At 34.8% G+C, this 227,129-nt stretch overlaps 1 protein-coding gene, 1 long non-coding RNA gene and 3 pseudogenes across 7 annotated transcripts; 1 reads left to right on the forward strand and 4 right to left on the reverse strand.

The window, feature by feature from the left end:
- Positions 1-15,098: 15,098 nt before the first annotated feature.
- Positions 15,099-16,364, reverse strand: LOC143647699 (F-box only protein 6 pseudogene; annotated as a pseudogene).
- Positions 16,365-29,632: 13,268 nt separating this feature from the next.
- On the reverse strand, positions 29,633-30,888 carry LOC143648539 (nuclear distribution protein nudE homolog 1 pseudogene; annotated as a pseudogene).
- An 11,710-nt stretch (positions 30,889-42,598) lies between these two features.
- On the forward strand, positions 42,599-189,815 carry USP25 (ubiquitin specific peptidase 25). 6 transcript variants are annotated; one of them, XM_077118742.1, is made up of 24 exons: positions 42,599-42,712; positions 61,234-61,394; positions 72,632-72,718; positions 86,815-86,952; positions 95,204-95,280; positions 102,701-102,774; positions 107,229-107,377; positions 125,266-125,393; positions 125,783-125,878; positions 126,975-127,136; positions 127,995-128,221; positions 131,360-131,430; positions 132,178-132,406; positions 133,913-134,113; positions 142,330-142,469; positions 146,845-146,958; positions 148,760-148,855; positions 162,307-162,485; positions 164,286-164,364; positions 165,689-165,768; positions 172,643-172,766; positions 180,324-180,519; positions 180,851-182,739; positions 189,083-189,815. In XM_077118742.1, exons 2-23 carry the CDS (start codon positions 61,266-61,268, stop codon positions 181,021-181,023), a joined length of 2,949 nt encoding a protein of 982 aa, XP_076974857.1. In that variant the 5' UTR covers positions 42,599-42,712; positions 61,234-61,265; the 3' UTR covers positions 181,024-182,739; positions 189,083-189,815. The 6 variants fall into 6 exon arrangements, with proteins under 6 accessions (XP_076974857.1, XP_076974858.1, XP_076974853.1 ...); XM_077118743.1 differs by lacking the exon at positions 42,599-42,712 and adding an exon at positions 50,123-52,637; XM_077118738.1 differs by lacking the exons at positions 42,599-42,712; positions 146,845-146,958.
- Positions 169,870-184,006, reverse strand: LOC143648540 (uncharacterized). Its single transcript, XR_013158612.1, has 4 exons — positions 183,899-184,006; positions 183,243-183,386; positions 181,324-181,393; positions 169,870-170,041 (listed from the first exon to the last, which is right to left on the reverse strand). It is a non-coding gene; the product is annotated as an uncharacterized LOC143648540 (long non-coding RNA).
- A 20,786-nt stretch (positions 189,816-210,601) lies between the features above and the next one.
- Positions 210,602-212,429, reverse strand: LOC143647983 (cyclin-I-like; annotated as a pseudogene).
- Between the last annotated feature and the right edge of the window lie 14,700 nt (positions 212,430-227,129).

Below are 227,129 nucleotides of genomic sequence, written 5' to 3' on the forward strand. Positions count from 1 at the left end.
TTTTTGGGAAATGCATTGACCATTTATCTATTTTGAACTCTATTCTGCTCTATCCTTATGCTCTATCACACTGTCTTGATAACTGTAGCTTGGAAGTAAGTCTTGAAATCAAGTAGTGTAATTCTCTAACTTTGTGTTAAAAATTACTGTGGCTAGTTTAGGTCTTTGCATTTCCATATAAATTTCATATCAGCTTGTCTAGTTGGACAAATGATCCTCTTAGGATTCTTGAATGGGAGATTGTTTTAAATATATAGATCAATTGAGGATGGATGGACATCTTAAGACAGTTAGTCTTTCAGTCTAAGAATGTATTATCTTTCCATTTATTTTTGTTTTCATAATTTTCTCAGCAGTAATGTTTACAGATTTGTGCATATCTTTTATTAGATTTGATGTGTTTTAATGCTACTGCAAATGATATTATGTTATTTAGTTTTATACTCCACTTGTTCTTTAATGTATATAGAATACAGTTTACTTATTTATTTATTTATTTATTTTTTTTACATGGGCAGGCACCGGGAATTGAACCCGGGTCCTCGGGCATGGCAGGCAAGCGTTCTTGCCTGCTGAGCCACCGTGGTCCGCCCTACTTATTTATTTTTGTACTGTGCTTATATCTTATGACCTTGCTAAATTGACTTATTCTGGTAGTTTTGTCTGCGTATGTGTGTATGCATGTATGTGTGTGGATTTCATAGATTTAAAAAATATATATCATGCTATTTGTACTTAACAGTTTTTGTACTTTATGTACAACCCTTTTATGCCCTTTCTTTTTTTTTTCTTTTCTGGGTTCATGGTTCAGGAATCAAACCTGGGTCTCTCATGTGGAAAGCGAGCATTCTACCCATTGAACCATCTCTGCGCCCCTTTTTCTTGTTTTACTGTACTCTGGGGTTTTCTATAAAGGGTTGAATAGAAGTCTTAAAAACAGACATCTTTGCCTTGTACCTGGTTTTATGTGCAAAACATTCAGTCTTTTACCATTAAATATCCAAGTGTGCCACTTTGATTTGATTTTTGCATATTGTTTGTGTCCAATTTCAGTTTTCTCCTTTGGATTACAAGCTCCTTTATTAAAAAGCTTCTCATTAATATTGCTGTTGGTGGCAGTATTTTAAGTTTTCATCCTTGAATTAAGACCATTTTAAAGGAAAATATATCTGAGGGACACTTTTCCTTGGTTGAGTTAAAATATTTTTATTGTAGTTTAGTTGAAATGTGCATAAGTATAAAGTAGGCTTGAATTTCTTCACTGTATTGCATAGCTCTTATACAGTAAAGCCAAAAACCAATAGCCAAAACTAAAAAACAAACTGGTAAAATTAAAGAAAACAAGGTTAATTTAATTTGACATATGGTAGTATTTTGCAGAAGCTACGTTTTCACTGGCAACTTTACCAAGAAAATTAGTATATGTACATTAGGATATTTTTGTAATATGTTATTGTTAAGCTTTTGGGAGTAAATTTTGGGAGTGTTGTTGGCTAGGCCACAACTGTGACCCTGATATTCAGTTGATCACCATAGTCACAGAGTGGTATTCACAGCCTGTTTGCTGTAAAACCTTCACAGATGTGCCACCAAGTTTTGATCAGTGTTTAAAACATTGTTTATGTTGTTTTTGCTATAGTTCAGTAAGTACATGGCAGTTACTGCAGTGTCTTTCAAGCATATTATTGAACTGATCAGGTTGCATGATTTAGTATAGAGTGGAATATACTTAATCTGAATAAGCGGTAACAATTGTAGCTTACTTTTAAGTGGGTGCCAAATAAATATTATTTATTAGAATTTGTCATTAATTTTCCTCCTGAATATATCTTAGTGCTTTGGAAGTCAAGAGAGTGAGATACTGCTTTTGCAATCACTATGAGACAATATTATTATACTGGTCTAGTAATTGTATTATAATTCTTACTATGTTCTGTGGGTTGTATTTTGTTGTAGTGAAGGTGTGTGCTCCAAAATTTATAATACTTGAATGCGTATTACAGACACAAAGTAGTTGAGAATTACTGGATAACAAGATTAGCAAGAAGGTCTAGCTGTTGGATAAGAAATCTGTATATGAACTTTAAGTACATATATTTAGTCTATTTGCACTTGGGCTATACTGCATGGAAAAAATTGGGCTGCTCATACAGTTTACTGTGTTTTTTACTTTCTTAACTGTGGGAATTTTCCAGGTATAATCCTTGATTTTCTGCTTTCTTTTTTGCAAGCTCTGTCTTTGAGAAGTTGTGTATATTCTTCATCATATGTTTATTACTCCCAAGTTTGTATATTCAAAATGAATTTAATTTTACACCTTCACTTCAGTTCTAGCTTCAGATTTTCAATTGACTGGTGTAAATTTCTGCTTAGATATCTCATTGTTACTCTGTATCATGTCCATATATTCAGTAATTCTTTGTTTTAAATAAGTAGCAAAATAAGTAATACACAACCATTTAAAATTTATAGTGATATGATATTAGATGGTAAGTGAAGCAGTTATAGTGATAGGACTAAAGAGAATGGATAATTATGTCTAGGAAGACTAGGAAAGACTTCATAGAGAAGATAATGTTTGAAATGTACTGTTGAAGACTATATATAGGTGGATTGAAGGTATCATTTCAAGACGAGAAGTCCATGAGCAAGGACAAAGAAATCTGAAAGGATTTGGTGCATTCGTTTTATATACAGGTAGCTTTATATGATAACCATGAAGTGTAGTATGTTATATAGTAGTAGAAAGGACCAGAGAGTTAGGCAGGAGCTAGATCATACATTTAATACTAAGGGGGCTGGAATTAATTCTGTAGGACATGGAAAGATTTAAGCAGGAATGCTGTAGATTGGATTTAATTTTGAGAGGAGAAATTTAATGGAATTATTAAATGGAACTCACTTAATGGCTTGTACCATACTTCTTGCAGCTGATTTTAAGTGCAGTGTATTTAATTTTTGCTGTACCTTTAAGTCATCCCTGCCATTGCTTCTAAAGATGAACTTTTGTGCCAGAGCCCTTTGTACAACAAATTAGATAGTAATTCATGTTTCTTAGTTTTTGGTTGGTGTCAGAAAGTGGGAGTAATAAAGGATTTAAAACACAATAAATATATTTTAGTGCTTGTAAGTATAAACTTGGAAATCAAGTAGACTTAGCTTCAAAAGTCAGCTCTGTTGTTTTCTAGTTGAGGTAGGCCAATATTCTTATTTTTTGTTTTGTATTATTTTCTATAAAATGGGAAAAATAATACTTATGGAGATTTTAGAATTTAATGTTGGTGTTCATAAAGCACTTTACTTCTAGTGCCTTACATATATATTTTTTTAAATTGAGAAATCTTCACACATATACAGTCCATACATGGTCTGTATCTGGTACAATATCAACATGTAACTTTGCATTCATCACCATTGTCATTTTTAGAGCATTTGCATCACTCCCGAAAAATAGATAAAAAGAAAAAATTAGAAACTCCTACATCCCATACTCTTTACCCTTCCCTCTCGTTGACTGCTAGTATGCCAGTCTACCCAATTTTTATCCTTTATCCCCCGTATTATTTATTTTTATCCTTATTTTTTTTTTAACACATCTGTCCTAGATAAAAGGAGCTTCAGACGCAAGGTTTTCACAATCACATCATCACATTGTAAAAGCTATATAGTTATATAATCGTCTTCAGGAATCAAGGTTACTGTAACACAGCTCAACAATTTCAGGTACTTCCCTCCAGCCATTCCAATACACCATAAACTAAAAAGGAAAATCTCTCTAATGCATAAAAATAACCTTCAGGATAATCTTTCCACTCTGAAATCTCTCAGCCACTGAAGCTTTATTTTGTCTCATTTCTCTCTTCCCCTTTTGGTCAAGAAGGCTTTCTCAAATGATCATGATGATGAATATACAATTATGTGATGATTTTGTGAGTTATTGATTATATAACAAGAATGGAATGATCATATGGTAAGAATGTTTGTATGTGGTTATGTTTCATAAAAAAAAAAGATTGTGGTGAAGAATACACAATTATGTCATCATATGGTGAGCCATTGTATACCGTGTATGGACTGTATGTTTGTGAAGATTTGTCAGTCAAAATATTAAAAAAAAAAAGACTTTCTCAGTCCCAAAAGGCTGGGTCCCTGCTCATCCCCAGAGTTCTGCCCCAAGCTGCCAGGGAGTATACTCCTGGGAGTTATGTATCATGCAGGGTCTCACACAAAATTTGAAGTTTTAAAATATAGACCGTATCATCCTTTATCCTATATTCTTATTTACCTTAGTCCTATCCAAATAAGCTTCATTTATATCTCTAGTTGAAGTGTGGTCACTTTTCAGCTTTTTAAACACTTGCCGTATGGGGTAATGCTGACATTTATAGCTTTGGTGCTCTAACTCAGAGTTCTTAGGTGTCACATACATACCAGAAGCTTCAGGGAATGACCAAGTTACACTCAAATAGCTCAGTATCTCAGAATTTTGAAAGAACAGTTACAACTCCAGAATAAAAGTGACTGCTATAAGAGCTTACAACGTAGGACCCTTTACAATAGCTCCAACCTGATAACCCATGATCTCGACTTCAATTCTCTGAGTTTACATTATAGTTAGTCCTTATGAGTGAGGAATGATAATATTTGTGTTTTTGTTTCTGCCATTTTACTCAACATACTGTCCTTAAGGTTCGTTCACCTAATTGCATGCCTCACAACTTCATTCCTTTTGCCTTCTTTCTCTCAGTTGTTATACCCTTAGGCTATCTTCATCCATTGCGAATTGGGATCATGGCCACCATAAACATCAGTGTGCAAATGTCCATTTGTGTCCCCACTCTCAGTTCCTCCAGTTATATACCTAGCAGTGGGGTTACAGGATCATATAGCAACCCCACCCCTAGCCTTCTGTGGAACCACCATGCTACTCTCCAGAGGGGCTCCATCTTTCAGTTTCCCTGCAACAGTCTTATATACTTTTTATTTATTTTATTATTATTTTTTTAACATGGGCAGGCACCGGAAATTGAACCCAGGTTCTCTGACATGGCAGGCAAGCATTCTTGCCTGCTGAGCCACTGTGGCCCGCCCAGTCTTATATACTTTTAATAAGTGCTCAGTTAATAGTAGTTCTGTTATAGAACTCAGTGTATATTGCTAGCTTTTCCCTTCTTAGATATCTTAAAAAACTTACTATCTTAAAAAATACAGAATTACATCATTGTTAGAATACAGAAATTGCTTTTGAAGAATTTGTGTCAGTAAGTATCCAATTAGGGCACATAAACCACACAATAATTTAATATGAAGGAATATTATCTAGTTAGGGATGTTGGGCCACTGAAGGTTAAAGAGAACTCAAAAATAAAGGAAGGATACTTTTGGGAAGGATCCTCTTCACAATTCCCAAGGCTCTGAGATTCACTTCTTTTGGGGGAGGTTGTTACTGAAGCTCCCCGGGTAGTGGAAAAGTTTGCTACTGCAGGCCAAGGCCATCCTGCAAATTAATTCTTTTTAAGACCATGGGAAGTAAAGTGGTCTAGAGCATATGCCTTATTAGAACCTTGCATTATATTTTGATGAATGCAGTTTCTAATATTCAGCAGCGTATATTATACATGTAATTAGTAGAGATAAAAACTATTTGTTGAAAAATTGTAACACATATAGCTTCTAGGAATTACATAGTATCATAGTTAGAAGGTTCTACTTAGAGCTTACTTATTTTGTTATGTTAGGATAAAGTGTTTTATTTTTGGACCACAAGTTAATAATGAAAATATAAGTGCAGGATAGTGTAGAAACTAGATATAAGAATTTAATGGGACAAGAGAGGACTATATTAGGAATTAGTCAAAATAAGTTAAATATTTATACTGCAGACATGGTAATTCAAGAAAATAATTTGATACACAAAAGTTTTGTTTACCCAGATGTTTTCTAGAATATTAGGCCCTATAATTTAAAAACAGACTGGATTCCAATTTTTTTCAAATGTGTCATTTTATAAAACCACTAATGAAATATACATATCCCAAGAGTACATGTAGTATAAATACTATTAAAATCAGCAGAGAAAAGTTTTGCAATCCTAGAGCTACTCTGACATAGGTGAAGCTCTGTGAAAAATGAATATCAAATTAAGCTGCATAATACGGCTTTACAACCCTAATTATGCTGTATGCCAACAAAAAATATTGCATTGTCAGTCAGCATATCATAAAAGGTTTTCTTCCCAATAAGGAGTTTTTCTTTGAAGTGCTAGGCCAATTTTTTTTTTTTTTTGAAGTTTTTTTTTGTAACAAGTCATGGTTTGTTTTCTTTCTTTTTTTTTTTGCATGTTCATCATCATGATCATTTCTTGGATCATTTGCGTCTATTCAGAAAAAGAAATAAAAAGAAAACAGAAAAAATTTGTACGTACCATACCCCTTACCCCTCCCTTTCATTGATCACTAGTATTTCAAACTAAATTTATTTTGACATTTGTTCCCCCTATTTATTTTTACTCCATATGTTTTACTCGTCTGTTGACAAGGTAGATAAAATTTGGAGCATCAGATACAAGGTTTTCACAATCACAGAGTCACATTGTGAAAGCTATGTCATTATGCAGTCATCTTCAAGAAACATGGACCAGTTTTCTTTTTTTAATTTAATGTGGTAAAATATGTTAAACATAAAATTTGCCATGTTAACCTTAAGTGCATAGTTCATTGGCATTAATTACATTCACAATATTTTGTAATCATCACTGGTATCTATTTCCAGTACTTACTCATTTTTCCACATAGAAACTCTGTACCCATTATGCAGTAACTCCCCATATCCCCTTTCCCCAGCCCTGGTAACCTCTAATCTACTTTCTGTCTCTTTGAATTTGCCTGTTCTAGATATTTCATGTAAGTGGTATCATATTATATATGTCTTTAGTGTCTGGGTTATTTCACTTAGCATAATGTTCTCATGGTTCATGTCATAGCATGTATAAGAACTTTATCCTTTTTATGGTCTAATATTCCATTGTATGCATAGAGTGCATTTTGTTTATCCATTCATCTTTTGATAGATACGGGTTGTTTCCAGCCTTTGGCTATATGAATAATGCTCCTATGAACACTGTTTCCAAATGTTTTTGCAAGTTGGGCTTTTGGAATTTAAATTCATGTTCTTATAACAATCATGTTTCTTGGTGTTGGGTTCTTATTTGGCCTGGAAATGTATTTATGTTTGCATGAACTTAGCCTATAGTGATATATAACAATATTTTGGGAAGAAATTGCATTTATATATTCTTTTTTGTTTTTTGCATGGACAGGCACTAGGAATCGAATCTGGGTCTCCTGCATGGCAGGCGAGAACTCTGCCACTGAGTCATCGTCGCCTGCCTGGGAAGAAATTGCATTTAGAACTTCTACTTTGGTTGCATTTCTTTTATCTGCAAGTTAATAGGGATTGGGAATTCTCTTAGGGGCATGGACATAATGGAATTGTTGGATTGCTTGAAGGATTGGGGTGATAGGTAGGGATAAGAACTTTGGGTATAAAAGGATGGAAATCAACATTTTTTGAGGGTCAACTGTAGCTATTCCTCTTTGCTAGTAGTTCACATACCGTCTTTTGTTACACTTAAAATCATTTGTAACTCTGGAATTCTATAAAATGGGTAGGAAAGAGACTTTTAATTCAGAATTTTTGGCATTTCTAAGTCTGAATGGAAATAGTAAAGAAGATTTATATGTTGATTAACTTAAAAATTTATTATTACCTTATTAAATGCCAAAAATACTGTTAACCCTCCAAAATTGATATAAGCCTTGACTGTGAGGCAGAAGGAAATAAAAGATACCTGAGCTGTTCTTGGGACTACTGATATATAGATCATTTTCAGTAGGGAATTTCAAGACTATTGTTCAGTTCATTCATCTTCAAGTGATATTGACAGGGTCTGAACTAGGAAATGAAGCTTTCTATGAGAATCTAGATAGAGACTAGAATAGTGTAGAAAATTTGCTTTCTACACAAGTGGGCCTGACTTATGTCTGCTTCTTGTTCCATCTCTAATAATTAATCTCTTTTGTAAGGATTAGCTCTAGTCCTGTGATCCAACTTACTCCACTTTCTGCAGTTCCTGCTATATTCATTTATTTAGGCAATGTTTATTGAGTTCCTGTCACATGCCAGATACTGTCAGGAGTGAATAGTATGGTCTGGTGATTAAATAGCTATAGTACATGATTTTAATCTGTGGTAAGTGCTGGGCGCGTCTCTTACCTTAACAGAAGGCACTGGAATATACCACAAACTTTGAAATAGAAAAGAGAAAATACTTTGTAGAACTTGAATGAAAGTCTGGTGGGTAGAGAAAGAGAAAGACAGAGTTATGCAAGATAAGACTAGAGTAGGTCATGGCGCTGCAGAGGGCCCTTTAAGCCATGACAAAACTATACTATGGGAAGTTTTCCTAGAGAGAGATCATAGAATATTGTATTTGAGGGGAAATGAAAGGTCATGTAGTTCACCTTAAGTTACAGATTGAAAATAAAACCCAAACTCAGGAAGTTATGGTCTTTTTTTGCTTATCTATAGATGTTTAGAGGCAAGTTTGGGGCTTCTAAAGAAGTACATGATATGTTCTTCATATTGGCAATGAGTTTTGGGAATTTGTTGTTATGGCAAAAGTTAACATGAACAAGGACAGTTTATTATTATAAGGCAGATGCAGAGGATATTAAAAAAAATAGATTTATGTATGGTTTCATGCCCTGCGTGTGGCAGTATGCATTAATTCTTTCCTTTACAAGTAAATTTTAAAATGCTTGCCGCTTGGGTACCTTGCAATGCTTCATGAGATTGTGTAGTTTAAGAATGCTTTGGGATTTTCTTTCATATTATGTTTTCTTTCTTTCCTTTTATTCTTAGAAAATTTTGAAGTGTTTTTAGAGGTCATTCTAACCTTTTGAAACTTTTGACTTACTTTCCTTTATACTAAACCAGGTTTCATATATATTTGAAAGTTCATTTAAAGGAACCAATGACTGACTTATGAATCACTCACGCTTTAATGCAAAAATTTTTGTGCTTTGAAATAGGCGGAGCCTCCAATTTTGGTGTTTGTTCATATGAAACTTAATCCCACAAAGGATAGGCTAAGCCTACTTAAAATTAGGCCTAAGAGTCACCCCCAAGAGAACCTCTTCTGTTGCTCAGATATGGCCTGTCTCTCTCGGCCGACACAGCAAGCAAACTGACTGTCCTCCCCCTCTCTACGTGGGTCATGATTCCCAGGGGTGTGGTCCTTCCTGGCAATGTGGGACAGAAATCCTAGAATGAGCTGGGACTCAGCATAAAGGGATTGAGCAAACCTTCTTGACCAAAAGGGGGAAGAGAGAAATGAGACAAAATAAAGCGTCAGTGGCTGAGAGATTCCAAACAGAGTCAAGAGGTTATCCTGGAGGTTATTCTTACGCATTAAATAGATAGCACCTGTTTAGTTAAGGTATCATGGAAAGGCTGGAGGGAAGTGCCTGAAAATGTGGAGCTGTGCTCTGGTGGCCATGTTTTTTGAAGATAACTATATGATGATATGGCTGTCACAGTGTGACTTTGTGGTTGTGAGAGCCTTGTGTCTGATGCTCCTTTTGTCTATCTTATCGATGGACAGGTAAAACATATGGATTAAAAATAAATAAATAATAGAGGGAACAAATGTTAAAATAATTTTAGTAGATTGAAATACTAGTAATCGGTGAAGGGAAGGGGTAAGGGGTATGGTATGTATGATTTTTTTTTCTATTTTCTTTTTATTGCTTTTTCTGAATTGATGCAGATGTTCTAAGAAATGATCATGATGATGAATATACAACTATGTGATGATAGTGTGAATTATTGATTATATAACAAGAACAGAATGATCATATGATAAGAATGTTTGTGTTTGTATGTGGTTATGTACCATAAATAAAAATAAATTTAAATAAAAAAAAGTAAAAATAATTTTGTGCTTTGAAGTCAGTGATGTGTCACATTTTTTGTACAGTTTTCCAAGTCTTGTAGTACATCAGCATAATGGTAGATTTTGGGATAAGTTTTGATTTTTTTCACTGAGTTTTTATTCTCCAAGGTCAGATATAAGAGAGTGAACAAAATATGGGAGATAGGCCATATTGTTTATACGACCTGGTTTCATTCCTGTCTCTGCATTTACTGATCTCGTGAAGCCTCCATTAACTATTAAATAAGAGTAACTTCCTACATGGTGTGTGTTGTGTGTGTGCTAAATTATGTTATATACTGGAAACACTTAAAGTCTGGCATACAGCAAGAACATAATAAATACTCTTTCCCATCCCCACCTCCCCCCACCCTTTTATTTTTTACAAGTTTGAGAAGTTGTACCAATGTTAAATATGCTATCATTTTTCCTGAAAAAGATTTTTAAAAGACCTAGCATTAGGTAAGACCAACTGGAGAGGGAAAGAATTTTTGTGAAGGTCTATGATTCTTAATTTATATTGAAATTACCAATGCCTCTTTGTCCCTGAAGTACATAGTACTGTATTTTGCACATGGTAGTTGCTTAAAACATGTTATGGTGTAATACAAATAATGTTAAGGAGTATAAAGGCCTGTAAGTAGTTTTTATATGTTTATTTATTTTTCTGGTGTTGCCAAGCCATTAGATCTCTTTGAACTTTGTGTCTTGTCCTGTTTATTTTACTTTGTTACAGTGGAATGGGAACAGGTTGAACCAACATTTTTTTTTTTTTTAAGTAGGTAAGAATTCCATACAAGGAGGACATAGGAGCTTGGAAAGGTTAGCTCTAGAGATGGGAATGAATTGTATCCATTTTCGTACTGAAAACGTCAGTCAAGGAGGAGAGAACCATAGATGGCAGCTTTCTGAGGATCAAGATATATAGTACACCAGAAATCTAATAAATAGAAATGTACAGACATTGAAAGACCAGTGTCTTAATCACAACAGAAATGGCAGCAACAAAAAAAAATCATAGGAAATGGTGCAGGATTTCAAAGATAGGAAAAGCACAGTTGAAATTTGGTAATAACAAAGGGGAAACTTTCAGATGAGGTAGCTTCTCTGCTTTAGACTTAAAAATTTTCACATACTTCGTTTTTTTTTAAATCGCTTTCCATTTCTGCTCACTTATCTAAGGAAATTCTTTTGTCTTCCCACTCACCCTTCTCCCACCCCCATCTTTTTCTCTCCCTCCATTTTTTCATTTTCAGTCAACATGTATGAGATAAAGGAATCATGCTAGAGATACACCTGGATAATTTTTCTAGTCTTTTTAGTAAAGTATTTTTGAGTAAGTATAAACAAAAAAACCATAAAAACACAACAAAATTTCAAAGACCTTGTCTTATAAAATAATCAGTGTTCTTATTGGTCTTTGTCTCAATCAGCTATCACAAACCACATCAAAACTCAGTGAATAAATTAAAAAATTATCATGTTCACAGCTTTGCAGATTGGCTGGGATGGTTCTTCTCTATATGTGCCTCATTATTCTGGGACAAGTGGGCTTCCCAGATCTTGTTCTCCTTAATGCATTTGCAGAAGTCTAATAGGGTGAGGCCAACTTTTCAAAATTTCAAGAAGGCAGGAAATTTTGATGTCGTATTGCATGATATCCACTAATATGCCATTGTTGAAAAGCAAGTCGTAGACCAAGGTCACCAGTAATAAGACAAGGAAGTGAAACATTTTAAATGTAATCGTTTGCATAACTTAAACCATGCCTCTAGGTCCATTTTCGTCAAAATCTTATGAGGTGTCTGCTATGAAATGCAGATCCCTGGCCCAAACGCGGACCTCTGGAAGCATAATGTTTGGGAGTAGGGGCTTGGAATCCCTACTATTAACAAGCAGTTCATTTTGTGCACACTGAAGTTTGAGAACCACTTCCTTTAGTGGAAAGGCATTTTTCTCCTTTTCCAACATTATAAATAATAGCCATATACCTTTTTATAAGTGGCTAAATTCATTGGGTTATTCAGTGAAATTATTCAGTAATTTTCAGCTGAATAATTTTCAGTTGAGTAAATTAATGTTTGCAGGGGTGGTAGTGATGAGGTGACAAGCTTGTAAAATCTTTCATGTATTTTATATTCACTAAAATAAAACAATGAATTAGAAAATTTCTGTAACATTTTTATGCATCTTTAATTTGTAGTATTGAGTATTGCATAACTTAGTCATTGTTCCATTGATAGTTATTGGTAATTTTCTAAATAAAATTTCTAAATAAAAGTTGATGTCTAAAGAAAAGTGTATTCTCATATTCAGTTTTGTAACTTTGGCAATTCAGTTTTTTATTCAACTATTCTTATGCTTTCAGGTTTATTATGTGATTTTGTTTTTATCTACTTTATGTATTTTATTGTTAGGTAGTCTTAGCTTTTTAATAGGATTTTTATGAAATTGAAAATTCATGATGATATGTTAGACACTGCCAATGCCTGTCCAATATACATTCTCTTCTTTTTCCTTCTAACAACCCTGCTTGATTGCTTTTTCAGGGCAGCATTGTACTTTGCTGAAAAATATATTTTTCATTTTCCTTCGTAGCAATGTGTGGCCATGTGACACTGCTTTGCTCAGTGAAGCTTAAGTGGAAATCACTAAGTGAGGCTTACTAAAGAAGACAAATTCATTTGGCTGACATGTTTTTTTCTTTTAGTTTTCCCTTCTTCCTGAAATGTGGGCAGGATTCTAGAGGAGGAGACCATTTGATGCAAATAATGATGAGTGTCACACAGTAAGAATGTGTGAAGTGGGAAAGCAGAAAGAGTTTGGATCCTTGTTCTCATGTAGAATATCCATATCAGGTCTGACCTGCCCATCTTTAGGCTTCTTTTATTAGCGAAAAAAAGATATTAGTTTGTTGAAGCCAGTGTTTAGTTGGGACTGTTATTACATGCAACTGAATATAATATCTACCTAATACTGCTTGTTTCTGTAAAATACATTTGAAATAGTTATCTTATACATAATTTCCAAATTGCTGTTGTTTTGTTTTCATTTCATTAAAAATTATTTTGAGATAATTTCAGACTTAGAGAAAATTTGCAAAAGTAAAATAAATAATACAGACAATTCCAATAAACCTGCTACCCAGAAACTCAGATTTACTAATTTTTAACATTTTGCCATATTTGTCTGTCTGTCTGCCTGTTTGCCTGCCTACCTGCCTATCAATTGTCCTCCAAACATTTGAGAGTAGACTATATACATCATGATCTTGAACACTTGATCCCTCCTACGAGTAAGTATATTCACTTATGTAACCACATTAAGTACAATTAATCAAGTTCAAGAAATTTAACATTGACGTAAAACATATAGTCTATGTTTCAGTTTTTTCAGTTGTCCCAATAATGTTCTTTTGGGCATTTTCTTCCCGTTATTAATCTAGTCCAGGACCATGTCTTGCATTTTAGTCTCTTTTAAAATTAAAATTGTGGTAACATACACAACATTAACTATTCGATCTTTACTCCCAAACTTATAGTTCAGTGGAATTAATCACATCAAAATGTGCTTCCTTTACTGAAACCTTTCCCCTAATATATATCCTGTACCCAATACACATTAACACTCCATTTCCTCTTCCTCCCACCCCAGTCACCCGTGCTATTTTTTGTCTCTATGAATTTACTTATTCTAGTTATTTCATTTAAATGGAGCCATGCATTCTTTGTCTTTTTATGTTTGACTTGTTTTATTAAACATCATGCCTCCAAGGTTTCCAGGTTGTAGCATGTATATAAACTTCATTCCTTTTTATGGCTGAGTAATAGTCCATTGGGTATAATCCACATTTTGTTTGTCCAGTCATTTTTTGGTGGTCATTTGGATTACTTCCGTCTTTTACAAATTATGACTAATGCTGCTATGAACATAGGAATGAAAATATCTGTTTGAGCCCCTCTTTTCATTTATTTTGGTATATACCTAGAGTGGGATTGCCAGGTCATGGCAATTCTGTACTTATCTTTTTAAGGAATTGCCAAACTCTCTTCCACAGCAGTTGCACCATTTTGCATTTCTACCAGCAATGATGACTATTCCTGTTTCCTCACTTGTAATTTTCTCTTTCTTTTGTTTTAATAGTAGCCATTCTAGTGATATGAAATATCTCATTGTGGTTTTTATTTGCATTTCCTTAATAGCTGATGATATTGAACATCTTTTCATGTGCTGTTTGGCCATTTGTATATCATCTTTGGAGAAATGTCTATTTAAGTCTTCTGACTGTTTTTTAGTTGGATTGTTTTTTTATTGTTGCGTGGTCGGGTTTATTTATATACTCTGGATATTAAGCTCGTATCAGAATATATTTCTAAATATTTTCTCCCATTATGTAGACTGTCTTTTCACTTTCGATCTTAAGACTCTGATGCATATAGTTTTTAGTTTTGATGAGGTCTCACTTAACAATTTTTTCTTTTGTTGCTCATGCTTTTGGTGTGAAGTCTAAGAAACCATTGCCTAATACAAGGTCCTGAAGATGTTTCCCTATATTTTCTTTTAGGAGTTTTATAGATTACATAATTTTTAGTCTTTGATCCATTTTGAGTCAGTTTTTGTATTTGGTGTGAGATAGGGGTTCATCTCCTTTCTTTTGCATATGGCTATCTTATTTTCCCAGCACTATTTGTTGAAAAGTCTATTTTTTCCTCATTGAGTGGAAAAAATAAATTGGTCATAGATGTGATGATTTTATTTCTGAATTTTATTTCAGTGGTCTTTATGTTTGTCCTTGTGCCAGCACCATACTGTTTTGAGGTTATAGCTTTTTGAAAAAAAGTTTTATCGAGGGGTGTAAGCCCTCCGATTTTGTTCTTTTTCTATAGAGGTATATATATATATATATGTTACTGAAGATATTATGACAAAATATCAAAGCTGTGTGACAGTTACTACAAGCTGGTGGGTTTGTCCAGGTTGGAATTAGTGCAGGAGATCCTGAGCAGTGTCTTTCATGCTCATCATAGGCCTGTTGCCTGGAGGACACCATGGAAATTTGGCTGACCTGGAGAGAGGCTGTATGGACAGCTCTTCAGATGATGGCTCACCAGAAGGGCCCAGGGAGACATAGGTCAGGCAGCAGGCAGGTGGCTTCATCCCAACCTTCATTGTCTTCAGGCTGAGCTGTCAGCAGGTACCAGGCTCCTAGTCATATTTTTTTATTTTATTTTAACATTCGTTCCCTCTATTATTTATTTTTATTCCATATGTTCTACTCATCTGTTGACAAGGTAGATAAAAGGAGCATCAGACACAAGATTTTCACAATCACACAGTCACATTGTGAGAGCTGTATCATTTTACAATCATCATCAAGAAATATGGCTCCTGGAACACAGCTCTACATTTTCAGGCAGTTCCCTCCAGCCTCTCCATTATATCTTGAATAACAAGGTGGTATCTACTTAATGCATAAGAATAACCTCCAGGATAACCTCTTGACTCTGTTTGGAATCTCTCAACCATGACACTTTGTCTCGTTTCACTCTCCCCCTTTTACTCGAGAGGGTTTTCTCAATCCCTTGATGCCGAGTCTCAGCTCTTTCTAAGGTTTTTCTCAATCCCCTCCTAGTCATTTTATTACTGATGCTGCTGCTGCTATTGGTGATGCTGGGCCCATACCAGCCTGCCCAGAACGGGGCTTGCTGCCCTCCATGTTGGAAGTATATGGTGGACACCTACAGGGTAGTCTGAGAAGGTGTGGGAGACATTTGTCTACTTGGAATTGTCCCACTGGTGGCTCATCATGGGTTGGGGCTTGAAGGGAGGCTAAGACAATATAGTCAGCTGAAGTCAGCTGGATGCAGATATGGTAGGTGCAGCCACAGTTTGGTCTGGGAATGAACCAATCCTTGACATTGATGTCAGACTGGAATGTGTCCAGCAGCTCCTCCCAGTAGCCCTTTGTCTAGAGGTCCACCAGTTGGGACTTGAGGCACATATCATATGCGGTGACAAAATCTTGATATTACGATCAGAAAAATCAGTCTAATGATCTGCAGGGAGGCCCTCCACCTTCCAGTGGTCTCTTCTTTTGGAAATGATTGGCCAGGATCCCTGTCCTCCTCTGCACACGGGCTATGCAGAAAGTTTCAGCAGAGGCTGCCGGTTTGCATGGGCTGGTCCCAGTCCTTGGAGATAAAACTCTCTCTCAGACTCTCGCACTTCAATAGCATTGTGAGGTCAGTGAGGTCATGCCAGAGGTTGCAGAACAGGTGGCAGTACTCCAGCTGCTGGCAGGTAGACATGTGCATGAACAGCTCCATCAGGATGTTCTTGGGCAGCTTGTTTGGATGCTCACCAGGGCCATGGCTGGGGCAGACTTGGGAGTCTGCAGTTGTTCTGAGCCTTCACCCAGGGAGGCTAGGTACCACTGGGGAACCCTGGCAGGACCATAGTTCTGGGTTGACAGGAGTTTGCAGCTTTGGTGCAACATCTGCTCTTTCAGTATGGTTTTATCTATTCAGAATTCCTTGCCCTTCCATGTGGATTTGATGATTAGCTTTTTGTTTTCTGCAGAGAAGGTTGTTGGAATTTGTATTGGATTGTGTTCAGTCTGTAAGTCACTTTGGGTAAAGTAAAATTTATGTCTTCTGATGTTACGTCTTACAGTCCATGAGCTTAGAACATCTTATCATTTATTGAGGTCTTTTTTGATTTCTTACAACAATGATTTATAGTTTCCTGCATACAAGTCCTTGACATCCTTGGTTATATTTATTCCTTGCTATCGTTTTCTGTAGTTATTAATGTAATTATTTTTGAAAGGGTCTGTGTGACTTTGTTTTGTGACCAATATTTGATGTATCCTAGATAATAATTCATGTGCACTTGAAAAGAAGATGTATTCTGCTATTGTTGAATGAGGTATATGTCTCTTATGTCTATGTTGTTTATAGTATTGTTCATTTTTCCATATTAATCCTCTTTCTAGAAGTTCTGTCCGTTATCGAAATCATGTATTTAAATCTACTATTAATGTAGAACTGTCTGTTTCTCCCTTCACATCTGTCAATTTTTGCTTCATTTATTTTGATGCTTTTCATTTCATTTTGTAAGTTGTTAAGGACTGTTGAGTTCTTAATGTATATAATGGATGTTTAAATTGGCAAGCATGTTTTGAAGAGCAATTTTTATAAATCTAACATCAACAAATTTTTATGCGTAACAATCTAAATCTTTTTATTTTGAAATTATTTCAAATTTCAAATGGTGCCAGTGCCTGGGATACTATTAAGAACACCTACAATTAATTTTTTCCTGGACCATTTGAGAGTAAGTTGCAGACATCATGCCTTTGCACCCCTACGTAGTTCACTGTGCATTTTCGAAATACGAAGTTTTTTTTTTTTTTACTTCAGTGAAATCAAGTTTGAGGTATTTAATTTTAATGTAATGCCATTATCCACTACTGAGAACATATTCAGATTTTCCCATTTGTCCTAATTACCACATATTTAGCAATTTTTTTCCTGGTGTTATAGGATCCAGTTCAGCTTCAGCATACCATTTGGTTACATGTCTCTTTAGTCTCCTTTTAATCTGGAGTCTCTGCCTTTGGCTTACATCACACTGACATTTTTGAAGATTACAGGATAGTTATTTTGCAAAAAATGTTATTAGGTTTGTCTGAAGATTTGATTCATGCTATGAATTGTGTTAGGAATGTCACAAAGGTATTATCAGTACCTCATATATCAGGAGGCACACAATATCATTTTGTCCTATTATTTGTATTTTTTGACTTTGCTCACTTAGGTAAGGTATATTTGCCAGTTTTCTCCAGACTAAAGTTAGTTTTATAATTTGTAGAAAGAAAGTTTGAGACTATGTAAATACTTTGTTCCTCATTAGATTTTTGGTTAATTTAGCATCCATTGAAGCTTCTTGACTGAATTAATTATTTCTAATATGAATGTGAAATATTTTCAATAGAGATTTTAATTTTAGTGACCAGGCATATTTTTCAGTTCATATCCATCAAGCTAGGATTATTTCATGGTGCTTTCCTACAGGTTTTTGTGTGTGTGTGTGTGCATGGGCAGGCACCAGGAAATGAACCCAGGTCTCAGGCATGGCAGGTGAGAACTCTGCCTGCTGAGCCACTGTGGCCCACCCTCCTTTAGTTTTTAAGAACCTATTTTAAAACATGGAGATAGAGAGAGGAAGATTATTCTTATTTAGGGAGATTCAGGGAAGGTTTTTTATTTTTATTTTTGTGAAAAATAACATATATACAAAAAAGCAATAAATTTCAAAGCACACTGCAACTATTAGGTTGTAGAGCAGATTTCAGAGTTTGGCATGGGTAACAATTCCACAGTTTTAGGTTTTTCTTTGTAGCTGCCCCAAAACACTGGAGACTAAAAGAAATATCAATATAATGATTCAGAAACTGTTACTCATTTGTTAAATCCTGTCTTCTCTGTTATAACTCCACCTTCACTTTTGATCTTTCTCCCAGGCTTTAGGAGTGTTTGGGTTATGCCCATTCTAACTTTTTCATGTTGGAAAGGACTATCAATAATATGGGACAGGGGTGTGGAACTAGTTGTTTTTCTGGAGAGGCTTGGCTTCTCTGGGTTTCAGAACTTAACGGGGCTAGGAGCCCATCTAGAGGTTCTAGGTTTCTGAAAAGTAACTACAGATTGTCGATCCCATGGTGTCAGTGCCAGACTCATCCCTGGGAATCATATCCCAGGTTGGGTGTGAACCTTTCTCCCTGGATATCATGTCCGATGTAGCAGGGAGGATAATAATTTCACTTATAGAATTGGGCTTAGAGAGAGAGAGATTGGCCATATCTGAGCAATAAAAGAGGTCCCCTGGAAGTAATTTTTAGACATAAATATTGATAGTCTTAGCTTCTCTGCTACATAAATAAGCTTCATAAGAGCAAGCCTCAAGATCAAGGGCTTGGTCTTCTGACTAGGGAGCCCCTAATATTTGAGATAGTATCAGGGGTTTCCCTGGTGGTCACTTTTAATGGTTCCATATTTTTTTCTCTGCTCCCTCAAGGGACTTTGTAAGTACTTTTTAATCATCTACTCAACATACTCTGGGATTTATCTGGGCATTACATTAAGCTATACAGAATTACAAGCTCTGTATAGCTTGTTACATTGTTAATGTTACATTCCCATTCTGGGCTCCATATGTTTGGGTTTTTAAATGATCTATCCAGACAGGTTGATTTAGACTATGTGCTGCAGAAAATTTAGGTTTGAGACAAAATAAACCTCTTTTCCTTTGGTCTCAGAGTAGGTGAAGATCTAAAATATAGACGTTGTCCTTCAGGGAAGGTTTTGAGAGTAGAATCCTATACCTCTATCTCTTTCTCTCTGGAGTTCCGACCAATAGATTATAGTCAGAACTAAAGCCAATGGGAGCGAATTATCAACTCTCTTTTGGGATCCTTTTTTTTTTTTTTCACACTATTACGTGGTTTATTTTTGTGTTATATTAGAAAATACACAACATAATTAAAATCTATAGATTTCTACGAATACATTTGTTCTTCAAAATTAAAAAGAAAACATTAATTCAGCTAATTGTTCTTCACAAGGGTACATATCAGAATCCCCTCTTTTTTTTTTTTCTTTTCTTTTTTTTTTATTAATTAACGGAAAAAAAGAAATTAACCCAACATTTAGAAATCATACCATTCTACATATGCAATCTTTTGGGATCCTTTTTAACAGTTATATTAGAAAATGAGGTTATCTTCTTTCTCCTTTAACAGATCTCATTAATAGAATCCTCATGATGTAGTATAACCACTATGTATTTTTCAATAACTTCAGGTACCTGGTAGCTGGCTGGCCCTAGAGATAGGGAGAAATTATCAGAGCTGTCTGGATTTCATTCAATAGACCCACCTCTAGTTAGAGTGGCGTAGTGGCTGTTTCCTCAGTTCTTTTCAGTCTTAACCGTTGTGCAAATTGTTCCTTTTTTTTGGACATAAATGAGTGGGTGAAAAATGGAATCAGAAAGTGTTATTCCAGTAAGTCTTTTTCTTGGGGAGTAATGTAGAAGTTCTCTTTTGGAAACATGAGAATGGAAAAAGACTCCCCTTAGTTTGGTTCATTCTTCCCTGAAAGAATGAAGGTTTTTCAGCCTATCTCCTGTTTTTTTCTTTTTTTCTGCTTTTTACTTTATTATTATTTTTAACCAAAGGTCATTTATTTTCTTCTCTTTGTGTGTGTTCAGAGTCCAGAGTGTAACATTTTGGTTTTCCCTTCTTCTAGCACCAGCAGACATTTTTGAATCAACTGAGAGAAATTACTGGGATTAATGACACCCAGATACTACAGCAAGCCTTGAAGGTATGTCCTCTTGTTTTATGATACACAGTTTGTGATTTACCCTCATCTCTAATGTCTACCATGTTTGAAGGTAGAGTTATCTTACAGCATGTGATAGAAGAAATATAGGAATAGACTTTTATAAAGTAAGAGGCTCAGTCAACATACTGCAATTTTGAGTATGTTAGCTTTCAACAACCTAATATGTTCCAAGACATCTTGGAGTGGTGGATTACCACTCTTTGTAAGAAACTACTCATGCAAAATGGTGGGAGGTGAATCCAAATGCCGATGCTTGGTATTACTCAGGAGCCATAATTTTATAGTTTAAAGAGGGGTGGAGAGTGTGGTGAAGTAAAGGAAGAGGTGGGAGAAGAAAATGAATAAAGTGTCAAAAGCTTATATATATTTTCTCTTTCAAGATGGAGAAATATAAATTGGGTTCTGTTTAACTAATTGAATCTTAAATGAAGAACCTCAAACATCCGTCTGTTTAGTATGTGCAACAAAGTGCATCATTTTGGTTTATCTTCTGATGCACCCTTATTTCCACACAGAGGCACCCAGATAAATCAAGTGAATGAAAGATGTTCAAGAAATAGAACTGTATCTTAAGCTTATTTGTGTCTTTTATTATAGACCTAAACATTTCTGTGACAATAAACATACATGTCTCCAATTTGAGACAACTAATTATGTATTTCCTGATTCTAAGGCAAAGGTTCTTCGTTTGTTTCTAGAAATGCTTTTTCTTTTAGATGATGATAATCATAATCATCTTAATGATAATGATAATAGCAGCTAGCATTTATTAAGCATTTATAGTAATAGATGCTATTCTAAATACTTTATGTGGGCTAACTAATCCTCATAAATAACCCTATGAGAAAAGTGTTGTTTTCATTGCCTCTTTAAAGATGAGGAAACAAGGGAGGTTAAAGTAACTTCCTCTCAGGATCTTGTATCTCTTATGTGGAGGAGCTTGAAGTAGAAACCAAGCAGTTGGATCCCGGAATTTCATACTTAATCACTGCTTTTTTTTTTTTTTTAAGTAGAAGCCATGCTTTAACTTATTTTCCTACTAGGAAAAGGATAAACTAGTCCTGTTTAAAATGTTAATAAGGAGAGTGAGGCTACAGCCAATCACCATGTGAGGGTAAATTTTGGAAATTCACTATTTTTAAACAAGGGAGACATATAGAAGAAATAAATTCTTGCCATGTTTCCTTTGATGTAAGCTGTGTGAGCTAGTATTTCTTTTGCAAGCTTTATTTCATTTACTAGTAGTTAGGGGAAATCATTGTGACTAGTAGTAGTTACTGTTAATTTGTAAGATGTTTAATAGTAATTTGACTCTCTTGGTAATATAATGACAAGGGGATTACTTTTGGGACCCACATTGTCAGTGATTGCTTTTATCACTTTTATTTTAAGAATCTCTTTTTATCTCTCCAGAGTTAAATGATCTGAAAATTGTTAATTCTTGTCATATTCAGTGTATTATTATATGAAATAGAATGTGAAAAGCACTAAGCACATTTTTTTGGCTTGTAGTAAGTGCTTAATGTATGTTAGCTGTTGGTATTGTAATTTATTTATTTATTTTGCATATTTTAAAAATTCATTTAAAATTAAAAAAATATATAGTAACAAACACAAACATTCTTAACTTATGATCATTCCATTCTACATATATAATCAGTGATTCACAATCTCATCACATAGTTGCATATTCATCATCATGATCATTACTTAGAACATTTGCATCAATTCAGAAGAAGAAATAAAAAGAAAACAGAAAAAATTCATGCGTACCGTACCCCTTATCCCCTTTCTTTGATCTTTCAGCATTTCAATCTAAATTTATTTTAACATTTGTTCCCCTTATTATTTATTTTTAATCCATATGTTTTACTCATCTGTTGATAAGGTAGGTAAAAGGAGCATCAGACACAAGGTTTTCACAATTACACAGTCACATTGTGAAAGCTGTATCATTACACAATTATCTTCAAGAAACATGGCTACTGGAACACAGCTCTGCATTTTCAGGCGGTTCTCTCCATCTTCTCCATTACGTCTTGAATAACAAGGTGATACCTATTTTGTGTGTAAGAATAACCTCCAGGATAACCTCGTGACTCTGTTTGGAATTTCTCAGCCATTGACACTTTGTCTCATTTCACTCTGCCACCTTTTGGTCGAGAAGTTTCTCTCAGTCCCTTGATGCTGAGTCTCAGCTCATGCTAGGAGTTTTCTCAGTCCCCTGATGCTGAGTCTCAGCTCATTCTACGATTTCTGTCCCACATTGCCAGGAATGTACACACCCCTGGGAGTCATATCCCACGTAGACAGGGGGAGGGTGGTGAGTTTGCTTGTTGTGTTGGCTGGAGAGAGAGGCCACATCTGAGCAACAAAAGAGGCCCTCTTGGGGGTGACTCTTTTTTTTTTTTTAAATTTTTTTTTTTTATTAATTAAAAATAAAATTAACTAACAACATTTAGAAATCATTCCATTCTACATATGCAATCAGTAATTCTTAATATCATCACATAGATGTATGATTATCATTTCTTAGTACATTTGCATCGATTTAGGAAAAGAACTAGCAAAAGAAAAAGATATAGAATGATAATATAGAGAAAAAAATAAAAATAATGATAAATAAAAAATAGAAAAAATATATAAAAAAAGGAAAAAAAACAAAAAACACAAACAAACAAACAAAAAAAAGCTATAGCTCATATGCAGCTTCATTCAGTGTTTTAACATAATTACATTACAATTAGGTAGTATTGTGCTGTCCATTTCTGAGTTTTTGTATCTAGTCCTGTTGCACAGTCTGTATCCCTTCAGCTCCAGTTACCCATTATCTTACCCTGTTTCTAACTCCTGATGGTCTCTGTTACCAATGACATATTCCAAGTTTATTCTCAAATGTCGGTTCACATCAGTGGGACCATACAGTATTTCTCTTTTAGTTTTTGGCTAGACTCACTCAGCATAATGTTCTCTAGGTCCATCCATGTTATTACATGCTTCATAAGTTTATTCTGTCTTAAAGCTGCATAATATTCCATCGTTATGTATATACCACAGTTTGTTTAGCCATTCTTCTGTTGATGGACATTTTGGCTGTTTCCATCTCTTTGCAATTGTAAATAATGCTGCTATAAACATTGGTGTGCAAATGTCCGTTTGTGTCTTTGCCCTTAAGTCCTATGGCAATTCTATATTCAGTTTTTGAGGAACCGCCAAACTGCCTTCCACAGTGGTTGCACCATTTGACATTCCCACCAACAGTGGATAAGTGTGCCTCTTTCTCCGCATCCTCTCCAGCACTTGTCATTTTCTGTTTTGTTGATAATGGCCATTCTGGTGGGTATGAGATGATATCTCATTGTGGTTTTGATTTGCATTTCTCTGATGGCCAGGGACATTGAGCATCTCTTCATGTGCCTTTTGGCCATTTGTATTTCCTCTTCTGAGAGGTGTCTGTTCAAGTCTTTTTCCCATTTTGTAATTGGGTTGGCTGTCTTTTTGTTATTGAGTTGAACGATCTCTTTATAAATTCTGGATACTAGACCTTTATCTGATATGTCGTTTCCAAATATTGTCTCCCATTGTGTAGGCTGTCTTTCTACTTTCTTGATGAAGTTCTTTGATGCACAAAAGTGTTTAATTTTGAGGAGCTCCCATTTATTTCTTTCTTTCTTCAGTGCTCTTGCTTTAGGTTTAAGGTCCATAAAACCGCCTCCAACTGTAAGTTTCATAAGATATCTCCCTACATTTTCCTCTAACTGTTTTATGGTCTTAGACCTAATGTTTAGATCTTTGATCCATTTTGAGTTAACTTTTGTATAGGGTGTGAGATACGGGTCCTCTTTCATTCTTTTGCATATGGATATCCAGTTCTCTAGGCACCATTTATTGAAGAGATTGTTCTGACCCAGGTGAGTTGGCTTGACTGCCTTATCAAAGATCAAATGTCCATAGATGAGAGGGTCTATATCTGAGCACTCTATTCAATTCCATTGGTCGATATATCTATCTTTATGCCAATACCATGCTGTTTTGACCACTATGGCTTCATAATATGCCTTAAAGTCAGGCAGCGCGAGACCTCCAGCTTCGTTTTTTTTCCTCAAGATGTTTTTAGCAATTCGGGGCACCCTGCCCTTCCAGATAAATTTGCTTATTGGTTTTTCTTTTTCTGAAAAATAAGTTGTTGGGATTTTGATTGGTATTGCATTGAATCTGTAAATCAATTTAGGTAGGATTGACATCTTAACTATATTTAGTCTTCCAATCCATGAACATGGTATGCGCTTCCATCTATTTAGGTCTTCTGTGATTTCTTTTAACAGTTTTTTTGTAGTTTTCTTTGTATAGGTTTTTTGTCTCTTTAGTTAAATTTATTCCTAGGTATTTTATTCTTTTAGTTGCAATTGTAAATGGAATTTGTTTCTTGATTTCCTTGGGGGTGACTGTTAGGCCTGATTTTAACTAGGCTTGACCTATCTTTTGTGGGGTTAAGTTTCATATGAACAAACCCCAAGATTGGGGACTCAGCCTATTGCTTTGGTTTTCCCCACTGCTTGTGAGAATATCAAAAATTCAACTTGGGGAAGTTGAATTTTCCTCCATTCTCACCATTCCCTGAAGGGGACTTTGCAAATCGTTTTTATTCACTGTTCAAATCAGTCTGGGATTTATCGGGGCATCACTCAGGAAAAACCAACAAAATCTTATGCCCTACTCAAGGTTCCATGTACTTACGGTGTTCAATTAAGCTGTCTACATAAGTTATATTAGGAAATGCACTAGTCAAAATATAAATTTTGTACCAAATAAACATTTTTTGCTTTAGTCTCACATATAAGTTAAAATTTTAAAATATTAATTACCATCTATTTTCAACACCCTGCAGTAATGACATTCCTATGCATGTTTTCCTCATGCAAAAACGATTTTAAAAATTTTTACATTTAATCACCATCATTATACACTCTAGGCATTCCTAGATTATACCATCTCAGTCTTTTTTGTCTATCATTCTTTCTGATTTCATTTGTGCCCCCAGCCCTCCTCCCTCTATCATTCTCACATTCAGCTTCATTTTAACATTATTGTGTTACAGTTAGGTAGTATTGTGCTATCTGTTTCTGAGTTTTACAGACAGTCCTGTTGCACAATCTATATCCCCTTCAGTTCCCGTTACCCAATATCTACCCTATTTCTAATATCTACCCTATTTCTGTCTCCTGATGGTCTCTGTTCTTAACTGAAATTCTCTTTTTATTCACCAATGTCAGTTCATATCAGTGAAACCATAGAGTATTTGCCCTTTTGTTTCTGGCTAATGTCACTCAGCATAATGTCCTTAAGGTCCATCCATGTTATTACATACTTCATAACTTTATTCTGTCTTATGGCTGCATAAAATTCCATTGTATGTATATGCCACAGTTTGTTTAGCCACTCACCTGTTGATAGACATTTGGGCTGTTTCCATCTCTTTGCAATTGTAAATAATGCTACTATAAACATTGGTAGGCAAATGTTTAGTCTTCCAATCCATGACCATGGTATGCCCTTCCATTTATTTAGGTCTTCTGTGATTTCTTTTGACAGTTTCTTGGTATAGGTCTTTTGTATCCTTAGTTAAGTTTATTCCTACATATTTTATTCTTTTGGTTGCAATTGTAAATGGAATTCTTTTCTTGATTTCCCTGTCAGATTGTTCATTACTAGCATATAGAAACACTACAGATTTTTGAGTGTTGGTCTTGTAAGCTGCCACTGTCCTGTACTAGCTCTAGTAGTTTTGCTGTGGATTTTTCGGGGTTTTCAACATATAGTGTCATATCATTTGCAAACAGTGCGAGTTTTGCTTTTTCTTTTCCAATTTTGATGCCTTGTGTTTCTTTTTCTTGTCCAATTGCTCTGGCTGGAACTTCCAACATAATGTTGAATAACAGTGGTGATAGTGGATATCCTTGTCTTGTTCCAGATTTAAGGGGGAAAGTTTTCAGTTTTTCCCCCATTGAGGATGATATTAGCTGTCGGCTTTTCCTATATTCCCTTTATTATGTTGAAGAAATTCCCTTCTATTCCTATCCTTTGAAGGGTTTTCAACAAGAATGGATGTTGAATTTTGTCAGATGCCTTTTCTGCATCAATCAAGATGGTCATGTGGTTTTTCTGCTTTGATTTATTGATATGGTATATTACATTAATTGATTTTCTTATGTTGAACCATCCTTGCATACCTGGGATGAGTCCTACTTGGTCGTGGTGTATAATTTTTTTAATGTGCAAATCAAATTTTTTAATGTGCAAATTCTTGCAAATTGAATTTTTTTAATTCGATTTGCAAGAATTTTGTTGGGGATTTTTGCATCTATATTCTTTAGAGAGATTGGTCTGTAGTTTTCTTTTTTTTTGTAATATCTTTGTCTGGCTTTGGTATGAGGGTGATGTTAGCTTCATAGAATGAGTGAGGTAAGTTTCCATTCTCTTCAATTTTTTTGGAGAATTTGAGCAGGATTGGTACTAATCCTTTCTTGAATACTTGGTAGAATTCACATGTGAAGCCACCTGGTCTTGGACTTTTCTGTTTGGGGAGCTTCTCAATGACTGATTCAATTTCTTTATTTGTGATGGGTTTATTGAGATCCTCTGTTTCTTCTCACATCAAAGTTGGTTGTTCATGCCATTCTAGAAAGTTGTCCATTTCATCCTCATTGTTATATTTATTAGCATAAAGTTGTTCATAGTATCCTGTCATTACTTCCTTTATTTCCGTGGGGTCAGTGGTTATGTCTCCTCTTCCATTTCTGATTTTGTTTGTGCCCTCACTCTTCTTCTTTTTGTTGACCTTGCTAAGGGTCCATCAGTCTTACTGATTTTCTCATAGAACTAACTTCTGGTTTTGTAGATTTTCTCGATTGTGTTCATGTTCTCAGTTATATTTATTTCTGCTCTAATCTTCATTATTTCTTTCCTTTTGCTTTCTTTGGGGTTAATTTGCTGCTCTTTCTCTAGTTCTCCCAAGTGGACAGTTAATTCCTCGATTTTTGCTCTTTCTTCTTTTTTGGTAAAGGCATTTAGGGCAATAAATTTCCCTGTTAGCACTACCTTTGCTGCTTCCCATAAGTTTTGATATGTTGTGTTTTTATTTTCATTTGCCTCAAGATATTTACTGATTTCTCTTGTAATTTCTTACTTGACCCACTGGTTGTTTAAGAGTGTCTTGTTGAACCTCCACGTATTTGTGAATTTTCTGGCCCTCTGCCTATTATTGATTTCCAACTTCATTCCTTTATGATGAGAAAGTGTTTTGTGTGATTTCAATCTTTTTAAATTTATTGAGACTTGCTTTGTGACCTAGCATATGGTCTATCCTTGAGAATGATGCATGAGCACTTGAGAGAAAGGTATATCCTGCTGTTGTGGAGTGTAATGTTCTATATATGTCTGTTAAGTCTCACTCATTTATTGTATTATTCAAATTCTCTTGTTTCTTTATTGATCCTCTGTTTAGGTATTCTGTCCATTGATGAGAGTCGGGGAATTGAAGTCTCCAACTATTATGGTAGTTGTGTCTATTTCTCTTTTCAGTGTTTTCAGTGTTTCCCTCATGTATTTTGGAGCATTCTGGCTCAGTGCATAAATATTTATGATATTTCTTCTTGAGAATTGTTACTTTTATTAATACATAGTATCCTTCTTTGTTTCTTTTAATTGCTTCACATTTGAAGTCTAATTTGTTGAATATTATTATAGCTACTCCTGCTCTTTTCTGATTGTTATTTGCATGAAATATTTTTCCCAACCTTTCACTTTCAGCCTATGTTTATCCTTGAGTGTAAATGTTTTTCCTTTAGGCAGCATATAGATGGGTCCTGTTTTTTAATCCATTCTGCCAGTCTTTGTCTTTTGATTGGGGAGTTTAATCCATTAACGTTTAGTCTTATTACTGCATGGGTAGTACTTTCTTCTACCATTTTACCTTTTGGATTTTATATGTTATATCTGATTTTCCTTCTTTTTACCTTTACTCATAGTCTTCCTTTCTACTCTTCTCCACACCTTCCTCTTCTGTCTTTTTTGTATCTGTCTCTAGTGTTCCCTTTAGTATTTCCTGCAGAGCTCGTCTCTTGGTCACAAATTCTCTCACTGATTTTTTGTCTGAAAATATTTAATTTCTCCTTCACTTTTTTTTTTTGGACACTGATGTCTCTTGATTTTATTGTTCTTTTATAAAAATAAAAGCACATCTTTTAGTGATACAGGTTAAGAAGGTTTCACAGGGGAACGAACCTGGCACTGTGATTTTTCTGCTGAATTTCAGTAGCATTTAGAAAGCTAGATTCTTAACTCAAACGTATTTTTGTGGTTCTTTGGGAAAATAACTTAGTAATAAAAGGAAGGTAAGTGAACTGTGCACGTGCTCCTGAAATTAGTGAGTGCTTTTTACTTGCATCTGGAAGTGTCAGTTCATAAACCAACAGTGATGAGGACACAATCCACCTGTGAGTGTTGGCAATCCTGTGTTCCTTTCCTTGTTTGAAAAGGAAGCTTCCAATGACAGTCCTCGTGCTGTGATCCTATCTGAAGGTCACCCCAATTAGTTCATTATGCTGTGAATAGGGAAGTCCTGTTCTAAAGAGCTCATTACTGAAGCCACTGTACCCTGGCGACCCTCAGCCTTTCCCATGTCAGGGAGACTAATGGTCAGGATTTACCTAAAGAGAACACAAATTTTTGAGGGACCCTAGTCTACATAAAATTCACTCTGAAACTTGACCATGCCTCTAAATCTCTAAATGCCTCAAGGCAAGGCAGATTAAAAAGTCTCAGAGGTACACTACCATGGTTTAAGAAAAAGGCACAGGCCTCCTCTACTCTTCAGTCCTAGACATGACTTAAGTACGCCTAACCTAACTCTGCCATAAAGCACTGGAGATTTTGTCCTGGACGACAGCACCACCTGAGCGGGGTAGGGCGTGAGCCTCTATGATGAGCTCCGACTCCCAGGTTTAAAGAGTCTCTCTGGATGTTAAAAATACCTCTCAAGACCAACCAGGACTCTTGGTTTCACTCAAATCTGGCCTCATAGCCGATGCCTTAGAGTTATTTCCCAGAGGATCCAGTCTGTCTCTGTCCCTTTGCAATGCATGATGAGAGGGAGGCTTGGAGATCATCAGACATTTCAAGGGACAAATATCATGGGCTGTTGGCGCTGGCCTCAAGTCATTTGCTTAGAACACAAAGCTAACTACGGTGACTGCTTGCTGTCATTTTTTTCAAACTAACTTACAAAAACAGTTTAAAGAGAGGAAGAAAGGTTAACGAGAACAACTCCTGAACAAACACCAAGGGCTCCGGTTTCCATGGTTTTCCTAAAGCAACATCTTGACTACACCCTGGGCTGATGGCAGTGATGGTGAGGAAATATTTGAAGGCGGCTTCCCAAATTCCAGGCGCTTTCCCAACCCTTTGTCACCCAAAGGCACGCTGGTGCTGCTTGGCCGCTTGTCACTGCCATCTCTGCTCTTGCTCCCCCGTCCTGAGGCTGGAACACTTGCTCGGTTTGGGGACTGATCATATACAAAGTTCCAGCAGGATGCAAGTTTGGACTCCAATGCCTCTACTTTGCACAGCAGATCTCCCACGATGTTGAGAGCAGATATTCGGGCTACAGGTGTGAGAGGGGTCCCACTGGAAGAATCATCCAGACCACGTCGGAATGTCGCTGGTGTGTTTAAACTTGAGCTGGGTCCTCGGTGACCGCTGGGAGTGGAGGGCAGGGAGCCAGTGGCCTGGACGGCAGTGTCTGTCCTCTCAGTTTCCATTGAGCTGGGCATGGGGGTCCTGGGTTTCTCCTGCTTCTGCTGCACGGCCAATTCTTGCCGCAAGTCTCTGGCCTCATCCTTGAGTCGCTGAACGGATTCTAGGAGATTCTCCTTCTCATCAAGTTCGCTCTCCAGGAAGGCATTTCTTTCAATGGCTTGATTCAAGCACTGCTCAAAGTCTTCCTGAGACATGATCGTGGCCCGCTTTGCTCTTTCCAAGTCATCATTTGCTTGTTCCAGCTCACGGATGTACTTCTGCAGTTGGTCTTTAATTGCTTTAGTCTGTGTGAGATCATCCTCTAAGGTGGAGATGTGCCGGTAGCCCTCTGAATGCTGCATTTCAAACTTCTTGATGGTTTCTAGCTCCATGCGCAGATGGTTATTTTCTGACAGGAGGTCCCTGTTCCTGGTTTCAATTTGTTGCAACTGCGTCTCCAATTCAGCTTCATACTCTTGACTTCCCTCTTGGAATTCTCGGAGTTCCTCTTGTGTATTCTCTGCCCTCTGCTTGTAGGTCATAGCCAGATCTTTCCAGTAGTTAGCTTCTTCCTCCTCAGAGCTGAAAGTCTTCTTTCCTGAGTCCTCCATTATAAAAATGGGGGAAGAGATCTACTCTTCTTGTTGCATGTTGGCCGGCTCTGGAAGCGGGGACCAGGCGCAGGCAGCGGCAGCGAAGGGCGCCGCGACTGGGTCCCCTCTCCTTCACTTTTGAAGGACAATTTTGCTGGATATAGAATTCCTGGTTGGCAGTTTTTCTCTTCTAATAATTCAAATATCATTCCCCTGTCTTCTCGCCTCCATGGTTTCTGCTGAGAAATCTATGCATAGTTTTGTTGGGCTTCCCTTGTATGTGATGGATTGTTTTTCTTTTGCTACTGTGAAGATTCCCTCTTTCTCTTTGACTTCTGACATTCTGATTAGTAAGTGTCTTGATGTACGTTTACTTGGATCTCTGCTCTTTGGGGTACTCTGCAGTTCTTGGATCTGTAATTTTAAGTCTTTCATAAGAGCTGGGAAATTTTCAGTGATAATTTCCTCCGTTAGTTTTTCTCCTCCTTTTCCCTTCTCTTTTCCTTCTGGGACACCCACAACACGTATATTCGTGTGCTTCATATTGTCATTCAATTCTCTGAGCCCCTGCTCATATTTTTCCATTGTTTTCCCTATATTTTCTTTTTCTTGTCGGATTTCAGATGTTCCGTTCTCCAGTTCACTAATTCTGTGTTCTGCCTCTCGAAATCTACCATTGTAGGTTTGCATTGTTTTTTTCATCTCTTCTCCCGTGCCTTTCATTCCCGTAAGTTCTGTGATTTGTTTTTTCAGACTTTTGATTTCTTCTTTTTGTTCATTCTTTGCATTCTTTATATCCTCCTTCAACTCACTGATTTGCTTTTTGATGAGGTTTTCCATGTCTGTTCGAACTTTCTGAATTGTTTCCACTCCTGTATCTTATTTGAATTGTTGGTTTGTTCCTTTGACTGGGCCATATCTTCAGTTTTCCTAGTGTGATTTTTTATTTTTTGCTGGAGTCTAAGCATTTAATTACCTTAATTAGTTTATTCTAGAGATTGCTTTCACTTCTTTTACCTAGGGTTTTCTTGCTGGATGAATTTGTTATCTGTCTCTTCTTTGGCATTCAGTTCAGCTTTTTCTGGACGTCTAGCTTAGGTTTTGTTTAACAGAGGAGAATTTTTCAGTTCTTGTTTTCTTGTTTCTCACCCTGCTTGTATGGTGCCTTTTTGCCCCCACACTTAGGAGAGCCTACTTAGGTATTTTAGACCACAGCCAGATTTTCCATATGAAACTGGCCTCCTATCAGGAGGAAAAGAGTCACCTGCGTCGATTTTGCCTGAGGGTGAGAGGTTGAAAGACTTTCCTGTGAAGTCTCTGGACTCTGTTTTTCTTATTCTGCCCAGTATGTGGTGCTTGTCTGCCTGCAGGTCCCACCAGCATAAGATGATGCGGTACTTTTAACTTTGGCAGACTCTCCCTGCTGGGGGTGTGGTGGAGACAGAGGAGAGGTTGTAGGCTGGTTTTAATGGCTTCAAATTACCAAGCCCTGGTGTCTGAATACCTTGAGGAAGGGATTCCACCTGAGTTGGGCTTCACCCCTCCCCTGGGGAAGGCACAGGCTCCAGACAAGCCCTCAAACAAACTTGTTTCTACCTATATGGGGCAGTTGCAGCCTGAGAAGTTCTACTACTGTATCCAAAGGCAGTCAAGCCTTTGTAGAAACACAGCCACAAAAACCTCTGTTTCCTGTTTTTTTTTCTTTTTCTGTCAGCCCTTCAGCCTTGGCGCCGGGGCAAAAGTGAGTGACATCCACTTTGACCTGGTTCACCTGAGCTGGGGGCCTATTTTTAGTAGTCAGAATTTGTTAATTAATTCCACAATTGGCGTTTGGTTGGGCTCAGCCACTGCTGCTGGTAAAGTCTCTTTCCTTTCCCTGTTTAAAGCAGCCTATGGGGGATGGGTGCCAGCTGCCACGGCTTTGGGAACTCACGGTTCTGAGGGGGCTTGCAGCTGGTCCAGCTGGTCCAAACTGGGGTACGCTGTATGTCTGGTCACTGAAGTGGCCCCAGGAGCTGTTCTGCACTGTTTCTGGTTATTTAGTAGTTATTCTGGAGGACAAACTAAAACGTGCACATTGCTAAGCTGCCATCTTGGCCCGGAACTTGTGGTTTACTTTTGCTATGTATGAATGCAGTGGAAAACTAAAAATTAGTTATAGAATTGATTGTTATGTTAGATTAGTAGTTGTAATTCATAGAAAAAACAGTAATAGCAATATAAAATACTTTGCTTTAGATCATTTACACTAAAATCATATATAGAATTATATATAATTATCGAATAATTTAAATCTGAAAGTAATTTTCCCTATGAAATATTAATTATTATTACAGATAGAATGGCAGAAATGTGAGAATGTATAGCATTATTCCAAAAAATTTGATGTTCCTGTCTTGATATTTTAAGGATAGTAATGGAAACTTGGAATTAGCGGTGGCTTTCCTTACTGCAAAAAATGCTAAGACACCACAGCAGGAGGAGACAACTTACTACCAAACAGCACTTCCTGGAAATGATAGATACATCAGTGTGGGAAGCCAAGCAGATACAAGTAAGTTTCCTTCTTATTCTTAGTATTTTAATAGAAATGTAAGAAATAACTTTCCTTTGGAATATATTTATTTTGTTTAAGCACAGTGAAGGCTAAAAAGAACTACTTTAACTGTGCATGTTTTTTATGTATTTGAGAGAGCATATATTTTTATTACTTACTTTGTATTCTTTTTCCAGATTAGAAGTAAAGGATTTTATTTATGTTATATATCATTTCTTGTGGTGTCCGTTGCTGGAAAATATGGAATAGCTACAAATATATTCATAAAAATAAGCAAAATTCCTAGAACTTAAATGGGTACAATCTTCTGTTTCATAGGTTTTAAGTGTTGATAACAGCCTTAGTATTATTTTTGAAGGAAAATGTTTTAATTATGATAGTTTTACCATTTAACAAGATTTTTTCTCCCTCTCACCCAGATATAAAGATTTTGGAAAAATGTTTACTGTTTCAGACGATCCACATCCCCCCCAAAAATAAACTTGAATATGTAGTTTGGATGCATGTGTGTGTATATATATATATATATATGTATATATATATACATATAGTATATTTACCTATACACACACACACACACACACACATACATGCATATGGGTATTTTATTTGGGACTGTCATTTTTATCCATCATATAAATTGTTTACGCTTACATAGCCCTCAGACTTTTTCAGTATTTATCCAGTTACTTCCAAATACCCCCATAGACTCTATGTACTTATTATTGTATTTATACTATATAAAGTACATGCAATATGAATTTGAGAAGTTGAATTTCTAAAATATATGAACAGAATTTCAAATTTTGTTCATAGATCTTCTCAATATTGGTAAGCAACCATAGCCCATTTACATAGAAGTTTGTAGCTACTGATTGGCATTAAATCCCTTTTAGTCTTTATTGATAAAATAACTAATTTTCACCTTTTAGCATATTCTTAATATTTTTGTTCCACAAACTATCTTCCATCAGTTGTATAGCTCTATCTATATGAATATTCCCATCTCATATAGCTCTAGTATGTGATGGAAGAAACTATGTATGTTTAAGAAAGAGTCAGTTCCTTATTTCCAATTTCAGAACAAACTGTGATTGACTCCTGTCTATATCTCTAGCCTCATTTTCCACTGTTCTCCTTTTACTTTACACTGTGTTAATACAGAATGCTTTGAAGTTCTTATACACTCAATGCTGTCTACTTCTTTGTCTTTATACTTGATGTTCTCTCTATGTGGAGTCGTTTTCTGGCCTTTTTCTTCCTAGCCTAATTTTTTTGGCCTTAGAAGGCTTAGGTCAGGAGGTGTTCTAAAATGTTTCCCCTACCCTCTATGTTGGGCTAAGTCCTTCTGTAGAACCTAGAATATAGTTCTTTTTTTTTTTTTTTTGCCTGGGCAGGCATTGGGAAACGAACCCTGGTCTCCAGCATGTATAGTTCTGTTTTAAATTTATTGTTTTATGATGAAATTATTTGAATGTGCCTGTCTTCCTCACCAGACTGTAAGCTTAACAGGGCAAGAGAACATTCATGTTCCCACTACCATATTTAAAAAGTGCTTGGCATGCTGCAAGTGTTCAAAAAGTGTTTATTGAATTATTTTTGATTATATGTATGGAAAAACTATTTCAAAAGCATTGAAAGGGCAAGAGGTTGAGAAGCTTCTTTCAAGAAGTTGGAAAAAAGAGAAATGGTATAAAGATAGAGAAATTAGTATTTGAGAATATCATTTCATATCTTTCAAGCTTCTAAGACACGGAGGAGAGAAAGAAACGGTAGAAAAGGAAAGAAGAATGCTTTTACTGCAGGCTAATAGTTAAAGTGAAGAAAGCTTGGTTCAATGTTCTAGTTGAAAAGATTAAAAAGATTTTAGACAGGTATTTATGAACCTATAAATAGTATACTTTGTGATGCAAAATAACATATGCTTGGGAGATTTAAGATTTTAAGAAACAAGATAACTTATTTGCTCTGTGAAAGCAAGAAATTATTGCTTAAACAAATTGTTAACACCTGTTCAAGACTTTTGCTAAAGATAGTGAAAATGTTATAGTGGACAAGAAGAGAAATTTGAATAGGTGTCTTTAGGGAGAAGCAGCCTGGTTTCAGAAGGCATGGGCCACATTTGCCGATTATGAAGGAATTTTTTTTTTGCCTTCATGAGTGTATCTAATGAAAGATAACCTCCAAGTAATTTTATTTTCCACTTGAAAAAAGGACAGGGTATGGAGTTTCAGATTTCATCTCAACTGATATAGTGCTGCGTTCAGTAAATTGCTTGCCTTTGTGGTTTCTTAATCTATAAAATATATTTATTCTAATACGAATATACTGTATAGCTAATTAGGATAGTATGTACGTAAAAGTGGTTTGAGATAATTGAGAAGCTAACTGTTGTATAAATCTAATGTGGTGATTGTGTTTATCGAATTAGAAATAGTACTAGAATTCAAATTGGAAAAAGTACCTGATGGGGTGATAATAATATTTATTAAGAAATCTATTAAAGTATATTCAGACCAGGTTTTATACAGTTTTAAGAAGTACAGCTTTCTTTAGGAAATAGTCTTGATTCAATATTTAAGGTAAGTAGTGTCATAATGTAGTGTTATATAATTTAAACCTGAGAAAATAAAGAGGTAGCAAACAAGCAGATATTCAAATAATATATTCTCTTTAAATTACTGTTCATTTATTTGGACGAAGATAAGAAGTCTTCTAAAAATTATGTGGGGGCAAAAATTATTTGTGGGAAAAAAAGGATAGAAAATAACTACAAATGAATATAAAAGTGCAAGACATTTGAAAAAGACTAAGTATTGAAGGAAGGTAGAATATTAGAATGATCAGAGTATGAGGAAGTTCTCAAGGGATTGTTGTTAATATAAAAACTATTTTTGAGCATTTCCTCAGTTTTGTTTGAAATGCATTGTTATCATAAAGTTAACCATCACTTAAGTTAATTATTTTAAATATGCAGGGATATTTATTATCAATTTTTTTTCTTCTTTCTCCCCACTCCCCCTAATTTTCCCCTAAACATCAAGGGCTAAAGCATAATCAAAGCCATGCTAAGTTTAAGTTTGTCTGCTGTTATTTGCAGAACTGACAGAACATCTAAGTTTGAAATAAAATCTCTATTAAATGCTAAGTACATATGCTTCCTTTTTGGTATAAGCTTGCTGGTGTATAACTGTTTATAACTTAAAGTTTCTTTTAGAGGTAATAAAGTGTATGTTTTTTGATGATGAGAAAAATTTAGTTTTTAAACAAATAACCCAAAGAGAGAGTCATATTGGGGCTTACAGGGACATTTTCATTTATGCCTATACAGATACTTGATTTGAAGAGCACTTATATTTGAGCCTTCATATAGTATTGAAGAATTAATTATATTTGCATTAGTTAGTGTATGATATGCTTTTCTAGTGCATTTTTATCTTTCACTTTAGAGGGAAAAAAGAAACCTTTTTAAGGAAAGCATATATTCTACATAATAAGGAATTTAGAAGTAGTATACCTGGTGTTTTTATTTTACTTTGGAAACATTTCTTACTATAATTTAATACTCAGTTGAGTACTGAGAAAAGATCCAAATTATTTGTATTATACTTTTCAAAAGTCCCAGGGGCCTTTTATCATTTCTTGGACATCCTGCCCAGATGAAATGTTGTAGATTGTCAAATACATGTCACTTGTGCCCCCTCCACTTAAATTGAGATTAAAATTGTTTGAGGGTTTTGCAGTCAAAAATACTAATAAGGATGGGATTAGGGCACAAAGCAAGGTTTTGACATACTATAGCTATATTTAATAGTCTGAGTAGAGATTCTGCAAAGTTTTTTTGTCATGGCAAACTCTGTCATAGACGTGACCATAGAAGGCTTTGCCCAGTTTGAAATCTAATAGCAATATTCTTTCTTTCATGACCATTAAATTCTTTTGAACTTTTTTAAAACAGGAAAAAAACAGTATATGCCCACCAGAGCAACATGTGCTACAATTGAGCAATCAATCTATGGATCAAAAGATAAGAGGGATTTGGGTAGGTAATTTTAACACAGAAAGTTAAGTCACATTGACTTACGTTTTTGAGAAATTGGCATAACACATTGGAGTGAGTGTCAACTGGTAGACCCTTCACAGATTTATAATCAGTGTATTTTTCTTTTTTCCCAAAAGAACTTGATTTAGAAAGGGTCACATGGAAAGTGAGAAAAACATTGAGATTCTGTCTTAAAACTCTGGTCATGGTTGGGCAGACTAGTAGTAATTTAAACTACAAGTGATCCACAGATCTAGACCAGCTGCTTTCATCCCTACTGAGGATAAATCACTTATATTAGACAGTTCAGGATTTTAGTGGTTGAACACTGATAGTATTTCCCATTCTCAGAGTTTGTTAAAGAAGTAACTCAGATAAAAGAAATACAATAAAGTCTCTTTTTCCACAGAGATTTCTAGTGAATAGAACTATTTGATGGTCCATCACAAGTCAAATTTATACTTAAAAGTGAGATTCTGAAATGATCTGAAAGTTGTTACATATATTGATTAAATGTAAATAGACATATTCTTTTAGATATGAACTGTAGAATGACTAGGATAAATTAATGAACTTTCTGTGCATTTTCGGCAGACTAGTAGTCATGGAACTTTGCTCTCTTTGTTGACAAATACAGAATATTAACATCTGATTTTTTGTTTCATAATCCAAATTGTTAAAACATAATAAAGTTCATGTCAGAAACTCAGGAAGGGCTTCCTAGTATTCCTCTTCCTTACTTCTTAATGCTGCCATTATAATCTTAGCAGCTGTGATTAAGAACAGAACTAGACCACTAAGAGTTAAGGTGTTCAGTACCATGGCGTGGCTGGTAATCACACATGACAACTTAAATTTCAATTTTAATTAATTGAAAATATTAAAATTCAATTCCTGGGCGGGCCACGGTGGCACAGGAGGCAGGAATGCTTGCCTGCGATGCCAGAGGACCCGGGTTCGATTCCTGGTGCCTGCCCATGTTAAAAAAAAAAAAAAAATTTCCCCCCAAGTTAATATATAAATGTAGTGAAGCCTCAATAAAAAATTTAACAAAAAAAAAATTCAATTCCTAAGTTGTGCTAGTCATATTTTAAATGCTCCAAAATAGTCTGTATGTGACTAGTGCTTACTATGTTGGGCAGTGCAGATAATAGTACATTTCCATCATCACAAAAGTTCTATTGTAAAGCACTTTTTCATAGAATTTGAGTTCTGTAGCAGTGAGAAGATCAGAAAAGTAGTAACACTTTATGGGAGGGAGCTGGTTGATTGAGGGGAGAGGAGATGGAAAAGTGGAGTGGGAAACATTTCCAATCTCCTTACTGAGCATCCCTCTATTCATATCTGCCTTTCTATTTTTTTTTTCAATTTTTCAATTAAAAAATAAATATAACAATGAACAACACAAACGTTCTTAGCATATGATCATTCCATTTGCCTTTCTCTTTTAACAGCATTTTTAATCTTCTGATGGCCTAATTTTTTTTTTTTTCCAAGCCATTCAGTTTGCAAGTTTTTCAGTTTTTGTATAACAGCTTTTTCTTTTAGTTGTTTCCATCTGGTCATATTCTCATTACCTCTTCTTAAACTCTTGCTCAACCCTTTAACTCTTCAGTACAGAAACAGAGTCCTGCTCATGTCACTCCCTTGCCTTAAGAAATCTTTGCTGGTTTTAAAAATAAACTGGGCTTTTTTTTTTTTTTTACAAGTCCCTTCCCTAGGAAGATAATGAAAAAGGTGGAAGAACATTGTTTTTCTTCCAGAATCCAAATCTTTTGTATAGAGAATTGTAGTTGAACTAGGTTATGGGTTATATGGGCTTTTGTGAACTAATTCGGAAACTTTATTTCACTTAATATAATATTATTATGGGAAAATAAATTATGAGTTATACATAGCATGTACCTTTGAAGTCTAGTTCAGTAAGTTGATGACTGCATTTATTTTTGGAGTTGACTGATAAATATTTGGTAGTTGATTTTTAAGCTAGTACAAAGGTATTTCCTTGGGAAATAAAATATTTATTATGGTGAGTTTTGTGTTTTGATGTTTATTTCTGATTTTGCAGAGAAAATGTTTTACTTTAGGCACTGTTGAAAATGTTGGAGATTACTGCTTATATGCTTTTGTAATGCTGCTTATATGCTTTTGTAACATGAATTTTCTACAAGTGTTATCCAAAAGTAACGCTTCCACACATGCATCATTGAACTGTGTTACACTGATACCAGAGGCAGTGGTGTTTTACCAAGAACCTACCCTGACACAGGTATAAGAGTTTCATAATGCTTTGGTATTTGAATGGGACTTTTACAGAGGCATTTTTAGTTAGCAGTTGTTTATGGCTAGCCTTATTTATTCTCTGTCCCTTTTTGAGTATGAGCATATAAGAAAATCATGGGATAGATTTCATTCTAACATTGTTGCAGCATTCCTTGTTTTAGAGAAATCATTGCTTCATTATTTCCAGAGAATGAATTCAAGTTTAACCATTCTGTATGAAAAAACATTTTGCACTTTCTTAATATATGGTCTTAAGAGCAAATGTTTTTGGTATATGAGTAAGGTAATAATACGTTTCTTTCAGGCTTGTTATACTAATGTGAAAAGAAGCAGCTCTATGGAGTAATGGAAACATGGGAAAAAATCATTGTTGATTATAGTGAAACTGCAAATAATGAACTTCTACTGCTTAAAGTATAAAGTCCCATCTTGTCAGTTAAGAATCAATAGTCCCTTGTCTTCTCCCTGCAAGGCCAGGGCAGATAATATCAGTGTGTGTGGCAGGTTCTGTGTAAGACAGTAGGTTGGGTTGGAGATGGGGGCAAAAAAGAGACGGAATATTCTGTCTCAAGGAAGCTATTGCTTCTTAATTTTGGCTTTAAAGCACCATGGTTTTTGCCATGTATGAATCATGTGGTCAGGGCTTTTTGATCTTAAGACCCCTTTACAGCCTTAAAATTTATTGACTTCGAAGGCCTTTTGTTTATATGAGTTATTTTGGTCAAAATTTGTGGTATCAGAAATTAAAACGAAAGTTTAAATTATTCGTATTAAAATAATCCATTTCATGTTAGCATAAATAACACATTTTTAAAAATTAATTATATTTTTATGAAATAAATTAGGGGTATATTATTTTATATTGTTGCAAATCTCTATTGTCTACCATAATAGAAGATAGCTGAAGTCTCAGATATGCTTCTGCATTCATTCTGTTGGGATGCATTGTTTTGATTAAAGTATATGAAGAAAATCTGGTTTCATGCAAATATAGAGTTAGAAAAGGGAGCAGTACTTGTTCAGATAAAAATATTCTTTCTTAATTCTATATTAGAACTTGATTAGTTGCAATGTGTAATCAGAATCACATATATCATCTTTTCTTACTGTTACGTTAAAATCCATTGTCAGTTTTGCCCTTTGAATAGATCTTTTGCCCATGCGTGATTTTTTAACATTGTGCATGTTTATTGGAAAATATTTTCTTCCAACTGTTGGATAAATATCTATGGTCTAAAAAACATATCTGTTAATATCATCACTTATCTCACCAGATTAAGCCTTAAGTGTTGTGGAGACATCAAGCATACTGGCAGAGGAAACAAGTTTTCCAAAGTTCAGATTTTTGCTTTAAATCTGGAAATTAATCATTGACAACAAGCACTCTCATTTGTTTTCTTTAAATTGAATGTGTTACGTTGTCTGTTTTCGAGAAAATGTTTTCCTAATACTCAAATCTGAACAACTATAGTTTGTAGTTTTCATGGAAGTAAAAATGGCGTTCCATGAAAAAGCAGCTAGTTCACCTTGTACTCACACATTGTACTAGTGTTTTTTTGTTGTTGTTGTTAGAAATTCACATGCTCTAGATATACAGCAGAAGTAGTTTATACATACTTTCTATTGCAACACATAGACTTAAAAGAACATGTAAGTCATAATTTAATAAAATTGATTTTTGCCTTTTCATCAAGAACATTCTTTGGTGAAACTGTTTTGTTTTGCTTTTTAATAGTGAGTATGCATGTATGTAATACAGTGGATACTCATACAGTTTGGTGCTTCTGCCTTTATTTATGCTAAGTTGCAGCAGTTTACCTACTATTGTTTTTTATCATCTGTACATATGTAACCACAGGCACAGAACATCTTAATATTATTATCCCATCCACTTAAATGTAAGGTAATAACAGATATTTTTCTTTTTTCTTTCTCTTCACATTGTTTTGTAACCTGTTACCTCTCTCCTACGTAATAGTTTTCCACGGTCCCTATCATTGTTTAAATGACAATGGGAATATTTCTTATTGTCATTTTATGAGTTAAAAATGTTGATCAATATATATTAGAAGATTGGCTTAAAAAGAAGTTTTATATAAGGTGGTAAAAGCTATAGACTTTATTTTTTGTAAGAAGAAGAGTAGCATTAAAGCTACTTAACTTTTGTTGAAAGAGGAACAATTTCATTTATTTGTAAATTTCTTTGTTTTCACCTGAAATAAAAGTTTTGTTTGACATAAAAAGGACTGCATGATATAAAACAATTCAGATGGGGCAGAAGTATTTAAAATAGGAAATGAAAGTTCTTTACCTTTTCATAATTATCTTCATTGAAATTAACCACACTTAACAGTTTGACATTTCGTTTCAGAATTAAAAATTGTATATATAAGCATATATCTGTGGTCAAGTAGTTTCTGAAACAGTTTTCAAGGGCTCAGTTGTTAATTATCATAATTTGTTAAATAATGTTTAAGTGGTAGTGTAGACAAATTGTAATGTTAATGTCTTTGAAAAAATAGTTGCTAAAGCTGATGAGGTATTTAATTGTGTACATTTGGGTTAATTTTAGAACTCATAGATATAAATATTTAGTTGTGTTGATTTCAATTTTTGTTGGTAAGGAAAATGTCTGCTAGTCTTCCTTTTAGCTTCTAGTCAGAGATCATAGAGTAAATCCTGAGATTCTTCTGCAATGAAGAATATTTTTGTTGCTTCAGATATATTTTAAAGAAAAAGATTAATTAAAGTATAACCAATTTAAAATGTTTTCATTCTCTTCAGAGAGGCTCTTATAAAGAAATACAGAATTAAGTTGATATTGACTTTGGTTCAATAGCATATATTTGATATTTGATAAGAATTACTTTTCATTTTGTTTGACTTTTAATTTTGAGAAAGATAATTTTGCTTTTCAGATGTCATTGATCTCACTGGAGATGATAAAGATGATCTTCAGAGGGCAATTGCCTTGAGTTTGGCAGAATCGAACAGGGCATTCAGGGAGACTGGAATAACTGATGAGGAGCAAGCCATTAGCAGGTAAAAAGTATAATTTATATAAAGCAAATGTAAATACTATAACGGAAATAATAATTGGCTTTAATTTTAAAAGGCAATAAGATATACTTTATTACTCTAAACAACTATTAATATACTTCTATATTACTTTTATGTTTTATGTAACCAAAATTTTCATATTTTAATTCTGATTGTGATTGAAACTTTACTTTTAGGATTTGAGAGTAGTCTTTTAGAGGATTAAATTTAAGACTGTGTTTTAATAATTCTCCATTTTTTTCTTCCCTTTAGTTCCTTTTTGGATATACTGACCAATTTCAGCTTCCAGTCATTATTAACAGGGGTGTTTACTCTTAAGGACCAAGAGTAAATATTTTAGGCTTTGGTGGGCCATATTCATTTTGTTGCATAGAGGTGAATGAGCAGGACTGTGTCCATTAAAACTTAATTTATAACAACAGCTGCCCGCTGGGTTTGGCACCTGGACTGTAGTTTGCTGACTGGCAATCTGTAGTATGTTTATAGAGTATTTTCTTTTTAAGAAATCCAAGCTGTGTGATATAGTGTATTTTTTAAAATTTAATAGCCTAAACTTTTCACTTTGAAGCAGTTTGATTCACCTATGGATCAAATAGATGAATTTGGTTTCATCACTAAGAAATGTTTATTCTATTTTATTTTTTTTATTAATTTAAAAATTTTTTTTAAAATACCAAAAAAACACCAAACGCAGACATTCGCAATTTTTGATCATTCCATTCTACATATGTAATCAGTAATTCACAATATCATCACATAGTTGCATATCATCATCATGATCATTTCTTAGAACAATTAAATCTATTCAGAAAAAGAAATAAAAAGAAAACGGAAAAAAATTCATGTATACCATATACCCCACCCCTCCCCCTCACTGATCACCAGCATTTTACTCCAAATTTAGAAATGTTGATTTTAAAAAAACGCTTTAGATTATAACTAAGTATAATCTTCTAAATAGCTGTTGTGGGCAGTGATAATTCTATTTTACTGAAGAAGAAATTTAGCTTAAGAGGTAAAATGATTTTCTAAAGAAGCACAGCTCATATGGATCTGTTCGCTCCAGTGCTTTTTCACTGTAACACAATAGGTTAGTAGCAGAATGTTCTAGTTTTCTCAGATAATATTGACACCATATCAATAGCAAATTTTTTTTCTAAATAATCTGAGATTACTTTATGGTAGGAGATAACCTTGAAATGCTTCCTTTAGCAAAGTCATATTCTTTATAAATTTTAATTTTACTTTTTAATATCTCTAAATATTACTTTGGAAACTTGTAAGACATTTATATTAAATGGGAAGATGTAATTAAAATTTGTTGTCCCCCTTTGAATTGTAGCTAATATCATTTAATTTTAATGTAAAACCAAAAATGTGTAGTCAGTCTTTCTTGGGCCATTTTAATTAGTTTTATTTTGTGAAGGGTGGATAAATTATATAAACTAGATTTTGACTTTTTTTAAGAAGTGAATGGAATGAAATAATTCTAGAACAGTTATATAGCCTGACAATGTTAAACTTTGATGACAAATATTTTAAACATGAAATAAATCAGTTGGATTTTATATTAAAGAGAAATGATGATGTTATGTGAAAAAGAGGTTATAAAATAGAATAGACTATGTAATATGCAATTCTTTTTTTTTTTTTTTTTTTTTTTTTTGGTGCATGGGCAGGAACTGGGAATTGAACCTGGGTTTCCGGCATGGCAGGCAAGAACTCTGCCTGCTGAGCTACTGTGACCCGCTCAGCAATTCTTATTTTAAAGATTATGTGCTTATTTTTGTTTATATGAATTTATATTAGCATAAAATAGAAAAAATTCTGTAAATGTATGTACCAAATCAGCAGTTCTGTTTTGTGTGTTCTCTAATAATCTGGAAACAGCATGTAATAGAGAATAAAAGGCAAAGCTAACTTCAGAGTTGAAAGATTAAGACTATTTTCTAATCCAGTATTGTTTATTCTAATCTAATACATATATATTGTTTGAGATCCTCATTTTTGCTGGATTGAAAAGAAAATCTCTAAAGACAGTGCTCTTTTTCATTCATTGTCTTTTAAATTTTAACTTACTTTAGTTAATCCATTTTTACTAATATTTAAACATTTTAAATAGTTAAATCAAAATATTAATTGCTAAAATAGTAAATATTTAAATATCTTTATTGTACATGATGTTACAGAGATTCAGCATCCTGTAATATTACTGAGATTACTGGATAGTAAAGTTAAATCAATATGTATGAAGTTAAATCTATGTGTATATTTAAAAATTTGTGACTAAATGTTAAATACAAAATGTGTGGTTGATAAGCACATATATAAATAATATTGTAGCAGAAAAAAGAATGTGAAAATTTTAGCTAAAAATTTGGCAAAGAAGTATTGTTCCTGTGAGTTTTATTAAAGTATAGTACTCTTAAGTTCAAAAGTAAAATAAAAATACTTAATCTATCCTAGTCTTATATTAATATAAATTAAAAAGCTAAAGATGAAAAGAACCGTTTCAAATGTATATACATCAAGATGCCAAGGTTATTATAAAAAATGTACTTTAGTTATAAATGGTAGATTATGTAAAATTAATTTTGTGTCAGCTTTATTTGCTTTCAATGAATTTGCCCAAATCTAATATTAAACATTGAAAAGACTCAAGTTTTAATGACAAAAAGTTCTATTTTCCCTATTAAAAACCGGTTTTATTTTCCCTGTTAGTACATAATACCCTGTTTTTAATGCACAACTTCTTTTTAGGATAAATTTGAATGTATGGATGATTAGGTTTATTTTACACAACAGTCATAAGACAGACTTTTAGTACCCATATCTGAAGGTAATTAAATATGTATTCAAATTCAACTAAGATCCAAGAAGCAAAAGTCATGATTTCTATCTTGGACCAATGCAGCACATAGCCAAGGTAGGTAGTTGCAAGTTTTTAATCTTTTGAAGATTTATCTCCGGGGGTTCATCTTCCTGGATGAATGAATTCAAGAATTGTACTATTAACCATCGTGATTGTCCACTATAGGGTTAACTATGATTCCAGTCCCATGTTTTATCCACTAGCTTTCCTTCTAGTGACATACATGACTCTAAACTTCCCCTTTCAGTCACAATCATGCACATAATTAGTGCCATTAGTGATGCATTTTTAAGGAAAAGTTTTTATATCTTGTTTAAAAGTAAAGTTAGCTAATTATTTCCCAAGTTATATGGCAGAATTTTGCCAAAAAAGTCCTACAATCATTTAACAAAGTTCATATTTCAATAAACATGCTTTAATATGAATTCACACATTTGGGCTGTTACATTATTGTGCATAATAATTAGACGAAATAAAGCCTGTCTTTTACGTTTTACAAATCCAACCATGTTTAGGCACTGTGCTGATTTGAAACTGCTATATACTCTAGAAAAGTCATGTTCTTTTTTCTTTTTGCATGGGCAGGCACTGGGAATCGAACCCAGGTCTCTGGCATGGCAGGCGAGAACTCTGCCTGCTGAGCCACTGTGGCCCACCCAAGCCATGTTCTTTTAACCCTAATCCAGTCTTGTGGGGGCAGTCATGTCCTTTTTTTTTTTAATTAATTAAAAAAAATTCAACAACAAACGCACAAAAGCATTTTTAACATATGATCATTCCATTCTAGTCACGTACTTTTAATCCTGATCCATTATTGTATAGTAGAGCTTTTGATTAGGTTGTTTCCATGGAGATGTGACACACCCAATTATGGGTGTGACATTTTGACTAGATGGATATATGATCTGCCCATTTAAGGAGGGTTTCAGTTAGTTTACTGGAGAGCTTACAGAGAGAAATAGTTCAGAACTGACACAGATACAGACATTTGGAGATTGAGAGAAAAAGCCTGGGTGCTAAGCAAGGACTTAAAGAAATAGCCAGAACCTGAAGAGAAGTATCTCCAGCCCCAGGATAGAGATGGAACAGAGTTTTGCCCTGGAGCAGCTAAGTAAGGGCCCACAGATCTTAGAGAGGAAGCCACTGGAATCAGAAGCTGGCAGCAATGGACCCAGACCATTAGATGCCAGCCACGTGCCTTCCCACATGACAGACATTGGGTTTTCTTTGGAGTTAAGGTGTCTTTCTTTGGATTTTTTAAAAAAAAAATTAAAAGTTTGGATAATTTTAAGGCCTTAGAATGGTAAACTTGTAACTTAATAAATCCCCTTTATAAAAGCCATTCCATTTCTGATATGTTGCATTCTGGCCATTTTAGCAGATTGAAACAGGAACCCATAAATTTCATGATAAAAGTTTTTAGGTTGAATATTTCTAAGTATGCTTCCTAATATGATTACTCTTTAATGTCAGGATGAGATGTGTTCATTATAATTACCTCTGTTGTCATTGCTTAGGGAACAAGTTAAATAATTGGATTGTGTTGATTATATTGTTTCTGGTTTGTGTTTATGGCATATTTATTTTAAAAATGGATTGCCTCATGGAGTATCTTTGAACCAATTGGACAGGATATAAGGCCACATTCTAGCTAAAATTGGTAGAAGGTCCATACACCTAAGAACTTTAGGGAAATACAATGGATTAGATTGTTTGGACCATATTTTCTAGTGAAAACAACCTATTGGATTTGAAATATTTTAAAATCTTCTTAAAAGTATTAAAGAATTGTTGACATAGGGAAAACTAAAGTCAAAGACTAAAATCTAACTAAATTCAAAGTGAAAACATGAACCCAGAGAGGAGAGCTTGAGATAGTGAGTCATTCTCTGATCAGATGGGTGTTGCCCATGTGTATGAACTTGCCCTTTAATTTTGATGTTCTTATTGAATATGTGAAAAGGAAGTCAAAGACCACTGAGGGAAGCTTAATAGATAATTCCCTTCATTGAGTGGCACATCAAAGAACAACATAGTCACAATAAGGGTAAATCAAAAGTAATCAAGTTACACCCTTCATACCCTACACCCAGCCATGCCATCATAAACACTAGAAGAGTGAACAAAGGTAGCCTATTACCCTAGTCCTGAGGGGTGCTGTTTGTGGTGACGGTAATCAACCCCTGAGAAGTTGTACCAAAAGTTAGCCCTTGTGTTTGTTTGCAGCTGAATTTTATATCACTTTATTGGTTCAATAAATCTCAGCTTTACAATTTACATTTTAAAATTAATTATTATTTTTAAACCTTTTATCGTATAATATAACATATATACAAAGCAAAGAAAAAAAGGAAAGAAAGGCAGTTTAATTTTAAATAGGGTCACATTTGTGGTGCCTCTAGATTCTGGTAATGTCAAAAGTCTGCTTTCTCTTTAGGAAAGTGTCTTTATTCTGTTCCTTAAAGAGGACCCTTCAGTAACTTTTGAAGCTGTATAAGTCAAAAGTTAGTAAGCATACATAGAAACAAGTCATCATAAAAATCAGCAGAAACAATAGACATCTAAAATGTACCGATATAGTCAGCTCTTACAGTCAGTATAGCTGTTTTTTCAATTTTAGAGGAAACAAGAAAAGCTTAAAAATATCTTTAGTGTAAAGGAAGCTCAAAAATATTACCTAGGACAATTGAAAAATATTTGGAAATATCTTTGTGAACTGAAAGTTAATAGTAACTAAAGTTAATACACAACAACTGAAAACAGGTTTTGTTGGGTATTGAATTAAGTTCTACAAAGACATGTCCTAAAGATGATGTTATTAAATAAAGTATGAACTCATTTGTGAATAGGTTTCTTTGAAGATCCTATTTAGATGAGGCCCAATTGAATTAGGGTTGTACTAAATTCATATAACTGGAGTCGTTATAGGAAAAGTAGATTCCAACATAGTCAGTTAGGAGAAGCCAGATGATGAGGCAGCTTGTCATTGATGGAGGCAAATATGCAAGCCAGGGAACCCAAAGGAATGCAGCAAACTAGCACCTGAATGCTACAAGCTCTGGAAGAAAACATGGACTGTAAATACCTTGATGTTGAACTTGTAGGCTCTAAAACCATGAGCCAATAAATTCCTTTTGTTTAAGCCACCCCATTCTGGTCTTTGTCAGACCAGCCCTGGCAGAGCAAGAGTTTCTGTATACTAGAGACAGCTAATGAAAACATTAGAACACTGGAAGATATATCAGAAGAAATTATGCAACCTATTGCACAGACAGCTAAGAAAAATGGAGATACAGAGAAAGGTTGAAAGACATGGAGAATATGCGTTTATTAGTGTCTAATATACATTTATTAGTGTTCCAGAAGGTTAGAAGAGAGTGAATCAGAGACAAAATTTAGAGATTATCACTGAGAATTTTTCATAAATGTAAAGATAATCTATAATTTCCTGATACCCAACAAATCCTAATCAGGAAAATTAAACCCATATCTAGATTCATTATAGTGGTACTTTACAACACTTATCCTAAAAGTTCTCAGAGAAAAAGTTGGGATTATCTTAAAAATAGAGGTAATTAAAGTACAATAATGTATACTTGAATGGAAATGAATGAAAAGGAAAAAGCTACAAGAATTCTGTACTCATTGAAACAGTTTGGGAGCATCTCACCAGGGATTTTTTCTTCATCAAAACGTTTCAAGGGACAGTTCTGAAAGGTAAAGATTGTTTATATCCCTCCCTTTCCATACCTCCCAAGGTCCAAGGTTTTCTGCCCGGGGTGTGGAGTTGTTGTCCAGCCTCTACTGCTACAAATTCAGTGTGCACCATTCTAGTAGCTACTACTTAACTTCTTTCCCTTAATCATCCCTATTCATAATGGTCAATACAAGCGAAATAAAGGATTTTTATAAAATTTAAAGAAACTTATTGTTCCCCCTACTTTGACCAATACTCATTGTAGGAGAACTGGGAGAGCAGTGTATTCAACCAAGGGATCATCATCTTTCCACACAAAGACCATTCAGTCTAACAAGAGCATACAGGTATCTGAACTGGGATTAAGTTGGTTTGGAAGTCACCCAGAGGGCTTACCAACCAGACTGGCCTGGGTTACATTAGGTGAAAGAAAAAAGCAATTGCTCAGGAATGGTCAGGGTAGAATTCAGTGTTAAAAATAGTTCTACCCTTTCATCCTGATGACTATCTGTGATATATGGGAGAACTGCCTTAAGAGGTATGTGGTGCAGGAGTAGGTGAGGGAGATAGAATCTTTTTTTGAGTTGATTTGTGTTGAGAACATTTCAGTGCTCAAGAACAGAGGTGTTTGTGAATGGTAGGAAGCATAGAATGTTCATCGAATACTCCAATTCATTGTCAGGTAGCTTTTACAATAAAAGATGTGCCACTGTCAGATTATATATGACCTGGAAAAGTAAAAAATATGGTATACATTAGTTTAAAGGCCACAGATGTTTGGCTAGAGTTGGCTGATCAGATGAATAGCATGATATAGTTGAAAAAACATCAACAACAGTGAGGCACCACTGATAGCTCTGAGATGGAACATAAAGGACCAGTGAATATAGTCTCCGAGGAGTGGTGGAGTTAGGGGTATATCCCATGCAATGTGGCCTTCCTCACCGTAATAGCAACAGATGAAGTTTTAGGACAAACCACATGTCTGGCAAGCAATGGAAACTACTGTGTCAGAAACATAGAGTCCCTTAGTTTTTATGTGTTTGTGTTTGTGAATGTCTTGCCATATCAACGGTGGTGATTTGGGTCATGCAATCTTGATCAACAGCTTAATTTCTGTCATCTTATTAGAGAATAGACTCTGCTGCATCCCCATCACAATGCTGAAATTAATGTGACTAACAGTACTAAGGATTGTTGAGCATGGAGAGCAACTGGAACTGCCATACATACTGCTGGAATGCATATACAATTTTATAAACACTCTGAAAAACTGGAAGTTACTAGTGAATTTCAAATGATACAACTAGGACTCAGCATTTTCACTCCTAGGAATACACCCAAGAGAAAGGAGTGCATATACTCACAAAAAGTTTTGTAAAAAAAATGTGCACAATTTTATTGACAGTAATTAAAGATTGTTAATATCCAAAAGTCCAGAAGAGCAGAATGGATAATCAGTGGTCATATAGTTACACAATGGAATATTATTCATTATGAAGGAAAACATATATTTATTTTGGAAAAATGTGGAGGATTCCACAAAACATGTTGAATATAAGGAACCTGAAAACCTAACACAAAAAAACAACTGCTGTTATTCCATTTATATGATGCTCAGGACAGGCAAAAAAAAATTATGGTGTTAGAAGTCAGAATAGTGGTTGTGGGGTATAAATTTTTTTTTATGCAAAAAATTTAGCTGAGCTATACATTTAAGATCTACCTGTAAATTATTTCTTAATAAATATTTTTACTAAAAAAGAAAACAATTAGTGTATTTAGCTATGTTGATAAACAATATACAAAAATTATATTTCTAAAGATAAAGCATGAAAAAGTGAAATTTTATGAAGATAACATGTCAAACAAAAACTAGAAATAAATATACAAGGACTCCCAAGAAGTAATTATTAAATATCACTGAGGCTTCTTAAAGAATATATGAATAATTGGGAATATAACTGCTGATGTTTGCTGAAATTGCCTTATTAGTTCAGTATGATCCCAATCAAAAGACCAATACCTTTTTTTTTTTTTTTTAATTTAGGAAACTGAGAAAGTGATTTTAAAATTTGTGTGGTAATACAAAGAACAAGGGGGTGGATTTGCTGAACCACATACCAAGATTAATTATACAGTTATTGTGACAATGGGGTATTGGAAAAAAGACTAATAAAATAACCCCCCATAAGACACTTGATGTATGTCTGGAACTGGGTTGCAGGTCAGTGGGGAATGGAGAATCTTCAACTCATTCATATACCATTTAAAAAGCTTAATTGCACATGAATTAAATACATAAACATGAATGTCAAAACTAAATTCATAAATTCAATTCTGTTAGAAATTAAAGCATACATCAGTTACCCTAAATAAGAAAACAGGAGGGGCTTTAAGAAGTTGTTAAATGTCTTTCGAAAAATTTGCTTCTTGTCTTTTGGAAGTTTTTCTTTTCCCACAAACTTTAGAGATTAGCCAGCTTTCTTTTCTGTGACTTGTTTTGGAAACATCTTTCCTGATGATAATGTGGTAACTGAATAGTGAAAGATACTAGTGGGTGAATAGAGTTCTAATTTAACTGCAATAAATGTTTCTCGCTAAACCTCCACACCATGGTTTCCAATCTACTGTGGGGACTTGGGCTACATGTCTTACATTAACTTTCAACAAATATGTTCCATTTTTGGTATGGACATTTTTTTTTCCTTGAAAATTTAAGTTGTGTGTGTGTATGTGCATGTAATAAACATTTGTATACACACCCACATACCTGTATCTTGTGTGTATATATTTGGTTTCTTAATTTCAGTTTATCACTTCAATATATAGGGTATGGATAAAAGTAAAAATGCATACATTTGAAATAACTAAATATTTTATTCCGTGTCCAACCTCAGTGATAGTTTAATTTCCTAGGTTGGGCTCAGAGCAGATACCATGAAATGGTTCGGCTTGAACAATGAGAATTAGTTCGCTTATGATTAGAGACTGGGAAAATGTCCAAATCAAGGCATCATCAAGGTGATGCTTTCCTCCTAAAAACTGGCTGCTGGCCATCCTTAGCTCCCCTGCTGCACATGGCACTATTTGCTGGTCTCTTCCCAGGTTTTGTTGCAGTCAGCTTCTTGCTTCTGTGGCTTGCTCTTTCACTGTATTTATTCTGTTTATAAAGGACTCAAGTAATAGGATTAACTCCCATCCTGAATGAGGTGGGCCACACCTTAACTGAAGTAGCCTCATCAAAGATCCTACTTACAATGAATTCATACCCACAGGAATGGATTAGATTTAAGAACATGTTTTTCGGGGATACATACAGCTTCAAACCACTACAGGTGGGTTGACGTATTTTGCATGTACATTTTATGAAGACTACCTGAGGACCTTATTTTCTCTCATAGCATGTTAACTTCTATAGGGTACATTACATAGCTTTGGAATTGATTCATGACCATTTAAGTGTGATAAAATTTGTACGTGGCTTGTTTGTATGTTTTAACAGTGTCCTCCAAAGTAAATATTTTTCTGTTTTTTTATTTTTTGTTGCTTTTTACAGCTTAAATAATACACGTTTTTCAGAACATGATCCTTTAGAAAAAGGGACTTAGGTGAGCTAAAGTGGGATATTTTCAAAATTCCTGTTGTAATGGAATTTAAGTAACAAAACAAACTCAAAAAACTTTATAATACAATTTTAATTAGAAGATGGAAAATTACCCTAAAGTGTTTTAAACATTCAGAGTAGTTGTAGAAGGAAGAGAGAACACAAAATATTTTGTGGCCTTTTTATATTTCTAAATGGTCATGACCCAGTGTTGGGGCAGATAAAAAAACAGTTTTTGTATAGTAGAAGTTGATTATTCTGAGGGCACACATTTTTTTTTTGTTGTTGTTGTTAAAAAAGTTGTAGGTTTCCAGAAAAATCATGCAGTACATACAGAGTTCCTGTTTACCCCCACTCACAGTTTCCCTGTTAACACTGAATTAGTGTGGTGCCTGTGTTACAATTGATGAAACGGATTATAATTATTCTATTAACTGTTTGGCCATAGTTTACATTAAGATACTGTTTGTGTTGTGTTGTGTTCTGTGATTTTTAAAAATTTTTTATTCTGGTAATGTTTGTACAACTAAGATTTCCCATTTTAACCACATTCTAAATATAGAATTAAGAGTGTTAATTACATGCACAATTTAGTGCTACTGTCACCACCATACACTACCAAAACTTTTCCATTACGCCAAACAGAGAATCCATACCAATGAAGCATTGATTCCCCCTTCTTTCCCCAACTGTGGCTCCTGGTAAACTGTATTCTAGTTTCTGACTCTGAATTTGCTGCTTCTAATTATTTCATATAAATGAGATCATAAAATATCTGTTCGTTTGCATCTGGCTTTTTTTGCTCAACATGATGCCTTCAGGGTTAATCTATCTTGTTGCATGTATCAGAACTTCATTCCTGTTTATGGCTGAATAATAGTTCATTGTATGTATAAAGCACATTTATTCATTTATCTGTTGATGGACATTTGGGTTGCTCCCATCTTTTGGCAATTTTGAATAATACTACAGCAGTCTGCAGATACCTGTTTGAGTGACTGCTGTCAATTCTTTGGGATATATATCTAGAAGAGGGATTGCAGGGTCATATGCTAATTCTATATTTAATTTTCTGAGAAATTGCCACAATGTTTTCTGCTGTGGCTGCACCATTTTTCCTTCCCATTAGCAATGAACGAGTGTTCCTGTTTCTCCATATCTTGGAATTTTCTGTTGTTTTTTTAACAGTATGCATTCTAGTGGATGTGAAATGGTATATCATTGTGGTTTTGATTTGCATTCCCCAAACGTCTAATGATGTAGAGTATGTTTTCATTTGCTTATTGGCCATTTTGAATATCTTCTTTGAGAAATGTTTGTTCAAGTGTTTTGCCCGTTTTTCAGTTGGGTGTTGTCTTTTGTTGAGATTTTCAGATTTTTTAATATACCCTTAATAGATATGAGGTTGCCAAATATATCCTCTAATTCTATAGGTCTTCTTTTCAGGTTCTTAATAAATAAAACCAAAAGTTTTCAATTTGATGAGCTTCCATTTGTCTGTTTTTTTTTTTGTTGTTGTTGTGCATGCTATTGATGTAAAGTCTAAGAGAATGTTACCTAATACAAAGTCCTAAAGATGCTTCCCTGTGTTTTCTTGTAGGAGTTTTTTAGTTTGGTTCTTTTATTTAGATCTTTGATCTATTTTGAGTTAATTTTTGTAAATTGTATGAAATGTAGAGGTCCACCTTCATTCTTTTCCATAGGGATATCCAGTTTTTGTAGTGTGATTTGTCGAAGAGTCTATTCTTTCCCCATCGAGTGAACTTGGTACCTTTGTCAAAAAGCAATTGGCCACTCATGTGATGTTTTTTGTTGAGTGCTCAGTTCGACTTCCTTTGTCTATAAGTATATCTATCCTTATTACCATGCTGTTTCGATATTTTTAGCATTGTAATAAGTTTCAAAATCAGGTAATATGAGTCTTTCAGTTTTGTTCTTCTCTTTCAAAATGATTTTGGCTTTTTAGGCTTTTTAGAGTAAGCCCTTCCATATGGATTTGAAGATTAGGAGTTCCATTTCTGCAAAGAATGCTGTTGGTATTTTGATTGGGATTGTGTTGACTGTAAATTGCTTTGGATAGAATCGACATACAATATTTAGTCTTCCAGTCCAGGAGCATGGAATATTCTTCCATTTATTTAGGTCTTCCTTTATTTCTTTGAGCAGCATTTTGTAGTTTTCCATGTACAAGTCCTTCACATCTTCAATAATAAAATTTATTTTTAGATAGTTGATTTGTTTAGTTGTTGTTGTAAGTTGAATCTTTTTCTTGATTTTTCTCTTCAGATTGTTCAGATTGTTCATTACTAGCCTGTAGAAACATTACTGACTTTTGCTTGTTGATCTGATACTGGGTTGACTATTTTTGTGGCTTTTGGGGTTGCCACTCATAGCATGCTACATTTTGTGTTAAGTTTTTTTCTGAAATTTGCAGAATTTATTTTTTCTTTCTACTGGCTATCTTAGTACCTGGAATGTAGCCATTGATGACCTTATACTTCAAAGCCTGGGTGGTGTCATGGCTTTACTTTGCTGAACTCAGGAATGAAGCCATTTTGTAGGACCTGGCTTTTTTATAAAAAACATATATTCATGGTACTGCCAGTATTGGACAATCAGGAGGGACAGTGGTTTGTGATTAGAGTACTATTTGGTTTACAGGTTTGCACATGTAACAGCTAATTATACATTCACTTCAAATGTTTTTTTAGCCTCTAGTATTTATCATATGTGCACTGAGGAGAGATCAGTTGATTAATATTTTTTGTTCAGGGTGATAAATTTGTTTTTACAGCCCTCTAGGAGCCAAGAGGAGCTGGTAGGAGGAAACTTACTGAGGCACATTGTAAGGCCCTGGTGATACGCAGAAATTAGTGTGTTATTAACTCTAAATCATGACACTCACAACGTTATGGCATTCCTCTTTCATGTACTTTTAAAAAAAAATTTTAGCAACATATAATGTGGTTAAGTAAAATTATAATAAACATATTTCTCTAAAATTCATGCTTTTGTTATAATGAGCGCTATCTGCCATATTACTGAGTCAAGTCATATAAATATTTTATATCTTATAAACCAAGTATAAAAATTATTAGAAATGATATTTTATTTTTAAAGCTTAGGTGACTTAGAGAAACTGAAGTATTACATAAATCTCTTAAATCTGGTTTTTACCTAGCTTTACCTCTTTAAAAAATGTACATAGTCATGCTAGGAAGAATGTCCTCCATTTATATCTCTGACTTCCTCTTCCATCCAAGTTCCTCTGTGGTAAAGTATTCAGAAGACAGTGCAGCAGCTGCTTTTTTTTTTTGTTTTTTTGTTTTAGTTGTTGTTTGTTTTGGTTGTTTCCTGGAAAATGCGTATAAGGCCGTTCATTTTCCTAAGGCCTCTAGAGGAAAGAATTTATCCTTATTCCTGATGTTGCTTAAGGGTCTTTTTGACTTCTCCTTCAGGCTCCTCTCTTTTTTGCATTTCAGCCTTCCCCGATAATTTCACTGTTCTTTGGGTGTAGCTTGTGGAAGTCATGGAACTCTTGGAGAGGTGCTCTGTCTACTTGTTCCTGAGTGATGTCTTACCTGCCCAATATTTTATCCCTGGTGGACCTGGAAGAAGTAAAAATGCTCCCTAACCCTGCAGTTGAGGGGATATGAATCAGTCTGAGGACAAAGAAACTCTCTTTCCCCTTAATAATTGAGATTATTAAGGTTTTTACTTCAAGTTGGATTTCCCTCTGAGCCTAATCTCTGTAAGTGAAAACTCAAAACCATGAGTTGACAGAGAAAAGTATCCCACTTAAGCAGTAGAAACTTAAGCTGAATAGGTAGTTTACCTACCACTGAGGAAGAACTGATTGAAGAATCAGAAAATACCATTAACCAAATATGAGAACTCTATGATAAATGTAATTAAAGCACAGAAGAAAATCTGTGAAATAAAAAAAGAATTTTAAGCTAAAAATTACATAGTATTTTAAAAGGACTTTTTCCCTGTGAACAAAGTTAGTGATACAGAGAATAAAGTAGAAGAAATATATCTCACATAGAATGAAATCAAAATTAGGTGTCAGAAGATAAAGAAATTCTTGGGCAGATCTAGTGGCCCTAAAATGCAAATAGTCCAAAAAGAGAAAGAGGAACAGATGTAGAAGTAATAATTAAAAGAAGTAGAAATTGCTACTTAAGAAAGATGACTATGTAGAATGAAAGGGTTTGAAATTTAGGCAGGATTAAGGGGAGAAGAAAAACCCATATGTAATCATATCTGGATGTAATTTCTCCTTCTAAGCTTCTAAGAAAAAGAAGAAGGAAAAAAAAGAAAACAGGTTACCATGAAAGTAAGAAGGATGAAGCTAGCAGTGTAGTTTGTATTTGTACCCCTGAAAGCTAGAAACCGGGGGATAACATCTAGAGATTGTTTAGGGAGAAGACCTGCAACCCCAATGGTCAGCACACAAGTAAGATCTGATATTTTTCAAATGAACAGGAATTCAGAGAATATAGAATTATATATGTCTAACATTTTTTTTTAGCATAACCTAAAAAAAAGGCATTAGAATCAGAACAGTGATCTAAATTTTAGGAAAGATGAATACGACAGGACATCACAGTGAACAGAGAACCTTATTATAGGTAAATTTGAACAAATGATGATACTGTGCCTGGGAGATTTTAGTAAGTTTTTAAGTATTCTTGAAAAAGAAGAGACATAACTTTAAGAGGATATCTAGTAATAGTGTGAAATTTAAAAGCTTACATTATTTTTGTTGGGGAGGAGGGCAGAAGTGGAATTGATTGTATTGGAAACATTAGAAAACTGCTCTGGGATTTAGTCATCTTAACTATCTGGAATAAGAAGAATATTATCAGGAAAGTCTTTGTTTTAGATTTGGGTTGGGATGCTGGCCCTTGTTGAGAATATGAAACTTAATTTTTCTCAGTCTGTTCTTGAGACTGAATCCCATTTTCCTTTTTTTGTGTGTGTGCATGGTCTGGTAATCGAAGCTGAGTCTCCTGCATGGAAGGCGAGCAAGCATTCTACTACTGAACCACTGGTGCACCCTGAATCCCATTTTATAATAAACTGATTTATTACTTCACGTGATTCATATATGAAATTTGCTTTTTACAGTTTGTCTGTATTTTGTAGAAATTAAATATCTTCAGGTTTTCTGTAACTAATATATATGTGATCCATTGCCTGCCTTGTCCTGATAGCTATGATTTGGTCTCTCGACATTAACTAGAATGGTTTGTTTCTTATTGTGTGTTTAATTAGTAGGTTTTAAAAGCATGGTAGAGGTTTCATCTACTAGGAGATTCAGGATTGAGTACATGCAGTTCTAAACTTTTAGCCAGTTTATGCTTTTAGAATAAACTGTAGGATCCTCTTTCTAAATGTTTATTGTGTTTGCTTACCAGAGCTAGACCATTGCTGGACTCCTCTTCTATCTATGTTTGACCAGCAGTGCTAATTTTATTCTTTCTATTTGGAGTGTAATTTTTACATTTCCCTGAACTCATTACATGTATCAAAGTTCATCCCAACACTACATATATCTGTCTTTATACTTCTAAATATATGTATGTAATATAAGAGGAAAAACTTCCCAGATTAAAACACTTATTTTTAAAAACCAATAAAAATTAAATATGCTTTATGTACTCAAGTCTTTTGTAATAATTACTTTTTGTACACTGTGTTTTCATTTCTCTTTTGAGCATAAACTAGTAGCCTTATAAAAATTCAGTGTTAATTGTTATTTTTGTTATCATATTAGGTTGAACTGTACAACTTGGCTGGTATGAGTTCCCTCAAGTTGGCTCTTTGAGTTTTATTACTCCCCCTTATGATCTTAACAACTTGCTTTTGTTAACAGTGGGACATTCTAGATATATCCTGATATTCTTTTGTCACAATTCATCTAACTAAGTACCTTCCAAGAAGTTCTGATTCCTTTTCGTGGTACATAATTTTAAGAGAAAAAAAAAATCTGGGTGCTGATATTTCATGAGAGGATTAATTTTAGAAAGTACTGCTGCTAATATTGGGTTACTCTTAGTTTACACCTCCTCCATCATTTCTATTTCTTTTTAAATATGAGTTTATTTTGATCTTTACATTTTAACATATCCTCTTGTAATCTATGCCCCCCTTTTTTTAAATTAAAAAATTTTTTTATACCAAAAACACCAAACGCAAACATTCTTAACTTTTGATCATTCCGTTCTACATATATAATCAGTAATTCACAATATCATCACATAGTTGCGTATTCATCATCATGATTATTTCTTGGAACATTTGCATCTATTCAGAAAAAGAAATAAAAACAAAACAGAAAAAAATTCATATGTACCATACCCCTTACCCCTTCCTTTCATTGGTCACTAGCATTTCAAACTAAATTTATTTCAGCATTTGTTCCCCCTATTATTTATTTTTATTCCGTATGTGCTACTCATCTGTTGACAAGGTAGATAAAAGGAGCATCAGACACAAGGTTTTTACAATCACACAGTCACATTGTGAAAGCTTTATCATTATACAATAATGTTCAAGAAGCATGGCTAGTGGAACACAGCTCCACATTTTCAGGCAGTTCCCTCCAGCCTCTTCATTACATCTTGACTAACAAGGTGATATCTCCTTAATGCATAAGAATAACCTCCAGGATAACCTCTTGACTGTGTTTGGAATCTCTCAGCCATTGACACTTTATTTTGTCTCTTTTCACTCTTCCCCCTTTTGGTCGAGAAGGTTTTCTCAATCCCTTGATGAGTCTCAGCTCATTCTAGGGGTTTTCTCATTCCCTTGATGCTGAGTCTCAGTTCATTCTAGGATTTCTGTCCCACGTTGCCAGGAAGGTCCACACCCCTGGGAGTCACATCCCACATAGACAGGAGGAGGGTGGTGAGTTTACTTACTGTGTTGGCTGGAGAGAGAGGCCACATCTGAGCAACAAAAGAGGCTCTCTTGGGGGTGACTCTTAGGCCTAATTTTAAGTAGGCTTGAACTATCCTTGTGGGATTAAGGTTCATATGAACAAACCCCGAGGCTGGGGGCCCAGCCTATAGTTTTGGTTGTCCACACTGCTTGTGAGAATATCACGAATTCAACTTGGGAAGTTGAATTTTCCCCCATTCTCACCATTCCCTGAAGGGGACTTTTATGCCCCCATTTTTTAAGTACATGGTTTCATTGATCCTGCAAGAAAGTCTCATGTATTTGTATATGTTATTTTAAATGATGGTATTTTTGAATTTTTCTACATTATATCTAACGCCATGTCATAATTACTGCTGTTAGAGATAAATGAATAATGTAATTTTCCCAATGATAAAGAAATAATAGCTTTATTATTTTGCCTTGTGATAGGGCAAAGTCTTTTGGATAAAGATGGTATGCACATACCAGATTTTCTCAGTCAGAAAGTTGGAAAAACTTATTCTTAATGGTAATAGAAACACTAATGGTCCATTCCACCACTGAGGTTTTTATAATTAACAAAATGGGTAAAGGCAATTTGAATATTATTTATGGTTATTAGAATAGTAGGTGTTAGGATATCTTTTAGAAGGCAAAATGTTTGATTAATTCTTAGGGAAATTTTAGGGTTCATCCGGTGATGAGTATGCATGTTCATAGAAGCAGGAAAAAAATTATCATTAAATAAAGTAAGATTACTTTTGCTATGTTTAGATATATGTGAGATATAGGGCAATTTATTTTGGAGAGGTTAATAATTTTTTCTTGTTCTGTTATATGGGTATTTCACAAAGATTTTTCCCTAGGCCGACTATTGGGTGAAGAACTAAACATATAAACATTCTGTTCCTTTATTTAGCTATCAGAGTCATAGATCTCTAGAATTGAAAGGAACCTAGAATTTATCTTATTTAACCTTTAATAGAAGAGGAAATTAGTACTCAGAGGGATGAAAGTGCAATTTCTTCAATTTTTAGTGTTTTCCTGATGAATTGTTATACAAACTAGCTTATTATTTTATGTTGTAAATATATGCTTTAATATAGTGATTTGTCAGAAAATCTCTCTAGGTGCAAATTTATTCCTGGTACAATACCTTGAATTTGCTGAAACATCATTTGACATGTTTCTTTTGTATAAAAGTCTTTTTGTGTTTGAAATTTCTTAAAGTAAACTAATCTCTACTTGAGTAAAATTAGCGTTAACTGTTACTTTCCAAATTCATTATCTAGAGCTTAATATAATCAAAATCCTTAGAGTTTATGGTAGGTTATTGTATAGGATACAGCATTAAATTAATACTGCAATGTTTTCATCATTTTTCTCCATTGTTGAAGAGTTCTTGAAGCCAGCATAGCAGAAATAAAGCATGCTTGAGAGGACACCTACAGAAATTTGGAGGGATTCTCGAAACCCTTATGATAGAAAAAGGCAGGACAAAACTCCTGTTGGGCTAAAGAATGTTGGCAATACTTGCTGGTTTAGTGCTGTTATTCAGGTAAGGATCTTTATTTGTATCTTTTTGTTGAGAATGATACTTTAAAAGGTAGATAGAAGTTGTGTTCATTTTAAGTTGTGTACATAAGTGTAGGCAAGTTTTTAATATTCCCTTCTCTAATGAACTAGTTTGGTTCAGTCTTCAGTGTGGAGTTTTAACAGTAGAGCACTGCTGCTTTCACTTATTCTACATTAATTTCTACCTTTTCTCTGTTGTTAGGAATTGTTGACAGGGTGGAAAGAAAACAATTTTGTATGTACTTTCCTGCAAATTTAGGGAAGCATTGTAATCAAGATATAAAAACCAGTATTGGCTTTTTGTGGGTCAGGTCATATTTTTTTGTGCCTACTAATTATTCATCGAATGACCATAGACTGATATTTACAGAATTATAGTAATTTAAATGCTTTTTTTAATAAAAAGAGACATTTTATTTGAGACTGTATAGCTTTGCAAATAAATAATCCAAAGTGTGTATGAAGAATGAGTATTAATAAACCAATTATAGCACTTTTTTTTTTAAAGCTTTGGAACACCTTTAATTAAGTCTTTCTTGGGCTCCTTATTCTAAAATGAGAGCTATTTATATGTATGGATGTCTCTTCTTCTTACTTTGGATTAATTTTTTTTGATATATTTAGTTTCATTTTTTTGTTGTTTGATAAGATTTGACTGTTATCATAATTCTTTATTCTCAATTGACTGATAGTGCTAAGTAATAAAACAATCTAATATAGTAATGTAGTCTTAATTATTATTACTTTTAGGAAAATTGACTAATTCACTTTGTGTTAATTTTCCTAAAAGAGTTCGATTGTAGTTTATAATTTAGTGTTCCCAGTGAGGACATTTTAAATTTTAATTTTAAACATTTCTCTGTATATTCAAAATGTAATTTTCCAAACCTGTATGTATTATGGCTTGAACTTTCAAAAGATAGCAAAGCAGTTAACTGGGTACAAGGTTGTAGTGTTTTTTCTTGATGATTATTTTCACATATTTCCCAATTTTCAGATTTTTTCTTTTTTGTTTCTGACACCTAATACCATAGGATTTGATTTCCTTTCAGATTATATTTCCTTTCAAATCCTCCCTGGATTTATGCCTCAACCTTTAGTATGTTATGATACATGCTAGTAAGCAATGTGCTAGGTTATTTGTTTTTCTGGAATATTAAAATGTTAAGGAAAACATGAATTAACATAAATCTAAAGTAATATCCATGTTCTTCATAACCTTGATTATGTATTATTTGTTAATTTCCATATCAACAATATCTAATATTTGATGTTAGAATCTCTTATATCCTGTTAATAGGCAGTCTTGCTTTACTGTTCCTGTACTACTTATTAGTAAGGTTTTTATACATTTTATTGTTAAATCCAAACTTTATAATTTTAAAATGTGAACTACAGTTCCAAGGCTATGATCTTAAGTGTCTATGAATATACTTTGCTGCCTGTATTTGGACAACTAAATCTATCTCAGCACTATTGTGGTCAATAAGTGAGGTTTATTGATTAGAAGCATCTCTTAGAAAATAAGAAGAATGAAAACACTTGCAAATAATATTTTATAGTTAGAGTACGTGCTGTTTATTTCTACATACCATTTTATGTATGTTTAAAGTGATAAGTGGGTTAATATTAATAAATGCGGTGATAATCACTTTACTTTTAGCAGGATAGCTTTTCTTTTTTTTTAAGATAACTTTTGATATATTTTTGATGAGAATAGGGAAGAGGAATCATTTACTGAGAATCTACAACCATGTGATTCTGCTTAGTAGTTCACAAAATCTATCTTTTTAACAAACAGTTATGGACACAAATCTGTTTTTGACATTTCATTACTTCTTAAACTTGACAGCAGCTCATTGGAATTACCAAAAGAGGTTTTAAAAGTACAGATCCCTGGGCTTTTGCTTCAAAATTCCAAATTAATTTGGGTATAGCCAGGGCAAGGGGAATTTTTTTTGCCTCAGTGTTTTATTGAGAAATCTCAAACACATAAAATCCATTCATAGTATTCAATTAGTGGCCCACAGTTTCATCACATAGTTGTGTATTCATCCTCACAATCATTTTTAGAACATTTGCATCACTGCAGAAAAAGAAATAAAAGGAAAAGAGAAAAAGCTCATATACCTATACTCCTTACCCCTCCCTCTCATTGACCACTAGTATAGCATAAAATCCTTTTAATATCTCAGTAACAACTTGAAACCATTATCCATATATTTCTACTTCAAGTTACATTTGATGACTTCAACTCCTTTTTGTTTTACATTTCAAATTTTTGGTGTTTTTTAGCAGGAAAGCAGTAGACCAGGAAAATATACTGTTTTTTTTCTCAGTTTAAAGTAATTTTATTACTTTTTAAATGTTTTCTTAGATTAGTGGATGTTTAACTGATAAGCATGGTTTGGCCACATTCCTAACATAGGCTGAAGTAGGGTATTTGGGATCATTTATTTTTTGTTTTAGAGCAATCTGAACATCTAGGAAATATAACCTCTACCCTTATAAAATTTGTGTTATTATGACTTAATAAGATGTTGACCTTTGGGAAGCTTGAAAAACATAATGCCTCAGCTTTTGTAAAAGTGTGGGTAGGCAGGAAAATTGGTCTAGCAATCACTTGAAGTTTTGTTTTACTGTAATTTTAAAGCTTAGTAATCTATTTTTAAGTATCTTTTCATTTTGTTTCTAATAATTAATACCTTTTGTTTTTTCATTTTTCATTTTAATTCCACATATAAAATCTGAGATAATTATGTAACAGTTATTATTTTTGGATGGAACTTTTCAGTTATTAAAGGAAGTGGGCAGAATATGTGTTAAAAGGTTTTATTGTATTATATGGTTTTTTTAAAGTGAGTTGGAACTTGCTCAAACTGTGACATAACTGTGCTATAAAATTTCACTGACAGAATTTTCTCAGAGATGGGTCACCCCCCACCCCACCCCTACCTCATGGATTTTTGTTTTTCGCGAGTCCTTTTTTTTTTTTTTTATTTTCAAATACTGAAAAAGTCTTCTGGGCTTTGTGGGGCTCCCCATGCTCATGGCCCCTTTTCTCCACACTCATTGCCCTCTTCCCCAAAGCAAATCTATTTTACGAGGGCAGCATGTTTTATTTTTTATTTATTTATTTTTTACATGGGCAGGCACCAGGAAACGAACCCGGGTCCTCTGGCATGGCAGGCAAGCGTTCTTGCCTGCTGAGCCACCATGGCCCGGCAGCATGTTTTATGAATAGTTAACACTGAATTCTCAGCTTGCCTTGTAGGACCAGAAGAGCTATCTGCATCTGTAATAGTTAGATGGACAGTTTCTTTTATCTGACATTATGTCCCCAGCCACAGCGAAGCAAACAAAGCATTTTTCTACAAAGCTGAAAAGAACCCCTCACCTTTAGTCTACTCCTCTTCCTTCTCCTCACACTAAACCCACAACAGTCATAGGGTTAAAAAGTACAGTCAGGAATCTTTTTACTAACTCCAAGCCTACCCCACCTCATCCCACTTACCCCCAGTATTTCATTGAGATTTCTCCCAAAAGTCATTTAGAAAATAGGTAAAACAAAAAGGGTTCAAAGTCTTGGTGGTCAGCCCAAGGAGTTCCATACGTTGTAGCACTGATAGGCAGGGGCTTCTGTCTCTCCAGCCCTTGCCTGAGCCATCTTCTGACCCCTAGTTACAAAAGCACAGAGGGGCAGGAGTAAGCATAGGCCAAGGGGGCAGCATCATCAGGATCTGGCACCGTCATTCAATTTGGCCACCTACAGACTTGCTGGTGATGAGTGAGGACTTTCTCTGGGGCAGATCCTATGTAGTGGGGACCTGGTCACCCGTCACCAATCAGATTGTTGTCTGATCCTGCATTTGACAGTTGTTTATTCTTCATTTTGACTTTAGCCATGTTATAGTGCTCTGTGCCCTCTCTGGAGTTTCTTCATTAGGAAGTTCAAGTCTCCAGGCTTTTTCCTAGGCTTGAATATTTGGCCTTTAGTTTGCCTCCTTGACTCTCTCAGGGAGAAGAACTTCCTTTTTCTGAAACAACTGGGAATTGTATATTTATCAATTATAGGATTTTACTGGTAATATGGACCTCTAACTTGAAAGTGGGCAGCTAGGGTAGGGTACAAAAGATACAGCTTTATATTACTTGTTCTTTTTTATACCTGGGACCTGTATTTTGGGAGAAAAGGGGAGCAGAATGTCATAAACTATGAGCAAAGAGAACATTGTACAGAGAATGGCTTAAGTAATCTTTTGGATGCTAGCAATATTAGCTTGACTCTCTTTAGGTTGGCAGCAATCCCTTTTCTAGTCAGGTTAAGATTCTTTTTATCCTGTTCATATAGAAGTTTAATATATATGAAGTACTAATTGGGGCTGCCTTCCCCAGATTGAATGAGACAGTCATTTAGAGCTATATACATCTTTCTCTGTGTTACAGAGATGTTTACTTCAAGTAATTTATGGATGCTTATGATGACACTTAGAACCCTTCACATTTGGATGCCTTTTGAGATGTTCAAAAGTGGAGTAACTACACTTTTTGGTTTGCCTGACACAGACCCAGTTTTCTCCTGTTGTACATGTTTGACATCTATTTAGTCTTAAAAGCTCTCATTCTCACTCAAAAGCATTACTGGTTGGTTGATAAATTATGTGGTCAGATTACTCATAAATCATATAACTCCAGATCGACTAAAATACAACTTCCCTGAAGGTAGAGATTACATCTTCTGGGTTACTGTTGTAACCAACATATAGTATAGTGTCTGACACCTAGGGGATGAACCCATTAAATAATTATGGGATGAGTGAATGAATGAAGTAGAAAGGTATTTATATGATTATTAAAAATGTAAGGTGCTTCTCTGACACTCTAATGGTGTGTGGAATATCTGAAGTATTAGGTGATGATACTGAAAAAATGCTGCAAGTTTAAAAAAATTTTCAACATATTAAAATTTTTGTTGTTTGATCTTATCTCTTTAATTAATTTTTATCAAAGAATAAAAATACCCATTTTAAAGAGAAATTCCTAAATCCTTTGGCCATAAAAGGCTAACAGTGAAAAGTAGCAGGGATCCTCTGCCCCAAACCTCCTACTTTATAGTCCTGCTTTTTAAAAGTAACTACAACTAATTCTAGCTGTTTCTTCTGCTATCTGTGTCCATTTTCCAAAATAATATAACTTCCTGCTGAGTTATATACAAGTTTAGCTGTCCCATTTCACTCATCCAGAACTGCCTTTTCTCCTCATATCCCCATATAGCTGCATTGCAAGTTAAAAATAATCTGTAGTTAGTGTTTATATTTTCTATGACTTTGTATATATTAATTCCTGGTAAACCAGTGATTCACTGGGGCTGCTCCTCTATAATCTTTTTTTTTATGGAGTTGGCAATTTCTGCCTTTTTTCTTTTCTATTTTCTATATAACATCCTTATAATTTTCCAAATGCTCTAACTTCTTTGTTGTCTTATTAATATTGTTTTCTACATGTTCAAACAAATCAGTTCCATCTTTTTTTTCTAGGTGCTTTTCCCACAGAATTTCATTACTTCACATCTGGGCTGGATTCTGACTGTGATTTCAGCATGCTTTGCTGGCTTTCTAAAAGCGGGTCTAGGAAAATGGGGTGGCAATTCAGTGTGGGTGTAAGTTTGCAGGTTTTCACTTAATCAGTCTGTTTATAACCATGAATTTCATATTCTGTGCCTCTCCCCCCATCATATATTATACCTGTTTTTTTTAACCCGAGCCTCTTAAGTTCACTTATCCCAAAGACTAAATTTCCTGTATCCCATGGAGGGTAGGGAGGTATCTGACTGTTCTGGGTTTGGGGAAAGATATGGGGGTTTAATTGTAAACAGGGTTTCAGCTTTCAATCATGCTACCGCAACTTGAAAAACCTATGTGATTGTATTCCTTTTTTTTTTTTTAATTTACCAATGATAATTTATCTTTCTTTTCCTCATTGTCACCCATAGCACACAGTTTTTATTTCCCTTTGCTCTAATTCTCTCATCACTCTTTCTTCCCAAAATTTTTTAAACTCTCAACCCCAGTTTGTTCTCTATTATTAGTAAAAGTCTAGCCAAACTTTATTTTAGAATTTGCACATTGGTTTTTGTACTGGATAAGAGATGCTCATTTTGATGTCCATTGTTCACACACATAATTTAGGCGATAGTGGAAATCACTCTTTACCACCACTTTTGAAGGAATATGATAGCCAGTACTACCATAACTGTAACTCAGGATAAGAGGATTTGGGGCTTAAATGATAATTTTTATTATTTGCTGTGATAATCCATGGTCAGCTGTTCCACTTTGCATAACAGCAGACTAGGTTGTTTTAGAACATTTGCCGGTCATATTTTGCTGGACCCCCTAAATGAAATAAAACAAAAATGGAACCAAATTCAACTCTTTGATGTTATCACAGAGCCCCCTGAAGCAATTAGGAATTTTGAGGCTAAGCTGTGGTAGAACTGGGACATCCAGGGTAATCCTGCTGTTTTGGGTTGATTTTCTCTTGATGCAGTTCCAGAAGTGGTCATTGAGTAACCCTAGAAAATACCTTCTTTCATTAGATTTCTAAATGGCTTGATGCTAATATTATGTAAGAGCTGGAAATAGGTCAGGCTCTATAATTTCTGAAACTCAGTGTCAAGTCATCACAGAATTGATTAGATTAAGGTGATTTGGCATTGCATTGAATTCAGGTGATCTGGGATTGCAAGGTGATCCCAGTCTAGCTGCCTGCCAGAAGATGATATCATCTAGAAATCTGAGTTATCTCTACAGGTTTTCATATACAATGTCTAGCATTCAGATCAGTCATGATCAGTCATATTAAAATATACTGTGTCCAGAAATGAAGAGAAGAAATAGACGGAATAATCAGTTATAATGGCTATAATTAATGTGCTCAAGGAACTATAGGAAGATTGAGAATTTAGGCAAAAAACTAAAATCTGTAAATAAAAACAAAATAGAAATTTTAAAACTGAAAAATATAACTAACTGAAATTAAGACATCATTAGATGAATTTACCAGCATGTTAGACAAAAGGAAAGAGAGAATTAGTCAACTGGAGGGTCAATCCAAAACATTTCAGACTGAAACTATGAAATACAGTTAAGAGCATATAAGAAATATTTGAACATGATGAATAAGTACTAGCATGGTTTATTTATAGTTCCAGAGGGAAAGAAAGAAAGAGAATATGGCAAAAGAAATGTTTGAAGAGATGGTGACTGAGAGTATTCCAAACCTAATGAAAGACCAAGTCATGGATTCAGGAAACACTAAAAATCAGGCAGGATAAATAAAGAGTACTTAGCAAAAGCCCATCATAATAAAATAGAAAAAAATCTATAGACAAAGGAAAAATTTTAAAGTAGCATAAGGAAAAAAATACATTACTTCTATAAAGAAGAAAAATTAAAACTGAGAACCTGTCTTCTCAAAGAAATTGGTATTATTGTAGGAAGACTTTTTTTTTTGCATGGGCAGGCACCGAGAATCAAACCCCAGTCTCCAGCATGGCAAGCAAGAACTCTGCCTGCTGAGCCACCGTGGCCTGCCCAAAATTGATTATTATTAAAGTGCTGGAAAATAGTAACTACCCTTCTAGAATTCTGTATCTAGCAAAAATATCTTTAAATTGAAGAAAAAACAGTTTCAGTCAATTTGAAGCAATAATTTGTCACTAAGAGACCCACCCTGAAGGCTCTGTGTGTGTTCAGGGAAAGGAAAATGTTTCCCAGTGGTTGCTTAGAGCATAGAGGTGGGATTGGGAGTCTCTTAGTTTGCTAATATTCTCTTTCCTACTTAAATACCTCATAAGAATAGTGCATACTTTGCCCCATTTCCTTATATTCGATTTCTCCATAACTCAGTGTAGCTGTTCTTTCTTTCTAAATATTTTTATTGAGAAATCATAAATAGTCCATCCATGGCTCACAGTATCATCACATAGTTGTGTGTTCATCATCACACAACTATGTGATAGTATTGCAATCTATCCAATATTTTGCATCTTACCCACCCCAGAATTTATTTATTTATTTCCCCTTAATTTTTTACTTATCTGTCCATACTCTGGATAAAAGGAGCATCAGACATGAGGTTTTCCCAATCACGTGGTCACATTGTAAAAGCTATATAGTTACACAGTCGTCTTCAAGAATCAAGGCTACTGGAACACAGTTCAGCAGTTTCAGGTACTTCCCTTTAGCCACTCCAATGCACCCTAAATTAAAAAGGGATATCTATATAATATGTAAGAATAGCCTCTAGTATAAGCTCTTGACTGTTTGAAATCTCTCAGCCACTGAAGCTTTATTTTGTCTCACTTCTGTCTTCACCCTTTTGGTCAAGAAGGCTTTCTCAATCCCTTAATGCTGGGTCCTGGCTCATTCCAAGACTTCTGTCCCATATTGCCAGGGAGATTTATACCCCTGGGAGTCATGTCCCGTGTAGGGGTAAGGGAAGTGAGTTCCCCTGCTGAGTTGACTTGGAGACAGAGGCCGCATCTGAGGAACAAAAGATGTTCTCTGGGGGTTGCTTTTAGGCATAATTGTAAGTAGGCTTAGCTTCTGCTTTGCAGGAATAAGTTTCATAAGGTCGAACCCCAAAATTGAGGGCTCAGCCTATTGAATTGGTTGTTCCTACTGCTTACAAAAATATCAAGAAGTTTAATATTTACTCCTTTCTCTCTAGTCCCCCAAGGAGACTCTGCAAATACTTTTTTCATTCTCTGCCCAAGTTACTCTGGGATATATTGGCATATCCCCCTAATGTGTACAAACCAACAAGATCTGTTGCCCTGTTCAAGATTCCATGTAATTTTGGTGTTCAAATAAACTGACCATACAAGTTAAATTAAATAATGCACTACCCAAAGTATAAATTTTGCACTAAATAAACATCTCTCCCTTTGGTTTCACACAGAAGTTGAAGTTTTAAAATATGGACCATATCATCCTTTACCTTGTATTCTGATTTAACTTAGGCCTATCCAGATCAGCTTCATTCATATCTCTAGTCAAAGTTTAATCATTTTTTCAACTTTTTAAACAGTTGCTGTATAGGGTAATGCTGAGTTTCATAGCTTCAGAGCTGAGTGTCAGGTGTCACACAAAAGTTCCAGGGAATGACTAAGTTATGCACAAATAGCTTAGCATCTCAGAATTAAGAAATAGCAGTTGCAACTCTGGAATAAGAATAGATGTGACTCTGTAAGAGCATACAATCTAGGAACCTTTACTGTAGGCCCCAACCTGATTACCCATGCTCTCGACTTCAGTTCTCTGAGTTTGTATATTATAGTATGAGTGAGATATGATAATGTTTGTCTTTTGTTTCTGCCATTGCATTCAACATTCTGTCCTTAAGGTTCATTCACCTTAGTTGCTTGACTCACAACTTCATCCCTTTTTACAGCCTCTAGGAGTCCCTTGTATGTATATACCACAATACCCCCTTCCATTCCTCAGTTGTTGTACCCTTAGGCCACCGCCATTCTTTGTGAATTGCAAACACTGCCACCATAGACCCCAGTGCAGTGCAGCTATTCTTATTCCTCTATCATTCTACTGGAAAAGTGACTTCTCAGTTGCAAATCTAAAGGATATCATTCTACCCTAATCTTATTGGAGTATGAGCACATGTGATACTGTGCTAATTTTTTCCTTGAAAATGGGTCAGTGATTCTTTGAAGTATATTAGAATCTTCTGTGGTACTTTATCTTTGTTAAAAGGCCCTTGACATCTGTATTTTTCAAACAGCCATGTTTCAAAGCCTTTTTCTTCCAGGACCTCATATTCTCTTCTTCCTTTACTATTCCTATTTTATCTTTCTCATATCTCTTTTTCCTTTAGCTTTTAAATGCTGCTGCTTCCCTAAGGTTCTAATCTTATTCACATTTTTTCTGAGTTTTATTATCTTCTCATTGCTTTGACCTATTGCAAGATTGTAATCCCCATGAGGACAGGGACTTTTGATAAATTTTATTCCATGGTGTCTTTATTCCTATTATCTGGCATGTAGTGGGACCACCATAAATATTTGTTAAATCAATCAATAAATAAATTATCTCATACATTCTTATTGTTTAATTAAGCAATCCCTTCAATTCATATAAAAACCAAAATATTTTCCTACATTTTCTGTTGTCAACTTTATGCTTTACCTTTCACATTTGAGTCTTTTATCCATCAAGGTATCTGACTCTATTTCTATTCCATATTGTGAACCAGTTCTTTTAGCACTCAAATACTAAACAAAGCTGTTTTCCCATTGATTTGTGTTGTCATCTTTAAGTTGGTTAACTCATCTTTTCTAACAATATCTCATTGACACTTGTACATTGATTTTCAAATTCTGTAAATGTTGGCCCACCAAAAGGAATACATTTTATATTATAAGACACTTTCCACGTATACATTTATGTAAACTACTTGCAATGAAACTGTTATAAAAAATACCATGTGGTGCGTTTACTGTGTATGATGCGTTCTGATATGTTACATTGTGTTCTATTTCAGTTTTTGACGAATGTTTATCATGAGGCCATTAGTAAGTTATAAGCTATAATGAAAAAAACATTGCTCCAGGAAGCCATTCCATGAACCCATCCATCGTCTGTTCCCATTATATTCTATATGGTCCATATTACTGTGTCCTGGAACCACATTTCTGTTGTTATAAGTCTGTCTCCTTTCTAGATGGTGTGTGTCCTTGTGCATAGAGATTACGTCTGTCTTTGTGTGGCCATCATCTAGCATCTGGCATATACTTTTATTGATACTGTATTTTTGTAGAATTAATTTTATTTCTAGATAAGATGGCTACAAAGTTCTAGAACTTGCGCTTATTTGTTTTAATTTGAGGAAACTGCTTGTTAAGCAAATTAATATAAAGGTCAGAGAAAGACTTTAATAACATGCTTTTTTTTAATTATCCATATATAATTTTCTGCTTTGCAGTGGAATAAATATTGTTAATGATCAAGAATAATACATCAAAATATTAAAAATGAGACTTTTTCTCAAGGAAAGAAAATAGACCACTTTGCGCCAGTTGTAACAATTTTGTGTAAAAATTGTATAAGGTATCTAAAATAAGTCTTTGAGACCATTTATACTTTTAAAATTCTGTTACTAGAATTTTACCTTAGGTTTTCTTAAATTGTTGTTCTCTTTCAGTCATTATTCAATCTTTTGGAATTTAGAAGATTAGTCCTGAATTACAAACCTCCATTGAATGCTCAAGATTTACCCCGAAACCAAAAGGTAAAATTACAAAAATATTTTAAGCAGATTATATATATACTCTTTATACTATCTTATCTGTGATTGCTTTGGGGTATTTGCCTTATAAATCTTAAATTTAATGTCAAAATTTTAATGCTAACTCATTAATCTCAACCATTTAAGTAACTGCTTATCCTTTGCCAGTGTAATTATGAATTTTTTCACCTATGTTGTAGAATGAAAGACATTTTTATGTGTACTTTTGTAATTTTTTGCCTCTGTCAAATTTCAATAAACTTTATAGGTTACAAGTTAAGGTCTTTCCTGAAATGTCTCCTGAAAAGTAGTGTGGAAATAAATTTTTTAAAAATTTTTTTCTCTGAGACCTTTAAAAAATGTTTTGCATTGGGTGTCTTCATAATGAAAATCAAGACTTCTGTTTATAAGTTAATATTTTTAGAGTGACCATACACTGTTAGAGAAAACACAGCACCAAAGCCGGATTGCTGGGGTTCTATCACAGAAAAATCAGGTGGAACTGGAGCAAATCACCTGATTTTTCTGTGTCTCAGTTTCCTTGCTTTTAAATTGTAGATAATAATAATAGTAATTATTTCATAGAGTTGTTCTTCAGACTAAATGGGATAGAAAATATAAAGTGTTTACCAGTCCTTCACATATAGTAAGTATTAGAGTGAGCTATTGTTAGCTATTATATTGTTTATATTAACTTTTTTAAGGTAGGACTTATTTGCTTGTGGAAATTCATACTTAATCTAGAAAAAATAAATAATAGAGATATGTTTGAGTACAGTGTTTTAGTGATCTTAACATAAAGAACTGCAGCCCTAAAGTAGACTGGTCACCAAGTCAAGTAAAAGTTTTACGTTTTAGTAAAGTGTTGAATTTGTATGACTTACTGTCAACTGTAGTGGTGTATTATTAAAATGACATTTTTCTTTTCTTTTTATTTGGTGGGGGAGGGTGGGGCATGGTCCAGGAATTGTACCCGGGTCTCCCACATGGAAGGCAAGCATTCTACCACTGAACTACATTTTTCTTTTTACATTTTTGCATGGGCAGTGACGGGGAATCGAACACTGAACTACATTTTTCTTTTTACTTTTTTGCATGGGCAGTGACGGGGAATCGAACCCAGTTCTCCCGCATGGCAGACGAAAATTTTGCCACTGAGCCACCGTGGCACTACCCTAATATAAGTTTTTATAACTGCTTTCTCTGCAAACATATGAAACATTTATAATGTAAGCCAATGGGAATGTAACTGGATTTATAACTCATTTTTCAGGAGATCTTTGGGATATAAAGTATGATAACCTATTTTTGAGATGGAACCCAACCAAGATCACTTGACAACTGCTTTCCCACCTCCTACCCCCACCGAGTAGTTAAGCAAAAGCCCTTCAATCTTTACAGTCTTTACATGGAACTTTCTCTCCTTGTTGCAGTTAGTTAATGTCAACAGTTCTTTTCTGCACTTTCTCAATGTTTATTTATAATTTATGTTACATTATTTAGAATAATTATTTCCAGTTATGCATTTATATGTCTTGATCTTTTCTTTAATGTTCCTTGATTTAAATTTCATTTTTCAAAGGGTTGAATAAGACCAGTTACTTTAGTAATTTTATTTATTTTTGCTTTTTTAAAAATGTTTTTATTAAGAAGTATCCACACATACACAGTCCAACCATATTATACAATCAGTGGCTCCCAATATCATCACATAGTTGTGGATTCTTCACCATGATCATTTTAGAACATTGCATCACTCCAGAAAAAAAATAAAAAGAAAAATAAGAACTTATACATCCCAATCCCTTTACCTCTCCCTCTCAGTGACTTGCAGTATTTTAGTCCACGGAATTTTTACCCTTTATCTCCCCCATTATTTATTTATTTATTTATGTATTTATTTAACTTTTGTTATTGTATAATATAGCATACATACAAAGCATAGGGAGAAAAAAGCAGTAGTTTTCAAAGCATTCTTCAACTAGTTGTTACAGGACAGATCCCAGAGTCTGTCATGGGCTGTAATACCATCATTTCACATTTTTCCTTCTACTACTACAGAACATTGGAGTCTAGAAGGAATGTATTTTATCATCACTTTTATTTCTTTTTGGTGAAAAATAACATATATACTGAAAAACAGGGTAAAAAAACTTATACCTGATGGTAAAGTTTAATAATTCCATGTATTATCTCTCATCCCTCAAGGAACTTTGACAATACTTTTTTGATTATCTGCTTAATATGTTCTAGGATGTATAAAAAATTATATTATACATTAAATTAAGCTATACAAGACCTGTGGCCCTCATTCTTATTCTGGGTTCCCTATTTTTCATTTGTTCAATGAGCTATCCAGACAGGTTGAGTTAGATTATGTGCTACAGAAAATTTAGGTTCTGGAAAAAATAAAGCTTTCTTCCTTTGGTCTCAAAGAGTAGGTGTGGTTCTAAAATATTGACAGTGTCTTCCTTACCCCTGTGTTCTGAATTACCTTAAACCTGACCAGATCAGCTTCATTCTTATCTCTGAATACCAAATTATAGATACATAAAACAGCTTCTCAAAATTCATAAATACTAATTATCCTTTTGGATTAAGTGTATCTGTTATAAGAGCTTACATTCTAGACCCCTGTTTTCTTATAAACATTTTCTAAAGGAGACCATGTAATAATTGTTCTTTCGTTTATGGCTTATTTTGCCTCACCAAATATCTCACAGATTCATTCACATCATTGCATGTCTCATGAAGTTGTCCCTTTTTGTAGCAATACAATACTTGATCATATGTTTACACCATCATTCTCCAGTTTACTTCTCAGTAAGTACATCCTTCAGCAAACTGTATTCGGTAGGCATCATGTATAATGCCCACGGTCCACAGTCCATCAACACTCTCAATTTTAGATATTTCATTGTTCCCAAGAGAGAGATAACCAATAAATACACTCTCACCAATTAGGAATTCTAAACCTCCCCGATCTAGTTTGCTAGCTGCCAGAATGCAATATACCAGAAACAGAATGGCTTTTAAAAAGGAAATTTAATAAGTTGCTAGTTTACAGTTCTAAAGCCGAGAAAATGTCCCAGTTAAAACAAGGCTATAGAAATGTCGAATCAAAGGCATCCAGGAAAAGATACCTTGGTTCAAGAAGGTCGATGAAATTTGGGGTTTCTCAAGTGGAAAGGCGCATGATTAATCCTGTCAGAGTTCCCCTCTTATCTGGAAGGGCACATGGCAAACACGAAGTCATCTTCTAGCTTCCTCTCTTGGCTTCCTGTTTCATGAAGCTCCCCAGGAGGCGATTTCCTTCTTCATCTCTAAAGGTCGCTGGCTGGTAGACTCTGCTTCGTGGTGCTATAGCGTTCTTTGCTCTCTACAAATCTCTCATTCTCCAAAATGTTTCCTCTTTTATAGGACTTCAGAAATTAATCAATACCCACCCAAATGGCTGGAGAGATATCATCACCTAATCCACCTTAACAACCACTCTTGACTAAATCACATCTTCAGGGAGATGATCTAATTACAGTTTCAATCATACAATACTGAATAGGGATTATTCTGCCTTTATGAAATGCGATTTTGATTAAAACATGGCTTTTCTAGGGTCCATACATCCTTCAAACCAGCACACTCCCCTTAACTCTTGTCACTGGCCCCATTATTTTTATACCTGCTATTGCTGTGATACTGCTGTTACTTTCCTGTTAAACATAGCCCATAGCATGCAATAGCAGTTTTCCCCCTACCCTGAACTTTTAAACACTTTATACATGAATCATATCTTTGAAGTAGTTCTTGCAAGAACTGATTTATATTTCTAGTGTTAATCAGTGGGATACAATCTTTTAATCTTGTTCACTTTCAGTATGGTAATACTACTTATAGACCCTCTTGAGAACTACCTTCACTTCTATTCCCTTATGTTTGAGTTCAACTCATTAGCTAACTGTTCACCCATCTAATTCTTTGTATCTCTAAGCCCCCTATATTCTGTATTATAAGCCTCTAATTTAACCTTTACCATGGTAATTAAAGTGGAAGTCATACAGTATCTATCTTTTTTGTGTCTGGCTTATTTCACTCAGCATTATGTCCTCAAAGCTCATCCATGTGGTCATATTACATCCAGGATGCCATTTTGTCTTACTGCTGCAAAATATTCCAGCATATGTATATACCACATTTTGTTAATCCACTCCTCTGTTGATGGGCACTTGATTGTTTCCATCTTTTGGTGATTGTGAATGATGCTGCTATGAACATTGGTCTGCAAATGTCTGTTTGTGTCATTGCTTTCAGCTCTTCTGGTTATATACCAAGTAGTGCTGTTGCTGGGTCATTTGGCAACTTGATATTTAGTTTCCTAAGGAACTGCCAAACTTTCTTCCATAGAGATTGTACCATTATACATTCCCACCAGCAGTGCATAAATGTCCCAATTTCTCCGTATCCTCTCCAATATTTATAGTTTCCTGTTTGTTTAATAGCTGCCATCCTTATAGGTGTGAGGTGGAATCTCATTGTAGTCTTATAGCCAGTGAAAACGAACATCTCTTCATGTGCTTTTGAGCCATCTGTATTTGCTCTTCAGAAAAATACCTATTCATATCTTTAGCCCATTTTCTAATTGGGTTGTTTGTTTTTTTGTTGTTAAGTTGTATGATTTTTTCCTATGTATATAGGATATCAAACCTTTGTCTGATGTGTGGTTTCCAAATATTTTCTCCCATTGAGTTGGCTGCCTCTTCACCTTTTTGATAAAAGTCTTTGGAGGTACAGAAGCATTTGATTTTGAGGAGTACCCACATGTCTATTTTTTCTTTTGTTGCTTGTACTTTGGATGTAAAATTCAGGAAGCTACTTCATGTTACTAGATCTTGAAGACGTTTTGCACCTCATGTTACTAGGTCTTGAAGATGTTTCCCTACAATTTCTTCTAGAAGCTTTATGGTGCTAGTTCTTATGTTTTTGTGTTTGATCCACTTTGAGTTAATTTTTGTATAGAGTGTAAGCTAAGGGTCCTCTTTCATCCTTTTGACTATTGACATCCAGTACTCTCATACCCATTTGTTGAAAAGACTATTTTGTCCCAGTTCAGTGGATTTGGGGGCCTTGTGAAAAATCCATTGACCATAGATTTGATGGTCTATTTCTGCACTGTCAATTCAATTCTATTGGTCAATACTTCCATCTTTGTTGCAGTACCATGCTGTTTTGACCACTGTGGCTTTATAATAAGTTTTTTATTTATTTATTTTTAATTAATTTATTTTTTGCATGAACAGGCACCAGGAATTGAAGCCAGGTGAGATATTCTTTTTTAGGATGCATTTAACTATTTGGGATCTCTTTCCCTTCCAGATGAATTGGTAACTAGCTTTTCCAAGTTTCAAAGTAGAATTGGGTAGAATTGACATCTTAACTATATTTAACCTTCCTGTCCATGAGCAGGGACTGTCTTTCCACCTATTTAGATCTTTGATTTCTTTTAGCGATGTTATGTAGTTTTCTGTGTACTTGTCTTTTACATCCCTAGTTAAATTCATTCCTAAGTACTTGATTCTTTTAGTTGCTATTTTGAATGGAATCTTTTCCTTAACTGACTCCTCAATTAGGTTATTTCTTGTTTATAGAAATATTGCTGATTTTTGCTCATTAATTTTATATCCCACCACCTTGCTGAATTTATTAGCTCAGGTAACTTTGCTGTAGAAGTGTCAGAATTTTCCATGATATTATAGTATCATTTCATCTGCAAATAATGAAAGTTTTACTTCTTCCTTTACAATTAGGATGCCTTTTATTTTTTTGTCTACCTGAATGCTCTAGCTAGACCTTCTACCACAATGTTAAATAATAGTGGTGATAGTGGATATCCTTGTCTCGTTACTGGTCTTAGGGGGGAAGCTTTCAGTCTCTCTCCATTGAGTATAATACTTGCTATTGGTTTTTCATATATGCCCTTTATCCTATTGGGAAAGATACCTTTAATTCCTATCTTTTGAAGCGTTTTACTCAGAAAAGGATGTTGAATTTTGTTGAATGCTTTTTCATCATCAATTGAGATGATCATGTAATTGTTTCCTTTCGATTTGTTAATGTGCTGTATTACATTAATTGATTTTTTTGTGGAACCATCTTTGCATTCCTGGTATAAACCCCATTTAGTCCTGGTGTATAATTGTTTTAATTTGTTGTTGGATTCGATTTGCTAGTATTTTATTGAGAATTTTTGCATCTGTTCATTAGGGAAATGGGCCTGTAGTTTTCTTTTCTTATAGCATCTTTACTTGGTTTTGGTATTAAAATGATGTTAGCATCATATGTTTCCTGGAATTTGTCCATTTTATCTAATTATCTAGTTTGTTGGCATATAGTTGTTCATAGTGTCCTCCTATAATTTCTTTTATTTCTTCAGGGTCTGTGGTAACACATCCCTTCTCATTTCTGATTTTATTTGCAACCTTTTTCTTTTTTTTTCTTTGTCAGTCTTGCTAGTGGCCCATCAGTTTTGTTGATTTTCTCAGAGAATCAGCCTTTGGTTTTATTGATTCTTTCTACCATCTTTTTTTGTTCCCCCATTCATTTAACTCTGCTTTAATCTTTGTTATTTCTCTTCTGTTTGCTTTGGGGTTAGTTTGCTGTTAAGTCCTTGATCTTTGCTCTTTCTTGTTTTTAATGTAGGCATTAAGGGCAATAAATCTTCCTTTCAGTACAGTCTTTGCTTCATCCCATAAGTTCTGATATATTGTATTCTCATTTTAATTTGTCCTCAGATAGCTGCTGATTTCTCTAGCAAAATTTCTTCTTTGACCCACTGGTTGTTTAAGAGTGTGTTATTTTATCTCCATATGTTTATGAATGTTCTTGTTCTTTGGTGGTTATTAAGATCCAGCTTTATTCCATTGTAGTCAGAGAAAGTGCTTTGAATAATTTCATTGTTTTTGAATTTATATAGACTTGTTTTGTGCCCCCGCCTATGATCTATCCTTGAAAATGTTCCATGAGCAGTAGAGAAGAATGTATATCCTTGTATTTTGGGGTACAGTGACCTATATATGTCTGTTAGGTCTAATTCATTTATCAAGTTAACTTCTTTCTCTCTTTCCTAATTGATCAAGTCTCCTATCATTATTGTTGAAACATCTGTTGCTCCTTTCAGTTTTGCTAATGTTTGTCTCATGTACTTTGGAGGTCCTTGATTGGGAGCATAAATATTTTTTTCTTTTTCTTTTTTTTTGATATTTTTAATGACAAAGCATAGCAACATACAAACATGAACATTCTTAACATATGAACATTCCATTCCTGGTATATAATCAGTAACTCACAGTATCATCACATAGTTGTATATTCATTGCCATGATCATTTCTTAGAACATTTGCATCACTCCAGAAAAAGAAATAAAAAGAAAACAGAAAAAACTCATACATACCATACCCCTTGCCCCTCCTTCTTATTGACTGCTAGGATTTCCAACTACCCAATATGTTTAATCTTTGTTCCCCCTATTTTTTTTTTCCTATACCCCTTAACACTCCCTTTCATTGATCATTAGTATTTCAATGTACTTGATTTATTTTAACATTTGTTCCCTATTATTTATTTATTTTTAATCCATATGTTTTCTCAACTGTCCATATCGTAGGTAAAAGGAGCATCAGACACAAGATTTTCACAGTCACACAGTCACTTTCTTTTTTTTTGGAGCATAAGTATTTATGATTCTTATTTTGTCTTGGTGAATTGTCCCTTTAATTAATATATAGTGTCCTTCTTTGTCTCTTATGATGTCTTTACATTTAAAGTCTATTTTATCTGATATTAGTATAGCTACTTTTGCTTTCTTTTGGTTACAACATGTGGAATATCTTTTTCCATTCTTTCACTTTCGGTCTATTTGTATCCTTGTCTCTAAGATGAGTCTCTTGTAAGCAGCATAGAGCTGGATTATATTTCTTAATCCATTCTGCCTATCTCTAGCTTTTAATTGGTAAGCTTAGTCCATTAACATTTGCGGTTATTACTGAAAAGGCATTTTTTGAATCCACCATCTTATCTTTTGGACTTTATTTGGCTGGTCTAGATACTCTTTTCCCTGTTTCTCTTTTTATCCTTTAAATTACCCTTACTTGCAATCATCAATTCGGTGCCCTCCTCCAGACCTCTCTCTCTTATCTTTTTTTTTCAACTGGCAGAACTCCTTTTAGTATTTCTTGTGGGGCTAGTCTCTAGTTGACACATTTTTCAGGATTTGTATCTCTGTGAAATGTTAATCTCTCTCTCAGATTTGAAGGACAATTTGGCTGTGTACAGAATTCTTGGCTGGAAGTCTTTCTCTTTCAGGATCTTGAATATATCATACCATTGCCTTCTCACCTTCATGGTGCCAGTTGAGTAGTCTGAACTCAGTCTTATATAGTTTCCCTTGTTAGTAGATTGTTTTTCTCTTGCCATTTTCAGAATTTTTGCTTCTCTTCATCATTTGACGGACTGATTAGTATGTGTCTTGGGGAAAACCTGTTTAGATTTATTCTACTTGGTGTTCATTGAGCTTTTTTTAAATTTTTTTTTTAAATTTTTAAGATTTAAAAAAAAATATGACAGGAAAGAAACACAAACATTCTTAACATGATCATTCCATTCTACATATATAATCAGTAATTCACAATATCATCACATAGTTGCATATTCATCATCATGATCATTTCTTAGACATTTGCATTAATTCAGAAAAAGAAATAAAAAAAGAACAGAAAAAATTCATACATACCATACCCCTTACCCCTCCCTTTCATTGATCACTAGCATTTCAATCTAAGTTTATTTAAACATTTGTTCCCCCTATTATTCATCTTTATTCCATATGTTTTACTCGTCTGTTGATAAGGTAGATAAAAGGAGCATCAGACAATGTTTTCACAATCCCACAGTCACATTGTGAAAGCTATATCATTATACAATCATCTTCAAGAAATATGGCTGCTGGAACTCAGCTCCACATTTTCAGGCAGTTCCCTCCAGCCTCTCCATTACATCTTGACTAACAAGGTGATATCTCTTTGTTTTAATTAAAAAAATTTTTTAAATACCAAAAAACCACCAAATGCAAATGTAATTTTTGATCATTCCATTCTACATATATAATCAGTAATTCACAGTATCATCACATAGTTGCATATTCATCATCATGATCATTTCTTAGAACATTTACATCAATTCAGAAAAAGAAATAAAAAGAAAACAAAAAAATTCATATGTACCATACCCCCTCCCCCTCCCCCCACCTATCACCAGCATTTCACTGTAAATCTATTTTAACATTTGTTCCCCCTATTATTCATCTTTATTCCATATGTTTTACTTGTCTGTTGATAAGGTAGATAAAAGGAGCATCAGACACAAGGTTTTCACAATCACACAGTCACGTTGTGAAAGCTATATCATTATACAGTCATCTTCAAGAAACATGGCTACTGGAATACAGCTCCACATTTTCAGGCAGTTCCCTCCAGCCTCTCAACCACATCTTGACTAACAAGATGATATCTATTTAATGCGTAAGAATAACTTCCAGGATAACCTCTAGACTCTTTATGAAATCTCTCAGCCATTGATACTTCATTTTGTCTCATTTCGCTCTTCCTCCTTTCGGTTGAGAAGGTTTTCTTAATCCCCTGATGCTGATCTCAGCTCATTCTAGGGTTTTTCTCAATCCTTTGATGCTGAGTCTCAGCTCATTCCAGGATTTCTGTCCCACTCTGCCAGGAAGGTCCACACCCCTGGAAGTCATGTCCCACAGTAGACAGGGAGAGGGTGGTGAGTTTGCTTGTTGTGTTGGCTGGAGAGAGAGGCCACATTTGAGCAACAAAAGAGGTTCTCCTGGGGGTGACTCTTAGACCTAATTTTAAGTAGGCCTGACCTTTCCTTTGTGGGGTTAAGTTTCATATAAACAAACACCAAGATTGGGGACTCAGACAGTAGCTTTGGTTGTCTGCACTGCTTGTGAGAATATCAAGAATTCAACTTGGGGAAGTTGAATTTTCCCCCTTTCTCACCATTCCCCGAAGGGGACTTTGCAAATACTTTTTTATTCAGTGTTCAAATCACTCTGGAATTTATCAGGGCATCACTCTGGACAAACCTCATTGAGCTTCTTTGACTTGTGTATTTATGTCCTTTAGAAGAGTTGGAAAGTTTTCCCCTGTTATATCCTCAACTACCCCTTTACTCTTCTTTTCTCCTTCTGCGACACCAGTGATTCTTATATTTATGTGCTTTGTTTTGGCTATCATTTCCCTGAGATCCAATTCAAATTTTCCCTCTTTTTGCCATTTGCTGTTTTGAGTGTTCCAAATCAGTTGTCCTGTCCTCTAGTTCACGTATTCTTTCTTCTCCCTCTTCAAATCTGGTGTTGTGTGTCTCAAGTGTTTTTTATTTGGTCTACAGCATCTTTAATCTCTGTGATATCTGCTGTTTATTCTTTTAAATTCCTCTTTATTCTCTTGTAATGAATGTCTTCTTGATCTTCTTTATGTCACTAGCCATCCCATTTATTTTTTTTAGTAGGGTTGTATGAACATCTTCATTTAGTTGTTCCAATATCTGTGTCTCCTCTGGTGTTTTAATTTGGTTGTTAGGCTGGTCTATATCTCTCTGCATCATATGTTTAATGATCTTCCTCTGTCCTTGTGGCATGTAAATATTTTGATTGGTTTACTTTGGAAGTTGATTTCCTTGAGTAATCTCAAGCCTTGTATTTGCAGAATAGATGCAGGGCAGGATGCAGGGCACGGGGCAGGCACAACAATACAGTGAAGCATTGCAGTGCAGGTATAGGCACAGGTTGGAATTGCTAAGCTGATGCCTGTGAGCATGGGTGCCCAGTGGCGGGAGAGGATGTGTCTGTGCGGGTGCATGGGTCTGGGGGCAGGGCCCTGGTATGCATTGGTCTAGGTTTCGTGCTTTTTGTGTATGCATGCAGAGCTAGGGTAGTGGGTCGATGTTACGCCTGCATGGGCTGGTGGCAAATGTGGCCCAGCTACACAGGTCAGCACTTACTCAGAACCTAAAGGTGTGACTGGGGCCTGTGCGCGCATGTAGATCTGAGAGTGCCATAAGCTGATGTACTGTACTCATGTACAAAGCTCAGAGTGGATGGGGTAGGGCTGTCTAACTGTATGGGCTGGGGGTGGGTGGAGCCTGGGTCTGGAGGTAAGCACCCACAGTCTTTATGCCTAGGCAACTGCTTGCAGGGGCCAGGGACTGGGAGGTAGGGCTTGAAAGGGGTAGGGTAAGACTGCACTGGTGCTGGAGAAGTGGGTTGGGCTACGCTTGGTGTGGGGGTGTTGGTAGGTACGCACACAAGGGGTTGGAGGGTCAGGCGCACTTGGGAGTGCAGGGAGTAGGTCAGGTGATGGGGTTCAGATGTATCGGGTGAGGGGTGAGTTGCAGTCGGGGGGCTGCACTTGTGAGGGTAGCGCATTCAAGGAATGCCACTTGGCTTACTTCCTAGTCCCCATCCCCCCGTGTGTGCACTCGTCAGGGCTCTGGGCTTCTGCCTTAGGCTGTTTGCACCAGCTAGACGGTCTGTGGTTCTCTCCCTCTCAGTTCCTCAGCTTTTGCAACCAAGATCACACCCTATGTGGTGCGGAAGACTCTCCAGGACACTTACACCCTGGATTCACCGTCTCAGTCACCCTCCATTCCCTTTTCTAGCCATCCCTTGGAGCAGGGTTGAACTCGATCTATCTATTCCACCATCTTCCTGGAACTCCTAGTTATTTTATTTTAAAAATAGTTGTGATGCTCATGCTTATACACAGGGCCTGATTTTGCAATTGTGAAAATGTCCAGCTGTATAGTAGAGAAAAGTGTAATTCCAATCTTCAGCACTTTTCTAGAGTAGTTTTTCTTGCATTGGAAGAACTAGCACATCCTATTGTCCTTTAGTTTAAGCTGTTCAAATAATCTCTCATTTACATTAAAAAAAGATATTTATTTAGAAGAAAACTGATCAAATTTATATATGACTGTGCCTCAAAGGAGGTTCTTTAATTTGACATGTTGGCAGCACTACACATTACAAGTTGACATCTTTGAAGCAAACATGTGGGTTTGTTTTTTTTTAACTTATGATCATTCCATTCTTCATATATAATCAGTAATTCACAATATCATCACATAGTTGCATATTCATCATCATGATCATTTCTTAGAAATTTGCATCAATTCAGAAAAAGAAATAAAAACAACAGAAAAAAATTCATACATACCATACCCCTTATTCCTTCCTTTCATTGATCACTAGTGTTTCAATCTAAGTTTATTTTAACAATTATTCCCTCTATTATTTATTTTTATTCCGTATGTTTTACTCGTCTGTTGAAAAAGTAGATAAAAGGAGCATCAGACACAAGGTTTTCACAATCACAAAGTCATATTGTAAAAGCTATATCGTTATACAATCATCATCAAGAAACATGGCTACTGGAACACAGCTCCACATTTTCAGTTCCCTCCAGCCTCTCCATTACATCTTGACTGACAAGGTTTTTTGTTTGTTTATTGTTGTTTTTTGTTTGTTTGTTTGTTTTTGGTATGGTCAGGCACCGAGAATCGAGCTCAGGTGTCTGGCATGGCAGGTGAGAATTCTACCTGCTATGCCACCATTGCACCGCCCAATTATGTGGGTTTTATAGGTAATTAGCAGCTGTGGAATGGTGCTACATTCACTTGAGGTGATAGAAGGGAGAGGTTTTTAAAAAGATGTCACTGTGACTTTTATCATTTATTATGTAATAAATTTAATGATAAATTTAAGTTCAACTTATGTAAAGTTTATTGCTATATTGACTTGAAAGCTAATCTGGTAAGATACAGAATTCACTGAGGATCATTTTAATGAAATCCAGAATTGTTGTTTGCATGTGCTGCTAAGCAGTAATTTTTTTTTTTTTTCAATTAGCAACTAAAAGTTATCACAAATGTTACATACATATTGAGTGAAAGAAATCATTTTATTTTAGGTAGACTTGGTTGTTGCTTCTAGAAGTTGGAACTAAGTTTTTATATCTGTATTTATTTGAACTGTTTGCCATTTTAATATCTAATTGTGAGGTTAGTCGAAATTTATAGATAGATTCTCATCAGAACCATTTTCCTCTTGCCAATTTTTTTGGGTAAAAATGTAACAAAACTGTTGGCAAACATTAAGTTTTGAGGAAACAAATATGCATAAACTCACAATATTCAAAGGAAATAATTTGCTACACAAATAGCAAACGTCTTATTAATTATAAGGATCTATTTGTAAAGTTTTGATTTGAAGTGGAGAGTTCTAAACCTCACTATTTTTTCCACTCTCTGCAACTCAGAAGTTAGAAGCATATGGGAAGGAAATGTGTTCAGTTGAATGTGATACTATATATATCTGGAGCAAAAGTATACCTGAAGAAATTCATGTATTGTTTAAGAACATTATGACATATGATATATAAGAGCCTCGATAGTACATGTGGTAGATTTAATCAACATATTAAATGCAAATAATCACAACACTTTTGAAAGGCATAGATTGTCATGCTGCATAAGAAACAAACAAGGTTCCACTATATGCTGTCTATCAGAAATCTACTTTCAATATAAGGACACAAATAGGTTAAAAATTAAAAAATAGAAAAAGAGATACCTTGCTGCTGCTAATCAAAATGAAGCTGTAGGAACTATTGTACTCAGTAGATTTTAGATCAAAATCAGGAATAGTGAAGTTAATTTCACAATGATAAATGAGTCAATTCATTAAAGGAACATTATTGTCCTAAAATTTTATGCTTCTAATAACAGTTTCAAAATGCATGATGCAAAAACTGATGCAAACAACAGGAATGATTGTAAAAATTCAGAATGTAAAAATTTAGGTGACTCTAAATCAGATCCTGTTCTTTTCTTTAATTGTGATAGAAGAGTGCTGCACACCTCCCTAATCATTATTAGTTAGTGTAATTTTTGGCTAATTTAAAAATCAGTATCTGTTTACCAGCAAAGATTTTGTTAATCTTCACTGAACATTTCTGTTTGTTTTAAATAGGAGCATCGAAATTTGCCTTTTATGCGTGAGCTTCGGTATCTATTTGCACTCCTTGTTGGTACCAAAAGGAAATATGTTGATCCATCAAGAGCAGTTGAAATTCTTAAGGATGCTTTCAAATCAAATGACTCACAGCAGGTAGCACTGTTTGTATTTGTCTTTTATTTAATCTGGTCACTCTTTAAGCAGTTTTTCCAGAGATACATTGCAATTTAAGATTTGGATACCTATCTTTATTAAAAATAACCTGGAGCCATTTATAAGACTTACTTTTAGATTAGAATGTATAGTTTTAAATTAATAAAAAAGGAATAATAATGTTGAAAGTATTAAGGTATAGTATTATGATTGAAGTTAAGTGAAAACAATTGATAAAATTAAAAATGTTCACAAATATATAATTAAAAATCTTTACAAATGTGTAATAACCCAGTGCCAATATGTAAATAGTATATATGCTTTTGATATGCTTGTTTTTGCTAGCAGAGAGTATTTTGCTGTAGTAACTCAGGAAAAATTTCTGAAATACGTTAATTTTGTTATTGCTTTATTTTCTCTTCTTTATTCAGTGCTATTGTAGTAGGTTTTTATCTATATCTAAAAAAGAATATTAGGAATTTTCCTATTAAAAATGTCTGTAAAGAAACCAACATTTTCACATATAATTTGAGAAATTAGAGCAATTAAGTAAACCAGAAGAGGAGGTAAGAAAGTAGCAGAGAATAACAGCAGCAATGTTTGTTGTAAAAGATCACACACAGTTCAGAAGTAATGGGAAGAACATAAAATAGTATTTCAGAAGAGGTTCAGAAAGCCACTTGTAGTGTACTTTTTATAGCATTTGACTATATCCCTGCTTTGTGAATGTGTGGAGAGAATTTTTGGAGGAGGGCTTTGAAATATGTTTGATTCTGCCGCTGTCCTCCAAGTGCTTTTTCGGTTGTTTAGTTAATCTTATATGGCAAAGCTAAATGAACAGAATGGAAGCTCACATCAAGATTGTTTTTATATGTTCATTTTGGTTGCTGTTTTTGCTTCTACCAGTGTTCTAGTGGCACTCTTAGCCTTAGTGTCTATTTAACTTGTCATTTACGCCGTAATAATAATGTTTAAGATGAGTTAAAAGAAATATATTCCTAAAAATGATCCAATACCACTAAGAACAGTTTACTTAATTCTGGCCTTTTTGTATTTGGAAGGAAGAATACATACATGTACACATTCATTGAGGTTAGATCAGTTCCTTATTTGTTAAGCAAAGGACATAGAATCATAGAGAAAATTATGGGCTTCACCAGGCAATAGCTGACCCAATATATTTAGCTTCTAAGGCCTTTCTGAGTTTCCAGTAAGAAACACTTAGCAGCTGTAGGGTATTACTGAGCCTAAGAATTTTAGCTCTTACATAATTGAGACTCATTTTAGTATTCACAGAGAACATACACAAATAAACCTGTTTTTTAAACTTTATTTTCAAATGATTATTAATTTACAGGAATGGTGAAAGAATAATATAGAAAACCTTCATATGTCCTATGTCCAGATTTGCCATTTTTAAAACATTTTGTTTCATTTGTTTTATCTGTCTAAATATATGTGTTCATGTATCTCTGTGTGAGTATATACACATAAGAACCATTTAAGTGTAGATTACATATCTCATTTCCCTTTAATTCCTCAGTATATATTTATTTCTAAGAACAGAGACATCATCTTACATAACTTCTGCGTAATTAAATTCAAGACATCTAACATTGATAAAATTCTTTTACCTAATATATAGTCCATATTCTTGGTTTCACAGTTGTTCCCATTCTGCCCTTGATAGCATTTTTTTCCCTTTTGCACAGAAACCCATCTGTGGTCATGCATTGTATTTAGTTATCACATCTCTTTAGTCTTTTTAAATCTGGAGGATGCTTTGTCTTTCATTATATGACCTTTCTGAAGAATATCCCTCAATTTTGGCTCCTTTGATGTTTCCTCATAATTAAATTCAGGTTACTCATTCTCAGTCAAATGTTACGGAGTAATGATGTATCCTTCTGAAGAGATTACATTTAAAGGCTGTGATTTCTTTCTGCTCCTTATTGAGGATATTAATTTTGATTGTCTGGTGAAGGTGTTTTCTGGTTTCTCTCTTGTATACTTATTATTTTCCCTTTGGAATTAATAAGTAGTCTGTGGGAAGAGACAGTTTAAGGCCTCATAAACATCCTCATCCCCATTAACTTTTCCCCTCTAGTTTTAGCCTCCATTGATGATTCTTGCTTAACCAATCTTGGCTATAATTGCATGTTTTTTCTTCCCAACCAATCATTTCCTCCAGTCTGTCTGCCTATCTGTTTGCTCCTCTCTCAACTCTCTCTCCCTCTTTCATTTTGCTGTCATATTAATCAGTCTTTTATTGCATTTGGAATTTGAGTTATAGCAGGAAACCATCCAGATTATAGAGGAATTCAACCATATTTTCATCTTCTGAGTATATGATTTCGTATTTTACATTTAGTTGTCTGGTTGATTTGGAGTTTATTCTTATGGGTAACAAGAGAATTAGATCTTATTTTATCATTTTTCCAGACGGCTAGCCACTCGCTCTACAATCTTTTATTAAAAAGTTCATTTTTGTCCCAGTTATTTAAGATGCAATCTTAAATCTAAATTAGGTTTGCCTATGTAGTTGGGTATATTTTATGAATTTTTAATTTGATTCCTTTGGTCTCTATCAGTTTGTGTGCCAGTAGCACACTTTTTAAATTATAGAGGCTTGGTAATATATTTATATATCTTGTAGGAGTAGTTCCTATTTAGAGTTCTTCCTTTTTATATTTTCTATTATCCATGCACACTTACTTTTCTGTATGAACTTTTGTGTTGACTTGACTAGTTCCAAATGAATCTTGTAGAAATCTTTATTGGGGTTGCATTCAATTTATTTGTTAGCTTAGGGAAAACTGACATCTTGATATATCTTAAGAATAAGAGATGTTTTTTTATTTTTCTGTGATTTTTGTGTTTTTAAGGTTTGCTGATAGTTTTCTTTATATAAATTATGAACATTTCTTTTTAGGTTTACTCTCAAGTATTTCATATTTTGAGTTGCTATTATAAATGAAATTTGCTTTTGCATTTTATTGTTTGGTTATTGTTTAAATATATAAAGGTTGTTGATTTTTGCATATTATTTTTTTATCCTGCTGCTTATTTAATTCCTTTATTGTTTGAGTTTTAGTATTGGGTCTCTAGGTTTCCTGGGTATACACTCATTCTGCCTGTAAAAAAAGATAGTTTCAGGGGTGCAATGGTAGTTCAGTGGTAGAATTCTCGCCGGCCATACAGAAGACTTGGGTTTGATTCCTGACCCATGCACCCCCCATACCCCCCCCAAAAAATTCAAAAAATGCTACTGCAATAACAGTATAATCACATGGAAAAAGAATGAAATGTGACCTCCACCATACAGCATATAGAAAAAAAAAAGAAAGTCTTACATTTTTTTCCAATTCTGGTGCCTTAATGGTTTCCTCATTTAACAGAATTGACTCATACCTCCAATACAGAGTTAAATAGTAGTGAGGTAGTGAGCATCCTTGCCTTGTCCCTAACTTTAGTGGCAAGGCTTTTGGTGGGCCCTCATTAAGTAAGGATTGAAGTATATATATTTTGTGGTGTTGAGAGTTTTTATTAGGAATAGATATTGAATTATTTAGCCTTTTTCGGCATTTATGGACATAATCATGAATTTTCTCCTTACATCTGTTATTTATAGTTAAATTAATGCATTTCTTAGTCTTGAACCACCCTGCACTCCTTTTATAAACCTCACTTGATCATGGTATATTAGTTTCATCAATGTGTTTTTTTTTTAATCATCAATGTAATTTTGTAATGTAAATTTGGATTCTTTACTTTTTGCTAAATATTCAGCAGTGATATTGGTTTATATATCCAGTTCTACCAGTTTTAATATATTGCCACAAATATCCAGATCTACCAGTTTTAACATACTGCCACATTTGCTGTATCATTCTATTTATGTATCAGTCTGTCATCAATCAGTCCATTTTTTGAACACTTCAGTGTAGATTGTACACATCATGCTACTCAAACAATGCTGACATGGACATTTCTTAAGAACAAGGATATTCACTTGGGTATCCACTTTTTAAGTGCAGTTATCACGTTCAAGAAATTTAACATTGATAAAAAGCTTACAGTCAATATTCCAATTTTTTCATGTGTCTCAGTGATGTTCCTTTCAGTCTTTTCTCTTACCTTGCTAGATCCCATCCAGGTCATAGATTGCATTTAATTGGCATTACCTTTTTAGTTGCTATTTCTTCTTATTCTTTTTAAATTGTGGGAACATATGTACAATATTAACATTCCCGTCTCAACCACTTGCAAGCATACCATTCAGTGGAATTAATTCCATTCCCATTATTATGATACCCTTATCACCTTACATTTCTAAAGTTTTCCCATCATGAGTTTTTTATATACTCTGAATTAGTAGTTATTTTTCAATTATTTCGTACACAGTATGAAGTTTTTGTGTGTGTGTTTTTTTTTCTCTTGTTTTTTTTGCATGGGAATCGAACCCGGGTCTCTGGCATGGCAGGCAAGAACTCTGCCTGCTCAGCCATCATGGCCTGCCCTTCCCCTCTTTTTTATTGATTGCTACTTGGCTGGTGGTTTATCTATTTTGTTATTTTTATTCAAAGAATCAGGATATTGATATATTAAGTTGATATACTGCTTCTCTGTTCTCTACCTTATTAATTACTACTCTATCCTTATTTCTTTCATTATACTGTCTTTGGCACTCTTTTAATTTGTTTTGTTCCTTTTCTAGTTTGAGAATTGAGAATTTAATTAACTCATTTTCATTCTTTTATTTTTATAAGTTTTTCAAACTGTAACATTTTTTTCTGATCATTATATTAAATGTTCCCTGCAGGTTATGATACATAATAATTTCACCATTCTTCTGAAGTGCTATAAATTCTGTTTGAATTGAAAGTTTTCTGATTTCTAGGTACAAGGGCTTTTTAAAAAATTATTTCTAATTATATCACATTATGATTAGAGAACGTCAGTTATGGTCTTTATAAGTAATGAACTTTTCTAATTTGGGGGGACTTAGTAATGGTCAATTTTTATGAATGTTATTTGTGTTCTTCAGAAGGTATTATCTCTATTATGCAAGTATAGTATTCCATATAGATTTATGGGATCTGCCTTATGTTCATCCTGATTTATGTTTACTAATATTTTTTTTGCCCACTTTACCTATCTTTTATAAAACTTGTTGGTTAATGATTATTTTTATTGGCTCTATTTCTTTTTATATCACCCGTAGTTTTTAGGATATAGTTGGTGTCTGTGTTGTTTAGTACATAAATATTTATAATTCTTACATTTTCATTGTGAATTGTGATTTTTAGCATTATTAGGTGCCCTATTTTGTCTGATAGAACAATCATAATGTCTGCTATTTTATTATATCTGTTTTCTGGTATATTTCTGTTCATACCCTCCCCCCCCTTCGTTTTTTCAACCTTTTGGAATTACTATATTTTAGATAGGTCTTCTGTATTCTGCATAATGTTAGGTTTTAGTTAATAAACCAATGTGGAAATCTTTTTTTTTAATTGATAAGTGTGTTAAGCCCATTTGCAATTACTCATAAGACTGATATCTTCTAGTATTATGTTTCATTATTTCTTCAGTGGCTCAATAACATAGTTCTTCTCTAATTTTCTTTTTCTCAAACTTCTATCTTTCAGATCTTCTGCATTCTATTTTTATTCTGTTTCTCTAATCATTTTCTTGCATTTTTTCCATATTGAAAGCTTTTTGTTGGCTTTCTGGGAGATAGCCTTCACTTTATTTTCCAACTGTTGTGTTGAATGTTTTATTTTAGGCATCACATTATTTTAGGGCATTCCTTCTGGTTTTAAATGGGTTTTTAATTTTTTTTCATAGCACTGTGTTCTTATCTTGTATATGTAGTATCTCTCCAGTGGTGCCGAGAATATATTTCAATAAAAATCATTCACTTGTGTTTCCTGACTTTTCTTTTCAGATTGCTGTGTGTGTGTGTGTGTGTGTGTGTGTGTGTGTGTTTGTGTGTGTGTATGTTTATTGAATGTTCTCTTTCTTGTTGGAGGCTTTCCACAAATATCTGCTGAGCTTTTTGATCTTTTAGGTATCTTTTCAACTTTAAGAATTAGGCAGCACAAAGTTTGTTAGGAGCCATACATAGACCTGAGTGGAGCTCTTCAGTTTAAATTCAGAATGGACAAGGAGACAGCAAACTGTTAAGCTAGTACCACAACGTGAATGCCTTTGCTTTGGACTGACATTGTAAACCTAACCAGTTTTCGCATTGTTGATTCTTTTCTCTAGTGGTCTTTTAAAGTAGAATGCACATCAGTTCAGGTTGTGTAGTCTGTATTCTCTTCTATTTCCCAAACACTTGAATCTGAAGTACAGCTTAGTGACATAATAGAACAAATCCATAAGTGAAATATCCTTCATTATTTTTATAGATGTGGACCTAAACTATGTGTAATAGTCTTCCTATTTCAAATGTATCAGTTTTGAAATAAGCCCATGCCTTTAGGATAACCTTTAGTATGTAGTGTTCCCAAAATTAACCATGTGTAACTGTATTAGTTTAAAATGCCACTGTTTGTTGTAAAGCCCTCATATTATTTCTCTTGATGAAAGTAGATAGAATTTTTATTTTGTAATTGTACATTTTATGTTGATTTTTAAAGAAGAGAGGGTATAACTACTTCTGAGGTTTATTGTAATAAACTATAAAAATTTCTCATTTCTTACCAAACATAACCTTGCAAGATAAGTAAAGTTACAGAAGATATGGAAAGCCATTTAAGGTGGTATATTCATTTCCTAGGACAGCTATAACAAATTTCCACAAACTGAGTGGCTTAAAGTCAGAAGAAATTTGTTCTCTAGCTGTTCTGGAGGCCAGAAGTCCGAAACCGGTGTTTCACAAGGGTTTTACTCACTCTGTAGGCTCTAGAAGAGAATCCTTCCTTGTCTCTTCAGCTTCTGGTGGCTCCTGGTGGCCTGACTCCAATTTCTACCTCCATTAATACATTTCCTTCTTCCCTGTGTGTCTGTCTTTTCCTTTTCTTTCTGTAAGGATACCTGTCATTGGATTTAGATCCAACCCTGATCCAGAATAATCATGTCTTGAGATCTTTACTATAGTTATATCTGTAAAGACTCTTATTACAAATAAGGTCACATTCTTAAGTTCCAGGTATACATATATTTTTTTGGCCACTATCTGATTCACTATAGGTAATATGGATGTTTATAACTGGGTTTTTGTGCAGAGTTTAGTTCTATTTAGCTATATGGTTTGGAAGCAGTTTTACTTAAGCTACCTAGACCTTGGTTTCAGCATTTCTAAGGTGAATAGGTTGACTTAGATGCTCATCTACAAAATTCTAGCTGAAAAATATGGTAGTGAGTTAGTTTTATATTTGGGGCTGTTTTGTTTTGATAAGTAAAGGCAAATTATATACTAGTTCATCAGTCTTTAGGCCATCTTAAGGTTGACTTATTATGTATTTTTTCTCTGTATTCTATATGAAAATATTTTTACATTCCAACTCACATTTCCAGAAGAATTATGGTAGTTGAGAAGTATAGCTTTCTTCACCCATCCTTGATTTTATACTGTATTACAGGAGCCATGGACCAAAGGAAGGAAAGGTAGAAAGTGATGTGTGCTCAGGTTCTGAATGGAATATCAGTTTGAGGTTCATAGGATGATGGTATGTTACTACTTGATTAGTACTCAACCATTGGAGAATCAGTGAGTGGTTTGACTCAATTTTTCCATGTTAACAGATACCCTAAATATAAAAGTAGATATGAGTTAAAAAGTTGCATGTGAATTTGATTTAAAAAATGAATTAATTGTCAGAAAGCACTAGTCTTTTAAGAGAAAAGTCAGTAATACTTCTTTTAAAATGAATAATCCTTTGTCAGTGAGTGTCCTTTATTTTAATAAGATCCGTTACAGAGTTCTTTTTTAGAGGATAATAATTCTTTTTGTTTTAAATCTTGTTGGTAAGTTTTAATTTTGATATTTTTTTTCCCTAAAGTGAAACCCAATATCAGTAATGATCAATATATAATGCTTGTTTTTATCAAATATTGATTTCATACTTTGACTAAGTTATAAAAATTTCTTGCATTTAATGTGAAACATTTGATGTAATCCCTTTGTGGTGTGTCAAGTAATTATGCATTTGAATGGCTTTCTATTGGTTTTCTGTTGCCACATTTAGTATTTTTATGAGTAGGCACAAATATCAACAAGATTTTTTTTTTCTTTCCACAGCAAGACGTGAGTGAATTTACACACAAATTATTAGATTGGTTAGAAGATGCCTTCCAAATGAAAGCTGAAGAGGAAACGTAAGTTACCATGAAGTTTGGTGATGGCATTTTAAGAGGACCAATTTGTCCTCTTATGTATCCAATGTCAATCAAAGAATAGCACATTGAGGCAAACTTATGGAATGCTAAATGTTATCTATATTATTGACAAGTTGTCTGGAATTCGTGAATCTGATCTGGGAATAGAGTCGAATCATTTGTGACTCAAATATGCCCTGCCTACCTTTACTTCTGTGAGCTGGAGGATTCTACCAGGGTTACTTTACTTTCTTATCAGACCAACTGTCTTAATTGGCCAGGGCTCCTATGATAAGTACCACAAGCTGGTTGGCTTCAACCGCAGGGATTTCTTGTCTCACAGTTTTGGAAGCTATAAGTCCATTATCGAGATATGCAGGTGTCATGTTTTCTCCTAGAGTCAGTAGTGTTCTGCTAGTGGTTTGCCACAATCTTTGCAACTTCTTGGCTTACAGATGCATTTCTGTAATTGTCACATGTTGTGCTCTCCTTTTCTGGCTTCTTCTAAGTGACCGACTGTGTCCATGTTTCCTCTCCTTTATAAGGCTTCTTAGTCATATGGTTTAAGGTCTACCCTCAATCAACTTGGTGACTCCTTAATTCATAATTAATTCTAAGGTCCTCTTTACAAAAGGGTTCATACCAGTTAGGATTAGGATTAGGATTTGAATATAGCTTTTATTGCAGCATGATTCAAATACCAACAATCTACTCTCTGGATCCCCAGAAAGTCATATTCTTCCCACTTGGAAAATATATTCACCCATTACAAAACCTGTAAACTATTTCAGTAGCAACTGTAGTTCCAAGTCTCATCAAAATCATTGAAGGCTGTGGTCCGTGCTGGGGCAAAATTACTCTCTCTCTATGGACCTGTGCTACCTAGAAAACAGTTGTCTGCTTCTAAAATACACTGGTGGGACAGATATAGAATGGACATTCTAAAAGGAAGAAATTGAAAGTTAAAAAGGTATTACAGGTCCCAAGCAAAGTCTGAAATCTAGTAGGACAAACTCCGTTAGATTCTGAGGTCTGAAAGTCATCTATAGATTGATGCTTTTTCCTCTAATCAGTAGCCATGTTTTCCTCCAGTGCCTGAACTAGATTCCATCCTCTCTGAGCATGAAGGTGGTAGCCACACTCTCTCTGAATGTTGGGGCATAGACCCCATTCTTTCCTAGCACCAAGGTGGTGGCCATGCTCTCTCCGAATGCCAGAGCAGAAGACCTACCCCCTCCAAATGCTGGGGCAGCAGCCCTTTTCTCTTGGTCCAAGGAGATCCCTTCTGCACATATCTTTGCTTCCATCATTCTGCTCTTGAAGTTATTCTTCTTTCACTTTGTCCTATTTCTTTCCATTTCAGTCCAGGCTGGGAGTGCTTCTGCTCATACAAAATTTTTAAAACACTTTTTGGTTTTCTGGGCAACTCAAGGGGTTTCAAGCCATTAGATCTTTCCTTGTTCCTTCCCAGATAATTGCATTTCTACTCCTGATTTCATCTAAGATTGTTGACTGCATCCATGAATCATATGCTTGATATCTTTAGCTGTTCAGCCACACCCTTGCACAGAGCCATGTGGAGACTCTTGGGACTCACTTTCCAGAAACTCATGGGGAAGGCCATGTTAGAACTGCTTCCAGCCCTAGCCATCGAACATTTTATCTGGATAGTCTGAGAATTTTCCAAATCATCAAGTGTTTTTTTCTTTTTGCTAAACAGTTCAGTCCTCAGTTTATCTCTTTCCTCCCATTTTATTATAACCAGCAAGGAGAAACCAGACCTCATCTTTGCTTGGAAATTTCCTCAGCTACGTATCCAAGTCTATCACTTACAAGTTCTGCCTTCCATCTGACCTTAGAATGTAATTTTGCCAAATTCTCTGCCACTTGATAACAAGGATCAGTTTTTTTCCATTTTCTAAAACCTCTAAAACCGGAAGACTTTCACTATCCATATTTCTACCAACAGTCTTTTCAAGGCAATTTAGCCTTTTTGTATTAAGAATTTCAGAATTCTTCTAGCCTCTACACATTACCCAATGCCAGTGCCGTATATATATATACATATATATATATATATATATATGCTCATACAACCATAGGGGCTGGCAAGTCCAAACTGTGTAGGGCAGACTGTACTGCAAGCTAGAAAACCTATGAACGGTAAGACAGAAGTCCTTGGTCCAAATTTCCCAGGGAAAGCTGGCTGGCTGAGAATTCCAGCAAGAACTAATGCTGAAGTTGAGTCTGAATTCCTCTTCTTTTAAGGAGTCTAGTCACATTACAGCCCACCCACATTCAGTTTAGCCACATCTTTTTTTTTAATTAATTTTTTTAATTAAAGAAAAACAAATGCAAACATTCTTAACTTATGATCATTCCATTCTACATGTATAATCAGTAATTCACAATATCACATAGTGGCATATTCATCATCATGATCATTTCTTAGAACATTTGCATCAATTCAGAAAAAAAAATAAAGACAACTGAAAAAAATTCATGCATACCATACCTCTTACCCCTCTCTTTCACTGATCACTAGTGTTTCAATCTAAATTTATTTTAACATTTGTTGCCCTATTATTTATTTTTATTCCATATAAAAGGAGCATCAGATACAAAGTTTTCACAATAACAGTCACATTGTGAAAGCTGTATCATTATACAATCATCTTCAAGAAACATGGCTACTGGAACACAGCTCCACATTTTCAGGCAGTTCCCTCCAGCCTCTCCATTACATCTTACCTAACAAGGTGATATCTACTTAATACCTAAGAATAACCTCCAGAATAACTTCTTGACTCTGGAATCTCTCAGCTATTGATACTTTATTTTGTCTCATTTCTCTCTTCCCCCTTTTGGTCGAGAAGGTTTTCTCAATCCCTTGATGCTGAGTCTCAGCTCATTGTATGATTTCTGTCCCATGTTGCCAGGAAGGTTCACACCCCTGGTAGTCATGTCCCACGTAGACAGGAGGAGGGCAGTGAGTTTGCTTGTTGTGTTGGCTAGAGAGAGAGGCCACATCTGAGCAACAGAAGAGGTTCTCTTGAGGGTGACTCTTAGGCCTAATTTTTAGTAGGCTTAGCCTGTTCTTTGCAGGATTAAGTCTCATATGAACAAACCCCAAGATTGGAGGCTCGGCCTATTGCTTTGTCTGTCCCCATTGCCTGTGAGAATATCAAGAATTCTTCATTGGGGAAGTTGAATTTTCCCCATTTCTCCCCATTCCCCCAAGAGGACTTAGCAAAACATCATTATTCATAGCTCAAATCACCCTGGGATTTATCTGGACATCACTAACCTGGACAAAACAATGAAATCTCATGCCCTATTCAAGATTCCATGTACTTACGGTGTTCAATTAAACTGTCTATAAAAGTTAAATTAGGAAATGCACTAGACAAAATATAAATTTTATACCAAATAAACATTTCTTGCTTTAGTCTCACACAAAAGTTGAAGTTTTAAAATATGAATGACCATCTATTTTCAACACCCTGCAATATTGACATTCCTTTGTTCTTCCTCATGCAGAAACATTTTTAAATTTGCACATTTAGTCACAATCATTATACACTCTAGACATTCCTAGATTATACCATCACAGTCTTTTTCGTCTATCTTTCTTTCTGATTTCATTTGTGCCCCTAGGCCTTCTCCCTCTATCATTGTCACATTCAGCTTCATTCAGTGTTCTAACGTTATTGTATTACAGTTAGGTAGTATTGTGCTATCCATTTCTGAATTTTTACAGTCAGTCCTGTTGCACAGTCTGTATCCCTTCAGCTCCAGTTACCCAAAATCTACCATATTTCTATCTCTTGATGGTCTCTGTTACCAACTGAAATTCTCCAAGTTCATTCGCTAATGTCAGTTCATATCAGTAAGACCATATAGTGTTTTTCCTTTTGTTTCTGGCTAATCTCACTCAGCATAATGTCCTTAAGGTACATTCATGTTGTTACATCCTTCATGACTTTATTCTGTTTTATAGCTGCATAATATTCCATCACATATATATATATATATATATATATATATACCACAGCTTGCTTAGCCAATCATCTGTTGATGGACATTTTGGCTGTTTCCATCTCTTGGCAGTTGTAAATAATGCTGCTATAAACATTGGTGTGCAAATGTCCATTTGTGTTCTTGCCCTCATGTCCTCTCAGTAGATACCTAGCAATGCTATTGTGGATAATATGGCAATTCTGTACTTAGCTTCCCGAGGAACTGCCACATTGTCTTCCACAGTGGCTGTACCATTTGACATTCCCACCAACAGTGGATAAGTGTGCCTCAGTTTGGCCACATCTTAACAACATCTTCGGGGTCTTATTTACAAATGGGTTCATACCCACAGGACCTAGGGTTAGGATCTGAAAACATCTTTTGTGGGGAATGTGATTCAGTCCTCAACATCATTTGGATGACCTGCGGCTGTCCACCCTGGTTTCTTTGTTTTTGAATCACTATGCTCTGCTTATCCAGAGCAGATAAAGCTTATCTTCCTAGTACCTTTTCTTAGAGTTCTAATGCCCAAATTTATTGAACTTGTTCCCTCATACAATGAACAACAGTTCTGTCCTCATCTATGATAACAGTGTCTCTTTGAAATTCTCTCAATAATGTCATTGTTTTATTCTGAAATTCCTAATTCCTCCTCTCAGATATGTGCAGAATTTTTGTATGTATGTCATACAGTGTCTTACTTCAACACATTACTCCCCCCACAGCTTTATTTGTAGTTTTAATAAAGTGCCATTTGACTGTTTCCTCAATCCTTCTTCTATGAAAAGGTCATTCTCTTTTGACTTGATATCTTGCTTATTATTTTTTTTTTTGTTAAATTTTTTGATTCTTGAAGAAATTTGAAATTTCAACTTGTCTAATCTAATAACCACTGTTTTCTCCTCTTTCTCTAAAACTTTTAAACTGATGCTAGAAGTTTTCCATTTCATCTGAAATCTTAAGTCTCATTTGAAGTAGGTCTTTCTCTTTTCATTTCTCATACATTTTCAGTTTGTTTTTTTATAGTTTGTGGAGCTAAAATTGTTTTTGAATCACCGTGCTCTGCTTATCCAGAGCAGAGCTTTCTAGGTCAGGTGCCATGTCAAGTCAGGTTGTGGAATGTAGAGGTATTGATCTGTTTTTCTGATCATGTGAAAACATGTCTTTTTACCTCAAAGTACTCTCTGCACATATTATGTGTGTACTAATGACATTAAAAATTTGGAAAGGGATTTGGAGAGTTCCAAAGTAGCAGATCTTTCATGCCCAGTTCTTTCTGCCAAAGTCACCAAATATGTCATTTCTTTTTCTAAAGGGTTTGTGTGTAAGGGGGGAGGTGTTTAAGGAGAGAGTTAGGGATTGTGCTCTTCTTCATGGAAACATAAAACTACGGAAAGGAAAATTCCTACTAATGTTTACGTGTAAATATACGGAGACTTTTACATCAAGAGAAACAATTTTTGGATTGTTCCTCTCCCTCACATAAGTCTCAAGTCCTATTTATATATAGTCGTTTATTTTTGCATCTAAAAGTATAAGTTGTGAAATAAATTGTTTCTATATAGTAAAAATACCTGGCGATACTATGGTGTAGTAGGAGCCACATGGGCTTTGGAGGCAGATTTGGGTTCACTTTGAGCTTGAATATTTATTAGTTGGGTAAATTTGATCAAATTATTTAACCCTCTCTACAGTATTATCATCAGTAAAAATTGAGGTTATTGACTGTTATTGGTCAAGATAGACTACGGTAATGCTATCATAACAACTCCAAAACTTAAGAGATTTATATTATATCCTTAGATGTGCCCAACTGTTATCAGTAAGGGCTTCTGCTTGTCTGCTTACTCGGCGTGAGGCTGACAAAGGCTTCACTTCATTTGCTTCTCGGATCATCAGAACAGTGATATATACCATATAGAAAGAGGAGGACTAAAAATCTGTTTTTTTTTTTTTTTGTTTGTTTGTTTTTTGGGGGGGTGTGCATGGTCCTGGAAATGAACCCTCAAAATCTGTTTTTGAATAGCACGAAACTACCACACTATTTTGTAGAATTGTTGTAAGGTTTAAGTACTTGCCACGGGTTGGTCTAAGGATTAAATGATGAAGCATGTTATCACACTTAAGTAGGACAGAACAGGCTTTCACTGGTGATAACCATTGTCTTTTAATGGTTTGTGCTTTTACACATTGTATTGGTTTGCCACATGCTGCCAGAATGCAATATACCAGAAATGGAATGACTTTTGCAAAGGGAATTTATTATGTTACAAGTAAAAATTCTAAGGCCATGAAAATGTCTAAATTAAGGCACCAACAAGAGCTTACCTTCACTCAAGAAAGGCCTTAGATTTGAAATACCATCTGGAATACCTCTGTCAGCTGGGAAGGCATATGGCTGGCATATGCTGGTCCTTGTTCCCAGTTCTGTTGCTTCCAGCTTCTGATGCCAATGGTTTCCTCTTGAAGCATCTGTGGGCTTTCGCTTAGCTCCTCTGGGACACAACTGTGCATTCTGGCTTGCTTAGCATGTCATGGGAAGGCAAATGGCAATGTCTACTGGACTCTGCCCATGTCTAGGCATCTGCTATCTCTGTCAACAATCCAAGCATCTCCAAACATCTGTATCTCTGTCAGCTATGAAGCAACTGTTCTCCAAGTATCTGCATCTGAGGTTTCTTTGAAATGTTTCTGCTTTTAAAGACTCTAGTCAACTAATCAAGATCCACCTTGAATGGGTGGAGTCAAATCTCCATCTAACCAAATGGCCACACCCACAGTTGAGCACACATCTTCATGGAGGTAGTCTAATCAGAAGACTGCACCCACAACTGGGAGAGTCACATCTTTGTGGAAATAATTTAATCAAAAGTTTCCACTCCATAATATTAAGTCAGGATTAAGAGAAATGGCTGCCCTACATAGGCTTTTCTTGGGTACATAATATTTTCAAACTGGCACATATATAAAAACAGGAAATGAAATATTAAAATTTTGTAGAAAATTTATTCTCATAGTACCTTCTCCCCCCTCCCTAATAGCCCAAACATGTGTTCCAGAAAAAAAGTACAAAATTAAAATTTATAATGATATAAAGAGCAAGCACTTTCTGAGCACATTCTGTGTCAGATACTCTTTAACGTGTGTTGAATGTATTAATGTCTTTTAACCCTTTCAACAATCCTGTGAGTTACCATTATTTTCTTTATCTATTGATGAATAAAATGAAAGAGTAAATACAAGTACCTACCCAAACTGGCATTTTAAATAGCAGAGCTTGAGTGTAAAACTACATAAATGTTACCATCTTAGTTTATATTATGTTACTTAATGTTTTATATATTTATTATTTATAAATCCAAAAATTCTAACAACATTTATATTTCCCAACATGCTTTAGGGATGAAGAGAAGCCAAAGAACCCAATGGTAGAGTTGTTCTATGGACGATTCCTAGCCATGGGCGTGCTTGAAGGTAGAATTACACATTTACATTTTTTTACAAGTGAAGGAATATTATTATTCATTATCTCCTTTGTTTTGATTGTGACTCTGTATTTGTCAAGTGGATTTTACTTTTAATTAACTTGTTCTGTCTAGTGGTTCCTGTTACACTGCAACTACTAATTAATTTATATAGACCACACAAATTTGAGTGAATGCAAAGGAACATACAAAGTGTATTAACACATGCTGTATGATACTGTAGTTAATGTTATCCTGAGTTCTTTCCAATGAGAAGGCTTATTTTATACCATGGATTATTGGAATACAGGGATTAATGGGGCAATTGGGTGATCCTTTGAAAGAGAATATTGGAGTTGAATATTGGTATTGGTATGATATGGTCACGTTTTAGGTCTATGTGTACTAGCCTCCTGTTGGAAGCCAAACTTAGCAATTTAGCATAGTAAGGGTATTGAAGGGTCCCCATTTTTTGAGTGATTACAAATATTTTAGATACCAGTTTTCAAGAAACAGTGTACTTTCTCTTTAAAAAAAATGTTAGATGTGGTACTTTTCCATCTGTTGCTTGTATTCTGGATCTAACCAGATTCTCTTGATTCTCCTTGGAAAGGAAGGGGACTGGACTCATTACATATATGGCATATAATATCATTAAGTTTCAAATGACCCACAGCACTGATTTTGGAAAATTGCTTTTCCTTCAGATCTTAAGAGATGAATTTCTGGAAAGGTTTTGTTGCATATAATTTAATAGTATGGTATTTGGAAAAAGACTAAAAATTTAAGCCCTGCATTTAAAAGGGTTTATTGAGATATCAATACTTTACCCCAAATCCTAAATATTCATTATTTGAGTAGAATATTTTGTTCTAATTTGTTCCAGTTTGGGGTTGGATTGTTATTAAAATGCTTAATTTGTCAAACGAGTGTTGAAATCTTGTCCTCTATATTAGTATCTTCAAAGATATAGTACTATAATAAATAGGAATTTAACACATTTCCACATGAACTATGTGTTTCCTTTATTAGTAATAACCTATTTTGGAGTATTGTTTTATCACTTTCGTATTTTTATCCTAATACTTTCTTTTAGACCAGTGACCCTCATTTGGGGGTGACTTTGCCCCACCCTCCCCTACTACCAGAGGGCAGCTGGCTATATCTAGCAGCATTCTTGGTTGCTATAACTGAATGTAGGGGATACTGTTTTCATCTAATGATTAGAAGTCAGGGATATTGCTAATTGTCTATAATACATAGGACAGACCCACAATGAAGATTTATCCAGGATGAAATGTTAACAGTGCTGAGATTGTGCTTCCCTACATTCTTGGTTTAAAAAAATAATCCTGCTCAATTGATTATTCTTCCTCAGATTATACTATTATCTTTGATGTAATCATCAGTTGATTCCTTCATTATCATCTCTCTTTTTTTTTTAAATTTGACATTGGTTCACAATTATCCTCTTCTCTTTAACTCCTTCCTTCAACTTATGATTTCACTGCCCACAGATGATCCATCATATTCACTTGGCTTTTCATTTCCTTGATTTCCTCATTGCCATAGACTTTCTTCTCTGTTCTGCCCCAGCTTCCACCTCCCACTGTGATACTCTATCATCGTCAGTAAGTTCACTACCTCTGATAACACATAACTCAACTCTTCCACCGTAACCGTTTTCCAAGTTCGTACTTTTTTTCCTTCTAACATGAACCTCTGCAATAGTTCCTCAACTTTCCCAGAACTTTTAGTTCATTGAACTCTAAGCTTTGTTTTATATTTTACTCTCTCTTGTCCTGTATTTAGCTTCCTCCCTTTTTTAGCATTACCATTATTCTTATAAATACTTAAAACTCTCTTTCTGCTTCACCCTTTTGGAAACACCTGACTGGCTGTTCTCTTACAGTAATTAAGGTATTCTTCTTTTCTCTGCATGCCCTATGTACCTGCATGTTGCTAGGGAAAATCATACAGATGGGCTGATTATAAAGGAACATGAATTTGTAGTGATACTCAGTTCCACTGGTCCAAACCTATAAGTCTGCCTGGCAGTCCTTTTTTGTTTAATCCCTATCCTCTTTACCATTTTCTGCAATAACTGTCCATCTTTTTCACGTCTGACTTCTCCATTTTTTCATTCTCTGAAAATGAAGAGTTCATGGGTTTACTTCATGACACTAATGAAATGTAGTCATGGGTCCCACCTAAGGCTATGAACCTAATTTTGTGCCTGTTTCTTAAAAAAAGACTTACCCAAATATGTGAGCTTCAGGCTCTACTACTTGAATCTGTCTCTGCTTCTACTCTTTTAATCTATCCCCTAGATAGGAATTATGCAGTCTTTTATCAGAAGGCTGTTCTTTTTTTATATGTGCTCAAAACCCCATCCATCCATGCTTTCACTAAGATCTTATTCAATCCATTATCTTGTTATACGTCTGTATCTTCAACCTCCCCCTCTCTATGAGGTCCTTCTTATCAATATTTAGATATGGCATGGTGTTTTGCATCTGAAAATCTCTCTCCCTTCACATATTCTTTTTACTTAATATCCTAACTCTTCACTCTCATTCAGAATTAAGCCCCTTTAAAGAGAGAAGTTTATTTTTCCCCTACTTCGTTCCCATTTATTCACTGTAGTTTCTGACCCCACACCTCATCCAAAATGGATTTCATAAGGTTATTGATTTCCTCCATGTAGTTAAATTCATTAGATCATCACAGTTTTTATATTGAACTCTTATCAGCTTTTAATGCTGTGGACTGTATTCTTCGTCTCCTCCTTCTCCCCAGTCTTCTCTGGAAAGACAGTTCTCTGACTTTTCTAACAATGTATTCTCTTGACTTTTTTTCTGCTTCTGTGGATACTCAGAAGCTTTATTTATAGTTTCTTCTTATTGCAGTTGACTGTTAAAAGTATAAGATCTTTGGGACTTAGCTTTGGCCTTCTTCCTTTTCCTATCTGCTAGTACTCTAGGCATCTCGTTCATTCCTTTGATAACCTGCCGTCAATAATCCAGCAATTTTCCAATTTGTATCTTCAGACCAGAAGACTAATCTTATTATACACTCATATGTCCAGTTTTCTTCTTAACTTGATATCTCATGGGCCATTTTGAACCTATGATTGCTGTTGTTAACTCAAAACAAAAGAAGCAAATATCTGCTCTTTCTTCAGTCATGCCCATTGTTTATGCTAGAAATCTGAATGCCATTCATGATGTCTTTCTTATTCTGTCCCCCAACCTGTATGCCTAGCCAGTCAGTCAAGTTTTGTTGGCTGCACTGCTCCACCATGTATATATGTGGTATATGTGTAAATGTTTTATTTATTTATTTATTATTTATTAATTTTTTTTGAATAGGCAGGCTCTGGGAATTGAACCCGGGTCTCCAGTTCGGCAGGCAAGAATTCTTGCCACTGAGCCATCGTCGCACTGCCCTGTATAAATGTTTTTGTATGTTTCATCTATCTTTATATATTTTTACAATTAGCATCTTAATCTATGCTACCCTTATTTCTGCTTGGATTCTGCAATAGGCTCCTAATTATGTTTCTTACCCCTCACTTCACAACACTCATAAGGAGTTTCAGAGATAAAAATCTTCCTTTCCTTCTCAGATTCAACTGTTCAATTATTTTCCATTATACTGAGAATACAGTGGAAAGAAATACTTTAATAGGGACTGTAAGGAAGTACAGATTCTGATTCACTACCTGATTCCCGTAATCATCTCTCCCCCACCTCCACACCCAATCTATACGGTCTTTCCCTTAGTTATTCAAACATTCCAAGTTCTTTGCAGCCTTACAGGTTTTGGGCAGGTGAATACTCCATTGCTTCCCCAGGCTCTGACATGATTAACCCCCACTCTTTGTAAATGGTCTCAGTTTATACACCATTTTGTCATGAAAGTCTTCCCTGTCTATCCTCCCTCCACCCCCAAAGACTAGATTAGGTCCCCTTTTTATACTCTTTCATAGCAACCTATCTCACCATACTTTTCATAATACTTATAGTAAACATGTGGGCATAATTGTATGTGCAATTAATCTGTATTTATAATTAATGTCTTTTTTTCTAAATGAGACCGAGCCTTTCCTCAGCATAGGGATCCCATAGCTCTCTTGTTCACTGCTATTTATATTCTCAGTTGTTAGCATATTATCTCATCCTTAGAAGGTGCTTCTTGAAACAATGAGTATTTATACTTGTATATGTGTATATATAATGCATATATATGTACATTTATTCATGTATAATTTGTATCTATGACTGAATGTCAGTTGCCTGTATACATGTATAAATCAACACCAATTTACTGTTTTCTGGACCATAAATTATGAGTCACAGTTTTTAGGCTTAGGATATAATCCATGTCAATATTTACTTTTAGTAGCTAAAAAGCCATATGAAGAAATGTGAATTTAATTAGCTTTACCCCCCCCTCCTGTAGGTAAGAAATTTGAAAATACTGAAATGTTTGGTCAGTACCCACTTCAGGTCAATGGGTTCAAAGATCTACATGAGTGCCTAGAAGCTGCTATGATTGAAGGAGAAATTGAATCCTTACATTCAGAGAATTCAGGAAAATCAGGCCAAGAGGTGAGTTTAGCATCTTTATTATTTCTTCTCCCTTCCCCCACCCCCAAAGTCTTTCCTACAATGCTTTAAAGCGCAATTTGAGGACCTAATTATACAGCTACCTAAAAATTGAGAGAATATTCAGCAAATGTATTTGGGTTTAATTATAGTAATTTAAATTTATTTATGAAGCTTATTCTGTACAATCAATATAGTCTGTAGTCTGTAATTTCTCATTTAAACAAATTTTCTTCAAATTTTCTGTTAAACTCCCCCTATCATTTTCTTTAGGACATTGTTCAGTCTGATGTATTTAAAAAATTTTTTTTTTAGACTTTGCAATCAAAGTACCAGCCGTTAGCAGCATGCTAGTAGTAGAAGTAAAGAAGAAAAACATTGACATTGGGGTGAATTTTATGTAGACGCATATAAAATACTATTGAAATTTGTACAGGCCTAAATAGGCAATAACCACTCCCCTTGTGAAGTTGCTGTGCATTTGCATGAGGGGCAAATGGAAGAACTTGATTTCTCAGAAAAATGATTTTTGAAATATATCATACCTCTATTTATCTTCATTGTCTCTGTCTGTCCAAATATCTCTGTCTATCTATTTCTATGGCTCCATCTGTATAACATCCATCCATCCATCCATGTATCAGGGAATGTTAGTATTGTAATGCAGAGGAGAGCATGTGTTCCAAAATCAGTCATAGTTAAGCACCTTCTAATATTGTCTAAATGTAAGCTCTATTCATGAGGGTGGTTATCTTTGTCTGTGTCATTCACACTAGACCATAATGGGTTGGCATGGTTGCTCTAAATAGAATCATAGTATTTATTGAATTACTGATGAAGTGTCTCAGTGCTCGTTCTAGCTTGATAGCTGCCAGAATGCAATATACCAGAAACAGAACAGTTTTTAAAAGGGGGAATTTATTAAGTTTCAAGTTTACAGTTCTGAAGCTATGAAAATGTCCAGATTAAAACTTGTCTATAGAAATGTCCAAGCTAAGACATCCAGGGAAAGATACCTTGGTTCCAGAAGACCGAGGACATATTCTCCATTTCTTTCTCAACTGGAAAGGTGCGTGGCGAACATGGTGACCTCTACTAGCTTCCTCTCCAGGCCTCTTGCTTCATGAAGCTCTCCTGTGGACATTCTTCCTCATTTCAAAGGTCACTGGATGGTAGACTCTGTAGTTCTCATGTCTCTGCTGCTCTCGTCATTCTCCTGCTTTCTCTGAAATGCTTCCTCTTTTAAAGGATTCCAGTAAACAGTAAACATCCAACTGAAATGGGTGAGGTCACAACTCCCTCTTTTCAAAAGTTAATACCCACAGTTGGGTGGATCACATCTCCATGGAAATAACCCAGTCAGGTTTCCAGCCTATAGTACTGAATAGGGATTAGAAGAAACGGTTGCTTCCACAAGATTGATTAAGATTAAAACATGGCTTTTCTAGGGTGCGTGAATCCTTTCAAACTGGCACAGTGCTTATCAAAAAGGTTTGACACCTTTAGCCCTGAGTAGGTAATTAATAAATATGGTGACGTTATCTCTGAGTATATCTAAAAAAAAGAACTGAGCTCGTTGTTTCTTTGAGGATAAAATGCTTTTATCTGAATTGTAAATTTCAAAAAAAAGAGATAAAATTAACTCTTTCCTATCACTGCTCCATCCTCACTTTTCCTCCCTTTGGGTTTCCTACACACCTAAACAAAAAATACTTAGTAGCATCAGATGTGGAACATGTAATATTGTCTTCTTTTTTTAAGAGAGAGAGAGTATATTTGAAATAGTTTTTCTCTCTACATCATAGAATATCTATCTACTTCAGTGATTTTCAACAGGCCCCACTTCTAATCTTTTCAAATCTGTGGCTAGGATAGGTATGGAGCACATAGACACAAGAGCACAGGTGGCTTAGATATAGATAGATGTCAATGAAGAATATTTAAATTCAACTTATTTATTTTATTTATTGAAAAATGATCTCTAAGGAATGCTACTTTCCCAGGATCCACAAGGGGACAAGAAAGCAAGACCCCACAAATTATGATCTAATGTTTCCTATTAAAGAAAAAGGTGATGGGTTGAAGTGATGGGGATAGTGATGACATTTTCTTTATGGAGTCAGAGTAGCTAATAAATAAGTACGCCATTATTCTCATATGTTCCTAACATAAAAATTATTTATTCTACGTTGAATCTGAATCACATTCTTTAGTTTTAAAAAGTCTTAGTTTGTCCTCCATCTTTTTATCAGCCTTATACTCCGATTGCCCTAGATCTGCAGTATGTATTTTCTGCCAGGGTTTTTCAGGTAACCTAACGAATAAAATGGTTTGTATCGTCTCTGAATCTAGAATTTTCTTAGCATTCTTAGAAATAATAAATTTGATTACCTTGATTCCTACTACCTGTGTCCTAGATTTGCTGAAGATAGTAATTTCAAGAATAATTCAACTTGCTTAAAAAGACTGTATTTACTAGTGTAGAATGTTTTAAAAGTTAGTTTTTTTTCTTTTTTATTAGAGAAGTTTGTGAGTTTACAAAGCAAGCATGCATAAAACCGGGTTCCCAGATATCACCCCACCACCAGCACCTTGTACTGGTGTAGAACATTGATGATAGCATTTTTTTATAATTGTACTATTTTTTTTACAGTAGTTACCTTTGTTGCAATTGATGAAAGATTACTAAAATAGTTATTGTCCATTATTTATATTTAAGGTTTACTGACATTACCACCTTGTATTAGTATTATACATTTGTTATAATTTGTGAAAAAACCTTTTTATACTTGCAGTATTAAGTATGTATAGTCTATCATCTACAATAGGGTTCATTGTGTTGTACAATCCTATTTTATCTTTTAAGTTTTACTCTAATAATATATGCAACCTAAAATTTCCTCTTTTAACTATATTCACCTATATATTTTAGTGCTGTTGATTACACTCACAATTAAGTTCTTTTATCACCACCATACATTTCCAAACCTTTACCATCAGCCTAAATAAAAATTCTGTATATGTTAAGCATGAACTCCCCATTCTCTCACCCCAGTCTATCCCCTGGTAACCTATATTCCACATTCTAACTGTATGAATTTGCTTATTGTAATTCATATGGAATCATGCAGTATTTGTCCTTTGTGTCTGGCTTATTTCATTCAACATAAGGTCCTCAAGATTCATCTATGTTGTCGCATGCATCAGAACTTCCTTTTTATGGCTGAATAGTATTCTGTTGTATGTAAATACAACATTATGTTATCCATTCATTGGTTGATGGACACTTAGGATACTACCATCTTTAGGCAATTGTGAATAATATCCTGTGATCACTCGTGTACAATTACCTGTTCGAGTCCCTGCTTTCACTTCTTCTGGGTATATATACCTATTAGTGAGTACTGGATTACGGCGTGCTGGATTATGTAGTAATTCTATACTTAGGTTCCTGAGAAATTTTTTTTCTCAGAAATTGTTTTCCACAGTAGCTACACCTTTTTATTTCTCCACATCCTCTCAAACACTTATAATTTTCTCTTTTTTCAATAGTGGCCATACTGTTAACTATGAAATAATATCTCATTTTGGTTTTGATTTGTATTTCCCTAATTACTAGTGATGTTAAGCATCTTTTCACGTGCTTTTTATTTATTTGTATTTCCTCTTTGGAGAATGTCTGTTCAAGCTTTTTGTCTACTTTTTGATTGGGTTGTTTATCCTTTTATTTTAGAGTTGTAGTATTTCATTTAGTATATTCTGGATATTAAACTCTTATAGGATATTTGGTTTCCAAGTATTTTCTCCCATTGAGTAAGTTGTGGTTTCACTTTCTTGACAAAGTCCTTTGATGTTCAAAAGTTTTTAATTTTGTAGTGGTCCCATTTATCTATTTTTACTTTTGTTGCTTGTGCTTTGGATGTAAAGTCTAAGAAATCATTGCCTACCACAAGATCTTGAAGATGCTTCTCTACTAGCATTTTCTTCTAGGAGTTTTATAATCCTCATTCTTGTATTTAGATCTTTGATCCATTTTGAGTTAATTTTGTACATGCTATGAGTTCATTCTTCTGCATACGGATATACAGTGCTCCCAGCACCATTTGTTGAAGAGACTATTCTTTCCCAGTTGAATGAACTTGGCAGAATTGTGAGAAATCAGTTGGCCATAGATGTGAGGATCTATTTCTGAACTCTTAATTCAATTTCATTGGTCAGTATAGCTATCTTTATGCCAGTATCATACTATTTTTACCACTGTAACTTTGTAATATGTTTTGAAGTAGTAAGTGTGAGTCCTTCAACTTCTTTCTTGTTTTTCAAGATATTTTTGGCTATTCTGGGCCCCTTATACTTCAAATAAATTTGGCAATTGGCTTTTCCATTTCTGCAAAGTAGGCTGTTGAATTTTGATTGGGATTGCATATGTTAACTTCCATATATTTGAATTCTCCAGTTCTCTACCTATTATTGATTTCCAGTTTCATTTAATTATGGTAAGAGAAAGTGCTTTGTATAATTTCAGTCTTTTAAAATTTGTTGAGAGGTGTTTTGTGACCCAACATGTGATCTCTCCTGGAGAATGATCCACGTGCACTTGTATGTATATCCTGCTGCTTTGGCGTGCAGTGTTCTGTATGTATCTGTTAGGTCTGATTCTTTTATCCTGTTACACATGATCCTCTGTGTAGATGTTCTGTCAATTGATGAGAATGGTGTTTTGAAGTCTCCAACTGTTATTGTAGAGACATCTATTTCTCCCTTCAGTTTGCCACTGTTCGCTTCATGTATTTTGGAGCACTGTGGTTAGGTGTATGCATATTTATGATTGTTACTTCTTCTTCATGAATTGCACCCTTTATTAATATATAATGTCTTTGTCTCTTATAACAGTTTTTTTATCTTTCTGTTTATTTTCTTTTTTCATTAATTTTTTTAAGAATATAACAAATGCAAACATCTTAACATATGATCATTCTGTTCTACATATATAATCAGTAATTCACAATATCGTCACATAGTTGCATATTCATCATCATGATCATTTCTTGGAACATTTGCATCTATTCAGACAAAGAAATAAAACGAAAACAGAAAAAAAATTTATACATACCATACCCCTTACCCGCCCCCTTTCATTGATCACTAGCATTTCAAACTAAATTTATTTTAATATTTGTTTCCCCTATTATTTATTTTTATTCCATATGTTCTACTCGTCTGTTGACAAAGTAGATAAAAGGAGCATCAGACACAAGGTTTTCACAATCACACAGTCACATTGTGAAAGCTGTATCATTATACAATCATCTTCAAGAAATATGGCTGCTGGAACTCAGCTCTACATTTTCTGGAAGTTCCCTCCAGCCTCTCCACAACATCTTGAAGGACAAGGTGATATCTACTTAATTCATAAGAATAACCTCCAGGATAACCTCTCGACTCTGTTTGGAATCTCTCAGCCATTGACACTTTGTCTCATTTCACTCTTCCCCCTTTTGGTCGAGAAGGCTTTCTCAATCCCTTGATGCTGAGTCTCAGCTCATTTTAGGGTTTTTCTCGTTCCCTTGATGCTGAGTTTCAGCTCATTCTAGGATTTCTGACCCACGTTGCCAGGAAGGTCCACACCTCTGAGCGTCATGTCCCACGTAGATGGGGGAGGGTGGTGAGTTTGCTTGTTGTGTTGGCTGGAGAGAGAGGCCACATCTGAGCAACAAAAGAGGTTCTTTTGGGTGTGACTCTTAGGCTCTTAGGCCTAATTTTAAGTAGGTTTGACCTATAGTTTGTAGGATTAAGTTATTTATGAAAAAACCCCAAGATTGGCGGCTCAACCTATTGCTTCAGTTGTCCCTACTGCCTGTGAGAATATCAAGAATTCTCCACTTGACGAAGTTGAGTTTTCCCCTTTTCTCACCATTCCCCCAAGGGGACTTTGCAAATATTTTTTTTACTCACTGTTCAAATCACTCTGGGATTTATTGGGGCAACACTCTGAACAAACCTATAAAATCTTCCGCCCTACTCAAGTTTCCATGTACTTATGGTGTTCAATTAAGCTGTCCACATAAGTTTTATTAGGAACTGCTCTTGTCAAAAGATAAATTTTGTACCACATAAACATTTTTTGCTTTAGTCTCACACATAAGTTAAAATTTTAAAATATTAATTAGTTTTCAATACCCTGCAGTATTGATATTCCTTTGTTCTTCCTCATACAAAAACATTTTTAAATTTGTACATTTAATCACTATCTTTATATACTCTAGGCATTCGTAGATTATACCATCTCAGTCTTTTATCATCTATCTTTCTTTCTGATTTCATTTGTGTCCCCTCTTATAACAGTTTTGCGTTTAAAGTCTCTTTGTTGTGATATTTGTGTAGTCACCCCAGCTCTTTTTTTTTTAATCACTATTTGCTTGGGATATCTTTCTCCAACCTTCCATGTTTAGCATATTTGTGTCTTTGGGTCTAAAGTGATTCTCTGGTAAAGTGCATGCAGTTGGATCATGCTTTTTTATCCATTATTCTGCCAATCTGAGTCTTTTAATTGGGAAGGTTAATCCACTAACCTTCAGTATTGTTACTCTGAAGGCAGTGCCTACTTCAGGCATTTATCCTTTGGTTTTTTTGTTTGTTGTTGTTTTCTTTCTTTCTTTTTTCTTATCCTTTGGTTTTTATATATCTTTGTCTTAGTTTGTTAATGCTGCCGGAAATGTAATATACCAAAAATCGGTTAGCTTTTATAAAGGGAATTTATTAAATCACAAAGTTTACAGTTTTAAGGCCATAAAAATGTCCAAATTCAGGCATCCAGAAAACTATACCTTGGCCGATGACTTTTAGAGCTTCTCTGTCAGCTGGGAAGGCACATGGGTGGCATCTGCTAGTCTTTTGGCTTCTGGTTTTAAATATCTTTCCCAGGGATTTTTCATTCTGCATCTCCAAATGTCTCTGTCTATATCAGTTCTGAGCTTTTTCCCCAAAAAAAGAATTTGAAGAACTTCAATAAGTGGATTAAGGCCCACCTTGAATGGGCGGATATATATCTCTGTGGAAACCACCTAATCAAAAGGTCCCACCCACAATTCAGTGGGTCACATCTCCATGGAAACAACACATCCAAACAATAGGTCTACCCCCACAAGATTAGATTAGGGAAAAGAACATGACTTTTCTGGGGTTCATGACAGTTTCAAACGAGCACATTCTACCCTCTAAGTCTCAAAGAGACATATTCTTTCCATATAGAAAATGCATTCATTCCATTACAATATCACAAAATCCTTAAACCATTTCAGAAACAGTACAAATGCAACACGAAGTCAGAAACAGCATATAATCTCATCAAAGTTAGTTACAGGCATGGTCTGTTCTAAGGCGAACAATTCTGTTCTGGCTCTGGACCTGTAAAACTCAGAACAAGTTATTGCTTTCATTATACAAAGAATAAGCAGTCATAGGATACATGTTCCCATTGCCATAAGGAGAAATCAAAAGGAAAATAGGGGCCACCAGACCAAAACTGTTCCAAAAACCTTCGGGGCAATTTCCATTACATTTCAAAGTCTGAGGTCATTTATCAACAGGGCTTTAGAAAGTGGCAATCCTACCCTTTCCAACGGCCTACATAATGGCCCTGCTCTCTTCAAATGCTATGGTGAGGGTTACAATACTGGGAATTGTTGAGGGGATTACTTTTTTCTCATCTCCACTCTCTCCAAACCTTGGGGCAGCACCTGGGCTCTCTGCCATCTCTGGGGCATATACTCAATCCCCTCAGAACAATGGGACCATCTGCAGGCCACCCCAAGTACCTGGGTAACATGCTCCACCTCTCTGAGGCCTGGGACATTGAAGCTGTTCTGGAACAATGAGGTGGAAGGCCTACCCCCTGCTTCCAGGACACACTTACCCTCTCCACATGTGTGGGTATGTCTTCTCTCCTGGCCTAAGATTTCTTGGCTTCAGACCTTCGTCTCCATGGTTCTGACTTCAAAGTTCTTTTTTCTTCCACCTGTCCCTTTTCTGGCCCTTTTAGTCAAGAATGGCAGTGGTTCCATTTATATAGATCCCACAACTCTCTTGTTGCTTTTCTATGCAGTATACTGGGATCATACCCATCAGACTATAGAACTTTTCCACAAATCTTTCTTAATAACTCCATCTCCAGTCCTGGCTTTTTCTAAAGTGGCTGACTGGTTCCATGCTTGGTTAAGTTCTCATGAGGGGCACTATTTATTCTCTGGGGTCTCCCTTTTTGAAAGCCTAGGATTTTCCAGACCATTAATTTCTTTTTACCCAAGAGTTAAGTTTTCAGCTTATCTGTTTCCTGTAGCATTTTACTATAAGCTGCAAGGAGAAACCAGGCTGCATTTCCCACATTTAGTTTGGAAATCTCTTCTGCTACATTTTGAAGTTTATCACTCTCAAATTCTGCCTTCCATCCAGTACCAGCACTTAATTTTGCCAAGTTCTCTGCCACTTTGCAGTAACACATGCATCATTTCTGTCTAAGGTCTTATCCAAAGTATCTGGAGTCCACATCTCTAGCAGTCTCTTCAGAGTAATCTAGACTTTCTCTGTGAAGCGCCTCACAATTCTTCCAGAATCTTCCCCTTATCCATTTTTAAAAAGCCATTCTAACATGCTTGACATTTGTATACCACAACACTCTACTTCTCTGGTACCAAAATCTATTTTAGTTTGCTAATGCAGTGGAATGCAATATACCAAAAATAGGTTGCTTTTTATAAAAGGGGTATATTAAGTCACAAGTTTACAGTTCTAAGGCCATAAAAATGTCCAAAGTAAGTTATCCACAGAAAGATACCTTGACTCAAGAAAGACCTGTTGTGTCTGGAACACCTCTGTCAGCTGGGAATGCATAGCTGGCATCTGCTTGTCCTTTGGCTTCTGATTTCAAGCAGCTTCCCCAGGGGTGTTTTCTTTCTTCATCTCCAAATATCTGTGTGTTGGTCCTGAACTTTTTCCAAAATGGTTGCCTCTTAAAGGACTTCAGTAAGCGGATTAAGACCCACCTTGAATGGGTAAGAGATGCATCTCCATGGAAACCACCTAATCAAAGGTCCCACCCACAGTTGAGTGGGTCACATCTCCATGGAAACACACTCATCAGAAAGATCCCACCCAAACAATAGGTCTGACCCCACAAGGTGGAACTAGGAAAAAGAAGATGGCTTTTCTGGGGTACTTTACAGTTTCAGACTTGCACAGGCATTTATATTTTTCCTTGTTTTTTTTTTTTACCCTTTTGGTTATTCCTACAGAAAATCTTCATTCCTTCACACTACTCTAAGCCACTTTTCACCTGTCTGTCTTGTTCTGTTAGCCTGCAGAATTCCCTGTGGTGTTTCTGGTAGGACAGGTCTCTTTGACAGACTATCTCTATTTCTGTTTATCTGTAAATATTTTAAACTCTCCCTCATTTTTGAAGGAAATCTTGCTGGATAATGAATTTTTGGTTGGCTCTTTTCTCTTTTAGTACCTTAGATATATCATACCACTGCCTTCTCTCATATGGTTTCTGATGAGAAATTGAGACTTTGTCTTATTCTGGAGCCCTTGTCTGTGACAAATCACTTTTGTCTTGCTGCTTTCAGAATTCTCTGTCATTTGACATTCTGATTAGTATTTGACTCAGAGTAGGTCTTTTAGAATTTTTTCTAGGAGTACATTGCATTTTTTGGACCTGAATATTTATATCTTTCATGAGTTGGGAAATTTTTTACCATTATTTACTCAAATATTCTTTCTATCCTTTTGCCTTCTCTTCTACTTCTGCGTTGCCCACATGTATGTTCATGCTTCATGCTGTCATCCAAATTCCTGAGAGACCTTGCTTAATTTTTCCCATTCTTTTCTCTGTCTTCCTGTCTGTAAGATTTTGATTTTCCTCTTTTCTGGTTCACTGATTCTTCAGCCTACTCAAATCTTCTGTTGGATACATCTTATGTTCTTTTAGTTGCTCTAATTTCTTTTTATACTTTCATGTTCTTTTGTTCACGCTGATTGTTTACTTAGTAATATTTATCTCTTTTGCCATATTTTCCTTTATCTCCTTGTATTGATTTAGGAGATATGTTTGAGCATCTTTGATTAGTTGCTCTAAATTCTTTGTTTCCTCTTAAATTTTAATTTGTTCCTTTGACTGGACTATATATCCTGCTATTTCTAGCATGGTTAGTAATTTTTGCTGATATCTAGCATCTGATCTGATTGTCTTGACAGGTTTACTCAGAATCTTGGTTTCTCTCCCTTGCCTAAGGTTTTATTGTTGATGGGCTTTGTATTAAGGTTTTTTTTTGATGCTTGGTTCCATTTGTTCTAGACTTTTATAATAGCCTTTTTTAAGTAATCAGGTTTTTGTTAGCTCTTCATCTGTTTCTTGCCCTGGATATGCAGTAAAACTTTTAAGATTGCAATTTTCGTGCAGTTGTTCTACCTTTAAGAGAAAACTTTGCTCCTTCTGCTCTTTCTCTGGGAATCATGATACAGTCTGAGTGTTTTTGTTTTGTTTCTAAGATTTCAAACTCCTTTCATTGTCTCTAGCTGCCTTTGCCTGGAGAGCAAACTCTGGAAGGAGTGTCACCCTGGACAAGACTTTCCCACTGCAGTATTTTCCAGCTAAAACAGGACAAGGGACCCACACTGGGGGCACAGATCAGCTCCAAAGTACCCTGGAATCAGAAAGGCTGTCGAAAGCATCTTTAATGGCTTCCCAAAGCTGAGCTTTCCTGGCCTGCTTAGCAAATACAACCCTTCATCTTAGTGTTTCCCACAGCTCTGAGGGTGTACTGTATCTTTAAATCTCTACTCCCTCTGACCTTGATGGTGTGGTATTAATACAGTGGCTGCTGCTTCCTTTGTCACAGTAGGCAAGTTGAAATAGTAGCTCAGAACTGGGACCTGGCAGTCCGTTTTTGCTAATCAAAAGCCATAGTCAGTGATCTGCCATGCCCATCCCTGTTCTTGGAAAAGAGTATTTTTGTATCTCTTTCTATGTCCAGTGAGCTACAGAAGGACTGAATTCCAACCAAGACTGCCCTCTTCAAGAACGGAAGATGTACCAGCAGCTGCCACGTGGAGGGAGCAAGTCACTGTTCTCTACCATAGTTTATTAGCCTCTTCCATCCACTCTTCTGTGGATATTATATTGTAAAGTGTTCTTTCAGTGTCTAGAACCCTAGAACAGTTGTCTCAGATGTTCCTGCCTGTTTAATAGCCATTTTGGTGGAAATACTTTCCAGAGCTCCTTACCTCATGTTCTAGTTTGCTAGCTGCCCAAATGCATTCTCAGAAAATGGAATGGCTTTTAAAAAGGGGAATTTAATCAGATGCTAGTTTATAGTTCCAAGGCCAAGAAAATGTCCCAATTAAAACAAGTCTATAGAAATGTCCAATCTAAGGCATCGAGGGAAAGATACTTTGGTTCCAGAAAGCCAATGAAGTTCAGGGTTTCTTTCTCAAGTGAAAGGGCACATGGCGAACACAGTCAGAGCTTCTCTCTAATCTGGAAAGGCACATGGTGAACACAGTCAGGGTTCCTCTCTCATCTGAAATGGCACATGGTGAGCATGGCATCATCTGCTAGCTTCTTTTCCCGGCTTCCTGTTTCATGAAGCTCCCCTGGAGACATGTGCCTTCTTCATCTCCAGAGGTGGCTAGCTGGTAGACTCTGCTTCTGGTGGCTATGTCATTCTGTTCTGCTCTGAATCTCTTATTCTCCAAAATGTTTCCTCTTTTATAGGACTTCAGAAACTAATCAAGACCCACCCAAATGGGTGGAGACATGCCTCTACATAATCCAGCTTAACAATCAGTCTTGATTAAATCACACCTATAGGGAGGTGATCTAATTAGTTTCAAACATACAGTACTGAATAGGGATTAGAGGAGATGGCTGCCTTTATAAAATGAATTAGGATTAAAACATGGCTTTTCTAGGGAAGAAACATCATTTCAAACCAGCACATTCTACCCTCTAGACCCTAAAAAAGTCATGTTTTTCCCACATACAAAATACATTCATTCCATCACAGTATCAGAAAAGTTTAAAGCATTTCAGTAACAATTAAATGCAATACAAGGTTAAAAGCAATACAAAGTCTCATCAAAGTTAGGTACAAGCGTAGTCTTGCTCAGGCAAATTCTCCTCTGTCTCTGGACCTTTGAAAACTCATAACAAGTTGTTTTCTGCCAACATACAAAGGAGGAACAGTCATAGGATACATATACGCATTTCCATAGGGAGGAAAGAACACACGGGTCACTGGACCCATGCAGTTTCGAAAATGTGCAGGGCAAAGTCCATTAGATTTCAAAGTCTGAGAGTCATTAATCCTTGGGGTTTTAGAAAGTGGCAGTCCCACCCTTTCCAAGGGCCTACACAGAGGCCTACTGTCTCTCCGAATGCAACCTTGGGGGACATCGAGGGGGGCCACATTTTTCTTGGCTCCACCCTTTCTAAGCATTGGGGCCGCATCTGGGCTCTCTGCCTTCTCCAGGCACATGCTCAGCCCCTCCATGTAGTGGCAGCCAGGCTTTCCTCAAACCTCAAGGAATGTACTCCACCTTCTCCAAGGCCTGAGGCAGCATGACTCTTCCACTGCCACAAGGTGGAAGGCCCATTCTCTGCTTTGGGGGCAAACTCACCCCCTCCACAGGCTTGGGTAGGTTGACTCTCCTGGTCTGAGGCTTCAAAGCCTCCATGACTTTGCCTCTGAAGTTATTTTACCTTCACAGTGTCCCTTCTCTGAACCCCCCAGTTCACACTGGCAGCAGCTCTGTTTGTATAAGGTCCCACAGCACTCTCATTGGCTTTCTATGCAGTAGCCTTGAATCATGCCCATCAGACATAAGGAGTTTCCACAAATCCTTCCTGGATAAACTCCATGTCCGATCCTGGCTTTCTCTGGTTCCACATTTGACTATGGCCTCATGTGAGTCATTATTAGTCTTTGGGGTCTCCTTTCTGGAAGCCCAGAATTTTCCAGAGTATCAATTTCTAGTTTCTTTGTACCCAAGAGATCAGTTCTCAGCTTATCTCTTTCCTGTCGCACTTCACTATAAGCTGTGAAGAGACACCACAGTGCATTTTCGACATTTAATTTGGAGATCTCTTCTGATAAATATTGAAATTCATGACTTTTAAAAAATCTGCCTTCTAGCCAAGGCCACTAGTCAATTTTGCCAGATTAGCTGCCATTTTAAAACAAGGATAGCCTTCCTTCCAGTGTGCAAAAGTGCACTCCTCATTTCTGTGTAGAGCCTGGTCACAGAGGTATCTTTAGAATCTATACTTCTACCAGCAGTCTCTTCAAACATTCCAGGCCTTCTCTATCAAGTGCCTCAAAACTCCTCCAGATTATTCCCCTTATCCATTTAAAAAGCTGTTCCAACATGTTTGGTATTTGCAAACTGCAGCAGCACCCCACTCTCCGGTACTGAAATCTGTTCTAGTTTGCTAGCCATCGGAATGCAATATACCAGAAACAGAATGGCTTTTAAAAGGGAAATTTGACCAGATGCTAGTTTACAGTTCCAAGGCCAAGAAAATGTCCCAATTAAAACAAGTCTATAGAAATGTCCAATCTAAGGCATCCAGGGAAAGATACCTTGGTTCGAGAAGGCCGATAAATCAGGGTTTTTCTCTAAAGTGAGAAGGCACATGGTGAAAACAGTCAGAGTTTCTCTCTTCTGGAAAGGCCCATGGTGAACATGGTCAGGGTTCCTCTCTTATCTGGAAGCACACATGATGAGCACAGCATCATCTGCTTACTTCTTCTCCTGGCTTCCTGTTTCATGAAGCTCCCCGGGAAACATTTTCCTTCTTCATCTCCAAAAGTCACTGGCTGGTGGTCTCTGCTTTTCGTGGCTATGTTGTTCTGCTCTGCTCTCTCTGAATCACGCTCATTCTCCAAAATGTTTCCTCTTTTATAGCACTTCAGAAACTAATCAAGACCCACCCAAATGGGTGGAGACATGTCGTCACCTAATCCAGTTTAACAACCACTCTTGACTAAATCACATCTCCAGGGAGATGATCTAATTACAGATTCAAACACCTAGTATCGAATAGGGATTATTCTGCCTTTATGAAATGGGATTTTGATTAAAACATGGCTTTTCTAGGGTGTATACGTCCTTTCAAAGCAGCACACTCCACCATTTTCCTCAAAAATCCTAGTTTAAAATTTTTTAACCACAGATTTAAATTATTATCTTATTTTAAATCTAGGTGTAAGAAGGAAGAGTTGTAGGTAATCAGACCTCAGTCTTCAGAGTTGCCCAACTTAAAACTTTCAGTGGGTTGTACAAGTTCAAATTCATATAATGACATACCCAGAGACTACTGAAAACATAAAAATTGATTATATATAATATATACCTGCTTAAAAATATTTTTTCATTAGTTTTAGTTAAATTGTATATAATTTTTATATTTTAGACTCTAAGAAACTTGGAGATAGTTTTGATTACTTGTTGAAGAAAAAAAATTTCAAATAGTAAATGTCTTATTCAATATTGGTATTCATTGCTAATGATTGTGTTGTACATTCTTTTAGACTTCTGCTATATGCACATAAATATTAGTATGTGTCTGTTCTGAAGCTTCCATTTTTCACTTGGCAGTATCACAACTATCCTTCCATGTCAGTTTACAGCTTTACACCCTTTTTTTAACATCTATGTAATATCACATAGCCTGTATTTATAAAGTTAAATTGATGTAATTGTCCTATGAGGCAATAGTTAGATTAAAAACTCTATAAATATTGTCTTTCTATAAATACCTTTGAGTACTGATGAATAACATGGGATAAACTCTTTAGGTCACAGGGCATACTCATTTAAAAATGTAACTTCTGCAAAAGTCCCTTCACAAAGTTGCATTAAATTATAGTCAAGTGATAGAAGAAATTTTACAAAAAGTTTTACCTAAAAATTAAACTAGATAAACCACCTATATGTACCATATTAGATATATATAGATATTACATGCAAAATTTATTATTTAAAGTGAAAGGGCAAATGAGTGAAGGTAGTTAAATGACAAGAATTAATTTTTCAATTGGGATAGGAGGTTTATCTTCTAATGCTTATTAGTGTTCTGTAGGGAATTTGAAATGATAGTATGCACTCTCTTTTTTTTCTGTACATTCATGTAATCTTGTTACAAAAGCAAGATATTTTAAACACTTTAATAGAAAAACCAGCTATTGAAACCCATTAAAAAAATGATTACCTTCTCTGTAGAAACTTTGCTAACAGGTCACATTTATAAAGTTACTTAATGAATGCAGATCATTTGTGTTGCCAATGCTGTTTATGTAAACTAAGTGCTTTATTGATGATCTGTAAAAATATATTGCTCCTCTAGAGCTAGCTCATTGTTTTATATTATTTAAAATTATAGTTTATTGTATTGATACATATGACTGCATTTTATAACCCTAAAATTGCAGACTAGACATACCTATAATAATTTTTAAAATAAATTCAGGAAACGTCTGGTTATCTTCTCTTATTCTCATCAGTTTTAGGTTTGGAAATGAAATCCTTCTACTCTTATTATAGGGAAAAAAAGAAGAGAAATAGACATGTATTACATAACACATATTATAAACAGCTTTGGTAAGTTGAGATGTGTCCTCCCGATTTGGGTCTGTTCTAGTTTGCTAGCTGCCAGAATACAATATACCAGAAACAGAATGGCTTTTAAAAAGGAGAATTTAATAAGTTGCTAGTTTACAGTTCTAAGGCCGAGAAAATATCCCAATTAAAGCAAGTCTATAGAAATGTCCCATCAAGGCATCCAGGGAAAGATACCTTGGTTCAAGAAGGCCGACAACATTCAATGTTTCTCTCTCAGTTGGAAGGGCACATGGCGAACATGGCGCTGTCTGCTGGCTTTCTCATGGTTCTACCAAAAAAGGGACTCTCTCCAAAATGTTTCCTCTTTTAAACGATTCCAGTAAGCAATTCCACCTTCAGTGGGAGGAGACACACCTCCGTGGAAATCATCTAATCAAGATATCACCCACAATTAGGTGGGTCCCATCTTCATGGAAACAATCAATATGCTCCCACCCAGCAATATTGAATGAGGATTAAAGGGCATGACTTTTCTGGGGTCCACCACAGTTTCCACCACAGATTCAGACCAGCCCAGGGTCATTTCATTTTTCCTGGTCATCAAAGGTTCCTGTGAATTAAAGTATAAAATTATTTATTTTTAATGGTGACAAAGTACTGCAATAAAATATGAAAGTGATAGTTATTATAAATCTCTTTGCTTGGACATAATGTCTACATATCTAATCTGTATCAGAGAATATTACCCTAAGGTATCAAAAGTTTTCTTAGTGGTATGCATTGTGTATATTTTAATTCTTAATGTTAATTTTAGGTGTCAGTTAGAACTAACCTGAAAAATTCTTCCCACATCATGTGAGAAAATAATAAATAAGCATGCTCATCAAAAGTTAAAACTTGAAAGGTTTCTGATGTTAGATCTTTCATAACTTTATCTAGTTCATTTCCACTAATATCTATATAAAGCATTCCTTAAAACTTAACTTTTGATATAAGACTAATCAAATCCAACTCAGGAAATTTCAGTTCAATTATTATTGTTTTGGGAGGGGAAATGTGAATAAACATTTAATATTATTGGCTTTATTTAGAGACAGCACCAACTTTCCAGAGCCTGGTCAAATTCAGTTTGCCAGTTGTGCATCATTCCTGCTTTTCTAAGATGTTTGAATTTAAATTAGTGTATTGTTAGCTTATTGACTATGCAGGGTGCTGTTTTGCGGCAATTGAAAATACCACACACATATACTATGCAGCAATTTCTGTAGAAGCACGTTGCACAGTACGTGATAAGAACTACAAAACTATTTGCTACATTATTTTGTTATTTTGTATTTGTTGATTCACAAGTTCGTTAATTTCCTTTCTCTAGACAATATGTTTGTATAGAACTTGAAGCTGTTATATGAAAATGATTTTTTAAACGTTTTGTTGAATTTTGTGCTTAACTAAACAGTCACCAAAGTGTGGAGGGCCAGAGATTATAGTTGTACTTATTTTAAAATATGAGTCACACCAATGAGACATTTATAATTCTTTAAAGGGTAGTTATTTAAATAGATTTTAGGGTGGTGCAGCAGTGGCTCAGTGGCAGAATTCTCACCTCCATGCCAGAGACCTGGGTTCGATTCCCGGATTCTGCCCATGTGGAAAATTAAAAAAAGAAAAAAGATTTTAACCATAACCGCCACAAATATAAACTTTATATTTATTAATGATAGATCATTTTCTTAAATTAGTGTAAATACCAGCAGGAAAATCAAATTTAAAAATATCAGAATTATATTTCTAGTTTTTAGCATGAGAGTTGTGATCATTTTATGCCATAAAAATATTTCTTTTGAAGTACTGCATCTTCCACGCTACTTTGTTAGAGGGTTTTTAATGGTATGGTTGATTACATTATATAAAAGAAACCATTTGTGGTAATACTATTGATGCAATTTTGAAGAAGCCAGAAGACCTAGCCAGAAGCCATGATTTCAACCAATGTCTTTCTTTTTGGGTTTGAAATTATAGTGAAAGGAATTAAAGGAAGGATGGGTTTTAGAAGACTTTACTCTTTCCTGATTATGTGTTTATTATCCCACTCTTGGAATTTTTTAAATATTTGGAAAATTTTTAGGAAGAAGTCGAGTAACTAAATTGTGTACCAGATCAACTGTTTGTGACATCAGCATTGTGATGATGAATATAAAAATTCCAGTACCAGTATACTGTGCATAAAGTTGCAGTAGAGAAAACAGGGTTTATGTTATTTTATTTTCTTTCAGCATTGGTTTACCGAACTACCACCCGTGCTAACATTTGAATTGTCAAGATTTGAATTTAATCAGGCTTTGGGAAGACCAGAAAAAATCCATAACAAGTTAGAATTTCCCCAAGTTTTATATCTGGACAGGTATGATTTACTATACTACATGACTTAGTTTTGAAACAGTTTAGTAACAAAATGAAGTCTTATGTTTAGAGGAAAATTGTGCTGAATGTTCTTAGAATTAATCTTCACTTTTTATATAACATAACTAATATTATTTGTCAAGGAAAATGGAGGTCTCTTTATGTTAGAAAAATAGATACTGCAGATAGTGCTTGCTATAAGGAAGTAAATGACTATTTCTGTAATCTTAAAATTTGGTCAGAATTTTTAAAAAATACTATTTTGTATTATTTAACATTCTGTTACAAAATTTTGATTGATCGTCTGTGGTAATGGCTAGACTTAATATTGTATCCACTTCTAAAATATTTGGAAATGCTAGTGATTGTTGTTCTTATTTTTCCTGTCAGATACATGCACAGAAACAGAGAAATAACAAGGATTAAGAGAGAAGAGATCAAGAGACTGAAAGATTACCTCACAGTATTGCAGCAAAGACTAGAGAGGTATTTTGTCACTTGCAAAATTATAAAATAATTTGTTTTGGGTGACTCATAATTCTAGGAGTAGATTATCAATCTAGATCAATATTTTGCTTTAATTGTTTAGTTTTGAGTTTTGTTAGAAACAAAAAAATCTATATATGCATTGGAAGATTGTTTTAGTATAAAATTAATATTCTTGTTTTCAACAGGTAATGTTCATGGTGCTGGAAACAGATATAAAATTAAATTAAATATTGAGATCTCTTTTGCATAAGGCTAAATAGTACTCTCAAGATTTCCATTAAACAGATGGCTTTTCTCCTTAATATAGAGGATATAACTCCTCATATTTCTACCAGGGCCTTACAGGAGCTTTATAAAACAGGGGAGCAGGCGAAGTATAAGACAGTGAGAGGGGGGAACCTGGAGAGTGTTGTGTGTGTAGAGCGGGTGACTGCCATCCAGCACCGGTGGGGTGATACAATACATGTATGTGATTTCTCTCTTGTCTAGAGCTTCTGATTGTTTCCAAAAGAAGCCAGAATCCAAATTGTCATATATTCTGCACATCATACAACAAAAGGGTACAGTCTGAAATATGACCTGAGAGATCTCAGTTTGTAACCTCTGATCTAATACTATATTCCATATTTTGATAACAATTTGAAAATTAATAACAGAGCTTTTTGTTCAAAACATGTAATTTCAAAAATTTTTATACTTTAAAGTATTGGTTTTCATGTTGAGAAATAATCAGAGGTAACAGTTGATTCATCTTGATAATAAGATGAGATGACAGATCTAAAAATATAGTCTTAGGATATGGTACTGTCAGTTTTATCTTCCTATTAAGTTTCAATTTATAGCAGCATTTAAAAATTGTAACAGTATATACACACATTCAATCTCAGTCACCTTTGGTTTCTTCCTTTGTAGAACACATATTTCTTGAATGTATATTCAGTTCTACCTTTTCTACTGAAAGCAAAATCATATTCATTGTTGAGAAGGATTTATTAAGTATTTTCACAATGGGATTTTTGACAATTATTGAAAAAAATTGGACAAATGTGCTGTATATACAAATAAAAGCATTCATACATTTTATGGTTAACAGATATTTAAGCTATGGTTCGGGTCCCAAACGATTCCCCTTGGTAGATGTTCTTCAGTATGCATTGGAATTTGCCTCAAGTAAACCTGTTTGCACTTCTCCTATTGATGATATTGACGCTAGTTCCCCACCTAGTGGTTCCATACCATCACAGACATTACCAAGGTAAAAAGTTTTCTTGATGCAAGTGACAGTTACATTACCTGTTTTACATAATAATTTAATTGATGCTTTAAAGAATGTTTTATAATGCATGTTGGGATTTATTTTAATGAACTCTTTAAAAAAAGTTTTGCTTACTTTTTTTTTTGACTGTCTTCTGGGCATTTACTTAACTCATTATTTTAATAGTCTTTATGGTTGTTGTTTGAAATTTTCATCATATTTCCTTTGTTCAGAACTATACCTATTTTTTTTTTTTTTTTTTTTTTAAAGAGAGAGGGAGGAAAGGAAGGAAAGACAGAGAAGGAAGGAAGGATGGAAGGAAGGAAGGGAGGAAGAAAGGGAAACATTTTTAAACATTTTCTTGTTTTATTATATTTTGTTTGTTTGTTTGTTTTTTACATGGGCTGGGGCCGGGAATCGAACCGGGGTCCTCCGGCACGGCAGGCAAGCACTCTTGCCCGCTGAGCCACCGCGGCCCGCCCTATTTTGAGGGGTATGTAGCTGTATAAATTTCAACCTTTTATGACTCATAAAAATAATATTAAATTAAAATTTATTTTTATAATGTAAGCTGGTAAGTATTAGCAAAAGAAGATCTTTATAATGTCAGTATACATGGATTTGGTTCTTAAAATTATGTATAAATAATTAAGCCATTTCTACTGTAAAGCCACAATTTCATCCTCATAATAATGTATATTATGAATCTTATTAGGATATTAGGTTGAGCCACATATTTCTTTTTAATGTATTTTCCTTTTAAAGTTGTAAGCTAGTTTAATGCTATTTAGCCAGTCCTTATCCAGAATTTAAGTGTGGAAAGTTCAATAATAAATATTGTATGCTTCAAAAATGCAGCACAACAGAGCAACAGAGCGCACCTTCTTCAGAATTTCCTAGCACATCACCTGCAGCAATTGCTGCCGTTTCATCGAGATCTGTAATACATAAACCATTCACGCAATCCCGGATACCTCCAGATTTGCCCATGCATCCAGCACCAAGGCACATAACTGAAGAAGAACTTACTGTGCTAGAAAGCTGTTTGCATCGCTGGAGAACAGAAATAGAAAATGACACCAGAGGTAAGAAGTTTCTGACAGCATAGCTACTATCACCTCAAATGGAAATGCCAAATATTTTTAAAATTGAGAAGGAAAGTATCCTTTGATTTTATAGTTAAATGTTACAAATTTTTTTTTCCTAGAAAGGCCTTTATATAATCTACTTGGACTCCTGATTTTTCTGATCTTAATATCAGATCAGAGGGGATGAAAGATTTTCCCAGGATCACTTAGCTGATTAATGACATAGCAGGTGATCTGACTTTCTAGGTTAGTGCTCTAAATTTATACCAAACTGGTCTTCACAGCTACACCATTAGTGAAACATCATACAAGCATCATAGTTTGTTCATATTTTGTACTTCCCCTGACATTTGCACAGTAAAGCTCAATGGTAAAACTTTTCTTTTTCTTAAGAATTAAAAATGTGGATCTCTAACAGAAATTTTCAGATATCATGTAATATGATATATAAGCCCAATGCCATTCTATAGTAGAGTTTTGTTTGTTAAGTTTATTTTTTGGTGCATGGTCTGGGAATCTAAGCCGGCTTTCCTGCATGGAAGTCTGTAATAGAGTTATGAATGGCATGCAGTAAAATAAGAAAATTAAGAACAGTGCTTGTGTGTTGTGTATATAAGTGTGCTGGTGTTTTTTCTATCTATCCTTGCGTGGAAGGAACTCTCTTCTTTATTCTGAAGTCATTTCCTTTAAAAAAAAAAGATGAAGTAATATCACCATTTCATGGTAACTTTAATTATATTCCTTCCTTATCAGAATGCAATTCCCTTTTCTCTCCCTCAAATTTTATCTTGATTTTTGTTATCTATGAAAAAAGAAAACATTGAGGGTCTATTGTTCTATACTACAAAATTAGTTTTGTATTTTAGATGACCACCTTGACTTCTGATAGATAATCAACAGTAAAGAGCAGTTCTAATTTAATAGGGACTAATAGGGTATAATGGTGACTATGTAACGATTAACATTAGTAACTGTAAAGATTTTCCTTAGTATTTTTCATATACAAAGGAAGTTTTATTATTTGAATTCATTCAGCAATATTAATTAAGCACACTGTGTTTATTGAATACTGTTCCAAGTTTTGGATTATTTTCTACTGGGGAAGGCAGATTGTGTTTGTTTTTATAAGCTTACATTCGAAAGGGTAGAAACTAGGAAGCCTGTCTTTCCTATGTTGGAAAATCACTGTCTTTTGAAATGATACTCAATGCAATTGTTTTCCCTTTACAGTGTTATGACAGTTGTGTTGGGGGGTGAGGGGTTAAAAAATAATTTATTTTGTAAAATACAGTATCAAAAGTTTGTGGATTTAAAAAAAAAATAAATTACGGAAGAGTCTTTTTAAAAATATGCTCTCAGGCCGTGAATTCCAGTACTTTGTTGAATAAGAGAAGTGGTGAAATTAAATATAATCCATCTCACTTAAAACCAGAGTCCTTTTGTAGAAGCGTATAGAGTCTGCAAGTTCATCCATCTTGCAGGAGGAAAAGGTTGAGAATCACTAGTATATGTTATTTCTTGGTTTTCTTTTTTCTAAATTATACTTTTTAAAGAACAGCTGATAAATAAGAATTTGCCATATTTTTAAAGATTCTTAAATAAGAAGACTCACTTCCTCCATTAGTATAATTGAATCAAATATCTGTTCCCCCCCATTAGGAAATAGTTTTAAAACTGATGTGTCCTGATTTTGCCCTTTTCTCAGTGTGATTTACCGTGTAATAGATAACTATTTAAACATTCTTTTCCTCTACTTGATTTTTAAAAATTTATGCTCAAATATATGTTTTTATTTTTTAAGCTATTGTATAGTATTCCAAAGTATTGGGTGTATTGTAATATTAAGTAATTTCTGTATTTGTCGTCAATGCAAATAGCGCTGGCCTTCTATCTTCATGTTTATATACTTCTGTGAGTATAAAAAAAGTTCCTTTTTTACTGTAAAATATGTAGATTTTAAATTTTAACTCCTTTTGTCAAATCGCCCCCCCCCCAAAGACATTTGAACCAATTTACATATCTACCAGTTGTGTTTGAGAGAGCCTGACTCCCAATATCCTTCCCAGCCCTGGAAACTTTTAATCTGTGGCAGCCTAGCATAGTTGGAAAAAAATGGTGTTTCATTGTCTTAATTTTAATTTCCTTAATTATGAATGAAATAGAGCATTTATATTTTTGTGTAAATTTCTTGTTTTTGACATTTGCCTATTTTTATATTGTCATTTGTCTTTTCCTTATTGCTTGTTAGAAATGTTTAATGTGTTATGGATATTAACCCTTTGCCTGTAGTATATGCTACCGATACTATTTTCCCAGTTTGTCATTTGCTATTTCATTTTCTGTTGGTTTGGGCAGGTTTGTTTTGTTTTTATAATGTAGATTTTCTTACGGCTTGTGGGGGTCTTATCTTTTTGTTCTTGATTACTGGATTTTCTATCATGTTTAGAAAGATATTTCCTTACTCTATGATTGCTAATATTTCTTGTAGTTCTTTGGCAGTTTCTTCCTGATTCTTTTTAACAACTCCAAAGTGTGACATGACTATAATATAATTTAATCGTTTCCTTGTGCACAGATTTTCCAGTTGTCTCTAGTTTTTAATCATTATGAAAGATATAGGTGTTGATCCCTGTTTCTGAGTAATTGTAAATGGATGACTGAAGTAGAAATACTAGATAATGGGATTCCCATAATTTTATTTTAGTTGTGATTGTAGTGGATTTTTATTCAATTACATATAGGTACATGATCTGTGGTGAAGTTGTTTTATTTCATTCTAAAGTTCTGTTTTTATATCGGTATATAAGGGGGTCTAGCTTTAGTTTTCATTGAAACCTTGCTTTATAGATTTAACAAAGTTAAATTTTATTAGCTCTATGCATTTTCTAGGTGATTTATATTTTGTTTTAGTTTTTAATTATGCATTTCTGCAGCATCTTTTATTAAGGATAACCATATTTCATTTTATACAAACTCCAAATAGTAATGTTTTCAGTAACAGTTGTAGGAAATTTTCCTTATTCCTCTATCATGTTGATAAGAGAATATTTAGTAACTACCTTCTAAGTCTTGGTTAGAAATATACTTGATGTTAACCTTTAAATGTTAATCTTTAATGATACCTTATATTTTTAGATTTGCAGGAAAGCATATCCAGAATCCATCGAACAATTGAACTAATGTACTCTGACAAATCTATGATTCAAGTAAGTGATATTTTGAGCTAGTAAGCATTACCAAAACTATTCATATATATTTTCATTTATCTTTCTATTATTTATCTGAATCTAATTCCAATTCTCTCTAATGTGTTTTGTTATAAAGTTGCTGAACTTCAAGCTTCCACTTAATATTTCCCCCATTCAGTTGTGTTCTCAATATTTGTGTGTACCATTCTTCTTATTATTTTACAGTAAAATTTATCCAAAATTTGTGAGAGACCTTAATAATTAAAAATTCCTATGTGAGAAAATAAATAGTTATTTAAAGATATTAAAAAGATTATGGGAGAAAAGTCTAAGGATAAATTACATTTTAACTTCTGGTGTACATTATAAAAGCCATTTTGTTAAACCCAGGCAATTAATTATAATTGTGAAGGTTAATAAAAATCATGTGCTGTTCATAAAACTGTTCATTGTAACTTTTTTATTGGAAGAGCCTAAGTTGGTCAACAACTGCATACACACTAAATACATTTTCATGGTTTCAAAAATCATCCTCTTATCTATGTACCTATCTGCCTTATCTTCAGCTTACTTAACTTCCATCTTTATTTCTTTTTATTTTGTGAAATAATTTTTGCAAAATGTTCATCCCAGCCAATTTTCTGTTTGCTTTTTTTTTTTTAAAGAAAACTCTAGTGTTGTTCTCCAAATGGTTAGTTTGGGTTCATAGAATGTGATGTAACAGACTGTGTAATTGCAGTTTAACTCTTTTGTTTTCACCTTTAGGTTCCTTATCGCTTACATGCTGTTTTAGTTCATGAAGGCCAAGCTAATGCAGGGCACTACTGGGCATACATTTTTGATCATCATGAAAACAGGTGGATGAAGTACAATGATATTGCTGTGACAAAATCATCATGGGAAGAGCTAATGAGGGACTCTTTTGGTGGTTATAGAAATGCCAGTGCATATTGTTTAATGTACATAAATGATAAAGCACAATTCTTAATACAAGGTAAGAGTATGTAATACATAAGGTGTGTGTGTATTTTTAAATAAGCCCTCTTATGTGACTGATCTGTGCTGTGGTTAGTTAGGTGTAACTCACTCAGAGAGTGAGGGATATGATTAGGAAATGCTATTGGATTGTTGTAAGTGGAAAAGCTGAAATTGAGGGGTAAAGTGATTAGGGGCAAGAACTGGCATATATTTTGTACTCAACCTTAACTATTAGATATATACCTGACATTGTTTCTCCTTCTGTAAACGCCTTAATGGCTACACACACATTTTGGCTCATTTTTAAGTTCCTTAGCCTGGAATAAAATACCTCCAATTTCTGGCCTCTGTATTTTCCATCTTTCCTCTTCACCATTTTCCATTCTGTACTTTGTATACCACACTGATGTGTGAACTACTTGCTCTGTTTGCTCAAACCATATCATTTTGCCTGTTTATATCTATGTATGCTTATGCTTTTATGTGCCACTAATGTTTTTATTTTTTTGTTCTTTTGGCTAATTCTTGCTGATCTGTAGACACAATTCAGGTGTTATCTACTCTGCAAAGTTTTTCTTGTTCTACCAGAAAATGTCTCTCCTCATACTCTCATAGCATATCCCAATAGTACATTTATTTTTTATGTATTTTTTTGCATGGGCAGGCACCAGGAATCGAACCCGGGTCTCTGGCATGGCAGGCAAGAACTCTGCCTGCTGAGCTACCATGGCCCGCCCTGCATTTATTTTTTTATTTTTATTGTTATTGAGAACTCTGCCTGCTGAGCCACCTTGGCCTGCCCCCTGCATTTATTTTTGTGTGTTGAAATTTTGAGTTGACTTGTCTTTCCCGCTTCATGTTGATCTGCTCAAAGCCAAGAACTATGTCGTACTATATCTTTAATCATTTCATTTATGATATTCTAATATAGGAATGCAGATAGAAAGCACTTAGTGAAAATTTCTACAAATTGATAGAATCTACTTTCCTCTTAAATTCATAGGAGACCTAGCTGGCTAGTCCACTTATGATTGAAAGTTTTTTTTTTAATAGGTGGTAGAGATTGAGTAATCTTTAAATACTAGTTTCTCAAATTCTGAACAATATCTTAGATTAGTTTTCAGTAACTGTATTTTTATTTTATGACACTATTTAACTGTTATCAGATTATTTGTTCTCATTTTAAGAAAATTTCCATTCGTGAATATTCAAACATTTGGTATTTTCTTATAATAATAAAAGTAATACCATATTAATATTTGAGTAGCAGAAATTTTGGCTTTATTTCATATGTCTCATTTCTATTATTCAGATTTTTAAAAAATGTAAAAGTTGAGAACATTGCCTGTAAGGGATTATCAGTGTTTTTCTGAGTGTTGAGTTTTCTTTTAGTTCTTAGGTAATATTCTGCTAAATGGAAATAATTCATAGTTTCAATCTATTTTTGAGTGTATTCATCTTAAGCTTTGCGTTTTTCCTTTAATTCTTGGTTTTATATTAGTTTTTGAAATATGATTTACAGAGGAGTTTAATAAAGAGACTGGGCAGGCCCTTGTTGGAATAGAAACGTTACCACCAGATTTAAGAGACTTTGTGGAGGAAGACAATCAACGGTTTGAAAAAGAGCTAGAAGAATGGGATGCACAGCTCGCCCAGAAAGCTTTGCAGGAAAAGCTTTTAGCATCACAGAAACTGAGGAACTCAGAATCTTCTGTTACAGCAGGTTAGTGCATTTTTATTAGATTATATTATCGCTATTAATATTTTTCTATGTATTATTTTATTATAAAAATAAGATATGCGCATTGAGAAAATTTCAGACATCATAAAGCATGAAGAAGGCAGTAAAAATCATCTGAAATTCCATCACTCTGAGATAACCCCATGTAACAATTTAGTTTACCCCTTTGCTGGATATCAATTCTTTTTTTACACATGCCTTTATCAATCTTGATAGATTGACGAGATCATTCTTTTGTCTTTCCCCTCTAACTCTCCTGCCTAGTTTAAGTGCCCTTGACCCTTCTTGGCAAGAAGCAATCAACCTAAGCTAATTCACTAAAGCTCTGAAGAGAATGAGCTCTAATAATTTCATATTTGAGCAAAATACAATACTACTGTACCTATATATATTTTGTGTAATGCTGCAATACCACCATTAGTACAGATTTTTTTCAAAATTCTTAAAATTAAAAACAGAATTGGCTAAAATTAAATTTGCAATATAGTCCAAGCACAGATGTATACACACACATAGAGCAAGTAAATAAATATTTCTAAAAATGTAACTACTAAAAATTTCCTACAATAAATTATTATTAGCTGATGAAATCAATAAAATGTTCAGAACTAAATACTATATGAAAATGGGAAACTTCTATCAAAGTTGAAAATAAAATATCCTTTGATCTTTTCTTAAATATTAATTTCATTATCACTGAGTTGCAAGTATATTTTAGGGTGACATTTCCTGCTGCAAAAAATAAAAAAGGTTTTCTGCACTATTTGGGAAAATGAGAAGAAATCAGTTAAACTAGGATATTTCTACAAGCTTGTTTATCTTTTTTTTTTTAATAACTTTGAGTGGGTCTTTTTGAATAATTTTTTTCAAGGTCTGCAGTGCTTTGTTTTTATTTTTTAAGAAAGCATTTTAGGGTTTTGTTTAATTTCATTTTGTACAGACAGAGATTCCCATGCAGCATTACTTAGGGTGGGTTTCCAGTATTATTATTTGAACTTTTGAATTTTTCTTAGAATAGAAGATTTGTAATTGTACATTATGTTACGCTGACTTATACAGGTATGCATAGTTCTGCCGAGAACTGTAGTTTGTTTTCAAATAAATTGGATTGTTAATGTTATTGAATTGTTGAGTTAATTTAAGTATAGGATTTTTTAAAAGACCAAGACAATGGTCTTATGACAACAAAGATACCAACATCTCGATACGTTAAAGTAGTCAGTGTACCTGAATATTATAAACCACCATTGTAGTCTCTAGTGGACTCTACCATTTATTCAACTCATATCACAGTATAGTAACTTTATTTTAGTTCCTTTCATTTTTGAGCCAATTCCAATCCTTTGTGATTTCATTCTCTGTGGTGTTCTATATGAATCCTTTGTGACCACTCCCCAGAAACCCGCCAAAGAAGAAGGTGCTGTGCTATACTTCCCTTAACTCTTACATATTCTATTTGCATGTTTTTAGTCTTATCCTGTTATTAATGGAAGGGAAGGGTTACCCAAGACTCAGGTGAATACTTCATTCATTTGTTAAGCTCCAGCTGTGTTCTTGGCTCTCCTATATTTTGTGGTACCAAAATGTTAAACTCTTTGCCATCCCTTCCCCTTTTATCTTTGCTATTTCCTTAACTCTCTCCAAATTTACAGACCTAGCACATTTATTTCTACTAACTCAAACTGGTGCATATTCCCCACTAATATTCCTATTTGATGAAGACTAGCCAACATTGTCCTACCTTTTACATTTATCATCTTTTCCTCTCTCTCTATAAACCGGCCAGCTCTATATGCTCCACACCGTTTTGTCTATATGCTGTTTTACAGCTTTAAAAAATTGAGTAGTGGATAGCAGGCATGTATTTGCATGTCTCTATTTTTAATATTTTAAAGTAATATTGAAAAAAATGTAGATAAGTTTCTGAGAGGAGCCAGAATAACTAAAAGTAAAAGATGAAGTGAAGGAAATAGTCAGTTCATATGTAAGTTTTATAGTAATGGTTTTCCAGATTGGGTTTTTAGAAAGCAGTAGCAATACTGCCTTAACCATTATGTCCTCTATTGAATTTATGGTAATGTGTGCTTTGTTTGAGATAGTAGAAACTAAATGTGCTAAATCTGTAAATTTGGAAAGTGAGGCTGATTGCTTAGAAGATTGATTTCTATTGCTATATATTATCTTTTATATCATGCTAAGAAATCCATCCTTTGTTGCAGGAAAGTTTAAAATATCACAATTGAATAAGGGAGATGGCTAATGTTCATGGAACCACTTACCCTTTCATTAGTAGACAAATTTTATTTTAATGCCTATGCTCTCTTTTTTCCATTTCTTTTCATAGTTTTCAAAGTAAGTTAATTTATCTAATTTGATACAGTAATTTCAGGATCTCAAAAAGAACCCGTGTTTATATCTCTTAGGTACACACAAAGATTTTGAGTGAGGAGTAAAAATAATAGATGGTCTTAAAATCCATCAGAGTGATTTTTCTTCCATCCTGCATATCTTTTCAATAAGGCTTTAATACAAGAACTATTAAAATACAATTTCTTCTAATTGTATTCCAAATAAGAATATTAAGGTGCATCAGTTTTCCGTTACAATCCACTGGCTTACTGAAACTGAAATAAGTAGTAAGTAATGAAAAATTATCATTTAGTCCCTCTTATGCTACCTCCCTAAACCTGCTTTCTGCAAAGAAGAACTTAAACACATCTGTTTAGATTTCTAGCCACAGTTCTTTACTAAGAATGTGCACATCAGAATTTCCAGAGGATGGTTTCCCAAGAACAAATGCACACCCTTCCTGAGGTGCGTGTGCCTTTCTGAGGCCTACTGGATTAGAATCTTTTGAAGAAGCATCCATACTATGTATTTTTTAGAAGATCTTCAAATGTTTCTGAGGTCTGCCTCTAGTTAAGGAGCATGGCTTTAGGCTGTGCTTATAAAACTGGGATTCTGAAGGAAAATGGAGTTCTGCTTGAGTTATTACTATTTTTTTAACATGGACAGGCACCGGGAATCAAACCGTGACCTGCCCTGCTTGAGTTATTTTATTTCTTTTACTCCCATCTTATTCAAAAATTATTTGAGGTCTTTAACAACACCATATATAGCACAACAACATTAAAAAATTATGCAAAAATAAAGATAGAAAATGTAAGGTAGAAGTTAAGATTAGTATGAAATTCATTCCATAAGATGTCACAAATTTTGCTTTGAGATGGGATGGCGATTTGACTCTGGGACTTCTTCCTTACAAATCCTCTCTGCAAGTCAATAAATAAGCTGATATTCCAGGAAAGTATAGTTGATTCCTGAGAGTAAGACCTGGTAGAATATACTACACCTTCTCTAGTTCTTTGAAAGCATGGACTGGTCAGTATTCTTATTTATATCCTCAGCATCTAGTGTAATAAATGACATTATTTAGGGAAGTGGACTAAAATGGTATGGTGCAGATGTAGCTATCTGTTCTGGATAAATTTTAGGTTTAACTTTGGTTCCTGAACTTCTCCCCTCCATACCAAGATTCTGTTTGGGGTGGAGCCCAGAAATAAGAAGTTTTAAAAGCTCCACTAGTCATTCTATATAGCCAGTAGCATGGCTCTATAGGTTATTTTTGGATTAACCTTTGATTTTGAATACATTTCTAGAAATGAATGGACTGTATATATGTTTCAAGCAATCCTCTTTAAATATTCCTCTAAATGTGACCATAATAAGTATGACTTATAAGTCAAGTAGTAAATACTTGTAAAAATATTTGAGATGTACTTTTTTTAAATAGCTGATTCAGAGCAGATCTTGGGCTTTACCAGAAAGCTAATTAGTGGTCAAGTTGACCCCCTCTTAAAATGCTGAAGATCATAACCAAGAAATATGCATAAACAAAAGCCTCTCCCTCCCACCCCGTACTTATACATAAAGGTAGACCAACAAAGGAGGCTCAGAAAAAATTCTGGGTCTTCTGTAATAGCCAAATCGTTGATTGAAGCTCCTATATTCTGCAACATAAAGCACATCTAGAAGTGGGGGATAACCATTAGAAAATCTCAGTAAAGCAGCCATAAAACAAATAATTTGGAAGCTACTTTAGATACACCTGTAACAGAATTGTCATTTGCTGTAAACTGAGTACATTTAGGCATTTGTAGTGCAGGTAGGAAACCAAGGAAAATTTCTAGGATAAAATAAGAGTAACAAGTGCTACTAAAGTAATTACCGGCTGTCTTCTAATTAATCACTTGAACAATATATTAAACTGAGCGGCTTGTTATTATATAAAGCTGATTAAGTCATGAATTAGAAAACATCGTGGTCTCTATTTATTGAGTTCTTACCATTTACACAGGTCAGCAGTAATGAGGGTTTTGTGGGGTTTCAGGGTGAGCAAAAATCATTATGTGTTATTTACACAGCGAAAGTCAAACATTTTTGTCCTGATATTTTAATAAAGAAATGGAAATTGCCTGTATGTAGGTTATTCATTGTATGAGCCAACCATACAGAACACAGTATAGCAAGTAAAAATTATATTGTTCTGACAAATATTTGTTTTACTAAGTTTTTAAGCAGTATATTTAGGATAATCCTCTTTTTGTTTAAGATAAAGTATTGGTATGGAGGGGTGCAAGTGTAGCTCAGTCGTAGAATAATTGCCCGTCATGAAGAAAACCCAGGTTTGATTCCTGGTCCATGTACTTCCCAAAAAACAAACAAACAAAATTCAGCAAAATGGTGCTGCAATAACAGGATATTCACATGCAAAAATAATGGACCGTGACACCATCATACAGCATACAAAATAAATAAATATTTTAAATATTTGTATAGGAGTATATTTGTCTGGGAGTATACAATACTAAAAATTAATAGTTCTTATTTTTGGATAGGAGAAAGAGCTTTTCATTTTCCTTATTTTGCATACAAGTGTTCTAGTACTTTCTTGGTTTGGCAAAATCAACCCAAAACCTCTTTTCTTTTTTATGAGGATACTTTGGAATGATTCCTACTTTATTTTAAGACTAATTCCTTATCAGTGCCCTATGTTTCATCTAAACCAAATTGCTTCCCTTCTTTATTCCATATAGGGAGCTTTCTATCCTCATGACATTGTTCATGAAGTATCCTTCATTTAAAAAATGTCCATTCTTGAAATTTTTATCTGTTCTTTAACACCTTCCTCATTTTCAAACTCTACAAATTTGTCTCATATCACCCTTGTAGCAACCATTACCTTTTCCTCTGAATCTCAATTTATTTTCACTACTGCATCCATCATGTCCCTCTTTATGTTGTACATGTAGTTTGGTTTGCCTGCCAATATAGAGGCTTATCGATGGCAGGGATTTTTTTAGTTGTTTATGTCCCTACAGAGCCTTTGCATATGCTTTTCCTTCTGCCTGGAACATTCTCCTTTCTCTTCTCTAAAATAATCCTCTCTACAAATCCTTTAAGACTCAGTTCAATTGGCATTTCTTCTAGAAAATCTTTTTAACATGCAACATCTTCCCAAGTATGTGTTGGTTTCACAGAGCTTCCGCAGAATCTTCTACATAACTTTGTTGCATTTAGCACATTGATTTTAATTGAGTGCAAGTTTATCTGATTTTATTGAGTGAAATATTTTAATTTTTTATAACCTTTTTAATACATAGCACAGTACTGATAATGGCACAATCTCAATAAAAATGTGAATACAATTTGGGTTTTTGCTTCCAATCTCCCAAGGTCTCAGATCATTATAGGTTCATACTCTGACTGCAACTCCACTCACACGAGCTCCATGGTAGGTATATGCACAAGGAAAACTCTAGAGAAATGATACTTAGGCAAAACTCCTTTATTTTTTATAAGGTTTTTGACTCAAACTCTATGTGTAAGGAAGTCTTGGGCCTGGTGTATTTAAAGTGGATTTAACTATGTTGATAAGCTAAAAATTCTTTTGATGCTCAGGATTTATTTTTATTTTACATAGACGTTCCAGGTTTTGGTGGTTTAGACCAGTGCAGACCAGATGAATTTCTTGGCCCTCATTGCATTAGGCTTGCATCCTAATATTAATATTTGATACTTTATATATTTTGGTGAGAGGGAGACAAAAAAGGACAAACTCAGGCTAAAACAATCAGCAAGAAGGTTTTTTCTAGTAACCCCTTAACTGCCAGTAATCCTAAAACCTTCCAGAAGCAAAAAACCTCCTTGGCTGGAGGTAGCCCAAGATTTTCTTTACCTATTCATCATTCAGGGACACTGAAAGAACATTGCAGTTCAAAGTCAGGAAATGTAGAAGTGAGGACATTTAACTTCTTTTAAATCTTTCCTTGCCACACCCATTTTAGCTTTTTCTCCTCTAGTTTTCTTTATTAAATGAAATTTTACCTCAGTCATCCTAGTTACTCATGCCAGAAACTTGGAGTCATATTTCACATCATCTCCAAGCCCTTATATCTACAATATACCTTGAATCTAGCCACTTCTCTCTATCCTATTGTTTTCTCTGTTGTCCAAAGCAAAATCCTCTCTCACACATCTCACTGCCCTCTACTAACCCATTCTTCTTATTGTAGCCAGAATAACTTTTTTAAAATTGCCATGTTACCACCATATTTAAAACTTTTATTCACTTCCTACTGTACACAAAAATCTGTGACTTAACTCCCTCAATGATTTGGCTGCTATCTGCATCATTTCTTGCCATAGCACTCCTCTTGTACTGTAGGCCAACCACACTCATCTTTTGGATCCAGTTGATTTGGGCTCACCTAACCAATCTCAGTACATGGTAGAACTTTTTAGTGTTCTTTCTTGTTCCCATTATCTATTCATTCCTTCATTCATTTTCTCCATTAAGTTATGTGCCTATTATATATTTGGTGCTGAAGAATCAGCACTACAAAAGGGAGAGAGCATCTCTGTTTTTGTGATTCTTACAGTCTAGCAGGGATGTGGAATTTAAGCAAATAATTACAACAATAATTAAAAAGAAAAAAGTGTTATTCTTGAGTAGTGGTTCTCATCTGGGAGAAATTCCTCCTACCTCCCACCCCCTCCCCAAGGACATTTGGCAGTATCTGGAGAAATTTTTGGGTTGTACACATGTGGGTAGATACCTAGGTACTCAGGACCTTACTCCACAAAAAGAATTAAGTGACCCAAAATGTCAACAGTCCCATGGCTAAGAGATACTGCTTTGAAAATTAAACACAGAGAGACCTAGCCTAGTTTGGGGTAATCAGGGATACTTCCATGAGTAAGTGGCATTTAAACAAAAGAATGAGTAGAAATTACTAGATGGGATTAGTGAGAGGTAGGTGAGCATCCAGGTAAAGAGAGGAGTATGCAGAAAGATCTGATGGTTGAAAGATAATCCCTCCTTCAGTGTATTAGAAAAGCTAAAAAAAAGTCTTGTATACACTCCTGTTTGATCAGTGAAGGGCATAAGAAAATGGTCGTAAGGCAGAGGCCCTCTTAAAGCCTTCTAGGTCATATAAGGATTTTGGGGTTGTCTGTGAAACACTCAGTGGACATTCACAGCACATGGTTGGACATATGGGTCTGGAGCTCAGAAGGTAGGTAGGGGTAGAGATAAAAATTTGGGAATTAACTTCACACTGATGGTATTTGAAATCATGAATTTATTTTTATAAGTACTAATTTGCCAAATTGTGATTTTTTTTTTTAAATCAACATTAGCTTTGGGGAGGGGAAGTGTGGTAGAAAGAGGGATAAGGGGTAGCATCAGAGAAGATAGAATATTAGATTCATTTGTGGTCATTTTCTCAGGTAGTTGTGAAAGGATGCTGTGGCCTAAGAAAAAAACAGCTACCATGCTGTGTGTGGGAAACCAAATCCTTTTTTGGTTGAATGTTAGTAATTTTTTAAAAAAAGATTTTCTAACTTAACGTGTCAGAAAAACTGACTGGATTCCTTACCATAAATTATGATGAATACTTTCTTTAGTAATTATTTGAGCACTTCTGGTTTTGAATTTTTGTGGTTGTTTAGTAGTGGTTCTCATCTGGGAGAAATTCTGGGGGAATTGTGCTGTATATATGAAGGATATATTTAAATAGAAGAGTGAAATTGGTTATTGTATATATTCTGACTTATTAGAAATAAAATCATAGATTCATCTTGATACAGACACTGTGATTTATATTAGATATACAATTGATTCTTTTCTCATGAAGCACAAGCAGGAGAAACAGAATACCTAGAGCAGCCATCAAGAAGTGATTTCTCAAAGCACTTGAAAGAAGAAACTATTCGAATAATTACCAAGGCCTCACATGAGCATGAAGATAAAAGTCCTGAAACAGTTTTGCAGTCGGTAAGAACTTTTCTTTTAGCTCACTGAAAAGAGCCATATTAACAACATTTTCCAGGATATAAATGGAGAATGACCTGTTTTGGTGTCAGGAGAGGCGAGGTCAAGTGACAGAGGTTAGGTGACTGCAGCAAGTCACCTAATTTCCAGGCCAAAATTCCCTAAGGTTAATTTTAAATATGGTTTTCTTAAAATTTACATCTTCCTGTTAAAAAATTATTATAAATCATAATTGTAGACTAAATGGGCCATTTGATTTGGGAACTGAAAAAGAAATACAAAATTTAACAGTTTTCCTGGCCCCTAGCCCTTCCCCATCGTTAGCCTTTTTGCAGTGAAATAGCTGAGAATATAAGCTGTAATTTTCATTGTTTCTTGAGGTGTGTTTAACAATATAACTACTAGATGCTCTAGGTTAGAGTATTATTAGCTGATTATATATGATTTTATAAAACTGCATATTTTAATAAGGGTCTCAAGTATAAAAATTGTCATTATTTAGAATAGGTTTTAAATATGTGTTTTTATAACAGTAAATTGTATGCATTGGTATTGTACAATATTATCTATGAATATGATATTATGACAGATGCAATTTCAAGAATTTGGTCCTGTAAAACCATTCACTTGCTGTATGAGTATAGGCAGTTCTAATGCTAGTTTCATGATAGTATTTGAAGATCCTCTTCCTAGTGGACTACAGAGTACATGACGTCACAATTTTATAACAGCATTTTCTGCCTTAATAAGTGAAATTAATCCCATCATTGCCTGCTAATTTTGATTATGTCTTTAATGCAATATGAATTCTGTTAACCAAAAAATCCAATAAATGGGATATTGGGTAATTATGTTTTTTATGAATGAAATAATCAGAAATTTTTTTTTCTCTTCATATCCGGGTTTGAAAATATATTAATATATCATCTACTATGATGAAACAGTATATTGACATATTAGATGTTTTAGATGATTACAAATTTTACAAATGCCCCAGAGACTCTAAATGAACTTGAGATGAACATCTGCTAACTTCAAAATGTTTTCTGAAACATACATCTTTTAATAAATCTGGTATGTCTATTTCTTGGGGGACAGTGGAAAAAGAAAACTTAGGGAGGGATAAAGGACAGAGGTGTAGGTACAAGAGAAAAGTATTTTTGCCTGATTTAAAACAGTGCCTGGGTCTTTGCTAATTAAGATTTTTTTTTAGAGCCTATGTTAAGGTTAATAAGAACCACCCAGTCAGCTGGTATCAGAACCATTACATAGCTTTTACATAGCTTAATATAGAAGCATGACTTTTTAGTTTGTGTAATCATATGCAATTTAAATTCCTAGATATCATCACTTAAATTTTGATTGCTTAGCCTCTTAATATGGATGTCATATTTTAAACTATCAGTCTACTTGCCTCACCCTTACTTGAGAAAGGAGCGCGGCAGAAAGAGAATATGGTATATATGTGTGTATATATATATATATTTCATTTTACTTCTCTTTTGGAGTTGCATGCACAGTTGGCCCCATTTTCTGTACTCTTTACCATGTCTGAGACTGTCTAATCATTGCTACCTTAAGTGGCCTTTGGTTTTTGGTTTTAAAATCCATTGTTTAAAATTATTGTAACCGCTTCTTGAGGGATTGTCTCACTTAAATGCATATATTAGAAGTGAAAAGAGTCCTCACTTAGGATTATCTGAACTTGATGGATGGTACCGCAGTATGATTATATGTACTCAAAGCTCATATAATCAGTATTATATGAGCAAGAATCAGCCAATTCTGATTTTTGGAATGTTGTTTTCACTACTTACTAGCTATGCAACCTTTACTAAACTGTTTAGTTTCTCTCAAACTCAGTTTTGTTTGCCATAAAATAGAGGTTATGGTGGGATTAAGATCACTTATTTGAAAGTGCCTGGCATATAATAGGCACTAAGTACCTGTTAAGGCCCTTCTGGTACTTAAACCCCAGTTATTTCACAATGTATACAAAGTACATTTGTTATAATTATTTTTATCATAATAAATTGCTATCATATGACTACCATAAATAATATATAATATAGAAATAAGATGTATAATCTAAAATATAAATAACTTGCATTATATATTATAATATACTTATAAATAATTTATAATTAAAATTATAGACTTTAATTTATCAACTATATATTTATTATACATATTATTTACTATGTACATTTAAAGTTCCCATCTTAATGTAAGAATGGAATCACAAAAGCCATAGAGACATGTTTTCCAAATGTTTATGCAGCTTACTTTTTAGAACACTATCTTTAAAATTTGATAAATTTGGAAAAGTAGATGGCAAGAAAGAGTCATTCATGTCCACTACCCGAAGTTACTCACTCTTAATATGTGGGTATGTTTTCTTTCACTCTTATTTTATATGCAAATTTGGGATTTATTTTACTTAGCTGAGATATTATTGCATATAAAATTTTGTATTGTCTTTTGATCATTCAACCTTATAATATAACCATTTTCCCATGGTATAAGCTCTCTAAAAACGTTTACTGAGTATTGCATTAAGGGATTAAGTCTAGTTTTCTTCCACATTTTCCTATTACGTATTTGTTTCTACTTTTACACTATTATAAACAGACTGCTCAAAATAAAACTTTCTCCGTTTTTCAGGCTGTTTCCTTAGAATAAATTCCTCATAGTTGAATAACCAACATAAAAGACTGGGCAACTTAGGATTCTGTGGCCAGAGGTGTTGTAAATACACAGTTTTCTATGTATCATTTTATGAGATCTCTTATTTTTTTTAATCAGAGAGTTATGGGTTTCAGGTAATTAATAAAAATGTTTGTACTTTAATTACTTTTGCAACTTATTTAGCTAAAAAGTTTAGCTTTGCCAAGGTGTTCATATAGGACCTAACAATAAAAGCAAAATAAATACACTTAATACTTCAGTAAGTCCAACAAATGTCAACCTTAACAATTTATTTGAAAAAATTTGTATGGTACCTTAGGATTATCTGAACTTGATAGATGGTACCTCAGTATGATTATATGTACTCAAAGCTCATATAATCAGCATTGTCCTGTTTTAATTCTTTTATAGTAACTGAAAAGGCTTATAAAGCATTTAATTCCCCTAAATGCACACTTTTATTTTCAAATAGAATATATTGTTTTACAGTTAATATATTTCCAAGTTGCCACTTGCCTTAAATTTTCTGTTCAGATAGCTTTTTTCTGGATTGGTTTACTGGTCAAGAATTTTTCATCAAAGTCTCCACAAATTTCCTAAATTACCTGCTAATATTTCATTCTTGTGAATGGGAATTTAGCACAAGCTGGAAGAATTAAAAATCCTCAATTAAATATTATTGGCCAAGTTTATGGCTGTTGCATCAGTTTGGGTTCAGTATAGGAATTTAAATATGTCATAATATGTAGTATAATAATATTTGTAATACTTGCCATTTAATAGAGCAACTATTATGTGCCAGGTATTGGGTTACCTGAAAATTCTCTTATAACATGACAAACATGCAAGTTGGTAATTTCCTCATGAAAAGTTAAAGATTTAAACCAAGTAAGAAAACCTTTATTTTTTGAATCCAAACCAAGTAGGAAAACCTTTTCTATAAATCTGAGTGGTATTTTTTGAACCATATTAGTGTCTTTGAGTAGACTTTTCAGGATTTCACACTGGCTTCCACTTCATTAGTGTGAATTAGCTGAAATTTTAGAACTTCTTAACAATGAAAAGGAAAGAAAGAAACAAATCTCAGTTGTTAAAATGGACTGCTTTCAAATAGCTTTTCCTTGTTTTAAGGGAGAATTTGAGTACCTATGATGTAATAGCACTATGCCGTACTGGATTTTCTTAGGCTGTATGGAGTGAGGTAAACACAAAAATAAGGATATTAAGCAGATACAGAAGTGATTATTAGACAGGAAGGAAGGTAAGAGTATAAGAAAAAATCCTAAACACTTCTGTAAGGTTCAGGACAGGTGTATCTTATTTTGATGAAGAAATCAAGAAAGGCTTTATGGAGTTATCAGAATTTTTTAACATAACTTTTAGCTTTATAGACAATAGAAAATATGATTTCAGTATTTAGTATTTCTAAGAATTTGGAATCCACAATGATTTGTGGGAAAAAAAAGAAGAAAATGTAATTTAGTCTTTGGAAGGTAAAGGGAAAGCTGTAGATCGTAGATCTTGTATTATTACTTGATTGATGCATTTGCCACTGATGTTCAGTTTTAGGTGGTTTCCTTTCATACTGAAAAAACATGTAGTTTTAGAAGACTAGAGAGTCTGTGCACTCAAATTTCTTGTTTTCATTGTTCTTTTTTCTAACGTTGACACTAATGGTTTTCTTCTACAGAAACTTGAAAATGACACAAGCCAAACACCTTCTAACCAGCGAGTTGTAGAGGTGGCGATTCCTCATGTAGGGAAATTTATGATTGAGTCAAAGGAGGGGGGTTATGATGACGAGGTACCTTTGTCTTAGCCCTCTGCACCATTCTTAATTAGTTTTAGTTTTTTTTTTAATTAAAGTATTTTGGGCATGTCTGCATCCTCACCCTTTTGTGTATTGCTACATAACACACAGCTTTGCCACCTGTAGTCTGAAAGAACTTTATACTTTGAATGAAAATTTAAGTAGAAAGCTTACAGAATTTGTCAAAAGGATAGTTTTGTATTTCAAAGTTATTTCTTGTGTGTGGAAATAGGATCTATTTACTCTCATGTTAAACAATTACGATAGAATTATATAGCAAAAAAATTTAGCATTGAAAAATAGCTATTATTTTCCTGTCCTGTTTTACTTGAATTATTTATTGTAGTAATTTCCCCAACATTACCCACCAGAAACACCTATAACATGATTGCAAGCTAGATAAATGCTATTTTTGCATCCGATTTCTCTCTTTGTGACTGTGAACTGAATGATTCATCAACATTACTGAGTGTCTGTCAGGTTTTAACACTGTGCATGTGCATTTTATTCCTTATCGCTTCCCTGTTAACTCTCATCTACTTTTAAAGAGCTTTCTAGCAATATGGAGAGATTTTTCAATTCTCATGGTATGGTATTTGAAAATCCAAATGAAAATGAGCTCTTGTCCTGGTCCATCAGATTACACACCCTGTACCCCCAACCCCAAATCTCCCTCCACACACCTGCTTTCTGCTTTTCCCTCTGAGATTCTTATACATTTCTTTTCATATTGGATGGAGTTGTAAAGCTGTTTCCAAGCAATAACAGAGAAGACCATATCTATGGGGGAAGAAAAACGGTGTCTTCTATCATTTGTTATTTTTTACTGGATGGATAAATGATAATTGGATACATATGTTTTTCCGATTGGATACATGTATTTTTTAGGCAGAACATCAAGGTTATATTTAAACTATTCAAAAAGATTAATTGGGCAGTATGATGGTGGCTCAGCAGTCAGAATTCTCTCCTGTTGTACTGTAGACCTGGGTTCAATTCCCGGTGCTGCCCATGCAAAAATAAATAAATAAATAAAAGGTTAATTACCTAGTTCTCATCACATCTCATGCCAATGGGCATTTATTTTTTTAAATTTTTAATTTATTGATCAAGCACCTTAGTGTTAAATGTTTGTTTTACTGTGAGCCTTCTGACACTTACAAAAGTAGAATTGTGATTAATCATTTAATACTTTTGTGCAAGTGCTTATGCTGTTGGCAGATTTTTTTTTTTCAATTCACTGGTGTGACAGTGTAAAAATGCATGTGCCTTGGAACTTTTAAAAATAAGTCATATGGATACAGGGCTGCTGCTTATGGATGTGCAGGTAGTACGGTTGCTTAGGGGTACCTGGTCAAATGGCTGAAGTGGGGGGTTGAAATTGAGCTCACATTGAGCTTCCCAAGCCTTGAGAAAGAGGTACCTTTTTTAATTAATAAAAGGGGAGTGTTATTTTTTCTAAGTGGTCCCCAGAGGAGAGCACATTTTTCTATTTATTTGTCCAGAGATGGACAAGGATGCATTTTTTAAGAATTCCTAAATTCAGGGGTGAAGTCTTTTTTGCAATTTGTACAAAAGCACTGTATGATCTTGCTGTGGCCCTGTATGGATGATTTTGAAAGATGCTTACATGCGTATTGGTTCACACTGGCTATAAAAAAAATGCAGTGTTTCAGAACAAAAGAATTTTAACTTGCATGTAACAAAATTATTTTGTATTTTTTTTGTTGTTGTTGTTCCCTTTTTCTCTTATGTTAACCATTCAAAAACTCTTACTTTAAATCCCTTGTGGCAGATCATGATGACACCGAACATGCAAGGTATTATCATGGCGATAGGTAAATCCAGGAATGTATATGACAGGTGTGGTCCTGAAGCAGGGTTCTTTAAGGTACAATTAACATTTTCATTTTTATTTTTTTCTTCTAAACTTTTTAAAATGTTCATTTCCTTGAATTAAATTTGGTTTGCCTGTATAATTTCTCTTTTCTTGTTATTAACCATGGCCGCCAGATGTTCTGGGGATTTCTTCTTTTATACGTGAATCCACGACTAATTTCTTTCTTTCAATCCAGATAATTCAATAAAAGGCATTTACTGAGTTTCCCTAATAGTGCACCTCTGATTTATTAGTAGAAATTTAGATTGTCTTTTATATCTTAAGGGAATAAAGGGTATTGATGAGAATAACAAGAACTGACTACTTCTGGTCATAGTTTATTTTCTCATTTTTAATAGTATTAGGTAATATTACAGTATCTCTTATTTGAATTTATTATTTGATACTAATTTGCTTTCTTCATTTGGTGATTCAGAAATGATTTGTTCATTTATCTTCTTATGTTTCTTATTTACTTATATTTTCCTCGTTGAAGCTCCATTACTCCATACATTACTCCATGACTGACCATTTTTCCCTCTACTAGCAGATCTTTATAGTGTTTTTGTTACAATATTATTTGCTTTTAATATTTGAAAGATGAAACCACCATTTATGCTTTGTTATTTTATTTGTATTAACCTAAATTTTCCTTAAGGGTTTTTCACTCCTCTTCTCTCCAGCTTTATTGAGGTATAATCTACTTATAAAAAACTGCGGTTTTCCTTCGTTTTGACATTAAAATTGGAAAATTTTCCCTTGGCTTTCTGTATTCTTTACAATTACATTTAGTATATAGTGTACAAGAAACAACTTGTGCATAGTAGCCTTACTATTAATAAATACTTTTGAATTTGTTAGGGTTAGAGTGACCAGCCACTTTTGTATGCCCAGTACTGAGGGATTTCCCAGGAACATTGATTGCTAAGCTCGGTAAAGTGGTCCCAGGACAAAATGTTCACCCTATTAACATCCATAAGAGAGGTTAGAAAACTACTCTTATTAAATTTAAAAAAAAAACAGGAAGAAAGAAAAGAGAAAGAACTTTTTTATAGTCATCTAGTTTCCTCACTAATGTCATTTTTTTTTTTTTAACATTGAAAAATTCATCCTTACACCAAGTGGTCTACATTTTGTTTTCTTTTTTTTTTTGATGAAGTTTTCATCTGTTTCTTGTGGGAAAGTTATGTAGTAACTTTGTCATTTTTCTTCAAATTGGGTATCTGGGTATCTTCAAGTTAAATTGGAAATCTCATTTTTATTATACTAATACTTGCACATAGTTTAAAGAGTCAGTCATTTCTACATACTGCAAACAGCAACCCCCCATGGTAACAGCTTTCAGTTCTTTTATTAGATCCCTTTGCCATTTAATTCCCTATCTTTAAATATCATGCTTACATTTTTGTTATTCACAGGTTACACATTCCTTGTTGAATTCCATACTATGAAATATGAGAGGTGAGCCTTCTTTCTTCTCCTGTCCTACATACACATATTGACACACACATCGTGAACATGCATGTGCAAATACATAAAATATCATAATTGTCATAAAATCAGAATTATATTATTTTTATTATATATGTTATTCAAGATTGAGCTAAGTCATAAACATTATTATATTTCCTAAGCTTTCATTTTCCTTGGAGTTAATAATTGCTTTGTTTTTTGGTTTGCAAAGTTTTTCTATGTATATCACTGATTTGGTTCTAAATTTTCTTATTAAACAGATTAAGGAATTGCTTAAATTTCCTCTCATTCTGTTCTTTGCCAGTTTTATCATCTTGAGGAAGTCTATTCTTGAACTTTATGAATTGCTCCAATCTGGAATGGTTACCTCTTACTCATAAATACTTAGCTACTATCTTGAGGTTTCCTTTCACCACCACTCTGGCGATCCCCACTGTATCTTTTCCTTTGTATGTTTTCTATATCTCTTCTTTCTCCCTTTATTTTGATTTACTTTGTAATTTGTTGGAGTGGTAAGAATCATAAACTATAAAAAAGATAAGTATATTTGTGAGGTAGAAACTAGTCAGAAGAGTTTTCTTAAGCAGATAATGTTAGATATATTGTAACTCTCAGTGTATATTCCAAAGTAAGTACTATAGTTAATAAAGGTCAGTTTATCAGAAGTAAAAGTTTCCAAGTATCTATGCAGAGGTTTGAGTGAGTTTGAAGTTTATTTATGACTAGAGCGTAAGAAACTTTTGCCCTTTTGTCAGATGTTAAAAATTACTATTCTGTTATCTCTAATTATCTCACTAATTACGCTCCTTGCCACCCTTACATTGCCTTACCTGCTTTCTGTTGAAACATCACTTTATAGGAATGTCTAGAAAAAAAATGTCTAGAATGTATATTAGGAAGGAAATAGTTTAAAGCTTGGTGTAGCAACCAGAGTACCTCAGATCAAAATTTTGGCTTGTCACTTGGTAGCTGGATTTTGGACAAATTACTCAGCCTCTCTGTAGTTCTTTCCCTAGTTTGTTGGGTCATTGTGAGTTGTAAACATGTTTATCAGTACTAGACACTTAACGTAGTTTCTAGTAGGTAGTAAATGCTGAATATTTAGCCATTACTGTGATTAATATTACCACTAGTCCTTATATTATGGGTCTAGATCTAGTCCAGATGTAGTGGGAGATGGAAAGGAACTATACTATGGCTGTGTCAAGACCTTCATTTTCTAGTAATACCTTTTTTACTTATTTACTAGAATTTGCCAGTGATAGAACATTTTGGAAAAGTTGGCAGTTTCATATTGCTCAGTACCTATAACCACAAAACCCTATTTGTACCCTTTTTATCTCTTTAGTGCATGTCTGTTTTTGAAATCTCTGCAGTTTACATCAGTGTACATTTTCACATATATGTATGTGAAGAATATGTTTACAGGAAACTGTAAACATTTTCAGTTGTCTATAGTTAATACATGTCTCAGTTTCTTAGCTACTAAGACAAATACAATTCCCTGGATTGACTTAAGCAATTTTTAATTAATTTATTTATTTTAAATATGTAAATTTAAACATTTGATCCCCCTATTATTTATTTATTTATTTTTAAAATTTTTATTAATAAAACCAGTAACATACAGTATGAACATTCTTTTTTTTCTTTATTTCATCACATAGTTGTACATTCATCGTCATGATCATTTCTTAGAACATTTGCATCAATTCAGAAAAAGAAAAAGAAAACAGAAAAATATTCATATATACCATACCCCTTATCCCTCCCTTTCATTGATCACTAGCATTTTAATCTACTAAATTTATTGTAACATCTGTTCCCCCTAGTATTTATTTATTTTTAATCCATGTATTTTACTCATCTGTCCATAATGTAGATAAAAGAAGCATCAGACACTAGGTTTTCACAATCAATCACATTGCCAAAGCTATATTGTTATACAGTCATCTTCAAGAAACATGGCTACAGGAACACAGTTCTATATTTTCAGGCAGTTCCTCCAAGCCTCTCTGTCATGCCTTAACTAAAAAAATAATATCTATTTAATGCATAAGAATAACCTCCAGGGTAATCTCTCAGCTCTGTTTGGTGTATCTCTCAGCCATTGATACTTTATTTTGTCTCATTTCTCGCTTCCCCCTTTTGGTCAAGAAGTTTTCTTAATCCCTTGATGCTGAGTCCCAGCTCATTCTAGGAATTCTGTCCCACGTTGCCAGGAAGGTCCACACCCCTGGGAGTCTTGTCCCACGTAGAGAGGGGGAGGGCAGTGAGTTTGCTTGTCGTGTTGGCTGAGAGAGAGAGGCCACATCTGAGCAACAAAAGAGGTTCTCTTGGGGGTGACTCTTAGGCCTAATTTTCAGTAGGCTTAGCCTATCCTTTGCAGGATTAAGTTTCATATGAACATACCCCAAGACTGGGGGCTCAGCTTGTTGCTTTGGTTGTCCCCACTGCTTGTGAGAATATCAAGAATTCTCTACTTGGGGAAGTTGAATTTTCCCCCTTTCTCACCATTCCCCCAAGAGAACTTTGCAAATACTTTTTTATTCACTGTTCAGATCACTCTGGGATTTATCAAGGCATCACTCTGGACAAACCTACAAAATCTCATGCCCTACTCAAGGTTCCATGTACTTATGGTGTTCAGTTAAGCTGTCCACATAAGTTATTTTAGGAAATGCTCTAGTAAAAATATAAATTTTGTACAAATAAGCATTTTTTTAAGCAATTATAATTTATTGACTCATGGATCAAGGTGTCAGCAAGGCGATACTTTTTCCCTACAGTATGTAGTGTTCTGGGATGGCTGTTGGGGATCCTTTGTTGGTCTTTGATTTTTCTTTTACATGTCAGTGACCCTTTCTCTTCATGCTTCTATTGACTCCAGCTTCTGTCTACTTGCTGTGTCTTCTTCTTTGTCCAATTTATGTATAAGGACTTCAGCCATTCAATTAAGGCCCACCCTCACTGAGTTTGGCCATACCTCTACTCATAATATCATCAGAGGTCTTGTTTACAAATAGGTTCACACACAGGACCAGGGGTTGGGACCTGGACATGCCTTTTCTGGAAACATGTTTCAGTCTCCAATGAAGTGTAATTTTGGTACAGGTGGATAAAAGCTTAGCATTTGGAACATTATAGGTGATAATATATAATTTTTAAAAATTTGTCACATGAGTAACTTAGGTAGTCTATACCTAATGCAGTTATTCAGTAATACAGAAATGTCTAAATTAAAATTAATAGTACATTATAAAAATGTTCTTTAATTTATTTTGTTTTTTATTAATTTTTTGACAGGCCGAAACAACATACAAACATGAGCATTCTTAACATACAAACATTCTACACAGTGTACAATCAATGGTTCACTATATCATCACATAGTAGTAAATCATCACCATGATCATTATTTAGAAATTTGCACTACTCCAGAAAAAGAAATAAGAAAAAAAAAGAAAAAGCTCATACATACCATACCGCTTACCCCTCCCTCTCATTGGCCACTAGTATTTCCATCTACCCAGTCTATTTTAACCTTTGTCCCCCTATTTTTTTCTATACCCTTACTGCTCCCTTTGATTGACCACTAGTATCTCAATCTACTTAATTTGTTTTTAACATTTGTTGCCCCTATTATTTATTTATTTTTAATCCATATTTTTTACTCATCTATCCATACCATAGATAAAAGGAGCATCAGACACAAGGTTTTCACAATCACATAGTCACATTGCAAAGCTATATCATTATACATTCTTCAAGATCTTCAAGAAACATCTTTCATTAATTTTGACAAATGTGCCACACTAAAGCAAGGTTATTAATAATAGGGTGGTATATGGGAACTCTGTATTTTATGCATGATTTATCTGTAAGCCTATAACTTTTCTAATAAAACTAAACAAACAAAAATAAATAAAACTAATAATGATCTGCCCTGCCCTATTATAGCCTCTGTGACTACTTTGTTAACAAAGTATTTTTGTTTTTTTTTCTTTTGTTTATACAAAGAGTTGTATATAGAGAAATATTCTTGTTTCTTTTTCAGTGCAAGTTGTAATAGTCACATTATTTTGTAATATATCACTTAATAATATATTGTGGGGTTTCTTAAAGTTAAGGCAATAAATCTGTCACATTATCTTTACTGCCTACATCTAGTATTCTGTGGTACAGATGAACTTTAATGTATTACATATTATTCTCTTTATGGACGTGTGTCATATTTTTCCCTGGTCTGCAGTTTCTCTTTGAATCAATTTATGGTACATTTTTCCATAAAGAAATTTTAATTTTTTAATGCTTTTAATGTTCTTTCTTCTTTCATGGCTTCTGGAACTTCTTGCTTATGTTTAAAGGTCTACATCAACCCAAGGTTATATAAATTTTCTTCTCTATTTTCCTAAATTACCTTTTTTTAAAGTATATTTTTATTTAAAATTTTCAGATAAATGCTATTTAAATTGCTTGTTTCTTATTTGTGCTTACCCCATACTCTATATTAATAAGTGAATTTGATGTATATATTTTTTCTTTTGGGCTGTCTTTTCAGGTTGGGTGTTAGGGTTAGGTTAGCTTTAGTAAATGAATTTGAGAGCTTTGGGCATATTCAGATGTTCTACATTTACTTTAGAATTGATTCTAGTCATTATCAGCTTTCAGTATTTATTTACAAAATATTCACATGTACAGTATCTAAGACATTATGTCTGTTTTTCTCTAAATGTAGCACTTCTGTTATTTTATTATTTTTAGAGCTTAGTTTACCATACGCTGAGGGAAAAGTTTTGTGGGATTTTGCTTTTTTTTTTAAATATCTTCTATCCAGCCACAATACCAAAAAAGTCTTTGGCTCATATTACATTAACATTTTGGCTAGAGAAGAAGCTTTTCAACTCTCTATATACGTAAGTACTTCTAAATAGGATTTCACTTATGCATGATGATCCTTTTCACTTTTTTTATATTATATTTGTTTGGTAGTATAGCTTTTTAATTTCCTTTGAAAGACAATTAAAAATTTATTTTTGTAATTTTGTTGTCTATATGAAAGTACTATCAAGATTCTAATGAAATAATACAGGTGGGCCATGGTGGCTCAGCAGGCAAGGATGCTTTTCTGCCATGCCAGAGGACCTGAGTTCGAGTCCCGGTGCCTGCCCATGTTAAAAAAAAAAAAAAAAAAAGATTCTAATGAAATAATAACACTTAGGTGTTAATGAAATTTCTCTTTCTTACGAGTTATTTCTTTGTTTCATAGTTGTCAACAGTTGACATAACTATCACCCTTTTTTGAAATAGCATTTATTATTATTCTTTGGTTTGTTCAATAGATATTAAGTTTACTTATTAAGATATAAAGTATGCCAAAAATTACATATATCATAAGTATACAGCTCAGTGAATTATCACAGAGTAAACATACCCATATAACCACCAACCAAACCAAGTAGTAGAATATTACCAGGGCTCTAGAAGCCACCTTTGTTCCACCTTCCTAATCACTACTCTCTCTCCCTTCTACCCAAGTCACTGTTTTCTGGACTTACGAATTATTTTCTTGTTGAACTTTATATACTTGGAATTATTCACTCTATATGCTTTTATATCTGACTTCTTTTACTTGACATGTTTAGAGCTTCACCCATGTTATTGAATATGGTTGAAGTTTGTTCATTCTCATTATGATGTTCCATTGTATGAATGTACTATCACTCATTTTTTCATTCTTCTTTTGATAAGCATACTTAGCAGATAGTGTAAGGCACTGCTCTAAATCCATTGGCTATAAAGGGAAAAAGTATTGTCTGATTTCCTACTTAATGAAGCTTATTGTCTAGTGGGGAAGCAAACATTATTAGGATTATAGTCAAAATAATAAAGGAGCAGTGTGACATGGAAGGAGAGCATATAATATGAAACAGTATTTTCAAAACTTGGAAAGGATGATATTTAAGCAGATAAAATATAAAATACTAAAGGATAGAACATAAATATTTTCCTTCTCACTTTCCAATTCTCATTCCGCAGTTAGCTTCTATTGATTATTTCTTTGATAAACCTCCTAGATGGACAAATAAGTAAACAAGACTTACATTCAAATATTCGATACATATATAATTTTAAAGTAGGATTATATTTTTTCTATTGTTGACTTTTCTTAATTCCTGTCTTCATATAATGTTAGTGATTATATCAGGATTCATAGATTCATCTCATTTTTTTCATGGATATACTTTATTTCCTATTGAGTTTTGCAAACTTTTTTTTTTTTTTTTTTTTTTAAAGGAAAGACAGAGAGAAGGAAGGAAGGATAGAAGGAAGGAAGGAAGGAAGAAAGGGAAACATCTTTAAACATTTTCTTGTTTTATTGTATTTTGTTTCTTTGTTTTTGTTACATGGGCTGGGGCCGGGAATCGAACCGAGGTCCTCCGGCATAGCAGGCAAGCACTTTGCCCGCTGAGCCACCGCGGCCCGCCCGAGTTTTGCAAACTTTTACTTAAACGTTATCTTAGAGCAGGATATTCGAATCTTTCCCACCTTAGAACAAGCATGGAAAATGATAATATATATACAGAAGTGATGGAATCAGTGGCTTCTGGACAACCTTGGTGCTGATGGGATCAGTATCTAAACATATTATTCCTATAATTATAACCTATAATTCATTCATGGTTCAGGTTAGTAAGCTGTGTTCCAGACTAGCTGTTACCATCAAGAGGTCAAATACCTAGTTTTAAATCCTACCTTTATTATTTAATAATTGTATGATCTTAGACAATTTACTTAAATTATCAGGGCCAATTTTTCAAATGTATAAATGTGCAGTTATCTTGAGAGTTAAATTAAATAACCCATGTGCAGCTCATCAGATGGTGTCTGTCACATAATGAACACCAAAATGCTGGGTATTATTACATTCATCATTACCATTGTCTGTGCGTATTTGGGTTAAATTTCCAATATTGCTGTAAATATTCTTGTACATGCATTATTATATACTCATGTGAATATAGCAAAGTGTAATTGCCAAGTAAAGTATTTGCGTATCTTAAATACTAATGATATCGTCAAATTGCCTTCAAATAGTTATTTAAGACTTTACTGCCATTGCTTGTTGTCTGATAAAATGATAGGAAAAAGTAATCCCATTTAAAAAATATGTTTCCTTGGTCTTTGGTAAGGGTAAGTATCTTTTCATCCATCTTTTGGCAGTTTCTATTTCTTACATTAACTGCCTACTCATACCCTTTGTATATGTTTATGTTTAGTTGTTTTTGTTTATTTGTATGAGCATTTGACCTACTAAGAAATTAATTAAATTCTTCTATAAAGAAATTTTTTCATCTTATAAAATATGGCTGTATTTTCTTAGGGATCTGGGGCTGTAAGATTGTGCAAGTTAGAAGTTACCAAGAATACAAACATATAGTATATTCTGAAGGCTGTAAGAGCTAATGGGAAGTCAGCTAGACTAAGATTCAGAATATTTAGGGATTCCATTATTAATTATGACAGAAAGGAAATCACTGAATCCTCATAAGTGTTAATACTCTGATCTCTAAAATAAGGTTAGTTGATCACAAAGAGGATATTTAAAAATGGCTGTGACTTTTTTTTGTTTTAACTTGGCAGTATACCAGGAGACAAAGAAAAACTAGGTCAAAATTCAAAGGTTATAAATGAATAGGCCATGTTCTTTGGCCACATGCAGTAAAAATTGGAATAAAAAACAGATAATAACCAGTCAAAACACTTAGGAATTGAAAAATGCTGTTCTACTCTACTATTCTTGGACATTTAATGGTCTGGTGAAAGAGAAATTTTAAGAATTAAAAGCATTTCTGTCACCTAATGGCCAATATTACCTTTCCTTTTTAAAATATGCTGTGGTTTCATTGCTGTGTCTGTCATAATTACTTAAAATTATCACTATCAGAAGCAGCCAAAAAACGTAGAAGGGACAAACATTATTCTTGAACAGGATTCTGAGGAAGTAGTATGTGACAAATTGGACAGCTCATCAGTGTTAACTCATAGTGGCAGATTGTGTAGAACTGTGTGCTAAATATACCAGCATGGAACATCTGTTGAGAATATGAAGGAAATGATATGATTTCGCTATCTTTTCAGTCAGAAAACTTCTTAAGGAAGCTCATTACTATATGTATTTGAGAAATTCAAATACTTATGCTAATAAGTACTTGTGGGGGGAAGGTGTTGAAAAAATTACTCCTAGAAATTCAGAAATGCACTCCTAGAAATTCAGAAATGCCTTTCTACTTCTACTGATTTAAACACCTGTAAATTGAAGAGTTTTGTAATTTTGACATTTACTTGTGAGAACTAGGAGAATATTAAATGGAGAAAAATCAAGAAGTAAATAACATTCTTGGAGTAAAAGATGGTATATATTCTAGCACTATAATAACTATTTATTAAAAATTGCAGCATCAATTTCAAAAATAAGTAGAGAAATGGATAACCGTTTAGTATGATGGCCCTTTTTTGTGTGTAAACCATATTATTTTGATAGACTCAATGCAACTTTATTTTGGTCATACTAATTTTTGCCTAAAGCATAATATTTGAAATATTTGAATATTTGAAAAAGCTTTCTAAATATCTATAACAATTAATTGTCAAAGGGCCATAATTTATTAGGAAGAATAGTTATTGATTATTTCTATTATACGTTTATTTTCAAACTCAGTATAGTTTGGTTAGTAAATGAACATGTGCCTTTTCTTTTCAAATTGGGAAATAGATTTTTAAGCATCCTAAGCAAGGCTTATGTCAGTTAATGAGAGATGTAGTGGTCCTGGAGAATCATAAATGCAACTAATTTTTATGACTTTTTAACCAGAACAGTAGGATATTGGAATGCCGTATATCTGTAACAAAAAAAAAAAATCTGTTTATGCAAGGAAAAGGTATTTTAGAATCATTTGCATTAGCTATAAAGGTGATTCTTTTACTCTTTATAGTATGAAGCAATATAGAAAGGACTTACTAGTCTTCTCCTTAATGAAGTACCATATTGCATAACTAGAATATTTCATTTAGTGTTTATAGTTCAGTTGCATTTTCCTCCCCTCTAGAAAATAAAGCCACGTAGGTGATAGCGTTTGGATTGCCAAGAATTACTGAAGAAAGTCCTGCATTTTTTAAAACGTCCTTTTCAAATAGAATGATTTTTTTGAAGTATATTTTGCACATAGTCCCCAATTTTTGTGGTTAATAAAGCATGTATTTAGATACAATTGTAATATAAATGAAATAAAATTAATATCTTTAATCATATGAGCTTCTTGTGAACCACAGAATTTGTCATATAATCCCAAACATATAACTTCCATGTGTGGAAACAAATATTAGTATTTATTATTCACCATTCTAATTAATTGTAAATTCAGAGGTTTTTAAAAAATATTTTTATTGAGAAATATACACACACGTACAGTCCAACCATGTTATACAGTTAGTGGCTCACAATATCACATAGTTATACATTCTTCACCATCATCATTTTTAGAAGATTTGCATCATTCCAAAAAAAAGAAAGAAAAAGAAAAAAGAACTTATACATCCCATATCCCTTACCCCTCCCTCTCATTAACCCACAATATTTCAATATACCCAGTTGTTACCCTTTATCTCTCCTATTTTTATTTTTTCATCCTTTTTTTTTTTTTTACTCATCTGTCCATAACCTGGACAAAAGGAGTATCAGTCATAAGGTTTTCACAATCACACAGTCACATTGTAGAAGCTATATAGTTATACAGTCGTCTTCAAGAATTGAGGCTACTGAACAGAGTTCAGCAGTTTCAGGTACTTCCCTACAGCTACTCCAATACACCATAAACTAAAAAGGGATATCTATATTATGCATAAGTGTAACCTCCAGGATAACCTCTCCACTCTATTAGAAATCTCCGAGCCACCAAGACTTTGTCTCATTTCTCTCTTTCCCATTTTGGTTAAGAAGGCTTTCTCGTTCCCATGATGCCATGTCCTGACTCATTCCTGGGACTCAGGTCACACATTGCCAGAGATTTACACCCCTCAGAGTCATGTCCCACTTACAGGAGGGGATAGTGAGTTCACTTGCCGAGTTGCCTAAGAGAGAGGCCACATCTGAGCAACAAAAGAGGTTCTCTGGGGGGTCACTCTTATGCATTAGTATCAATGGGCTTAACTTCTCCTTTACAGGAATAAGCTTCATAGGGGCAAGCCCCAAAATCGAGGGCTCAGCCTATTGAACTGGTTGTTCCTACTGCTTGTGAGAATATCAGGATTTCCCTAGATGGGGCAGTTTAATATTTCCTCCTTTCTCCTCAGCCCCCCAAGGGAACTCTGCAGACATTTTTTTATTCTCTTCCCAAGTTACTCTAGGATATATCGGGCTATCACATTAACCTGTACAAACCAACAAGGTCTCTTGCCCTATTCAAGATTCCATGTAGTTATGGGTTCAAGTAAACTGACCATATAAGTTAAATTAGATAATATTGTATACAAAATATAAATTTTGCACCAAATAAACATCTCTCCCTTTGGTCTCACACATAGATTGAAGTTTGAATATATGGGCCATATGGTCCTTTACCCAGTATTTTGATTGACCTTAGTCCTGTCCAGATCAGCTTCGTTCATATCTCTAGATGAAGTCTGATCACCTTTGCAGCTTTTTTAACAGTTGCTGAATGGGGTTCTGCTGACTTTCATAGCTGCAGTGCTCTAACTCTGAATCTCAGGTGTCACATAAATACCTTAAGTTTCAGTGAACAACCAAGTTATATACAAATAGCTCAGTATCTCAGAATTTAGTAATATTAGTTACAAGTCCTTAATATATGACTGCTGTTAAGAGCTTACAATCTAGGAACCTTTACAGTAGATTCCAACCTAATAACACATGCTCTCAACTTCAGTTCCCTGAGTTTGTATATTAATCCATATGAGTGAGGCATGATAATATTTGTCTTTTTTGTTTCTGACATTTTTTATTCAACATACTGTCTAAGATTTATTCACCTTGTTGCATGCCTCACAATTTCACTCCTTCTTGCAGTGCTCAGTAGTTCCTTGTTTATAAACACCACAGTTCCTCCTTCCATTCCCCAGTCGTTGTACTCTTAGGCTACCTCTATCCATTGTGAGTGGAAAACTGCTGCCATAAACACCAGTGTGCAAATGTCCATTCATGTCCCTACTCTCAGTTCCTCCAGGTATATATCTAGCAACATCCCCACCCCTAGCTTCCTGTGGAACCACCACACTGCCCTCCAGAGGGGCTGCATCAGACGTATTTCTTTTAATAAGGAAAAAATATGATCAAGTAGTGATAGTGATAGTAGTCATTAGTAATTATTACACCAATAAAATTCAAACATTGCTGAAGTAATAAGGGATTAATTCCATGGTAGCTACAACATCAGGGCTTGCTGTTTCAAGTCCTGTGGGCCGTTCACTTAAAATGTTAATTGTAATACTATGCATTTAAGAGTCAACATTTTATTTTTTTCAAATAAGAATATTCTAGGTAGCTGCATTTCAACTCTAATATTTGGGATATTATATATTCATTATATAGAGGTATGTTGATGCTAGAAAAGTAGAACAGGGTAGGAGAACTTAGCATCTCAGTCTTATGATGGCACCTGAATAAACGTTGATCAGACTTCGATAATATAAATTTTATGAAATTACTCATGGTAGGGAGATAAATATTAACTACTTCTTTGTGTGAAAATAAAGAGAACATTTGTATAGGGAAGAGATAAAGGAGGTCATGTGGTCAGTTTTTTAGAAAGAAATTTTAAACTATGGAACGTGGACAATATTCTTAGATGTACTGCCTTGTTTGTAAAACTTTAAAAAATACATATTTGAATGCAGGAATTATTACAGTTATACTAGTCAAGAATTTTAATTGTAATAATTAATCAAACGGCATTTTTTGTTGAATTTTCTAGGCAATTAAGTTGGAGTATTCAAGGTTGGTTAAGTTGGCCCAAGAAGACACCCCACCAGAAACAGATTATCGTTTACATCATGTAGTGATCTACTTTATCCAGAACCAAGCACCTAAGAAAATCATTGAGAAAACGTTGCTAGAACAATTTGGAGATAGAAATTTGAGTTTTGATGAAAGGTAACTTAGAAATATGAAATATCTAATACATATGTTCATAATTGTCCTGTTTTTTTAAATCCCCAGTTAGTTTTTCTAAATATTTATTGTACACAGACACACATTTTTAATAAATACAATGCAAAATTTGACTTCACTTAATTTGAATTGTAGTTTCTCTGAGATTTATAATTATGGTCTTTTAAAGTTTGGACTGAAAATAATTTGGTCTGTTTTAATAAATTTAAGTTGTGAACCAAGCTGCTAAGCAATATAAGGATATCAAAAGAGTATAATATAATCACTTCCTTTATAGGATCCAATTTAAGGAATAGAAGTTTTTACCTCTATACTGTGGACGTTTGAATCAGATAATTCTTTGTGGTGGAGGATTGTCCTATGCGTGTTTAGCGATATTCTTGGCCTGTAGCCATTAGAGTCCAGTAGTACCCCCAACTGTGACAACCTAAAATGTCTCCAGATATTCCTGAATGTCCCTTGGGAAGAGGCAGAATCACCCCTATTTGATAATTACTGAGAAAAGTTTTTATCAAGTATATGAATAAAATAAGCATCTTTGACAAAAAGATGGCACAGAACTGTTCAATTAATTTTGGACTATCAAAATAATTTTTAGAACCTCCTATAAAGCAATTTACTGATGTGAAATTCAAAATTTAATCTAGTTGGAATGAATACTGTTTTTTATAATTAGGGCCCAAGTCTAAGGCATTGAAAATTATTTTAGAATACAGAAACATTTATTGTATCTTGGCATGTGTATTCAAATTTGTATTCAAATTTTAATTCTAAAATAAATGATTATCCTTTTATGAATGTCTCAAACATTAAACTTTAATAATGTGTAGCAGAGGAGTATATGAGAGAAAACAAAATATCCGGTTTAAAATCATGGCTCACCGTATGCATCCTGTGCAGTTTAGAATTATGTTAAATGAAAATGGTTTTGAACACCATCATTGATAGATAGTAAGTGCCCAGGGAATGTTAGATATTATTTTTGTTCCCAAGTAGAATGGGCCTTGTTATTTTGTTGCACTATGACTACAAAAAGCCAAAATACTTGACTGATTGTGACTCTCATCATCTGGGTTGCCATTGCACTATGCTCTAATGCATTGAACTTTGGAAAGATATTAATAGCATTGACTTTTAATGTTTTTCAGTTGTCTGAGCTGGATACCAGAAGGAGTTAATCTGTTTTGATATTCTGATTACTCTTGTCCTTGAAAGATAGACTTAGGTGCATGTAATTATATTTTGTTAAGATTTCTTTAGCAGTGATTCTGATCATAGAATCCTTTGGGATGTTTCCATTCTTATTTAAATATTAGGCACATTTTGGATTCCATCTTTTAGCTATTTAGAGATAAATGCACTTGGAAAAATAAGATTCAGTATCTCTTGAGTTTACTTAATAGATACACATTGTGAAAAACCACATTTCAAATTTTTTACATATGCAATCTTTATTGCATCTTTCACTGTGTTCAAGCTATCAGCTAATATCAAGTTTGGTATTTAAATCCTTTTAGGTCATCACTTGTAAATTTGTGCATTTATCGATAAAACATAAATACTGTATCCAAATATAAATACAATGTGGTAAATTTGTTTTAATGATATTATCTTCTTTAAAATACTTGTAGGTGTCTAATATTGGTCCAAAAAACAGTTTTCAATTAAGGTTCTTGGGAATTGTTCAGTGACAATAAATTTCATTTTTGTATGCGTTCGGTAATTTTTCTGTTTTTATGGATTTTACTTTTGATGTGGAAATACATTTATTTTATTTTGAAGGTGTCACAATATAATGAAAGTTGCTCAAGCCAAACTCGAAATGATAAAACCTGAAGAAGTAAATCTGGAGGAATATGAAGTAAGGTACCTTTTTAGAAGTTAATCTATAGATTGTGGGGTTCAGTAGTTTACTGTCATTCTTTTGATATCAGCACACTTATGTTTGAATTTGTTATGGATAATAAGTAAAAATTAAATATTTCAGTATTGAGGTTATTAATAAATTTGTAAATAATTTTGGGATTAATTTGATATAATGTAATGTTCTAGTTTGCAAGTTGCTGGAATGCAGTACACCTGAAATAGAATGGCTTTTAAAAAGGAAAATTTATTAAATTGCATTATAGTTCTAATGCTGTAAAAATGTCCAAATTAAGGCAAGGTATGAAAATGTCCAATCTAAGGCATCCAGGAGAAGAAATACCTTGGTTCAAGAAGGCCAGTGATGTTCAGGGTTTCTTTCTCAGCTAAAAGGCACATGGTGATGTCTGCTAGCTTTCTCTCCAGGAATCTTCATTGGCTTCCCTGGGGCTCTGTTCGTTCTGTTGGTTAAGTTCTGGTGGCTCTGTCGGTTCTGGTGTCTCTCATGTCTCTTTCCAAAATGGTTCCCTCTTAAAGGGCTCCAGTAAGCAACCTCACCTTGAATGGTTAGAGAGACATCTCCGTGGAAACCATCTAATCAAAAGTTACCACCCGCAATTGGGTGAGTCACATCTCCACTGAAACAATCAGAAAGGTCACATCTAGAAATATTTAATGAGAATTAAAACTCATATGTTTTCTGGGATACATAATAGCTTCAATCCAGCACATGGCATGTAGGACAAAAACATTATAACCAAAAAAGGAAGTTTTTCTTTTTCTTTTTCTTTTTGAGTAGTTTTTGTATTTTGACTAATTCTCAACTTCTATTTAATGAACTTTTCCAGCTCAAAGAACAATTTAACAAGTTAAATTGTTTTTGAAGTTGGCATTACATAACAATACCTTACATTCAGCAAGAGTCTACTCTATGCCTAAGATTCTTATAAACCTTTACAATTGGCAAATAACATTTTTAAAAATATAGCATTAATAATTAAAGGCATCATTAATAATTAAAAGACTAACAGTCTGAAGAAGTTTGTGTTATTATCTGTGTTTTACACATAAGAAAATTGGGCCTAGAGAGGTAAAGTAGCCTGCCCAAAGTTTTTCACAGCTAGAAACTGACAGCATGGCTATAGAATTTGTATTCCTAATCACTAGACTATATATTTTTCTTTCAGTTTGCTTCATCAGATATGAAGTGAGTTCTACCTCTGTTAATTCAGATAGTTATCAGAAAAATGTGTTACTTTAAAGTCTTCATTTTAACTTTAATTTCTTACTCTGTATATTTTAAATATTTTCTATTCCTACAGGAGTGGCATCAGGATTATATAAAATTCAGGGAAACAACCATGTATCTCATAACTGGACTAGAAAATTTTCAAAAAGAAAGGTAAGGCAAAGTAGAAAAACTGTGATATAAAGAGCTTAATTTTTATACTTCATTTTATGACCTCATAGAAAGTATTTTATTCACAACACATTTTAATGAACTTTTTGAATTTTAGAACAGTTTTAGATTTACATAAAAATTGCTAAGATATTTCAGAGTACCCATATACCAACACATAATATGTTTCCATTTTGAATTAAATTTGTAAAGTTGACATTAGTGTCTGTGTTTTTATCCACCCACAAACACTGTATTGGAGACAGAATAGGATTAGATTGAAACCCAGAACGTTTGGTGGGACTAGAAATCGATGAAAGCAATAGAAGTGAAAAATCCCTCATGACCTAAGATGCAGCCCAGTGCATGGGAGGAACTCTTTGCCTACCCTAACGTCTACCTTGAATCACTAGCCTTTTTTTTTTTTAATTAATTTTTGAATTTCTTTTTTAAATACCAAAAAACACCAAACGCAAACATTCTTAACTTTTGATCATTCCGTTCTACATATATAATCAGTAAATCACAATATCATCACATAGTTGCATATTCATCATCATGATCATTCCTTGGAACATTTGCATCTATTCAGGAAAAGAAATAAACAAGAAAACAGAAAAAAATTCATACATACCATATCCCCACCCCTCCCCCCCACCAATCATCAGCATTTCAATCTAAATTTATTTTAACATTTGTTCCTCCTGTTATTCATCTTTATTCCATATATTTTACTCATCTGTTGACAAGGTAGATAAAAGGAGCATCAGACACAAGGTTTTCATAATCACACAGTCACATTGTGAAAGCTATATTATATTATGCAATCATCTTCAAGAAACATGGCTGCTGGAACACAGCTCCACATTTTCAGGCAGTTCCCTCTAGCCTCTCCACTACATCTTGACTAACAAAGTGATATCTATTTAATGTGTAAGAATAACCTCCAGGATAATCTCTGGACTCTGTTTGGAATCTCTCAGCCATTGACACTTCATTTTGTCTCATTTCACTCTTCCCCTTTTGGTCGAGAAGGTTTTCTCAATCCCCTGATGCTGAGTCTCAACTCATTCCAGGATTTCTGTCCCATGTTGCCAGGAAAGTCTACACCCCTGGGAGTCATGTCCCACATAAACGGGGAGGGTCGTGAGTTGCTTGTTGTATTGGCTGGAGAGAGAGGCTACATCTGAGCAACAAAAGAGGTTCTCTTGGGGGTGACTTTTAATCACTAGCCTTTTTAATATTCTTTCTTAGTTTAATCTGAATTTCAAATCAGGATAGTGTTTCCAATATTTCTCTTTCTTTCGACTTTTTGGATATTATAAAAAGTATGACTGGAAAACTTATCACTTGCCTTCTACTATTGCAAACACATTTTAGATTATTTTTCATTTAAATTACAGATGATTTTAAAGGAATTTCTACTTAGTAACCTGTAATAATGCTATTTATTTATTTTGTTATTAAGTAGAGAGGACAGATGTTCATTCATTTACCATTACAGATCATTTGCTAGTTTGTATTCATTTCTCCACATATTTCTTAATTCATATGTTTTGTCATTAATATACTTGACTAATAATATTTTTTTTAATTTAGCTTCCCCTTCGGAAGTCTATTTCATTTTTTTTTAAACTTTTTTATCACATAATATAACATATATACAAAGCAAAGAAAGAAAAAAGACATAATTTTCAAAGCTCTCTTCAAAAAGTAGTTATAGAACAGATCCCAGAGTTTATCATGGGCTACCATACATTGTCTCCGAATTTTCCTTCCAGCAGTTCCAGAACATTGGAGGCTAGAAGAAATAAATATTTTTTTTATCATCACAATCAACTTTTTTTTCTTTTTTTTGTGAAAAATAATGTATATACAAAACATTAAATTTCAAAGCACAGTGCAACAATTAATTGTAGAACATATTTCAGAGTCTGGTATGGGTTTCCACAATTTTAGGTTTTCACTTCTAGCTGCTCTAAGATACTAGAGGCTAAAAGAAATATCACTATAATGATTCAGCAATCATGATTCAATACTCATTTGTGAAACCTGACCTTCTCTGTATAACTCCACCATCACCTTTGATCTTTCTCCTACTCTTTAGGGGTATTTGGGCTATGGCCATTCTGACTTTTTCATGTTGGAAGGGACTGTCAATATTATGGGATAGGGGGTGGAATTAGCTGATGTTCTGGACAGGCTGGGCCCTGTAGGTTTCAGGACTTATCCAGGGACCAATCTGGAAGTTGTAGGTTTCTGGGAAGTTACCTTAGCTCATGGAACCCTTGTAGAATCTTATATAATGCCCAAGGTGTTCTTTAGGATTGGCTGAAATGGTTTTGGTTGGGGGTTGGCAAGTTATGATAGGTAGCAACGTCTAACTGAAGCTTACATAAAGAGTGACCTCCAGCGTAGCCTCTCAACTCTTTTTGAACTCTCTCAGCCAGTGATACATATTTGTTACACTTCTTTTCCCCTTTCTGGTCAGGATGGTATTGTTGCTCCCATGATGCCAGGGCCAGACTCATCCTTGGGAGTCATCTCCCATGTTGCCAGGGAGACTTTCACACCTGTATGTTGTGTCCCATGAAGTGGAGAGGGTAGTGATTTCACTTGCAGAGTTGAGCTTAGAGTGAGGCCACATCTAAGCAACAAAAGAACTTTTAGGCATACCATTTGGTAGGCTAAGCTTCTCTGTTACATACATAAGCTTAACAAGAGCAATCCTCAAGATCAAGGGATTGGCCTATTGATTTGGATGTCCCTAATGTTTGACAATATCAGGGGTTTCCCCAGTGGTAAAGTTTAATAATTTCATATTTTTTCTCCCATCCCTCAAGAGATTTTGCCAATACTTTTCCTTTTTTATTTGGGTGCGTGGTCCGCGAATCAAACCCGGGTCTCCCACATGAAAAGTGAGCATTTTACCATTGAACCACCTGTGCACCCTGCCAATACTTTTTTATTTTCTACTAATATATTCTAGGATGTATCCAGGTATTACATTAAGCTATATAGAATTAAAGGCCCTCTTTCTTATTCTGGGCTTCTTGTGTTTCATTTATTTAAATGAGCTATCCAGACAGGTTGAGTTAGATTTATGTGCAACAGAAAATTTAGATTCCAGAAAAAATAAACTTTTCTTCCTTTGGTCTCAAAAAGTAAGTGCGGTTCTAAAATACGGACAATGTCTTCCTTACCCCTGTGTTCTGAATTACTTTAATCCCAACCTGATTGGCTTCATTCTTATCTCATACCAGGTTATACATATATAAAACAGCCTCCCAAAAATCCGGAAATGATCATTACCACTCTGGACCAAATGTTACTGTTATAAGAGTGTACAATCTAGGCCCCTATTTTCTTATAGGCATTTTCTAAAGAAGACCATACAATAATTGCTCTTTTGTTTCTGGCTTATTTTGCCTCACTCAGTGTCCCAAGGTTCATTCACAATGTTGCATGCCTCATGACTTCGTTCCTTTTGTAGCAGCACTGTGTTCAGTCATATGTATACACCATCATTTGCCATTCTACTTCTCAGTCAGTGCATCCTTCAGCCATCTGCATTCATCAGACATCACATATAATGCCAGAAGTCCACAGTCCATCAGTCACACTTGCCACATTTTGAATGTTCAGTAGCCACATGTGGCTAGTGGCTACCATATTGGCCAGTGTAGATATAGAATATTTCTCTCATTGCAGAAATTTGTATTGGACAGCACTGCTCTAGAGAGCATTTCTCCCAACTCAAAAGGTTATCACACAAAAATAAGTGGTAATTGTATTAGTTTGTTAAACTGCCAGAATGTAATATACTAGTAATGAAACGGCTTTTTAAAAAGGAATTTAATAAGTTATTAAGTTTACAGTTCTGTGCCTGAAAGTGTCCAAATTAAGGCACCAACAAGAGGTTACCCTCACTCAAGAAAGGCCAGTGCCGTCTGGAACACCGCTGTTAGCTTGGAAGGCCTGTGGTTGGCATCTGCTGGTCTCTTGCTCTTGGACTCCGTTGCTTTCAGCCCTTGTTTCTGTGAGGGCTCCTCACTTGGCATCTGTATACCTGTACTTAGCTGCTCTAGGACCAAACTCTGAGTGTCATCTCTTAACTTAGCATCTGCCAGGGCCAGAGATTTGTCTTCAGGTTTTGGCTATTTCTGTGAATTCTTGCTTAGCACCAGACTATTTCTGTCTCGATCTCCGAATGTCTGTCTTGACTCTCCCTGTTGGCTCTGGCTCGCTCCGAAATGTTTCCTCTCTTAAAGGATTCCTGTAAAGTAATGAAGACCAACCTGAATTACAGTATTGAATTAGGATGAAAAGAAATGGCTGCTCCTACAAGATTGAATCAGGATTAAAACATGGCTTTTCTGGGGTACATAATTGATTTCAAACTGGCACAGTAATTTTAATATTTAAGCACAAACTAAGTTTTAATCGTTATATAATTTATAATAAAATTCCTTTTGGTCACTGAGATATAAAATATTTTGATCAGTAGCTCCTTTTTAAGAGTTATTATTTAATAGGAATATTCAAATTCACTTTTAGGATTTCTGAAATTTATGCTGATGTGACAAATATTAATATAATCTTAAAATTGAATACAGCTTCTATGATCAAAGAAGATATTTCCATTTTGCAGATAAAGAAACTTGGTTCCATAGACATGAAGTGACTTTGTCAAGGTCACGTAACTAACTAGGAATTAAAAATTAAGACACCGTATTCTCATATAATTAAATGAAACCAGATAAGTACACGAAGTGTTATACATTTATCTCACTCAGTAAGAATTAAGAGCATAAAACTCACTTTCTAGCTCTCTGCATAGCTTGTATATTAGGTTTTCTCAGTTAACATTTTCTTAAAGGACTTTTGATAAAATTCATAAGTACTTTTAAGTTTAATAATTTTTTTGTTAGTACTTGTTCAGAAAGCCAATATTCAAGTATAAATAAATGTGTTTTTTGAATTGGAAAGATTGACTAGCAAATTTGTAATGGTAACAAATGCTATTTTGAAATATATATAGCAGTTACCAAAGCAAGCAGCATATAAGGTATGGCCAAAAGATTCTGTCAAACTTGTTTTTAATGAAAACTTAGCAGTTGAAAGCCTTGAATGGAATATTTACTGATGAGCCATGTCTTTTCTGTGAGGAGTAAATGAAGCCAGAGTTTTAGGAGCCATAATTTTACTGTAGTGTAAGTGAAAATATAAAGAGTCTACTAAGCTTCTTGCTCTTATTTTATCTTAAATAACTACATGGTAACTGTACTGCTAAATCTCATTCTGGGTTTATTTTTAAACAGTTTTTAAACACTTTAAAGTTTGGTAATATTTGGAACATTTTGTCCACCTCATTGGAAAATTAGAACAAGGTCATGATTATTCTTGAAGAGGTGACTCTGTTCTAAAAGGCCAGATAAGAATGTTATTCTAGGGAGACCTTTTTAAAAAGCAGAATACCCAGTAGCTAGAAAAGAAAACTTGATATACCTCTTGTCAGTTAAATAACAGACTACCTCAAACTTGGTGTCGTAAGACAACATTTAACATTATTATAACTATATTTAAATTTTTTTATAAATAAATAATCTTTAGCTGAGGTTATGTCTATATTATTTCAACATAAAATTCATATTCATATTTTCTCAAAAATGCATTCCTGGAAAGAAGTCAATTTCAAGAAAATGTTTAAAAAACTTATTTTTCATGACTTAGTTTTAAGCTTTCTTTATCATGTGAATGAATTAACTTCCAAATAATTTGGGATAATGAGTTGATTTATATCTGAGAACATTAAATTATACTAACAATACATTTTCAAGTTTTTTTTAATTGTTTCTTTAAAATATTTCACTTTGGTTACTGTGCTGGGGAGGGCTAGGGAAAGTCCTGTTAAAGCTTGATTGGTACAGAATTTCTATTGAGGTTCATAGGAAAGTGGTGATGGATGATGGTGATAGCTGCACAATATTGTGAGGTTAAAGGCAGGAATTTTAAGTTTGTATATTATTAAGCTAGAAGCTTAAAAAAAATCAATGAAACAAAAAAAATTAAAAGTATTTCATTAAGATTTTGCATTTTTTCATATTTAAGTATATATACATTGATGTATGTATTTTTACCTATAAAATTCTAGGAGACAGATTATTACTTTGAAGAAAAAACAAACTTTTTACCCTCCTTTTTATAAACTTAGTTTAAACTTCATAACATCTATAGTTATATTAATATAGCATTAATATTACCAAAATATAACATATAGGTCTAACCCTGTCAACCTTTTATGTTATTTCTAGTTTTAATCCCACCACATATTCCATCTTTAAAAGTACTCCATTTTCCATTTCCCCCAGTTCTTTTTCTTTTACCTTTTTTTCAGCACCTAGAATGGTGCTTGTACTTAGAAAAAAACTGGTAGTTACTGAATGGCCAATTCGTGTTTGTGATCCAAAACCAAAATAACCTGATCCTTCTTTCAAACAAAAATGACTTTATATTGTTGAATAAGTGAATTGTTGGCATTCATGTCAGTATTAATTAAGAATCCAAATTGAAAACACTGGGAAAATCAATCCCAAAGAAAAGGGAAGTATCTGAATTCATCAGTTTTGTAATATAAACTTTTCTCCTGCTTTTTTTCCCCTAAATTACTAGGTCGTTTTTCTTTGTTCTTAAGACCTAACTATTCATTACTACTGTTAAGAAGATGACCATAAGCCTATAATACATAAAATATTTTCTATGGTATTGTTGTTTTGGTATAGTCAAAATTTAAATGTGTATTAAAATGTTGTTACAGTCATCTCTTTGTTTACAAAGATGAAATATTAATGCTATATGTTTCTTTTTAATTTTTAAGTTATATAGATTCCTTGCTGTTCCTTATCTGTGCTTATCAGAATAACAAAGAACTCTTGTCCAAAGGCCCATATAGAGGACATGATGAAGAATTGATATCACATTATAGAAGAGAATGTTTACTGGTAAGTTGAGTGCACATAGTAGGTGTTTACTTTATCATTTTGTCTTACGTTAGGCAGATTATCCATTCTCATATATCAGTGATTGATTCGATAAACTCTGATAGGGTAAGAGTCATGGTGATGTCTATAATCTGGGTCTTCACCATATATATTTTTTGTCTTTTTAAAAGTTATTTTCACAATATATTCTTAAGATGGAGTAGTACACTGAATTCCTTCCTTATCCCTCCTTCTTTATGGAACTCAAGTATTGCAGGTGATGAACCAGAAATGTTCTTAAAATGGGATCAGAATGATTAAGTTCCTATATCTCTCCATCACTGCTCCTACCACTCTTTTGAGGGATGGAGGAATGCTGCATACAGTGTGAGGAAATATCATCTTTATTTTCCAGAAAATAAATAGTGGGTTTTTTCTAACATTTTATAAATGATGATGCTTTGTATAAATATGTCAAGATTAATTTAACTATCCTTTATTACATTTCATTTAGTATCCTTTTTTGTACTTTGCAGTTGTTAGTGTCTCCACAAATATTTTCACTCTATTCGCTGAAATACTAATACTATTATAAATTTCTTATTGTTTTCACAGTCATTATGGATGAATTTACTCTCTCTAGGTATCTAGAATACTTTGTTAATGTTTCCTGAATCAACTATCCTGTAAATATAAAAATCGCAAATTCCATCTTTGTACTTTTTTTGTAATATGATAACACTCTTAGCTAACTATTACTTCACTCTGTATTGTGATCCTAAATTATAATTATTTTCTTAAAAAGATATGGAAATAGATATTCAGGGGTGTATATGTTTTGAACCTATCTAATTCTGTTACTTGGTTTAAATGTACTTTTAACAACTCTAAGTAGCTGTGCTGGTGAAATGTTTCTTTCAATAGATTTGTACATTATGCACTAATTTTAGTCTGCATAATGCATAATAATTCTAGTCAGCAGAAAAGGTCTTTAAAATTTTTGGATTGAGAGTATTAGAAAGTAATATTATTTTTTCTCAGCTTATTTTAGTGTGTCTGGGTGTATTTTTAAATTTGAATGGTGTGATGTTTTGTATTCATTGAGGGGGGTGTTTTATTCTCAAGGAACAGATCCAAAAACTTTTTGGCCAGTTTCAAAAAGTTTTTGGATCTGTGCCTTGAGAATAAAGGCTTAATTATAATTATTTCAGTTTTCAAATATAAAAGCAAAGAATGATATACATAAATAAAAATATATGTTTAGATTTTAGAGCAGGTTTATTAACTTAAAAATATTGAAGCCTTGGGTTATGGAAATATTTTGGTAAAACTAATTTTAAACATGAAGAGAATATTTCTCTTAACCTTTCATGATAGTAAGCCAGCCATACCTAGTTTGTTGTTTTACAAAGAGAATTAAATGGAACTTTATGAGCATGACTTTGGTGTTCCTTTCAAGTATTTTCATATCGAGTATTTACTGAATAGCAGGTTCTGATTAATAAAAAAAAATGAGGAAGACACGTTCTCTGTGTCTTACACAGATATGATAGTATGGTCTTATCTCAATCTGGTGAGAGTTGTACACAAATAATTTTTATGTATTGGGATGTGTCATTATAATATCAAAATACTATGCCTGAAATTGTTGGAAGGAAACTTGAGTGATAAGATGATCACTTATCTGGATCTTAGATAAGAGTTATATTTCTTGTAGTGAAAGAGGAGAACGTTTTAGGTAAAGGAACACATGAAAAGTGTGCATGGAAAGTATATGACAGAAAAAGCATGGAAAGTATGTGACAGAAAAGGAAGACGGATTTACTGTGGCTAAGTTATGAGGAACATGGTTAGGTTGAAGAGGTTCTGACAATACTTGTTGAGATAAGAATATGAAGAAATTCATGTGCAATTCCAATGAGATTTCATCTTATTTTCTAAGTTGTTGAAAGCCATTGTAAGTTTGATTAAGTTTGGCATGATCAGGTTTCATTTTCAGAAAACAATTGGCAACGTATACTAGAGAATGGACTGAAGAGGAAAGTAGCAATTGAAGTCCATAAGCTTAGACCTATAGACAGTGGAAGGAGGGGCTGCTCAAGCAAATATATGTATGCTGCAGTGGGTTAGAATAGACAATAGGAATGTATTTTCTTTTTGTTTTGAGGCTAAAAGAAATTCCAAATCAAGATGTCATCAAGGCAGTGTTTTTTTCATGAAGTCTGGCATTCAAGGGCTTGACTGCCAGCTGTCCTTGGTTCTTAGCTTGTCACATGGGAGGGCACCTGACAGCATCTCCTGGCCTCACCTTCTCTTCTGGGTTCGATTGATGTTTTGCTTCTGGCTGCTCCCTTTGTGGCTTTTGTTCTGTCTGAATTTCATTCTGCTTATAAAGGACTCCAATGTTGAGATTAAGACCCATCCAAATTGAGGTGAGCCACATCTGAACTGAAGTAACTCATTACAAAGGCCTTACATACAATGGGTTCACATCCACAGTAATGGATTCATTTAAGAACATGTTTTTCTGGGGTACCTACAGCTTCAAACCACCACAGAGGAAATGGCCTGAACTAATGCAGAAGTGCAGTGAATATCAAGAAGAGGATATAGAAAAAGGTGAAAGAAGTGAAATCAAGGGGCTTTATAACTATCGGATGAATCAGGAGCAAAATAGAGGAATCAAAGCTGTCTTACTTTCTAGCTTTGTTTAGCATTGGGAAGTTTTTTTTTTTTTTTTTTTTTTTTTTATTAATTAAAAAAAGAATTAACAAAACAATTAGAAATCATTCCAATCTACATGTACAATCAGTAATTCTTAATAACATCACATAGTTGCATATTCATCATTTCTTAGTACATTTGCATCGATTTAGAAAAAGAAATAAAAAGACAACAGAATAAGAATTAAAACAATAATAGGAAGAAAAAAAAACAAAAAAAAACAAAAACAAAAAACCTATACCTCACATGCAGCTTCATTCAGTGTTTTAACATAATTGCATTACAATTGGGTAGTATTGTGCTGTCCATTTCTGAGTTTTTATATCCAGTCCCGTTGTACAGTCTGTATCCCTTCATCTCCAATTATCCCTTCTCTTTTTTTTTTTTTTAATTAATGGAAAAAAAGAAATTAACCCAACATTTAGAGATCATACCATTCTACACATGCAATCATTAATTCTTAACATCATCACATAGATGCATGATCATCATTTCTTAGTACATTTGCATTGGTTTAGAAGAACTAGCAACATAACCGAAAAAGATATAGAATGTTAATATAGAGAAAAAAATAAAAGTAATAATAGTAAAATCAAAACAAAACAACACAAAACAAAACAAAAACCTATAGCTCAGATGCAGCTTCATTCAGTGTTTTAACATGATTACTTTACAATTAGGTATTATTGTGCTGTCCATTTTTGAGTTTTTGTATCTAGTCCTGTTGCACAGTCTGTATCCCTTCAGCTTCAATTACCCATTGTCTTACCCTGTTTCTAACTCCTGCTGAACTCTGTTACCAATGACATATTTCAAGTTTATTCTCGAATGTCCCTTCACATCAGTGGGACCATACAGTATTTGTCCTTTAGTTTTTGGCTGGATTCACTCAGCATAATATTCTCTAGGTCCATCCATGTTATTACATGGTTCATGAGTTTATCTTGTCTTAAAGCTGCATAATATTCCATCGTATGTATATACCACAGTTTGTTTAGCCACTCTTCTGTTGATGGAGATTTTGGCTGTTTCCATCTCTTTGCAATTGTAAATAATGCTGCTATAAACATTGGTGTGCAAATGTCCGTTTGTGTCTTTGCCCTTAAGTCCTTTGAGTAGATACCTAGCAATGGTATTGCTGGGTCGTATGGCAATTCTATATTCAGCTTTTTGAGGAACCGCCAAACTGCCTTCCACAGTGGTTGCACCCTTTGACATTCCCACCAACAGTGGATAAGTGTGCCTCTTTCTCCGCATCCTCTCCAGCACTTGTCATTTTCTGTTTTGTTGATAATGGCCATTCTGGTGGGTGTGAGATGATATCTCATTGTGGTTTTGATTTGCATTTCTCTAATGGCCAGGGACATTGAGCATCTCTTCATGTGCCTCTTGGCCATCCGTATTTCCTCTTCTGAGAGGTGTCTGTTCAAGTCTTTTTCCCATTTTGTAATTGGGTTGGCTGTCTTTTTGTTGTTGAGATGAACAATCTCTTTATAAATTCTGGATACTAGACCTTTATCTGATATATCATTTCCAAATATTGTCTCCCATTGTGAAGGCTGTCTTTCTACTTTCTTGATGAAGTTCTTTGATGCACAAAAGTGTTTAATTTTGAGGAGTTCCCATTTATTTATTTCCTTCTTCAGTGCTCTTGCTTTAGGTTTAAGGTCCATAAAACCGCCTCCAGTTGTAAGATCCATAAGATATCTCCCAACATTTTCCTCTAACTGTTTTATGGTCTTAGACCTAATGTTTAGATCTTTGATCCATTTTGAGTTAACTTTTGTATAGGGTGTGAGAGATGGGTCTTCTTTCATTCTTTTGCATATGGATATCCAGTTCTCTAGGCACCATTTATTGAAGAGACTGCTCTGTCCCAGGTGAGTTGGCTTGACTGCCTTATCAAAGATCAAATGTCCATAGATGAGAGGGTCTATATCTGAGCACTCTATTCGATTCCATTGGTCGATATATCTATCTTTATGCCAATACCATGCTGTTTTGACCACTGTGGCTTCATAATATGCCTTAAAGTCAGGCAGCGTGAGACCTCCAGCTTCGTTTTTTTTCCTCAAGATGTTTTTAGCAATTCGGGGCACCCTGCCCTTCCAGATAAATTTGCTTATTGGTTTTTCTATTTCTGAAAAATAAGTTGTTGGGATTTTGATTGGTATTGCATTGAATCTGTAAATCAATTTAGGTAGGATTGACATCTTAACTATATTTAGTCTTCCAATCCATGAACACGGTATGCCCTTCCATCTATTTAGGTCTTCTGTGATTTCTTTTAGCAGTTTTTTGTAGTTTTCTTTATATAGGTTTTTTGTCTCTTTAGTTAAATTTATTCCTAGGTATTTTATTCTTTTAGTTGCAATTGTAAATGGGATTCGTTTCTTGATTTCCCCCTCAGCTTGTTCATTACTAGTGTATAGAAATGCTACAGATTTTTGAATGTTGATCTTGTAACCTGCTACTTTGCTGTACTCATTTATTAGCTCTAGTAGTTTTGTTGTGGATTTTTCCGGGTTTTCGACGTATAGTATCATATCGTCTGCAAACAGTGATAGTTTTACTTCTTCCTTTCCAATTTTGATGCCTTGTATTTCTTTTTCTTGTCTAATTGCTCTGGCTAGAACCTCCAACACAATGTTGAATAATAGTGGTGATAGTGGACATCCTTGTCAGCATTGGGAAGTTTTAAGAGGGTGAACAAAGTTAATGTTGAACATGTTACTTGTATGATATTTCCAGAGCATTCTTTAATTCCATGAAATTAAATTTGAATAATATTTATTCAATTTTAACCAACTTAATATTGATTTTGAGAATTAAAATATCTCTGTGCTTGCATATTGCCAAAAATAATGATAGATACTTAAATGCATTAATCCTCTTAACCACTACATGGTGGAAGTAATAGTATCCCAGTTTTCATATAAAGAAACTAAAGCTAAAAGACTTAAGCAATTTCTCAATATTAGACACCTGATTAGTGACTGAATTGGAGTTTTTCGTGCAGTCTTCACAGTCAAGATAAATTTTGCAGGAATGGAATAATATAAATATAAGAAATAATATTTTTATATTTGAAATTCTCTTTAAAATCATAATGATTATTTAAAAGTCCTATTTTATCTTGCTTTAATTACCTAAGATTTCATACATGAACCCTTAGATATCATAACTATTTATTATATCTATATACCATATCTATTATGTATTTCTGTATTTCTTATCTCATGGTTTTTTGTGTTCTGTGGGAATGACTCTAGTGGACTATGCTTCAAACTTCTGCTTAGTTTTATAAGCAGAGTTTTATTAGAACATAGTTATACCCATTTATTTGCTTATCGTATATTCTACTTTAGCTCTACAATGGCAGAGTTGAGTAGTTACGACAGAGACTATATGGCCTCCATAGTTTAAAATATTTCCTAACTGGCCCATTATTAAAAAAAAGCATTCCCACCCCTTAAGATTGTAAGCTCCATGAGAGATTTCTGCATTATTCCCTTGGCTACACCTGCATCTAAAATAGTTTCTGGCACATAGCACGAACGCCATGTAAGAATCGTGAAGGAATATGATTACCTTCAGATTTTTGTATCAAGTACTCTGTAACAATTCCTATTCAGTTGATGTTTTTGGAGAAAATGAAAAGGTTTTCAAAATTAGCATGAAGTGAGGGGTAAGGGGTATGCTATGTATAATCTTTTTTTTTTCTGTTTGATTTCTTTTTCGGTTGTCTTTTTATTTCTTTTTCTGAATTTCTTTTTCTTTATTTCTTTTTTCTGTTTGATTTCTTTTTCGGTTGTCTTTTTATTTCTTTTTCTGAATTGATGCAAATGTTCTAAGAAATGATGAATATGCAACTATGTGACGATATTGAGAATTACTGATTATATATGTAGAACGGAATGATACGTTAATGTTTTTGTTCTTAATTTTTTTTAATTAATAAGTAAATTAAAAAAAAAAAAAACTGTGACCATGTCCACAGTCAGGCTCAAGGAATTGACCTTGGAGTGGAATTGATGGTGACAGTTAACATGAAAAGATATAGAAGCATGCTGAAAACTCAGGAACATGAAAATTTAGTAATGGAGTAGTAGAAAATTCATTGAAAGATGTTCCTACACTCTCTTCTGAGAGAAAGAAACAAAGAAAATAGGCATTGCATTCTAGCTGCAGTTTGATTAAACTCTTTCATAAATGTTAATGAATGCTTTTTCTGAATCTATGAATGATCGTATTATTTTATACCTTTCTTTTGTCGACATTGTCAATTATGTTGATTGGTTTCAAATGGTAAAGAAATCTTGTCTTTCTGGAATAAATTCAACTTAGTTGTGATAAAAAAAGATTTGTGTGAAAGAACAAAAGAGAAGGATGTATTAATACATTTTTTTTTCTAAAAAAAAAATTAGCATGGAGTCTGAATTTCTTTGTTTTTTAGTTATTTTTGAAGGCTTATTAAATTTAAATTGAGGGGAAATTCAGCCAAGATGCCTAATAGTTGGGACTTCCAAGTAAATAATTTTCTCTGATGAATAAATTAAACATAATTCCTGTCAGGATGATCTAAGTAATATAATCTGGATATGAACTTTAAAAACATGTCAATATATTTTTTTACTGCTTTTGGCCTCTGTTGCTGCTGTTATTATACACATAGCTTTGCCTAAGAGATTTTAGTGCCAGAATAAGTTGAGACTTATTTTTCACTTCCATTTGTTCTATCTAATTCTGTTTGTTAACATATTTATTATGTTGTCTTCAGTATTAACATTTAAAGGTATTTTTATTTAATTAAAAAAGAAACAAAACCTGTTTTTTTTTCCTCATTGCATTAAGAAATTAAATGAGCAAGCTGCAGAACTCTTTGAATCTGGAGAGGATCGAGAAGTGAACAATGGTCTGATTATCATGAATGAGTTTATTGTCCCATTTTTACCCTTGTTGCTGGTGGATGAAATGGAAGAGAAGGATATACTTGCTGTGGAAGATATGAGAAATCGCTGGTGTTCCTACCTTGGACAAGAAATGGAATGTAAGTTTAAACAATGTTGTTTGGCCCCTGAATTGTTGGGATTAAAAGTAGTTAGTATTTGATATTACTTATTCTTGCTGTTTTTATATTCTGTACTCTTTTTTATTTCTTTATCCTTATTTTTTTTTTCTTATTTACAATCTAAGCTGGGAACACAGCTCTTGACATTTACATTTTACCTTTTCCCCTAAATGGAAATTATTTTACATGTTTTGAAATAGAACATCAACTGAACACTCCAACTTAATAAACCATGTTGAGGATGATCATCTGATAATTTCTCACTCCTCTCCCTCTATCCCTAGTTGTATCTAATTGTTTATATTTGCAGCAAATCTCCAAGAAAAGCTGACGGATTTTCTGCCTAAACTGCTTGATTGTTCTACGGAGATTAAAGGTTTCCATGAGCCACCGAAGTTACCTTCATTTTCCACTCATGAACTCTGTGAACGATTTGCCCGAATCATGTTGTCCCTCAGTCGAACTCCTGCTGATGGAAGATAAACTGCGCACACTTTCCCTAAACACACTGTATAAACTTTTTTTAGTTCTTAACCCTTGCCTTCCTGTCACAGGGTTTGCTTGTTGCTGCTATAGTTTTTAACTTTTTTTTTATTTTAATAATTGCAAAATACAAAATGACTATATAGACTTTAGCCAGACTGCAAACAATAAAGCTGAGGATCGCATGGTACTCAGACTTTGTTTTAACCAGAACTGATGTATAATTACAAGTCTGATTGATTTGACTATGGCAAAACCATGCTTTTGCCACCTCTTGTTACAGTATTATTTTGCTTTTACCTTTTCTTTATCTTCAGCTTTCCATTCAGTCTGGGTCCTTCCATGACTGTAGCCATTTAAGTGTTCAGCACTGTGTAAGACACATAATATTTGGTAGCTTGTAAATGAAATTAAAGAATAAAGTTTTATTTATGGCTACCTATGTGTTTGTAAGCAGGTATATTGTATGTTAGTGTATTATTTTAATTATAATATATAAATGGATTTTGTCTGGAGATTTATTGAGTGATGGATAGATTAATACAAGTCTTAATTTTATTCTAATATTAGCACATTAGAATTTTACTGTTTGACACTTAAAGATATTTATATTTTGACTAAGTTGTTGAATTTAGGATGGCATCCAAGCATGTTTTGAATTCAAATCAGGTTTCCACTGAAGTGCGTGGCTGATTTTTAAGTCAAGCCACACTGAAACTTTTAACTTTTTCATAGATGAACGTTTTATTTTTTTACATATTTACAATAATATAGCAAGGTGATTATTTCAAGAGAAACCTGAATAAAGTACTTGAATAAGGGCTATTTAATTGTGAAACTTGTAAGAAATATGTATATGTATTTATACATATATATACATGCACACACATATACTTCATAATGGAGGACAATATTTTGCATTATATAGTTATTATATTTTTGTAATTGTATACCACTTTAAGAATGTTCTCTACTAATCAATGCTGTGAAATTATGTTGATATTGTTAAACTAAAAGTTGTGAAAATCTTACCTGCTTTTATTCACCTACTTTTTAAAAGAGGAAAGTCTGTAGAATATATTTTGTAGATGGAACTGCTGTTTAAATTAATGAAATAATGTGAATGAAATCAGTGCTTTTAAAGGTAATTATGCTACCAACAACGTATTTTTAAATTTATAAAAATTTCTTTATAAATGATGCTTTGTTAGCATAGTAAAATATATCATGATACCATGTGTATGTTTGTTATAGTGACGTCAAAACTAATGCTCTTTATAAGTGCCTCATAAAAAATCCTGGAAGGAGGAGGAAGAGGAAAATATTAAGCTATTTTTTGATGTTCTTTATAAAGGTTATCAGTGTACTGTTAGGATATTAATAACAAGGAATTGGTACTGAATCTGTTGGAAGAGTTAAGACTTTGCAGATTATAGTTATCAAAATGTGTTTTAGTTTAGGTTTTCAGTTCTCTGCTGAACGAAATTAGTATTCCGCATTGGTTCTAAATCCTTTCGAAGTTTAGATACTTCATATGTTTTATCAAATCTTTTGTCAAGTATCTTCGGTATTTTATGATATTCTGTCATAATGTTAAAGTTGTGTTTAGGTGCATAGTTGACCACTGAGACATGAAGTGCTTAAACCATATGGAAATTACTTTCAAAATCATTTTGAAAGGTGCATCCAGAAAATCATGTGGCTTTTGTGTTAAAGGTAAGTAATATTATTATATTTACTTTGTACTTTTAAACCAGTAGTAATAAATTGGAAATACTTATTTAAACAGGGACCTTTTTCAAGACCTAGAGAGACAACTGTTTACATATCAGTTTTTAGTCTAGTCTTAAGATTTAAGTCAGTGAAATTTCCTTACATAATTCACTGGGTTAAGTATAATTCACAGGTAATAATTTAAAAATCAGAGTCGCATAATACTGTTGTCCATTGCAGGTTATACTTTGATTTAAATTATTCTTATTTTGATTATTCCAGTAGTCTGTTCCCAAAAATTAGGTTTTGAAATAATTTGAGGTAGAATAAAAAGTGGAAGAATTTTAGAATTATAGGGACTTCTCATAAATGCAGGGTTTAAGGACATTATAGCCAGGAGTGAAATTAAGAGACTACTCTAATACTTCATTAAAATACATTAATGACCATGCTCTATATCAGTAATTCTTAAAGTGTTGTCCTTAGACCAATAGATTCTGCTTCACCTTGGAACATATTAGAAATGCAGATTCTTGCACACCGCCTCTGAACTACTGATTAAGAAGTCTGTAGTTTAGGGCAGACCACAGTGGCTCAGCAGGCAGAGTTCTCGCCTGCCATGCCGGAAATCCAGGTTCGATTCCCAGTGCCTGCCCATGTAAAAAAAAAAAAAGAAAAGATCTGTAGTTTAACAAGTTATCCAGGTGATTCTGATATTTGCTTAAAGTTTGAGAACCACAACACTAAATAAAACTATTTGCAGCATTTTTTGCATCTTATATTGACACTATAATTTCCATTCACTCACGATCCCTTGTTTTATTGAAAGCTTTTCCATCTTTCCCTCACTTGCAGTTTCAAGGAAATGGCTGAAAATTCTTTTGCTTAGTTTTAGATTTAACTGATAAAAAAGTGGATTTTTCCACCTGTCTGCTTCTCCAGAAGTTAGTATCCCTCTGTATTATGAATCAAAATTGTTGACTCCTACCTCTGGGTCCTACTATAATCTCTAAAAAATTTAATAACTTGGATGTATGGAAGGGTGGATAAGAGTATCCATTTGTAATTTTTTTGTTCACTTTATATTATTAAGTAAATTAAATACCATTAGTTGTGCCTGTGATAACTTCATGCAAAAATGTGACATCAGCATCATTCTCACCTGCCATGCTGGAGACACAGGTTTGATTCCCGGTTCCTATCCATGCAAAAAAAAAAAAAAAAGTGACAGCCCAGTTTACATGCCTCTTTCCCAGTAGGAATATGGTTGGTGTTCTCTGTTTTAGTTTCTCAGCTGCCAAATCAAATACCACGTAGTGTGTTGACATAAACAATGGGAATTTGTTGGCTCACAGTTTCAAAGGCTGGAAGACTTGCTGCCTCCTGAGGTAGGTAACTTCTGGCTGGATGGCAGTATTGGGGTTCCTTAGCTTTTTCATCACATGGCAGTGTAGATGGTAGCATCTTCTCCTTTCTCTTCTTGATTCCATAGACTTCCAGCTTCTGACTGCTCCCCATGAGTCTCTGGCCTTCTCTATAAGGCCTCGGGTAATAGAATTAAGATACATCCCGATTCTTTTGAGCCACACCTTATCTGAAGTAACTTCATCAAAGGTTCCCATTTACAAATATGTTCATACTCACAAGACCAGGGATTGGAACCTGAACATGACCTTTTACAGAGAAGAATATTCAATCCCCAATACCTCCCTTTAGCTTCAACTATTTATAAATAGTTCTGCTCGCAGATCTACTCCGTATTCTTTTACTTTCGCTTCATTATTACAATAATAGCAATCCAAGTTAGAAAATGTCTTCAATGAATTCATCTAGTCCAGAATTTTAATTTAAATTTTATTGAATGAATGAATGAAATAGTCAGTGTTGATTCCTGGCCCTTGTTCATATGTTTATCATCTCACTTAACTTTGTAGCATAGATATGTTTTTATTTTGCTAGAGTTTTGTCTTGTTTTTAAAGATACCTCAAAATATCAATTCTCTAATTTATATATATATATATATATATATATATATATATATAGAGAGAGAGAGAGAGAGAGAGAGAGAGAGAAGTTTTAGGTCTACAGAAAAATGCATAAAATAGAGTTTTCCCCAATACTACCCTTTTATTAGAACTTTGCGTTAGGTGGTACATTTGTTGAATGAGAGGAATAATTTTATTGCACTATTAAATATAGTGCATTATTTAGCATAGGATTTACTGTTTGCCACTTTTTTTTTGTATACTGTATGGTGGGGGTCACATTTCATTCTTAATCCATGTGAGAATCCCCTTATTGCAGCATCATTTGCTGAAGTTTTGTTTGTTTGATTTTTCGTTTGTTTGTTTGGGAATTGTATGGATCAGGAATCGAACTCGGGTCTCCCGCATTAGCAGGTGAGAATTCTACCACTGAACTACCCTTGCAGCCCCTGCCACAGTATTTTTAATTCTTACTTCCTCCACTTACCTTTTTCCACTACCCCTTTCATCCCTAGCCTGGTAGTACCACTATTAATTATTATGGCCACAACTTTTTCAATGTTTGGGTAGTTGTTAAACAGCGCATACACATAAACAGTGAGGTTTTTAGTGGGAAGGAAAGTCACTTATACAGAAATGAAGTTACCATCTATTTCATACACTTTTTTTAAAAAAAACCTGTAATTTCTAGGCCTCAGTTCCTCCTTTTTTTAATTAGCCTTTATAAGTCACTTAAAAATAATTAAAATAATAATAGTAAAATAAATAATATTCAAAAATAATACAGGAAAACAAGGCATGATTGAGGGAACTATTTACAAAAATAAATATACACACACAACTAAAATTTCAAATATCCTGATTATTCCATGCACAATTCTCCTCAATGTCTCAAACCTTCACTACTATCCTTAACCTCCTGATTAATGACAATTCCTGTGACAACAGATGAACTTTACTTCATCAAGAAAATTGGGAATATAGGTTATGATCCCCCCTTTCAACTATACATGATCCTCTTCTCAACCTGGCACTTCCCTAGTTACAAATTTGCAGTTAATTATTAGTTAACCAGAATATAACAAGGACATAGGCTTCATTGCTAATATTATGAGGAAGATCAAATATTTGGAAGGCATATTTGCTCTTCCACATAAATTATCCAAAAAATTCTCTTTTTCCCCCTTGTACCAGCTCAATGTCTGTCCAGTATCAGTGAGTCCTTTAGCACTTGGTCCTCTAACTTTTTTATTAATTTAGAGCTAGATCAGTCATTCTCTCCCTGGTTGTCTGCATCCAAAATATATATGCAGAGCTTTATAAAAACAAATCTCTAGGCCCTCTTTTATCATATGTATTCTTAAAAGGCTTTTAAAGTGAGAACTTCTGTGAGGACACTTGGTCTAGATAAGTGCTGCTTCAACATTAATTTATCTGAGAACCATCTGTGGCCTTAACTTGAAAGACTGAGATTGAATATAGCTAAAGTACGGTAGAGGAATTTGATTTTTCAATACTACATTACATGAAATGGTAGAGGTTTAAATTTGCTTATGTACTCTAAGTCGTAAGTTGGCCCCACTTTGGCAGGTGCTCTAGCCAAAACTACATTTAGATATTTTTCAGACCTTAACTTACTGCTCTGCTCTCTCTTCATTGCTAAGTGCTTAAGGTGCAGGCTCTAGAACCAGATTGCCTGGGTTCAGATCCTGGCTTTGCCATTTACTAGCTTTGTGTTGACCCAGAGTGAACTCTTTTAACCATACTGTACCTCAATTTCCTTATCTGTAAAATGGGGGTCACGATATAAATAATACTATTTGTTTTAATCTTTAAAACAAGTGGTATTGTTTTAAAGATTAAATAGGTTTCTATCTGTAAGACAGAAAATGCGAAATATTAAGTGTTCAATAATTGTCAGCTCTTTACAGTGTGTCACAATTCATTACTTCCACTCCTGATTTTCAGGATTTTTGACTTCCTGAGACTTCTTTGGGTTACTCTCAGTTCTACCTGCCATCCTTGTTTCTTTTTCTGTCTGCTTCTTAAACATCAGGGGTGCTCAAGATGTTGTACTTGGCCACCTTCTCACTCTCTTTATCTTCCATAGATTATCTTCTTTACTAGTTTGTCTTCCTGTACTGCTGTATATGCCTGTGACTAGAAAAAATCAGTTTTCTAATAAAAAAGTTCCATTCAACAATAAGTTTGGCCTCCACAAGATTGGATTAAAAGAACAGGGCTTCTCTGGAGGGCTTCTCTGGGGTGCATAATAGTTTGAAACCAGCACATACTTTCAGAGTGATTTGATATACATGTCTGTCTGCCACTGATGAGCTGAACTCCTCTAGAAGGAGACTGTGTCTCTTTTTTCTACCCCGGCACCTGTTAGCCTGTCTGACAGCATAGTAGTTGATGTGGTCTTACAAGTTCTCCAACTTTCTAGTCATCCCAGATCTGCAATATCCAGTACTATAGATAGAAGCCACAATAGCTGTTTAAATTAAAGAATTCTGTTAACTCTGTCACACTAACTACATTTCAGGTGCTCAGTAGCCATGTGTGACTATTGGCTGCCATATTGGACAATGCATTTTAGAATTTTCCAATTATTTTATTTTTAATATTTTTATTGACAAATTTTCACACTCGTACAGTCCATACATGGTATATAATCAGTGGCTCACAATATCATCACATAGCTGTGTATTCATCACCATGATAATTTTTTAGGACATTTGATTCATTCCAGAAAAAAGAAATAAAAAAAAAGTCTTACATCCCATAACCCTTACCCTCCCTCTCATTAACCACTAGTATTTCCATCTGCCCATTAATTATTGTTTTTTTGACATATGATCATTCTATTCTACATATATAATCAGTAATGCACAATATCATCATATAGTTGCATATTCATTATCATGATAATTTCTTAGAACATTTGCATCAATTCAGAAAAAGAAAGAGACAACAGAAAATAATTCATGCATACCATACCCCTTACCCCTCGCTTTTTTTTAATTTATGATACATAACCACGTCTTATCATATGATCATTCCATTCTTGTTATATAATCAGTAACTCACACTATCATCACATAGTTGCATATTCATCATCATGATCATTTCTTAGGACATCTGCATCATAGAATTTTCCCATTATTGCAGAAAGTTCTGTTGGTCAAAACTGACCCAGATTCATGCTTAGGACAGCCCATCTAGGTATTTTAACAAAGGAGATGCGATAAGAGCCATTATAGGCATCCCAGCTGAAGGAAGCAACTACTGTTCCTAGGGCTAAAGAAACTGCAGTTACCAGAACCTTGGCGCTCCAAAAGGGTGATGACAATGGAGTTGGTGCTCAGACCTCTGAAGAGGTTCACCACTTAACTATTCTTGTTATTTCTGAGGGATACAATGAAGATAATTCTGGAAATTCTGAAAGTAGTTGAAGATTGGAATCAACTGCCATTATTAGGATCACACTGATAAGAAATAGCAAGCAAAAACAAAGAATAAATCTCTTTTTCCTCTTCCTACCTGCCACAGTCCTTCTAGCATTTTTCATTGGCAGAACCTAGTAGGAAAGTAGCTGTTGAAGGAGTCAGGGAAATGTAATTTGCAGTGTTCCAGCCCCAGCTGCAGACCAGAGAATATTGGGATGGAATAAGGATTTGAGGATAATGGTGGAGGTAGAGCTGAGGGAGAATATGGAAAGAAACAACACACTAGTTTCATTTCAAAAGACTAGTCTTTATTTAAAGTTGCTAATCCCTAAAACTCCAAATCTTCAGGTAGAGATTATTAATGAGAACTCAAGAGTACATGCACTGTTTCCAATTGAGATCTTGCACTTTTCTGTCAAATGAAACTTTTTAAGGGTGTTAATGTTTAAAGAATCAGCAAGGAAGGTTTGTATGTATTATATAATATGTATCCATTCCTGTCCATCCATTAACACGTTTATTGTGTCCCTGCCATGTGTTACACAATCTGTCAGGTGGTACTTCATAAAACAAATAAGCTTAAGTAATGAGATGAAAGTAATAATCCACTCAAATCCAACTATCCAGAGTTAGACACTGTTGATACTTTTGTGTTGATACCTCCAGATAATCTTTGTATATACATGAACACGTACACGTGGACATACATACACACACACACACACAGAGAAAAGATTTTAAAAGCTTAGAAATTATAAATGTTAGACATATTTCCAAGAATGTATGTGAAGATCTACTTTTCTTTGTGCTTTATAGTTTTTGATAATGAGAATATAATCTATTTTGGACGACAATATAGGCAGCTACATTATGTCTATGTATATATTATTTTTGTGTATTTTGTCTTTCAGACTAATTTTTAGAAGTATAATTTCTGTCTGGATCACCGGGAATGCAGATTTGAAATTTTGAGTTAATTGTCAAACTGCCCTCCACCAAAGCTGTTCCAGTTTATGCTGCCACAAATAGTATATGAGTGTGTTTCTTCATATGTTCAAGAACATAGACTGTTGTTCATCTTTAATAATTTTCACTGAGAGCAAAATTTCTTTGCATTTTATTGATTTTTAGTGAGAGCAAATATATTTCAATATACTGTTTGTATTTCTTGCATAATTAGCTCTCTCCTTATGCCTATTGCACTTTTTCCTTTTAGTGTTTACCTCTAGAATTGTAGTAGTTCATACTGGGCATCGTTTATCCTTTATTACAGACATTGCAAATATTTTTCCTTCTGTCATTTACTTTAAACTTGTTTAAAATAGTATTGCTTTATGACCGACCATTTTTATTTTTATATAATCAAATCTGTTGACCTACATCATCATTTCCACCTTTGATGTCTTATTTAGAAAGAATTTCCCCTGTCGAAGATTATAAAATTACCTATGTTTTCTTCTGATATTTTTATGATTTTATTTTTTATGTAATTCTTTAATATAGATGGAAATTATTTAACTTAAGTGGTGAGGTAATGATTCAACATTCTCCATCAAGATAAATTCAATTGTCATAATCCATTTATAAAATAATCCCTGATCTAAAATGTAAACTCCATTCAATAATAAATGTTTGTATTTGACATCGATGAACACAGTTTAGTTCCATTTACGTTTCTGTCTATTTCACTATTTTCCTAATTTAGTTAGTATTACCTCAGAGATTCTGTTTTCACATTGATTTTAAATATTTCTTTTGTAAAAATAAGTATTCTCATGTCTAATAGGTCAAATGTTCTCCAACAGACATACAATCCTTAATACTCTCCCTCCCCCCCCCGCCCCCCAGAATTTTCAATACTATTCTTACAGGTAAAATTTAGAATTATTTAATCTTCCTTTACATAAAAATTCTTTTGGTATTTTGACTTTAGCTACATAGATTGACATACAGTGAAATTGTGGCTCCTCTACAATGTTGACTATCAAAAAAGAATATTGCTTATCCATTTATTCAGTCCACATGGCTCTCAGTAAAGTTTTAAGATTATTTTCATTTTTTCTTAATTCTAGGTATTTTAAATTGTTTTTAGATTTTTGTGGTGTTTGGGAATGTGCTCCTTTTTTTTTTTCCCTATTAAAAAGGTTTTGCTTTCATAGCTTATATGTATTAATATTTACCACAGTAAAAATTGAAACAAAATTTTAAACATTTATTTAAAATATTAATAATTTAAAATGTTAGCATAAATTATTTTAATAAATTTATGGTAACATAAATATATTTTAAATGAAAAATAGCAAAGTTTTCTGCCTAGCCCTTCTTTTGGAAGCTGGAATGCTAAAGTCACAAGAAATAATGTACTTACAACTCCCCCACCCCTTAAACAATAAATTATGAAAAATAGTATTATCCGCAACTTCAGTGTGAACACCTAGGTTTAACTGAAAGTTGAGAATATTCAAGGTTCAAAGTTGATTATTTTAAAAGTTGGTGGAAATAATTTTTCAAAGTAGTTGCATAATTTCTTAAAATGTAGATAATTTCTTAGAAAGGTAAAAATTGTCTAGCAGTTTGAAACTTTGGCATCTCTTTATTAGTTCTGAAACTTTTATCCAATAAGACATCTGCTCTTTGTTTGGGTTGTACCTCCTTTAACCCATATTTTGAAAATCCCCGAAGGAAGAACACTTAGCTGGCATGCTTCACTTCACTCCAGTATTACAACCTTGTACTTTTCATTGTCCAAATACTAAAAAAGAGTTGCTTCATATATTTTAATCCCGTTTTATAGTTACTGATGGCTAAAAGGTTATTCTGATGATGCCTAAATCACAGAAATCAGTACCTCTTTCAGAATGTAGTGTAGGAGAGTATTCTATAGGATAACAATGGATTTCTTAACACAGAAGGAAATATGAAGGAAATCTTTGATAAATTTAACTGTATTAAAATTAAGATTTGTATCAAAAGAAAAGATAAAGAATACTTAGAGGTATTTCAACATGAAAGATGACAGTGACTTTATACAAAATTAGATAAGATACGGACTTTTTAGATAAGGTAATTATGATGGCAGAATTTCTGAAATGTCCCAAGATCCTTTCATAAAAAGATTTTTTAACAAAATTAAAATGACATAGCATTCTCATAAACCACAAAATACACGAGGAAGCCAAACTACAGACAACCACAGTATTTTTGCAGGACTTATGCTGGTTTAGCAGATGTGAGACAATAGCAGAATAAATAAGAGGAATTCTGTTTGTCCTAAGAGCCACAGAATACATGAATTGCCAAAGAAAGTCCAGAAAGAAAGAAGACCCCTTTCTGAGTGGAATCTTATGCAAGTAGATCTGTGGAATATGAGTGAAACAAGGAAAAGGCTCCACTGGTTCCAATATGTGAAAGAGTACAAAAGGACATCAGGGATACTAAAGTGTTAAAGGAAATCAGAGGGTGCTGAGGCAGCCTAATCCTCAAGGAATCAAAAAACCCTCAAAAGCAAACAAGCAACAACTCTATTCCAGGATAGAGATCATCCTGAGGAAAATTGCTGGGAATGTAATCCAGCTGAGATGGACCACAGCAAAAACCCAGAATCATCTGCACTACATAAGCTCCTACTCTTACTTGTGTACCATAAGTGACATTCTATTATCACAGAAATCGTTTGAGTTACAGTGTCCATCATCACCAAAATCTCTAAATATATTCTTTTTCCCAGTGCACAGTCACCTGGGTAAATGACATGAGTCCCTTTAGGGGAAGGATAGGAGATTTAGGTACAGATATTTTTGCAGTACAAGTAGGGCCTTCCTTAGCAGATGTAGCCTTCCCTTCACTTGGAGGCTCTGGAAAGTCTTTGAATTGGTTGAGGAGCCAACACTTCATTTTGGTAGTTCAAGTCAGACTTCATTCAACAGACTTAGGTAGCCTATTAAAGAAGAAAAGATCTATTTCAGTCCTATGACACCATGCTGAATTAAATGCTGTCAAATATCTCTGCATATCAAACAATTCCAATTGCTTTGGCTCTGCTGCTCATTGTGGTAACTGCCTACTTATCTCTGCTAGTTCAGTGATTTCATTTGAACTCTACTAGCCTTGGATCCTATCATTCCCATTGAATTTAGGGAACCCATTTTGAGGGCTGCATTTCTCACTCATTCCTGGTGCACAGCAAGCAGCCCTTAAGGGATGGCAATGATTATTTCCCCAATGTATTTCCCAAAGTTTTGATGAAGAGATTGTCTTCTGAACTGTGATGGACATAGCAACTGGGTGTAGAGGTTTTATATAATAAATACATAATAAATGTGCTCCAGCATTCCCATCTCCCTAAATCTTCATACTTCATATACAGTATATCAAGGAAGTTCTGACATTTCAACTTCATTCAATGAAAAGTTTTTAGTCTTAGTTTCAGTCAAGCAATTAAGAAAATTATTAGAGTTACTCCTAGCAATTTGAGCCAATTAAATTCTGACTCATTACTTAGTGCATCCATATGAATAAATTCAGTCTAAACCAATCTTATATTTCTTTACCTTGGTCCAACATCCATCTCCCACATGTATTCCTTAGGTCTCAATATGAATTAGCAAAATTGTTTCTGGATTGTAGGCCTAGAAGCAATGAGAGGTTTTGAGAATAAATATTGAGGATCAACAGTTCCCTGCAAGATAACTATTTCAGGTGAGGCCAATACAAGTTCTTTAGGCAATGGAAAATTAATCTCAGATGAGAGACTTAATAACAAAACAGCATAGTTTTGGGGTTCAAAGTTCTCTGCTTCATTAGAAACAGTCCATGTTTCCTCATCTGATTTTTAATGATCCATACTCTCCCAAACAATGCCCTAGGTCTAACAAGAGAAATTGCACTGCAATGAATTTGATTTGATTTTTGATTTAGTTACATAAAGAATTAGATTTTGGGTTTGGTTTTGGAAACCTTGGCCTTATGTCTACAGGAGATCAGGAAATTGGAAAACAGCAGCTTTCTTATCCTTTACCTCGACTTTTACCTGGAAATTTAAAACTCTTGGCTCATTTTCTTTCTCCAAGTACTTCTTTAAAAAAATATTTTTTGAAGTAAATGACTTTCCAGATATCTATAGGATACTTTTACTTGGAAGTCCCACTATCACCTAAATTCAAAATAGAGCAAAACAAACCCACTCTCACCCATCCAGCCTGTTCACTCTGTCAGTTTAGTTCTCTCATTTCTATTCTCCCATTCGCTCAAGTTTTGAAAGGTTGAGTTGCCTTTGACTCTTCCTTTTTGTTACATTTAAGCAGTTAGTTTTCCTGGTCATTTTTCTCTCAATGTCCCTTGTTTTTATCCTTTCCATTTCATTCCATCACCTTAGCTTCAACAGTTACTACTTGATGCTTCTAATTTTTCTTCCTGTCCTTGATTCACTTTCAGTCTATCTCGCATGTTGATGGCTGCTGAACTTCTACATTGACACGATCATGATCATCATAATCACTGCTACCACTTATTGAGTGCTCTTCATGTCCGCTGTGCTACTGTACATGCTATCTCATTTTTTTAAAAGTTGATTCTAGTACTATATGTACAACCTAAAATATCCCCTTTTAACCACATTCAAATATATAATTCACTGCCATTCATTAACAAAACTTTACCATCCTCCCAAACAGAAACTACATTTTAAGCTTTAACTTTCTATTCCCTGTCCCTACCCATTCCTTAGTAACCTAAATTCTAGATACTGCCTCTATGAGTTTGCTTGTTCAGATAGATCAATTAGAATATATATTTGTCCTTTTGAGTCTGGCTTATTTCACTCAACATGATGTTTTCAAGGTTCATCCATGTTGTCACCTGTATCAGAATTTCCTTCCTTTTTTACAGCTAAATAATATTCCATCATATATGGGATTCCATTATATATATTCCATTATATATAGCACATTTTGTTTATCCGTTCATCAGTTGATGGACTCTTAGGTTGTTTCCATCTTTGGCAATTATGAATAATGCCTCCATAAACATTGGTGTGAATATATCTGTTTGAACACCCACTTTCAGTTTTGGGGGAGTATATGCCTAGAGTGGGATTACCAGGTCATGTGGTAATTCTGTGCTTAAATTCATGGGGTTCTGCCAAACTGCCTTTCACGGCTACACCATTTACAATCCTGCAGCAATGAATGAACCCAATTTCTCCGCATCTTCTCCAATGCTTGTAAATTTTTGTTTATTTTTTTAATAGTAACAATAAAAGTGGATGTAGAATGGTATCTTATTGTGGTTTTGATTAGCACTTTCCTAACAGCTAATGATATTGAACATCTTTTCATGTGCTTTTTTGCTATTTGTATATCTACTTTGGAGAAATGTCTATCCCAAATCTTTTGCCCAGTTTTTTTATTGGGTTGTTTGTCTTTTTGTTGTTGATTGAAGGATTTCTTTATATATTCTGAATACTAAATCTTTATTGGAAATGTGGTTTTCAAATATTTTCTCCCATTGTGTAGGTTGTCATTTTACTTTCATGATAAAATCCTTTGATGCACAAAACTTTTTCATTTTTCATTTCAATGAAGTCCCATTCATTTATTTTTTACTTTATTGGTTGTGCTTTGGATGTAAAGTCTAAGAAATCATTGCCTAATACAAAGTCCTGAAGATGCTCCCTACATTTACTTCTAGGAGTTTGATCATTCTGATTCTTAATTTAGATTTTTGATCATTTTGAGTTGATTTTTGTATACAGTGTAAGGTAGGGGTTCACATTCATTCTTTTGTAAATGTTGCAAAACCAGTTTGTTGAAGAGACATAATCTCCCAATTGAGTGTTCTTTGCCACCTTGTCAAAAAACAGTTGGCCATAAATGTGAGATTGGTTTCTGAGCTCTCAGTTCTATTGGTCTGTATATATGCCTGTCCTTATGCCAGTAACATGCTGTTTTAGTTACTATGGCTTTGTAATAACTTTTAAGAATGGGAAGTATGAGTTCCTCAACATTGTCTTTTTCCAGATAGCTTTGACTATTCAGAGTTCTTTTTACTCCCTTATAAATGTGGTCACTTACTTTTCCATTTCTGCAAAGAAGGTTGTTGGAATTTTTATTTGGATTGCATTGAATCTGTATTGCTTTGGGTAGAATTGTTATCTTAACAATATTATGTCTTCTGATCCGTGACCACAAAATGTCCTTCCATTTCTTTTAGCAATATTTTGTAGTTTTTGTGTACAAGTCCTTTACATACTTGGTTAGATTTATTCCTAAATATTTGATTATTTTAGTTGCTGTTGTAAATGGATTTTTTTCTTGATTTATTATTCCCATTGTTCATTAGTAATGCATAGAAACACTACTGATTCATGGGTGTTGTACTTGTACCCTGCAATTTTGCTGAATTCATTTATTATCTCTAGGAATAATTGTAGATTATTATTGTGGATAATAATTGTGTATTATTAATAATACTAATATTGCTGGAGTGCAATATACTGAATTGGAATGGCTTTTAAAAAGGGAATTTATTAAGTTGCAAGTTTACAGAACTAAGGTTATAAAAATGCCCAAACTTAAGGCATCCAGAGAAAGATACTATGACTCAAAAAAGGCTGATGGGTCCAGAAAACCTCTGTCATCTGGAAAGACATGTGGCTGGTATCTGCTGGTCCTTTGGCTTTTAGTTTCAAACAGCTTCCCCAGGAATGTTTTCTTTTTTGCATCTCCAAACATCTTTCTCTGTGTAGGCTCTGAAACTTTTTCCAAAATAGTTCCTTCTTAAAGGACTCCAGTAAGCAACCCCACCTTGAGTGGGTAAAGAAACATCTTCAGGGAAACCACCTAATCAAAAGGTCCCACCCACAACTGGGTGGGTCACATCTCCATGGAAGCAAATTAATCAGAAAGATCCTACCCAACAATATTGAATCAGAATTAAAGAGCATGGCCTTTCTGGAGTACACAAGAGTTTCACAACAGCACAGATGGCAATTGTTTACTCTCAGCACTTTATATCAACCCACTGCATTCTTCCCTTCATGGTTTCTGATGAGAAATCAGCCTTAATCCAATTGGGACTCCCTTGTACATAACATGTTCTTTCCCTCACAGTTTTTAGAACTCTTGGCTTTTGTATGTGACAGTTTGATCAATATATAATGGGGCATATTTTTCAAGTTTATACTGTTTAGTATTCTCTGGACTTTCTGGATGTGCATATTCACTTATTTCACAAAGTTTTCTCTGAATATTTCTTTGAATAGTGTGTCTGCCTCTTTCTCTTTCAGGACTCCCATAATGTCGTATATTGGTGCACTTGATGGTGTCCCAAAGATCTAGGCTATTTTTTGCTCAATATAATTCTTTTTTTCTTTTGCTTCTCAGCCTGACTTATTTCAATTGTATTGTCCTCAAGTTTGCTGATTCCTCTGCCAACTCCAGTCTGCTGTTGAAACCCTCCTGGGCATTTTGTCATATCAGTTATTGTGGTCTTTAACCATTTTATGTATATACCACAGCTTGTTTAGCCACTCATCTGTTGATGGACAATTGGGCTATTTCCATCTCATGGCAGTTGTGAATAATGCTGCTATAAACATTGGTGTACAAATGTCCATTTGTGTCTTTGCCCTCATGTCTTCTGACTAGATACCTAGCAATGGTATTGCCGGGTCATATGGCAATTCTATACTTAGTTTTCCTGAGGAATCACCAAACTGCCTTCCACAGTGGTTGTACCATTTGACATCCCCACCAACAGTGGATAAGTGTGCCTCTTTCTCCACATCCTCTCCAGCACTTGTCATTTTCTGTTTTATTGATGATGGCCATTCTGGTGGGAGTGAGATGATATCTCATTGTAGCTTTGATTTGCATTTCTCTAATAGCCAGGGTAGTTTAGCATCTTTTCATGTGCCTTTTGGCCATTTGTATTTCCTTTTCTGAGAAGTGTCGGTTCAAGTCTCTTGCCCGTTTTATAATTGGGTTGTCTGTCTTTTTGTTGTTGAGTTGAACAATCTCTTTATATATTCTGGATACTAGACCTTTATCTGATATATCATTTCCAAATATTGTCCCCCATTGTGTAGGCTGTCTTTTTACTTGACAAAGTTCTTTTAATGCACAAAAGTGTTTAATTTTGAGGAATACCCATTTATTTATTTCTTTTTTCAATGCTTATGCTTTGGGTATAAGGTCTAGGAAACCACGTCCTATATAAGATTTATAAGATATTTCCCTACATTTTCTTTTAATAGTTTTATGGTCTTAGATTTAATGTTTAGGTCTTTGATCCTTTAATTAATTAATTATTTTGAATTAATTTTTGTATAGGGTGTGAGATATAGATACTCTTTCATTCTTTTGCATATGGATATCCAGTTCTCTAGGCACCATTTATTGAAGAGACTGTTCTGTCCCAGGTGAGTTGGCTTGACTGCCTTATCAAAGATCAATTGTCCATAGTTGAGAGGGTCTATATCTGAACACTCTATTCAATTCCATTGGTCAGTATATCTGTCTTTATGCCAGTACCATGATGTTTTGACCACTGTAGCTTCATAATTTGCCTTAAAGTCAGGTAGCGTGGGACCTCTGACTTCATTTTTCTTTCTCAGGATACTTTTAGCTATTCAGGGCACCCTGCCCTTACAAATAAATTTTGTTATTGGTTTTTCTGTTTCTGAAAAGTAAGTTTTTGGGATTTTAATTGGTATTGCTTTGAATCTGTAAATCAATTTAGTTAGAATTGACATCTTAACTATATAATCCATGAACATATGCCCTTCCATTGATTTAGGTCTTCTTAAAATGAAAAACAATTTCTTTTAGTTTCTTTGTATAGGTCTTTTGTCTCTTTAGTTAAATTTATTCCTAAATATTTTGTTCTTTTGGTTGCAATTGTAAATGGAATTTTTTCATGACTTCCCCCTCAGATTATTCATTGCTAGTGTATAGAAACACTACAGATTTTTGAGTGTTGATCTTGTAACCTGCCACTTTGCTGTACTCATTTATTAGCTCTAGTAGTTTAACTGTGGATTTTTGGGGATTTTTGACATATAATATCATATCATCTGCAAACAGTGAGAGTTTTACTTCTTCCTTACCAGTTTTGTTGCCTTGTATTTCTTTTTCTTGTCTAATTGCTCTAGCTAGATCTTCCAACACAATGTTAAATATCAATGGTGATAGTGGACTCCTTGTCTTGTTCCTGATCTTAGGGGGAAAGTTTTCAGTTTTTCCCCATTGAGGATGATGTTAGCTATGGGTTTTTCATATATTCCATTTATCATTTTAAGGAAGTTCCCTTCTATTCCTATCCTTTGAAGTGTTTTCAACAGGAAAGGATGTTGAATTTTGTCAAATGCCTTTTCTGCATTAATTGAGATGATCATGTGGGTTTTTTGCTTTGATTTGTTGATATGGTGATTACATTAATTAATTTGCTTATGTTGAACCATCCTTGCATACTTGGGATGAATCCTACTTGGTCATGGTGCATAATTCTTTTAATATGCTGTTGGATTCGATTTGTAAGAATTTTGTTGTGGATTTTTGCATCTATGTTCATAAGAGAGGTTGATCTGTAGTTTTCTTTTTTTGTAATATCTTTTTCTGGCTTTGGTATGAGGGTGATGTTGGCTAGGCAGAATGAGTTAGGTAGCTTTCCCTCCTCTTCAATTTTTTTGAAGAGTTTGAGCAGGATTGGTACTGATTCTTTCTGGAATGTTTGGTAGAATTCACATGAGAAGCCATCTGGTCCTGGACTTTTCTTTTTGGCGAGCTTCTCAATGACTGATTCAATTACTTTACTTGTGATTGGTTTGTTGAGGTTGTCTGTTTCTTCTCGAGTCAGTGTTGGTTGTTCATACCTTTCTAGAAAGTTGTCCATTTCATCTACATAGTCGAGTTTATTAGCATAAAGTTGTTCATAGTATCCTCTCATTACTTCCTTTATTTCTGTGGTGTCAGTGGTTATGTCTCCTCTTCCATTTCTGATTTTATTTATTTGCATCCTCTCTCTTCTTCTTTTTCTCAGCCTAGCTAAGGGTCCATCAATCTTACTGATTTTCTCGTAGAACCGACTTCTAGTTTTGTTGATTTTCTCAATTGTTTTCATTTTCTCAATTTCATTTATTTCTGGTCTGATCTTCATTATTTCTTTCCTTTTGCATGCTTTGGACTAGGTTTGCTCTTCTTTCTCTAGTTCTTCCAAGTGGACAGTTAATTCCTTGATTTTTGCTCTTCTTTTTTAACATGGACATTTAGGGCAATAAATTTCCCTGTTAGCACTGCCTTTGCTGCATCCCATAAATTTTGATATGTCATGTTTTCATTTTAATTGGCCTCAAGATATTTACTGATTTCCTTTTGTAATTTTTTTTTTTTTTTTTTTTTTTTTTTTTAAAGGAAAGACAGAGAGAAGGAAGGAAGGATAGAAGGAAGGAAGGAAGGAAGAAAGGGAAACATTTTCTTGTTTTTTTTTTTTATTGTATTCTGTTTCTCCGTATTTTTGTTACATGGGCTGGGGCCGGGAATCGAACCGAGGTCCTCCGGCATAGCAGGCAAGCACTTTGCCCGCTGAGCCACCGCGGCCCGCCCTGATTTCCTTTTGTAATTTTTTCCTTGACCCACGGTTGTTTAAGAGTGTGTTGTTGAGCCTCCATATATTTGTGAATTTTCTGGCACTCTGCCTATTATTGATTTCCAATTTCATTCCTTTATCATCTGAGAAAGTGTTTTGTATGATTTCAGTCTTTTTAAATTTATTGAGACTTGTTTTGTGACCCAGAAAGATATTTTCTTGAATGTGAGTCTTCCTATCTGCAAGGTCCACTCAAGGTGAATGCAAAGTGCAGCATCCTCCCTGTCTTTTCTGGGCCTGTGTCTTATCCTGGGCATGTGCAGTTCCTCTGATTATGGGAGTTTGTCCTCTTTTTAGGAGACATAACTCCCTTCCAGGATGTTCCACTGCAAGGTTTAAGGTAGATAGGTCTTTGCCCCAGGTCATCCAACTCAATTGTTTCTTATACTGCTTTTTGTTATCTCCAGCTGCTTTTGCCTAGAGGACAAATTCAAGGAGGGTTGACACCTCAGAGAAGTTTCTCATATCAATTTTCTCCAGCTAGAACAAGGCCAGGAGTCCCAATTAGATTAGGTGTTGATTTCTCATCAAAAACCATAGAGGCAAGAATACAGTGGAGTTGATATAAGTGCAGGGAGTAAACAATTGGGCTCCAAACTGAGAAGAGGCAGGGGGCCAGTATCAATGTCAGGAGCTTCTTCCACACTCCCCAGAGCTGTACTTTCTTGATCTGCCCAGAAAATGCAGCCCTTCACCTGTCCTCCTCAATTCTGAAGAAGTGTGCCTCCTTTAATTCTCCTCCACTGCTTTTGTCTAGGGCAGGTTGGAACAGTGACCACCCTCAGAGCCTTACCTCCAGGTATCTGAAGTAGTTAATCAGAAGCTATGGTTTGTTATCATCCTGGGCCCACCACAGAACTTGGGGAAGTGGATTTTTATTTCCCTTTCTGGCACCAGCTAGCTATGCCATGGGCTGGACCCCTCTGCTGCCTTTGCAAGTGTGTTAGTTAGATTCAGTTGTCAGCTTGGCCAGGTGAGCATAGCTAGTTTTGTTGCGGCGGACATAAGCCAATGGTACGTGAACCTCATCTGTTGCTAATTACATCTGCCATCGGTTAGGAGGTGTGTCTGCTGCAATGAGTGACGTTTGATTTAATTGGCTGGTGTTTAAATGAGAGAGCACAATGTAGCACAGCCCAAACAGCTCGGCATTCCTCATCCCAGCACTCGCAGCTCAGCACAGGCCTTTGGAAATGCAGAAAGAAGTCACCCTGGGGAAAGTTGTTAGAACCTAGGGGCCTGGAGAGAAGACCAGCAGACACCATCCTGTGCCTTCCACGTAAAAAAGAACCTCGGTGGAAAGTTAGCTGCCTTTCCTCTGAAGAACTAACAAAATAAATCCCCTTTTATTAAAAGCCAGTCCATCTCTGGTGTGTTGCATCCCGACAGCTGGCAAACTAGAACAGCAAGAGTGGGACATGGGTGCTGAAAATCGCTGCAGAGAGAGAAAGCATTTTGCTGATATTTACAGTAATTTACCTGCCTCTTTCTGCTGTTCTCTCCTGAATGCTGTACAATATGTTCTGCTGAACTCTGGAGTTTCAAGGTGGTTGATTCAGGCTGCTTGTTTATATTTGGACTGGAACAGTTGGACTGGTAGAGGGTCTGATGGCTAGAGCTCCCAACTCTGCCATCTTCTGGCAATGCTTTCTCCAAATTCTTCAGTCTACTTAGGAGCAACTGATCAATCCCTTTATACTCATTATTTCCACTAAAATGTTTCAACAGCTAATTAGTCACCAAAGTCTTGCTTTCTATTTTATTACAGATGGTTTTAAGTGATAATTTGAGTCACTTTTTCCACTGCAATTATCCCCTTTGCAATTGGTAATATTTATTCCTTTAATTCGACTGGAAAAAAAAATCTAGATTGCCATTCTCAAAATTCCCCTAAAACCCCTTCTGGTACCAATAGCTGTATTAATCAGAAAAAGGTGAAAAGCAGAACGACTGTGAGTTATGGGATTAGATACTTATTATTAGACTTAAAACTTGTACATTTGTGAGAAGATCTAGAAGGTGAATTTCCAGAGTGACATCAGAAGGCCAGAAAAAGTATCATTGACCAGTCAGTCTGGGAATGTCTGAAGTATGTTCAGCTGCTGAGGTGGGACTGTGAAGAAAAGGGAGATCTGTGAGAGGGTGGGCCCTGTGTTGCTTCCACTTCTGTGCTGGTGATTCACTCAGGGCAACTGATGGTCAACAACTTAGAAGTCAGAAGGAAGAGCTGGATGCAGAATGGAGGAGAGCAGGTACAAGGGAGAATCTGTGACACCTCTGCATGTGTCTCTCATTATGTCTAAGCTAATGACCATCAGAAAGTAATGGGTATTTTCTCATATCTACTTTCCAAATCTTGAATATTCTTCTTTTGGCCAACACTAACCCACAATCATACAGAAAAGGAAATTTTAGGAAATGAACTTAGAGCTTTAACAATTGACATAGTTCAAACCACCAAACAAAGCAAAGATGGTGATGGCATACTGAAAAATAAAAGTCACCAAGCAGAATATAATGTGAAAAACACTGGCATGCCGATTTCAAAAAGTGGCCAAAGTTGAAGAGGCGCTTTATGAAAAAATACGTACAAATGACTGAGAAACACGGAAAAATGCTAAAACCTCACTTATAATCAGAAAGATGCAAATTAAAACCACAGTGTGATATCACCAAATGCCCTCAAGATAGGCAAAAAATATATGTAACAGTCTGAATCAACTGCCATATATATATATATATATATATATATATATATATATATATAATGAGGATGTGTAGTAATGGGAACACTTAAATTGACAGTTCAGATTAGTGCAACCACATTGGAAAAATGTTTAGCATTATTTTTAAAATCTGGAGTTATGAATATTCTATTGTTCAGCAATTCCTGAACAGCATTTTATCTAGAGGTATTTAGATACATGGGCATCAGTTTACATGTCCCGGAATGTTCTTCGAAGCATTATTAATACTAGCAAACTGCAAAAAATACAAATATCCATCAATAGTAAACTGATAAATTGTAATATTGTAGTATATTTATATGTTGGATACCATACTGCAATAAAAAGGAAGAGACCACAACTACATATATCAACATGGATTAAAGAAAAAAAAACAGGTAAACCTAAAATATATAGGAATGCATTCATGAATAGTAAAACTATATTAGACTATATAAAAAGTATATTTTTAAAAGGGCAAGAATAAGATTGCTATAAGTCAGGAAATGAGTAACTTACAGACAAAAGAAAAGATGTTTAGTTGGAAAGGACATTTGGGAAGCCTCTGGGTTTGCTACTGATTTTGTATTTTATTAAAGTTTCTATATCTATGTAAATTTGCAGTTGAAGTATGCACCTGGGGCTTAGAACAGAATTGTCTGTTGGAGATATAAATTTGAGAATCATCAGTTCTGAAATGCATTTAAAGCCAAGGCAGTTAGTGACATGATAAGATGAGGTAGAGAGAAGACAGGAGAGCTCAGGACTGAGTTCTGAAGAGCATTAACAGGTTCTACATTGGAGGGAAGAAACAGCAAAGGAAATAGAGAAGAATATCTAAGAAATAGGAAAATCTGGTGTCTCAGTTCAAGAGAAGAACTTCTCTAAAAGTAGGTAGTAGTCATCTTTGTAGAATACTTATGAATAAAATCAGGACTGGAGAGTTAGGCCATTTTGTTTCAGTGATGTAGTTGGGACAGAAGACATTGAGTAGCTTCAAGAGTTCAGTGGAAGACTACTATTCCAGTAACATCAGACCATGCAACTACAAAATATTATCATAAAGAAGATACTTAAAATGTTGGATAAAATGTTAAAACCATTTTAATGCAAAATTGGGAGAAAAATAAGAAATAGCCTCAGGGTTTAAGAAACAAGAAAGCCGGAATCAATTTTAGTAAACTGTAATAGAAGAAAGCCCAAATATTTTTCTATTCTGTCCACAGACAATAATATGAAATGATTAGTGTTTAAGGGGTACAGCCAAAAAATAAGGAATCCAGAGAAATGACTGGATTTTATGTTTGTTGATACTTGTAAGACTTTTGAAATTTTGTCATTTCTTATTCTAAGTAAAAATTTTATTTTTGCATAATTTTGCATTTTTCATAAAAAGTTTCTGATATAAATTGGATCTTTGGGCTCATAAAACTCAATTCACATTAGCAAGCAGGGGGAGGACACAAATCCTAGGGCCCAGGTGAGAGGAAAGACATGGATGTTTTCTACATAAACTATGATTCCTACAAGGTGAAAGCATTCTTCCCAAGGATGACAGTAATGAAACCTGTCTTTTTTCATCCTTTTCTCTGAATGAAGAAAGAAATTCACAATCACTAGTTACATGGTTGAGAATGTGGGTTCAAGGCTAGAATTCACACTTTTCTGAAAATTCTAAGTAGGAGAACCTAAAGTGGCTCCAGGTTTGTCGTGCCTGCAGGAAACTGGCAAAAGCAAATTTATTTGTGGGTCAATGCTACTTAAACCCAGAAAAGCAAAAAATAAAAGGTGAAAAAATGTTGGCCCTCATGTGGTTGTTTTGATTTTATAAAAATGATCAAAGTATAAACTCTTGCAGAATTTGGCATAAATAGTCTTTTCAGATGTTGATATTAGAACAAGATTTGCATCCATTTGGATGGCAATTTATAGCATAGGGAAGGGAGAATTTTAGAGGATAGGAGGATTAACACAACATGATAGGTGGTTGACCTCTAATCACGTTTATCAGATTGACAAATCCTCCAATAAATGAGTCCTTAATTATCTTTAGAACCTTTCTCGAATTCCATGTTGGAATGAATATGAAAAGGGGTTGACAAATCCCTTTGAAGAGAACACTTGTGGCAGTCTGAAACACAGCTGCAAAGGGCCACCTCACCCCCTGTCTGGCAAGAGTCCAATTGACTCAGGGAGTAAAGACCCATCACAAGGCCATATATGGTCCAAGGCTTTGATCATCATGGTTGAGCTTCTCCCTTTACCCATTCTAGTTTCCTCCCCCATCTCTTCCAAAAATATTGATCTCTTTGCAGTACACCATTACTTTCTCTGTGTCTGCTTCCAGATAACCCAACTGGTGATGCATGTTTACTCAGAAAATGCAAAATGATAATAAAAATAAAGCAAAAGTAATTTGGGGGGGAGGGGCAGGCATGAGCATGCACCAAGAATCGAACCCGGATCTCCAGCACGAAGGATAAGAATTCTACCACTGAGCCACCATTGCACCACCCAAAGCAAAAGTAGTTTTTCAGGCAATTATCTCATTATAAATTTTTAAATATCTATATTTTATTTGGTTAATCATCCTATTATCAGTTTCATTAGTCCAAACTAATTCATCTGACTATGATCATCCTGCTTAATAATAGCAAATAAATCGTTGAACTAGAGTTTATCTTACTGTGAAAATTCCTAATTTTGTAAAAATTTCTCAATCCTTTGATTGCTTTGTTGACAATTTAAAATGCTTGTGAATGAAAAAGCAATAAACGGAGGAAAGTTGACTGTGGTCTTCCAAATTCCCAGTAGGTGGTGTCATAATACTGTATTTAAGGAATAATTGTGGGTGCGTGTGTATGGTTTTTTTTGTTTTGGTATAAAAAAAGAAACTGCTAATATGTGCTCTAAGCTATATATAGTTTCATTTAAGATGCTTCTTTACTTTTTCTTCTAAATAACACTGTCAAAACATCTTAATTCATTATGTGTCTTCAATTCACATTGTTATAAGAAGTGTGCTTTAAAAGACAGTTTTAAAAGTTTTTATCCTCTAGAGTTTTACGATGCTACTAAATAAGTCAAAAATACAGAATAGCCAGTGTTTGCAGAAAAATTTCCCATTGATTTATTTTTATGCTCATATATTAAACACATTGAAAAGAAATTATACTTGTCCTAGAAGTCAGCCAGGAATGCAGAACCTGTTCATAACTATTGTAACCTTTATTTTGTACTCCAGTATTTTCTACTTTTAGCTACTCTTTTCAACTATCTACATCATAAATTATTGAAATTGCGGGAAGACCAGCTGTTTCTAGTTGAATCTAATGTAATCTTAATTTTCCTACCTTAAATCTCAGTAATCCTGTGTTTGCTTTAGCAAAACATGCACTAAAATAGCTATAATTTGGAGTGGAGTATGGCCTCTGCAAGGATAACTTTCAATCTTGTGAAGCATTCCATTTTTTAATGCCTTCCCAGCTAGACTGTAAACACTTTGAGGATAGGCTACATGGATTAGTGATTTTTTTTTTTTTTTTGTAACTACTACAATGCCTGTGTAATCTAGGCAAAATACGTCAGATGTTTGGGTAACCATGTCGACTAAATGTATATTTTGTTAATTTAAATAATTAATTTCTCCTTAGAACCTTTCTACACTCCAGAGATTGTCCCCGCAGTTTAAGATCTATTATTTTGTTATCTTGTGCTTGTGATTCTTTATAGTCAAGAATCCAAAGATAGATGCTTTCCATGCAGTTGGTTTTTAATGGAAATGATATAAATTGTTTTGGAAAAAATATTGATATTTCCAATATTAATTTAGTTCAAAATAGCTATAATTTGGAGTGTAGTATAGCATCTGTTCAAGGATGATTCTCAATCTGATGAAACATTCCATTTTTTAGTGTCTCTCCAGCTAGACTGTATAATATTTTTTAACTTCTATTTTTCTGAAAATTAAGAAATTTAGATAATTTCAAGTTGAAAGAACATGTAGTTTATTGAAAGATACTAAAACATCTCATTAAATTCAAGGAAATGTTGCATACCCAGGCTTCTGAAAGGACAGGAAATACGTCAGTCTCAGGGATCTGCACAGTAAGAATCCACTGACAAACACTGGAAAAATAGTCTCTATCCTAAGGGTAATATGAAAAGCCATTTCCTGGAGGATCCATAGGAGTGCTCTTTTAATTATAATGACCACTAATGTATGGAAATAATGGTACTTCTCCCTGAGGGCCAGGATCCATTACCCCAGGTGGACACTTGTATCATGATTTTGGTCTGGTTCTCTTGATTAAAGGGTCTCAAATTTTTTTTGGCTAAAAAATGAGATCTAATTTGTATAGTTAGCTTATTCAAACACTATAATTGCATGGAGCCTTGAATAGGGAATGAGATCTTGTTGGTTTTGTACAGGATAGTGGGATGCCCTGATAAATTCCAGAGTAATCTGAGCAGAAGATTAAAAAGTATTTGCAAAGTCCCCTTGAGGGACTGGGGAAAAAATGGAACTATTAAAATTCCTCACCTGGGAAAGACCTGATATACTCACAAACATTGAAGACTACCAAAATAATGGGCCAGACCCTTAATCTTGGGGCTTGCCCTTATGAATCTTATTCCTGCAGAGGAGGGTCTAAGCCTACTTCTTTTTATAACTAAGAATCACCCCCCATAGATCCTCTTTTGTTGTGGCCACAGATGAGCTCACTGCCCTCCCCGCCACATGACTTCCAGGGGTGTAAATCTTCCTGATATATGGAACATAACTCCAGGAGATGAGCCTGGCCCTGGCATAGTGGGAGTAAGAAAGCCTTTTTGACCAAAAGAGGGAATATAAATGAAAGTTTCAATGGCTGAGAGATTTCAAATAGAACAGAGAGGTCATTCTGGAGATGATTTTTATGCAGCATATAGATACACCCTCTCAGTTTTTGGTGTATCAGAGTAGCTAGAGGGAAATATCTGAAACTGTTGAACTGTAATTCAGTAGCCTTGATTCTTTTTTTTTTTTAATTATTTATTGAGGTAAATGCCTAAATTTGTGAGCCAAGAAGAGCTTTCTTCAAACTATATAAAATTATTAGTGATTAATGCTGCAACACTACAGCATACTTTTGCCCAAAGAAATTAAGATTTCTACACCTCTGTCTACCATTTTGGCAAATAACTGGGTCCCCTCTTCTCTTATCCCCCACCCCCTTGCTCTCCCCTCCAGGTTTTTATGAATATTATTTTTAAATTGTGAAATATAACATATATACAAAAAAGCAATACATTTCCAAGTACATTTTAACAAGTAGCTATAGAACAGATTTTAAAGTTTGGTGTGTGATACAGTTACACCATTTTTTGTTCTTCTAGCTGCTCCAAGACACTAGAGACCAACAGAAATAACAAAATAATGATTCAGCAATCATACTCATTTAAGTCCTAGCTTCTCTGTTATACTCTCCTTCTCTTTAAATAACATATATACAAAAAGCAATAAATTTCAAAGTACATTGCAACAATTAGTTGTAGAACAGATTTCAGAGTTTGGTATGGATTACAATTCCATAATTTTAGGTTTTATTTCTAGCTGCTCTAAGGTACTGGAGGCAAAAAGAAATATCAGTATAATGATTCAGCACTCATACTCATTTGTTAAACCCGACCTTCTCTGTATATCTCCATCATCACCTTTGATCTTTCTCCCACTCTTTATGGGTATTTGGGTTATGGCCATTCTAACTTTTTCATGTTGAAAGGGGCTGTTTATAATATGGGATAGGGAGATGGAACTAGTTGATGTGCTGGAAAGGCTGGCCCCTCAAGTTCTAGGACTTATCTGCCCAGGGATCCAACTGGAGGGTGCAAGTTTCTGGAACTTTCCCTGGTGCATGGAACCTTTGTAGAATCTTATATAATGTCCTAGGTATTCTTTAGGATTGGCTGGAATGGTTTTGGTTGGGGGTTGGCAAATTATGATAGGTAGTGATGTCTAACTGAAGCATGTGTAAGAATGACCTCCAGTGTAGCCTCTTGACTCTATTTGAACTTTCTCAGCCACTGATACCCTATTTGTTCCACCTCTTTCCCCTCTTTTGGTCAGGATGGCTGATTTCTCTAGCAATTTCATCTTTGACCCACTGGTTCTTTAAGAGTGTGTTATTTAATCTCCATATAGTTGGGAAAGGTCTTGTTCTTTGGTGGTTGTTGATTTCCAGCTTCATTCCTTTGTAATCAGAGAAAGTGCTTTGAATACTTTTAATGTTTTTAAATTTATAAAAAACCTCTTTTGTGCCCCAGCATAGAATCTATCCTGGGGAATATCCCATGAGGTATATGTTTTGGGGTATAAATACCTACATATGTCTGTTAGGTCTAATTCATTTATCAAATAGTTTAAGTTCTCTATTTCCTTATTGGTCCTCTGTCTGGTTGTTCTGTCTATAGAGGAGAGTGGTGTATTGAAGTCTTATACTGTTATTGTTGAAACGTCTATTGCTCCCTTCAGTTTTGCCAATGTTTTTCTCATGTACTTTGAGGCTCCTTGATTGGGGGCATAGACATTTATGATTGCTATTTCTTCTTGGTTTATTGTCCCTATTACTAAAATATAGTGTCCTATTTGTCTCTTATGGTGTCTTTATATTTTTAAAGGCTATTGTGCCTCATATTAGTATAGCTACTTGTGCTTTCTTTTAGATACAGCTTGTGTGGAACATCTTTTTCCATCCTTTCACTTTCAATCTATTTGTATCCTTGTGTCTAAGATGAGTCTCGTGTAAGCATCATATAGCTGGATTATATTTTTAAATCCATTCTGCTGATCTGTATCTTTTAATTGATAAGTTTAGTCTGTTAACATTGAAAGTTAGTACTAAAAGGCATTTCTTGAATCCACTATTTTATCCTTTGTAATTTTTTCTTTAAGGACAACTTTTTGTTGCTTACCAGAGGCTTTTATCATCAGTACATGGTTCTGAGTGCAATACCTTCTTTGGATTGCACAGGGAGCTCAGGATCCAGAAGTCATCAAGAGAAATTTGGGGGAGGAGCGTGAGGGCAAGAGGCTATCAAAATCCTAATAGCTTAGCTTAACATAAAACTTAGGTACCTGATTCAGTTATTACATGTTACAGACTCAAATCACAGAACTGCCCAACATCTAGACAATCTCCTCCTGATTATATATGGTGAAAATTCTGATTAGTTACAAAATTTAATTTTTAGTTATTACATGTTTCTTTGGTGAGCTCCTGGATATATATTAACTTTATCACAAATTCTTTTATACAAATGTCAAAAATGCTTTCAACAAATCTAAGAGTGTCCTAATTGTATGCCACTAAGTTTCAACTTAAAATAAATAAAAATGACAACAGTAATTTTGTCTCTAAACTCTAGAGATCAAAATGAGACAAACATGAAAAATCAGTGTAACATGGGTACTTTTTCTATTTTATCATCTCTGATTCATATGGGGCAATTTCAAAGTACCCTTCCCAGACCAATTTGAATTTGAATCATGGATTAAACATAGCTATCACGCTGAAATAATCTGTTCATTAATTGCTAAGAAGTCATTTTTGGGTTTCCTATTCAGTGGAGGTTAGGGTATAAATCAGCATACATAAAATCCATTAAGTAGTCAATGAATTAACAAGCAAAAGCAAGAGGAAAATTAATCAGGATACTGGGGACAAGGTTTGCTAGCTATACATTTAGGAACTTTTTTTAAACATTAAATGTGAATTCATGGGGGTAACATTATAGTGGAGAAAATGGTGGAACTGACGAACACTACAAATTTTGCTTTTTTCTTTATGTAGTTTTTTTTTTTAAGTTTTTGGGTTTTTTGACATTTTTTACTTTTTTGGTCTTTCAGTGCTTAAATAATGTTGGATTATAATTAACCACACAAGGAAACAAGAGTGTTTTTCTGCTCACTTTCAATTTAACCTGTTAGGTTTATATCCTTACATAGCCTCTATCCTTGTTTTATATGTTCCCATTCCCAGAATAGACTACCTTTTCATTTGAAGGTAACACTTGTTGAAACTACATAACAGAAATAGGCTGCAAAGGTGGGCAAGGGAAAGCCTTGATAAATCAGTGCCACACACAGAACCCACATTCTCTGAAGCATTATCTTCATTATAGAGCCATTTGATTCCAACATAGAAGTCATCCACTTCCATTTCCTCTACTTTGCATTTAGGAGAGGTATGCCTGCACCCACTGGCAGCTGGGAGATGATGGTAGAAGGCTGATGTACTTCTGACTGGCACTTCTGGTTTGCTGTTATCCTTGGAGAAATCTGGGTCTGGGACAGAGGAGGGATGTAATCTGAACACTCCTTTGTCACAGGTCACCAGGGTGTGCTTGAGGGGATGGTAGACATAAATGGAATTTAGAGGCAGAGAAGACTGCAGAGTAGAAAGGTGATGTGCCACAAACTCCCAACAGTGGTCAACTGGGAGCTATCCATCTGTGCTTTCTGAAGCAGTTTAAATGTTAGAGAAAGCCAATCAGGAATGACTTTTTCCATTTCCAAACTAACCATGGCCAGAGCAAGCATGGATCCTTTGAATTGCAGAAGCTGGTTACAGGCCATAACTTAAGTAGTTACTTGGTAAGGACTGCCAAATGTTGAGATGGACTCAGTTTGGGCAAACTGAAGAGTAACTGAGGCCTAGTTGACAAATGTGAAGAAAATCCAGTGGTGTAGCTGTGTGAAGAACACAATTCAACTTATCGAGAATAATCTTCTCCATCCTCAGAATTTCAGATGAAGAACATCCACAGAAACTGTCTCTTGCCAACACCTTCAGCATAGGAATTCTCTCATCCTCCTCAACAGTCTTGCCAGCTAGGAAAAAGCAACTGATTGCAATACAACTCAAGTATTTTGGGTGAACTTTTACAGTAGCTAAAAACCTGTCCAAAATGCTGCTAGCCAGAGCAAATGTTTCTGGGTAAAGGTTGAATTGGTACTTAAGTTTGGCCAGCCACTGAATCACTTCATCTCTCTGGGATGGAGAAACATTCTGATTTACAGGCGTTTTTAGCATATTCACCTTCCACATTGGGGCTTCCCTCCTGTCCTAGTTTGCTAGCTGCCGGAATGCAATATACGAGAAATGGAATGGCTTTTAAACGGGGAATTTAATAAGTTGCTAGTTTACAGTTCTAAGGCCAAGAAAATGTCCCAGTTACAACAAGTCTCTAGAAAGGTCCACTCAAAGGCATCTGGGGAAAGATACCTTGGTTCAAGAAGGCCAACAACGTTCAACGTTTCTTTCTCAAGTGGAAGGGCACATGGCGAACATGGCAGGTCTGCTGGCTTTCTCGTGGATCTACCAAAAGGGAGTCCCTCCAAAATGTTTCCTCTTTTAAAGGATTCCAGCAAGCAACCCCACCTTCGGTGGGTGGAGACACACCTCCATGGAAATCATCTAATCAAAAGTTACCACCCCCAATTGGGTGGGTCACATCTTCATGGAAACAATCAAAATGCTCCCAGTCAGCAATATTGAATGAGGATCAAAGGGCATGGCTTTTCTGGGGCCCACCACAGGTTCAGACCAGCACACCTAGAGATTGCTTTTGTTGTTGTTGTTGTTGCATGGGCAGGCACCAGGAATCAAATCCAGATCTCTGGCATTGGCCGATGAGAACTCTGCCTGCTGAGCCACTGTAGCCCACCCTAGAGATTGCTTTTTCCAATAGGAAAGACAATTTTTGTTTTTCCAACAGTCTGGGAAACTTCATGATATCCTTTGGATCTGCCTGCCACCCAGCTTGACTTAGCTGTCTTCTCCTCCTGTTCCTCCTCCTCCTCCTCCCCCACAGAGATGTAGGCCTCACAGTGGTGGCGTGGGGTCATCCGCTGCCTGTTACCACTTCATTTTCCTCAGTGTGGGCCGGGTGCACAGGACGAGGACTGGGCCGACTGAGGAGGAAGAAGAGGGGGAACCCGGCTGGGGTATGTGGGCACTGAGGGCTTTAGTGAGACACAGGGCTGCGGCTGGTGGATAGGTCAGCCAGTCAGTTCCATGATGATCCTGGACCTGAGGCCCCCACAGCCGGTCCCATTCTTCCAACTGCCACCACTGATGCCGGGCTGGGGAGGGCGCTCTCTCTCGCTATAGGGCAGTGGGGAGAGGTGGGGTGGGGGGAGGGGGGGGGAGACCGGCTCTGCCCCTACCGGGAGAAAGTGCCTCAGAGAGAAAATGGTGAAAGGTGGAAGGGGGGAAGGGAGAAAAAAAGAAGGGAAAGGGAGGGGGAAAATAAGAAAAAGCAAGACAGAGTCGCTGCTGCATCTGCTTATGGGGAAGGCTGGGAAGGGAAGGCTATCCTTCAGATTTTATTTGTCAGATCTATATATTCCTTTCCCTCTTTCTCTTTACATCTTTTATGTTACCTTTACTGATACTCTTCCATTCTGTGCCCTCCTCCAAACCTCTCTCTCCTATCTTTTTCTTTTCAGCCAGCATAATTCCCTTTAGTATTTTTTGTAGAGTGGGTCTCTTGTTGACATATTCTCTCAGCCTTTGTCTGTCAAAATTTTAATCTCTCCCTCCATTTTGAAGGACAGTTTGGCTGGGTGCAGAATTCTTGGCTGGAAGTCTTTCTCTCAGGGTTTTAAATACATCATACCACTGTCTTCTCACCTCTGTAGTGCCAGTTGAGTAGTCTGAAGTCAGTCTTATGTTGTTTCCTTGTATATAATAGATTGTTTGTCTCTTGCTGCTTGCAGGATTTTCTGCTTCTCTTCAATATTTGACAGACTGGTTAGAATGTGTCTTGGGGTAGGCCTGTTTAGATTTATTCTATTTGGAGTTTGTTGGGTTCTTTGATTTGCATATTTATGTCCTTTAGAAAGGTTGCAAAGTTTTCCCCCATTCATATCTTCCTCTAGTCTTCCTAGCCCTTTATTCCTCTCTTCTCCTTCTGGGACACCAGTGATTCCTATATTTGTGCACTTTGTTTTGTTCATCATTTCCCTGAGATCCAATTTGTTCAGAATCAGTTGTCCTATCATCTAGTTTGCCTATTCTTTCTTCTGCCTTTTCAAATCTGCTGGTGTGTGTCTCTAGCATTTTTCTTAATTTGGTCTATAGTATCTTAAATCTGCGTGTTTTCTGCTTCTTTTCTACTTATTCTTTCAAATTCCTCTTTATGCTCTTAAAGTGTCTTCTTGATCTTTATGTCATTGACTATTCCACTGCTTTTATTTAGTAGAGTTATATGAACATCTTTGATTAGTTGTTCTAAAGTCTGTGTCTCCCCCAGTGTTTTAATTTGGTCGTTTGACTGGTCTGTATCTGTCTGGTTAGTGATATTCTGTTGTCTTTTTGGCATATAAATATCATGATAGGGTTACTTTGGATGTTCATTTCCTTCAGTAGTCTAAAGCTTTGTATTTGTGGGACAAGTGTGGACAACATACTGGCATGGGGAGAGGCACAATGGTGCCATGACTGTTAAAGGCACAGATCAGGGACTCTATGCTGGTGCCTGTGAGGATGGAGTACAGGTTGTGGGGTTGTAGAGGTGTGTTTTGGGGGCTGTGTGGGCAAGGTGTACCTCAAGCAGTTCTTGGAGCAACAAGAGCAAGGTGTGGTGTGTTGGACACAGAGGTAGGGCCTGGAGGGAGGTGGATAGGGGGCTGAGCAGATGTGTTGGGGCTGGTACATGGGCAGTGTACAGGTGGGCACATGAAATGTGTCAGCCATGGTCATCAAGGTGTGGGGTACAAAGCACAGAAGTCAGGGCACAGGAAGATTGGGGCACAGATGTGTCCTTGCACAATAGGAGGGTTCCAGGGGGGCTGAGATGCAGATGCATGAGTAAGTAGGGGTGAGACAGGTCACAGAGGTTGTGGGACACGTTGGGTGGATGATGATGGGTGAGTGGGGTCCTAGCATGGATCTACAGGTGCAGGGGTTGGGTAGGTTAGCATTGCCCACTTGTGCAGGACAGAGGCTATATGGCATAGATGTACATGAGAGCACCTGGGGGTTGTGGGAGAAGGGCACTTGTGCCATGCAGCGGGACAAGAGTGTGCATGTATGCAGGGCAAGGGATTGGTGTGCTGGGGTCAAGAGGTCTGTGCACATATGTGAGTGCCTGGTGGGGAGAATCTGGCTATGCCAGTGTGTGGATCTTGGGGACAGGGCCCTGGTGTGTATGTGTGAGTCTGGGGTGCAGGGCCCTGGTGCACATGCACAGAGCTCAGGGGCAGTGGGGTGGGATTGTGCCTACATAAGCTTGAGGCAGATGTGGCACAGATGCGCAGGTCAGCACTTGTCCAGAGCTGAGGAAGTGTAGCACAAGTGAACACGTGTGTACATGTCTCTGGGGAGTCAGATGCTGATGTGTGCATGCACAGAGCTCGAGACATTGGGCAGAATTGAGTGACTGTGTGGGTTGGGTACAGGTGTGACCCAGGCATGAAGATGAGTACCTGCAGCCCAGATGTACAGGTGACTGCCTGTAGGGGGCAGGGAGGGGTCAAGGGGCTGGCTGAGACCAGGATGGGGGGTGGTGGTGCAAAACTGTGCCCTTGCATGGGAGAGGTGGGTCGGGCTGGGACATGCTTGTGCATGGGAGGGTTTCGGGACCAGAGTGCTTGGAGCATGGTGGGGGTGGGGCAGGTGATGGGGTTCAGGTGCATAGGGTATGGGGGGAGTCATCAGGTGGGGGTGGCACATGTGAGCATAGCATGTTCAAGGAAAATGGCTTGGCTTACTTCTTTGTCCCTATCTCCCTGTCTGGGTACTCCTGAGGGTTCCAGGCTTCCATCTGGAAATGGATATGTTAGGCTGTTTCCACTAGCCAGATGGTCTCTGATTTTCTGTGTCTCAATTCTTCTGCTTTTTCAACCAGGGCCTCTCTGTGGTGTAGAAGACCTCCCCAGGTCACTTACACCCTGGAACAGCTCTCCCAGACTTTTTTCTATCACTTCCCTAGTGGTTCTTTGGAACAGGGGTGAACTCAACCTAATCTATTCCACCATCTTCCCAGAACTCCCAATAACCTTGATTCTTGAAGATGATTGAATAACTATAGAGTTTTTAAGGTAACTGTGTGACTGTGAAAACCTTATGACTGACACTCCCTTTATCCAATGTATGGATAGAAGAGTAAGAAAAAAAAGAAAAATAAATAGGAGGAATGAGGTATGAGATGTTTTGTATGTCCTTTTTCACTTTTATTTTTACTTTTATTCATATATTTATTGTTTGGAATGATGAAAATGTTCAAAAATTTATTGTAATGACAAATGCACAGCTATAAGATAATACTGTGAACAACTGATTGTACAATTTGGATGATTATATGGTATGTGAATAATATATCTCAATAACATTGCATTTAAAAAATGAATGAGAGGCTTTGTAGAATGCAGTCTGGGGCATTATATACAGAGATTGGGTTTGTAGATGTGAGGCTGAACCTAAAACTCTAAATCTTTAACAAACATCTTGGTGATTCTAATGAAAGTGATCTCTAGGGGCATCAGAAGGCCAAACATTGAGGCTTGGAATTTTATTCTTTGAATTCGATGAAATCTTTATTATACCCTTTAGTAGGAGGTAACTCTTCCCTCCATTTGTAGCCTTTCTAGAGGTACAAAAGCTCCAAGAGTCAGATTCAGCAACCGAGAGTCAAGAACTAAAATTTTCAGTGAGATTTCTTTTTCTGGAAATAGTACAATTATTTGCTTCATAAATGTCCTAGAGAAAAACTAGAAAAACCACACACAATCAAGACTCATATATTCATTTGAAGGCATCAGAGAAAATCCTAAGTCATGAGAATGGGGGTGGGGGGTAAGATCTGAAAAGAAGGGAAGCCCAGATAGAAAAGTAGCATTAGATACTATTTCAGTCAGGCAGCACAAAGTTGAAGAAGTTGAGCAGTGGGGTGGTGTAACAAAAATTGGAGTTAAGGACCTACCTGAAATCATTGGAAAGCACCACTGGCTGTTAGATGGATGTTAAAGGGGCTACATTCTAAGAATAAGGGTGAACAGAAGTAGAGCAACCCTCAAATGTACTAAATCATGATAATATTAAAATGACCTGGGATTGCCAGTGTCCCTAGTTTAGCTATCTGCCAGAAGTAAAAGTAAATCCTCTATGGGTGAATATACATCATCCAGAGCAAATGATCTCTTCGAGCAAAGCCAAATCAAACAAGTAAAAACAAACGAACAAACAAAAAACTAGCATATAACTTTGAACTAAAATGATGAGGAAAATGTCATTAGAAAAAGATAGTCAGGAATTCCAACTATATAATTATGAGACACAGATTTTAAAATAAGTGAGATGAAAAGGTCCAAGAAATTAAATGGTAAGATAGAAAATATCACCAGGAAATAAAAAAGAACCAGATGCAACTTCTGTATGGAGAAATACAGTTACTTAAGTATATAGTGGATGAATTTAATTTCAGAATAGACACAGCTGAAGTGAGAACTAGTGAATAAGAAGACAGATTGGAAAAATTATCCAGATTGAAATACAGAAAGACAAAGCAATTTTTTTCATTACAGAAAGATAAAAGGAACACAGGATTTAGTGGAAAAAGACTAATACACAGTTAATTGAAGTATTAAAAGGAGAGGAAATAAGAGAGTGGCAGAGAAACAGTACTTGAAGAAATAACTAAGAATCTTTAAAACTAATGACAGAGATCAAGGCACAGGTATGAAAAGTACCATAAACCTTAAGCAGGGTAAACACAATAAAATTACCTCTAGACTCATAAAAGACTGCAGAGAAACAACACAAATGAGAACATCTTAAATGTAGTGTAATCTTAAAAGAGAATAACAGCAGATTATTTTGAAAGGAGAAAAATAGAAAAAATAAGAAAACTGATTTAAGAATATCCATAGAACCCATAATGTTATCTTCAGAATGCTGCAAGAATATAACTGGAAATTATGATCCTATACCAAGAAAACACATTTTTCAAAAAATAAAAATTCAGTGGAATTAAAGCCATTTTCAGACACACCAAAAAGCTTTGTCACCAGCATTCATACTAACAGGAAGCATTAAACAATGTTGTTTTTCAGGTCAAAGGAAAATTATGCCAAATGGCAGTTAGAGATAGAGGAAAGAAGGAAGAGTAAAATAAAAAGTAACTATATGAGGGAGGAAGAACTTCTGAAAAGGTAGTAAGGACCTCTGAAGGTCTGCTCCTCTATGAAATGAGAACACTGAAAAAAAATAAACTTTTTCAGGATTCTGGAAATTAAAGGCTTGTAAGAATCTGAGGAGCACTTATTCAAATAAATAACTGGATCTTGGTAAGCCTTATGACATTTTAGATTGCTCTCTTCCTTTCCTCCTCTTTCAGATTCTTGAAAAACAGCAGTTTTGCAACCACTGGGGAGTGGATAGGGGGTGCAAAATGGATTTGTAGCTACTCCCAAAAGTCCTATCCCCAGAGAATTGTTACTTTTAATCAGCCAGGCAGCTCTCAGCAAAAGCCCCATTCATTAAGCTTGTCCTTGTTTGAACTGACTCAGAGGTTGCTCAGTAGGAAAGTTCCATTCTCAGGGGATTTGTGAGAAAACGATCAGCAATGATTATTTAACATAGCAGCTACCTGTAGTAGTTATGGTGAAGAAGAAGCTTGTCAAAAATGTGTGTGGAAAATGAAATGTCTATACAGGGTTTCAAAAAGCTCCCATATATTCCTGAGATCTAGAAGGCCATGCATATATGCAAGGTTGTGTGCATTCCAGAATAGACCCAAGAAATCCCTAAACTTTTATATGAAGGAGACTAGCATAGTGTGTTGGTCTTGCTAAAATCAGAAGACAAAGACTGAAGAGGCTGGAATGTGTGGAGCAGATTGAAAGAACTTTGGAGTCTGTTCAGAGACTAGAGTTTAAGTTCTTTCTCTAACCTTTTCCCTTCCAGAATTTTTTCCTCTTCAATGGTATTTTCCTGGCATCAGATTTTTGGGTCCCCCAGTCAAAAAGAGTGGGATTTTTCACAAGTGCCCTCACCACCACTAGGTTGGGGTCACATACTGTATTTAACACTAAACTAAAAGCCATGTATATAAATGCTTATTTTAAACTATTCCCCTCCATTTGAACTTGCTGCTGCTGCTGTTTGATTTCCAGTGACTTCACATAGCTATTTTTAAATGTTTTTTATTGTAAAATATACCATATATAGAAAGAAAAAACCAATAATTTTCAAATCACACTTCAACAAGTAATCATGGAACAGATCCCAGAGTTTGTCATGGACTACCATTTCACCATCTCAGATTTTTTCTTCTTAGTGCACTGAAAAACTGGAGGCTAGAAAGAATATTAATATAGTGAGTCAGCAACCATACTCATGTGTTAAATCCCACTTTCTCTGTTATACCTCCTCCTTCTTTAATCGTTCTAAATCTATAGGGCTCTTTGGGAAGTTCCCATTCTGAATTTTCCATGTTAAAAAGGGGTGTCCACACTAAAGAATAGGAGGATGAAATTAATTGATAATCTTGGAAAGGCTGGTCCCTCTGAGTTTCAGGATTTATTGGACCTATGAACCCTCCAGTTCCTAGTGCATGAAACCTTTATAGAATCTAGATTCAAACCCTAGGTGTTCTTAAGAGTAAAAAAGCAATGATATTGGTTGAGGTTTAGCAAACATGGCAATTAACACTATCTAACAGAAGCTTGCATAAGAGCTTCCAGAATAACCTCTAGATTCCCTGTGAACTCTCTTAACCACTTATGCCTCATTTTATTATACATCTCATCCCCCTTTTGGTACAGAAGGCATTGTCCATCCCATGGTGCCAGAGCCAGACTCATCCCAGGGATGAGTAACCCACATTGTCAGGGAGATTTTCATCCCTGGATGTCATTTTCCACCTAGCAGGGAGGATAATGATTTTTCTTGATGAGTTGGGCTTAGAGAAAGAGAAACCGCATGAGCAACAAAAGAGATACCCTGGAAGCAAAGCAACTGTTAGGTCTTGTTATGGATAGTCTTAGCTTCTCCCCTACAGCAATAAATTTCATAAGGGCAAGCCTCAAAATCAAGGGCTTTGCCAATTATCTTGGGAGTTCCCAGTGGTTGAGAGGGTACTTAGGGTTTCCCAGATGGGAAAGTTTAATAGTTAAACTATTAAATATTTATTCCCGTTTGAAACCTCAAGGGACTCTACCAATACTCTTTGATTATCAGCCCACCTTAGTCTGGGATGTATCCAGGTATTACATTAAGTTATGCAGAATTATAAGCCCTTGTTCTGCTTGGGACTTCAGGAGTTTGGGTTGTTTAATGAGCTAGCCAAGAAGGTTAATTTAGAATGTGTGATATGGAAAATTTATGTTCTAGACATAACAAACCTCTATGTCTTTGTTCTCACACAGTAGGTGAAAGTCTAGAGTACAAACACTATCATCTTTTACCCTGCATTCTAATTTACCTTAGACCCAGCCAGAATGGCTTTTTTTAAAATGTAAACTCTAACTGAGCTACCTGATCTCTTTTTCAGTTGCTTTGACTATTATTGTATATAGCTATGCTAACTTTCAGGCCTACAACACTCCATTTCTGAGTCTCAGGTGTCAAAGAGATACTCAAAGTTCCATAGAAATACCAGTTGATAAATGTAATAGCTCAGTGTCTCAGAATCTATATTTCCAACTTCAGAGTAAATATGGCTGTTTAAAGGGCTTATAATCTAGGTGATCATTTTCTTATAAGTCTTTTCTGAGCATATTTGATCTTTAATTTCTGGCTTATTTTGCATAGCACATTGTCCCCAAGGTCTATTCAGTTCATTGTGTTCCTCTCGACAGTCTTCTGTAGCCACACTATATACCACCATATAAATGTATTACCATTCACCATTATACTTCTCTGTCATTGTATCCTTCTGCTCCCTCCATCTGTTGGGTATAATAGATAATGTCCAAAATAAACTATATCTTAAAGTATCCTTGCTTGGTTGTACAATCTTCAGCACTTTCAATTTTAAACAGTTTTCACTGGTCCATAATGACAAAGAACTGGCAAACACAATGTCACCAACTCCCAAATCAAAACTACCATTTATCACTTGTCATTCCTCCACCAATTATTTTCCCCTGGTAGTGCTGTGGTACTGTTGATGTTTACCTGTTAACTATTGACCATATCATGCATTTTTAGTTTCCCCCCTATATCCCTCCTCTATTAACTCTTTGTCCATTATCAAACCATTAAAATAGTTCATGTGAAACTTATTTATAATTATAGATTTAATCAGAGGTATATGTGGCACTATACATCCCCTTTCAATCATATTCACCTTCAATATGGCAATGTTACTTAAAAACCTGCTAATTGGTTACCACCACTTCTATCCATTTCCTTGCATTTAGATTCAACCTCTCTGGGGTAGCCTATCCTCTATCTCTAGCTTTTGTGTACCTCTAGCTCTGCTATATTCCACAGTGTAACCTCTGAGATTACCTTTATCAGAGTCATAATAGCAAAATCATCCAGTATCTGTCCTTTTGTGTCTGATTTATTTCACTCAGCATTATTTCTTCCAGGTTCATCCATGGTACACACTTCAGAACCTCATTTCATCTTAATGCTGCATAATATTCCATGGTATGTATATGTCTCATTTTGCTTATTCACTCATCTGTTGATGGGCACTTGGAATGCTATCATCTTTTTGCAATCATGAATAGTGCTGTTATGAACTTCAGTGAGCAAGTATCTATTGTGTCACTGCACTGCCCTCAGCTCTTCTGTGTATATACCTGGTATTGGTATTGCTGTTTCATAGGACAACTCAATATTTAGTTTTCTGAGGAATCACCAAATTGTCTTCCATAGCAGCTATACCATTATACATTCCCACCAACAGTGAATAAGTGTTCCTATTTCTCCACATCCTCTCCAACTTTTGTAGTTTTCCACTTGTTTAATAGCAGCCATTCTTAAATGTGTGAGGTGATATCTCATTGTTCTCTGTGGTAGTTAGATTCAGTTGTCAACTTGGCCAGGTGAAAGCACCTAGTTCTGTTGCTGTGGACATGAGCCAATGGTAGGTGAATCTCATCTGTTGCTAATTACATCCGCAGTCGGCTAGGAGGCGTGTCTGCTGCAATGAGTGACGTTTAACTTAATTGGCTTGTGCTTAAATGAGAGAACGCAATGTAGCACAGTCTAGCAGCTTGGCATTCCTCATCTCAGCACTTGCAGCTCAGCCTGGGCCCTTGGAGATGGAGAAAGAAATCACCCCGGGGAAAGTTGTTGGAACCCAGGGGCCTGGAGAGAAGACCAGCAGAGACCATCCTGTGCCTTCCACGTAAGAAAGAACCTCAGTGGAAAGTTAGCTGCCTTTCCTCTGAAGAACCAACAAAATAAATCCCCTTTTATTAAAAGCCAATCCGTCTCTGGTGTGTTGCATTCCGGCAGCTAGCAAACTAGAACATTCTCTTAATTTGCATTTCTCTTATAGCTAATTCATGAAATTTTTAGCCATCTGTATTTGCTCTTCAGAAAAGTGTCTATTCATATTCTCTACCAATTTTATAATTAGGTTTGTTCATTTGTGGTTGAGCTGTACACAAGATATTAAGTCTTTAGACAATATGTCGAATGCCAGCTTGAAAGGATCATATACCCTAGAAAAGCCATTTAATACTGATCCATCTTGTGGGGGCAGCTGTATCTTTGAATCCCTATTAAGCACTGTAGGCTGGAAACTTGATTATATTATCTCTACAGAGATGTGGCTTGCTGTATTGTGGGTATTAACCTTAGATTAGAGGGGGCTGTGATTCCACACATTGCAGGTGGGTCTTGATTATTTTACTGGAATCCTTTAAAAGAGGAAACCATTTTGGAAAGAGCCATAGCAGAGCCACAAGAACCATGACAGACCTTTGGAGATGAAGAAGGAAAACTTCCCAGGGGTTGCTGCATGAAACAAGAAGCCTGTAGAGAGAGCTAACAGATGTTGCCATGTTCTCCATGTGCCTTTCCAGTTGAGAGAGAAACCCTGAGCTTCACTGGCCTTCTTGAACCAAGGTATCTTTCCCTGGATGCCTTAGATTGGACATTTTGATAGCCTTGCCTTAATTTGGACGTTTTTAAAACAAGCAACTTAATAAATTCCCCTTTTTAAAAGCCATTCTGTTTCTGGTATATCACATTCTGACAGCTTGCAAACTAGAATATGTGGTTTCCAAATATTTTCTCCCATTAAATTGGCTGCCTCTTCACATTTTTCATCAAAGTCCTTTGAGGCACAGAAGCTCTTGATCTTAAGGAGTTCCCATTTGTCTAATTTTTTCTTTTGCTGTTTTGATTTAGGTGTAAAATTTAAGAAGCTGCTTCCTATTACAAGATTTTGAAGACATTTCCCTTCATTCTCCTCTAGAAGTTTTATGGAATTGGCTCTTACATTTAGATCTTTAATCCATTTTGAAATAATTTTTGTTTAGGGTATAAAGTAGGGGTCCTCTTTCATTCTTTTGGCTATTAAGATCCAACTTTCCCATGTTCATTTATTGAAAAGACTGTTTTGTCCCAGTTCAGTGGATTTCGGGCCTTGTTGAAGATCAACTGTCCATAGATTTGGTGGTCTATCTCTGTGCTCTCAATTAAATTCCATTAGTCAATACTTCTATCTTTGTGCCAGTACCATGCTGTTTTGGCCACTGTGGATTTTAGTAAGCTTTAAAGTCAGAAAATGATAGTCCTCCCATTTTACTTCTCTTTTTTAGTATATCTTTAGCTATTTGGGGTTTCCTTCCCTTCCAAATAAATTTGATAACCACTCTTCCAAGTCTTAAAAATAGGTTTTTTGGATTTTTATTGTTATTGCATTGAATCTGTAGATTAGTTTGGGTAGAACTGACATCTTAACAACATTCAACTTTCCTATACATGAGCATGGAACGTCTTTCCATCTATTTAGGTCACTTTTAATTTCTTTTAGCAATTTTTTATAATTTTCTATATACAAATACTTGACATTCTTGGTTAGGCTTATTCCTAGATACCTGATTATTTTGGTTGCTTTTTTAATGATTCAGAATTTTTTCCTTAATGGTCTCCTTAGATAGGTCATTGCTTGTGTTTCAAATAGGAACATTACTGATTTTTGTACATTAATCATGCCACTTTGCTGAATTTGTTTATTAGCTCAAGCAGCTTTGTCCTAAATTTCTCAGGGTTTTCTAAGTATAGGATCAGGTCATCTGCAAATAATGAAAGTTTTACTTCTTCCTTTCCTCTTTGGATGCCTTTTATTTCTTCCTCCTGTCCAAAAGACTGAGCTAGGATTTCTAGTGAATAATGATGGTGTCAATGGGCATACTTGTTTCATTCCTGATCTTAGGGGGAATGCCATCAAGTATGATGCTGACTATGGATGTTTCATATATGCCCTTAATGATATTGAGAAAGTTCCATTTGATTTCTGCCTTTTAAAGTGTTTTTATCAGGAAAGGATGCTGCATTTTGTCAAATGCCTTTTCAGCATCAATTGGTATGATCTTGTGATTTGTCCCTTTCGATTTGTCAATGTGCTGTATTATGTTGATCGATTTTCTTGTGTTGAATCACTCTTGCATTCCTGGTATAAACTCCACTTGGTCATGATGTATAATTATTTTAATGTGTCATTGGATTCAATTTTCTAGTATTTTGTCATGAATTTTTGCAGCTATGTTCATTATGGAGGTTGGTCTGCAGTTTTCCTTTCTTGTAGCATCTTTATCTGGTTTGGTATTAGTGGGATGTTAGCTTCATAAGATGAGTTAGGTAGTGTTCCTTTTTACTCAATTTTTTGGAAGAATTTGAGCAGAATTGGTGATAATTTGGGGGGAAATGTTTGCTAAAATTCTTCTGTAAAGCCATCTATCCTGGGCTTTCCTTTGTGGGAAGATTTTTGATGAGTGATTGAATCGCTTATAATTGATTGGTCGAGATCTATTTCTTCTCGAGTCAGTATAGGTAACTTATGTATTTCTAACAATTTGTCCATTTCGTCTAACTTGTCTAGTTTGTTGACATATAGTTATTCATAATATTCTCTTTGATTTTTTTTTATTTCTTTCAGGATCTGTGGTAATGACACCTGTGCTGGTTTGAAAGGATTATGTACACTAGAAAAGTCATGTTTTAATCCTGACCTCATGTTGTAAAGGCAGCCATTTCTTCTAATCCCTATTCATTTCCATAGGTTGGAAACTTGATTGTGTTATCTCCATAGAGATGTGACTCGATCAATTGTGGGTATTAAAGTTGATTACATGGAAATATGACTCCACCCATTCAGGTGGGTCTTGATTAGTTTACTGGAATCCTATAAAAAAAGAAATATTTTGGAGAAATCTGGAGATTCTGAGAGAGCAGAGAATGATGACAGAATGACAAGAGTTACAAGGAGAACCCACACAGCCAGAGGCCTTTGAAGATGAAGAAGGAAAATGCCTCCTGGGAAGCTTCTGAAACTTGAAGCCAGAAGGGAAAGCTAGCAGACTTCACCTTGTCCCTTTCAGCCAAGAGAGAAACCCTGAACATTATTGACCTTTTTGAACCAAAGTATCTTTCCCTGGATACCTTAATTTGGACATTTTTATAGACTTGCTTCAATTGGGACATTTTCTTGGCCTTAGAACTGTAAACTAGCAACTTATTAAATCCCCCTTTATAAAAGCCACTCTGGAGTAGGCAATGGTGGTTCAGTGGCAGACTTCTCACCTGCCAAGCTGGAGACCCAGGTTTGATACCTGGTGCCTGCCCATGTTAAAAAAAAAAGGCATTCTGTTTATGATATGTTGAATTCTGGCAGCTAGCAAGCTAGAACCAATCCCCTTCTCATTTTTTAAATTTTATTTGCTTCTTCTCTTTTCTTTCTTTGTTAGTTTAGCTAGGGGTCCATCAATTTTATTGATTTTCTCAAAGAATCAACTTTTGGCTTTGTTAATTCTTTCTATTGTTTTACTTTTCTCCAGTTTGCTCATTTCTGCTCTAATATTTGTTTTTTCTCTTCTTTTATTTGATTTGTGGTTAGTTTGCTGTTCTTTCTCTAAATTCTCCAGGCCTGCAATATGTCCTCAAGTTTTGCTCATTCTTATTTTTTAATAGAGGCATTTAATGCAGTAAATTTCCCTCTCAGAACTGCCTTTGCTGCAGCCCATAAGTTTGATATCTTATATTCTCATCATTCATCCCCAGATATTTACCAATTTCTCTAGCAATTTCTCCTTGAGTCAATGTTGGTTGTTCATGCCTATCTAGGAAGTTGTCCATTTCATCTACATTGTCTAATTTATTAGCATATAGTTTCTCATAGTATCCTCTCATTACCTCCTTTATTTCTATGGAGTCAGTGGCTATGTTTTGTCTTCCATTTCTGATTTTATTTATTTGCATCCTCTCTCTTTTCCTTTTTGTCAACCTAGCTAAGGGCTCATCAAGTTTATTGATTTTCTCAAAGAACCAGCTTCTGATTTATTGATTTTCTTGATTGTTTTCGTGTTCTTAATTTCATTTATTTCTACTCTAATCTTCATTATTTCTTTCCTTTTGCTTGTTTTGGGGTTAGTTTGCTGTTCTTTCTCTAGTTCTTCAAAGTGAACAGTTAATTCCTCAATTAAGGCAATAAATTTCCCTCTTAGCATTGCCTTTGCTGCAACCCATAAATTTTGATACATTCTGTTTTCATTTTCATTTGTCTTGAGATATTTACTGATTTCTCTTGTAATTTCTTTCTTGACCCACTGGTTGTTTAGGACTGGGTTGTTTAGCCTCCATATATTTGTGAATTTTTTGGTCCTTTGCCTGTTATTGTTTTCCAACCTCATTCCTTTATGATCTGAGAAAGTGTTTTCTCTGACTTCAATCTTTTAAAATGTACTGAGACTTGCGTTGTGACCCAGCTTATGGTCTATCCTTGAGAATGATTCATGAGCACTTGAGAAAAAGGTGTATCCTGCTGTTGTGGGGTGTAGTGTTCTGTAAAACATCTGTTAGGTCTAGTTCATTTATTGTACTATTCAAATTCTCTATTTCTTTATTGATCCTCTGTCTAGATATTGTATTCATTGATGAGAGCAGGGAATTGAGGTCTCCAACTATTATGGTAGAGGTGTCTATTTCTCCCTCTAGTGTTTTCAATGTTTGCCTCATGTATTTTGGAGCTCTCTGGCTCAGTGCATACATATTTATGATTGTTATGTCTTCTTGTTGAATTGTTCTTTTTTTTAATATGTAGTGTCCTTCTTTGTCTCTTTTGTTTTATATCTGAAGTCTAATTTGTTGGATATTAGTATAGCTGCTCTTGTTATTTTCTGTTTGTTGTTTGCATGAAATGTCTTTTCCCAGCCTTTCATATTCAGCATATTTTTTTTCTTGAATCTAAAATAAGTCTTCTGTAGGCAACATAAAAATGGATCCTGTTTTTTAATCCATTATGCCAGTCTAGGTCTTTTTATTGGGGAGTTTAATCCATTAACATTTAGTGTTTTACTGCAAAAGCAGTACTTTCTTCTACCATTTGCCTTTTGGATTGTATAGGTCATATCTAGATT

This window comes from Tamandua tetradactyla, chromosome 10, assembly GCF_023851605.1.
Source record: "Tamandua tetradactyla isolate mTamTet1 chromosome 10, mTamTet1.pri, whole genome shotgun sequence".
Taxonomy (NCBI): Eukaryota; Metazoa; Chordata; class Mammalia; order Pilosa; family Myrmecophagidae; genus Tamandua; species Tamandua tetradactyla.

What these genes read in the sequence shown, in the direction of transcription:
- USP25 (XM_077118742.1), top strand. Translation starts at nt 61,266, where the DNA reads ATGCTTGAGAGGACACCTACAGAAATTTGGAGGGATTCTCGAAACCCT. An exon ending in CAAGTTTTATATCTGGACAG is followed by an intron (nt 125,394 to 125,782) that starts GTATGATTTACT and finishes TTTTCCTGTCAG; the next exon opens with ATACATGCACAGAAACAGAG. An exon ending in GAAAATTTTCAAAAAGAAAG is followed by an intron (nt 165,769 to 172,642) that starts GTAAGGCAAAGT and finishes TTAATTTTTAAG; the next exon opens with TTATATAGATTCCTTGCTGT.